This window comes from Odocoileus virginianus, chromosome 2 (assembly GCF_023699985.2).
Source record: "Odocoileus virginianus isolate 20LAN1187 ecotype Illinois chromosome 2, Ovbor_1.2, whole genome shotgun sequence".
Classification (NCBI taxonomy): Eukaryota; Metazoa; Chordata; class Mammalia; order Artiodactyla; family Cervidae; genus Odocoileus; species Odocoileus virginianus.
Genome location: NC_069675.1, coordinates 97,076,025 through 97,364,382, shown reverse-complemented (window position 1 = coordinate 97,364,382; position 288,358 = coordinate 97,076,025). Strand labels below are relative to the sequence as shown.

The 288,358-nt window shown below is 46.6% G+C and overlaps 1 protein-coding gene across 1 annotated transcript; it reads left to right on the top strand.

The window, feature by feature from the left end:
* The first annotated feature begins 56,907 nt into the window (after positions 1 to 56,907).
* MED27 (mediator complex subunit 27) lies at positions 56,908 to 279,251 on the top strand. The gene is made up of 8 exons (XM_070454851.1): positions 56,908 to 57,147; positions 59,452 to 59,596; positions 128,190 to 128,320; positions 197,756 to 197,849; positions 249,689 to 249,796; positions 259,428 to 259,469; positions 276,680 to 276,757; positions 278,709 to 279,251. Exons 1-8 carry the CDS (start codon positions 56,945 to 56,947, stop codon positions 278,841 to 278,843), a joined length of 936 nt encoding a protein of 311 aa, XP_070310952.1. The 5' UTR covers positions 56,908 to 56,944; the 3' UTR covers positions 278,844 to 279,251.
* Positions 279,252 to 288,358: the final 9,107 nt, after the last annotated feature.

Below are 288,358 nucleotides of genomic sequence, written 5' to 3'. Positions count from 1 at the left end.
TTCCAGGAGTCAGCAGAGGTGGCGGGCACTCTCGCCAAGCCCCCACCGGCTCCTCCTAGCCAGAGCCCCGTCGGGGTCAAGGCCGCCAGGAGAGGAGGTGACTAAGACCTCTACCAGAGCTGACACCCAGGATGAACACCCCCGGGCCCTTTGTCCCATCGGGCGGCGTGGTCTCCAAAGCTCTCCCAGCCGTGTCATTCGATGTTTCAGCCACAGTCGTGGACGTTACGGTGTGAACACGCCCTATCTCCCTAACGGGTAAGTCTGACATCGTTCCCACTTTACACGGCAGACAGAGTTACAGAGGCGCTCGGGGTTCCACACCAGTAAGATCCGTGTGACTCTGGGGATGTGGTGACTGAAGCGGCCAGTCAAGGAATTTTCTGCTCTCAGTATCAGGAGGTGGGAATCCGTGTGGGCCCCAGAGATTCCTGAAAACTTAAACGTGGAATTGCCACATGACCCAGCAATTCCACTCCTAGGTATAGACCCAAAGGAACTGGAAACAGATTCAAAAGCAAGTACATACACGTACATTCACAGTAGCACTATTCACAATAACCAAAAGGGGTGGTTGTTGTTCAGTCGCTCAGTCGTATCCAACTTTGCCATTTCCTTCTCCAAGGCATCTTCCCGACCCAGAGGAAAACCTGCATCTCCTGCTTTGGCAAGCAGATTCTTTACCACTGAACCACCAGGGAAGCCGACAATGGAATATTAATTAGCCGTAAAAAGAAATGAAGTACTAATAACAGGCTACAACCTTGAAAACATGTGCTAAATGAGAAAAGCCAGCCATCAGAGGACAAATTTTGTACGATTCCACTTTTAGGAGATGGCCAGAGAAGACATATTCATAGATACAGAACACAGATTACTAGTCGCCAGGGTCTGAGGGTGTAACTGCATAATGAGTGAGGGGTCCTAGTTTGGGGTGATAGAGATGTTTTGAAACTAGATGGGGGGGTCGGTTCATAACATCATGAACGTATTAAATGCCAGGGAGTGCCATTCAGAAATGGTTAATTTTTTTTTTTTTTTTTGGAAGAAATAGAACAGTGGCTTTTATTCTCAGGTAGTGGAGAGGGGAACACAGTATGCTGCTGCCTCAAGAACTGTGTCCCTAAGGCAGGTGTTCACAGTCAGCAGCAGTCAGGAGTCGGTGATGAGGAAACAAAGGTGATAGGATCTTGATTTCTTCCTCTTGCATCATTTCAAAGACAGTCATAAACTGACATCAGTAACCCAGTAACTGCATCTGGCAGTTTGGCGGCTCTGAGGCCTTCTTTCTGACATGTAACTACAAGGGGAAGGCTGTTGTAAAGCTAAACATCAGATAGAGGATGTATTTAGCACAGAGTCAAGTGAAGTGCAGCTCTGCAGAGTTCGGGGGCAGAAAAGCAAACTTAGTTACAGACATTCGGAATCAGGAGCAGCTAAAGTAAAATAGACTAGGAATGTTCAGGCCTGCTCACTGCTCTTCTTTATCTTCTTTGCTCTCAGAGTAATGAAAAAGAAAAACTCATTCCTCTTTTTTCCTTTTCACTGCAACAATTCCCCCCGTCAGTTTATTCCCTCCTAACAATGGAGGAAGGGAAATACGTCATTCTTGTCTGGCTGAGGACAAACTTCAGTTTTGCTCCATTTGAAAATCACCAGCTGTTCAGCCCAGGGACCATCTATCTCCTAATTCAAATTTTCCTTGAGACGTGAACCCCAAGAAATCTTTATTGGGGTGACGAGGGACAGATGGTCAGTCTTCCGTAACTTCTTTAATGCTGACACCGGACTCATACCCTACCTAGTTGGAGCCGTGGAGCTCTCGCCCTGTTCTATTAAGGGGCCCCAGGGTGACTTCTGTGGATATTCATGCTGGATCTGTTTGGAGGAGTGACTGTAATCTCTCTGGGGGCATGGGTTTTCTTTGCACATCATCTGTATCTTGATGTGAATCTGTGTCATCCTCCTGGAATTTAGTCTCCAGGTCCCGCTTCGGAGTCATTTATAAGTGATTCAACATCGCCTCTTCCTTCTCCCACCTGCCGCAACTACCGCCCTCTACTCTTTACCCCACCCAGCTTCGTGTCAGAGGCGCCATCAGGCACCGCCAACTTTACATACTGGGCCAGATTTGCCACCGCCCGCAGAGCACATCTCCCGGAAATGGTTAATTTTATGTTACGTGAACTTCACTTCAATAAAATTGTTTTGAATAAAGAGTAGGTGTGGGTTTTGTCGCACTGAAATGGCCCCAGTAATGATGAGGGTTAGGTGTAAATGAGAGGGTTGGGAGAGCCAGTCCTCGGGCGGTGGTGTCCTTTGACTTCACCTCTTTTCTGTCCCCCACCTCCCAATGTGTGTGGCTCAGTGAGGATCACAGAGCATCTGGATTTGCAGCCGGTGGGCGGGGGGGTGAACCCACAGCCCAAGACGGTTCACAGGAGCCCAGAGGAAGAAGTCATGACACTAAACTAAATGGGGAGGAGGGGACAGTGGCTCCGCAGGCCTGGGTGAGAACACGTATGTCTTCTTATGTCACATGATGTCATGGTCTGCCAGACGGAACTCTACGAGAACTCTGGCTGGGGGGAGTCAGTCTGGTCCGACCCGGTCTCCAAATTGTGTCCCCAAAATCAAAGTGGTTTGGCAACTTGTTCTCAAGGAGGAGAAACAATGCTCTGATTTGTCACGTTGGCCAATTGCCATGGTATAAATACCCCCACAGCAGCTGATTTCACGCTGCCGACCTGATGTCGCTGACAGTGGGGTCAAGGAGAGATGCTGGGTTGCCAGCCTGATGCAGTATTTCCGACACACGTACAATAGATATAAATAAACTCAAGGGCACAGGCAATAGTAAAATATGGTGAAGAGCTGCAAAGGGATGTTTTCAGTAATAGTTACTGTTGCTTTTTAATGTTATTGATTTAATGATAAGCTTTTGTGATTTAGTTTTTAATAATGACTCTATTCTGCAACCAGCTTGCTAAATCCCTAAAAATTAAATAATCAGCCTTGGGGAGCTGACTCCAAGGCAGTGCTGACCCTACCCTTAGCCTCTGACACGCCTCCCCTCTCTACTTAATGATTTCTTCAGTCCTTCTATCTTGAAGTAAAAGCTTTCCTTTCAAAAGAAGAGATCAAGTTTAAGGTTCAGGTTTAACTCACAGCCCTAGAAGGAAAAACACAGATTCGATGCAGCTTATTCCCCCGAAGGAGACTTGATTCATGAAGATGACAAAGGCTGGGTGCTGTGGAGTAACTGGTGGTGGGTGGGTAGGGTGGGGCGAGGTCCTAGTGGTGGGGAGGGAAGAGGCGCAGAGTAAAGGTAGGGAACATCCAAGCGCCCTGGATACATATCCTCTTTCTCACAATCCCAGCTCCAATCAGCCATAGCTGTGGGATACTTGGAACAAAATTTCTGCCAACAGACATTTGCTTTCTCTGCCAAATTTCCATCCCAAACTACCAACTGCATCCGATGCTGCCTAACAAAATATTCCACACCCTGGAGGCTTTCACAGCATGAAAACCAGACTGTGGTCTCTTATTGTTGGGGCCTGACTGGGCTCAGCTGGGCGGTTCTGGCTCAGGGTCCCAGGCAGCAATGTGATTAGACTGTGGCTGGAACTGGAAGCTTCCAGAGTCTCGCTCACTCACACTTCTCTCTCAAACACCCAGGGACCTGGGACGTCTGTCTCCCTGCGTGCTCACCTTTTGTCTTTTCAGCATGGCAGCATTGTTCTTAGTGTTCAGTTGCTAAGCTGTGTCCAACTCTCTGTGACTCTATGGGCTGCAGCACGCCAGGCTCCTCTGTCCTCCACTATCTCCCAGAGTTTGCTCAAATCCATGTCCATTGAGTCGGTGATGCTATCTAACCACGTCATCCTCTGCTACCCCCGTCTCCTTTCACCTTCAACCTTTCCCAGCATCAGGGTCTTTTCTAATGAGTTGGCTCCCTGCATTAGGTGGCCAAGCATTGGAGCATCAGCACAACAGCAGAGTCATCCAATTTCTTACTGGGCAGTTCAGAGTGGAGAGAGCAGAGACACAGAGAGATGGAGACAGAGAGAGACAGCCTCTTTTCTGACCTAGCCTCTGAAGTCACATCACTTCTGCCTCATTCTACCCATTGGAAATGAGTCTCCCCTCAGACCAAGGGTGGAGAGAACTAGATTTTCATGGCAGGGATGCCAAAGAACTTGAGGACTTGTTTTAAGGCTACTGCAATCCACTTGCTCAGCCCCATCCCAATCCTTCACTGAGAAGGTTCATTTCTGAGTTTAAGCATCTCTCAAAGTTTGAGTCAGTCTCCAGCCTGAGCCTGACCCGGGTCGCATCAAACACAGCCCTTCCCAAGACCACCTGAGAGCTGGTGATGGAAGGTCCCCACACATTTGCAACTAATAACTTAGTTTTGTCAAATGCATGAGTTTTGGTTGGTGTGTGTGGTGGCTGATCACTCCTTTTCATTGTTGTTGTTTTTAATTCATTTTTATTGGCGTATTGTTGATTTCCAATGCTGTGTTAGTTCTTGCTATAGAGCAAAGTGAATCAGTCATACATATACACACATCCCCTCTCTTCTAGACCCCCATCCCCATATGAGTCGTTACTCTTATTGGTTGTCTTTTACATCTGTACTGTGTGTACGTTCACTGCAGTACTCACAATAGCCAGGACATGGAAGCAACCTAACGTCCATCAGTGGGGGATTGGATCTCCCCTTCTTGAAAGTGCACCCTCCTGGGTCTGGTACCACCACATTCCCCGTCTGCCAGCCTCACCAGCCACCCATCTCCTCCTCATAACACCTCAGTTGCCTTTCTGCTGCTTCCCGGCTCTGCTCCCTCCCCCGGTTCTATCCCCAACTCCCAACCTCCATCTCAGGGCCTCCGTGAAACCAGGATGACCTCATAAAGGAAATTCCCTTCAGGAAATTCCCCATAACTTTCCCAAGCAGAAGTTTTGGGGCCTAAGTTCATCTGTGTGATCAGAACTCTGTCTCCAGCCGGGGCTCCACCTCCAGACCTGATCTGCCTCTGGGCCCTTCCATCTGGCCCAAAACAACCAAGAACTCCCTCCAAGCCCCATCCTCAGCCTTCTCCCTGCTCCTGCTGTCAGTCCTGTCGACGCTCCAGCACCAAGGTCGCCAAGCTTAGACTCTGGTCTGGCTGCTCCGGGTCCCTCGCCCCACCGTGAACACAGGGGCCGAAGCTCGGCCGTGCCTCTGCAGTGCTTCTCATCCCCACCCCCGTCCCTTTTGTGCTGAGTTTATTTCACTTCTGTTTCCCTTACCTCCCATCAGAGCTCCTGGTGACGTCTTCTAAGGATGTGCCCACAGCAAATCCCCTCCGATCCAGAGCATCCCGTGACCGGTGCTGGCGTGGACAGACGTGAGTGGGCTTTGGGGGCAGACAGTGCATATGTGCGTGCTCAGTCGTGTCCGACTCTTTGCGACCCCGCGGACTGTAACCCTTGAGGCTCCTCTGTCCGTGGAATTTTCCAGGGAAGACTACCAGAGAGGGTTGCCATTTCCTTCTCCAGGGGATCTTCCTGACCCAGGAATTGAACCTGCATCTCTTGCATCTCCTGCATTGGCAGGAGGATTCTTTACCAACTATACCACCTAGGAAGTCCCCATGGGGTCAAACAGGCCAAGTTCAAATCCCATGTTAACCTCTCACTAACTGCAACATCCAAGTGCTATTAAACGTTCAAGACCCTAGCCCCTATCTGCACAATGAGAATTATAATAGCTGCCTGGTGCACTTGAGCGGGAACTAAGTGAGGCAGACTATAAATTCCTGCCTGCAATGGGCTGAATGATGCCCCCCAGCCCCCACCAAAGATGTCCTTGTCTTAATCCCTGGATCCTATGGACATGTTTCTTTACACAACAAAAGGGACTTTCTAGGTACGATTAAATTCAGAGTTTTGAGGTGGGGAGATTATTCTGGGTTATCCCGGTGGGCCCAGTGTAACCAGGAGAGTCGGAGACAGGGAAGATGTGCTGAGAGGAGCAGAGGTCAGAGTGCTGCAGGGCCGCCGGGCAAGGAAGCTGGGCGACCTCCAGAAGCTGGGAAAGGCCAGGAATGAAGGAACTCAGCTTTGTCCGCACCTTGATTTTAGCTCACAGACACTGATTTTGGACTTCTGACCTTCAGAACTGTAAAATAACACACGTTTCTGCTGCTTTAAGCCACTAAGAGTGGGATAATTTGTTATAGAAGCAACAGGAAACGAAGACATTGGCCCAGGGTAGATGCTTAGTAGGAACTAGTTTGGGGCTTCCCTACTGGTTCGGGGCTGAAGAATGCGCCTGCCAATGCAGGAGATGAGGGTTCGATCCCTGGGTGGGGAAGATCCCCTGGAGGAGGAAACGGCAACCCTCTCCAGTATTCTTGCCTGGGAAATCCCATGGACAGAGGAGCCTGGCGGGCTACAGCCCATGGGGTTGCAAAATTTAGCGACTAAACAACAAAGACAGCAGCAACAAAAAGGAACTGGTTTCCTTCTCTCCTCCTGGACTGACCCCAGAATGTTCTTATCTCCACTCGCTGCCCCTTCCCCTCCCCCTCCACTGGTTTTAAAATAAAAAGAAAACCCGGTGGCCTTCACCCACCTCTTCAACCTTCTATCACGTGACAGGCTTTATTTCAGCACACAGTGCTGAGTTCCCCTGCCCTGTCCTGCACTTTTGCCCCCGTTATTCCCCCTGCCACCTCCTCTCCTCTCCACGTGCCCTGATGCTACCCAGGGTCGAACGCCATGTCCCCAGGGAAGCCCTCTCTGACCTTTCCTGAGGCTGGGACTTGAGATTGACTCTGTGTCTTACAACTCATCACCGTGGGCCAGGTAGGGCTTGTCATTTCTAGCCCTGCCTCACCCACCAGGATGCTAGCGCCTCCGAGGTGTGGTGCACCTTTTGTTCGCCTTCGGATCCCTCATAACACATAACTCAGAGCTCAGATGTGAGCTCAGTGAACATCTTTGGGACCGGGCTGAAAAGGAGGAGGTGGTAGGGAACCCAGGTCAGTGCCCAGTCAAGACTGGTCATGATTCGCCCAGTCACTCATCCTCTAGGGAAGGAACAGAGCCAGGAAGCTGGAGAAAGGCCCCCGCCAGCACCAAGCAATATGAATACTTTATAATGCAGAATTTACAAAAATCAGCGGAGTCCCAGTCTAAAGGGAGGAGATGAAGTCCATTTATCAAGGGAAGGGAGATAGACTAAGTGCAGACTGGAATAATCTAGAAGGGCTTGGGGAGCTCCAGACATGATATTTCTGGGCTGAAATTAGCCAAATGCCTGTGCCAATGGAACAAATCAGGGAGTCAGCTGTCTCAGAGGCTGGAACTGGCTGCCCTGGCGTGGCCGGGCCCAGCTCAGGGACCTGTTTCTGAAGGTGCCCTGGAGCTGGGCCAGGTGAGTCAGAACAGGTGTGGTGGGCATGGCCTCTACCAGAGCTAAGGTTGACTGGCAGGAGGGGAAGATGCTAACCCGGAGCTGTCTGTCATGTTTTAGGTCTACGTGAGACCATTACCTGTGCCCCGGATTCTGCCCCAGGGGTGGTGAGAAGCTCGGAACTTCTGACCTGAGAGGCGTGGTAACCAGAGGGCTGTGTCAAGGCTGGTGTCGCTGGCAGAATGCGGATGCCTGAAGGTCAGCCTGGGAACTGGGACGTGGGATATACAGCGAAGAGTGTCCAAGGCTAGAAGGAGCCTTTGGGGCTGAGCTTAAGGGACTCAGTGTGTGGTGGGCGCAATGTCAAGGATGGGGTGAGAACACACTTCCAGCCGCAGATGACAGGAGGATGACGGGAAACCCAAGGTCCCCTCCAAGAGCTCTGGGCACCAGCCAGGCCAAATCCCACAAAATCCTCGCCTCCCCAGGTCTCTTTTTGAGGAGCACATGGGGAAGGGGCTGGGGAGACCAGAGGGAGGCCCATTCTCTAGGCCAGGACAGCACCGTCTGGCCCAACTTAGAACAGCCTCGTCCACTGTGGTGACCAGTGCTCAGGGCATCCTTGGTGGGAGAAACGAGTCCTCTCGCTGTGCCTGCCCGAGGAAGGGGAGCCCTTCCCGGAGCAGGGTGGACCTGGAGAAGGCCGCTTCTGTGCAAACCTGACTGAGTCCAAGCTCGCTCTGCTGGCCACACGACAGGCCAGTGAACCCAGGAGACAAGGGGTTGAGGCGAGGAAGAGGCTTTTTTTAGGGAGCTGGCTGACCGAGAAGATAGCAGGCTAGTGCCTCAAGATAACCATTTATTGGGGTTCGGATGCCATTTTCTTTAATAGATCAGAGATGGGGGCAGTGAGGAAGCAAAATAAAAAGGCCATTAACCTTGCAAACACCTCCTAGAGTGGCAAGCCTCAGGCCGGGGATGTGTTTTCTACCTTCCTCCATCTACAGGTGCTCAGGGTTCTGAACAAAGGCACTTTAGTTTTAGTTCAACGGTCCAGCGGAGGGGCAGAATTCTCTGAGGCAGGTCCTTCTGCGTGATGATAATAACAAAAGCAATGAGAAGCAAGTCAAAGAAACGTTCCAACAGGGAGTCAGAATTGGCTTCTTCTCTGCAACACAAAGAATCCTAACATCTTAGATCCTGGACCCAGAAGGGACCTAGAGAGACTCTCCAATCTGTGTCCTCAGCCTATATGCCCACAAAAGATGGGCACTTCTGGGTAAAACCGAGATTCAATGCAATCCCTCCTCCCCTGCTGCTCAAAAAGGAAGGAAAAATCAGTTCACGTGTATGCAACTCATGGGCCTGAAACTCTGAGAGCCAGGGCAAGCATTCTGGTCCCCAGAGCTTTTCTGGGGTGCCATGGGAAGTGCAGGGGCCATGTGACTTGAGAGCGACCTCAGCAGTGAGCACCCTCTGTGCCCTGCAGCTCCATCCGCTCACGCTGACCGGTATGGAGGGTGCTGATTCCCTGGAGGAGGGCATGGTAACCCACTCCAGCATTCTTACCTGGAGAATCCCATGGACAGAGGAGCCTGGCAGGCTCTGGTCCACAGGGAAGCAAACAGTCAGATACGACTGAAGCAACTTAGCGTGGTGACTTTTCATGTGCTTAATTAGCTAGGGCTCTCTTTGGAGGCAGAACTTCCCTCCCCCACAGGAATTAGAAAGATGAGAAGCAATCATACACAAAGCGCATCTTCAAACCACTGTGACTGGGGCTTCCCAGGTGGCTCAGAGGTAATGAATCCACCTCCCAAGGCAGGAGGCGTGGGTTCAATCCCTGGGTCGGGAAGATCCCCTGGAGTAGGTAATGGCAACCCACTCCAGTACACTTGCTGGGAAATTCCATGGACAGAGAAGTCCAGAGTCCATGGAGTTGCAAAAGAGTTGGACATGATTGAGGGCCTAAGCAACAGCAACAAAACTCTTAGCGGCAAGTGAGAGAAATGTATCTTAAACCAATGGAAGCCAAAACGCATGTATTGCTTTAGGTCAGCAGCCAACAAAAACAGAGAGGTTGGTGAAAGGGTCCCCTTAATCCAAGAACTTGAACAGATTCAAGGATTTCTATTTCTGTCTCCCTTCGCAACTCTTCTCTGTGGATAAGACCCATTCTCTCAGAAAGAACAGCTGTGAAGCAGCTACAGCCTTACAACTCCTTACTAAGGTAGTGTAGACAAAAGAGGACTTTCTCCCTGAGCTTAAGTATGAAAATTTTCAGGGAAGGACTTCTCTTGGCCTGGCTTGGGTCACATGACCACTCATGGACCAATCATCACAGTTTCCTGAAGGAAAGGGAGTTTTTGACCCCAAGGAGATGGGAGGAGGGGTCTGTTCAGCACAACTCTCCCCATCTATGATGGGAAGGGAGGGAAAGGAGGAGAAAAAAAGGGCAAGAGAGAAGCAGTGTTCTTCAGGCTCCCATCCCTTCTCCCATCACCATTCTGGGGACAGTTTTCAGGGTCTTATCTCCTTTGACAACTCAAACAGAGACCTGAACTCCAAGAGCTCCCGTGTCCCTACCACCTGTATTGCTAAATCCACATACTACCCAGCTTACCACTTAATTAAAAATTTTTAAGTGTATTTTTTGTCCAAGCCAAGCAGTGTGTAGGATGTTAGTTCCCTGACCAGGGATCAAACCCTAGTCCCCTGCATTGGAAGCGCAGAGTCTTAACCACTGGAAGTCCCTAATTTTAAAATTTTCAAACATCTAATGTTTAACTTCATAATATGTGCTTTCAAAAGAAACTTTATATTACTATGGTAAATGGAAAATCAGTATAACTGGCTGCAAACACAAGGTAACTCTAACAGTAAATACAACAGAAACGAATGATGCTGTCAATTTCAGAAGGAACTGTTCCCATTGGAAGCGGGGGAGCCTGAGGACAGATCTCCTTGTTAAGGAGAGAGATTAGCAGGTATCAGGGAGGCGTGGGAGATGCAGGAGCACCAGAGTCACAAGTTTCCCTTTAAGCAATGGCGGAGGTTGAAAAAGAATTGGAAGGAGAGTAATTCTCACTGAGATTTGACGTTATTCAACATCGTGCTCGATTCTACGGAAGCTCTTCCACTTTCCACCGAGGCCACGCACCCCACACACGTTGGCAGACACTGAAATAATCCCCGAGGAGACTCCACTCGGGGGTCCCCGTGTTAGATTTCAGAAATCCAAATCATCAGCTTTGCTATCCCGTCCACCCACCCTTTGCCCTTGGTTTCTGGCTGGGCGGGGAAGGGTGTGTTTGTGTGTGTCTAACTGACTCCACGGTCTAAGTGCGTCTTCTCATTAGGGTCCTAGGAAGGCCAGGGACGCAGGACAAACTGGCCTGTGTTCCCAGTCTCAGAGATTCCAGTCAGCTGAGGTCTGGAGGTTATTACAGCCCCCACTCCCCCACAACTCCCTAGAAACCTCTGACACTCCATCAGCCAGGATGATAAATTGGTAACATTAGTATTTTGATAACTGGAGGCCCTGAAGCCACTTGCCAGCAGAGACAACCCCACCCCAGGGCTGAATTATTAAAACAATGACGATGTGATTGGAGAAGCTAGAATGAGTACTCTCTGAGCCTTCCTTGGAGAAAAAGAGCGTGTACAGATCTTCAGCGAGGCCGTGGGCTGGACTGCCTGTCACTGTTTTTTACTAATTGTACAGACATCAGCTCTCTGTTGCTGCTTCTTACTTTATATTTCAAGAACAGGGGGTCACTGGCAGGGGGTGGAGGGAATCCTCACCTTTCAAAAAGAAACTCAAGTCAGCTTTGAGAACAAGAAGCGGGGGAGGGGAAACTCTTCCCGAAGGGCTGGGTTTATTTTGGGGACTTGTGGAGAGCAGGGTAGACTCTGAGATTTGCTTATTGAAACAAAGTTATCGATTGCTAGAAATCAATAGAGGTAGAGCTGTGTCTGAATCCTTCTGAATCACCGGCTTTGAAGGACTCAGAAATCACTTCCCTTCCTGCATTCTTTCCCCTGCCAGGACTTGGAGAATTCTTGTCCGGGGCCAGGTGAGTTTGGAATCCAGACGATGCTGAGTGCAAGTGACTCGGGTTTGATCCCTGGGTGGGGAAGATCCCTTGGCGTGGGAAATGGCAACCCACTTCAGTATTCTTGCCTGGAAAATCCCACGGACAGGGGAGCCTGGTGGGCTACAGTCCAGGGGTCATAAAGAGTGGGACATGACCGAGCGGCTGAGCTGAGCCAGCAGCGATTTTGCTCCCAGGCGTCCAAACAGGAAGACCTTCATCCCGACATCAGATGGCACGTGGAGTCATTTTCTGGAGGCAGACAGGCTTTTGTCCCTCAGGAAACCAAACACCGAGCTTCCTGATACGGGATCTTGGTGGTCAGGGGAGAGGGAACAGGAAGGAAGTAGGGTGGTCATCCTAAATAATGGGTTTCTAATGGACTTGGAAAAGCTTTGTTGCGTCTCTAGTGGGCTCTCCTGAAACCAAACCATCTGCTGGGGGCTAGCCACGGAAAAGGGAAGAGCAGAGGGGTGGAGAGTCTGCTGATAAAGGAGGAGGGGAGGGAAACACGGCCGTACCCCGGCAGCTGCCGCGCTGACCTTGTTTTCACAGGAAGCTGAAATTAACAAGGACTGAAGACTTCTGGGAGTTAAGTCTTGATAACAATGAAGAATTAAGCATTATCAGCCCTGCTCAATGTTGAGATGGTGCCAATAGCATCATCTCGTATCTCTTTTGCTGCTGTCTTGTGATAGGTGCAAATCCTTTACACAGGCTCTCAACTTTTCCCTCCAGATCACTTTGTGGAGCAGCGGGAGGGGAGGGAAAGCGGGGAAAGGGAGGGAAGATGGGAGGGCAGGGCTAAGGTCCTTCTCTCCTGACTTAAGTGAAAGTGAAAGTCACTCCGCTGCTGCTGCTAAGTCGCTTCCGTCGTGTCCGACTCTGTGCGACCCCATAGACGGCGGCCCACCAGGCTCCCCCGTCCCTGGGATTCTCCAGGCAAGAGCACTGGAGTGGGTTGCCATTTCCTTCTCCAATGCATGAAAGGGAAAAGTGAAAGTGAAGTCGCTCAGTCATGTCTGACTCTTAGCGACCCCATGGACTGTATACGACCCCATGGACTGTATAGTCCATAGAATTCTCCAGGCCAGAATACTGGAGTGGGTAGCCTTTGCCTTCTCCAGGGGATCTTCCCCACCCAGGGATTGAACCCAGGTCTCCTGCCTTGAAGGTGGATTCTTTACCAGCTGAGCCAGAACGGAAGCCCAAGAAAACCTGAGTGGGTAGCCTATCCCTTCTCCAGGGGATCTTCCCGATCCAGGAATGGAACCAGTGTCTCCTGCATTGCAGGCAAATTCTTTACCAACTGAGCTATGAGGGGAGCCCTCCCACCCCCGTCTTAGGCTGTAGGCTGAGCGAATGAAGCCTACAGCACTGCAGGTGGAAGAAAATGACAGACATTCTGAGAGGGACTCACAGGAAGGGGGGGCCCAGGCTCTCCCCTCACCTGGTTCCCTCCGGGTAAACCAATGCTCCGTCAGCACGTCAGGGCAGAGCGTGGAGGGCCCTGGAGGGATTACCTAACCTACTTAGTATTTTGGGAAAATCATACTGGGTAAAGCTGAGACCCGAAATGCCAGATGATGTGAATGTGGTATAGACATATCAGAGAAGACAGAGGAATTGCTTTCCAATCACTTGCCCGTGCTTGGAACACGGCCATCGGCCACCTTCCCGCAGGACCTGGAACAAATTCCTCCCTTTTCCCGCTTGATTTCATACCCAACCCCAACCCCACCCCCAATCAACCTGTGACTAGAGCCCATCCACGTGACAGCGTTTCCCCAGGCGACGACCTGCCTTTGGGCGGAGAGAACAGGTCGTCTGTCTGCCTGCCGTGGGACAGACTGAGCTGAGCCCTGCCAGGCACACGACACAGCGCTCCCCGCAAAGCCCCGGCCGGGCGCCAGACGCCGCTGTCCTTCGGCTTCACGTGCTCAATGACCCTTAAGATGAGAGCTGTCAACTCAGGAGTCTAGGGAGGAGACTCGGACTCAGAGGTTGAAGGTTTTGCTCCGCGTGGAGGCACGGCTCCCGCCCAGCGGGGTTGAGCAGTTCCGCTTTGCTTCTGGCCTCGCCTCCGTCTCACCCCGGGGACCCGTGAGTCTCAGACACAGAGGAACTGAGGCTGGGCAGAGCCGCGTTGTCAGCCACCTTCTGCTTGTAGCCACCGCCCGCTCTGGGCTTCCTAAACTTTCCAAGGCTGGCTGGAATCTCCTTCCACCTCTGGTCCGCTTCTCTCTCTCTTTTTAGATTATTTATTTCCTTGGCTGCGTCGGGCATTCAGGATCTTCTTGTGGTATTCAGAATCTTCCTTGTATCATGCAGGATCTTTCCGCTGTGGCACATGGACCCTCCAGTTGTAGCACGTGGGCTCAGTAATTGCAGTGTGAGGGTTTGGTTGCTCCAGGACGTGTGGACTCTTAGTTCCCTGACCAGGGATGGAACCTGCACTGCCAGCTGCACTCTTAACCCCTGGATCCCCTGGGAAGCCTCACTTGTTCTCCTTTGTCTAGCCGTCCCTTCCCTTTTTCTCCTCTTCCCTTCCCTTCAGAGCCCTTCCCAGACATAGCACACTTTGGTTAATAGATGTTTGTTATAGACTGTATGAATATATTTTGCTATTGTTGCTAAGCTGAATAATATACATATATTTTTTGGTCTGCAGAGGAACCGTTTGCCATACAAAAGAATCCTAAAGTGAGTTCCTCTGCAAATGAAGAGGGTGGACATCTGGCAGGGTCATTGCTGACAAGGCTTCTCTGCTTTGGGCCAGGGTAAGGATGGGACGGAGGCTGTTAGTGTGAACAACCTCCAGGCTTCTGTCCAGCTCGGCGGGTCCTTGTTTCACATGTGTTGGCATTCTTACTTTATCTTTAGTTCATCTTAGATGATCTCCTCGTGATCTTTCCCTGTGTTCATATTTTACATAACAGATGTCCTTTAAGATGGACTACATTTGGAATTCTACAAGATAAATGACTTAGTTTCTTTCACAACTAAATGGCATTTTAAAAAGGATATGATACAGACTAACAGGCACGTCCATCAAATAAAATATGTGGTCCGTATGAACCAACTGTAAAAAAGACATTTTTTTTTTAGACAATCAGGGGGAACAGTTGAACAAGGACCAGGTATTAGGTGATATGTGGTAAGGAATTACCTTTAATTGTGTTTGATATGATAATGGTATTAGAGTTATTTTTTTCATATATGTTTGGAGTTATATTCTCAAGTCATTACTGATGCTACCCCTGCCAAAAAAAGGAAAAGGAGAGGTGAGGAGATATGATAAGAATGGTAAAATGTTGTAACTGTTGAAACTGGATGATGAATGCCTAGGAGATCATAGTCAATCTGCATTTCATGCATATTTAAACTTTCCATAATAAAAAATTAAGGTTTTAAAACACATGTTACACTCAAGTACTATTAGATTTTCTTTCTTTTTTTTTTTTTTTGGGTATACCCCACAACATGTGGGATCTTAATTTCCTGACCAGGGATCTAAACTGCACCCCCTTCATTGGAAGGAGGATTCTTTCTCTTTTTTTTTAAACTTTAAACTTTTTATTTTGTATTGGGGTATAGCCAATTAACAATGTTGTGGTTCAGTTCAATTCAGTTCAGTCACTCAGTCGTGTCCGACTCTTTGTGACCCCATGAACTGCAGCACGCCAGGCCTCCCTGTCCATCACCAACTCCCGGAGTACACCCAAACCCATGTCCATCGAGTCAATGATGCCATCCAACCATCTCATCCTCTGTCGTCCCCTTCTCCTCCCACGTTCAATCTTTCCCAGTGTCAGGGTCTTTTCCAATGAGTCAACTCTTTGCATGAGGTGGCCAAAGTATTGGAGTTTCAGCTTCAAAATCAGTCCTTCCAATGAACACCCAGGACTGATCTCCTTTAGGATGGACTGGTTGGAGCTCCTTGCAGTCCAAGGGACTCTCAAGAATCTTCTCCAACACCACAGTTCAAAAGCATCAATTCTTCAGTGCTCAGCTTTTTTTATAGTCCAACTCTCACATCCATACGTGACTGCTGGAAAAACTATAGCCTTGACTAGATGGACCTTTGTTGGTAAAGTAATGTCTCTGCTTTTTAATACGCTGTCTAGGTTGGTCATAACTTTCCTTCCAAGGAGTAAGCGTCTTTTAATTTCATGGCTGCAGTCACCATCTGCAGTGATTTTGGAGCCCAGAAAAATGAAGTCAGCCACTGTTTCCACTGTCTCCCCATCTATTTCCCATGAAGTGATGGGACCAGATGCTATGATCTTAGTTTTCTGAATGTTGAGCTCTAAACCAACTTTTTCACTCTCCTCTTTCACTTTCATCAAGAGGCTCTTTAGTTCTTCTTCACTCTCTGCCATAAGGGTGGTGTCATCTGCATACCTGAGGTTATTGATACTTCTACTGGCAATCTTGATTCCAGCTTGTGCTTCCTCCAGCCCAGCATTTCTCATGATGTGCTCTGCATATAAGTTAAATAAGCAGGGTGACAATATACAGCCTTGACATACTGCTTTTCCTATTTGGACCCAGTCTGTTGTTCCATGTCCAGTTCTAACTGTTGCTTCCTGACCTGCATATAGGTTTCTTAAGAGGCAGGTCAGGTGGTCTGGTATTCCCATCTCTTCCAGGATTTTCCACAGTTTATGGTGATTCACACAGTCAAAGGCTTTGGCATAGTCAATAAAGCAAAAATAGACGTTTTTCTGGAACTCTCTTGCTTTTTCGATGATCCAGCAGAGGTTGGCAATCTGATCTCTGGTTCCTCTGCCTTTTCTAAAACCAGCTTGAACAGCTGGGAGTTCACGGTTCTCGTATTGTTGAAGCCTGGCTTGGAGAACTTAAAGGTGAACAGTGAAGGGACTCAGCTCTACATATATGTGTATCCATTCTCTTCTAAATCCCCTTCCCATCCAGGCTGACACATAACATGGAGTAGAGTTCCATGTGCTATGCAGTAGGTCCTTGTTGGTTATCTATTTTGAAAATAGCAGTGTGTACACGATGGAAGGCAGATTCTTAACACTGGATCACCAGGGAAGTCCTACCAAGTATTTTTAAATGTAGCCTGTGGCTGACTGCATGCTGCATTAATGAACACCCAAACCTGGTCACGGCTCTCTGTGTGGTGGGCACATGTGTATATGAATGTTCTGTTTGCTTAGGTGGACTATAAGATTCTAGAGGACAAAGTTCACTTCTTCCATATTATCTCAGCCCAGCATGGTGGAAGCCAGAATCCAGTACGTATTTAGTGCATGGTCTTGACTGGTTGACCAAGGAATAGAGAGATTCAGTGAAACTCAGCAAGCATCCCAAAGACCGTGGTTTCCCCAGCAATGTTTCTTATGAGAGCAAGCAGGTCGCCGAGCTAAACCATCCTTTGGCTGGGACAATATATGCAGGGGAACTGTGGATAGCTATGAGATTTGATTTTAGTAAAATGTTTGCCATAATATGTTATGAAACCTTCCTTACAAAATAAATTCAACCTAGGATGGAGAAGAACCTTATTTTGAGAATGGAACTGTGCACACACGCAAGCCAAAGATAAATGACAGAGTGCGATCTCGCCGAAGGTGTGTGGAATTGGTGTCTGTCCCGCTCTTATTTAACATCTTTAATAATGATCTGAAAGGTGGAGTGAACAGCACGCTAATGAAATTTGCATAAGGTCCTTAATCGGGAGGCGTTGCTATCGCCAAGAAGGGCAGAGAAGTAATGCAGAGGCCTCAGAGCAGGTTAAAGATATCGATGGAAAATAACAAAAATAAGATTTGGCTCAGAGGGAGAAAGACAAATTCAATTGGGAGGGAAATCTAAAATGGGATATTCCTTGGGGAGAAGAACAATGCAAAAATAATGCTGAAAGAGGTTCAGGCAGAGAGCAACCTCAGCTGAAGTGAGATGTGGGGGAAAATGGTCAAGATTAGGGAGGATGTTTGAAAGAAGACACACATGCCAATGGTGGGATCCCCGTATCTCCTGCTCCCCCAGAGTTTCATGGGCTCCAAGGCCTCCATCCAGGGCTGCACAGGTCACTCGGGGCCCCAAAGCTTCTGCTTGGGAAAGTGTCCTTACAGGGCAGTAGGGAATTTCCTTTATGACGTTGTCCTGGTTTCATGGAGACTAGACAAACATTTCCCAGAACCTTTATCCTCTGGGAGGGCACTGTGGACCAGGAACGTTTGGCCCCTGGAAGGTCAGTGGACGAGGGCCAGTCAGGCTGACCCAGCAGATGGCCCTCTGTGGTTTTCTGGACCAAAGAAATAGAAATTACAGCTTCTGGAAATGCTCTGCAAAGACAGGGAAATCCAGGAGGTTGATACTCTGTAGAAGGCATCTTACTCGGTGTGGAGATGCTAGTACCATTTCTACTCATTGGAGATATAAAATTATTTTGTTTAACAAGTATTCTGTGAGCATCCACTGCAGTGCCAGCATCCATACAGACATGGGCCCTGTCCTCCCGGAACTTAGACTCTAGTGAACATAATAATTGTCCTTCAGTGACCACCTGTCTCTAAAGGAATCGAGACAAGGGTGGTGTTGTGATTATGTTCTTTTCTGAGAACATATCCTCCAGACAATTACACAAATTCCTCCTACCCCTCAACTTCCTCCCCACCCCCACAAAAAAAACAGGAAAAAAAAAAGTCCAGGAGATTGGCAGGTGACAAGCAGTGATTAAAGAATTGGGGAGAGACATCTAGAAAGATGAAGATGAATAACAAGATCAAGAAAGTAAGATGTAGATCATTGTCAAGTTCTGATTCGAGGACAATATTTTTCAAGTGTTGGCTCCCAGGCTGATGGCTGTTTGGGTCTCAAGTCTGCAATTCAATGAGAAGGACAGTCAGATGATAACATTGAATTAAATGCTTAATTTCAAGTTAACAGACCTTTGAAATTAGCAGACTGGGTTTCAAATTCAAGCTTAAACTCTTACTAGTTGTGTGACCTTGGGCAAATCACTTGACCTCTCTGAAACTCAGTTTTTTCCTTTGTAAAGTGGGAATATCAACAGCACCTCACTCTTGGGAGGTGACGTGAGATTTAAATAAAATAGGTCTTGTCAAATGCTTAGTGTGGATCTGACTCTTGGTAAACTTTCAGCAAATGTAACTCTTAATGACTTTATTAGGGACTTTCCTGGTGGCTCAGACAGTAAAGAATTACCTGCAATTCAAGAGATCTGGGTTCGATTCCTGGTTTGGGGAGATCCCATGGAGAAGGGAATGGCTACCCACTCCACTATTCTTGCCTGGAGAATTCCATGGACAGAGGAGCCTAGCAGGCTACAGTCCATGGGGTAGCAAAGAGTCAGACATGACCAATCAACTAACACACACACACCCTAGGCCATGACCTTAAACCACTATGCACTAGACAGTTGATACCACTGGCTTGAGGCAGCATCCCAGCCAGTTGTTTATAATTTTGGTCTGTCAGTGGTGACGGCAGCACACTTATTCTCCCAGATGTGCAATGTGGGGGAGACATGGCACTTATCCTCCCCAGTAGTCTTCCCTTTGGTAAAGTTATTTTCCAAACTTTTCATTCATTGTTCAACCAAATATTTATTGAGCTCCTTCTCAGTGCCAAGCTCCAAGACAAAGAAGAGTAAGCCCCATCCTTGTGCCCAGGATGCTCCCAGTTCAGAACAGACAGCTCAACAAACCACCCCGCCTGTTTCCTGGAGGCTCGAGCCAAGAGGCTTGCTCCCCAAAGACAGCTCTTTGACTTTCCTTCTCCCATCTCTGGGATCTGAGCCTCTTTATACTTTGTTGCAGGCTTCCCCAGTGGTTCAGTGGTAAAGAACCCACCTGCAATGCGGGAATCACAGGACACTCAGGTTCAGTCCCTGTGTCAGGAAGATCCCCAGGAGGCAGGTGCGGCAACCCACTCCTGTGCTCTTGCCTGGAGATTCCTATGGACCGAGGAGCCTGGCGGGCTTCAGTCCATGGGGTCGCCAAGAGTCAAATGCGACTGAAGTGACTCAGCGTGCATGCACGCATACTTTATTGCCACTCTTCTGACTTCTAGTGTCAGATGTTATCAAGATTGAAATGATGGACTTCGAGTTAGAAAGACTTGGATTTGAAACCTGGGTCTGTTTCTAGTTTGCTGTGAGACCATGAAGAAGTTACATAACCTCTCTGAACCTCAGTCTTCTTCACAGGGAAATGAGGGTAACATTGCCCACCTCCTAGGATTGCTATGAAAATTGAATGAGTTAAATCACCTGGCTTGGAAGCCCTTTTCCGGATCAGTGGGAAGTGCTCGGGAAACAGTATTAAACTACCATGACCTTAACCATGGCTGTAATTATGTGCGTAATTGTGCATTATCTTATCCAATAGAATCCTATGGCTTATTTCTATTTTTATGGATTTATATCCCAAGGGCCAAACTGTCTTGAAAATATTGATCTTGCAACTTAATTGAGACCATCTCTTCCCTGGGGCCTCAGTTTCCCCATCTGTAAAATAAGAGTCCAAATTATTGGACTCCCAATAATTTCTATGGACCCTCCAGCTTCCAAGCTTCAGTGTCCATGGCCGGGGCAGGACAGGAGTGAGGCCCTCACTTCCTGGTTGTCTCTGAAGCATCAAAAGTGATGCCAGACAAAATGAGTGAACCACTGTTGAAAAATGGAGAGTCCTGGGGAGGAGGGAGGAATGATTAGCTGGGTCAGAGGAGGCATGACTGATGAAATTTAGGAAAGGGTGATGTAGACTACATCTCAACAGAAAGCTCTCTGACAGTGAGAGATCAGCCTTCTTAGAAATTCCGAGCACTTACAGCCAGGATGGGCCAGCCACCCTGAAGTGGAGCTCAGGCAGATCTTTGCCGGATGGGGTTGTAGCCACCAGGAGACCTGAGGAATGATGGCTAGAGGTGGGGAATCTGGGGAGGAACACGTGGGAGCCAGCAGGAAGTGAGGCGTGGATGGGCAGAGGGCAGAGGCCCTGAATACGAAAGCCATCTGAATACCTCTGGCATCTTCTGTGTTTTCCACGTGTGTCCCGCTGGGCTGGGCACCCCCTCCCGAGACTCTCTACACAAGTGCTCATCTGCCCCCATAACTGCCCTGTGAAGCAGGAATAACCATCTCGATAGTTCAGATCAAGAGATTGGGGGTCAGGGAGGTTAAATGACTTGCCTGGGGTCACACAGCAAGCAAGAGGTGGCAGAGGGATTCAAACCCTGAAGCCCAGAGGTTTCCACTGCCTAGAACAACCTTTTAGGCCCCAGGGACCAGTTTCAGGAAAGACGATTTTTCCACGGATGGGAGCGGGGGATGGTTTGGGGATGATTCAGGTGTATTACATCTATTGTGCATTTATTGAGCTCCACCTCAGATCATCAGGCATTAGATCTGGGAGGTGGGGAACCCCTGTCCTAGAAGACACATCCATCTGGACAGAAACAAGTGGGTGCACTGACCTTAGTCCTCTTGTTACTGAAAGAGCGGGGACTTGGGCCCTGACCTTAGTCCTGTTGTTGCCGCTTGCCCCTCAAAAGCCAATAAACAGGCCAGGTTGGTGGAAGGGAAAGTTTGTTTCATTTCAGGTGCCGGCACCTGGTAAGGGGAAGGTGCTAGACTTCTGTCCAAAGCCTGCCCCCACCCCCCCCGCCCCCGCCCCAATAAGCAGGGGCTGAGAGCTTTTACTGATGGGGTTGGGGTGGGGGCGCGGCATGCAGAAACAGCACAGTCATCTCTAACAGTCATCTTCTGATTGGACATCGGGGGTCTGACCAGAGTCATCTTGGTTGTTGTGGGTACAGTCAATCTTCAGTTCCAGGGTCCGCTTGTTCCCGTTTTTTTGTGGCCACTTCTCAGAATTGTGGCAGCTCAAGTCCTGGGTACAGTCTTGTCATCACGTAGTTGTGGGGTTTCAGCATCTGTAAGACAGCACAGGATATGGCTCAGAATATTATCTATAGCCCTTGAGAAAGAGCTAAAGGTCCTTGACTATCCTTAGCGACTGCATCACTATCATTTAGTCTCCTTCGATTGTTTTCCTTAATTTCCGCATTTCTCACTTCTCTGATTAAACTTATTCTTTGACTGAAGTTTTCCATAGACAAAAGGCAGGCAGAGGAAGGACCATAGGGCCCTGCTCCCTTTCACTGTCTCAGGAAGTATTTATTACACTAGTGAGCTGAGCAATAGCGTTTGATGCTTTTATCTCAGGACGCTTTCATATCAACCCTGTGTGACAGGAAATGTATCATTTCATTTCCGTCTTACAGGTGAGGAAACAGATTCATAGCAGTTAAGTAGCAAGGTCATCAGATAAGCTAGTGGCAGAGTCGGGTCTAGAGTTCTACATTCCTAACTCTAACCCAGTGCTTTTCTTTCTTTCTGACTTTTCTTCTTTAATTATATTCCACTGTCATTTATTTTTTAATTGAGGGCTTGAGGTCTGGTGAGAATCACTTCCTAATAGGGAGACTTCATGAGATTGGGGCAAGCTTCAAAGGAAAGATGGCCAGGGAGATGAGATAGATGAAAATGATTGGGGAAAGGCAGATGGTTTGGGGCAACTCTTTCAACTTCTTAAGGTTCAGTCTTCTCTGTAAGATACGTGATAATGACCACCGATCTCTTCTAACTTCTGCAATCCCCCACCGCCTCCCGGGGATTGCTCCTTGTAAAAGGATGCAGGGAAACTTTCAGTGAGAGCCTGGTGGATAGCATGTGCTGTTTAAATGACATCATTGTCATCATGAAGAAAAGTGTGTTTGGGCTAGGGCTCAGTTGCCTCCCAAACTGGGAAGCTGTGAATTTCAAAGAAGCCTAAAACTCCAGCTCTGCACACTTAAAAAAAAAAAAAAAATTTATTTCTGGGCATTCCCTGGTGGCTCAGTGGTTAGGAATCAGGCTTCCAATGCAGGAGATGTGGTTTTGATCCCTGGTCCAGGAACTGAGATCCCACTGGCCATAGAGCTACTGAACCCAAGCTAAGACCCAACACAGCAAAACAAATAAATACCTAAGTAAATAAATATGTTTTTGAGGTTTGCTTATCTTTGCGCTGGGCCTTTGTCGCTGCACACGGGCTTTCTCCAGCTGCAGCCGGCGGGGGCCGCTCTCTGGTTGTGGTCTGCGGGCTTCTCATCGCGGGGCTCTTCTGCTGCAGCCCACAGGCTCCCGAGTGTGAGGGCTCCCTAGTTGTGACACACGGGCATAGTGGCCCTGCAGCAAGTGGAATCTTCCCGAACCAGGAGAGGAGTCTTAACCACTGGACCACCAGGGAAGTCCTCTGCACACTTTTAGTAACCTCAGGGCCCAGATTGGGGCTGCCCTGCTAGCTCAGCTGGTAAAGAATCTGCCTGCAGTGCAGGAGACCCTGGTTCCATTCCTGGGTCAGGAAGACCCCCTGGAGAAGGGACAGGCTACCCACTCCAGTATCCTGGCCTGGAGAATTCCATGGACTATATAGTCCATGGGGTCACAAAGAGTCAGACAGGACTGAGTGACTTTCACTTTCACTTCAGGACACAGATTTTTCTGGATCTTTTTGTCCCTTGAAACTCAGGGACTTTACACAATGATTAAACAGCAGGTCATTTCCCAGGCATATATTGGTCCATCTGTCTTGAGTCTTCTCATCCAGGACCTTCTTGGCAATGCTCATCCAGACCCTGGTACAGCAGAAAGCTAGGGGCGGGGTCCCTGCTGGGCCCCTTCCCTGTTTCTCATACCTCTGTTCCCCACCACGTGTGCCCCCCCTCCCCCCACTGATGGGGCCAGGTACTTGCAAACAGCTTAGGCACACACCACACAATCGATATCACAAAAGATAAATCTGCGGCAATTGACTCCAGGCTGTACTGCCACTAAATGACAATGAAAAATGATCAGCACTTGAATACATTGCATTTTTATCTTTAAATCTTTCTACAGAAGCGGTGTCAATATCAGAGTACTAAATAATCTCTAGATAGCAGGAAGAAGCAAGAACATTTTTTTTTTTCTTCATGGAAGATGGATGTAGCTTTTTCGAAGATCTTAAATACTGAAGCAAGGAATTAGCTCTCTAAATGCCCTGCAATGACTGGCTGCCTTGTCAGTCCTCCGAGGGCGATTTGAATACCCAACTCCTCTCTTCCATCAGTGTTCTTTAAATAACAGTGCTTGGATCTGAGGACGAGAGACCTCTTCCAAGCCCTAATGAATCCATCAATCAAGGCTTGCTGCATTTTCTTCCTCAGACCCGGCTCGGTGAGCCAACAGGGGAAACTGAGGCAGAAGGAAGTTTGGAGTCTTATAAGGTCACGCAGGAAGTTTTCCTTTGGAGTCAACCCTCTGGTCCTGAACAAGAGGACAGGGTCAGTTTCACCTGGGGTTTTGAGATGGAAGTTTCACGAGCAATCAGATTGCTTGGTTGTCATCATCAAATGGGTGTCAAATGGGCATCAAATGCTGGGCATTAGTAAGTGTAAGACACTGATAGCCATTAGAAATGCAGAGAAATCAGCCTTCCTTTTTCAAGTTTACAAGGTATTGAGTAGAAGGACATCTGCTTAACAGTAATGACCACCATACATTGAGCAATAGCAGCACCAGGTTCTGCACTAAGAACTCTGTTGTTATTGATCAATTCTAAGTCGTGCCTGACTCTTTGTGACCCCACGGACTGCAGCATGCCAGGCTTCCCTGTCCTTCACCAACTCCCAGAGTTTGCTCAAATTCATGTCCGCTGAGTCAGTGATGCCATCCAACCATCTCATTTTCTGCTGCCCCCTTCTCCTTTTGACCTCAACTTTTCCCAGCATTGGAATCTTTCCCAATAAGTCAGCTCTTCACATCAGGTGGCCAAAGTATTGGAGCTTCAGCTTCAGCATCAGTCCTTCCAAAGAATATGCAGGGTAGATTTCCTTTAGGATGGACTGGTTTGATCTCCTTGCAGTCCAAGAGACTCTCAAGAGTCTTCTCCAGCGTCTCTGCGTGTACCCTGTCAGCTGAGCAAACATCCCAGTAGTCCTACAAGGGGAGCATCATCAACCCCATTTTACAAACAAGGCAACAGTGCCAGTGACAGAGATCTAGGGCAGGACAGCAGACCTGGACTTGAGTCTCAGCTCTGTGTGAGCTTGGCTTAGCTATGACCCTCTTTGGCAGCTTCCTTGTAAGTAAAGTGAGGGGAATCAGACTCTATGAACCCTGAAAAAAATACCCAGCCTTTACAATCATTGGTTCCATGATTATTCAACTAGATAGGCAAACGGCGTCCCTCAGCATTTGCCAAGTGCCTGCTTTACACTGGGTCAGAGTTGGTCATTGAGCAATACATCTTTTGTTCTCTGTGTAGAGAGAGAAGCTATGACAAGCATCCTCTCCCATAAAGTTATGGTAATAAAAAAAAAGCAATTAAATATTAATCAACTCTAGTGTGCCTGGCACTGTCCCAGGGGGTGTTGGTATAGAACATGCAAAGATGAAGAAAACAAAGTTTCTGACTTGAAAGATTCTTTAGTTATGCTGGAGAGAGGAGACTGGTATCCAATAAAATAGCCTTCACGGTCAAACCTTGGAACAGGGACTGGGGAGGCTGTGGGGCAGTAGAGAGCACAGGGGAGGTGGAACCCAAAGCCCTTTGGTCTGTAGTCAGTCATTGGGGAGTGAGTAAGGTGCTCCAAGTTTGGAGCTGAAGACCCTCTCCAGGAGGAATCTGGTAAGAATCAGCATAGAAGATATAAACAGACATTTACTCATGCTGAGAAATAACCTGTGAATGCCTTGCTGACTTGGAAACACTCAAATCTGATCAAAGTGACCAAGGGATGTCATGAGGACTGACTAAGAAAGTGGTAACCCAACTAATCTGTCTGGAGGAAAATTATTAACAGAAAAGTACTGGTCAGCATCAGGTATGAAAGGAGGGGAGTTGAATAGCAGGAACTAGTCAACCTTTGTCCACTACTCCCAAAGGGAGAGAGAGACTGAGGCAGCATTTTCAGTGTCTTTTCGTCAGCTCCCTTCAGTTCCCTGAAATGCCTGGGGAAAGAGTTTCAAAATCCAGTACAGGTGGGAAAAGCTGTACCACATTCCGTCTGTGAGAGTCAATCTGGACATTAAAGCCTATTGAGGGACTTCCCTGGTGGTCTAGTGGCTAAGACTCAGAGCTCTCATTGCAGAGTCTGGATTCGATCCCTGGTCAGGGAACTAGATTCCACAAACCACAACTAAAAATGATCTTGCATGCTGCAACTAAGACCCAGGTCAGTCGAATAAATAAATAAATAGTAAAATAAATAAAGTCCACTGAAGTTCAGAGAAGTCATCTAACAAGTGAACAAACAAAAATACAAAACCTTACTTATCCTTCTTTAACCTGACATTTCCCAAACTTATTTGGAGATGAGATGGGGAAAAGATCGTCCATGAATATGAAACACAATTTAGAAAAGAATGATCTAAAGACTTAGATGAAATGCACTAATTGGTCTCACAGAAAAAGATAGATTATGAGAAATAGGGGGAAACAATTTTAGAGAGATGCTAAACTAATACATACAACTGATGAGGATGATCTCCCAGGTGTATTGTATCACATGAGGAAATCTAGATACATAAGAGTGCATAAAGTGTACTTTCATCATTTTTTAAAGCATGAGAGTAGAAAATAAATATATATGAATATATATACACGAATATATATATGTATATTCTATTTATATTTGCTCACTCGTGTCTGACTCTTTGCGACCCCGTGGACTGTAGCCCACCAGACTCCTCTATCCATGGAATTCTCTAGGCAAGAGTACTGGAGTGGGTTGCCATTTCCTTCTCCAGGGGCTCTTCCTGACCCAGGGATCTAACCCTGTATATAGAAGTGTATATATATACACACTTCCATAGGCATAAGACATCCCCAGAAATAGAAAAAGGACATCAATAACACTAGCTGACTCCTGGGGAAAAAGAGAGGGAAGAGACTTTTCAATGAATCCTTTCAAATTTTGAATCATGTAAAAGTGTCATGTACTAAAAAATAAAACAAGAATATCCTGAAATATTAGATGACCATTCAATGTTGATGGAACTAACAAGTGACTATTGCTAAGAGTCACTGCTCCCCTTAAAATACTTCAGTGGCTTTCCATGTCCCTTGAGATAAAGTCTAGACCTCCAGGAGGCCCTGGGTGGTGTGCCTCATCCCTCTTTCCGTTCCCATCCGTCTTCTCCACAGCAGCCATGCTGGTATTCTTGCAGCTTTTCTAACAAGCGCAGGCTTCCTCTCTTCTCATGGTTTTTACATAAGCTAAACATTCCATTTGGAGTACTCCCTCCCCAAATGTTCATTGAAATTTCTCATTGGATATATTCGATCCACCCCGTTAGCCACCTCCCACCATGTCCACTGCCTTGCGAGCCCCTCCACAGTCTAGCCTATGTGGGTTGCTGTCCGTGGTGCTGATAACACAGTTGGGAACGGGGCGGTGTGCCCTAGTGTTGTTCGGATGCTACAGTGATGAAACTCAATGGACACATTACAAGCCATTTCTTAATGGTGCCCCCTTTCATCCTCAGAGTGTCATTTGGATTTTAAGTTATCAAGTCATGCCAGCTATGAAGAAAACAAAGCATGCTAAAAAAAAATAATGCATTGTTGCTGCTTCGTGGGCCAAGGTTTTTCATGACCCTTGAGTTGAATGTGTGTGAAAAACAAGCACTCAGAAACAGGAAAACAGGTAAAGGAACAGGGTTACTTCAAAGCCCACTAGAAGCAAAGAGACCTCTAAGAGTAGGGTCTTGTCCCTCTTGAGAATTACTTCCGCTCTTAGCTTTCATAGGTAATATCTCCTATCTTTAATCTTTCAGCAGTCACAGAAATGCTGAATTGCAGTGAAATAATATTTTGACCCAAGCAAAGTGGAAGTAAGATTTCCCATTGTGGGGACCAAGGTGATATATAAACACATTTTGTATGTCTTTCTTTCTTTCTTTGTTTGCAACAAGACTTAGAAGCATCCAGGATCTTTAATCGTGGCATGTGGGATCTAGTTCCCCGACTAGGAATAGAACCTGGGCCCCCTGCATTGGGAGCAGGGAGTCTTAGCCGCTGGATCACCAAGGAAGTTCCTGTATGTATGTCTTTCTAATCAACCTATTGGAGGGTGGAGGACACAAAAAGAAAGTTATGGAGCTAAAAGGATGTGCTCCTCTGGGACTCTGTTCCCTCTTCACCCAGTGTCCTGGAGTGGAAGAAGTATATTTATGAAAATTCTATCACTTTTTAATATTGACATTGCAGACCCAGACAAATGCTTTTTCACAACCAGTTTTTAATCCATTTATTCTTGTTGAATTCTACTTTCTGAATCCTGATCTGGTTACTTTTTTTGAACTTTGGGGGTGTTGCCTCACTAGGCTGGGAGACGTGCATTTTGGAGAGTGGTAACTGGAAGTTTTGGTCTCGATCAATGGAGGGATTTTAGTTGTGTAGCTGAAGATCTTAATCAGGACTAGGATCCAATCTTCCAGGCATATCATTATCAACCACGGAGTGTGTGCTTTCCTTGTAAATACATGTGGTTCCTGATATGATGCCAGAAATACATTTTAGGACAGGCTTTTCTTTTCCTCCTTGTGCCCAGAGCCTATAATTGCCAGGCTATATTTGAGAAGTGAGCTCAGATGCAGATTTCTAGACTATGTTTTGTTGTAGACAGTTCTTGTCCTAACCTCCTCCTGGCCACCACAACTATCTGCAGGAAACACAATGTTTGTATCAACCTGGGTTTTGCTAACCAGTGTCTCTAAAGGTTTCGTTTGTACCGCTGTGATTGTGTGTGAGGCTTTGTTTTGGGATTTTTATTTGTTTGTTTGTTGCCTCTCATGATTATTTAATAAGACTATTATATACACAGAGGTTTTTTGAAACTTTGGCAGGAGCAGAGAATCTCTTCTTAAAAGACAACTTAAAAAGTTGAGATTATAAGTGTCAATATAAATGGACTAAAAATAGAGCTGTTTTTAGTTGAAGAAGACCTGAGGATCTACTCTCTGACCATCCCTTTCCTTATTGCTATTCTTGAGGCATACCTTATCTTCATGATATTTCTAAGGACTTCTGGGACCTTGAGGGACCCAGTTTGAAAACCACTGGTATGGAAGCATAGCACTGCTGCAAAGTTCAAAGACCTGGTCCTATTCTAGCCCTCCCCTTAGCTACTGGACTTTGAGCATGTCACTCATTCCAGTAGGCCCACTTTCTCTACCTATACAGTGAATTTATCAAACTGGATAATTTCTAAAATCCTCAACTCTCAGCTTTGATATGATGAAGATCACAGGACTGTGAAATTTCAGTTCAGTTCAGTCACTCAGTCATGTACAACTCTTTGTGACCCCATGGACTGCAGCATGCCAGGCCTCCCTGTCCATCACCAACTCCGGGAGCCTACTCAAACTCATGTCCATTGAGTAGGTGATGCCATCCAACCATCTCATCCTCTGTCATCCCCTTCTCCTCCTGCCCTTAATCTTTCCCAGCATCAGGGTCTTTTGCAGTGAGTCAGTTCTTTCCATCAGGTGGCCAGAGTATTGGAGCTTCAGCTTCAGCATCAGTCCCTCCAGTGAATCTTCAGGATTGATTTCCTTTTCGATGGACTGGTTGGATCTTCATGCTGTCCAAGGGACTCTCAAGAGTCTTCTCCAATACCACAGTTCAAAAGCATCAGTTCTTTGGCACTCAGCTTTCTTTATAGTCCAACTCTCACATCCATACATGACCACTGGAAAACCATAGCCTTGACTAGATGGACCTTTGTTGACAAAGTAATGTCTCCACTTTTTAATATGCTGTCTAGGTTGATCATAACTTTTCTTCCAAGGAGTGTCTTTAATTTCATGGCTGCAATCACCATCTGCAGTGATTTTGGAGCCCAAAAAATAAAGTCAGCCACTCTTTTCACTGTTTCCCAATCTATTTGCCATGAAGTGATAGGACAGGATGCCATGATCTTAGTTTTCTGAATGTTGAGCCTTCAGCCAACTTTTTCACTCTCCTCTTTCACTTTCATCAAGAGGCTCTTTAGTTCTTCACTTTCTGCCATAAGGGTGGTGTCATCTGCATATCTGAGGTTATTGGTATTTCTCCCAGCAATCTTGATTCCAACTTGTGCTTCTTCCAGCCTGGCATTTCTCATGATGTACTCTGCATATAAGTTAAATAAGCAGGGTGACAATATACAGCCTTGACATATTCCTTTTCCTGTTTGTAACCAGTCTGTTGTTCCATGTCCAGTTCTAACTGTTGTTTCCTGACCTGCATACAGATTTCTCAAGAGGCAGGTCAGGTGGTCTGGTATGCCCATCTCTTCCAGGATTTGCCACGGTTTGTTGTGATCCACACAGTCAAAGGCTTTGGCATAGTCAATAAAGCAGAAGTGGATGTTTTTCTGGAACTCTCTTGCTTTTTCGATGATACAGCGGAGGTTGGCAATTTGATCTCTGGTTCCTCTGCCTTTTCTAAAAACAACGTGAACATCTGGAAGTTCATGGTTCAGGTATTGCTGAAGCCTGGCTCAGAGAATTTTGAGCATTACTTTGCTAGTGCGTGAGATGAGTGCAATTGCGCAGTAGTTTGAGCATTCTTTGGCATTGCCTTTCTTTGGGATTGGAATGAAAACTGAGCTTTTCCAGTCCTGTGGCCACTGGTGCATTTTCCAAATTTGCTGGCATATTGAGTGCAGCACTTTCACAGAATCATCTTTCAGGATTTGAAATAGCTCAACTGGAATTCCATCACCTCCACTAGCTTTGTTTGTAGTGATGCTTCCTAAGGCCCACTTAACTTCACATTCCAGGATGTCTGGCTTTAGGTGAGTGATCAAACCATCATGATTATCTGGGTCATGAAGATCTTTTTTATATAGTTCTTCTGTGTATTCTTGCCACCTCATCTTAATATCTTCTGCTTCTGTTAGGTCCATATCATTTCTGTCCTTTGCTGAGCCCATCTTTGCCTGAAATTTTCCCTTGGTGTCTCTAATTTTCTAGAAGAGATCTCTAGTCTGTCCCATTCTATTGTTTTCCTCTATTTCTTTGCATTGATCACTGAAGAAGACTTTCTTATCTCTCCTTGCTAGTCTTTGGAACTCTGCATTCAGATGGGTATATCTTTCCTTTTCTCCTTTGCTTTTTGCTTCTCTTCTTTTCACAGATATTTGTAAGGCCACCTCAGACAGCCATCTTGCTTTTTTGCATTTCTTTTTCTTGGGGATAGTCTTGATCCCTGTGTCCTATGCAATGTCATGAACTTCCGTCCATAGTTCATCAGGTACTCCATCGGATCTAGTCCCTTAAATCTATTTGTCTTTTATAGTGTATAACTGTACGGGATTTGATTAGGTCATACCTGAATGGTCTAGTGGTTTTCCCTACTTTCTTCAGTTTAAGTCTGAATTTGGCAATAAGGAGTTCATGATCTGAGCCACAGTCAGCTCCCAGTCTTGTTTTTGCTGACTGTATAGAGCTTCTCCATCTTTGGCTGCAAAGAACATAATCAATCTGATTTTGGTGTTGACCATCTGGTGATGTCCATGTGTAGAGTCTTCTCTTGTGTTGTTGGAAGAGGGTGTTTGCTATGACCAGTGCGTTCTCTTAGCAAAACTCTATGAGCCTTTGCCCTGCTTCGTTCTGTACTCCAAGGCCAAATTTGCCTGTTACTCCAGGTGTTTCTTGACTTCCTACTTTTGTGAAATTTAGATTCCAAAATTTTATGATCCTCAAATTCTGGAGGTCTTCATCTTACAATTCCCGAGAAGAATTGTGTAATTTAATGATACGTTCTTAGTAACTATATGAAATCATCTTATAACTATAACTTATAAATTAACTTATAACTGTAAGAAAAAATATCTTTTTAAAATATGCTTTGAGTGTTGGTTTGTTTTTTTTTTTTTTAAGAAAGAGTAGTTAGAAAATGTCTTCATGGAGGAAAGGATTGAGTAATACAAAGATCTGTGGGAAAAGTATTCCTGGAAGAAAGCTGAGCATATGCCAAGGCCCTGTGGTGGAGAATGAGCTTGGCACCTTCAGGGAAAAAGTCAGCATACCAGCAGGGTTGGAGTGGAGTAAGCATGGGAGAGGGGTAAGAGGTGAGGTGGGAAGGTTGGCTGGGGCCTCTCAGCCAGAGCACTGAGTCTGGATTTCATTCTAAGTGCAGTGAGAAATCACGGGCGAGTTACAAGCAAGGGGTGACATAACCTAACTTTTAAAAAAAAATTTTTTTATTGGTTAATTTACAAAGAGACCAGGCAGAAAGCTAAAATAGCATTCCAGACGAGAGGTAACTGTGACAGATCTGCGAAGCATCAGAGGAGGTGGTGAGAGGTGGTTAGATTTGAAATACCTTTGATGGTGGAACTCTCAGGACTTGATGACTGATTGGATGATAACTGCAGACATAAGAAACAAAGAGCAAATTCTAATATGAGCCTTAAAGGTCGTGAGCATGACGCTCAGAATTGTTGATGTTGGTCTGCCATTGGGCTGCTTCTCACGTGGGCAGCTTTAGGGAGAGCCTGCTCTAGGGTAAAGAGGAACAAGGGTGTATTTATTTCACAATTGCTCAAGATTCTTCTGAACCACACAAGTCAAGCCAGCTAGTTCAGATGTAAACATGTACTAATAGGATATATGCAAATGGTGTATGTAGACAAAAGTGGGATTGTGAGCAATTTTCTTTTTCATGCACTTTTAAAATGTTCTAACCTGTTTTTAACAGGTAAATATAAATCTTTTTAAGACAAAAAGTAAATCTAATCTAGCACTACTGGAGAGAGATGTAGTTTGAGGGATTCGGGGAGACATTGTGTTTGTTTCTCTTGCCGCCTACAATGTCTTTCTTTTTAAAAAAAAAAAAAAATTTTTTTTTTAATTTCTTTATTTATTTGGCTGTGTCAGGTCTTAGTTGTGGCACGTGGGTCTTCCTTGCATCACGCGGGATCATTTGTTGCGGCACATGGGCTCAGTAGTTGCTATGTGCAGGGTTAGTTGCTCCATGACATGTGGGATCTAAGTTCCCCGACCAGGGATGGAGCTCATGGTCTTTGCATTTCAAGGCAGATTCTTAATCACTGGACCACCAGGGAAGCCCCTGCTGTCTTTTATAATTCCCAGTTCATAGCTCTTAACTACAGCTTTTGATCATTTGCTTACTGACACGTGTCCCACATTGGTTGCCCACCCTTTCCTCCCAGCTGTCCCCTGGGTTTGGGTTTCATTGGCACCTGGGCTGTACCAGAGGGGCCCCTGGCTTTGGCACCCTGACCTACACCTGCTCAGAGTGAGGAACACCCTACTCAGGCAGTAACTGTGATTTGACTGCCTGATTGATTCATTTGTCTAATGGTAACACATTGCTGGGATGCTAAGTTTGCTATTTCCCCAAAATGTTTTGAGGTTTTCCTCCTGACAACTGTGCTCATTGCAGTCCTGGTGAAAACAACAAAATGAAAAGGAATCTCATGGGCCACACACTTCTACACGATGTAGGGAAACATTTGGTTTCTCGTAGCTGTCAACACAGTTATACCCACAGAGAAAGAAAATGAAAGGCGAGGCTGAGACAGCTCAATTGGGCTTGGAGAGTGGGCGCGAAGGCTTGGAACCTTCATGTCTGGGCAGAAGGATGCCAAGACCTCTCTGGCTGGGCAGGGGCCGAGCAGCCATGGAGATACACCAGCGAGAGCAAGCTGCAAGGTCGACAATGCACGAGTGTTTAGCCAGAGACCTGCCAAGCCTGCAAAGAGTGTGATGTTAAAGCCCCAGGGAGGAGATTAAGGGGCTATGAGGTCTCCCATGCTGGAGATCCCACAGGGACGACCCTTCATCCCAGCATAGGTGACAATGGCTCCCAAGCCACGCTTGGGGTTCTTTTCCACTCTGGGGACTCACATGAACGAACCACACCATACAATGCATGATTTCAGAGTAGCGCAAGATTAAGTTTTCTGGAGGCTCCTTTGGACTATTGATCGCTCAGTAGGAAGAAGGAATTTCCCCCTGGGGGAGGGACCAGAGTCTCAGAGAGAGCTTTTTTCATCTAGTTCCTACCCCCACCTCCCACACATTCTAATTTTGCCATCACAGGGGGAAGTGGGCTTTACCGCCAGCTACAGCTCGCATTATTGATGGAAGTGCCTGAGTCATTCATTCAGTGACCCTGTGCCAGGCACAGGCTTCAGGAGGGCCGAGACGAGACACACAGGTTCTGAGCCTCTGGGGTTTAATTTAGACTCTGTGACAAAGACTAGGTGAACACAACCGAGGCTTTGTGTAACGAAGTCTTCCCCCTTCTTCTGATGTTCCTATTTGAAAAGCAGAGGGGAAATTATGTCCATATTGATTGAGCTCCTCCCTCCAATGTGCCGGACATCACGCTGCCGTACATGCCTCATCTCATGTGATCCTAAGAAGGTTAAGGGGTGGATAGTCACCTGACTTTTACAGAGGAAAGCGTGAAGGCTCAGGGGAGGTAATGAACTCACTCGGGTCACACAGCGCGCGCATGGCAGAGCGGGACGCTGGCTCAGGTGTCTCCGATGCTACAGCACGTGGACGAGGGCCTTGTGACTTACGTGGACTGGCTGCATCCATATCACTTGGGCATTTGTTGGAAAGGCACCTGCTGAATCATGACTTGAGCTTTTAATAAGGATCGAGGTGATTCATTTACACATTAAAATTTGAGAAGCACTGAACTGGGAAACACACACAAAAGCACTCTCAAGCAAAGTGCACTCTTTGGAAATCAGAGAGATTTATCATGTTTCCCCCATTCTGTTTTCATCGGTTTCTCAAATGCTACAATACAGCTTTTAAAGAGAGTCCCTCCCCCACCCAGAGTGAGAAAATCTTGCATTTAAGTGGTAAAAATTGCCAGGTGGCCTTTGTGTACTAAGGAAGATTCTCTGCACCCCACCCCATGTGCTGTTCAGGATGGGTCAGACAGTGGGGAAGAGGGAGTTTTTATTTACCAATCAGAGTGGCTAAGACTGAATGCCCCAGTTTCTCAAAGGGTGGCTAGAGGACGTGGACCTTGTTTCGGGAAATAATTGGCACCAGTTCTAACAGAATTGGTCAAAGTCCACTATTCGTTTTCTCACTTCTCAGATGAACTAGTGCAAGCCTGCTGCCTGGGACGCTAACACCCACCCAGCTCAACTTTGGGGTTTGTGCATGTTAGTCACTCATTGTATCCGACTCTTTGTGATCCCATGGGCTGTGGCCCACCAGGCTCCTCTGTCCATGGAATTTTCCAGGCAAGAATACTGGAGTGGTTAGCCATTCCTTTACAGGGGAGCTTCCTGATCCAGAGATCAGACCTGGGTTTCCTGCATTGCAGGTGGATTCTTTACTGTCTGAGCCACCAAGGAAACCTTGGGGTTTAAAGACCCTAATAATCAGTCCAGAAATCGTTGATATGAAGCTGCTCATGCATCTCTAAACCCTACAACCTAACATGAAGTCAGAGTTACTGCTGAGTCATATAGCAGTACCTTTGTGCAAGCTATTAATAGAAAAAGTGTCCCTTCCAGATAGACTCGACCCCAAACCATGTTGACTTAGCGAGAGGAATGAGGGTAGATTTCAGCTCCCCATTGCCTCTTTGGCCTAGAGCCCTTGTGCAGTGAATACCCTGCACAACCACACGTGGCAGCCCCCCAGGAAATAGTTATTTAATATCAGTTATGAAGTTTATTGTCAGCTCTACAAGCACAGAGATGACATCTGTCTTGCTCATCTGTATCCAAGCATCTAGTTCAGAGCCTGACTCAGAGTTGGTGCTTAATTAAATACATGCTGGACAGATGGATGAATGAGGAAGGAAAATAGAGTTAGTGACTCACCAAGCTCAGATGTGCAAAGTCAATGGTCTTGGAGAGCATGAGACAAGGAATATTCATGAGATTATCTCTGTCACCTGCAACTTTCCACACACAGGTTGAAAGCCCAAATACTGCATGAGAAGGCTCTGATGCAAGTGGACCTATGGTATTCTGTCTTTGCAAAGGGTAAAGGGGCACTTTCTGAAATTGTTGCATGAGGGCTTTCATTAACAAATATTCTTGTTGTTGTTCAGTGGCTAAGTTATATCTGACTCTTTGGGGCCCCCAGCGCACCAAGCTCCTCTGTCCCCCACTGTCTGTCAGAGTTTGCTTAAATTCACATCCACCGAGTTGGTAATGCTGTCTAACCATCTATCATCCATTGTCCTTTTCTTCTTTTGCCTTCCATCTTTCCCAGCATTGGGGTTTTTTCCAATGCGTTGACTCTTCACATCAGGTGGCCATGAGTATTGGAGTTTCAGCTTCAATACCAGTCCTTCCAATGAATATTCAGGATTTATTTCCTTTAGGATTAACTGGTGTGATATCCTTGCAGTCCAAGGGACTCAGGAGTCTTCTCCTGTAATGTACGTCTTAGTCCTTGGGAACTAAGGCATGAAACTAAACAATTCTGATTCTCATGGCCTAAAAATTCTCATGACAAAAGTTTTTGGGGGGTGGGTTGAAATGAGATCCAAGAATTCAGGAAAGAACCAGTAGAATCAGGTCCCCTAAGGTCCTATTTCTTAAATCTCTTCTCCAGGTCTAAGAAAATTGGTTAAAAACAAAGATGCCCCCCAAAAAGGACGCTTTGTACAGAAACCAGCAACTACATGGCTGGCGCATGGAAAAAAGATAAAGTCCCGCCTGCAAATGTTTCAGGCTAGCCTCAAAGGGTGGGGGTTGGGGAACAAAGAAGAACATGGATGTGTTCTGACCAAGCACCTTCACAAATAGAGCTCAGATTTTCAAGCCCTCAGCTGCTTCAGATGCTTGGCCAGTGTTTCCCAAAGCATCTTCCATCGAATTCTGATCCTGTGGGTTGCTTCTTGGGAACAGGTACCATTGTCAAAAGGAACAACCTTTTTCAGAATATTTCCAATGAATATCCAACTATTTGGCTTTCCTGCCCATTTCCTTTGTTTAGCCTAGCATTCTCCAAACTCACTTGACCGCAGACAACCCACCTTTCCACTACACACACCTTTTACACGTCTGTGATAATCATGAGGCTTCCCTGACAGCTCAGCAGGTGAAGAATCTGCCTGAGATGCAGGAGACACAGGAGACATGGGTTCAATCCCTGGGTCAGGAAGACCCCTTGGAGAAGGAAAATGGCAACCCACTCCAGTATTCTTGCCTGAAAAATCAATCCCATGGACAAAGGAGCCTGGTGGGATACAGTCCAAAGGGTTGCAAAGAGTCAGACATGACTGAGCAACTAGCCACCACCACAAGTCAGCAAGGCTAGTCAGTTACATGGAACATGGTTATGTGGCAAATTTACAGAATAAGCTTATTTCCCCCTGGGCTCAAGAGAGAGAAGTGTCCTGTTCAAGGGCCTCCAGACTGGATTTCCATCTCCCTTTGAGGATGTCAGTCCCTGGAAGTCTGGGCTCCAATGTTTTGACAGCACATGTCACATGAGTTTTGCTTGTGAGGACCCAGCATAATCTGATGGTGATCAGCACTGCATTTTAATTTTTAATTAATTTATTTATTTTAATTGGAGGCTAATTACTTTACAATATTGTAGTGGTTTTGCCATACATTGACATGAATCAGCCACGGTGTACATGTGTCCCCCTTCCTGAACCCCCTCCCACCTACCTCCCCACCCCATCTCTCTGGGTTATCCCAGTGCACTGGCTCTGAGTGCCTTGTTTGATGCATCAAACTTGGACTGATTAGCTATTTCACATATGGTAATATACATGTTTCAATGCTATTCTCTCAAATCATCCCACCCTTGCCTTCTCCCACAGAGTCCAAAAGTCTGTTCTTTATATCTGTCTCTTTTGCTGTCTCATATATAGGGTCATTGTTACCATCTTTCTAAATTCCATATATATGCATTAATATACTGTATTGGTGTTTTTCTGCCCTGACTTGCTTCACTCTGTATAATAGGCTCGTTTCATCCACCTCATTAGAACTGATTCAAATGGGTTCTTTTTAATAGCTGAGTAATATTCCATCATGTATACATACCACAGCTTTCTTGTCCATTCATCTGCTGATGGACATCTAGGTTGCTTCCATGTCCTAGCTATTGTAAACAGTGCTGCGAGCATCGCATTTTAAGAGAGAGACAGAGGGGACTTCCCTAGTGTGATAAGAACCCACCTGCCAGTGCAGGGGACGTGGATTCGATCCCTGGTCCAGGCAGATTTCACATGCTGTGGAGAAACTAAACCCGTGAACCATGACTACTGAGCGCGTTTGCCTCAGAGCCCATCCTGCCCAAGAGAAGTCATCTCAGTGAGAAGCCCCCGCCAAACAACTAAAACCCAGTGCAGCCAAAGATAAATACATAAATAAAATAAAAAGGAGAAATATAGGAAACCAACCAGAGCCACCTGCCGTTCTCCCATCCCCAGACTGGAAGTGATTGCGTTCTTTAAACTCTTCACCACCAGGGTGTCAGAACCTGGGCCGCCTGGGGTCCTGCTCGAATCACAGCAGGGACAGGCACCTCCTTGCTGATGGAGGGCAGCATCTCCTTTTGCTCCCCAAGCAAGTGCCTCTGCCAGGGCTGCCCCGCTTCCTTGAGACCTTCTGAGGTGGAGCATAAAGGCGAGGGTAGCCGAGGATGGAGATCGGCCCAGGCTGCCGGAGCCGGCTGAGCTGTGTTCACATTCCCAGTGAGCGGGATGCCACATGGAGCCCCACCCCATCCCGACTCCCCCGTCTCCCTCCAGTCCTCCTTCCTGCCTCCCCAACCCAGGTCCATCCCAGGAAGCGCTGTCACTCCCAAGCCGACCTCTCCACCAGGGTCCCCAGACCTGCTGGGAGGACTCCGGGCAGTGACAGGTGTGTGCAGTTCACAGGGCCCTGTCCCCCATCCCTCTCGCTCTCGTGGCAGCAGCCACTGTGATTGCCAGAGAGGGCAGAGGGCTTCGTCACCTCGCCAGACCTCCTGCAGGTTTGATATCCTTTACTGCGATTATCTCCCTCCTGCGATTTAATGAGGCTGAAATCAGAGAAAACCTGAAACTGACATAGGGTCTGTGTTTCCCAGAACCCACCACCTGCCTCCTTTCTCAGGGAGCATCGTTCCTGTCTCTCCCCTTTAAAACATTTTTTTACGTTAATCAAAGTAATACATGTACATAGTTTAAAAAGTGAAAAAGAACCATTAAGGCTTATATTTTAAACTGGTCCCACTTGCTGACCCTGGTCTTTTCCCCAGAGGAAGCCACCTTCAACCCTTTCAGTTGTATCTTGATTTTTCAGCTATAGGCAACTTCTAATTGACTTCCACTAGAGAAAATGAAGATTTAACTCTCAGAAAATGAAGATTTAACTCTGCTACTCTCTCTCTCTCTCTCTCTCACTCTCATACTTCCTCTCTACCCATCCTCCCAATCTCATAGATTCTACTTAAACCAATCTTCAGTGCTTACTGTCCTGGTATTCATGTAAATATTGTTTGCCACAACCACCCAACATGCTATGATGACATTTTTGTACGAGTTTGTATTTCTCAGAATCAGTAATTTTTCTGGTTGTTTAGTTTTCTGTGTAGCTAACTATATCTCCAAACTCTACATCATAACTCTAAGATTCTTGTTACTCTAATGGAAACCTGAGGAACCTATGACTTCCACATTTCGCTTTGAACCCTATACCCTGGGCCCAGGCAAGGCTGATGGCTGTGCTGGGCCTGGGGTCTGTCTGCGAGCCAGGGCACAGCGGGAGTTGGGGTCTTCTGGGATAAGCTTTGCCTTTCTCCTATGATACATCTGCTCTTCCCTGGATTCTCTGCTTTCTTGGTTTACCCCCTCATTTTGATGGGGCACATCCTCTAGTAGCTTTCTGATAAAAGATGCATGAGAGGAAAATTTGGTGAGAGCTAGCACATCTGAAATGTATTTTGTCCACATTTAGGCTTAATTAATAAAATGGTTAATAAATTTAGGGCTGGGAATTCTTTTTCCTTCAGGATTATGAAGGTTCTGTACCATGTCTTCTAAGTTTTAGTGATGATGTCAAAAGGTTCAGTGCCTGAACCCTGATCCTTTGTGGATGATATTCTGTCTTTTGAAGCTTTCAATAGGCTTCTGTGCTATGCATTCTGAAGGCTCTTTAAATCTGGAAACATACAGTCCTGGAAAACTGCCATGTATACTTTTGTTTTTTCAAATAATAATATCCTACCCTCTATTCTCTGTTCTTTTAGTCTAGATCTCTTATTTTTGGATAGTAAACTTCATGGATTGTGGTAGATAGAATAATCCTCTCCAACCCAACCCCTGAAACCTGTGAACGTGCTGTCTTACATGGCAGAAGGGATTTTACCATGGTAATTAAGTTAGGGATCTTGAAACAGGGAGAATACCCAGGATTAATCAGGTGGACCCAGTGTAATCACAAGAGTCCTTATAAGAGGGAGGCAGAGTGGGGGGTCAAGTCAGAAAGTGGAGATGTGGGAATGCAAGCGGAGGCTGGCATGATGTGCTTTAAAGATGAAGGAAGAGGCCTTCCTGTATAGCACGGGGAACTCTGCGCAAGGTCACGAGACAGCCGGGCTGGGAGGGGAGTGTGGGGGAGAATGGATACATGTATACGTGCAGCTGAATCCCTTTGTGATCCACCTGAAACTATCACGGCATTGTTAATTGGCTATACTCCGATATAAAGTAAAAAGTTTAAAACAAAGATGAAGGAAAGGGCCATGAGTTAAGGAATGTGGGGGCCTCTAGAACCTGGGAAGACAAGGTAATGGATTCTGGGAAGACAAGTTAATGGCTTCTCACCTCGTCTCCAATAAGAACACAGGCAGGCACCATGATCTTAGCCAGGTGAGAACCGTTTCAGACTTATGGCCTCCAGAACTGTAAGAGAATAAATAAATGTGTATTGTTTTCAGCCACTAACTTGGCAGTGGTTTGTTACAGCAGCCACAAGATTCCCATAAAAAGGACTGAAGAGCATCTACTACATGCCCAGGCATCACCCAACAGTTTACATCCTTTAACTTCTCTGTAAAAGCTCTCCTGAGCCTTCACAGCGGAATGGGTCCCACACTGCAAACTCTCCCTCTTGTGTCCGTCGTCATGCTGATTGAATACTGATGACTCTGATTACTCCTTTTTTTTGGTTTGTTTTTTGTGATTACTCCTTAAGCGTCTCTCTACCCACTAGACTACGGGCACCACGAGGGCCGGGATCATGGGTCTGTTCATTTTATTCACCACTTTGTCCCATTGTTGTTCAGGCGCTAAGTCGTGTCTGACTCTTTGTGACCCCATGGACTGCAGCACACCAGGCTCCCCTGTTCTCCACTATCTCCCAGGGTCTGCTCACATTAATTCCACTGAGTCAGTGATGCCATCCAACCATCTCATCCTCTGCCGCTCCCTTCTCCTTTAACCTTCAATCGTAATAAATTCGTGCTTTGTGAATGACTGAATGAATCAAGTGAATTCCACTCAGCAGTCCTCCCAGCAACCCCGTGAAGCAGGAGCCATTGTCCATTTCACAGATGAGGAAACCAAGACACAAGTGAGGCTCCATCCCATCACCTTTCCCAGGATGCATGGATTAGAAGGTGCAGGGCCAGGATCTGAACCCAGCATTGTTGTCTGTGCCCAACAGCCCATCAGAGGAGCCTCTAGGCTAAAAACATCCCAACTGACTGTCTGCCTCTGCCCCTCTGAGCGTCCCTACCCCTAGCTGACTTCTGCCCAGCAAACTAACACTCCAGGGAAGGGGCACCTTAATTAGGCTAACCTGCAGCTGTTAGGGGAGCTGCCTGGTCCACAGTGGAGGCGGAGGTTTCAATGACGAATCCCGTGCTTAGCTGGGCTGAGGGCGAAAAGCAACAGGATTTGTCAAGTTGCTCTGGGATCCTCGTGAATGGGCAGCATTCCAGAACCATAGTGTCATCATTGTTATTATTGTTTTTTTTTATATCTAATCTGTTCTTGAGAACAACCATTTTGAAATTGGGCAAAAATACAGGCTAATATATTTAAACATATATATTTTTATTTTTATATAATTTAAAAATAAACGCATTGATGTACATTTTCCAAGTGCCTGCCTGCTGAATTCCTAATGTAATACAACATGACTCAGAGCTAAATTTAAAGAGAGAAGCACATATGTTTAAAGCAGGCACCAACTTTCAATCTGAGGAGAAACAGAGTCAAAAGTATTTTTTTTAGCGTGTGAACGGACTGAGTGCAAAGTGAATTATCTCCAAGCCATCTGGGAAGTCTGGTGTTTTTCAATGCCTTCACAACTCTAATTTTAAGCCGTTATTTGGCCTTTAAATAACAATATCTTTTCTTTCCATTGGAATTTGCACCAGATTCCGCATTTATTGCGCTATCGACTCCAAAAAGAGACCTATCTTTTTGAGAGCGAAAAGAGCAAAAGTTATTGAACGTATTACTCTGCAGATTGGCTCTGGGAAAAAAACAGCAGTCTGATATTTTGCAAATGAAGTTTGACATATTCTGGGATGGCATATTGCACTCACCACAAACAGGCTGCTTGTGCCCGGAGCAGAAAGCTTCATTAAAGCCCCCTTACAGCATGCAACTCCAGGAAAACGACTCCAAGTGCACTGTACATGACCTTAAGTTGCTCCATGGGGTTCCCATTCATGAACGGTCTTGATTTTTACCTGGAAGACTGTACAGTGTGGTTATCGAATTTCAGCTCTAAGGGGCTTCTGGTCTATGCTACCAGCCTGTGCTGGGATCACCTACATAGACTCCAGGTGATACCTTTAGTCAATGGACTTGCTGCCTTCCCAACTTGCATTATTCGGTTGAAATCTTCCCCTCTACAACTGGTTCTCATTATTGCCACTAGATTATGCAGGAGTCTTCCCCATGGTTGACACAAAGGTGAGTTGAAGGTCACCATCACGACCTTCCACTGGCTCTCTCATCTGCTCTGCTCCAAATAAAGCACACCCAGCTCCTCTAAGGAAAGAATGAGATGACTTGAGTGGGTTCAGTAATAAAGATCACAAATTTTTAGGAACCTGTCTTTAGGCTTTCCTGGTGGCTCAGAGGGTAAAGTGTCTGCCTACAATGCGGGAGACCCGGGTTTGATCCCTGGGTCGGGAAGGTCCCCTGGAGAAGGAAATGGCAATCCACTCCAGTACTCTTGCCTGGAAAATCCCATGGACGGAGAAGCCTGGTAGGCTACAGTCCATAGGCTTGCAAAGAGCCAGATGTGACTGAGTGACTTGACTTTACTATAAGGGAGAGGACAAAGAGACAAAGGAGAAGATGTGCTGAACCTCTATGAAATAAAATTTGGCCAATTTATTTCATTTGAATCTCAAACCTTCTATTTCTTCTATAGCCTCTACGTACAGTCTCTTCAGAGGTATGGACATGGCTGAAAACCAAATCCTTATTAGTTCAGAGGCTCTCAATTTGTTCTTCAGTCACTAAGTCATGTCTGACTCTTTGAGGCCCCATGGACCGCAGGACTCCAGGCTCCCCTGTCCACTATCTCCCAGAGTTTGCTCAGATTCATGTCCATTGAGTCAATGATGCCATCCAACCATCTCAACCTCTGCCACCCCCTTCTCCTTTTGCCTTCAATCTTTCCCAGCATCAGGGTCTTTTCCAGTGAGTCAGCTCTTCACACCAGAGGGCCACAGTACTGAGCTTCAGCTTTAGCATCAGTCCTTCCAATGAATATTCAGGATTGACTTCCTTTAGCATTGACTAGTTTGATCTCCTTGCAGTCCAAGGGACTCTCAAGAGTCAAAAGACACCCCACACCTTCTATTTCTACGGTTCCCTTTCATCTTTCACAAGAAAACAAACTTGTCAGAATTAAGGAGGTGATGGAGATGACTGAAAACAAAGACTTGATGGGATGTATCAGCCCGTCATTGATATGTGGTCCAAGGTCTACTTCATTCCATAACAGATTTTTGCATGAAAGAACTCATGTGATCTTCAGTTTAGTTCAGTAGTTCAGTCGTGTCCGACTCTTTGCGACCCCATGGACTGCAGCATGCCAGGCCTCCCTGTCCATCACCAACTACTGGAGCTTGCTCAAACTCAAGTCCATTGGGTCAGTGATTCCATCCAACCATCTCATCGTCTGTCATCCCTTTCTCCTCCCACCTTCAATCTTTCCCAGCATCAGGGTCTTTTCCAACATGTCAGTTCTTCACATCAGGTGGCCAAAGTATTGGAGTCTCAGCTTCAACATCAGGACTTCCAGTGAATATTCAGGACTGATTTCCTTTAGGATGGACTGGTTGGATGTGATCTTACCACCTATGAATTCTCCTTTGCCTTCTCTTCTGCAGGAATGTCCTTTTTAAAGGTATCTGCCCAGCTCAATCCTTCGCCTCATACAGGTTACCACTCAAAGATCTCTTTATCAGACTAACCTGTCAGAATGACGGTCTCGTCGTCACTCTGTCCATTCATCCTGCTTTATATTCCTTAACAGTCCTTACTATATGAAATATTACAGATATAGCTATTTTTTTTGCCACCTACTTCCCTTTACTAGGATGTAGGCTCTGTGAGGTAGGGACTTTATCTCACCATGTACCCTGTTGAATCACCTGGGCTTATAATATTTGAGTAATCAATATTTATTGAATAGATGTTTGAGGATCAATATGTAGATATTGGTCCATGGATATCAAACCCAGAATATCCTTCAGCCAGACTTGAGAAGGACTGGATTAGTCTGAATGCTACTTCCTTCAGGAGCCCTTTTTGCCTCCCAGATAAAGTGACTCTTCCTTCCATAAGTTCTTCTCAAACTCAGGGGTCACCGTTCATATGGCCTTGATCTTAAAGCAGTTTGGATTTTAGTTGACTTGCATTTACATCTCCCCTGTTGGGAGCAATTCCTGGAGAGCAATCTCTTCAGTCAGATGCCAGCAGTTGCCCAGAAAATACAAGGAGTAAAAAGGAATGCATCCTCTTCCTCCCTCTGCTCTCTTTCATGGAAAGGTTTTGGGGATATTTTGGTGATGGGAGCTAGTCATGATGAAAACTCATCATATCTAGTACAATCTGGGATGCTCGTTAGCAGTTTGGATGAGGTTTAGTATGGTGAAAATCTCCAAGAACTTTTACTCTGTGCTCAGTTATGTCCACTATAATGCCAGGTTATCATTCAGAATTAATTTGAAAAACCCTTTTAAAATGCAACAATGAAAAGACAGAGTTAAACATGGACAAAGGATCTAAATAGACACTTTTCCAAAGAAGATATACAAATGGCCAGTAAGCCTAAGAAAAGACGCTCAACATCATCAGTCATAAGAGAAATGAAAATCAAAACTACAATGAGATTTCAGTTCACACCTACTAGGATGGCTATCATCAAAAAGGCAGATAATAAAAAATGTTGATGAAGATGTGGAGAAATTATAACTCTCACACATTGTTGGTGGGAATGTATAATGTTGCAGCCTTTATGGGAAATTGTGGCAGTTTCTCAAAAATGAGAAAGAATTAACATTTGACCCAGCAAGAAAAAGCAAGAGAGTTCCAGAAAAACATCTACTTCTGTTTTATTGACTATGCCAAATCCTTTGACTGTGTGGATCACAACAAACTGTGGAAAATTCTTGAAGAGATGGGAATATGAGACCAAGACCTTACCTGCCTCCTGAGAAATCTGTATACAGGTCAAGAAGCAACAGTTAGAACCAGACATGGAACAACAGACTGGTTCCAAACAGGAAAAGGAGTACGTCAAGGCTGTGTATTGTCACTCTGCTTGTTTAACTTATATGCAGAGGACAACATGAGAAATGCTGGGCTGGATGAAGCACAAGGTGGAATCAAGATTGCCGGGAGAAATATCAATAACCTCAGATACACAGATGACACCACCCTTATGGCAGAAATCGAAGAAGAACTAAAGAGCCTCTTGATGAAAGTGAAAGAAGAGAGTGAAAAAGTTGGCTTAAAACTCAACATTCAGAAAACTAACATCATGGCATCCTGTCCCATCATTTCATGGCAAATAGATGGGGAAACAATGGAAACAGTGACAGACTTTATTTTGGGGGGCTCTAAAATCACTGCAGAAGGTGATTGCAGCCATGAAATTAAAAGATATTTGCTCCTTGGAAGAAAAGCTGTGACCAACCTAGATAGCATATTAAAAAGCAGAGACATTACTTTGCTAACAAAGGTCCATCTAGTCAAAGCTATGGTTTTTCCAGTAGTCATGTATGGATTTGAGAGTTGGACTATAAAGAAAGCTGAGTGCTGCAGAACTGAAGCTTTTGAACTATGGTGTTGGAGAAGACTCTTGAGAGTCCCTTGGACATCAAGGAGATCAAACCAGTCCATCCTAAAGAAAATCAGTCCTGAATATTCATTGGAAGATTGATGCTGAAGCTGAAACTCCAAAACTTTGGCCGCCTGATGGGAAGAACTGATGCACTGGAAGGAACCCTGATGCGGGGAACGATTGAAGGCAGGAAAAGAAGGGGACAACAGAGGATGAGATGGTTGGATGGCATGGCATCACCAACTCGATGGACATGAGTTTGAGTAAGCTCTGGGAGTTGGTGATGGACAGGGAAGCCTGGTGTGCTGCAGTCCATGGGGTCACAAAGAGTCAGACAGGACTGAGCAACTGAACTGAACTTGACCCAGCCTTTCCATCCCTAAATCAATATCCAGGAGAACTTAAGACATACACCAACACCATAACTTGTACACATATGTTTGCAGCAATATTATGCATTATAGCCAAAAAAGAGGGGAAAACCCAAATGTCCATCAAAAACAAACGTGGCATGCCCTTTTTTTTTGGCCATAAAAGAATGAAGTATTGATGCATGCTACAATGGGCTTCCCAGGTGACACAGTGGTAAGGAATCTACCTGCCAATGCAGGAGACACAAGAGGTGGGGGTTCAATCCCTGGGTCAGGAAGATCCCCAGGAGGAGGAAATGGCAACCCACTCCAGTATTTTTGCCTGGGAAATCCCATGGACAGAGGAGTCTGAGCGACTAACCACATGCTACAACATAAGCAAGTCTTGAAAACACTATGCTGAGTGACAGAAGCCAGACACAAAAGACCATATATCATATGATTCCATATATATGAAATTATCAGTGTAGGCAAATCCCATAAGGACAGAAAGTAATTAGTGTCTTCCAGGGACTAAGAGGAGAGAAAAATGTTCTGGAATTAGATAGCAGTGATGGTTGTGCAACTTTGTGAATATGCTAAAAATACTTTTTAAAGGTGAATTTTAAAGCATGTGAATTATGTTTCAATGACGCTGTTATTTAAAAAAAGAAAACTTTCCTTGCCTTTCAGTAATTGAACTCAGCAAAAGTGATTACTATAGTTAGCTCTTACATATTCAAATCAATTATGAAAAAAAAAAACAAACCCCAAACTCACCTGGAAATAAAGCAGTTGAATAGAGTCAATTACCATTTAGATAGCCTTCAACTCACATAAGATAACATAAGACAACATAACAACAGATAACATAAGACATCACCTTTTGAGTGGAGAGAAAACAGAAGTCTCTTTCTTGGGGAAATTATGCAGAAGGAATAAAGTGACTGTTGGCCATACCAGGCTGTCTTCTTCCATTCCAGCAGTGACCATCACAGTAGACAGTGTGGGCTGCTTCTGGTGTCCAAGAAGCCACTTAGATCATTTATTTCTACCAGGCTGTCACCAGAACCAAAAATTCTTAAAAAAACAAAAAGACCTAGAATCTGAGAACCACAAGGCATGTTCAACACACACATAATATCCTTAAAAAAAAAACCACTTTGTTTTCATTATGGAAAATATCAAATAGTATAGTGAAACACACAAACTCATCACCAGCTTCAATAATTATCAGCTGACAGTCAATCTTCTCTCAGCCTTTCCCCCCATTTACTTCTGTCCCCCTATATTATTGAGAAGGAAAGCTCATAAATTATATCATCTTCCCCAGAAATATCTAAGTATGACCCTTTCAAAAAGCCCACAAAAGATATTCATATTTCCTTTGCTGTTTTACAAACATTTAAAGGAACAATTTGCATAATGTCCTTTTTAATTGTTATCTCCATTCTCCATGGATACATGAGAACATGAATAGCAATGAATAGCCCGCCAGGCTCCTCCATCCATGGAATTTTCTAGACAAGAATATTGGAGTGGGTTGCCATTTCCTCCTCTAGGGTATCTTCCTCGTCCAGGGATCGAACCCACATCTCCTGCATTACAGGTGGACTCTTTATCACTGAGCCACCTGGGAAGCCTCTAGTATAGCCACTGCTGCTGTTGCTAAGTCGCTTCCGTCGTGTCCGACTCTGTGCGACCCCACAGACGGCAGCCACCAGGCTCCCCCGTCCCTGGGATTCTCCAGGCAAGAACACTGGAGTGGGTTGCCATTTCCTTCTCCAATGCATGAAAGGGAAAAGTGAAGTTGCTCAGTCGTGTCCGACTCTTTGCGACCCCATGGGCTGCAGCCTACCAGGCTCCTCCGTCCCCGGGCTATTCCAGGCAAGAGTGGGAGTGGGGTGCCACTGCCTTCTCCTGTATAGCCACTAGCTACATATAAAGAATTTCAAAGATGTAGTAGGCAAAAAAGAATGTAAATTATCTCATTAGTAATGTTGATGTTAAAATGATCATATTTTGGGTGTATTGGGTTGAATAAAACCTGTGGCTCTACAATTGTTGCTGTACAACAATTTTATGTGATAAAATACACATAACATGAGGTTGACCATCATGACCTTTCTGAAGTGTGCAGCAGTGTTAAGTGCCTTCCTGTTGTTGGGCATGCATCCGTGCCATCCAGCTCCGGAACCCATGGGTACTCCCAAACCACTTACCAAGCCCTCCTCTCTTTGAACTACCTTTAGCTTTCTCTGTAATTGTTAGTGGCAGCCAAACATTCTCTAACGGGATCACTCGTAAGTGGCATAGTGGGGACCAGAACAGCTGTCTCTCTGTCCTCCAAAGCTTGTGCTCCTTCCACCTTTGCCCTGCCAGGGCTCCCAAGAATGGACTGGTGATGCCAGCAATCTGGAAACTGGTCTCCTGGTTCTCCTCTGCACCCATTCCCTAAGATCTTACAGAAAAGCCCAAACGAACTTTTTGGCCAAACAAAATTATCCCCCAAACAGGGGAAGGAATTTGCAGCCAAATGGTGACTAAACATCAGTTGCAAGGAATGTATGCACTTCACACACACAAATTGACAACTTAGGATGTTCTCTGCTGTAGTGTTTCAGGTAGAAAAACCTAGATGGCCAACAACAGGGGATTCAATTGTTACTGTTGTTGTCTAGTCACTAAGGTGTGTCTGACTCTCTGCCACCCCATGGACTGCAGCATGCAAGGCTCCTCAATAAATTATGTTAAACCATCAAATGGGATCCTTGGCAATAACTAAAACATTTTTGAAGACTGTTCTATGATAGGGAAAGATATTTAGGTTCTATTATGACAAATGGTGGCTCAGATGGTAAAGAATCTGCCTGCAAAGCGAGAGACATGGGTTTGATCCCTGGGTCGAGAAGATCCTCTGGAGAAGGGAATGGCAACCCACTCCAATATTCTTGCCTGGGGACTTCCATGGACAGAGAAGCCTGTGGAGCTACAGTCCATGGGGTTGGACACAGAGAGTTGGACACAACTGAGCGACTAACGCTTTCACTTTCACTATGAAAAATGGAGGCCACAAAAATAGTATGTCTCTGATTTTGTAAAATAATGTGTGTGAATAATCAGAATGTTGAGTAGTGAAATTTTGCATAGATTCATGTTCTTTTTTTTTCTTCATGTTCTTATACAGGCTTTTTCTGCAGTTTCCAAGATTTCAAAGTAAGTCTACATTTGTAAATAGGAAAAATTAAGCAACACATTAAAAAAATGAGGCTTCATCACCAAGGTGAATGGATTGTTTCTTGGTCAGCAATCTGCTTGGTCAGCTTTCTTGGTGCGGTCTTACCTGAGGCTCACCAGTAGCTGGAGGCAGGGACATGGAGCTGGAGGAGGGTGTGGGAAGGAGGAGGAGGGCTAAGGAGAGTTGCTGAGACAGATTCTTGCGCTTCTGGGGCTGCCCCACACCTCGGCTTCCCCTGGAAGCCCACAAGCTTGGCACCTGCCCGCTGCCCTCAGGTTCTGGGTGAGGGTTCCAGGGTTGGTAGCTTCTGATGCTGGCCATCCACGGTCCCTCTTAATTAAAATGCAGCATCCACATAACACAGTAATGGGATTAGAAGGCAGTTCCTCCCTCAGATGGGCTGCGGTCAAGGCTGCACAAACAACTCGTGTTTTGTTCCACTGTGATTCAGCCTAATGTGTTGGTAAAAGGGTCCATTCCTGAGATGTTTTGTACTTAATTACGTATGAACATGGCAGAAAGCAGAGGCCCCTAACAACACACTTGGTGGTTGATTAAGTGAGCATCTGAATGGGCAATCAATAATTTACTAAAATATTTAAAACACCACCCGGCTTCCTGTGATGGGAAGAATATGGCTTGCTTGTGGTCCTTTGTTAGTTGTTCTACAGGTGGAGGTCCTCTTGGCTTTCTAGTCTCTCTGCCTCTAGCTTGGGCACTTCTGCAGCTAGAGTATGAACTTTCAGAAACACACAGATCTAATCATGTCACAGTTCCACTTTGTCCACTGAACTCTCTTATCTCTATGCCTCCCCCACCCCAACTGCACCTGGTCACCCGGGCAGACTTGGCCCTCACTGCATTTCATGTCCCATCTGTGATTGTCTTCCCCGCTAGGCTGTGAGCGGACACCACAAGACAGGAACACATTCTGTTCGGATCCTTATTTAATCCTTTTATTTGGTGGATGTTGCTGGGTAAACGAATGCATTGGCAGCACAGGAATCCTGGTGCAGTGGTTGTGATCAGCATTAAAGGCAAATGATACTCTCCCATTTCCCCCATCTTAAAAAAAAACTTTAAAAAATACATTTAACTAATTTATTTCTAGTTTTGGCCATGTTGGGTCTTCATCGCTGCACATGGGCTTTCTTTATTTGTGGCAAGTGGGGGCTACTCTCGAGTTGCGGTGCTCAGGCCTCTCGCTGAGGAGGCTTCTCTTGTTGTGGAGCACAGGTTCTAGGGCATGCGGGCTTCAGCAGCTGTGGTCCATGGGCTTAGTTGTCCCAAGGCACGTGGAATCTTTCCAGGCCAGCGATCGAACCTGTGTCCCCTGCAGTGGCACGGGGATTCTCAAACACTAGACAACCAGGGAAGTCCCTGTTTTCCTTCTCTTGAATTAATAACAAATTCCTTTAATCTTAGGACTTTCTAAGTGTGGCTCAGTGGTGAAGAATCTGCCTGCCAATATTGGAAATGCAAGAGACACAGGTTTGATCCTTGAGTTGGGAAGATCTCCTGAAAGAGGAAATGGCAACCCACTCCAGTATTGTCTGGGAGGTCTCATGGACCAAGGAGCCCAGCGGGCTACAGTCCATGGGGTCACAAAGAGTTGGACACGACTGAGCATGGATGCATTGTACATTGTATCATGCTCTAATCTTACACTCCTGATGGTTAGTTCTGGGGGCCACCCCACTTCCTTATCCTCTGAATGCAAGAACTGAGGTTCAGAAGGCTTAACCTATTTGCCTGAGAGACCCCAGTGGGGCTGAGCCACCAGCCTGGGTTGACTTTCTGACCTTCAGGAATCTTCCTTCTCCTTGGGATAATTTTGGTCACTACCATAACTATTGTCATCACCATTATTGTGTCAAGGTGGTGAGAGGCAGGATATAAGAGGAAAACAGGAGCGGGGATAGGTTCAGAAGAGACCAAAAGGGGATTCTTTACCATTTGTGCTTAAATTGATTATAACAAACTTGGTTCCAAGCAATCTAAAAAATGATTGATGCCGTGAGTCTGAAGCAGGTGAATAGGGAGGAACACATGTTCCACTTGTGATATTTTCAGTGATATTTATCAGGCAACACTGGGCCTGGTTTTACCACTGGCTCCCCAGCTGTTTAGTGAAATGTCGAGCACATTCAATATCTTTATTTGTTGAATGACTAACTTGAATGCCTACCATGTCCCCAGAACCGTGGGATGTCTCAGCGTAATCCTCAGGGCCAGCCCCAAGGTCTTAAGCATTGTGACACGTTGATTACGACAGGTGGCTCAGTTCCGAGGTGGCTTATCCAGGGCAAATTTGGATTTAAATCTCTCTGGTGACTTTCTGTGCACCCCTCCAATGCAGTGTTCTGTGTCCAGTGAATCCGTAATAATTATTAATTGATGAGGGTGCTTTCTCAGTCTGAATGCTTAACACATGCTCTCTGAATATGATGGGTGTTGCAGCATATTTTAATTAAATCCTGACAACTTTAATTCTGATTGCTCATTCTAATACTCTTGAGCTGCTAGCACCAAGCTAATGACTTGCTCATTTTGGAAGATATTAGTAGCAGGGTACTGCCTTTTAGCCAAACATCACATCATAATAATTAAAATATGATATTTCTTGAAATGAACTCCTTTAAAGTGATTTCTATTCCACAAACACACACACAGATGCAAGCATATATGTGTCAACATGCTCAAGAATTTACAACACCTTAGAGAAGCTCTGTCCATTTCTTTCCAAAATGAAACGTTTTTTTGTTGACGTGATGATAGACTCCTTACAAGGTTCAGGGGAAATGTGTATTTCCACTGATCAATTTCTGAGTTTCCCAGAAGAGGGGAGCCAGAGAGAAATCCTGAAAACTAATGATGGTGGGAGCAGAGTGTATTTGTACTTTATTGTGCCAATCAGAGCCTAAACCACTGAATCAGAGAAAGAGACAAAGGAAAATCTAATTGTGTGGGAAAGGTGGCGGGAGGACAGCTGAGCAGGTGCGAGAGATGGTATCTGAGTACACAAAGAGATGAGATAATTTGGAGAGAGGATCCAGGAAGCAAATATAATATACTGGGTTAACTCATTGCTCTCACAGAGTGAACATCTCTTCTGCTCAAGGCATCGGAGAGCTGACAAGTTAGCTGCCGGCCATACACCCATGGTGCTTGCCTTAGTGCATGATTCTAACCAGAGGTTCACTCTTGGGCTTTAGTGGGGACTGTGAACCCCCCGAAATTATATGCAAAACTTTGTGTTATGGGGACTTCCCTGGCAGTCTAGCAGTTAAGATGCCATGTTCCCAATGCAGGAAACAGGGTTTCCATCCCTGGTCGGGGAACTAAGATCCCACATACAACATGGTGCAGCCAAACCCTCCACCCTAAACAAAAAACTGCATGTTTATAGATACACATGAGTGTGGGCAGAAATAGAGCAGCACAGTTCTCAACCTCTCCTCTCCTCTGGGACAAAATATATAGCAAGGACCTCATTTTCTAAGACTTCAATTCAGTTCACTTGCTCAGTTGTGTCCGACTCTTTGCAACCCCATGGACTGCAGCATGCCAGGCTTCCCTGTCCATCACCAACTCCTGGAGTTTGCTCAAACTCACGTCCATCGAGTCGGTGATGCCATCCAACCACCTCATCCTCTGTTGTCCCCTTCTCCTGCCTTCAATCTTTCCCAGCATCAGGGTCTTTTCCAACGTGTCAGTTCTTCAGATCAGGTGGCCAAAGTATTGGAGTTTCAGCTTCAGCATCAGTCCTTCCAATGAATATTCAGGATTGATTTCCTTTAGGATGGGCTGGTTTGATCTCCTTGCTGTCCAAGGGACTCTCAAAAGTCTTCTCCAACACCACAGTTCAAAAGCATCAGTTCTTCGGTGCTCAGCTTTCTTTATAATCCAACTCTCACATCCATACATGAGTACTGGAAAAACCATAGCTTTGACTAGATGGATCTTTGTTAGCAAAGTAATGTCTCTGCTTTTTAATATGCTGTCTAGGTTGGTCATAGCTTTTCTTCCATGGAGCAAGCGTCTTTTAATTTCATGGTTGCAGTCACCATCTGCAGTGATTTTGGAGCCTCCCAAAATAAAATCTGTCACTGTTTCCATTGCTTTCCCATCTATTTGCCATGAAGTGATGCCATGATGTTAGATTTCTGAATGTTGAGTTTTAAGCCAACTTTTTCACTCTTCTCTTTCACTTTCATCAAGAGGCTCTTTAGTTCTTCTTCGATTTCTGCCATAAGGGTGGTGTCACCTGCATATCTGAGGTTTTTGATATTTCCCCCAGCAATCTTGATTCCACCTTGTGCTTCATCCAGGCCAGCATTTCTCATGATGTACTCTGAATATAAGTTAAATAAGCAGAGTGACAATACACAGCCTTGACATACTCCTTTTCCTGTTTGGAACCAGTCTGTTGTTCCATGTCTGGTTCTAACTGTTGCTTCTTGACCTGCATACAGATTTCTCAGGTGGCAGGTAAGGTGGTCTGGTATTCCCAACTCTTGAAGAATTTTCCACAGTTTGGTGTGATCCACAAAGTCAAAGGCTTTGATGTAGTCAATACAGCAGAAGTAGATGTTTTTTTCTGGAACGCTCTTGCTTTTTCTATGATCCAATGGATGTTGACAGTTTGATCTCTGGTTCCTCTACCTTTTCTAAATCCAAGTTGAACATCTGAGAGTTCACGGTTCACATACTGTTGAAGCCTGGCTTGGAGAATTTTGAGCATTAGTTTGCTAGAATGTGAGATGAGTGCAGTTGTGCGGTAGTTTGAGTATTCTTTGGCATTGCCTTTCTTTGGCATTGTGTCAAAATATGATATGGAGTTTGCCTTCTCTACTCTTCCCCTGGAAAGGATGAATAAACTGAAGCCATAACCAAAACCAGCCAACAGACACAGATATTTTTCTTCACTTTTGTAAAGTTAAATAGTTCTGCAAAAATCTTAAAAAACAAAAACAACTCCCCAAAGATTTAAAAAAAGACCATTTAAAATAGCGAACTATAGGACACAGTTCATTGACAAGTTCTTGGCAACAGGGTGATGTCATTGGGGACAATTTGAATAGAACCCTTGCTGATCCTTGCTTGATTCTATGCAAAGACTCCTCAAGTGGGGGATGGAAGTGTAGGTCACAGTTTCATCAGAAACTTTCTCAGCACATCCTCCTCACAGTTAAGCTCTTCTGAGTGTTTATTGTAAGCTGAGCAATATTTCAAAAGCTTTGCCTGCAAGGTGTTATAAATCCCACAGCTATTTTATAAAGATAGGTATTATTACTAGGGGCCTCCCAGGTGGCACCTACCAAAGCAGGAGATACAAGAGAGGCAGGTTCGATCCCTGGGTCAGGAAGATCCCCTGGAGGAGGGCATGGCAACCCATACCAGTATTCTTGCCTGGAGAATCCCATGGACAGAGGAGTCTGGTGGGCTACAGTCCATGGGGCTGCAAAGAGTCAGACACGACTGAAGCAACTTGGCATGCATGCATGCATCATTACTAGGCCTAATTTACAGATGAGAAAACTGAGGCTCAGTGAGACTCAATGAATGTTTTACAATTCCACACCTAGACGTTTCCTGCTATCTCTACCCCTTTGCGTTAGGAAACACTATAAATGGCCACACTAGAAAAGTAAGGTAGAAAATGAAACTCTATAAACCCAAGACAATAAAACTCCTTTCTTTCTTATGGGGCTATTAATGTCTCTGAGTGTGTCAGACATCCTGAGCAGATTCAGGGTTTGCATTTTTTGACAGCAACATCACAGAAGTCATGTTGTGATCTGTGCCTCACATCAGGGGGTGGGTTGTCCTATACTGGTGATTTGACCTTGATCTCCTGTTAGCGTGGTGTCAGCCAGGTTTCTTCACTGCGAAGTTATTATTTCCTACCCACTCCCTCACTGACATTATTGAATTAAAAAACTTTATGATAAAATATATATAACCTAAAATGACCACTTTAACCATTTGACGTGTCCAGTTCTGTAGCATTAAGTCCATTCTCACTGCTGTGCAACTGTCACCACCATGCTCAGAACCTTTCCATCTTCCCAAACTGAAATTATGTCCTCTGAACAATGATTTCCCCTTCCCCCTTCCACAGCTCCTGGCAACCACTATCCTACTTTCTCTTTCTATGAATTTGACTCTTCTAGGTACTTCACATAAGTGGAATTAGACAGTATATATCATTTTGCGTCTGACTCATTCCACTCAGTATAACATCTTTAAGCTTCATCCATGTTATGTGTCTGAGCCATGTGTCTGACTCATTTCACTCAGTATAACATCTTTAAGCTTCATCCATGTTATGTGTCTGAGCCATGTGTCTGACTCATTTCACTCAGTATAACATCTTTAAGCTTCATCCATGTTATGTGTCTGAGCCATGTGTCTGACTCATTTAACTCAGTATAACATCTTTAAGCTTCATCCATGTTATGTGTCCGTGCATGCTCAGTGGCTTCAGTCATGTCCCATTCTTTGTGACCCTATGAACTGCAGTCCACCAGGATCCTCTGTCCCTGAAAGTCTCCAGGGAAGAATACTGGATTGGGTTGCCATGCCCTCCTCCAGGGGATCTTCCCAACCCAGGGACCAAGTCGGAGTATCCTGTGTCTCCTGCATTGCAGGTGGATTCTTTACCGCTGAGCCAGTGGGGATGCCCTCACCCACATTGTGGTATGTGTCAGAACGTTCTTCGTTTTTAAGACTGAGTAAATGTTCCCTTGTGTGTATATGCCACATGTTAATGAACTCACCCCAGGCTGGACACTTGGGTTGCTTCCACCTTTTGGCTCTTGTGGATAATGCTGCTACAAACTTGGGTGTACAAATACAGAATACCTTTTTCAGACCCTACTTTTCCTTCTTATGATTATATAGCCAGAACGGAAACTGCTGGATTATTACTTTTTCCTTCTTAATTAGCAAGTTTCTTGAGGGGTGCAACGTTGAGACTATATTTCTCGCCCTTTCACCCCCAGCACCTTCAGTTCCTATCTGAATCAATAATTAATCTAACAGTTGCCAAGTAGTAATTTTCTTTCCATCATTCATTCTGCATTTATTAGCTGGCATTCTACTGTAGGGAAGAAATTTCCCTTCTCCCCCATTGATTTACGAATATGGAAGGATTTTATTCAATCCTTTACACCACGGACCCTTTATTGCTCTGAGCAATTCATTTCCATATGACTCCCAAGAGTGCAAGTTTGGGGAAGTGAGGGAACTTTCTATATTTCCTTGTTACCATGAAGAAAGCCAAGAGCGCAGCCCGACTTCCCTAAATTCAGGTGATCGCTTTCCTGCCCACGCGTTCCTTTAAAGTGGAAATCCTCTCTCCCAGGGTGGTCTCACAAACCTCCCGAACGGCCCAGTCCCGCGAGAACTACATTTCCCAGAGCCCTTCTAGCGCCTGCGTCATCAGCGGGCGCGTCTTTTTGCTCGCCGGTTTTGAAGAGCCGGCTGTGGCGGCGGCAACATGGCGGACGTGCTAAGTGTTGGTGTCAACCTGGAGGCCTTTGCCCAGGCCATTAGTGCCATTCAGGCGCTCCGCTCTAGCGTGAGCAGGGTGTTCGACTGCCTGAAGGATGGCATGCGGAACAAAGAGACGCTGGAGGGCCGGGAGAAGGCCTTCATTGCGCACTTCCAGGACAACTTGCATTCGGTCAACCGGGACCTCAAGTAGGTACCGGCTGAAGGGGCGGGGGTTCGGGGACCTCCTACCGTCCCACCCCCGCGGGAGTCTCCTTAGTCGCGGGCTGCTCTTTCTTTTCGTTGCTCCCTCTCTTTCCTCACCAAGTCTCTCCCTGCCCCTCAGGGCCTCCTCATCTTCCACCCCCGCTTTGTCGTCTCCCTTCTCTTGGCGTCCTGCTCTTGGCTGACTCCCGCCGCCCAGGACCTCCTCTGTGGTCCTCCCATTCCTTACGAGGGGACGTGCTCTTCCCATGAACTTCCACTCGTCTTCTCGGCTCGTCAGGGTTCCCACCTGTGGGCCCTCTGGGCTCCACCACGTCTGATCAAATAGTACCAAAAGGCCTGCTCAGCGTTGCCCCAGAGTCAAGTGTATTCCACTAATTGGCCACTGGTTTTCCTCCCTGAACCTGGAGTTCATCAGTTCCAGTCCCTACCCCACCCCCAAACATGATGAAACAGGCTTCTTTCTCTTTTCTCCTACCCCACCCCCTAGCCACCTGACCACTATTTTCACTCCCACTCTCACTGCTTCTGTTAAGTTCCTGCCTCTAAAGAGACCTCATCACAGACTTAACCAGCTCAGTGACTTCTGCTTAAATGCCTCATCCCCACACCCCCACCCTGGGCCTCCCAACAAAAGCTAATTTGTGGTCCTTCAAGGTTAAGGATTGTATATTTCTTTCTCTTTCTTAACAGGTCAACTTCTTCTACTTTATCAGTGAAATGAAGTGAGAGGATGCTTGTAAAATGCCTGGTACATAAAAGGCAGTTTTTAATAGGTTCTGGTCATGTGCCCTCCCATCCTTATGAGAGTCAGACCTTCTCAGGGAGGTTAGAATTGCAGGATTTTTGTCTTTTACTTCTCAACACTGACCTTAGCAGGCAAATCATTGGGTGAGCTACTCATCCTGTGATTTCTGGAGTGGCTGGATTTTTTTTTTTTTTTTTCCAGTCTCCTCAACTTGGTCTCCTTAGTAACTAGATGGAAGGAGGAGGTAGAATGGAAGAGGAGGTGGTGACCAAATGATGGGAGCCTCTTTTTATTTATTTATTTTTCCTCTAAGTAGTTGCCATTCTTCTTCTGGGGGAGAGCCAGGGGGGCACAGCCCCTCCTCACTCCCACACTTACTTTCTGTTCTCTGGCGAAGTTCCAGTTAATACTTGCCCTGCCTGAGTCTGGGTGCTGGTGGTTCTTCCCTTTCTTTCTTCTCCTCTTTAGTTGGCTTTCCTTGGTAATGTGCAGGGTGTTGAAACCCGTCAGCATTGTAGAAAGTTTAATAAGAGTGTTGATCTCACCCTGCTGTCTTCATAAATCTGTAGACAGCAGTGCAAAGAGAAAAGTGACTGAAGAGTCCAAGATGAACATGGCATGAGAAGCTGTTCCTAAGGTCTTATGTTGACCCCCTGGGACTGGCCCCTCAGAACGTGCTCCTGAATGTGCTTTTGCTGTTGACTGTCTTTCCCAAGCTGCTCTAGGGGTTTTTTTCCTGCTACACTGAAGTGTGTTTGTTTGACACAGCCCCCTCTGTGGTGTCTTCCCATTTGTTTATTTTATCTCTTTTTTGTTAAGTTTTACCATCTGTGAAGCACCATGTACAAATCTCTCTCTCTGTGAATGGTAAATAATCATCATTTATTCAGGTACTTGTTGTACTGCCAAATAGAATGATCTGTGTGTGGATCTGAAAACTCTTAGTGAGAAGCAGTGTTATACCTCATTTCAAAATTCCAGAAGGCCCTCCCCTACCCCAACCTTGCAAAGAATGATTTGAGTTGTTCAATCCTAATTTTAGGAGTCCTGTTGATTTCATTGCTCTTAACCTTTGTTCTCCTCTGGAATGGTGCCAGAGAGCTCAGTTGTAAAATAGAATAAGCACCCACCTAGGGGTTCTCTCAAGTGGCTCCTGTCGCCTTCTTCTTTTTAATATTTATTTATTTACTTGGGATCTTCGTTCCATCACGTGGGACCTTTCAGTGCAGCACTCGGACCTTCCATTTGGTGCTCAGGCTCAGTTGTTGTGAGTGGGTTTAATTGCTCCTCAGCATGTGGGATCTTAGTTCCCTGACCAGGGATTGAACCCGCGTCCCCCACATTGCAAGACAGATTGTTGAGCGCTGGACCACTAGGGAAGCTCTTGGCCCTTGTTTTCTTAACCTTTCAGAAAGTATTTCTTCTTAAGGGACTTAAACTTATGATGAGCAGTTTGAAGAACAGTCTTGGACCCTGTCGTAGGCTAAGAACTGGAGTTTCAGTGGACTCAGGTTTATTTGCTGCATCTGTTTACTTTTCAGTGAGCTGGAACGTCTGAGCAACTTGGTGGGCAAGCCTTCTGAGAACCATCCTCTCCATAACAGCGGGCTGTTAAGTCTGGATCCCGTGCAGGACAAAACCCCTCTGTACAGTCAGCTCCTCCAGGCTTATAAATGGTCAAACAAGGTAAGGGGGATATGTCAGAAATGAAGCTAATACAGGAAAAAGCAAGCTTTCTTACATTTCGTAAAGGCAGAAAGTGAGGGTAAGTTTTTCTTTCCTTTTTTTGTTCTTGATTTGGCATGGGGTTACAGAGTTGGAAGTTTTAGACTGTCCCTGGGAGAGATTATATAGTCCTCTCAAGTCTCAGAAATCAATCATGATGCTCAGGTAATTACATTTTTAAAAAAGTTCAAACTGAGATGTGTTTAACTGGGAAACTGGGTTAGAGAGCAGTTTTTATGAACCCCATGAGATCACATGCAAAGTGTTATGCTGTGCGTGTGTGTTTCTCTGGGAAGGACTTCCTAGCTTTCATCAGATCATCAGAGGGGTTCCTGACGCCCAGGAGGTGAAGGACTGGCGGTCTGTGAGTGCAGCTGCTCACTTTGCTTTTGTTGCTTGGCCTGCCTTCCCCGTTGTTGATGGAACACCTCTAGAGGACTGTTTGATAAATCACTCTTACTGTCCTTTTTTTCCATATATTTTTAAAAATTGAAGTATGGTTGATTTATAGTATCGTATTAGTTTCAGGTGCATACATATCTATGTATATATTCTTCAGATTTTCTCACTCATCGGTTATTACAAACTGTTGAAAATAGTTCTCTGTTCTATAGAGTAAGTCCTTGCTGATTATTTATTTTATATATAGTAGTGTGTGCTCATGGAGAAGGCAGTGGCGACCCAGTCCAGTACTCTTGCCTGGAAAATCCCATGGATGGAGGAGCCTGGTAGGCTGCAGTCCATGGGGTCTGGAAGAGTCAGACATGACTGAACGACTTCACTTTCACTTTTCACTTTCATGCATTGGAGAAGGACATGGCAGCCCACTCCAGTGTTTTTGCCTGGAGAATCCCAGGGACAGTGGAGCCTGGTGGGCTGCTGTCTGTGGGGTCGCACAGAGTTGGACATGACTTAGCAGCAGCAGCAGTGCGAGCTCAGTTGCCCAGCCGTGTCTGACTCTCGGCAACCCTGTGAACTGTAGCCCGCCAGGCTCCTCTGTCCACGGAATCCTCCAGGCAAGAATACCAGAGTCGGTTGCCATTTCCTACTCCATACATATAGTAGTGTGTATATGTTAATCCCAACCTCCTAATACTCTCTTCTGTAACTACTCTGTGCCAGTCTGCAGGTGATTGCTCTAAACGCTCTTTGTTGTTCAGTTGCTCAGTCTTGTCTGACTCTTGCGACCCCACGGAAGGGCACACTCTCCATAAAATTTGCTATTCGCGGTAGCCCCGTGGCGGAGACCCTGGGACAGCTGTGAAAGGAGAACCAAGTTGGAGTGTAAAAATAACAGGAACAATTAGGCTCATAAGCCTGGCAGCAGTTAGTTTGTTTACTCACAGGTTCCTCTTGTTTGGGTGCTGTGGGTTGCTGTGTTGTGCTTTGTTTGCTTTTCCGCTGCTGATGGAAAGCTAGAGTATATGTTTGGAACGATTTTGGAAGCTTTTCTCACTAGGCTGCTGCTCCCTGGAGAGAATTGTTCTTAGCGTTACTGATTGTGATCCGCCCTTCCCCCTCCAGTTACCCATTGTCCTTCTCCTCTTTTCACTCTCGGGTCTCAGGTGACAGATGAACCGTGGCAGTGTTTCTGGTGTGTAGAATTATTCCTTTGAATTTGTGGGAGTATCTGACATCCTTTGGTCTGCAGTGGGACCCAGGCAGCTGCATCCGAGACGCAGGGAGAAGCGATTTATCGTGGGGCACTAGAGCAGGAGCTTGAACCTGGGAGGCGTGCATGTAGCTGTAAGGGCTGTCCTCCAGCCTTGGACTGCTGTGGACAGAAACCCACTTCAGCCCTGAGCCTCAGGTGCCCAGGTGGCGTGGGGACCGGTCACTCTCCTGCCCTCTGCATGCCCGCTTCCCAGTGTTGGCCTGGTGTCTCCGAGTGGTGGAAAAGACAGTCTGGCAGCTGTAGGCTTGTGTGGTCCTTCTACCGGGCAGTCGCCAGGTGTCCACGCCAGATGCTGAAAACGGATGCCGGCCCTGTCTGGTAGGGGCCCCTGTCTACCCAGACAGCTTGTTGAGCTCAGCAGGTGGGATTCTCTGATTGCCCAGCGCAGATCAGCTGAAATGCAGGGAGTGGGGCTGTGTGGATAGAGGCGGGAGGGGGAGCAGGACAGACACAGAGTCAGAGCTGTCTGGGGCAGTTGCCAGGGCCAGACACCAGGCTGTTCAGGCCCCACACAGACAACACTGCCCGCTCAGACTGTCCTGTGTGAGCTTCCTTGTTTCCCCAGGGGCTTGCGTGGGCATCTCTGCATGAGTTCACTTGGTGACTGGGTGGGATCTGATGTGTAGGTGACTTATTTCTGGTTGGACGCCTGGTCTTGCCTTTTGGATGTGGAAGCTGTGTTGATATATCATGTGGGTAATGTTCTCAGAATAGGCTCAAGTGGTGGAGACTTCTCAGCGGTGGGAAGATTTAGGCTGATCTCGAAGCTGCGAGTGCCCGAGATGCCAGTGGAAATGGCTAGTTTTAAATCAAAGTGATGACACTTACCGTTTGAGTGAAGGTAGTTTTGTTTGCCCAGTTTAATAGAATATTAAGCTAGAAGTCCCTGTTTCTCCCCTCTCAGATGCAAAGGAAGATGTGTTAGGGGAAAGAAGCAGTATGTATGTGGAAATCCTTGTCCTGGAGAAGCTGCAGGTTAAAACTCGATGTAGAAATGTGTCAGAGTGTAAGCCCCGCCCGAGTAGCGTGAGTGGTATCTGGGTTTCAGTCACGTCCTGGCCTGGTGCATGTTGCGAAGTCACTGTTCTTTCACTGGCTGTCTATGCCCAGCAGGGAGGGCATTTTGGACCTCTGTACCATTTCTCGGCAAAATAAGGAAAATTAGTCATAGATGTTCAGCTTATCCCCGTGTTTTATTGCCAAGCAGGTCAAGGCCCCATGAACCACCCTGCCCACGGCCTCATAGCTAGACTAGAATTTGCCTCTCCTGACTTAGCCCAGTGTTCTTTCCTCTAAAACTTGATGCTGTAATCCCGTCTGGCTTAAGGTTTTGACTGTACTAAACATTTTCCCCTCCCTTTAATCTTCTTGTCAGGAGCAATTCGTGTGTTATATTTTATTCATGAATCTGTATCACGTTTTACTCATTTTTAGTGGTTTGCTGAAGGGTGGAGATAGCAAATACATGGGCCCTGGTCCTCAGACTGTCGCTCTTGTCCAGGGCAGACGTCGCTGATCGCCCTCTGCATTCTTCCCTGCTGCGGCTCCCTCCGGACTCCCAGCTCTGTCGCGGGGCTCAGCGGCCCCTGCCAGTTATCTTAGTGGGCTGCAGAGAAGACGTATTTTTTATTTCTGTTATGGTACATAATGTGCTGTTTGGCTATTGCTTATTTATCCTGTCCTTAACTCTAGAAGGATTTGAAATCTGTTATAAGAAAGCTGTACTTTGACCTTGAAAGAAAAGAGGAAAACGAGGGTAAGGATGCCTAGGTACATGTCTTTAATAAACTCAAGAAGTAGCCCCAAGAAATAAACCAGTATTCTAATTTCCAAGTGGGATTATGGAAGCAGGAAGCAACGATAGGTGTTTGTCTTGCCTCTCCTACACGTGAAAAGAGCTTTTTAATTGCAGATGCTTTCATCATTCATCATTTTACTCTCCAAGAGTTTAAACCAGTAGGTGCATTAATATGTTAAGTGGATTTTGGGGTAACTTGCCAATGTCAGCTTTCTGCACTGTTGGCTAAGAAACTAAGAAAGTTTGGGAAAGGCTTTGATACCACCCATTTTGTGATGAACTTTCTGTTTTATGTGCTGTTGGCCAAAGAGAAGTCTTATTCACGCTTACTGACTAATTATTTTCTTAGGGGATTTTGTAATTTTTGTAAAGTCAGTCGGAATATTAATTACATGGTAGTTGGCATAATTGTTAGGATAACACATTTAAAAATTAATCTAATCTAATGAAATGATGTCAAATTGCTGTGAGCAGCACTTTCCCGTGCTGAATTGGGGAAGGAATGTAGCTTTCAACTCTGATGCACCTATAGATAATTGTTCTGTAGAGGGATGACAAGCTCTCTTGACGAGGGCAAAAAATAATTGGCATCAGCGCTGTCCTTGTAAGATAGCGGACGTGGACTTCCCATCACTGATTGCGCCTAGATATGCCGAGCGTTAGACTGAACTGACTCCTCTAAGACCCCTTTCCGAAGGTTCCCAGCGTCTCCTCACCAGGCCTTGATTTCCAGCTTTGACTGTCTTCATTTCTTGAAGACCTCAGTGCTTCCCTGTTAACGTTTGAAGCAGCAAAGACTCCAGAAGTGTCTCCTAGGGTTAGGAAGTAGGCTCTGGGGAAGGGGCTGCTGCCGCCTTTTTTTTGTTTGTTTGTTTTTGCACGCTTAATTTTTCACTTTTATTAGAGAAAGAGTGACTTTCTATTCAGGAATATTCAGTGGGGAAGTCTACAGACATTTCTCCCATTCTACCCTCCCGAGCTGTTCTCAGCAGAATCTGGTTTTTCAGCAGCTTGAAGTTGCTGTAACATTGATGTCCTGCAGATCCAGCCTCGACGGTGCTCTTGACGTTTGGGCATCAGGGGCTAACGGTGCTGGGATTGGTGCAAACTGCAGCAAGGAGCCTTTTTCCTTGAAGTGCGCCGTCTCTTAAGGCCTGGGGAGAGAGGCTTCGTCCATTGGGCTTCCTGGGGGAAGCCCCGCCCCAGTGCCCAGCAGGGAGCCTGGTACTCGGTGCACACTCAGTTATAATTCACTGAATGAATGAAAGAATAAATAAATAGCTTTTTCTGTTGAATTTTTAATTTACAACCCCTTTTGTGGTTTGTGCGCTTGTATTTTTGATGAAGTGTGATCAGGGCATTTCCATTTGGGGACATTACTGAGAAATCTAGTTGTGCTACTTGTAGACGAGAGAAAATTCTGAGGTCCTGTGGTGGAGGCTAGGGCCAGGCTTCAGAAGGGTAATTTGACAGGAAAGGTGGGGTCAGTTGGTGAATAGACGGTAAGCTTTTTGAGGGCCACGGCTGGCGTTTCATCTGTGTCGCCTGCCACCCGGGGTGCCTTCCTGAGAGAGCTGACTTGACAGCCGGCACTCAGAAGGGGCTGGGCTTGGGGGAAGCCTTCTGGAGTCGATGGAGTCAGGCTCATTTCAGCAACAGCACCCCATGTCCGGTGTTTGGCAGCTGCCGTTGTAGCAAAAACTATCTGGGATAAGGCACTTCAGCACCATCAGCCTCTTAGAGTTTATCCCACTTGGTGTATTATCAATAACTAACTGTCCCGCCCGGTGCACTACCACTGACTGACTCTCCCACCTGGTATGTTATCAGTAAATAAATATCACACTCAATGTATTTATTCAGTTCAGTTCAGTTGCTCAGTTGTGTCCGACTCTTTGCGACCCCATGAATCGCAGCATGCCAGGCCTCCCTGTCCATCACCAGCTCCCGGAGTTTACTCAAACTCTTGTCCATCGAGTCGGTGATGCCATCCAACCATCTCATCCTCTGTCATCCCCTTCTCCTCCTGCCCCCAATCCCTCCCAGCATCAGGGTCTTTTCCAATGAGTCAACTCTTCGCATGAGGTGGCCAGAGTCCTGGAGTTTCAGCTTCAGCATCAGTCCTTCCAATGAACACCCAGGACTGATCTCCCTTAGGATGGACTGGTTGGATCTCCTTGCAGTCCAAGGGATTCTCAAGAGTCTTCTCCAACACCACAGTTCAAAAGCATCAGTTTTTCAGTGCTCCGCTTTCTTCACAGTCCAACTCTCATATCCATACATGACCACTGGAAAAACCATGGCCTTGACCTGACGGACTTTTGTTGGCAAAGTAATGTCTCTGCTTTTTAATATGCTATCTAGGTTGGTCATCACTTTCCTTCCAAGGAATAAGCGTCTTTTAATTTCATGGCTGCAATCACCATCTGCAGTGATTTTGGAGCCCCCAAAAATAAAGTCTGACACTGCTTCCACTGTTTCCCCATCTATTTGCCATGAAGTGATGGGACCAAATGCCATAATCTTAGTTTTCTGAGTGTTGAGCTTTAAGCCAACTCTTTCACTCTTTTCTTTCACTTTCATCAAGAGGCTTTTTAGTTCCTCTTCACTTTCTGCCATAAGGGTGGTGTCATTTGCATATCTGAGGTTATTGATATTTCTCCCAGAAATCTTGATTCCACCTTCTGCTTCTTCCAGCCCAGCGTTTCTCATGATGTACTCTGCATATAAGTTAAATAAGCAGGGTGACAGCATACAGCCTTGACGTACTCCTTTTCCTATTTGGACCCAGTCTGTTGTTCCATGTCCAGTTCTAACTGTTGCTTCCTGACCTGCATATAGGTTTCTCAAGAGGTGGGTCAGGTGGTCTGGTATTCCATCTCTTTCAGAATTTTCCACAATTTATTGTGATCCACACAGTCAGAGACTTTGGCATAGTCAGTAAAGCAGAAATAGATGTTTTTCTGGAACTCTCTTGCTTTTCCGATGATCAGCAGATGTTGGCAGTTTGATCTCTGGTTCCTCTGCCTTTTCTAAAACCAGCTTGAACATCTGGAAGTTCACGGTTCACATATTGCTGAAGCCTGGCTTGGAGAATTTTGAGCATTACTTTAGTATCGTGTGAGATGAGTGCAATTGTGCGGTAGTTTGAGCATTCTTTGGCATTGCCTTTCTTTGGGATTGGAATGAAAACTGAGCTTTTCCAGTCCTGTGGCCACTGGTGCATTTTCCAAATTTGCTGGCATATTGAGTGCAGCACTTTCACAGCATCATCTTTTAGGATTTGAAATAGCTCAACTGGAATTCCATTACCTCCACTAGCTTTGTTCGTAGTGATGCTTTCTAAGGCCCACTTGACTTCACATTCCAGGATGTCTGGCTCTAGGTGAGTGATCACACAATCGTGATTATCTGAGTCATGAAGATCTTTTTTGTACAGTTCTTCTGTGTATTCTTGCCACCTCTTCTTAATATCTTCTGCTTCTGTTAGGTCCATACCGTTTCTGTCCATTATCGAACCCATCTTTGCATGAAATGTTCCCTTGGTATCTCTAATTTTCTTGAAGAGATCTCTAGTCTGTCCCATTCTGTTGTTTTCCTCTATTTCTTTGCATTGCTTGCTGAGGAAGGCTTTCTTATCTCTCCTTGCTATTCTTTGGAACTCCCCATTCAAATGGGAATATCTTTCCTTTTCTCCTTTGCTTTTCGCTTCTCTTCTTTTCACAGCTATTTGTATTTATCACCAATAACTAATTTACGTTCCTAGTGTTTGTCTCTCCACCAGGCCCACCCTCGACTCACTCAGGGAATATAGATTCATTCAGAACATAATGAGGAAAGAAAATCACTAAAATATCCCCCAAGCCTTAGTCATGACTTTGGATTAGGCCCTGTTGCAGTTTGTTCCAATTGTTAGCAGAGCTCCCCGGTACCGTTCTCAGAGGTTTTCTTTCACCCCAACCTCCCCCCGTCCCCCATGACTCCTCGTCACTCAACTCACGTTTGCCTAGAGTTTGACTAGAGTCGGGTCTGCCCTGGTTGGCCTTGAACCTGCGCCCTTGCTCCCCTCCCACCCCAAGCCCTGTGGGGGCATCATGAGAAGAGCAAAGAGTAACCAACCACACAGAACAAAACCCGTCTCCTGGGTTCCTCGGTGCTGCTGGATTCAGAAGTGAAGGCAGATACGGCCAGAAACGTTGAGACTTAATTCTGAGTTCTGGAGTTGGGCTGCCCAAGAGATGATCCACCTCCACACTTATACCCTGTGCCTTGAACATGGGACAGGCTTGTTCAAAACATTCGTTTCCTCATCTGTCAAGTGGGAGCAGTGCAGCTCTTTGCATCATAGTGTGAGAGGGGAAGATGAAAGGACAGTGCATGTCGTGCCTTAGGATAACTCACGTGTAGTAAGCGTGTACGAGTGTTAGTTGCCGTTCCCGGGCACACGGAGCCCGTGTTTGTGTGTTCACGCAGTGGCCGTGTTGCTCAGGGCTTAGGGCGTCGGCGCCAGAGTTGGCCCCGGTGGCTCAGCTCGCGGCTCTGCCACCTGACAGCCATGCGGTGCCCCTCCCTGCGCCTCAGTTTTCTGTTCTCTGAAATGGGGATGACAGCTCCACCCACCACAGAGAAGTATTTTGAGACGGAATGAGGTAATATAAGCACAGCACTTCCCTGGCACAGAGTAAGTCATCTCTGGGGGCTGGTATTGTGATCTTTTAAGACAGTGACGAAGACTGACTCTCCGGGCATGCTGGCCTGTCTTCCACTGGTTTCTGCTCTATTACCCGACCTCCCAAACGTGGCTTCAGTATATTCCTTTGAAATTCTGCAAATTAGAAGTTCATTTAAGTCATCAGAACCTTTTCCCCTTGAGGAGGCCTGGACATAGATATCAACAGCTCACACGTTAGTATCAATTTGTGGGAGGGGTCTATATTTCCTCATAAAACCTGGAGATGGGATGAGGGTTTGGGAGCTTGGTGAGGAAGGCAGTTACCCTCTTGGTGACCTTGTGATGAGGAGCCAGGGGTGTGGATGGGACATGGGATTTGAGGGGCGGTAAAGGCAGCATGAAGGGCCTGGAAAGAAACCACAAGGAGGAAGGAGGGCATGGCCGAGAAGCCGGTGAGCAGGGCTGTGGCCGGCCCAGGGCAGACCATCACTGTGAACTGAGGCGGAGTCCTCTCCCTGAGGCTGTCAAGGAGGCCTTGCTCCCAGAGCTCAGAGTTCAGGTTGGTCTGTGGTCTCTTATCTGGTGGGGAGAATGCCATGGGCTAGTCAGGGATTTTTAGTGTTATTTCTTTAGGGGAACATTTGCACATGTGGGCCTGTGTAAAAATAAGCACTTGGATTATATCCGGTTTGTGAATTGGATGCTTGTGGCCAGCAGGGCTCTGGGGTCGGACTCTGTTGGGTTTGAGGCCCCAGCTTTAGGACTTGGGGCGAGTTGGACGCGTCCCTCTGTCTCAGCCTGCTCATCACTCAAAAGTGGATGATAACATGTCCTCCTTACAGGACTGCAGTGAGGACTGATGAGTGTGATACACCCGGGACCCAGGGCAGTGCCCGGGGTGTAGTGTGCGTGTGTGGTGGGAGCCCCTCTTCTCACTCCCTTTGGCAGTGTGGGTAAGGCTTTGGTGAGGCAGCGGTTGTCATGGGAACATTGGACAGAGGTCTTGAGAGTCTGGGGCTTGGTTCTGCCTGTGCATTGTCCAGCCGTGGGTCCCAGTGCTTGTGGCTTTGCTCCTCTGGGTTCTAGCTGCCTCGTTGGTAAAGTGGAGAGTGGGCTGGATGACAGCTGAGGGCATCTCTCACTTGGCAAAGAACGGTGGAATCGTTCATACGTTTCCATGGTTCTGGAAGTGAACGTGTACCCCGGGAGTGGAGGAGAGTTAGTCTCGTCCGGTCAGGTCTTAAGCGCAACCCTTGTGTGTCCTGCTGTGCCCCGCTACAGAGCATCCCAGACCAGACCAGGGTAGAGCACAGCCCCAGAGGCCCTTCGTGGGGGACTCCCTCTCAGAGGCCCTCTAGACAGTGTAGCCTCCTGGAACACACGAGTGTAGACATTAGTGAAAATCACATGAGGCCCCCATAATTCTAAATGGGTTCCACCCCAAGGCTTTGGCCTAATTCCACATCTCTGTGTTCTGCTTATTAGTTGCGGTTTCTGGAAACTGTCACTTTATTGTGGCCTGGAATCAGACTTGTGATTCCCTCCTCCTCCTCCTCTGAAGGAGCAGTAAGTCTGTTAAGAAGCTGCCCTGGGCAGGGGCAGAGGCTGCTGGACGTGTGTCACACGTGCCCTCCAGGAGTCACTCTGCCCAGGGTGGGCATTGGTGGGACTCATCTTGAGTCGAGTCCCACTTTGGCTGTCCTACAGTAGCCTTTTCTGGGCTGATCAGGTTTGTGTGCTTTGCCCAAAGCCTTCTGTGGGTTGTAACCAGAGCCTGCAAAGGGCACTTTCTCTTCTCTTCCAGGGATGTTAGGAGACAGGAAATGGCCCTGTATCATTTTTCCTCCAGGTAAGTTGCACATTGATGGTGTGGGAGCAATCTGATGTCCCGCCTGCCTACTTTCTCAGCTGCTTCTCCTGGTGGTGGGTTGAGCGGGGGCAGGGCTGTGAGGTGCCTCGTGCTTCTCTTCTGTAATCCAGGCCTGCTCTGGGCCAGCTCATCTTTTCTGCCGCTTCACTTGCCAGCCGTGCCTGGATGACGCTATGCTTCAGGTCAGCCCTAGACTCTCTCCTGAGATGCTGACTCCTGTGTCAGAGAGCCTACCGAATGTCTGCACTCTAAATATATGTCTTACAGTTGTGTCCAAAGGGGAAAAAACAGGGTACTGACTTCCTTGCCACTGTTAGCGTAAGACCTGACCCAGCTGGACTGCCTGTGTCCTGAAAGAACTGTCCATGGATTCTTGGTGATGTGGATTAATGACTGCATAGCAAAGGGTGCTGCACATTTTTTATTCTGTTTGTGAGTGGGGGTCTATTTTCTTTTGGCCACACCCTGTGACTTGTGGGATCTTAGTTCCCCTACCAGGGATCCAACCCAAGTGCCTGCAGTGAAAGCTCTGAGTTCTAACTAGACCTCCAGGGAGTTTCCTGTGAATGGGGCTGTGTAAATTTCAGTACCTGGGGCCCTGATGGCCGATTCTGCCCGTAGGTGAGGTCAGCCCCGTGCGCTGACCAGTGCCTCCCCAGGAGCCAGACCCCTGACTGCTTGCCTGACTGTCTGTCCAACCATTTACATAGCCCACCACACTTATGTTTCCTGGAGAAGGCGTTGATTTGAAATCCTCCCTTATCCCTGGTGTTTGTGATGAGAGAATCCCCCAAGTTTCAGGATGAAATGAGTTCTCAGCCTCTCTTTCTTAGCAGAGGACGACGAGGCACCCGCTTAAGAGGTTCGTGTAGTTATCAAGTGGAAGTGTGTTTTCTTTCCTCTGAAAATCACTGCGATGCTTTCTCTGTGTTCTAGTTCCTCTCCACGTTTTGTCCTCTTCACCTGCATGGTGAGTCTGAAGACACTTCTCTTGTGGGCTTTGGAGCAGGGCCAGTGCAGAGTAAGCCCTCGGTGGGTATGCGTTTTCTTTAGTGCAGCCCATGTCCATCCACTGTGCCCTTCGCCCCGCAACACTTAACTTGAGCCAGTGGAGACGTGGCTGGTTAACTAGAGTACCCTCAGCTTGGTTTGGATAGCAAAAGTGCTTGCCTTAAATGCCTTTAAAGTGTTCCAAGAAGCCACAGAGGATTCTAGAGGCCGATGCTCTCTGATCTTTGTTTTTCCCAATCTAAAACAGAGCAGTCCGTGCTCATTTTAATTGCTTGGATGAGCTCAGACATTGAGATTTTAATGCGTTTTCACAGTAGTTCAGACAGCGTCACCACATTATCCTGCTGGCAGTTCATCGGAATCCTTGGCCAAAACGCTGTGCTTAGGGACCTCAGCTTAGAAAACCAGAGCGTGGTAATTTCCTCGCAAGATGTCTTGTGGGGAATGCTGCCTTTCCTGGGGAGACTTCCTCTGAATTGCGTTGTCCTTCTCAGTCACGTAGTGATGGGCACGTCTTGCTTTCGAGGAGGGTTTTCAAGAGCTTTTGGTTTGCAAAGACTGGAGTTGCTTTATTCTGATGAGTCACGAGATGGGAACGGGCCCTCGTAAGCCTCCAGTTTGTTTGTGATCCTGAAGATGCACTGACAGTACCTGCTCCCCGGTGGGGTCTGGAGGGCACTTCCTAACTCCTGCACCTGCACCTTCCCCTCCCACCAGTTCGCTAGCAGGCCAGCCTCACAGGGAGGTGGCCACTGGGAGCCAATGACCAGGCGAGAGCTGGGAACACTGCCTCTGGGTGGGTTGACGAAGACCAGCAAAACCAACCAGGCCGCATCCCTGCCTCCTGTATTTCATTCCTTCTGCACATCAGCGGCCCTGGACCCTCCCGAGTCAAGCACTGCGGGTGGTCGAACCATGGTTTCTGGTGCTTGGCACGTGTTTATAAGTGTTGGTTGCTAAGCGGATGAGCGAACACCCCCATCCCTTCTCTCAGAGCCCGGGACATTTGCAGAAGTCTCCTCACTGGCCCCGCTGTCTCACCACCTCCTGTCTCTCCCCGCATAGCATCAGAATGACCTTTAAATGTGCAAGTTTGATCTCACAAGTCTCCTGCTTAAAATATGTCGATGATTCCTTCTTCTGCTCGGGATGAAGACGGGTGCTGTGATGGAGCTGGTACAGTCCGGTTCACTGTCTGACTCCCGTGGAGCCCTAGCTCAGTCCTCAACCTGCGAGCCCTCCTGCTCTTTAAGCGGCCGGTTTCAGCAGGCCCCACCCCACTTGTTGTTTGGCTGATATTCTCTTGCTTTATTGGGAGACTCTTTTCTAGCTCCTCAGGTCAGAGTGAGGTAACCCCTCTGTACTATCTTGCAGAACCCCTTGCCCACATCATGGTGTGATCCGAGTTGGCCTGTAAGTACCCATGGCTGGAACTGGGGCCAAGGACACTGCCTGCCTGTTCACCAGTGTCTTTCCAGTATCCAGCAAGACCTGGCAGAAGACAGACCAACAAAACACCCTCAACTAAGTAGCTTCCTTGTCTTTGAAGTCAGTATTATAATTCTAATGACGTGTGTTTTTGGAGGGAGAAGGTCGGGGCTTAGGTAGGGCTCCGGTTCCCACTTCTCTCGGTGGGTGGGAGGTGAGTCTCAGCCACTGTATTTCTTGAGCACTCAGTTGCCGAGATGTCTTTATTTGGCTTGTGCATTCCACTCACGGCCTGACTTATTGAAGGATAATGCATATTAACTTTTTTTTTTCCCAACTAGTTTGGGGATACAAACAGAAGGCAAATTATCTTGATTATTTTGAGGCAGATCTGAAAAGGGCAAAGAAAGGAGACAGTGAAAAGTTGCAGAAGTGTCTTGTGTTCGTTTCAGCCCTTTATCGTTTCTAAAGTGTGAATGCGTTCGTCATTTCCTCCAATCAGAGTCTGTGTAATCTTGTCATTAAAGACGAGCTCCAGGGCCTGCCTGGGTTCAAGTCCTGCTGCTTCTCTTTATTGGCTGTTTCCTTGGGCAGTTTCCTCCTGTTATCTGTAAGGTGAGGTTGATGGTAGACTCCCCCTCAGGGCGGTTGTGAAGATCAAAAACCTAGAATATGCGAGGGGTTCAGAAGAGGGCTGATATGAGTTAGTTACCATTAACAGTAACATCACTGTCATCATCATTATCAATTCTGCAGTAGCCTTAGTTTACTTATTTTTATTCTCTAGTCTGCCTTTGCTGTCTCCAGATAGGATCCAGCTGGGATCCAGGTAGCTGCTTGTTTTCTGTAGGACTCCGTGGTGTCTTTATAAGGAAGACATGGTTAGAAAATGGCTCTTCTCTTAGGTAAAAATCTTTGAATAGAAACTTTCAAAGGTTTATTAACTGTTGGAAGGGCTGAAATTGAAGCTCCAATAGTTTGGCCACCTGATGTGAAGAGCCAACTCATTGGAAAATACCTTGATGCTGGAAAAGATTGAGGGCAGGAGGAGAAGAGGGTGACAGAATGAAATGGTTGGATGGGATCACTGGCTCAGTGGACAGGAATTTGAGCAGATTCTGGGAGATGGTAAAGGACAAGGGAGCCTGGCGAGCTGCAGTCCGTGGGGTCTCAGAGAGAGGGACCTGACTTGGTGACTGTGAAGTATAAGTCACAAAGGTCATTGTCTGTAATGTTACTTGAAATACATATATGGCTGGCAAAGGAGAATGTCTTGTGTGAATTGTAATTCCCTGGTTTAACCATGTTACATCATATCTGAAGGTTTTGCTGTTGTTCTTATGTTTAAATTTGAGTCGCTAAAGCATAACTCAGCTCCCAAACCTTCAGAACCAGAGAAGTGATCTTTGGTCTTGGTCATCACACAGTACTCACATGTTCCTCCAGCTCCTGCCGGCTCGTGGCCAAGACGTTGGACTCTTACTTTCTGTGCCTGTTGGTCATCCACTTCCTGCCTGCCTGACTGCTGCTTGCCTGTTTTTGTTTGATAAAATATATATCATCAAAGAGTAGCTTCGCAAACGTTAGGGGTCCTTTATTTGGGTCTGGAATATATGTAGGTCCATTTTTCAGGAGACTGATCCTCAGCTTTCATCAAGATCCTTTCAGGGGTGTGTGGCCCTGAAAGTTCAAAGCCACAGAGAAAAAAGTATTACTCTTTTAAATTTATATACAAAGCATTTTATTAATAAAATTTATACCCTTCTTACAATATAACAAATTTTGTAGTGATTGAGCATGCTGTATTTTGTAAAAGCTTATCATAGAAAATTCAAGCTAAAACAAATAGTTTAAAAGTCTTCCAAACCACCCTTCCTTTGTAACCTACCACCAGCATAGGTATGAAAAGCAGTCTTGTAACAGACATCCAGCTGTCTGTGCTGTCAGTCACATCTGACTCTTCGTGACCCTGTTGACTGCAGCCCGCCAGGCTCCTCTGTCCAGGGGCTCTTTTAGGCAAGACTATTGGAGCAGGTTACCATTTCCTCAGCAGGGAATCTTCCCAACTCGGAGATCAAACTCACATCTCCTGCATTGCAGTCAGATTCTTTACTGCTGAGCCACTGGGGAAGCCTTCAGGATGTCCAGGAGCATTATTATTATTTTAGGTATTTATTTATTTGTTCGGCTGCGCCAGGTCTCAGATGTGACACTGAGGGTCTTCAGTCTTTGTTGGGGCGTGCCAGATCTAGTTTCCTGACTAGGGGTCGACCCCAGGCCTGCTGCACTGGGAGCTTGGGGTCTTAGCCACTAGACCACCAGGTAAATCTTTGGGACAGTTTGTTTGAAAATTGAATTTGGAAGCTGAGTGGTGGAGTGTGACTGGTGGAAAGTGTGGAGGGTTTCCTGCAGGAGCTCAGAAAGGGTGACTCTGACCAAGTTTTCAGAGAAACGTGACCATCGAGTGGGACTGGGCGGAGGTCCCCGTTGGAGGCAGTGGCGGATCCTGTCCTGTGTGCTTGCTCCCCCACCAGCTGCAAAAGAAGACGGCTGTCAGTTGAGCTGTGTAGAGTTTGCTTTGTGATGTATCCACAGCTGATGGGTTGACGGAGCTGACAGCCCCAAAGATCAGGAGTGGAGTTGTACCGCTTTTCTGTCGGCTCCCCTCCTGCGCTCCCTTGGCCCAGCTGCTTCAGGCTGTCTGTCTGCCGGTGGCCGGGGCTTGCTTTTCTGCCAGATTGTGTGTCGCTGTTACTTCAGCTCATAGCAGGGCCTGCTTTCTAATTTTGCAGGAATCTCTTCACCTGGGATAATGTTCCTGCAAGTCAGTTCTTTTACAAGGAAATGGAAACAGTTTTCGTTCGTTTATTAATATTTTTTTCTACCTGGAACCCCCCCCTCCTCCCCTGGCAGTGTATCTAGATTGATCCTAGTCTCTGTGGTTTGTTTATTTTGTGACCTTGGGCAGGTCCCTTGTTCCTTGAGTCTCAGTTTCCACATCTTCAAATGGGAATAATAGTAGTTCTTCCCTTCATGGGTTATCAGCATTAAGTAAAGAACTTTGCCTAAGGCTCAATAAATGTTAGGTCTTAGGAGTATGCTAATGAAATAGAGTAGCATTGATCCTCCTATGTCGATGAGAACCTGACTTCGAAGTAAGGGGGTTGGGGTAGAGGAGAGCATCCTGCTCACACATCTTGTTGGACAAGCGATCTGGCTCGAGCTGTGTTGCGGGCGAGTCATATTAATGGCTGCTTCCCCTAGGTCTTTGCTTTCCCGAGGATTTATTTCCAACCGTGATGTGTAAATGGCTGTGGGTGTTCAGTCTGTAATGGATCTGGTGTTTAAGGCTTCCACTGTCACGGCTCAGTGGAGCCCGCCCCCGCCCGCCCCTCCTATTGCCACCCTGACTTCCCCTCCTTGGGAGCGTGACTGCCTCTCTCCTGCCCCATCACCTGCCAGCTCCGATCCGGGGGCTGTGAATCCCAGCCCTGGTGCTGCTGCCAGTTTGGCCTTAGGAGAAGCCAGGCGCTGGAGCTTGCCAGCACAATTTGTACTTTGATTAATTTATTTAATCTAACTATCTTGTATCAACCTGCGAGGATAATTACACACAAATTACTGTTTAAACTTGAAGCTTGCCTCCCTTGAACCGAGTCCCACGCTGGTCCAGAGCTCTTCCCTGTAGTCACTGTGGGCTAATTCTGCTCCCTCCTACCCTCCCTGAGATACGAGCCTCTCCCCGAAGTGAGGACTTGAGTTAGAAGCTTTTGAGAAAGGAGAAACACTTGCTTGGCTTCTGATCTGGGAGGTCTTGTTTGACTTATGGAGAGCTGTTCTCTTTGGTCCGTGGATGGGAGATTGGTTTCCTTTCGCTCTGATGTCGTGAGGACACCTAGCCCACTGCTGCTGCTTCCTCCTTTCAGATCAGCCGGGGTTTCCAGATGCAGCTGGAGTGGGTTTGTTAGTTCTTTTCAGTGATGGGAAGGTGGTGTGACTGGTGAGGGGTGGCGCCTTCACCAAGTGGCCTTTGTTTTATTGACTGTAAGCTGCTGTTGATTGTAAGACGCATCGTGAGTTTTTTGGACCACTGAGAACGAGGGCTGCCAGAGAGCATTTTCAGACGCCTCGTGATTTCAGAATGTTTTAGAATAAGTGCGATATGATATATTGATGATGGAGCTGGTTACAAAATCCTTAGCTTTTGATACATTTTCACTGAAGTTGTAGAGGTATGGATCTGGAGGACAAGATATTTTTGTCAGTGTCCTTCATGTGACCTTTTCGTTGCTTAAAAAAAAAAAAAAGAAGTGCACTTTGCCTCTCTGTGCAGTAGGAAGAAGGGACCAGAATCCTTACAATGCACATTATATCATGCATTTTATGTATGACTTTCAGATGATCTCATATGGTCAACATACTTTCATTCAGCCTAATACTAAGATTTTACTTTCAAATTGGTGGCTAAGTCTCATAAAATTCTTAATGTAAAAAAAAAAAAAAAAACCAAAAAACAGGACTGTCACTTTTTGTATTTTTTCCCTTGAGCACAGAATATCTATTTGTTGCCTCACTGGGAGCCGGAGTGGTGACAGCTTCATCGCCGTTGTCAAGGAGGGGCTGAGAAAGTGAAGGGCGGGGGGACATTGGTTATTCAGTGTCTTGAAGAAACATAAACTCAGTTCTCTGCCTTCAAAGGGCTTACGAGTCCTAAACTCAGGAGTCTTTTCACTTCTATGAGTAATACTTGGGACCACCTGCTAGAAAATCTCAGATAACAGGCAGAATTTTCTAGTCACTAGCTGATTTAGTCTCTGAGAAGTTGAAATTTTGGCCTTCCGTTGGCTTTGCCATGTGCTTATATTTTGTCATAGAGAAAGTGCAGCTCACTGAGGACCCACCGAAGTTACTCCTGGTTGTTTCAGGCAGAAGGAAACTGGTGACGAAAGCAGGAGAGTGTTTCAGCGCCCAGCTCTGTGTTCCCTAACGCTCCTTCATAGCCCTCTGGCACTGTCCTCATGTGTGGTTCCCCCAGAGGAGGCTGCTCACAGCAGACCCCAGCCAGAGTCCCCTCTGTGCTCACCCCTGGACCTCCCAGAGGCTTGCACATCAGGCTGGTTGGACGTGGTGGTCCTTGCTGGCTTGCTGGTGAGGATGCTAAACCCTGGAGAGGGCAGGCGCCTTGCCTGAAACCTGAGATGGCCCACGATCCTTCTCCTGCCTTGCTCTGCTTAGAGGCAAGTGAGACCTCGACAAGCTCCAGCACTTGAAATAATCGTGCTTAATGGGCTTGTCTGGGGATTGCTACAGGTGATTATAGGCCAGCATTTACTTTTGCCTTTTCTGGGCTTTTTTGGTTTCAAGGAAGAGACTCACTTGTGCCATATATGCAAAAAAGGGGGCATTCATTGGGTGTCTTATGGGACCAGGGGGCAGGAAATGCAGTGAGGCCTTCCAAGGGGCTGATGCTGAGAAGCAGAAGGATGTGCGGAACCAGGGCAGTGCCTCTGTGGTCTCGGCCCTCCAGGACTCATGGACCCCTGTCCTGCCTCTCCGTGTCTCCATCAGGCATTTCTGTTTGCAGACGGGTGCGCTGGGCCAAGCCAAACAGCTTCATGGTCTTGGAGTTTATGTCAGCTCAGCTCAGGTGAGCATGGGGGCTGGGCGAAGACCTTTTCAGTTCCGCTTTCCTCCAGGGAATTGGAAAAATCAGCTGTCTGTTCTGGTCCAGTGAGCATGCCATGTAGTTGGGGTGGCAGCTCTTAGAGGAAGGAGTGGTGCTCAGTCCGTCCAGGGGCTTCCTCTGCACATCACGGGTCCTTGGGTAGCGTGGCAATCCCTTCCTCTCTTGTACTCTTTAAGTCAGGGGGGTGCTTTTCTCACATGGCTCATGCCTACTTGGAAGCTGGTGATGTTTCACCTGGCAGTTCTTCTGTTCGTTCGCCATCTAATGATTTGCCAGGGCGCCCAGCTGATGAGGTGGAGGTCTGCCCCTCCTCTTCCCGGTCAGGATGGCCCTGACTAGGAAATCTGTTCAGACGCAGGAAGATTAATCTTTATTTCTCACTGGAGCAGTGTGCGTCGTAGGACTAATAATGAGCTGTAAAAACTGCCAGTATTTGTCCTGCTTAATGAAGTTACTTAATGAAGGCATGAAATAAACAATATGCCATAGTTATTGTGGTGGAAATGTGAGCGAATGTGATGTCAATTATATTTGCGGGTAAAATTGCAAAGTTAGGTACATGAATATGACACGATGGTTAAGCCCCCGGGTTCTGTCTGATGCCAGGTTCAGGCTCTGCCTCTCCTGGGTGTCCCGGGGGTAAGTGACTTAGCCCCTGGTTGCTTCCTCATCTGTGAAGTGGGCCTGACCACTGACCAGTGGTGACCAGTGAGCAGCTTCCTCACTGGGTGATTGTGGATTAATACACCTTCAGTGCTTCGAATGGCATCTGGCATATAATAAGGGCTCAATATATAACAGTTTATTTTCTGCCAAGAAGAGCAGCAGGACTAACTGTTACAATTGGGTTGTGACAGAGGTCTGACTAAAGTGAGATCTCTGCCCTGTCTGTGGGTGTAGTGGTCCTGGCTGCCCTGGGGATTCCAGTGAGCCGGTGGGTAATGAGACCTCCCTCCGTTGGTCTCAGTCCTCACCCCTTCCCTTCCCAACATGCCATCTTGGAAGCAGGTTAGCGGTGCTGTGAGTGAGCGGAAGGCATCTTAAGGGCAGGTTTCAGTTGAGGTTTGGAGTCTTGAGTTGACCCACATCTAAATCCTTCTTGATTTAATTGTGTTTGCTGTCCTGTTTGATCAGGTAAATATTAATTTTGTCTGGTTGTACATGTGGTTTTCAGTGGTCCCAAGTTTAATTACTGTGTTTTGTTTATAAAGTTCTCATAGAAGGTGAGGCAGTTTGTGAAGGACTTTAAAAAGCTCAGTCCTGGTTTAGGCCAGCAGACTCGCAATAAAACTTGGAGCATTAATGTAAAAAGAATTTCCAGTTTTTATAGGTGTGGCTCATAACCTTCCTTCTGCAGTCTTTTGTTTCAGGAAATGTTTGAAACATAGCTGTTTTGTTGCTAAGTCGTGTCTGACTCTTTGCAACCCCATGGACTGTAGCCCACCAGGCTCCTCTGTCCATGGGATTCTCCAGGTAAGAATAAGGGAGCAGGTTGCCGTTTTCTTCTCCAGGAGATTCCTGACTAGGGATCGAACTCTGGTCTCCTGCATTGCAGGTGAATTCTTTACCGATTGAGCTACCAGGGAAGCGTTGATGACAGAAGTGATTTTGTCTGCTGAGAATGCTCGGGGCAGCCCCAGCGCGATCATTTAGGAAAGGTTTCTTGAGGGCCTCCTGTGTGCTTTACTGGGTGGGGCCGGGAGGGGACGAGGCCCTGCCTTCACAAGGCTTCCAGTACTGTGAGAGGTGAGCCAGGACACGGATCCACGATACAGAGCGGAGGGTCATAACCCCACCAGAAAGGCACAGAGCGCCTCCGAGGGTCTTTTGGAGGAGGTGAGCCTGGTCAGTACACCGTAAAGAAGACTATAGAGGAGGGTTGCTGACCTGCCCCTGAAATACCTCTGGACTTTTGACAGGCAGACATGGAGGGTACGGAAGAAGGTGGGAAGAACATTCCAGGTAGAAAGGGCAGTGTGAGCAAATGTTTAAAAAATAAAGTTTTCACTAGATTTCCGAACCGGCCAATCCGAAAAAAATGAGATTCCCAAACCACCTTCTTCTTCTCATATCACTTTTACTTTTGATTACTAGATACCTTTTATTAGTTTTTTTCCGTAATATGTATCGGCTTTAAAAAAGAAACTTCGTGACTTCTTTATTTATTGTATATGGGTTTTGTAACAGACGTTGTATTGCAGAGCTGCTGATATGAAAAGCTTCACCTGGGAACAGCCCAGGACTCAACTTGGCAGACTCCAGCTTGCACACTTTGCTGAACTCTGTATTGGCTAATGAGGCTCGACGGTTTTGCCCGGAGTGTAGCATAACAGAGCAGAACAGCAGGAGAAGCAGGGCGGTAGCATCAGGGTTGTAGCGCAGGTGTTGCAGTGCCTTCTGGAACCTGGCTGCCTGGGTTCATAGCCTGCTGCTGCCGCTCCCCGGCTGTGTGCCTTCCGCTGTGCTGCTCAGCGTCTGAGTACCTCCGCTCTCTGTGTAACATGGGCTCAGTGATGGTGTTCTTGATGAGTGACTCAGTGATGAGTCGTCGTGGGAACTGAGGTGGTACCTGTGAGTTCCTCCCTACGGGGTTTAACACATAAGAAGCACTCCCTGGGATGTCCGTGTGTCTGTGTGTGTGTTTTGTAAGAAGCACACCTTGTCTTCTCACCTGCCTATCTCCCCCGCTCCCTCCAACCCGCGTTCTGTGTTCAGACCTTCAGTGCATCTCATAACAGAGGTTGGCGCCTCCTGCTCTGTGAGCTTCTTTCTTCTTCCTGTGGTGTTCTTTGTAGCCAGGCTTCCCACCAGGCTTCTGAGCCATCTTTCTGTGGCATCGTCAAAGGGCTGATTCATAAAGAGCAGGATGGAGCAGTCATTTCACTTGACCTGGAGTGTGGTGTGGAGAATCTCACTGCTCCTGAGTGAGTCTGGGTTTTGTTATGGAGTTTTTTTTTTTTTTTTCCTCATTGTGTGAGCATTTAAATCTTGGCTTTGAAATGTTCTTTTTTTTTTTCCATTTATTTTTATTAGTTGGAGGCTAATTACTTTACAACATTGCAGTAGTTTTTGTCATACATTGAAATGAATTAGCCATGGATTTACATGTATTCCCCATCCCGGTCCCCCCTCCCACCTCCCTCTCTACCTGATGCCTCTGGGTCTTCCCAGTGCACCAGGCCCGAGCACTTGTCTCATGCATCCAACCTGGGCTGGTGATCTGTTTCACCCTAGATAATATACATGTTTCGATGCTGTTCTCTTGAAACATCCCACCCTCGCCTTCTCCCACAGAGTCCACAAGTCTGTTCTATACATCTGAGTCTCTTTTTCTGTTTTGCATATAGGGTTATCGTTACCATCTTTCTAAATTCCATATATATGTGTTAGTATACTGTAATGGTCTTTATCTTTCTCACTTACTTCGCTCTGTATAATGGGCTCCAGTTTCATCCATCTTATTAGAACTGATTCAAATGAATTCTTTCTAATGGCTGAGTAATATTCCATGGTGTATATGTACCACAGCTTCCTCATCCATTTGTCTGAAATGTTAGTTCTGCACAGAGTTGTTAGGCTTTATCCTGAGAGCCACTGTATTATTCTATAAAAACATACCCAGTGTATGACTACTAGACAGTAGTGGAATTAATCTGTAATTATGAAACCTCAAAATAGGGACCGTTGGCAGATTAAATGTCAGCCCTTCTCCAAGATGTTTTGCTTGTGAAGCAGAAGTTTGTAGGCAGATAGCTGGCCCCTTCGAAAGGAAATATAAAAGAATATAGTTGTCTCAAGGCTACTCCCTCCTGGCATCAAGAGATCAGCTACTTGCTGATGCCAGTTTCCCCTTCCTCGGTCCCTCTGCTATGTGGGGTCCGTCTGCCCTGTGGCCATCCGTCTCTGTTCGTGAGAGCTCTGCTACGTGCAGCTTGCCTTTATGATGGCCAGGCTGATGCTTGGGTCGGATGGAATAAAACAGAAAGCAAACAGTAGCCCCATTATTCTCTCCTGTTGCCCTTTTTCCTAGTCCACAGTTTGTTTTGTTTTATGGTTCCCCTTTTGTACCATTGCTCATACACTGAATGCCCTGTCGTAGTTAAGATGCCAAGGGAAAAGGCCTGTTCTGGCCCTTCAGTCTCCTCCATTGCAGTTCTTCCGGCCTCACTGTGGTACGTGACACATTCATTTCTGAATCCAGAGCAGTGCTGGCCAGTAGAACTTTCTGTGCTGTTGGGAATAATTCTTTAGGTTACTCAATATGGTAGTCTTTCAGTTCAGTCCAGTTCAGTCGCTCAGTCCTGTCCGACTCTCTGCGACCCCATGGACTGCAGCACGCCAGGCCTCCCTGTCCATCACCAACTCCCAGAGTTTACTCAGACTCATGTCCATCGAGTCGGTGATGCCATCCAACCATCTCATCCTCTGTCATCCCCTTCTCCTCCTGCCCCCAATCCCTCCCAGCATCAGGATCTTTTCCAGTGAGTCAACTCTTCGCATGAGGTGGCCAAAGGACTGGAGTTTCAGCTTTAGTATCAGTCCTTCCAATGAACACCCAAGACTGATCTCCTTTAGGATGGACTGGTTGGATCTCCTTGCTGTCCAAGGGATTCTCAAGAGTCTTCTCCAGCACCACAGTTCAAAAGCATCAGTTTTTCGGCGCTCAGCTTTCTTCACAGTCCAACTCTCACATCCATACATGACCACTGGAAAAACCATAGCCTTGACCAGACGGACCTTTGTTGGCAAAGTAATGTCTCTGCTTTTTAATATGCTATCTAGGTTGGTCATCACTTTCCTTCCAAGGAATAAGCGTCTTTTAATTTCATGGCTGCAGTCACCACCTGCAGTGATTTTGGAGCCCCCAAAAATAAAGTCTGACACTGTTTCCACTGTTTCCCCATCTATTTGCCATGAAGTGATGGGACAGGATGCCATGATCTTAGTTTTCTGAATGTTGAGCTTTAAACCAACTTTTTCCACTCTCCTCTTTCACTTTTCATCACTTTCAAGAGGTTCTTTAGTTCCTCTTCACTCTCTGCCATAAGGGTGGTGTCATCTGCCTACCTGAGGTTATTGATATTTCTCCCAGAAATCTTGATTCCAGCTTGTGCTTCTTCCAGCCCAGTGTTTCTCATGATGTACTCTGCATATAAGTTAAATAAGCAGGGTGACAGTATACAGCCTTGACGTACTCCTTTTCCTATTTGGAACCATTCTGTTGTTCCATGTCCAGTTCTAACTGTTACTTCCTGACTTGCATATAGGTTTCTCAAGAGGCAGGTCAGGTGGTCTGGTATTCCCATCTCTTTCAGAATTTTCCACAGTTCATTGTGATCCACACAGTCAAAGGCTTTGGCATGGTAGTCATTAGTGACCTGTAACTATTGGCATATAATAGGTATTATTTGCATGTAACTTGGAATGTGACTAGTGTAACTGTGGGGGACTACATTTTTAATTTTTAAAAATTAAATTACATAGCCACATGTGGCCAGTGACCACTATACTGGATGACAGATCTGGAGGCTGGACAGAACCCTGGGCCATATAGACTAGTATTGTAAGCCCCTTTCTGCTTACCTGTGCATATTTCCACAGTCTTGAGTCTGGCTCAGGGGTGTGGGCAGGAGAAGCCATAGGTCTTGGAGAAGCATTGTAGTGGTGGGATGAGAAGGAACGCAGACCTTCAGCCAGTGGTGGCCAGTCTGTGACTAAGCCAAGCCCTCTCTTTTCCCCAGCATTGTCAGGTTTTAGAACAAAGTGCAGGTGGCATTTGGGCTAATCCTTCCAGAAATCCACATCCCAGCTAGCTATAATGCTATGTCTTTCTTTCCCACTCAAGAAGGCTTACTGAAATGCAAATGAGTGGCAGATGTGTTAGGGATAACCTTGAATCTGCTCTGATATGAGTAAATAATTCACAAGCTCCTATTAACTGTTACTGAGAACACATTATTTGGGACACACCTCATCACTGATTATGAAAATAAAGACTGCTGTCTTGACACTTCGGTTGAAAAAGGATAGATGGGTGAGAGCATTGGCAGCAGACTGTGCGTGGTGGATGGCACATGCGTGTGGGGCAATGTGTGTGTGAGTGTGTGTGTGTGTGTGTGTGTGTGTGTGTGTGTATGGAGGTCAGACGGAAAAGCGTCTGCCTGCAATGTGGGAGACCCAGGTTCGATCCCTGGGTCGGGAAGATCCTCTGGAGAAGGAAATGGCAACCTACTCCAGTACTCTTGGCTGGAAAATCCCATGGACAGAGGAGCCTGGTAAGCTACAGTCTATGGGGTCACAAAGAGTTGAACATGACTGAGCCACTTCACTTTAGGTGCGTGTTGGATCAGGGTTCCCCGGATGAGTTATGATTGAGAAATGCTGACTGAGGCCATCACTGAGTCTTTCCAGTTATTCATCCAGTATGCACTGAGTGCCTACTACATGCTGAGGCGTTGTCGATATGGTGGTAACGAATGCCTCAAGGCCCTTGCCCGCATGGAGCTCACATTCTTGGCAGAGGTGTGTGTGTGGCAGAGGTGTGGCTCAGTTATGTCTAACTCTTTGTGATCCCATGGACTATAGCCCGCCAGGCTCCTTTGTCCATGGGATTGTCCAGGTGAGAATACTGGAGTGGATTGCCCTCTCCTTCTCTAGATAACTAAAAAGTATAACTGTTATCAGGGAGTAAGAAATGCTTTAAAGACACACTAAAGCAGGATGAAAGGCTGGGGGGAGCCGGGAAAGGGGAGGCCTGTGTGAGGTGGGGGAGAGGTCCAGCCTCAGAGTCCGTGAAGGCGTTCTGCTCCAGGTGTTGCTGTTGGCACCTTTTTTTTTTTCTTCATTTTTAGCTGTGCTGGGTCTCTGTTGCTGCGTATGGGCTCTCTCTCGTTGTGGCGAGCGGGGATGATTCTCATTGCAGTGCACTGACTCCTCACTGCGGTGCTTCTCTTGTGGAGGAGCACAGGATGGTTGCCCCGGTGGCACGTGGGTTTGTCCTAGACCAGGCACTGAACCTGCGTCCTCTGCATTGGCAGGTGGATTCTTCCCACTGGACCACCAGGGAAGTCCTGCTGTCAGTATCTTCTGCTGTCAAAAAAGATACTTTCTCTCTGTAACATATATTGACTTAATTAAAATACACTTCCTCCTTGGAAGGAAAGTTATGACCAACCTAGACAGCATATTAAAAAGCAGAGGCATTACTTTGCCAACAAAGGTCTGTCTAGTCAAGGCTATGGTTTTTCCAGTAGTCAGGTATAGATGTGAGAGCTGGACTATAAAGAAAGCTGAGTGCCAAAGAACTGATGCTTTTGAACTGTGGTGTTGGAGAAGACTTTTGAGAGTCCCTTGGACAGCAAGGAGATCCAACCAGTCCATCCTAAGGGCTATCAGTCCTGGGTGTTAATTGGAAGGACTGATGCTGAAGCTGAAACTCCAGTCCTTTGGCCACCTCATGCGAAGAGGTGACTCATTGGAAAAGACCCTGATGATGGGAAGGATTGAAGGTGGGAGGAGAAGAGGACGACAGAGAATGAGATGGTTGAATGGCATCACCGACTCAATGGACATGAGTTTGAGTAAACTCCGGGAGTTGGTGATGGACAGGATGGCGTGGAGTGCTGCAGTCCATGGGGTTGCAAAGAGTTGGACACGACTGAGCGACTGAACTGAACTGAGTGTTCTTTTTCCCGTGAATATAGCAGGGCCTGGACCCTGTCTCTTACAGTGACTTGTTGGACATCTTCAGCCAAAATCAGGTTGTGAGTTGCCACTAGCGGCCTGCCTTCTCCCCTTCTGGCCGCAGTGATGTCCTTAGTGGTGGTCCTCTTGGCAGCTTTCGCCCTCCTTAGCCTGGCATTCAGACTGCAGCCCACCTGGCTACCTCTCCCCTCTGACACCCTACGTGCATCCTATAGTCAGAGTATCTAGTCTTGTGTCAGCTCGTATTTTCCAGATTTCCCTTCTGCTGATGTTGAACCTCTTCTGAAGCATCCTTTTCTCCTCAGCCCTTCCCAGATCCTCTCTGTCTCTAAAGACCCACCTGCCCTCACTTCCTCTGGGACACTTTATCACATCACCTGCTTGTGACCTTCTTTCCTGATTCGTGGTTAAGTGCTGTTTATATGACATCACAAGTAATGTCCTAGTGTTTCTTGAGTTGATGATAAATATGATCAGGCCTGTTCCACAGTGTGAGAAACATTTTATTCCTCCAGTTCCTTGGGCTTGAACCCAAGGACTCTTTGTGGTGTCAGGTTTAAGAGAAAGGAATAACTTTATTTTAAAATCGTGTAAAGCCTCTGGGTACACTCATTCCAATTCTGTTTTTTTTTTTTTTTTAAAAGAAATTTTACCTTTACTTGTTCTCTTTGGATTGCCTCCATTTCTCTCTGGCAGTGTTCTCATTTTCTGCTTTTCCTGAGGATTAAGTGTGTGGTTGGAGTAACGTGGGGTTCTGGGAACCAGCCTGGTCGGCAGTTGGTAGAGCAGAAGTTCAGAATCAGCTGCTGAGTGCTTGAATTGCTGTGTTTCTTTCTCAGCCTTTCTGATCATAAGGTCCTGTCCCAAATCTCCACGTTCTGTGATTGTATATTTTTTCCTGGTTGAGCCGACCTGGTTCTCTGTGGAACATTGGACCAGATCTTGCCAACTTGTCAGGAGAAGTGCAGGAGCAGCGAACCATTGACGTGAGTGGCCTTCCAGCCCCTTACAGAGGGTCTCTCCCCACGGGACTCTAGAATCACCCTTTGGCTGCTATTCTGGCCACGAAGAAGAGCACATGCGCACAGAATCTCGTCTCAGGAATATTGAACTTTTTCCTTGATTTTTCCCACAGTCTGCAGAGCCTGTTTTAGGGCCGCATCAGGATTAAGTAAGATTACCAGCATCTTCTCTCCGTCTCTCCTGTGTATCTTGTATGAATGTGTCCTAATAACTATTGATATCAAGTTCATCCCTCAAGAAGCCAAGCCCGACCTTTAGTATCCTGCTGAGGTTGCAGTTTTATGATGTGTTTTCTTTGCAAGTAAAATCAATTGAGATAAATCTCGGTAACTTTTTCTGCACGATGAGATGGAGAGGCCCTGCTGCCATGGTGGGTTCCCCCCTCTACAGGGCACGCTCCCGTGTCCCGTGCAAGGTTTTGTTTCACCAAAATTGATTGTTGATCTGCTCCTCTTAAAGGTCATGCTTAATCACATTTCAGGGAAACTGAAGAGGATACCAAATTGCCCAGGTACCAGAGCTGACTCTCTGCTCTCCTTCGCTGCTGTTTGCTTTTAGCAGCACACCTCTAATTAACTAGGCAGTTACACCAGTGCTTAAAGGGCAGAAGCCCATTGTGCATTTTTTACCCGGAAAATTAGTCACAGTGCGTTGTGCTGTGGTTTCAGAATGGTCTGTTTTTCTCCTGGAGATTGTAACGCCAGTGGATGAGACCCCAGCATGCTGCCAATCCCTGCTTCCCACTCCCGTTAACTAGGGTGTCTGTTGAAGGACAGACCTCGGTCACAGAGTGGCCTGGCTTATCCATGTGGTGGATGGGCCTGGCTGATGGGCCCGGAGGGGTTCTGCTGTTAGCCTTTCATGTTAAGCTTGATAGGGTAGAACAGATGGAGGGGATGAGGCCTCCTTGACGGTTTGGGAAGGTGGGGACCTTTAAGTTAGAAGGAATCAAAAGAACAGTTTAGTTATTAGTGGCGTCTGTGTGACAGCTTGACATTCTGTAATTGTCCATAGAGACCAGGCTGCTTTGGAATGGTGTTCTTGCAAATGTGTCCTATTAAAAATTTTTCCTAATAAGGAGGACTGGTCTGATTTGAGTAGTTCTGAGTAATTTCACATTACTTATTAACCATCAGCAGTAGGAATGTTTTTCCTTGCCAGGTGTTTGACTGGAGGGCTAGAAACATGAGTAATTGAGATTCCTGCATTCAAGAACTATTTTTTTCATTCTCGAGAGAAAATTTTTGATTGGAAAATCTGTAACATGACTTAGTATCTTGAGAGATAATGTTGAGAGTGCAAGATAAGGAACGTTTTGGGGGAGGCAGGAAGTAGTTACTGTTTTCAAAGTAATATGCGCTTATTATCCCAGTCTGAGAAACAGAAGCAGAAAGACGAAAAAGTCATCTGTAATCCCTCTGCTTAGTTTAGCACCGTTAACAGTGTGATATTCTTTCCTTCTCGTCTTTTTTCCTAGGTTGATGCTTCTGTGTTTAGCTTTGTTGTGTTCATTATTTATATATAATCAAAGCTACCCTCACCCCCACTTCCCATTATGTCCCAGGAATTTTTAATGATATTGTAACATTATGTCCGTAGTTCTTCAGGCACTCTGTCTGCCAGATCTGATTCTTTGAATCTATTCATCACCTCCATTGTATCATCATAAGGGATTTGATTTAGGTCATACCTGAATGGTCTGGTTGTTTTCCCTACTTTCTTCATTTAAAGCCAAGATTTTGCAATAAGGAGCTCATGATCCGAGCCACAGTCAGCCCCAGGTCTTGTTTTTGCTAACTCTATAGATTGTCTCCATCTTCCACTACAAAGAATATAATCAATCTGATTTCAGTATTGACTATCTGGTGATGTCCATGTGAAAAGTCATCTCTTGTGTTGTTGGAAGGAGGTGTTTGCTATCACCAGTGTGTTTTCTTGGTAAAACTCTGTTAGCCTTTGCCCTGCTTCAGTTTGTACTCCAAGGTCAAACTTGCCTCTTTTTCCAGGTATCTCTTGACCTGCTTTGCATTCCAATCCTCTATGATGAAAAGAACATCTTTTTTTATGGTGTTAGTTCTAGAAGGTAGGTTTTCATAGAACCAGTCAACTTCAGCTTCTTTGGCATTAGTGGTTTGGGCATAGATTTGGATTACTGTGATGTTGAATGGTTTGCCTTGGAAATGAACTGAGATCATTCTGTCATTTTTGAGGTCTGTCATTTTCAAGTACTGGATTTCAGACTCTTGTTGATTATGAGGGCTACTCTTTTTCTTCTAAGGAATTCTTGCCCACAGTAGTAGATATAGTGGTCCGAGGATGCTGGACAAATAGCTGAGTAAAGAGACGCAAAAGGCAAAGGAGAAAGGGAAAGATATACCAACTTAAGGCTAAGTTCCAGAGAACAGAAAGGAGCAATAAGAAAGTCTTCTTAAGTGAACAATGCAAAGAAATAGAGGAAAACAATAGAATGGGAAAGACTAGAGATCTCTTCAAGAAAATTAGAGATACCAAGGGGACACTTCATGCAAAGATGGGCACAATAAAGGACAGAAATGGTATGGACCTAACAGAAGCAGAAGAAATGAAGAAAAGGTGGCAAGAATACACAGGAGAACTATACAAAAAAGGTCTTAGTCACCCAGATAACCATGATGGTGTGGTCACTTACCTAGAGCTAGACCTCCTGGATTGTGAAGTCAGGTGGGCTTTAGGAAGCATTGCTACAAACAAAGCTAGTGGAGCTGGTGGAATTCCAAACTATTTAAAATCATAAAAGATAATGCTGTAAAAGTGTGGTACTGAATATGTCAGCAAATTTTGAAAACTCAGCAGTGGCCACAAGACTGGAAAAGTCAGGTTTTTTTTTTAATGTTTATTTTTATTTATTTATTTGGATGCCTTGGGTCTTGGTGGTGGCAGGCAGGATCTTTGATCTTTGTTGTGGCATGTGAAATCTTTAGTTGTGGCATACAAGCTCTTAGTTATAGCGTGTGGGATATAGTTCCCTGGCCAGGAAGTGAATTCTGGCCCCTGCATGGGGAACACAGAGTCTTAGCCACAGGACCACCAGGGAAGTCCCTGGAAAAGTTCAGTTTTCATTCCAATCCCAAAGAAAGGCAATGCCAAAGGTTGCTCAAACTACTGTACAGTTGCACTGATTTCACATGCTAGCAAGGTAATGCTCAAAATCCCTCAAGCTAGGCTTCAACAGTATGGGAACCGAGAACTTCCAGATGTACAAGCTGGATTTAGAAAAGGCAGAGGAACCAGAGATCAAATTGCCAACATCCATTGAATCATAGAAAAAGCAAGAGAGTTCCAGACAAACATCTACTTCTGCTTCTAAAGCCTTTGACTGTGTGGATCACAACAAACTGTGGAAAATTCTTCAAGAGATGGGAATACCAGGCCACCTGACCTGCCTCCTGAGAAACACCTGTATGCAGGTCAAGAAGCAACAGTTAGTAGCAGACACGGAACAACAGACTGGTTCCTAATCAGAAAAGGAGTATGTCAAGGCTGTATATTGTCACCCTGCTTGTTTAACTTATATGCAGAGTACATTATGTGAAGTGCTGGGCTGGATGAATCACAAGCTTGAATCAAGATTGCTGGGAGGAATATCAACAACTTCAGATATGTACATGATAACACTCTAATGACAGAAAGTGAAGAGGAACTAAAGAGCCTATTGATGTGGGTGAAAGAGGAGAGTGAAAAAGCTGGCTTAAAACTCAACATTCAAAAAACTAAGATCATGGCATTCGGTCCCATCACTTAATGGCAAATAGATGAGGAAAAAGTAGAAACAGCGACAGATTTTATTTTCTTGGGCTCCAAAATTACTGTAGACAATGACTGCAGCCATGAAATTAAAAGATGCTTGCTCCTTGTAAGAAAAGCTATGACCAACCTAGGCAGCATATTAAAAAGCAGAGACATTACTTTGTTGATAAAGGTCCATCTAGTCAAAGCTATGGTTTTTCCAGTAGTCATTCATGTATGGATGTGAGAGTTGAACCATAAAGAAGGCTGAGTGCTGAAGAATTGATGCTTTCTAACTGCAGTGCTGGAGAAGACTCTTGAGAGTCCCTTGGACAGCAGGGAGATCAAACCAGTCAATCCTAAAGGAAATCAACCTTGACTGTTCATTGGAAGGACTGATGCTGAAGCTCCAATACTTTGGCCAACTGATGCAAAGAGCCAACTCATTGGAAAAGACTATGATGCTTGGAAAGATTGAAGGCAGAAGGGGGTGACAGAGGATGAGATGGTTGGATGGCATCACTGATTCAATGGACATGAATTTGAGCAAACTCTGGGAGACAGTGAAGGACAGGGAAGCCAGTTGTGCTGCAGTCCATGGGGTTGCAGAGTTGGACACAACTTAGTCTCTGAACACTAACCATATTATTATGTAGCATTCTGAAAATTTAAATTTTAATAACTGTGTAATACTCAGGGCATGTACCATATTTTCCTATAGTGTTTCCCTGTTAGCTTGGACATTTAGTTTACCATTGTTACAAATATTGATGGAATAAATATCTTTGAGCACAGAGTTTTGTCTTTGCTTAGACGTCTTCTCTAAGGATTAGAGCCCTAGAAGTAGAATTACTGGGGCAAAGGGTAGTGATTTTTTTTCCCCCTAGGATTTGGACAGGCTTTATTATAAAGCCATAGGTTACCAGTTTAACTACCACAAAGGTGCCAAGTGGTCTAAGATGTGTGTGTGTGTGTGTATTTCTGGTTTTTTTTGCTTCTAAAATTTCCATTTAGCTCTTCCTTGTGTCTTTCTTTGCTGAGATGTTCTGTGTTTCTGTTCATTTCAAGAGTGTTTGCTTTTACTTGTTGGAGCGTTTTTATGATAGCCATTTAATGCCTTTATTAGAAAATTCCAGCATCAGTGTCATCTTGTGGTATGTTTACATTACCTATTTGAATTGAAATTTTCCTTATCATTTACATGCCAAGTAATGTTGGCTTGTATCCTAGACATTTTTGTTATTATAAGGAAAACTCTATTTAAATTCTGTGGAGAATGTGGATATTTTTGTTTTTAGCAAACCATCGATCCTGTTGTATTTTAGGCTGCAGGTTGAGATCAGCCTTCTGAGTTGTGGTTTCATTGTGTTGTTTTCAAAGCATTTGCATGACTCTTCTAATCTGTCTCATGTTCATGCCATTCCTGTTTGTGACTTGGTGATCATCTCTCCCGTAGTCAAGTTGTTGAGCATGTGCTTGATGGTTTCTAGGGCAAACCTGTGCTTGTGCTGGAGTTAATGAACAACTTTAGGCGTTTGCTTCTCCAAGCATACCTTTTTCTGTGATCTCTTACGTTCTGTTTCTCTGGACCTCTCCTCCTCGGTCCTTGGCTAGAAAGCTGGGGCCTTATTTGCAGTGCTGTGCTGTGTACTTCTCCCTGTTGCCTTTGGGATGAAATAGTGGGAGGGCAGAGAGAGAATTAAGGAGTTGGAGCATGTTCCTCCACTCCCTCAGGTCTATAGCGCCTCAGATTGGAAAGGAAGTTCCCTGCACCCTTAACATTTCTGGCCCTTTTGGGTTGCCGTTGTGAGAAAGACGCTCACTAGCCCTACTCAGAGAGTGGACTGGAGACCCCAAGTGCAGCGGGAAGTGAGGCTTTAATGATGGGCCTGCATGGTCAGGTGTTGGGGGGCAGTCACACCCAGGGCCCACACGGGAGCCAGCTGTCCCTGGCACGAAAGTCTTTCCCCCACTTCCTCATGGGCTGAGCACTGTGGGATGAGCAGTCTTCCCGGATGTCGTCTTGATTTGTTCCCTCCCTCTTTATGGCTGGCCCCTCCCTGACCTGCGTACCTATTCCTGTTCTCAAGTTTTGAATTCACCAGTAGGATGAACCCACGCAAAACCCTAGTCCAGTTCTTATGTTTTAATGTCACCAATGGAACGAACCCATGTGAAAATCCTAGGCATCTCACCCTCCCATTGTCTGCCCAGACTTTCTAGTTTTGTAACCCTTTACAGCCATTGGCTATTACATCAGCAAGCTGTCCCTCAAAGCTCGCTATTCTTGAAAATGGACCGCTCTTCAGTTTGTTTGTTACACCGTCGCAGCTGCCAGCGCTGTGGTCGCTGTCACTGCTGCAGTTGCAGAGGAACTGGGGTGCGAGAGGAGGAGGAGGCCCCCCAGGGGCGGCTTTGCCCACTCTCTGAACTGGGTTCTCCCTTTCCCGACCCTTTGAGCATAGACTGGAGAGCTTTTCTGGGTGTCTCAATCTCCACTGATGCACGCTTCCAGTTTGGGGCAGCATCGAGTTCAGGCTGGGGATGTTGGGGAATAAACAGATAGTTCCCTCATCACTGGTTCAGTGGTACTTTGCATTCTGGTCTTCCCCCTTAATTCATCTGCTGCTGTCCACTTCTCAGAATCCTCAGATCTTAGCCCCTTACGTGCTGTCTGGGTTTTGTAGCTGCTGTCAGTGGAGAGGCAGAGTGGAAGATGCTCACTCTTACCTGGGTCTGATGTGTGGTTTGGACTTTCAGCAGCATCCTTGGTACATGTTACCAAATGGCTTTCCAATCCATGACAGTTACCATGTTACAATCCATGACAGTATCTGTTAGCCTATTTCAGTGTGTGAAAAGATGAATACTGGAAATAATTGTCAAAGTAAGACAAAAGTATTCCCATCTTTATTTAGTTAATAGATGAACTGCAACAGCTGATCATGTTCATTTATCTCCTTAATTAGTAGTGAGATTGAATGTTCACCTTTATATTTCTTTCTTAGGTGTATTTCTTGTCTTCTCATTTGTCAGTTCAGATCATTGTCTATTAATTTGCTAAGTTCAGACATATACATTTGTTTATATCAGGATCAGGTTTGGCTGTAAATACCATAGTCCTTTCAAAATATTCCATGGTTGAGAGGGGAGCTCTGTATTGTCAGGGACCAAGGTTCCATTTATCTTATTGCTTTGCCGTGTGTAGTTTTCATTTCCAAGTTGTCTGGTATGGCTGCTGGAGCTCCAGCCATCATCTCATTCTCATTCCTAGCAGGTTTCCCAGAACCTGGCAAAACATTTTGTTTGTTAGCCAGAACTTAGACACTTGGCTATACCTAGCTGTAAGTCTTGTTGAGAAATAGTTTTTTTGGCTGGGCAGCAGTGGGTCCTGTTTAAAAGCTTGAGCTTCTGTTTCTAAGAAAGTAAAGGAGAATGGATATTGACCAGCAGTTAGAGATGGCTGTAAAACAAACATAGAGCTCCAAAAAGTAAAAAGTGAATGGCTAGGGTTGGGTTCCTGCCCACCCTTTTCCCCCTGCCACTCAGATATAACCTTTTTTGTTTGCTTGTTTATAACTATTATTAACAGCTTGATGAATAGTTCTTTAGGACCTTTGCGTGTGTGTGTGTGTAATTAACAGAAGAAACAAAAAAAACAAATATAGATCTAATTAAACATCTCATAACTCTCTTTCATTCAGTAATATACAGATCATATGTATGAACACCATACATTTGCTATTCCACTGTATGGATATAGCCTCTATGTTTTATTTTTACTGTTGATGGACAGATTGCCTAATTATTTTATACTTAAAAATTATGCGGCAGGGAATATTCTTAAACACACATCTTGGCATACTTTATGCAAATATTTTTTATTGTTTTTCTTTAACACTATTAATATTAAGCTTTTTTGTTTTTGCATATATCTTCCCAAATTGTTGTTTGCCTTAGATTTTGTTATATTTTCTTTTTTTAACCAACAGAGATATTTATTTAGTCAAATCTGCTGATCTTTTTCTTTTTTGTCTCATGTCTCTTTTAAATGAAGAAAGTAGTTGTGAAATGGTCATATCTTTTTTCTCCCATGTTTTTCTGTGACTTGCTTCCATACTTTTAACTCTAATCAACTAGAATTATTTTCAGTGTATAATGTGAGATAATACTTTCAATTAGAACCTTTCCCTGTGTTTAATGCATGTCTACTGAATGAAATAAATTTTATTTTTGCCTTGTTAATGGCACGCTCCTTATTAAATGAAAACTGACCAGAAATGAAGCAAAGTAAATGAGTGTCTTCATTTGACTCAGTTTTACAGGTAATTTTCCAGCCATGGACTTTGTGGGTAAAATGTGCACTGTTTTTGATCATTTAAGCAGATACAGGATTGTCCTTCAGATGTAAGGTCAGCAGATCCTACTGCAAAGCAGATAATTAGAAACAAAGTTAGCTTGCAAACTAAAAATGTGGTGCAGTGGGCAGAAGGCTGCCAATAGACCAGCTGCCCCGGGGGAGAGAAAGCCTGCACGGTCCTCCCCGCTCTCTCCTTGCCCCTGAGGACAGACCTCCTGGGCACCAGCCCCCTCTCCCTTTGGGGTTTCTGGTGAAAGACCCCTGAAGAAGTAGGAGTAATAATAAAAAGAGCATTTGTTGTGCACTTGTAAAATCAACCCTGAATATTCATTGGAAGGACTGATGCTGAAGCTGAAGCGCCAGTACTTTGGCCACCTGATGCAAAAAGCTGACTCATTGGAAAAGATCCTGATGCTGAGAAAGATTGAGGGCAGGAGGAGAAGGGGGCAACAGAAAACGAGATGGTTGGATGGCATCACTGACTCAATGGACATGAGTTTGAGCAAACGCCAGGAGATAGTGGAGGACAGGAAAGCCTGGCCTGCTGCAGTCCATGGGCTCCAGAGTCAGACACGACTGAGCCACTGAATGACAACAAACTCTCAGACTCTGTGCTAGGTAACCAAGAAGCAACTCTGGCAGATGCATTGCTGTCTCTCTTTCTTTTCATTCTTTCACTTAAAATAATATTTTTATTTGGTTGCCCTGGGTCTTAGTCGCGGCATCCTCGATCTCCATTGCGGCATGTGGGCGCTCTGAGTTGCAGCGGGTGGGATCTGGTTCTGTGACCAGGGATTGAACCTGGGCCCCCTGCATTGGAGGTGCAGCATTTTGCCCACTGGACCACCAGGGGAGGCCTTTGTTGTCCTTTCACGGAGGAGAAAACTGAGCCTGAGAGCTAGTGATCTGTGCCAGACTCACGGCTGCCAAGCCTGGAGCCTCAGGTTCTCCTTGCCTCCTCCTTCCTTCTCTCCTCCCAGCTCTTCATCCACCCTTTGTCCTTCTCTCCTTTTTTTCTTTTCAGTAGCCTCATGGATCACTTACAAAATTACATTTTAAATGGTGAAAGTAACAGATTTATTATGGAAGTTTGGAAACAATAGCAGATGGGAAGAAGGAAAGTCGTGACTGAAGCCCTGGACCTCAGTGTGCGTGGATGCCGTTTCTCCCGATTTTTGTCAGTACTGGATATCGATGGAGAGGATCCCCGTCAGCTCCCCAGGAGAAACTGGTGTTTGTGTGTCTTCATTCACGCTTTGCTCATTCATGCTTTGGCCCCTCTTTCACTTGGACGGTTTCTCAGTTTTCTTATTGATATCCATCCCCGGTGCTATCCAGTGTTGGTTCTCTCATGCCAAGAACCTTCTTCCCGAGTCATAAATTATGCTGACCATAGAAGATGGTCATATTTTGCTGACCATTAGCATTTCCTTTTAAATCTCTTAACTTAAATTTTAAGTGAAGTCATCTGTTTACTCTTATCTGATAGTGTATATTTTCATTTGTTCTCCACATTAGGGCCATCAGTGGGGCTTCCCTGATAGTTCAGTTAGTAAAGAATCCACCTGCAATGCAGGAGACCCTGGTTTGATTCCTGGGTCGGGAAGATCTTCTGGAGAAGGGATAAGCTACCTACTCCAGTATTCTGGCCTGGAGAATTCCATGGGCTGTTTAGTTCCTGGGGTCGCAAAGAGTCAGACACAACTGAGCGGCTTTACTTTCACTTTAGGGCAGTCAGAAGGGTTTTTTCTTCTTTTTAAAATTATGCCAGATTTTATATGCAAAATATGAATCTATTCATATGCAAAATGCATAAATAATAGGAAAGTGAACATTTGTGCACCTGTTCCTAGTTTAAGAGACCAAGTCAGTTCCTGCCCAGGTGCTTGTGAGCCCCTCCCCCTCAAGCTCCCCCAACACATCCCGTTATGCAGTGTGCTGGAGTTTGAGTTCCCTTCCTCAATTTTTTGTTTTTAAATAAGATGGTAGGTGGGAAAATGGGAGTCTTAAAGATTAAACAAGTTGCCCAGAGTCTGGCATTAAAGATAACTGTGATACTAGCACCTAAATTTTGAGCTGCTATTAGATCATTATCTTTTTCTTTCTCTTTGAAACATTGTACTGTCTGCTCACTTTCTTGGGAGCATGATGTCCTCCTGATCATCCTAATTTTATCTGAATAGATTTATGAAGAGTATGTTCAAGTTGTTTGGAGATAGTGCTTTTATTATTGAGAGTTTAACCTTTGCCTACTTCATATGTTAGAAAACTTACCCTGACCCTCACAAAATAACCTGATGCTCCCCCTGATTTGTTTCCATAGCTAGGGTTGCTTGAGGTAATATCCACATGATTAATGGGAACGTGGTCACCTCTTTTATATAGTCCATGCTGTGACTCCAAGTAAATAAGCATATCTTGGAAGATACTTAGCGAGCCTTTCTAAAACCCAAACGCTGGGGATTTTCCACTGCATCTAGTTCAAGTTTTGTTCATTTTTATAACTCACATCAGCATTCGGGTCACAGGCGTGGACTGAAGGTGGCGCCTGGTGGAACGAGGCCTGTCTGGCCGTCCTGCTGGGTGCAGCACAGTCCGCTCCTGGAGCTGAGGTTCCAGGCGCCGAGTTGCTTAGTGCTCCTCTCAGCTTTTGCTTCTGTGACCACTCAGAGCAAAGGCAGACTGTGGCCGCTGGACTCTGGTGCTGGAGGGGTGGGGTTGCAGGGCTCTTCAGTGGCCGCCGGGCAGCATGGTACCGTGGCTACAAACACAGCCTCTGTGGTCACATAGCTGTCTTGGCTTTCCCACTCAAGCTGTGTGACCTTGGGCAAGTGACTTTACCTCTCTGAGCCCGGCTTGCTCAGCTGTAGAAGTGGGGATGTTAGTACACATACTCTTGGAAGTAAGGAGTTTAAGCAAGGTAGAGAGAGGGTGTAAGTGAGGTCGTTGGTGTGAAACGCTCCTCTCTTGCTCTAGGCACACAGCGTGCACCGAGAATCTAGCTGCCAGTCAGGATTGCCAGCGTCACCGTCATCGCCATCATTAAGCCAGCCCCTGTTTTGTAGAGGAAGGAATTGAGTCCTGGACCTCCCGGCTGAGACAAGAGTCCTGTCTCTGGCCTCCCCGCCTGCGGTGCCGGTCCACGGCCGCCGGCCCACCTGCCCGCACCCCGAGGCCTTCAGGCTGTCACCTCCGCAGCTCTCGGCGGTGCCGCGCCGGCCCCCGCTCCTGAGCTGGTAGCTCCTAACGACAGATGGTGCTGTTTTGAATTAAAACAATTTAACTCTGGATCCATCAACTGCCAACATCAAACACCCTTAAAAGAAGGAAAGAAACTCATTATCAAGAGTATTTAAGCAAAGTAGGTATTTAATCTATCTTAATCATTTGCATTCTTGAGAAGAAGAAAGTCAGTGGCAGCTGCCACCACTGGCCGGACCCCACGAACGCGCCTGCATGTAATTGCTTCGGACTGAATTCTCCCCGCTTTTCTTCTTGCCGCAGAATACTCATTTGGACTTCGGTCCTAAGTTTTTAAGCCACACTGAATGTTTAAAAATTTAAAAACATAATCTTTTTTTTTTTTCTGGTCCACAAATCCTGTGACTGCATGCTTTCCAGTAGCAGGGGTTCAGCTCACCACTGGAGCTCTGTCAGCACTCACAGGAGTGCTGCGGGCTGGCCGGCTCCTTGGCGGGGGGTGCCCACGGCCCTGGGTGGGGAGGGCTGAGGCAGAGCTCGTGGGCCCCGCACTCCGGTCTCAGGCAGCCGCGCGCCTGCGCAGAGCTGGTTCTCAGAAGCCCGGTGTTCTGTCAGTGCTGCTCCACTCTGCTCCCCGCACCTTGCTCTCTCCAGAGCTTGGTGTCCACGCAGTCGCAGTCGCCTCCGGATCACCACCTGATGGTGAAGGATAGTGGATGTGAGATCAAGGAAAGGACGCCCGCTCTGAGTACATCTGTGTGTCCAACTGACCCACTCCCGCCCGGCTCCTTGTGACTGTCTCCCGCGCTGCTCATGGCCTCGCGCGCTCCCCCGTCAGCGCATCCCCGCTTTCTGCCCTCTGGCCCCCCGCCCACAGCCCGGGCGGTGAGGGATGCTGGTGTTGGTGGCCCTCGCGTGACCTGCCTTTTCTTCGTGGTTTTCTCTCTCTGCCCCTCTTCTCCCGCTTCATTTTGTTCTTTCTCCTTCCTCCCTTTTATCCTTCTTTGGTGCCCCTGGTTTGGTCCGTCGAGTAATGCTGGCCCGGCCTTGCGCTGCTCCACGGACGAGTCGTGAGCGGCAGCCCCGGGGTCATGGGGGAAACCCCTGTGGCCCTGGGTCCCGGCTCCTGACCACAGGTACAGCCTGGCTCCAGGCCACAGATCCTTCCCTCAGCCAGTCTGCAAGAGGAAAGAAGACTATGGTAGGCATCCATTGTCTCTGAAAATGGCAAAACACAGGGGAAATAAAAATGTCACCGGGCCTTCCCAGAAAATCCTGACGTGTGCCGTCGTGTGCCAGCGTGTGAGCGTGCAGGGGAGTGTGTGTGCAGGGATGCACTGGCGGGAAGAAGTGAAAACCTGCTGCATCAGTGGAACACGTCGTCACTTTTCATACTTCTCGTTGGGCCTTCGTGTCCTTGATCCGGATTGATCCTAATGGGCTGCAGGGCCTGGTGTCAAGCCCTGCTGTCTGCCCCCTTCAGGACTTGGCTAGAGGTAAACATGCTGCCTGAGTACCTGTTTGCCGCCTCACACTTCTGCCCAACCTATAGATCCGCAGTCTTATTTATAGCTTTCCCGGAACATCGGTGCAGGCAGCCTCCCGTCAGGGGGCAGCCTCCCGTCGGGTGACACCCTCTCTGGATGTGGAGCTGCCCCAGCTCCCTGTCCCGCTCCCTCGCGGCCCTGCCCCTCTATGCTAGCCGTTCTGCGTGTGTGTTTTATAAACGGCTGTTCTTAAGTCACCTGCCACGCAGGCTCTTACCTTGTGTGGTTTCAGCTGTCCTCCCTTAAGGAAATAAAGCAAAAAGGGGGTGGCACGTGCTTTTCATCTCTTAATAATTCAGTTCCCCACCTCAGGGAAGGGAGTGAGGCTCTGACGGCTTGAAAGGCCTGGTTTTGTTCAGTGTCAGTGGGCCCATGTGTCAGGACTGATGCTGCGCACGGTGAGTGATCGGCTTCTATCTGACAGCATTTTGAAAAGTGGCGTGTAATGGTTGCTATGGGTGTGGTAGCATGAGTGAGATCTGTCACGCCAAGTTATTCTAGCTTTTTATCGATGCTTTTCCCCTTTCTAACGTCTCATGGAACAGGCAAAACCAGAACAGAGAGTCGTGACGTTTTAGAGGCAGAAGAGAGGCTGTAGAGGCAGCGGTTTTTGTGAGAGATGGACCTGCAGTCCCAGAGGTGAAGGGTGTCTGCGGGGTAAACGCCTTGGGTGGAATCCAGTGTTGGGGGTCACGGCGCCCCCTGGCCCACACGGGGTGGCTCTGCTCCGGCAGACACCCGCTCCCCGGTTCCCCTTCCTCCTCCTTGGACAGCGGTGTCCTTGTTTGCTCACTTGAAGCAGGCCTCCCTCCGGGTCCCAGCCTGGCCTCTGATATCAGACAGCCCGGGCGGGATTCAGCTCCGTGTCCCCAGCCCTGAGAGCCCGCCTCGTCTCCTCCCTTAGTGCGGTGCCTGGGGCCTGTGTGAGGACTGCCCTGTGGCAGCTGATGATGACAGTGGCCAACGTTTACTGAGCACTGGCATGTGCCAGGCAGTGGGCTAGGTTTTTTGTGAAGTACCACATTGAACCCCCACAGCAGCCCTAAGTCATAGGTACAGTCATTATTGTTCTCATTCTAGGGGGACTGACCTACCTTCAAAGTCTGGCCCCGGAGCCATGCCCTCCGCCGGCCTCTGCGTCCTCCTCCCACCTCTCAGCCAAGCACCTGACCCATTGCACTCATGTAGTAAGTGACAGGTTTGATGGTAAAGTTAAAGCATTTGCACATCAAATCTGCTAATAGTTCTGTTTGTGTTCTTGGTTTTTTTGAAGCCTGAGATGTTCTCCTCCCATCCAAAAATCATGAACTCTTTATTCTACGAGGAGTTATTTTGATATATGATATTCTTTGCAGACCAGAAGTCCGTGTTGAAAGTAAGACGACCAGAACATCACCACTGAATCTGAAGCCCTTGTTAAACCCAGTTGACCTTCATGTTCTTGTTCTGGACCTGCCATGGGCTTGGTGACGCTCCCTGCTTCTCTAGCCTAGTCTCGACCAGCAGTCAGGGTGTGCTTTAGCATGGAAGGTCCAGACACGTCGTGCTTCTGCCTCAGGCCCTGCGGTGGCTCCCGTCTGTCCCAGAGCAAAGGCCCAGGTGCTCTTGGCGGCCCCCCCCCCCCCCCCCCCCCCCCCCCCCGTGAGGTCTGCCCCCAGGCCCTCCCAGCTCTGTGCTTCTCCTCTCCTTTGTTGTTTCTGTTCAGCTGTTCGCCTCCTTCCTGATTCCTTCTCCCCCTCAGAGTCTGTGCTGGCCGTGCCCCTCTCAGCAGCCCACACTCCTGTGTCCTCATTCTCACGTCTTTCTCAGTGCCCACCACCCTTGGCCTTGCAGCACCCCCACTTCGAGCCACCCTACCCTGCATGTGTTAAAACCATAGCGTGCTTCATCTTCTCGCACACCAGATACTTTGCTTAAAAAAAAAAAGAACTTGTAGTCTGTCTTTCTCTTCTTGGAAATGTTCTTTATTTCATTGCTGTTTCCCAATGGCTTAGAAGATGCCTGGCACATTTTAGGAAGTGTCCCATAAATATTTGTTGAAGAAATGAATGAATGAATGAATGAATGAAAGAAATGATTGAAGTTGTCACCTTGGTGAAGCCACTTCTCTTCGGATCTTTTTTTTTGTTCTTTCTTAAATACATAGCAGGTGTCCTAGGTGAAAGGTCACATCCTCCCAACTGAACTTCTGCAGATTCTTTGCACTGCAGTTGTTGGTCACTCATCTGTCCTCCCCCCACCCAGCTTGAGGTGCGATTTAGCTGGTGCTGGGGAGGCAGGTGACGTGTCACTGCTGGTTGCGGAGAGCCGTGTTCTTCTCTTCCGGTGAGGGGACACACTCTGTGTTGGCCAAAGCTTGTGCGCAGGAAGCCTGCCTTTCCTGCCCAGGCCCACCTCCTTGGGAGAGCCTGGCCTGTTTTGCCCATTGGTGATTCGTGCTGTCCCCGGATCCTCGTGGCCGCACCGCTGTCCTTCCCCTCACCTCCCGGCAGCTCCCGTTCGCTCTCATCCCCCGACGGCGGCCGAGCCCATTGTTGCTGGGAATGTGTTTGCATATTGCACAGCCATCTGTTCTCTCTACCATCCAGGTTTCAGATTTTGAGATATGAATTACCACCGCTCCATGGATTTCAGTGGCTTGCTGTTTGTTTGCATGCCAGCAACTCATCTTTCAGCTGCTAGGACCTCTGTTCTCAAAGCCTATCTTATTCCCGTTTGTGTGCGCGTGTGTGTGTGTGTGTGTGTGAGTGTATGTATAGATGCCTGGGGCGATTTGCACCGAATGAGCTGCTGCCCAGGTACAGGACCGAGCCCCGGGCTTGAAAACTTCACGCAGCTGTTACTGCTAGTGCTTTCATTCTAGAGGCGACACTCAACCAGACAGTCATTTCAGAAAGTGACCGGAATATGGCCACCCCATGCATGGTGAGCCTGTAAATTAAGAGGACACTGAGTTCGAGTCCGCTTCTGTGCGCTGTGACTCAGGCTTCCCGTTGTCCACAGTGTATGGAGTACTCTGCGCACACGGTGGTCAGGGTGTGCCTCTTATCCAGCAGCGTCTGTTACACCACTGCCCTCTGTGGTGGGCCCCCTGCTCCCAGCCCTGCCAATAAACACTTCTCACACGCTTTCTCTTTCCGCTTTCAAGCTCCCCTTACCTCTGCTTTTTCACATGCTGTTCCTTCTGCTGGGACTGTCCTTCTGACCTAAACTTCCAGCACTGGGCCTTTTTATTAAGGCATTTATCACAAAAGCTTGTGAGTTTTTAGTTTTGGGAGTTGTCTATTTAATATCTAGCTATAGTTACAGACTCAGTGCCAAAGAATTGATGCTTTCGAACTGTGGTGCTGGAGAAGACTCTTGAGAGTCCCTTAGACTGTGAAGATATCAAACCAGTCAATCCTAAAGGAAATCAACCCTGAATATTCATTAGAAAGACTGATGCTGAAGCTGAAGCTCCAATACTTTGGCCATCTGATGTGAAGGATCAACTCATTGGAAAAGAACTTGATGCTGGAAAAGACTGAAGGCAAAAGGAGAAGGGGGCAACAGAATACGATGGTTAGATAGCATCACCAACTCAATGGACCTGACTTTGAGCAAACTCCAGGAAATAGTGGAGGACAGAGGAGCCTGGTGTGCTGCAGTCCATGGGGTTGGACACAACTTAGTGACTGCACAGCAATAATACTCACAGGCTGTACGCTCCATGAGGCTCAAAGCCACATCCCTAGCACCTAGCACTGTACTTGGAAACAGAGTCAGTTCAGTTTAGTTGCTCAGTCGTGTCTGACTCTGCGACCCCATGAATCGCACCCCAGCACGCCAGGCCTCCCTGTCCATCACCAACTCCCGGAGTTTACTCAAACTCATGCCCATCGAGTCAGTGATGCCATCCAGCCATCTCATCCTCTGTCGTCCCCTTCTCCTGCCCCCAATCCCTCCCAGCACCAGGGTCTTTTCTAATGAGTTGACTCTTCGCGTGAGGTGGCCAAAGTACTGGAGTTTCAGCTTCAGCATCAGTCCTTCCAATGAACACCCAGGACTTATCTCCTTCAGGATGGACTGGTTGGATCTCCTTGCAGTCCAAGGGACTCTCAAGAGCCTTCTTCAACACCACAGTTCAAAAACATCAATTTTTTGGCACTCAGCTTTCTTCACAGTCCAACTCTCACATCCATACATGACCACTGGAAAAACCATAAAAGCCTTGACCAGATGGACCTTTGTTGGCAAAGTAATATCTCTGCTTTTTAACATTCTATTTAGGTTGGTCATCACTTTCCTTCCAAGGAGTAAGCGTCTTTTAATTTCATGGCTGCAATCACCATCTGCAGTGATTCTGGAGCCCCCCAAAATAAAGTCTGACACTGTTTCCACTGTCTCCCCATCTATTTCCCATGGAAATAGAGTCAGTCCTATGGCAAATGGTATGTTTCAGTTTTCACAGACAACCCTGTGAAATTATGTGTATTATATGTTTTTGAAACTGGGGTTAAAAAAGAGGTTAAATCACTTGCCCTGAGATCCTTCACGTCATAAAGGGCAGAGCCAAGATTCGAATCCAAACTGTTAACATCATGTTCATTCTTAATAACCAGGGGATGTTGGCCCTCCTGACATACGAATTACCAATACAGTTAAAACATAGTTAACACATAAACCAAATGACCTGTATTCTGAGTGAGTCTAGACGCTTGGGAAAATGAGGTATTCTTATTTATTAATTGTTAACTAGATAAAATTTTTGTTCTCTGACTTTTTCAGATATTTCCAAAACATCTTTTTCCTACTTTAAATAATCCAGCACACAAATACATTTTCCTTTTTTCTTTTAGGAGTCTGCAGTCCTTCACAGCCACCAGTCAGTGTCCACTCTTGCTGGGCTGGACTGAGAAGATGGGTGGGCTGCCTGACCACTGACCCAGAACCTGAGTTGGAACTTACTCTGTTGCCTCTCCGGCTGGGTCAGGGGATTGTGTGCCAACTAGCTGACTGAAGCTTTGGGCCGGTTACTGCCATGCAGAGGTTTTCCGCCCCCGCCCCTTCTTAGCTGGCTTCGGGTGCTGCGTCTCTTTGAAGGTGCCCCTGGTTGTCTGGGTGTTGTAATGCTTTCTGCTAGTAATGCTTGCCCATGGCCGTGACACTTAACTTAAATGTTTTGCTTTGAAAATATTTCCGGCTTTCAGAAAAGTTATAAGGAATTAAATTCTATATACTCAACTGGATTCACCACATTTACTCTGTCTTTGTCATTATGCATACTATCGTTACTTTATTTTTTGCTAAAGCACTGAAGAATGCATAGCCTGTATCCTGACCCTTTACTCCTCTAAGAATGAAGGGATCTTCATTTATGACCACTATGCATGTCAGACATCTTCTGAAAGACCAGTATTTCATCCTCACTGCTCTTAACTCATCCTTTCTTAAGCAGCTGCTTATAGAGTCTCCTCTGTGGAGGTACCACACCCAGCTCTCTGCAGAGGGAGTGTAGGTTATTTCCAGTCTTCACCGCAGCAGGTGCCCTGGTATGTTAGTGTTTGCCTGGAGGTCCAGGAAGTTTCTAGGGGACTGTGTTTACCATTTCCATAGACCCTGTCGACTTGCCCTTCAGGGTGGTTGAACCTGTTTACATGCTCCACCAACAGAGACCAGGTGCCTGGTTTTCCACCTCACAGTCGATTTTATCTAGCCTTCCGTTCTTTATTAATGCAGTGGGCAAACAGAGGCGCGTGACCACATCCTTAACCGCGTGTGACCAAGTGTGGTTGGGGTGAGGGATGAGCAGTGTCAGAAGCATTCTGTGTGTGGAATGAGTTTTGACAAGTGGGGCTGGAGACGGAGGAGGAGGACCAGGCTTAGGACCAGCCAGGGTCAGAGTCACGGGTGGCGATGGTGAGGCTAGAGACCTGCTCAGTGCCCACTGGTGCCCTCAGGCCGGAAGCTGAGCAGGGGTGATGCGCAGCTGTTCTGAGAAAGGTTCTCCCGGACTTCTTCCTGCCAGGGTGCCAGGCAGACTGCGCGTGCGTCTCATTTTCCGCCCCAGTTCTCACGGCCACCTCGAAGATGCCTGGGTGCCCGTCAGGCCCTGGCTCAGATGGCACCTTCTCAGGGCCTTCCTCGCCTACCCCGTTTAGTGTTGCAGCCTCCGAGCTGCCCCCATCCGCCTCCCCTGTCATTTTCCTCCACGCTCATGATCACAGTTATCACCCTGTGTGTTTTACTTCCTCCTTTTCTTCATTGTCTTTCTCACACCACCTCTGGAATGTTCTCTCCATGAGAATGGGAGTTGCCTTCATTCATTGCTTTATTCACAGTGTTGTACTAAAGCAGTGCCAAGCGTACTGGATTCGCAGTACATATTTATTATTATCATTCAGCACTGAATGAGTGAAATTCTGTTTATCCAGGCAGTATAGCTTAGTAATTAAACTTGCAGGGTTGGGTCCATTTGGACCTGAAATCAGCTATGTGACTTTAGGCAAATGACTTCACTTTCCTCAACTTCTTTCCCTAAAGGTGAAGTGGGGTTCATGAGAACACCTCTGTTGTTGAGTCATGAGGATTAAATGTCTGGCATACACTGGACACTTGTTATTGTTTCATAAACTGTGTAGACTGACCATCTTTTTTTGGAAGCTTTTTGTTTTGAATTAGCTTGTTAATAATGTGATAGTTTCAGGTGAACAGCCAAGGGACTCAGCCATAGATACACATGTATCCATTCTCCCCCAGACTCCCCACCTGTCCAGTCTGCTTCATAACATTGAGAGGAGTTCCGCGAGCTATACAGTGGGTCCTTGTTGGTTATCCTTTTTAAATACAGCAGCGTGTCCGTGTCCATCCCAAAGTCTCTAACTATCCTTACTCCACATCATTCCCGCCAGCAACATAAGTTCATTCTCTTAAGTCTGTGATAGACTAGGAGTCTTCTATGGGAGATTCTCTTAGGTGGACCTCAGTCCTCACCTAATGAGGTGAGCTTTTTATTTATTTTTTGAATCTCTTTTACTGAGTTTTGGCTCTGCTGGGTCTTGGTTGCTTGTGGTCTTTTTCTAGTTGCGGCAAGCTGGGGCTCCTCTCGGTTGTGGTGTGCAGGTTTCTCATTGTGGCGGCTTCTCTCGTTGCAGAGCATGGCTCTAGGTGTGCAGGCTTCAGCAGTTGTGGTGCATGGGCTCGTAGTTCCTGCTCGCAGGCCCTAGAGTGCGGGGGCTCAGGAGTTGTGGCTCATGGGCTTAGTTCCTCTATAGCATGTGGAATCTTCCTGGTCCAGGGGATCGAACCTGGGACCCCTGCAGTGGCAGATGGCTTCTTATCCACTGTGCCACCATGGAAGTCCAGACTAGGAGTCTTGATTTGTCTTTTCTGTTTCTGTGATGCTCATTCGAAATAAGTGTGCATGTGTGTGCATGCTTGTACGCTGTGGTGAGTTTATCATGCTGCGAATGAACTAGGCCACCCTCACAGGTAGTTTTAAGAGCTGAAGGCTCAGCACAGACAGTCCCTGATTTTTACTCATGGCCATCGATGTTTTATAATAAAGGCATTGTAAATCAGCTATATTTCCGTGAAAACCTTTACAAAAGAATGACATAAAAAACAGAACCAAACCCTGTATGTAACATCCTCCTGCCTAGAGCCTCTTCCTCACTGACCTGTGCTCACGGCTGGACAGGAGAAGGGTGACGGCCACAGACAGCGCCCAGTCAGGGACTCTGCTTGAGTCCACTGCAGGCAGAGGGAGGAACCATCCCTAAGTGAACTTGTACGTGGGATTGTTGAGGAAGCAAGGAGGGTGCCAGTCAGTGTCTTCATGGCAATATAGCAGAAACCCACGCTATTATTTTGCGATTCTGTTCTCCACCGCTTGCTCATGTTTAGCCATCTTTGGACCTGGGAGTGAGGTATACCTTGGTTTCTTCTACAGACGTCTCTAGAGAACGTTTCCCTAGGTGCATCCTCTGATAGCGCACTGGGATGATACCGAAGTGAAGGGCAGGCTTTGTTAGGAAACTGGTTCTTGGTGAAGTGAGAACCAGGCTCTGTTTTACTGTCATAATCATAATAGGTGACTTTGGTGACCTTAAATCCTTGAGTCTGATACGCTTTGGTGAATTTATCATCTCGATTTGTCCATGAACACTTTAAAACTCACCTTCCCTGTCTTCCTTGAATCTAATAAAGGTAATCTCTTGTTTTCTGTTTCAGGTCTGTTTATATTTATGAGAGCTAATGATGTGTTGTGCCTTTGGGAAAGAAAGGAACAATTCTTCCTGATTCCCCAGCTGGGGAGGGCAGAGCAGCCAGCTGCGAACCTTATTCCCACGCATTTAGTCAGTCTGCAGTGGTGCTCAGGACTTATTCCTGTGCATTTAGTCAGTCTGCAGCGGTGCTCCGGACTCCACATCTTTTCAGACGGGGCTGTGCACTGGGCTGCACTGCTGCTGCTGAGATTGGCATTGTTACATTATTAATAGTGCTGACCACACATGCCTTGCATTCAATATAGAACATACGAGGCTCACCTAGCATGGATGAAAAATCCCAAATTGAAACTGTAGACGCTATAAAATTTTTAAAGAAGGGAATGTGTTACGATTGAACTTCTGAAATAAAAATAGTGTATTTTTAATCACCAAGTTATGAATGTCCTTGAATTCTTCAGTGGGCAGGGGGCCGGTGGCGGAAGGGGAAGAAGGTGTCTTCCTCTTACTTTTGAGCCACAGAGAATCCAGGGACTTCCATGGAACACTGAGGGTCTCGGTTACACCAACAGAAATGAAGAGAAATTAAAAAGGAGTTTAGGGAGGCAGCCGTTCCATTATTAATTCATCCGGTTATGCCAGCGATGGTGGAGATCTCAGAACAGTTGGAGATTTATATACATAAATGTGTGTGCTGAAATACCACACTCTGATGACATTCGATGGAGGGGTAACCTTTGATGATGAATTTTCTTGCCCTTTTTAGGGGAGTGGAAGGGGAGGCGGGTGGTACTTCACAAGACTCTAAATTTACCAAAGTTGTTCAAATTTGAATTTTCTTGGAAAAAATGTCAAATGATTGTAGATCCAAAAATGCCTTTGTTGGCATTTTAATGGTGCCTTTGGAGCCCAGTATGGTGCACAAGTGAAAGGAAAAAGGGAGTTTCTTTTCTTGGTAATAATGGTATTGAATCTGAAGTCCTGGACCAAACAATATCCCAGGAATCTTCATGATTTATATATTGTATGTGATCTTTTCTTAAACGTTGTTAACCTGTGCCCTTTACAGACAATGCCAGGTCAGATAATGTCAGAGAACCTTCAGCTTGCTTTCATAAGCGTATAAAGGAAATTATTGTCCTCAAAATCCAGGAGCTCTGACAGGCATTCTTAGTAGAGTGATATGTTCAGAGGGCCAGACACTGTGCGTAAGACTGCTTTTGGCTGGTGGGGAATGAAAAATATTTGAGTGATAGTTTACTTCTGCTCCGGACCCATGGTGAAGGAGAAAATGTGTGTTTGCTACCTGTCAGGCTGCTGTAGACACCTGTTTAATTTGTTGGAAAGGTGAATTCTCAAAGCAGGAAGCCTTCTGAAATGCTTATTCACACTCAGACAGTTTATCACAGACTAGAAAGACGGCTCAGCGTGGGCTGCAGTGCCAGGCGCTGCTCATAAGGAGAGGGGCTTGACTGCATGGCTTCAGGAGCAGGGACGTGATGCCGGGAGGGAGGCTGGGTGGAAAAGAGGCCTGTCCTGGAGCAAGTGGAACCGGGAAAAGGAACCTTGTGATGGGGGTGTTTGCCATTCCTGCCGACTAGCTCTGCCTGACAGGCTGTCTTAGCTTCTTGCAGTATTAAGATCTGCAGTGGATGACTTGTTCTGTACAAAATGCTATTTGCATAGGTGAAAATGAAGAAGTGTCTTCTTGTTCATCTTATCATTTGGGTCATTAAAAAAAAAAAGGGTTTTAAGTGAAAATGAGAAGAGAGACAGTTCTTTGGCAGAGCCAGAAGCGGTATAACTATTTTCAACCCCGTGTTCTGAAGCAACATTGGTTACTTCGGTTCAGCTCTTTCAGAAAGAAGAAAAAGAAAAAAAAATCAAATGTGTGGGCTTGAGAGGCGGTTTTGCCAAAACACAGTCCAGAGTTGAACTCAGAGTGCCATATCCTTTCTTTTCAAAAAGTTTACTTTCTTGGTAAACACGGAATGAGAACCTATAAAAAGGAGCATAAAAGCCATGGTGCTATTTCATGAGGCGGAGACTGTCTCTCACTCCCTTGCGTGTCTCTAGAATTTTTCCATTGCTTTTCCATCTTTCACAGTGGCTGCCCTTATGTTCCTTCTCTTGATTGGAGGCCGGGTGGGTCCTTAGGGCTCGTGGGCTAAGGCAGAGCAGCCTCGGGAGTCCATTCGGCTCCGGCTTGCTGCTGACAGCCCAGTTATCGCCTCGCCCACCACAGCCACCTTCTGACGGCAGCATTTACCAGCGGAAAAAAGCTTTCTGCACCTCATTAGTTCTGCAACCTGAGTGAATTTGCAAATTAATTGATGTGTGGGAGGGACGGCATCTGCTATTATAGAAACCTTTAACTGTCGCCATAAAACTTGAAATAAAATTAAGTGTTACTCGAGTAAACTAATAGTGCCCAGGTGATGAAGCACATTTTGTAGTGTGCAGGGGCCTAATGTTTTCGGGACCTGCTTAACTGAGGCTCTGTTTTGTTTTGTTTTTCTATTATAGTTTTTATTTTCATCAAAGGAATACAAGAAGGTGAATAAGTAAGCCTACAAGATTTATAGCACAAGTATTTGTCCTTTGTCTGCCTGTTCCACAAGCCAGTCCCTGGAGGGAACTCCTTTAAACTCTTTTAGTTGTTTCTTTGGATCCCTGCCTGCATTTTTATAAACAACTTGCCTGGACCGCTGTCTTAGATGTCATCTGTTGACTCCAGTATGGATGGTGAAGATTTAACCTGCATATCCCACCTTCTCCCCATCAGTTTGCTTTAATTAACACTCAGGTTTTACACTGTATCGTGGCTATGAAGCGCTCACAGCCGAGCCGTATAGCGTACTACAATTGCTGTTGCTTTCTGTGCAGGCAGTGGGAGGGAGGCTGTCTGACTATTCAAAGGGCAGGCGTGTTCCCCTGTTTTCAGTTGTCCCTGAGTCTCCCTGGAGCAGCCTCTCCTGAATTCTGATGGGAATAGGGGGTCGGTCTATGTTTACAAAAGACTTCACCAGTCCACCTTGTTTTTATTCCTCCCCTCATCTGGCCTTCTACCATCCTGGGTGCCTCCGCTCCCTTAGTCTCTGCAGATTCCGCAGTCCGGTTCCCTTTGCTCTTTCTTGACCTCTTCTACCCTCCTAACTCCCGCAACCCTGTGTCCCTCGTTCTCCCCTCTGCCCGCAGCCAGGGCAAGTTTCAGCACACTGCTCTCGGCTGAGGTGGTTCTGGTCGGTGCTCTGCATCTTCTGAGATTTAGTTGACATCTTTTCTGTTGTTGTTGCCTCTCCTATTCTCTTTGTCCTTGTGGGTTTACACTCTGCTGTCGTTTCTGTGGTTTGGGATGAGAGTGTAGTGGACGTTACTGTTCACACTTACATGTGCAACAGGAAGACCTCTGGCTCCTATAGGAAACATTTTGCTTTCTGTTACACATGGGCTTCCAGCATCTTCACTTAGTATTTTAAAAGCACATTTTCGTGTAATGGACTTCTGTTTTCCATCAGGGGTCTCATTTTCATTGCATGCTTCTAAGAAATTTGCACAGACACTTGCACATGGCTGACTGGAAGTAGAGTAGTATGTCTCTGCGTCCCTCAGCTGCTTTCTAAGAGGATCTGTCTGATGCTAGCATTTCATTATGTAGCAGCAAAGAGAGTTGATAAAACACCGAGTTCTTGAGAAGAAAAGACTGACCTTTCCCCCCTCTTTTACCTACAAGCTGGTTTTAAACCTCTTTCTCTCTGGAGCTCTCTCATTATTTTGACTCTCAGCAGTTAGCTTTTCCAGAGTGTACAGTTGAGGGCAGGAGTACATGGGGGATGACTGTAGCGTTAAAAGCTGAACTTTTCAAAGAGACTGTGACTCCATTAAAATTAGAGCCGCTTTCCTTGTGCTGGGGCCGGGAGGGCCAGCAGTGCTCTGGTGAGGGGCCGAGGGATACTGTCCCCAAGAAGTGTGGCTCTGGAGCCGGTGCTCAGGGCCCTTCTTGGAACACTGGTGGAGTGCCGGGCCAGGCCCTCACCAGGCCTGTGCTGTCTTGAACGGCTGGACCACATTATGGACTGAGCGTTTGTATCTCTGCTGGATGTCTTAAGTTGAAACCCTGATGTTAACCTCAAAACGATTGTATTAGGAGGCAGGACCTCTCAGATGATTAAGTTAGATGAGGTCGTGAGAGTCGGGCCCCCATATTGAGATTAGCTATCCTTACTGAAAGAGGCCGAGGGACCTGAGTGCTGTGAGTACAGAGAACAGGTCACATGACCCACGGTGAGGTGGGGGCCAAGTGCAGGCTGGAAAGAAGGCCCTCACTGGGACCAAGTTTGCTGGTGCCTGGATCTTGGACTTCTCAACCTCGTGTGTGTGCGCGCATGCGTGCAGTCGTGTCTGACTGTGACGCCAGGAACTGTAGCCCACCAGGCTCCTCTGTCTGTGGAATTTTCCAGGCAAGAATACTGGAGTGCGTTGTCATTTCCTACTCCAAGGGCTCTTCCCAACCCAGGAATCGAACCCACGTCTCCTGCATTGGCAGGCAGATTCTTTACCACTGAGCCACCTGGGAAGCCCCTCAACCTCCAGAGGTATGAGAAATAAGTGTCTGTTGATTAAGCCTTCCAGTCTATGGCATTTTGTTACGGTAAGCAGAACTGATGAAGGCAGACAGGTGAAGCCTTTTACATCTCTTTCTGTCCTTGCAGCTGAGGATGTAAGCCACCAGTTTTAGCATGCTACCTTTGAGGGATCTTTGCATTTTCTGTCTGGGAATTAGAGCCCATGTAAACCCACCTTTCTTGACCTCTGTGCCACCTTTATCAGCAGCTCGCACATAGTAGCCTATGTACGTTGATCTACAACTTTTGGATACCTCTCCCCCCTTTTTTTCCGCAAGGGTAATGCAAAATGCAGCTCACAGGCCTGTCTCACACCTTATTAAAATATCATTTCCCCTGCCTTGTTCCCAGATCTCTGTGCTTAATCATAGAAAGGCAGCTTGTTCAAATATACATTCCTCTTGTTTAGAAAGTTCTGTTGGCTTGTATTCCTTCTCACTGTCCCTGCATGTTTTGTAACCCTGCCTCATGGAGGCTGTTCTTATTAAATATCAAAATTTGCTCATTGGAAAGTTACTTGTAAACTTAATTAACTCTCTGTCAGTGGTTGAGTTAACTTTCTCCCTTTAATTTCAGCCTCCTTGGTCATGGTTTTCCCTGCTCTGACCTGTGCCTGTTAAAGACTTGGTAAATAGTTTTGAAATGCCAGTTGGTGATATATGGGCCTCTTTAGCATTTCTTTGATTTATGTGCAGTGCTGTGGAAAAAGGCAAAGAAAGCAAATTATATGGCAAAAAATGTTGCCAATCTTCACTTTTTTACTCGTAGTTTTAAAAAGTACACTTATCAATCACATCTGATGGATTTTCTTTTTTATAAAGATTGAAAATTTAACTATTTGAAGACTCTTTCAGTGCAGGTTTTGTGTCTGCTTAATCAAGTGCAGTTTAGAGCCTGGGGTAGAGTCTCAGAATTCTAGAAGCTCTTTCTGTCTCTGCTGTGTGTCCTGCTAGGACACTCTTCAACAATATATGCTGGAAACAGATTGTTTTTTAATAGGTGTCAGAATCCTCTTGACAGTTGAAGCATTTTGCATCCATGTTTCAAACCCTGAATCTGTGCAGTGGGCCAACAAGAGTTGTGTCTTTAGAGTAGCTAATTGTGACTGGTCTAAGGTTTCCTTGTGTAGCATATTCATGGTGAGTTCCAACTAGAGATTGACATCTTCAATCAGTGAGTCAACAAATATTTTTGAGATTGTCCTATAAATGGATTCAAATTCCAGTGTGTCTGAGCTGCCTGGGTGGCTTCTTACAGTCTTCATTCCTGGGTTTCCTGGTAAAAATTCGAATCCAGCAGATTTAAGGTGGGGCTGTGGAACCTGCATTTTTGGGGGGCATTCTGTAGGTGATTCAGGCTTCCCAGGTGGCGCGAGTGGCAAAGAACCCACCTGCCTATGCAGGAGACGTAAGAGATGCGGGTTTGATCCCTGGGTTGGAAAGATTCCCCTCTAATATTCTTGCCTGGAGAATTCCATGAACAGAGGAGCTTGGTGGGTCCATGGGGTCACAAAGAGTCGGGCATGACTGGAGCAATTTTAGCACACACGCACTGTAGGCGGTTCTGATGTGGATGAGCTCAGGCTGTTTTGAAAAATGACTTGAGGATTCTAGCGCCCTTTGCTTGTACCACTCCCAGGCCTGATGTCCTCAGGGGCACCCCTCCCCCAGTTGTCTACCAAATAAAGTCCACAGAGGGTGTAAAAAATCCATACTGCTTGGGAGGGTATGGATTTTTAATTTGTGTAGGCTGGGTGTGTGGGTCTGGCTGTGCACAGTTCCTGCAATGCCTCCGTGCCTCTTCTGAGTGTTTTCTTATTTCTTCATTTATTTGTCAAGTACTTACTGAGCTACAGCTATGTGCCAGGCACTCTTCTGGGTGTTGGAGCCACAGTGGTGATGGAGAGAGCCGGAGTCTGGGTTTCAGTGGAGCTTTTATATCCAGTTAGTGTGTGTTGTTGGAGGGTGAGGGGTAGAGCAGGGGACATATACACTAAACACAGAAAGAAACAGTGTGTATAAAATACCTCTTTGGATTTACTGCTGTGATTAAGGTGAGATCCTGTGGTGTGATGAGATGACCTCCAAGAAGGTGAAGTTCAGGTTGAGACTTGAGTGACAGGAAGGCAGAAGTGCTGCCCAGCCACTCGCCACTGCATGTCCCAGGCCCACAGCTCCTCCTCCAGAGCTTTCGCGTCTGTGCTCTGGGGTTTGAACATTCTGGGTTATTGCACGGTGGTGTGGTTCATATACCACGAAGTTCTCCAGCAGGGTCTGGGGCAGTACCCTGTAACCAAGTGTTGTGTAACAAGATGTTTGACTGTTCACACTAAGTGAGATAAATTAAGATGTAAACAGACTCACATCAGTTCATGTCAGTTTTTGCTGCCACAGGAATTTTAGCGTCTGTATTGATGAGAAAGCTTTTGACTTTCAGAACTTTTTATACATTTTTATATTGCAAAAAAAAAAAAATTGTGGCTCTGTAATGCCAGCTCCTTGTCCATTCTCCATTTCTCTGGTGTGAGAAGGCACGCACTGGGTGAAGAGGTGGTGTGTGCAGTTTGCACCCTCACGTGGCAGCAGGCAGGAGCCTGGGGGAGATGCATTCCTGTCTGCTGAGGGCCTGTCTGTGGATTCATTGGCTTTCTCTGCTTCCCTGGGCACCTCACAGCAGACCCGTATTAACTGAGTGACTGGGAAAGGCTGAGCTGGGGAGGAGGGGAGACCATGGAGCCCCACTGTCCTCCTGCTCTGCAGAGCCTTCTGCATGAAGGTGATTCAGAGTCCAGATTCCCTCCATACTCTGGCGTTTGGTTCAGGTCTCCAGGAGCTGTCCCCTGCTACTTATGTATTCATCTATTCATTTACTTTAAAAAAACGCTTTGACACAAGGGTTTGTTTAAAAAAAGAAAAGCAAAAAGGAAATAAAAATAAAAATCCTTCCGGAGAACATGCCAAGTTCTGGAGAAGCCATCGAGTGTCGTGGTTGCAGAGCAGGGACTCCGGGGCCAAGCTGTCCAGATTCCAGGCCTTACTGGCTCCATGACCTTGAGCAGGCCACTTACCATCTGTGGCTCCATTTTCCTCCTCTGTAAAATAGAGCTAATAGTACCTGCCTCATAAGGTGGTTGTATAGATTAATTGAGTTAAGTGAATTAGAATAAAACCTAGTTACAATGAGCCCTGTGTACACATTGTGTGTGCTCAGTCATTCAGTCATGTCTGACTCTTTGTGGCCCCTGTGGACTGTAGCCCACCAGGCTCCTCTGTCCATAGGATTCTTCAGGCAAGGATACTGGCATGGGTTGCCATTTCCTCCTCCAGGGGATCTTCCCCACCCAGGGTTCAAAACCACATCTCTTGTGTCTTCTGCACTGGCAGGCAGGTTCTTTACCCCTAGTGCCACTCGGGAAGCCCCATTGTGTACTTTGGTTCATGTTATTATTATTGTGATGCTGAGCATTGTTCTAGACACTGGGGACCTAGCAGTGAAGGCTAGGGAGCTCTGTGGAGCTCTTAGCTGCTCTCATGGAGCTTGTATTCTAGGCAAGTCTTGACCCCCTAAAAGCAGAGAGCATTTCTTTTTACATCCATCTATGTCTAGCGCTATCCTCGGCATCCATCAAGTCATCTCATTCTCAGCAAGGATTTATTGAACATCCGTGCAGGCCCCTCTGCTAAGCCTGTGAGGCTTGTTAAACGATGTGAGACTCTCTGGCAAAGACAGATACACAAAAAACCATACTCTAGGGTATAGTCATCGGCCCTGTAAACGGTGCTTCAGAAAGACTTCTGGACTGGCTTGAACAAGCTTCAGCTCTTCTCAGCTTCTACCTGCTGAGTACTTAAGGGAAAAAGCACTGTATTTATCTGAGTATCCTGTAATGAAAGAAGACACTAGGTGTGGCACCAGTTGCCTATTATTCTCCTGTCTCTGGTCCCAGTGGAAGCTGCTTCCTAACATCTGGTTGGATGTAGCTGATGGTAGCTGTGTTGTTGCTGTTTCTTCCTGGACATTCCTGGCTGCCTGCTGCTGATCCCTATTTTGGTTATTGGACTTGTTCTTCATAGCACAGTTCAGAGTTTCAGTAGGGCTGCAAAGCATCATAGAAGTAAATAAATAGCTAGTCCATCAGAGTAACCCGTTTTGTGTCAGAGGCTCAGCTCTTGTGGTCCTGCCATCCCTGTACACTCCCCAGCCCAGATCCACCTAGAAACAGGCCTGTTTTTCACTGGCTCATCTCTGAGGCTTTTCATCAGAGGCAGGGCCTTCCAGTTCCTGGCTCATTCACCCCTCCCACTCAGCCTGACTGTTCCTGGCTCAGCAGCCGCAGCCGAGTTATAACCATAGCAAACGTTCCTTGAGTCTGTATTTTACGCCGGCCACTTTGTTCAGTGCTTTCACGTGCTGAATTTTCGCTGACTTCAAGAACCTGACTGTGATTCTGCTTCTTGAAACTCCGGATTGCTTCTAGGGTAATCATGTGGTATCGAGTAGCAGTATCATCTGTGATAGAATAGAAGAGAACTGAGACTCCGGAACGTTGAATAACTCACCTGAGTTCACAGTTGGTTAAGTGGAGGGCTGATGGTTTACATTCAGGTAGCTGACTACGTACCTACACTCTCAGTGGATTAAGAAACTGTGCCTCAGTCCTGTTGATCAGTAGAAATAAACTGACCTGTCGTTTGTTTTAAACCAGAAGCATACCTTTTGTATGTGTGACTTTTGCCTTTCTTTTTCGTTCCAAAAGAAAATATCTTTTTTGCCACATTTGTCATAAGAAAATCCTACATTGACTCCTGCTTTTACCTTTTCTTATATTTCCTCAGTCAGAGCTTAAACCAACAGAAAACCTGCAGTAGTCCAATAAAGAAGGAAACAAGAGCCAGTCGGCCCTCTGTATCCGTGGGTTCTGCCTCTTAGATCCAACCAACTGCAGAGAGAAAATATTCGGGAAAAAAAATTCCAGAAAGCTCCAAAAAGTAAAACTTGAATTTGCCGTCACTGGCAACTATTCACATAGCATCCACCTTGTTCTTGTAACTATTTACCTAACATGTACATTGTATTAGATGTTATTATACAAGTAACCTAGAGATGGTTTAAAGTATTCAGGAGGATGTGTATAGGTTATATGCAAATGCTGCACCATTTATGTAAGGGACTTAAGCGTCTGCGGAGTTTGGTACCCACTTCTGGCCCTTGATCCAGTCACCCGCAGATACCTAGGGACAACCGTATTCAGGGAGTCTGGAAAGAGACTTTGATCTTCCTGTGCTGAGTTCTCTGTCAGCTGCCTGAAAAATACCCTGTAACGTTCCTGTTTAGTGCAGCAAGGTAGAGCCAAGTTTCTGGGCATTTTGAGTGTCGTAGGAAGGATCCTACGCGTCCTTCCGCATGGATCCTCTCATCGCCTTTGTGTGGAGTGCTTCCCATGTTTCCACAGGTCCCGCACAGCTGTCCTGGGTTCTGTGGAGAGTTTTACAGAGTCGACCACGAGGCATCACAGTGTGATGGATTCCTTTCCTTGTTTGTACAAGAAGAGCCAAGCTGGGGCATCTCCTCAGTGTACCTGCTGGCTCAGAACAGCCTGGAGGGGGGACCTTTTTTCCTTTTCCATTACACTTGCCAGTTTATTATCTGACATGTTTAGAGTGATGGTGTTTGATTAAAAGAAGTGACGTGAAAGTCCCTCAGTCATGTCCAACTCTTTGCGACCCCATGGAGTATACAGTCCATGGAATTCTCCAGGCCAGGATACTGGAGTGGGTAGCCTTTCCCTTCTTCAGGGGATCTTCCCAACCCAGGGATTGAACCCAGGTCTCCTACATTGCGGGCAGATTCTTTACCAGCTGAGACACAAGGGAAGCCCAAGAATACTGGAGTGGGTAGCCTGTCTCTTTGCCAGCAGATCTTCCCAACCCAGAAATCAAACCGCCGTCTCCTGCATTGCAGGCGGATTCTTTACCAACTGAGCTATGAGGGAAGCCCTCATTAAAAGGCAATACTTTTCCTTAGTTGTGAACATTCTCATTCCTGGCATTGTTGGAAGAGGTGAATTTGGGGGCATAGTCACTTCTGATAATCGCAAGACCAACTCTGTCTGTTCTTGGGGTGCTGGGCCCTGTGCTTAAGTCTTTTGCATGCGTCATATCACTTCATTCCTACCACTGAACCTTCCATTTCTTCCTCTGTAAGAGGAGGCTGCCATTCCTCTCTCCATGACGTTGTTGTGCTATAAGGAAAAAGCACTGTTAAAGTCTGCTTTAGGGAGTGTGCTCAGTCAACAAGAGAACAGCTTTGTCTTTGTGAGAGAAAAAAAAAATCCCCCCACCTCTCATTATTGGACTGAGGAAGAAATAGGCTCAGAGGGGAGAGAAAACACCCAGAGATGCCTGGGATCACTTGTTTTGAAGCTGAGGTTTGAACTCAGGGCCATCTGACTACAAAGCTCGACCCCTACCTGGTGGCCACACTGCCTCTGGAGTTTCAACCTTTCTGCCAGAGTACAGAGGAAAGCACTTGCCTCTTTAGACTTATTGCCCCTTAAGCCACCTGACCTTGTTCCTCCTATTCCTGAAGGGAAAAGGCAGCTGTTAAAAATGATCAATAAAAAAATGCATCTTCCTGAATGTTTTCTTCTATTTCCTGATTTCTGCTCTCACAGGCCTTTGACCTGAGCAGCTCATACTGTTCCTTTCCTTCCACTCCTGTTGTTCTCAGCTTGTCTGACATCACGGTTATAATCTTTTAAAGTCAGTGATCATAAGGCCATTTCCCATTCTTCCTCCTTCTGAGTCACATCTGTGCTTCCTTTCCTTCTTCCCTACCTCCTGGCTTCATTTCCCGGGTAAGGGAGGGGTGGGGTGAGGCTGGTCAGACCCCTGATTTGGAGCCAGTTGCCTCCAGCCGATGACTGGCTGATGGAAGGAAGCAGATGATGGTCATTGAAATGATGCTTAAAGCAGAAATGAGCATTTCATGACATGAGATAAAGGAAGAGTTAAACTGTCCAAATACATCTAAGCCAACTTTGAGCACATAGGAATCATTTTTTCTACCTGTAAAAGAAGTTTACAATAATCCAATCGGAATTTTAAATTGATCAGTTTGATCATATTAAAAAAATCATGTTTACTAGTTTCTTGACTGAAGTCTTTTCAGTGATAACTTGGCAAAGAATTAATGCTCAGAAGTCAGTGGCTAGAATCAAGATAACGGAAGTGTCCGGTGGTTGTCACTTTACTCATTTCTTAGTTGGAAACCCACCCCCACCACCCCCGTTTTCTTTAAGGGGAGGAAGAGGAAAAAAGGAATAGCCAGGGACATACCTATTATATGGAAATATTCAGTTCTTCCCACAGACCTCACCTATGAATGTTTGGGGAGAATTAACGAACTAGTGTTTGTCAACAGGCGTGTGCTACTTGCTGGGCCTCCAGCATCGCACACTAGGTTTTACGTAGTGCAAAGAGCAGACTCATTGGAAAAGACCCTGATGCTGGGAAAGATTGATGGTAGGAGGAGGCGGCGACAGAGGATAAGATGGTTGGATGGCATCACTGGTTCAATGGACATGAGTTTGAGCAAACTTTGGGAGATGGTGAAGGACAGGGAGGCCTGGCGTGCTGCAGTCCAAGGGGTTGCAAAGAGTCGGACACGCCTGAGTGACTCAACAGCAATAGTAAGGTTTTACCTAACACCCGCAGCAGACATCACAGAGAGCCCTTTCCCCCTTTAACGCCTGAAGTGGAGGCTTTTGGTGACTGGTACAATATTTGTGTTCATAAGCATATTTAAATTTCACCAATGCAAGTTCAGACTGCAGTTTCATAGAGAAATACAACAATACAGAATTTCAGCATTTGAAGGGACCATAGGCATAATTCTAGCCATCTGATTTAGACTTCTGACCCAGGTATGCAATAAAAAACTACTATCTGGCATTTCTGGTGGAAATACAAAGCCAATTCCAAGGTGTGTGCTTCTCCTCTGCTGCTTCTCTTTTAGTCAGTAGTGGAGGAAGGTCTAGGATACATTTTGTGTTTGCAGGATATAGTGTAGTGTGTGAATGGATAGTGATTCTAGGGTGGTTCAAGCCTAATTACAGATGGCCCTTCTGACATGGACTGCTTCCTCTAATCGGAATGCAGGTGAGCAAGACTGCCACCATGTTGTCCTCTTAGAGAGCGTGTTCTCACTGTCACCGTCCGTTAATAAGCTGCTAGGATGCCCTCATCAGTGCGCTGTCAGATTTGCCTTGATCCTGTTTGTATTTCCTGCCTACATCTTCCTAAGTGGCCCTGTGACCTTCCCCCAAGATCCTTGTGAGCCTGTGAATTGCTCTCTGGGACCCCTCAGGTACAGAGGCTGAGAGCCTGGTGTGAAATGTGAGTTAGTTCACAGGAGATGGGCAACACTCTGGTCTGTTAGTGTTTGTAGCTTGTCTTTCCTTTTTGGCTTTCTTTTGTCTGCTTTCTCTCTCCCTCTACAAATGGTCCCTGTGATGGATGTTCCCTCCATTTTTAGCTGCATTCACAGTTTACCGTTTAGTGAATCTGTTTGGATATCTGAGTGATAACTCTTCCGACTGATTGGCATCTTCTAAGTATGATAACATGCATACAGCTGCAGTGTAAACAAAAGCAGTTTGGAGAAAGGCCTATTAATAAAGGTGTGAGTTCTGAAACATTCCACAGGAACAGTTCTAAGCAGGCCTAAACATTACAGATATTTAAGAAAGAAAAAGGCTGCTGTCCGTCCTCTTGGTTTACTTCTTTGACAGTTTTAAAGTCTGGACATTTGAGGATTCACATGCAGGAAGAAAGAAACCCAGATGGCCTTCGGGATGTAAATGATGCCACAGTTGAGCAGAAGTGGGTCCCTCAGTTTGGTGTCCTGCTTTCATGGTAATTGAAAGGCCTGAACCCAGCTTCCCAGTAGAGAACAAATGGGCAAATAAATTGGAGGCTTCCTTCTTATGGTTTATTGATGCTGTTTTGCCCAAGTAAAGAGATCATTTACCCATAAAAGCTCAAATGTGAGGATGTTTTTCTTTCTTTCCTTCTTTCTTTTTTTCATACTGGCTATTTGAAAGAAGCATTAGGAGATAAAAGGAGAAAAGAAGCTAATATCATTGTCTAATATTTAGATAAAAACCTGAGCAAAACAATTAGATATATGGTATTTTTCTGTAGCTGTTTTCCTTGGCACGGATAACACCAGGCACCCTTGCTTATTTCTTTCCTTAGAGTTATGTTCAAAAGAAGAAACGGAGCTTTATTGTAATACATGGTTCTTTCTCATTAGCTGGGAACAAAACACATTTCAATAATGAGGGGCAAAGGTCTTTGCAACTCAGAGTGGTGAAGAAGTGTTCCTAGTTTTGCACAAATATTGGTTTTAGTTGAAAGCTTAATGGTTTAGGAGAAATATGACTCCTAAGTATGAGAATGAGAATCTCACAGTGGCCTCCCCCACCCCCCAGTGCCGCATACGCATATGGCAGCTTCAAGGCGTGTGGCTCGACCCAGGTGTTTGTGGCGTGAATTGATCCAGGTGTCGCATGTCCCTGGATTGGGGCCGTGAGCTTGGCGCGTGCTCTCGCCTCTTGGAAGGATGTTCAGTGCCCTTAGACCCTCCGGCTCTGGCTGTTCTGGTCAGTGCTCTGCAGGGGAAGTGGTCCTCCATGGCTGATGTCCTTGCCTGTTACTGTCATGATGTATTACACAAATTCTCAAAGAGAATCCCAAGTAAAAACAGGTTATGCATGTGGCTGCTCCTGGGCAATAAGATGATTTATAAAAACCTGTGAAGCACTCCACGAGCACAGTTGCCCCATCAGAACACTGTCAAGGCTGCTAGGAAGGTCAGATGTGTTACTGCTGAGTCTAGAAACTAGGTTTTTTACTATCTTGAGGTGTCTGTGGTTTCTCGATTCTTTTGTCTTTGAATTTTTTGTTTCTGCATGGTATTAAAACCATAAAATGAGAGCATTTAGAACTTCCCCAAACTCCCCACCTTAGACATGACCCAGTAGTAAGAAAAAGGCATGTGACAGATCAGCGCTGAAAGGTGAGAGTGAGGGAGTGGACAGGAGCCGGCAAATGCTGGCGACGTTCTGTCCTCCTTCCCTCAGCTCTGGTTCCTGGCCTGAGAAGAAGGGCTGCATTTCACGGCCTGAGCAGTGATAACAAATGCCAGGTCCTGCGGTTAAAAAGATGCAGCACGCGTAAAACAACAGGACAAAGTATGTGAGTTGAACCCTGAATGGCTTGGTGTGAGACCCTGGGCTGGTGACCTCTTTAAGATCGGAGTCTCCTCTCCCATAATGTAGGATAGAGTGGAGGTGGAGGGTGGCTTCTCCAAGCCTCCTCTCTGACGTTATAATTCTGTGATTTGAAGCAATCGGAGGGCAGTTCCTATGAAGGCTTTTTCCTGAGCTCAAGCCTGCAGAGGGGTTTGACGTACCTGCTTTTTTAGCATTTAGAATAAGAGGGAGTCAGGGCTGTTTCGTGGCTCTGTCATGACAGTGAGCATCTGCAAAGCTGAGAGTCTGCTTTTGTTAGAAACCAGCCTCGAGAGGGCTGTCTGATGGAGTCGTTCTGTTCTCTAGGTTGGCTCCAGCCACAGGCCAGGCCAGGGCAGCTTCACCAGTCGGCCAGCCCACTTATCAGTTGACAAATTCATTAGCATCTCCTGTTCTTAACGCACTACCCTACACGCTGCAGAGAATACAGGGTTATCAGTGGTAACAAGGATGTGTCCTCACCGTGTGTCTCCCTCGTGGCCAGCTTCATTCCTGGCCCAGGAAAGAACAGCAGGCCCCCTACCTGGATGCCACGTCCCAGAGACAGAGAGGGGCTCTGTGCAGGGAGGAGGGGTGGGGCTGTCCAGTCCTTGATCTCTCCTTTTTCTCTTGTGGGCCCGCTGCGCTAAGGCAGCCAGAATTTATCATAGCTTGGCTCTGTCGCATTCTTCATTGAGAGGGTTCAGTTACTGGAAGTACCAATGTGTCTTCCTAGCATTCTTAGGAGAATCTATATGTAATTCTGTGTAAAGTGATTTTTTAAAAATGGAGTTGAAATGCCTTTAAGGTTAAGGAGAACTCTGTCATTGCTGTTTTTAACTTGTTCCCCACCTCCCCAAAGAAGCCTTTGATGGAAAAGAAAATAATTTTCATGGTAGGAAGAATCAAACCTTGATTGAGCTGGCTTATAAATTTTAAGATTTTTGAATGTCAGTTTTCTTAAAGTGGGATTCAGGCCATATGGCACGGGCAGGATCACGTTGCTTATGAATAGATGCTGTACCCCGGATGCCAGGGGGGTTCTAGCAAACACATCAGCTTTTAAGTTCTAGGTCTGATCGAATGCCAGTGGCTTAATTGGTATATTGAATGTGATAAGTGTGATGAATTTCCTGTTTTCTTCTCAAACTTCTGTCTGTTGCAGAACATGCCCTTTATTTACCTTGGAGCAGGTAGAGCATTCAGAACAGTGTGGAACATGGAAAACCAGTTGAAGGACTAACTAAGGGGACCATTGCTCACTTTATTTTCTGAACCTGAGATTTAAATCAGAAACTTTGCATTTGAGTTCTGTTTTTTAAATAATTTCCTTTCATATTTTTTCCTCTCAGTCTGTTTTGTCATTTGTAATTTGAAGCATATTAAAGCTACCTGGATTTGAGCCTCAATAATTTGGACTTTAAAAATGAAGACCTTAGGCTATCCAGAGGAAAAGGGTTTGCTGTTGTGTGAAATTGTAGGGACATTACTTCACCAGTTTTTGGTGAGACCAAATACCCTTGTGATGTCTTCAGAAGCCTAGAGCTTGGAATTAAACTTCAGAGCTTGGTGGCTCCTTGGAGAAAATATAATGCAAATGAGCCATGTGAGATCACACAGCTTTTATTAGTAGCAGGTCCAGCAGCACATTCTAGAGGCTCTTAGTCTGTACACTGGAGTTCACCAGGTCCTGATCACATTCCACACTTGTGCATGTCTAATGTTACTAAAACAGCATTTATTCAGTAAATCAAGGTTTTCCTAATTCAAAGTGGTGTTTCCCTCAGATCATTATGAGGTGTTGAAAATATCGCAGGCATAGAGCTAATTAGTAGGTATAATTGATTAGAAAAGGCTTTAGGTTGAGAACTGACTGAAAAATATGACGTTTGTTATAGAAAGTGGAAGTTTGACATGAATAGATAGGTTTCTCTTGGAAGCGAGAAATTTGCTGTCAAAATTCAGAGAACATGGAAATAGCTAGGACTGCCAAGCAGCAGTCAATAAAGACCCCTTCCCCCCAGCTGGCCACACAACAGTCCCATTCCCCCAGCTGCGAGATGTGGAAGTTCAGAGAATGGACTGTTTTATTTCTCTCCCACTTTCATTTTACTCTTGCTGGTTAGTGGAGAAATGATCTTGGATAGAAAAATCACATTATAACTTTGATAAGTTGCCTTTTGAAATAAGAGTTGTTTCCATGCCACAGACATTTGGAGCTAAGTATGTTTATTGAAATATATTTTTATAGAAAATATTACCGAACCTGTAATTGAACACTTATGGCAGTATTTTGAGGGAGTGATATGTTCTTAATGTTAATTTGTGGATTAGCTCTGAACTCCCTTCTGGTGTTTTAAAACCATTGGCTGAGTGAACATTTTTCAAGAGTCTTTGCAGATCTACACAGTGTTTCATGGAATGGAGTATTTAGTGCTTAAATAATGTATAAATCCAGTTGGACAGGAGCTGCCTGTCAGTTTTATTAACTTTGACCTTTTCTCCCATTATAAAGATGCTTCGGTAAATATTTAATGGGCCCCTTATAGATCTTGACAGTCGGAGCTGTGTTCCTGGAAACTGGGAACTGTATATATGATTAACAAATGTCGCTTAATCACTGTGAGTCAGCTTTCAAGGGCAGGTTTTGTTCTGGGGGAAGAAAACTCCTTCCATCTCCATGTGCTCTCGGGTGTGGCATACATTGAGAGCATCCAAGATGGTAGAAGTCTCATCGGAACTCTGGGAAAGACAGACAGCAGCTAGCATGCGTTTCTGCTGTTTGGGGGGTTTTGTTTGTTTGAGCAAATGATCAGAATGATGCCAGGTGGGCAAAATCACCCTGCCACTCTGCATAGTTAGCAGGACTCTTCCACTCAAAAGAGTCAGCAGGGCTGGAATGGCTGAGCTTGCATGGACCCTAATAAGATACGAAGGAGAAGGAGAGCCAGAAGGAGAGACGGTTCCTGGAGCCAGGAGGGTCCCCTGCCAAGCTGTCTTTCCCTTTAATTCCATAAAGCCCCATGCATATTGCAGTCATTGCAAATTCTGGTGGGGAGGATCGAAACCCAAGTAGCTGACATTTTGAAACATTGTCTTTCAAACTTGTACTGTCCCTTGCTTCCATTGATTTCTCATTTAAGAAATCTGTAGCAGAAAAATAAATTTGGGCAAAATTCATTGGCCTGCGATGAGTTTTTAGAGCCAAATCATGCCCCCCTTTTCCACCTCGAGAAGAGCTCCGTTTCTTTTTTTTTTTTTTCCATTTATTTTTATTAGTTGGAGGCTAATTACTTTACATCATTACAGTAGTTTTTATCATACATTGAAATGAATTAGCCATGGATTTACATGTATTCCCCATCCCGGTCCCCCCTCCCACCTCCCTCTCCACCCGATCCCTCTGGGTCTTCCCAGTGCACCAGGCCAGAGCACTTGTCTCATGCACCCAACCTGGGCTGGTGATCTGTTTCACCCTAGATAATATACATGTTTCAATGCTGTTCTCTTGAAACATCCCACCCTCGCCTTCTCCCAGAGTCCACAAGTCTGTTCTATACATCTGAGCCTCTTTTTCTGTTTTGCATATAGGGTTATCGTTACCATCTTTCTATATTCCATATATATGTGTTAGTATACTGTAATGGTCTTTATCTTTCTGGCTTACTTCGCTCTGTATAATTTGAACCAGTTCTAATGAGATGGATGAAACTGGAGCCCATTATACAGAGCGAAGTAAGCCAGAAAGATAAAGAGCTCCGTTTCTGTTATGAGTGTGGTCTGTCTCTGCCTTGTATTGTGCGGCCATAAGGCTCCCACAGCAAGTCGACCAAGTAAATCAAGAGCCTGTTAAAAAGCAATATGGATGCTCCAAACACAGACATTTCAGTCTTTCCTGGGTCACTGGATATCTTCATTTTTATAGCCACTTTCAAGAAGCAGATCATTTCAATTGGTTGTGTTTTCTTTCACTCTGTGTTTGTGTGCAGCCCAATGGCTTTACAGGAGGCCATTTATTTTTCAGGACGTTATTACCCTTTTCATCCAGGGCCCAACCCCTTTTATATGGTGGTCACCAATTTCATTACCATGAGCTGTAATGTAGCTTACTCTGCAAAGGAAATCTATGCTGTGGAAGAGCATTTTGAAAAGAAATTCAGAGCTACAGAATGAATTGCTATTTGTATATTCAGTTAATTCTAAATAAATGTTTGAAAGACCTTGCTTAATTTGAGGAGGGAAAAAGAAACATGTTGGATGTTATAAATGGTCTCAATCCAAGTTTCTTAGCTTGGCATTTTCACATTTGAATGTTTTATTTACATCTGTTCAAAATTGGGATACCTTTCAAGGATAATTTTGTTATAGAGATGGATGACAACTCTTCACATCTAAAATACAAAAGTACAGGATTTAAAAAGGAAAATGGGTGTCACTGTCACATGTCAAATTGGAGATAAGCTTCATTTTTTAACGAGTGAGAGTGATGAGCTGTATTGTAAATCAAAAGATCCTGATGATCGGAGTTGAGGGCAGGGGGAGATTGCTTGTGTGGGGCGCAGGGGAACTTTCTGCAGTGATGGAGGTTGTCTGTGTCTTGATGGGGGTGGCAGTGTCACAGGTGTATGTTATCAAGACATCACCACACTGGACACCTAAAATGTATGCATTTTATTTTATATGAATTGTAACTCAGTAAAGGTTTTTTTTTTTTTTTTTAAAGTCCTGTTTGGTTTAGAACTAGGCAGTATTATTTCTCTTTTCCAGTAGAGAAAGTCTAGAGAAGTAAAATGATCTGTCCTGAGTAACCTCGATGCTCAGCAGTTTGTCCAGAACAAAGCAAATGATGCTGGCTCTGAGCCCGCTTAGAGTCGGCCGCTTCCTCACTTGTATTGTTCCAATTGCATGTGCATGGAGTGGAATTAACTTCTGCAGCCAGTTCTCTTTAGTGAGCCTGTATCCATTTGTGTACATTGTCATGAGATATGTTCCTGTGCTTATTTTTGTGATCGATACTTGTATCTTAACCACTGGGAACAGCAGCCCAGCTGTGTGTTTGAATCTGTTTATGATCAGCTTGTTGTGCTCCTGTTGACCACAGTGGAGTATGAGTTATATGTTTTATTATTGCAGGCAAGACATGACAGTAGCAAGGGTTCCTAGAACTAATTTGTTTTTAAGGAAACCCACTGGATCCTCTTTTTTAAAAATGACAGAAGCTTTAAAATCATTTACATAAAGCAAATGTGAACAGAAGTGAAAAAAGAAGTAAAAAATTACCATAGTTCTACTCAGAAATACACTGTTAACCTTTTAGAGAGCATGTTTTAACCTCCTAGAGAATGCTTTTAAGTGCCTCTTTGTTTACAATACCTTTTTCTTTTTAATTTAATAAAATGATGTTGTAAAGTTCTTTATGTATTTACCCAATTTCCCTCTTATTATTGGGCATTTAGATTGGTTCCAGTTCTTTATCATTTTGTAATGCCATGATGAGCAACTTTATTCATGTTTGTTTTCCTGTTTGTCTGATTACCTCCTATGAATACATTTCTTGAAGCAAGATGTTAGTGGGTATATTTGAAATTATTAAAAATGTTCTGAGCTGGTGAGATGTACCGAGTATTGATAGTTTAATAGCCCTTGCCCTGCTTTTACCAAATGCTATTTTTTGGTTTTCCTCTGCAGTTGCAGTACCACGCAGGTCTGGCATCTGGCCTTTTGAATCAACAGTCGTTGAAACGTTCCGCTAACCAAATGGGAGTGTCTGCTAAACGTAGACCAAAGGCTCAACCCACGACTCTCGTCTTACCGCCTCAGTGAGTGATGGTTGGAAAAAGTTCTTTCGTCCTGGGTGAACTCTACTTTGTGCTTGCTTTTTGGCTAATGGAAACTCACTTTGGCAAGATCGTTTCTTTCTTTTAAAAAGGTTTCTGTTAAGATTGGAGACCAAACTTGTAGGTCACCTATTCTGCATAGGTCTTCAAAGAAGCAGTTATAATGCAATTCCTAGTTTACCTGTTCTGTGTGTGTCTCTAGGACTTGAAGATACCTCATGGCTTATTCTTTGTCTCCTTTCACACTCCCAGAGTTGGCAGAGTGTGAGTGCAATTCTCCATATTTCACAAATGAGACCACCGAGGAGCACGTTTTGATAAACTGCAGGCCGTCTAAAAAATCTGGTAGCACTGGGATTAAAATCAGTGCCGGGCTCCCTTGTTCTTTTTTAAGAGAGTAATATATGTGCTCTTCCTTTTCCCAGTAGGAGAGAGAGCAGACACTGTAAAATATACGTTCAGATGGGTGGTTTTTTTCACGTGTCTACGTGGGGTAGCTCCGCTTGGATCACGCCATTGGCCACCACTTCCAGAACTCCATGAGGGTTCTTTCCGTTCCCACCCTGTACACAGGCTGCCACCTCCCTAAGTTGACCACTGTCCTGACTTCTTTGAACAATTAATTTGACCTGTTCTTGAACTTCATATGGGTGCAGTCACACAGTATGTAATCTTTTATATGAGCTGTCTTCACTCAACATAATATCTGTTAGATTGCTTGTTCTTTTTTGTTGCTGCATAGTATTCCTTTGAATATGCCATAGTTGTTCCACCCATTGGGTTGGCTTTTACTCGAAACCTCAGGAGTTGAGGGCCATGGCTCACTCATTGATGTAGAATCAGAACTTGAATACACCAGTCTTTGCTGGCGGTTTTTCCATTCCACACACAGACTCCCCTGGAAGGGGTGCTGCCTCCCAAAGGCTTGACCTGATTTTTAAACACATTTGCCCAGCTCAGCCTGTTCTCCTGTTTTACCTTCTTTCCTTTATATCCTCAGTTACAAACTACATTTTAAAAGTTTCCAGTCTAAAGGGGGTTGGCAGGGGACATTCAGTTGTTTGCCTTTACACAGGATCTCATTTATATTATGTTTGGTTAGCAAATATTTATTATGCCTCCTGTCTGCCATGCACTGTCCTCAGCTTTGGGGATACAGTCACAGGCAAGACAGACATGGTCCCATCTTCCCAAAGCTTTTGATTTTCTGGGGAGAAAAGGCAAAAAGCAAGTAGCCCTAAACAAATAAATAAACTAGCACAGTAATTTCTGATTATGGTAGGTGCTTCTGAAGGGAGCACCTAGAACAGTAAGGAGGGGAGGCTGCTTAAGACAAGTGGTCAGAGGCCTCCCCAAGGAGGCGGTACGGGGGAACTTGAGAACAGGGAGGAGAGAGACCAGTGAGGAGCTGGGAAAGCTACAGGGGATGATTCTGGGGGGGCCTCTTCTCTCGCCAGTGGATGCTTCTGACCCACCGTTTGTATGATTTTCAGGTTTTCTTCACCAGTAGCATTTGCTTCCAGGGTGGGATGAACATAACCAGCCGGCCTCCAGCAAGTTCCTTTCTGTCTGCCACACACACAGGTGCCATCCTTTCCAGAGACAGCAGGGCCGGCTTCTTCAAGTGATGCAGGATAGAGGGAGTTTTCACCATTTGGCAAGAAGCTTCTTCTGTCTGATGCTTAGTACATGTTTGACTTGGCAATTCTGCACATCTCAACTTTTGGCTCTCAGAAGCCTAATGGGCCCTATAACTTGTCATCCTCCCTGCGTGGCTTGTTTACTGAGGCAGGATGCGTGGTGAGAAGTGAAAGACTTTCTAGTGGTCCCACAAGACTGGAGCCAGAAGTGTTTGTTGCTAACTCTCTGCTGACAAAAGTCAGTTCTTAGTCCATCTGTTCACCATTTGTTAATTTGCATTGGCTTGAAACCTATTTACAGGTGACATGTTATTATGAGGACACTTAGAAACTATTTTAAGCAGCAAGGCAATCAACAGACTCTGTTCTCATGCCAAGAAAAAAAAAATGGGTGTTCACAGCTGTCATTATAAATTTATAATAAATCACTCAAAATACTTAGTTTCAAAGAGAAAAGTGGTTACCGTGCCCTAAGAATACAGTGTTGAAATGATTTCCTATACTTAGTAGCCTCTTTTCCTGTGAAAATTGACTGCAGCCTTTTCACATCCTTGAGCTTTGTGGATTCACATTATCCTGACATCCCTTCTTAGACTAACTGTCCAGTAGGCAGAATCTATAACCAAAGGACATTCTGTTCGCTTTTACTGAGCACCTACTATGTGCCACTAACTGTGTTAGTTGTCAGGAGTAGATACCAGTTACGTGGCATAGCTGCTGACCTAATTGGATCATGCATTGTAAAAAAGAAAAGAAAAAGAAACTAGTAATATATACATATTGTAGATTTTGAAGAAAATCAAAGATTATTAAAAAAGAAAAAATAATAATGCTTTTACCCTGATAAAGTTATTGTTAAAGTTTTGATGGCTATTCTAGATTTTTTTCCCTATGCATGTGTAATATATAATTTTTAAAAACAAAAACCAGCCTTTAAGAAGAGCTGTCCTGTGATACTGTTCTGTATCACATCCCAACATTTATTGTAGTTGTTAGGTTTTAAGGTAGTATAATTTGACCCATGGAGTATTTAAAATTGCCTGTCAATCAGCCGTGTTGTGGTTTTATGTATAGGACATTTCCTCATTACAGAATTCTTACTATAAGCATGGTATGACCATAAACTTTGTAAGGAAATCCCTTGAACTCCCTTATAAGATAGCACCTAAATGCTCCAAGGTTGCTGATTTTCATCCATTGCTACAAAACAAGTTGCCCCCAGACTTAGTGGGTTTAATGACAATAAACAAGATCGCCCATATTTTCTGTGGGTCAGGAGCCTGGGAGTTACGTGGTTCAGAGTCTCTCATCACATTGCCATCAGGTCGCAGCCAGGACCACAGTCATCTGAAAGTTGGACCAGGGTCCAAAGGCCACTTGCAGGGTGGCTCAGTCACGTGGCAGGCAGTTTGGTGTTGGCTGTTGGTGGGAGACCCCTGCCCCTCCGCGCACAGGCCTCTCCACAGGCTGCCTGGGTGTCCTCTGGACGTGCGGGTGACTCTCCCAGAGCAGGCACACTCAGAGAAGGTGAGCCGGGCAGGGCCTGTCCTTTTTATGGCTTCACCTCAAGATACGCAGCATCAGTTCCACCTGTTCTATGGATTAGAAATGAGCCGCCAAGTCTGACTGATGTTCATGGGGAGGGGGTGAGGCTCTCTCTTCTGAAGGAAGGGGTGTCCACATTTGTAGCCATATTTTAAAACCACCACGATTGCCAAAGAGGAGAGACACTGCCCAGAGAGTAGGGTGGTGGGGCCCGTGAGCCCCATTCTCTTGTTTATTCAGCAGATATTTACGTGGGGCCTGCAGGTGCTTGGTTCTGTGCTCTGAGCTGGGGATTTGGAGATAAATAAGAGGATTTTGGCTTTGGGGATGCGCTCAGTAGAAACAGAGGAACAAACGAGCAGCAAGGGATGACCATACTGCAGCATCATAGTCGAGTGTGCCAGGTCCTAAGGACCGGATCCTCATGTGCCCAAGAAGGCCATGGCAGTGCTAAGAAAGGCCACACAGGGACCAGACTTCACCGAATCTCTCCGCTGCCGGGCGGGAGGGAGGGAGGCTTCCTTGTGGAGAGCTAGGAGCTTTCTTGTGTAGGCCTACGGAACTCTGAGGAAAGGGTTTATTTCTAAACAGTGGAGCAGGCGATTAAGGGCCAGGGGCCGGCCGCCTCACTCGCCCTCCCCTAGAATTCTGTGTGTCTGTTAGTGTGGAGGCACTTGGGTTTCTGCATTGGCTTGAGTTAGCAGTTAGGTGGCGTGGAAGCTGCTGCCCCAAAGCCTCTTCCTGAGTGCGCTGAGACCATAGTCATGACAAGAATGCAGGAGATTTGTACCATCATTGATGTGTTTGTTTTTAAAATGCAGTTGGCTTTAAAAGCAATAGTCTTTGAAGACTCAAGATTCCACGCCTCACCCCCCAACTCACGTTCCCAGAGGATTAGTGATTTGTGGGATTAATGATTCATATCTTTCTCCCCCTCCAAAGACGCTTGTAAGGAGACAAGATGCTGTTCATGATGAAAGATCTGTGATCCTGTATTAGCGTTCAGAAGGCCCTGGTGAAGCGACCTCACTCCCTGATTGCCGAGTGTTCTTCTTAAGTCTGCAAAAGGATAGACGCTGTCATTTTCATAGAGGAGGCTGTATCCCCCGTTGCTGGGTAAACATTGTTTGCCTTTGACCTTGTAGGACTGGGCTCAGTCGGAAGTGGCTGCTGCACTTGGCTGACCCGTCACTTGCGTCCTGAGATCCCCATGCGTCAGCGGGCGCCATGTTTCCTTGTGCCGCCATGGATGGCAGCTTCAGCTCTCCGAGACCTTGCTCCGGGTACTCCTGTGGCAGCGTGGCCAAGTCACACACAATCAGTGTGACTCCCGGCTTTCATCAGAGGTGAAAGACCCTTGTGTGTTCTTATTTCGCACGTGTAGATCTCATTCGGGTTTTTTTTTAAATACTTGTTTTCATTTATGTGGCTGCACTGGCGTGTGGGATTTAGTTTCCCAACCAGGGATTGAACCCGGGCCACTGCATCAGGAGCTCGGAATCTTAGCCACTGAACTACCAGGGAAGTTCCAGGTTTCACCTAGGTTTGAGGGGGAAAAAAAGTCAGTTGTTTTACAGAAAGGTTATTTTTAAAAGTATTAGCTGCCTCCCTCCCCCTGCTGGAGGTTGTGACACCAGGCGGTTCCTGTGTATCACCTTACGGTTTGCGAAGAGGCCCTGCCTGTGAGACTAAGGACACCTCACAGGCTGCCTCCTCTCAGCACTGGGGATGCGTTGGCCCTGCTCGCAGCCCAGAGCAGCCCTTCTGCACATTCACTGGGTCCAGTGCCCCCTCACCCGCTCCCAAGTGTTTCTCCAGGGGCCTCCTGTTTCTCTCCCACCCTGTCCGTGTTCCCTTTCTCCTGCTTCGTTCTTGGTAGAATGGAAATGGGCGAGCCCCAGACCCATCTCCTGGGAGAACACCTCCTCCTTTCATCTCCCCACCCCCCTCCTCTCTACAGCAAAACTCCTTGAAAGAGTTGACTGTACTTGTCCCCAGTTTCTCAACCACCCCAGGCAACAAGCATTCTGACTCCGATCCCCGTTCTCTAGTTTTGCCTCTTGTAGCACTCCACGTAGGCGGAGTCGTGCAGAACACAGCGCTTTCTCCCTGGTTTCTTTTGCTCAACGTGCTGTCTTGGAGATTCATCTGTGTTGTGTGTGTCAGTGCTCTGCTCCATTTTATTGCTGAATAGGATTCCTAGATGTTCTCTGGAGCCCACCAGTGGGTCTTCCTCACCGTTTGGCGTCTGCTTCAGTATTGTTTCGTACCTCTGAGAGTGTGGGGCATCTTCACTTCCTGCTCCTGCTCTTGGATGACCTGCCTCAGGTTTGAGTAACAACGACACAGACAAACCACATGCCGGGACAAGTGTTGCTGGGGAGAAACGCCACCGATGGAGGCAGTCACTGGCATAATGACACTGCTTAGCCACCTTGGGGTTCCAGTGTCTGAACAGCAGATTGTCTTAGTATGGCCACTGATTGGGCTCTGGAAGTTGAACTGAAAGAGGCTCATCTCCTGCCACCGCCTTGCACACTAGGACCAAGACCAAGAAGGTCTTGGACTTGAAATCCCACCCGGTGCTGTTATGGGTGACCGGCTTCTCTCGAAGACGCGTGGTGAGCGCTGCCTCTGCTCTCCGAACGGAGAGGCTCCTACTGTCTCTTGCTTAATGTGAAACTGCCAGGAGACCTGGAGAGCAGAGGGGAGATACGGATCCATGCTGGGCGACGGTGATGAACGAGGGGCCCGCTCTTTGTAGTCATTGATGTTGAAACCGAGAAAGGCAAATATTTGCCAGGATGAGTGTACGAAACCTGGGTCTCTTCCTGTAGCTTCCTGGCCATGACACCATTCTCTCTCCTGTTGATGGTTTTTCCAGATCTTTTCTGTGAGTTTTTTCTCAGCCGCACAGAGATGGAACTCCGGGTTTCTGTGTTTGCTTTGCTATTACAGAAGCCCTGACTTAGCCATCATTTGATAGTTACTGTGACCCTGCTTCCTTGCAGGTACCTCACCCTTCTCTTGATTACTTGGGCTTTGTTTTGCCTCCCAAGGATCTTGATATTTTGTTGAGGGCAACATTTGGTTGTATGTTGATAGGTTTATATTAAGTGCTTCAACTCAGATGGTGAGAGGAGCCCTGAACAGGAATGTTTGGCATCTCTTTTCATAGGAGTTTAGTTTGTCTCTGAGCAAAGGAGGCTCAGATGATAAAGAATCCACCTGCAATGCAGGAGACAGAGGTTCAGTCCCTGGGTCGGGAAGATCCCCTGTAGGAAGATATGGCAACCCACTCCAGTATTCTTGCCTGGAGAATCCCACAGACAGAGGAGCCTTGCAGGCTACAGTTTATGGGGTTGCAAGGAGTTCGACACGACAGTGACTAAGGATTTTTCACTTTTCACTTTCAAAGCATCAGTTAATATACCATGAATGAGAAGCAAACAGATTGATTGCCGGGAGTTTTAGAAATACACAGCATCACCTCCTGTAATCCCCTCTTCCAGATTGCTTATTTGCTAGGCCGACACTCTCTGGGCCTGGGCTTGTGAGCAGAGCCAGTGTGTTGTTGGCTGTTCTGAGTGTCCCTGAAAGGAAACAGAGAACTTTGCAGCTTTTAAGTTTCCTTGAGGTTGGCAGAAAGTCATCAAAACTTAAGTAGAGATTCACGAAATTCCCCTTCCCCCTACTGGCAAGTATTAAGTAACAATATTCATTAGATACCACTGAGAGGCTGTGTAATAAAGAAATAATCCTAGGCCTTGGTGGCTCTCACTCTCCAGAAGAGTTGAAATTGAGAATATAATTAAAGATTAAAACATTGTTTGCATTCTAGAACATGGAGAAATCTTCCTCTCCATTGCGGGACCATATTAATAAGGAAGAGATCAGTTTCCAATAACCAAGACCACAGAAGCTCATTTATTAACATCAGTCATGTTGAAGCTGTCTGACTCGTTACTTCTTTGTCTTTTTCCTACAAGACTGGAGCTGTGTCCAGGAATAGTGAGGGATACCAGTCTTATCTCAAAAAAAATTTATCAAAATCTACGCAGCATCTTGAGTGTGGATGGGAGTGTTCACAGGGAAACGGGACGGCAGAGGATGAGATGGTTAGATCACTGACTCAGTGGAGGTGAATCTGAGCAAACTGGCTGATAGTGGAGGACACAGGAGCCTGGCATGCTGCAGTCCATGGGGTCGGAAAGTCAGACACAACTTAGAGGCTGAACGACAGTTCAGTTCAGTCGCTCAGTCACGTCTGACTCTCTGCGATCCCGTGGACTGCAGCATGCCAGGCCTCCCTGTCCATCACCAACTCCCGGAGTTTACTCAGACTCATGTCCATTGAGTCGGTGATGCCATCCAACCATCTCATCCTCTGTCGTCCCCTTCTCCTCCCACCTTCAATCTTTCCCAGCATCAGGGTGTCTTCAGATGAGTCAGTTTTTTGCTCATTGGCCAAAGTATTGGAGTTGCAGCTTCAACATAAGTTCAGCTTAGTTGCTCAGTCGTGTCCGACTCTTTGCGACTCCATGAATCGCAGCACGCCAGGCCTCCCTGTCCATCACCAACTCCCGGAGTCCATCCAAACTCATGTCCGTTGTATCAGTGATGCCATCCAACCATCTCTTCCTTTGTCATCCCCTTCTCCTCCTGCCCTCAATCTTTCCCAGCATCAGGGTCTTTTCCAATGAGTCAGCTCTTCACATGAGGTGGCCAAAGTATTGGAGTTTCAGCTTCAACAGCAGTCCCTCCAATGAACACCCAGGACTAATCTCCTTTAGGATGGACTGGTTGGATCTCCTTGCAGTCCAGTGGACTCTCAAGAGTCTTCTCCAACACCACAGTTCAAAAGCATCAATTCTTTGGCGCTCAGCTTTCTTTATAGTCCAACTCTCACATCCATACATGACCACTGGAAAAACCATAGCCTTGACTAGATGGACCTTTGTTGGCAAAGTAATGTCTTTGCTTTTTAATATTCTGTCTAGATTGGTCATAACTTTCCTTCTAAGGAGCAAGCATCTTTTAATTTCATGGCTGCAGTCACCATCTGCAGTGATTTTGGAGCCCAGAAAAATAAAGTCAGCCACTGTTTCCACTGTTTCCCCATCTATTTGCCATGAAGTGATGGGACTGGATGCCATGATCTTAGTTTTCTGAATGTTGAACTTTAAGCCAGCTTTTTCACTCTCTTCTTTCACTTTCATCAAGAGGCTCTTTAGTTCTTTACTTTCTGCCATAAGGGTGGTATCATCTGCATATCCGAGGTTATTGGTATTTCTCCCGGCAGTCTTGATTCCAGCTTGTGCTTCCTCCAGCCCAGCATTTCTCATGAGGTACTCTGCATATAAGTTAAATAAGCAGGGTGACAATATACAGCCTTGACGTACTCCTTTTCGTATTTGGAACCAGTCTGTTGTTCCATGTCCAGTTCTAACTGTTGCTTCCTGACTTGCATACAGGTTTCTCAAGAGGCAGGTCAGGTGGTTTGGTATTCCCATCTATTTCAGAATTTTCCACAGTTTGTTGTGAGACTGAACAACAGCAACCTTTATGTTGCTTTTCAATTCTGTAATTCACTGTATTCTTCTGTTTGTCAAAAATAATTTTCATGCTTTCAGGGTCAGCCAGTTTTTTAATGCAGAGAATAAAAGGTTGATAGGAACTAGTGTACCTACTTGTGTTGAGGTTGTATCATTGAGGCTGGGAAAGAGACGAGAACACCATAAAATGTCAGACCATCTGACACATTGTACTTGGTGGTCAGATACCTTGTACTCTGAGTTCCTTGTAGCCCACTGTACCCCAAACCTCAGAGTGGACTCACAGAAGAGGCCGGGGCCTTGCCCAATTGGATTGTAAAAGTTTAACTGCACAAGCACCATTTCATTTTCTCTCTCTGCTTTTTTGTTGCTGTTCATGTTTGTTTGTTTTCCATTTGCCTCAATATCGAATCAGAAGGCATTCAAGGCCAAGGGTGCAGGATAGTCTTCTCATGCATCCGCGCCACTGTTGCCTGTTCTTGCTTTTTAGGGTTTTTGAGGGCCCAGAGAAGATGCTGTTAGTAATAGTTCTTGAAATGTCCTTTTTTATGTTTATTGCTAGTGTTACTGGCAGGTGGAGCAGGAAAGTGTCTTTCTCTGTCTGTGGCATTGACTGGGGAGGGGAAAATGTGGTTTAGTGACGGCAGAAAGAAAGTGTCCGCTCCGGGCTCTGTACGGCTTGCATTTGGTAGCCAAATGCCTCTGGCTTTGCCACTCTCTGCCTTGTGTTTTGTTGAGACTGGAAACTTCTTGGGGACCAGGGCTCCCTGCATCCCCGTCCTGCCTGGTCTTGGCTCCCCTCCTGATGCCTGAGTGAACCAGCCCTGAAGGCTAGTTCCCCTCTCTGCCTCCCTCCCCGCTCCCTGCCCAGATGCTAAGGCAAGAATGTCTTTTTACAAGATGTGCTGGTCATCATCGTTTGTAATGCTCTTGGCTCTCAGTAAATTGGAAGCGTTGAGCCCTGGGTATTTAAGTGGCTGGGAACCAGGACTTTTCCACTGGTTACAAGTCTGCCTGCCAATGCAGGGGACACGGGTTTGATCCCTGGTCTGGGAAGATTGCATGTACCTCAGGGCAACTTAGCCTGTGCGCCACCGTGACTGGAGCCCACGTTCCAGAGCCTGCACTTGGCAGCTAGTGAGCAGTCCTCGCCACTGCGCCTGGAGTAAGCCTGAGCACCGCAGCGAAGACCCAGCGCAGCCGAAAGTTACAGAAATCAGTGGCTGAGCACCAGGTGCAGGGATGCCTGCAGGTGAGCATTTGAAGGTGACTCTGCTGAGTGTGGGGGACAGGATTGGATCTGCAGGCTCCAGCAGCAGGCAGGGCCCGAAAGGCAGGTGGAGGCCTTATAGCGGCCACCGCTAGGGGCAGCAGGCCCTGGGGGCTCATGAGCAGGGGCTGGGGTGTGCAAAGTGGTATTTTAGGACGATTAATCAAGTGGAAGAACGCAGCTAAATAAGGTAGTTCTTTGTAGCTGTTAAAAAGATAATTGGTTCATGTTACTTATCTTTTATCTCTCTGTTTGGGCAGGAGAAAAATCTCCAGGAGAAATAAACGAGGAATCCCTCATAAATATTAATGTAAAAATCTGTCTATGGAGAATAAATATAGGGACATTTTGCTTTAAATGCTCTATGTCGTTGTGCTTCATTAGCATATGTGTTGTAAAGATCCTCCTCTCCCCTTGAGAAAACCGTATTTAGTTCAGCTAATAGCTGCCTGCTGAAAACCGCAGGTTGTCGAGATCCTGTACTTCATGTGGCCAGGAGAGCTGCTGTGCCCCCATGTCAGCCGGCCGGTTTCCTGGGCTCACTGTCCTCAGGAGTGCTGGCCCCCAGCAGCAAGTCCTGGATCCGGTCTCGTTTTCTGGACCCTTTTTCGGGACCTCTGCTTCATGCCTGGTTTCCTAGTGTGTCCCTGCATACATGTGGGTGCACAGACACACGTACTTGTGTTTTGTACTCTTCAGTTTGCAGGCACTCATCCAGCCCTCTGTGTGGCTAGGCGTGCGCTTCATCAGGCTGGAGCTGTGAGGTGTTCAAGTGCTCCTGTCTGTCCAAAAGAGAAGAGAGTGAGTCGCTTGTGAAGCTGGCTGGGTCGGAGGTACCCACAAACCTTGGGAGAAGCGATATGATGGACTTGTTTCTACTCCCTGCCTCCCACTTCTCAAAAGTGTTGGGGAGGGAACTTCCCTGGGGGTCCAGCGGAAAAGAATGTCCTCTTCATTATAGGGGACTGGAATGCAAAAGTAGGAAGTCAAGAGCTACCTGGAGTAACAGGCAAATTTGGCCTCGGCGTACAAAACGAAGCAGGCCAAAGGCTAACAGGGTTTTGCCAAGAGAACGTGCTGGTCATAGCAAACACCCTCTTCCAACAGCACAAGAGAAGACTCTACACATGGACACCACCAGATGGTCAATACTGAAATCAGATTGATTATATTCTTTGCAGCCAAACTCGGAGAAGCCCTATACAGTGCTCAAAAACAAGACCGGGAGCTTACTGTGCCTCAGATCATGAACTCCTTATTGCCAAATTCAGACTGAAATTGAAGAAAGTAGGGAAAACCACTGGACCATTCAGTTATGACCTAAATCAAATCCCTTATGATTAGAAATTGGAAGTGACAAATAAATTCAAAGGATTAGATCTGATAGAGTGTCCAAAGAACTATGGATGGAGGGTCATGACACTGTACGGGAGACAGGAATCAAGACTATCCCCAAGAAAAAGAAATGCAAAAAGACAAAATGGCTGTCTGACGAGGCCTTACAAATAGCTGAGAAGACAAAAGACACGAAAGGCAAAGGAGAAAAGGAAAGAGACAGCCATTTGAATGCAGAGTTCCAAAGAATAACAAGGAGAGATAAGAAAGCCTTGCTCGGTGATCACTGCAAAGAAATAGAGGAAAACAATAGAATGGGAAAGACAAGAGATCTCTTCAAGAAAATTGGACATACCAAGGGAACATTTCATATCCAGAGATGGGTACAATAAAGGACAGGAACAGTGTGGACCTAACAGAAGCAGGAGATATTAAGAAGAGGTTGCAAGAATGCACAGAACTATACAAAAAAGATCTTCATGATCCAGATAACCACGAAGGTGTGATCACTCACCTAGAGCCAGACATCCTAGAGTGCAAAGTCAAGTGGGCCTTAGGGAGCATCCCTACGAACAAGGCTAATGGAGGTGATGGAATTCCAGTTGAGCTATTTCATATCCTAAAAGATGATGCTGTGAAAGTGCTGCACTCACATGCCAGCAAATTTAGAAAACTCAGCAGTGGCCGCAGGACTGGAAAAGGTCAGTGTTCATTCCAATCCCAAAGAAAGGCAATGACAAAGAATGCTCAAACTACCGCACAATTGCACTCATCTCACATGCTAGCAAAGTAATGCTCAAAATTCTCCAAGCCAGGGCTCAGCAATACCTGAATCATGAACTTCCAGATGTTCAAGCTGGATTTAGAAAAGGCAGAGGAACCAGGGATCAAATTGCCAACATCTGCTGGGTCACTGAAAAAGCAAGAGAATTCCAGAAAAACATCTACTTTTGCTTTATTGACTATGCCAAAGCCTTTGACTGTGTGGATCACAGCAAACTGTGGAAAATCCTTAAAGAGATGGGAATACCAGACCACCTCACCTGCCTCCTGATAAATCTGTATGCAGGTCAAGAAGCAACAGTTAGAACCAGACGTGGAACAGTGGACTGGTTCCAAATCGGGAAAGGAGTACATCAAGGCTGTATATTGTAACTGTGCTTATTTAACTTCTGTGCACAGGACATCATGATAATTGCTGGACTGGATGAAGCACAAGCTAGAATCAAGATTGCTGGGAGAAATATCAATAACTTCAGATATGCAGATGACACCACCCTTATGGTAGAAAGTGAAGAAGAACTAAAGAACCTCTTGATGAAAGTAAAGAGCAGAGTGAAAAAGCTGGCTTAAAACTCAACATTCCAAAAACTAAGATAGTGGCATCCGGTTGCAGCACTTCATAGTAAATAGATGGAGAAACAAGGGAAATGGTGGCAGGCTTTTACTTTTTTGGGCTCCAGAATCACTACAGATGGTGATTGTAGCCATGAAATTAAAAGACGCTTGCTCCTTGAAAGAAAAGCTGTGACCAACCTAGACAGCATATTCAAAAGCACAGATATTACTTTGTCAACAAAGGTCCTTCTACTCAAGGCTATGGTTTTTCCAGTAGTCGTGTATGGATGTGAGAGTTGGACAGTAAAGAAAGCTGAGTGCCGAAGAATTGATGCTTTTGAACTGTAGTGTTGGAGACGACTCGAGAGTCCCTTGGACTGCAAGGAGATCCATCCGGTCCATCCTAAAGGAAATCAGTCCTAAATATTCATTGGAAGGACTGATGTTGAAGCTGAAACTCCAGTACTCTGGCCACCTGATGTGAAGAGCTGACTCATTTGAAAAGACCCTGATGCTGGGAGGAGGAAGGCAGGAGGAGAAGGGGATGACAGAGGATGAGATGGTTGGATAGCATCACTGACTCAATGGACATGAGTTTGAGCAACTTCCGGGAGTTGGTGATGGACAGGGAGGCCTGGCGTGCTGCAGTCCCTGGGTTCACAAAGAGTTGGACATGCCTGAGCAACTGAACTGAATTGTAGACACTAGGTCATGATACCTTAATACTGTCAATGAGCTCATTAATTAATATACTGTTTTTGTCTATTTCTGTGTATATTTTAATTTTTTTCAGGTTTTTTTTTTCTTATTTAAATATGAAGCTTGGGAGCTTGGATTATTGTTGAAGAAGTGGAGTTTCAGTGTGGGGATGGTAGGAGAAGTCTTGGGAGTGGGTGGCATCTGCCAGGAGTGGTGGAGGGAGCACCGAGGCGAGGGCACACAGGTAAGGTGCTGGCACAGCACCACAGCTGGCAGCCCTGCCCTGCCTGGCCCTGCCCCGTCCCACCCGCCAGGGCACTTCAGCCCTTTGCTGTCAGGTTCTGGCCCAGCCTCACTCTCAGCTGATCTGTCCTATATTTATCTCAGGCCCTTTGTGACAGAGGCTAAAATTTAAGACTCCATGTCTTCCATAGATACTGAATCAAAGAGAAATTGCATAAAGTGGAAAACTGTAACAAAGAACCTGGCCATTAAGCACCAAGTCGAATGTGGCAGCCTGCGAGATCAGTTTAAAATTATATTTCATTGCATCCTCTAATTGCATTTCTCCTTTACAAGGTGATTTTATCCAGGAAGACAGCTGTCTAGTGTGGTTATTACATCACTCCGGCCGGTCCTAGGCAAAGGAAGAAAAGAAATGGTGGTTGTATAGTACACTCATCAAATAGAAGTTGGGTCTTTTTTTTAATCCCTTTTTGCATAACAAAGAGAGCTTCAGGATTGTTAATATTTCACAGGATGCCTTTCCCAATCCACAGTGGTTTTAAGTGAAACTTTTTTTTTCATCTTTCTGTTCTTTCTTGGAATGGAAAGTAATTTCAGTGGTCTCTTGAAGTGTGTCTCTTTTTCTTTCTTTCTCTGCCATCGAGGCTATTAGTCACCCATAGATTTTGACCCAGATAGTCCCTGTTTATAGTCATAATGGTCTCTGTTCATCTCTGCTGAAAACTGCTCTGTTAGCTCTGACAGGTACAGTGACCTCAGTAACATGGAAACACAAAATGGCTTTGTCTCTTAGTTTGAGTCTTTTAGGGCAGAATGGATTTTGATCTGGGGTACCAGTCACTTTGATAGTCCTCATTCAGGCAGATACCCAGGAGTTTTTTTAAATAATAAAACATGAAAAACAACCCAAAAAACCTTTTTTCAGCCCAGGTTAAGACTTATTTCTAGCCTCCTGAGACTTGAAGTATATCATCTTCCTAAGTGTGCTTAGCGTGAAGGAATTGGTCATGGTCTTTGCGTTTGGAAAGTTTTTCAACCCGGATTCAGCTCTGAGCTCAGGGCCTGCTGGTCCTTAGGATGAGCTGTCAAGGTCAGGACAGCTGGACATTCTGACAGCGGGGTAGTTGTGAACCGGAACGGGCTCCCGAGAAAAGGGACCCATGGGCCCGGTGTGGGGCCAGCTCTTCCTCGGAGTGAGGGAGCCTTTGGAGTGGTGATTCCCACCCCAGATGCACATTAGAACTTTACAGGGAGCTTTCTGTGGGGAGAGGCCCAGGCACTCACTTTCTTAAACAGCTCCCACGGGTACCCCTGTTTGCACCTGCGATTCAGGACTCCTGCTCCAGGAGGAATGAAGGGACACTCCAGGGATAGAGCTGTCTTGTCAGAATATCTGCAAGATGAGGGGACTAATTGTGGGGAAGAACTGGGGAGAGCTTGTTTGCTCAAGGCCACCAGCAAGAACCTGCTGGAATTTAAAACTCAGAAAGAGGTGGATCCTGACTTGATTGCTCGTCAGCTCCGAGATGTATCCGGTGTCTCAATACCTGATTTCTCTGACCAGCTTTATGGAGTTTTGTGGCTCTTTGGTCCACAGAATAAGGTAGTCTGGTGATAGTTTACTTTTTTCCTTTAAATGTATTTTTATAGTAGTGGTTTGGTCCTTTAAATTAAATTGCAATCTACAACTAAGCATGTTGCATTGTCATTTTGAACACTTTTAAAGGTATTGCTATAAGAAGTGTACAATTTAGTTTATTGTTTGTCTGATATGTATTACTTTTCATTATAGCTTTTTTTGAACAACTTTATTGGGGTGTACAAAAAATACAGTAAGTTGCATGTGTATGAAGTATGTAATTTTTGACACACCTGTGAAACCATCGCTTTATCATAATCAAGATAATGAACATATTCATCACCCCTGCATTTCCTCACACCCCTTTGTAATCTTGTTCACCCTTTATCTCCATCCCCTCACAGCCTCTGAGCTGCTTTTAGTTGCTGTGGGTTAATTTGCATTTTCCAGAAGTTTGTATGAATGGAATCACAGTATATACCCTTTTTTTATTATGACAGTTTACTCAGCATTGTTTTGAAATTCATCTATATTGTTGCACGTATCAACAGATCATTTGTTTTTATTGCTGAATTGTATTCCATTGAATGGATAATACCACAATTCATTTATTCCTGTTGTTAAACATTTTCATGGTTTCCAGTTTTTGACTGCTGCAAATAGAACCAGTATAAACATTCATGCTCAAGTCTCTGTATGGACATATGCTTTCATTTCCTCTTGGGCAAACACTTAAAGAGTACAACATCTAGGTCATATGGTAGGTGTATGTTTAACTTTTTAAGAAATTGCCTAACAGTTTTCCAAAGTGACTGTAGCATTTTACATTCCTGCCAGCAGGGCATGAGAGTTCCAGTTGCTCCCTGTCCTCACCAACACTTGGCATAATCAGTCTTTTTAATGTTAGACATTCTAATAGGTGTGCAGTGGTATCTCATTGTGGTTTTAACATGCAAATTTCCTTAATGACTAATGGTGTTGAGCATCTTTCTTGTGCTTATTCACCATCTATGTATCTTCTTTGGTAAAGTACAAAAATCTGAGAAATGGAAGTTTCCTTCGATGGCTTTGTAGAGGCCTTAGTGTAGAGCTTGTCACAGATATGTTATGACATGTTGCTTGGTTGGTGCACATCTGTCAGGTACCTACCGTGTGCTCACCACGCTCCCAGTCACTGCGGGGCATTGAGAGGAAATAGTAGTCAGGGACTGCGGGGATCCAACACTGCAGGTTTTCCTTGGACGTTTCGTGGTGTTTCTTCACCTTGTCCATCTTCTTTCCTGTGTGTGTGTCGTGGCTGTGGGTCTGGAGTTGATTGGTGCTGAGGAATAGGTATTTAATTCAGTTTATGCTGACTTTCCTGGTAGGGGTGCTGGTCCCTAAACCACTGCAGTCTAGACTCTTGCCGTCCTTATCTTTAATTGGTATTTATTTATAGTCTGCTATGCTTTTTGTTAATTTTAAAAATAAAATCTGACGTCCATAATGCCAGATGCCGGATATCAAGTGATGAATAAACCTTTCTTTAAAGAACTTAGAATGTCCTGAGGAGACAAGTGCAGAGGCTGTTAGAACTCAAAAGGACATGAAGTCAACTCCAGGGAACCAAGAACGCTCTCTGGATGATATGGACTCAGAAAAGCTGAAATTCCCTATAAACAGACTTAAATATAATGTTGGTGGCTTGTATTAGAACAGCCTAAGACAGGCCCACTGGACTTCCCAGGTGGTTCAGTGGATAAAGAATCTGCCTGCATTGTAGGAGATGCGGGTTCGATCCCTGGGTTGGGAAGATCCCCTGGAGAAGGGAGTGGCTACCCACTCTAGTATTCTTGCCTGGAGAATGCCATGGACAGAGGAGCCTGTAGGGTCCGTGGGTTGCAAAGAGTCAAAGAGTCAGACACAACTGAAATGACTGGATGCACACACAGCAAGACAGGTCCACTGCCTGTTACCTCCTGAGAGGAAGGGGTAGAGGCAAGACTATAGAAGTAGAAACTGCTGGATCAGATCACCCCATTACACCTCTCACTCTTCTACCTTGCTCCTCTCCCAGAGCCCACTTCCTGAAGTAGTGAAGAGGGACCTTCAGCTCTCCAGGAGACTTGCATGGGGCCTAGGGCAGCTGCCTATGTCACTGTGTCCTAGGGATGCTATCACCTAGGGCCTCGCGATATGGAGATTGGCAGACTGCTGTGATGGTGGGTCTGAGACCCAGGGCTTTTTTTTTCTGGCTTTCTTTCTGAGGTGGTGGTTCTCCCTTCCCCCTATCATCTTTGTCCCTAGAAACCTTGTGGGGTTTTTTGTTTTTTTTTCCCCCTAATATTTAATAAACCCCACAATGGACCTTGCCAGGCTTAAGATCAAGCTTGCAGAAGACCCTAGTCTTCAAGTGTTGGTGGACACTCAGTAGCACAGAGCCACCTTTCACGGTCCCCTGGTGTGCTCTGACCACAGATCAACTCCATTATGTATTGTTGAGCTGAATGTCCTCACGGCCCCTCCATCTCCCCTACCCTGCTGTATTTGGGGCTCAGGCATAGACATTGTTTTTGTATTATTGCCCCAGTTTCCCCCACCCCACCCTCCGAGTTAGATTTGCTGGGACTTAAATGTCTCCAGAGAAGAAACTGAGGGATTTTTAGCCGTAGGTTTAATAACCTGTCCCCTCTCCCATCCTAGCTCCACCTGTTGCAGCTCCACTCGTGTTTCCTGGGGTCTGTTCCTTCCATTCATCTGCTCCTACTATTATGTCTCAGTGCCCCAAAGAGAAGATCCTCCGAAGTCTCTCACAGTCTTAAATTAAATTTCATTTCATTTTTATCATATCGTTAAGCCAATGTAAATCCCAAGCACAGTAGCTCCAGAAAGGCGTTCATTTCCTTTCTGACACATAACAAAATAGATTTAAATTTTTGTTGTTGTTGTTGACTTGAGCACCTTGGGAAAAGTAAAATAAAATAACTGAAATTAAGTAAATAAAAGGCACCAAATCCCTTTTTCTTCTCTTGGCCTGAACTCTCATCTTCTATTGTCAGTTAAAATGGACCCCCCACTCCAAATGTGTCGTGCACAGAACCCAACTTCACAGATCAAAAATCTCTGCTTTTTGGCAGAGAAACAATACTTCATCAGGTGTGGGGCCAGGGTGGGTTCTTACAAGTTAACTTCCCCTCTCTTTTAAAAGACTTTTTGTTGTTGTTGTACTTTTTTATTTTTAACAAAGGGTACTTAAATATTTAACGGTCTCCTAAGACCAATTAATTCAATACAGTTCATCCAGCAGACATTTAGACAGCATGTGGCGTTGTCCTCCCCATTAAGGAAGCTCTGATGTTGTTGAGGGACGTGTCTAGAGTGTCATGAAAGCCCAGACCCAGAAGAGCCAGGAGGCAGCTGCTTCCCCCGGCTCACTGCACCGTGAAGAAAGCCGGGGTGCAGGTGGGGAGGCACTTCTCCTGGACAAGTCACAGGGGTTCTGAGCAGCAGAGCCCGGCCTGGACTGTCGTGGCTGCTGTGCTCCTCTAATGCTCCTGCTCTTATTCTGCTGCTGTTTCCTGGCTTGGTGGGTGGGGGCAGTGGAGGAGGAAGAGAGAAACCTCAAAAACAAGGTATGAAAAGATTGTGGGGCTTTCCCTGGTGGTCTAGAGAGTTGGACTGTGAAGAAGGCCGATCGTCAAAGAATTGATGCTTCTGAATTGTGGTGCTGGAGAAGACTCTTGAGAGCCCCTTGGACAGCACGGAGATCCAACCAGTCCATCCTAGAGGAGGTCAGCCCTGACTGTTCACCGGAAGGAAGGATGCTGAAGCGCCCGTACTTTGGCCACCTGATGCAAAGAGCCGACTCACTGGAAAAGGCTGTGATGTTGGGAAAGGCTGAGAGCAGGAGGAGAAGGGGGCAGCATCAGATGGCAAAATGCACGTGAATTTAAGCACACTCCCGGAGACAGTGAAGGACAGGGAAGCTGGTGTGCTGCAGTCCATGGGGCCGCAAAGAGCCGGACAGGACTTAGTGACTGAATAACAACCAGTGTTTAAGGCTTGAGCTTTCATGCCATGGACCCATGTTAGATCCCTGCTTGGGGAACTAAGATCCCACAACCTCATGGTGCAGCTGGAAAAAAAAAAACCACATCTTTTTTAGGTAATGATTTTGGATGGTGTCATAGAATCGCCACACCTGTTTGCTGTTCTGAGATTTCCCGCGTGGGTTACTTTGCTGATTGCTTTTTGAGTCTTGTGTGTGTGCGCCTCACGAAGGCCACATAGCCCATTGCTTCTGGTTCTTTGCAAGAAGAAGGGGACAGTTTCAGCATTTGTGTGCTGAGAATTCCAGCTTTCTGCATCAGTGCTCCTTGTGGCCCTGGAGCTCTGCCCTGTTAGCACTGCATTTTGGCAGAGAAACAATACTTTATCAGCCAGTACGAACAGATATTTCTGTTCTACAAATGAGCTCAGATTTATAGACTCAGGGTTCAAAGAAAGGAGATGAGAGATCACCAACCACAGCCGAATCTACAGCGAGGGAAGAAATAGCATAAGGCTGGTTCATGATGAAAGCCAGTGCACAAGGCACCCTTTCAATTCCGGCAGTTTTTTCCTCTGAGAGGTGCTGTCACCCTCCTTGCCTTTGCTTTGTCCAGTGTCTCCCAGCCGGGTGGTGATGGGACTGGGGCTCAGACCTGGGCTCTGGGACTCCAGAACCCACACAACTGAGCTGCATCCACCTCTGTCATCGATCAGGTTTTTTGGGAGCAGATGCTGAGATGGGAGTTTGGGGTGCAGTGTATATATTAGTGATCAACACCTGTGTGAGAAACAGGGACAGAGCAGGATTGGGTAGGGGAAGATGGTAAACTGTGATGAGCCTTGACAGAGCCTGGTCCAACCCGGGAGATCTTTGGAGTGCACATTGCCTCTCAGAGCTGTCCTGCATTGGCCTTTCTCATCCTTCTTTGCTCAGCCACCAGACGCAGGTGGCTCCAGGAAAGCCAGGACTGTCTCTAGGTGAGCTGGCAGCTGGAAACCGAGTGCCAACTACACTCCCCTCACCGGGCAGCACGTTCCTTCTTGAAGAGGGAGCTGTCGCCCCATGTCCTTGTCAGCCACACCACCATTACTGTTCAGCTCAGCATTGGTCTCTGCTGCTGGAGTTTGGACGTTTGTTAGTAGCTATTACTATAGCGACTTTTCTAAGTGCAGGTCCGTGCTGTTGGGCCACTTCTTCCATGGGTCCATCATGCTGACAGTGGTTGACTGATAATAACTGCTCAGGTCACATTATCCCCTTGGGTATTCAGCGCTCTTCCATGGTTGGTGATGCAAGGATCTCCCACCCTTCCTGCCCACTCCCATGTGTTCATGCACGTCTACACCTTAGACTTTTTTAAAAAAGATATTTATTTAGGCCGTGCCAAGTTTGAGTTGCAGCGGGTGGGCTCTTTAATTGTGGCATTTGAACTCTTAGTTGTGGCATGTGCGATCTAGTTCCCTGACTAGGGCTGGAACCCAGGCCCCCTACACTGGGAGTAAGGAGTCTTAGCCACTGGACCACCAGGAACGTCCCTGCACCTTAGACTTTCTTGTCCTGACCTTCCAGTCTTTCCTGCTGGGCCCTTGACTGACTGACTGGACCACTCGTGACTGCCCATAAGCCCGTGGATCGTCTAACCTGTGCCCCTGGTTTTCTGTACACGGTCGACACCTTGCTACAACTACTCAGCGCCTTACCGATCGACAGGCCTCTCTCTCACTGCTGGCTTTGTGTCCCTCCTGAACGAGTCTGTTCTGTAGCTGCCGGGCGCTTCTGACTTGTACCCATGAAAGGCAGGCTTGGGCTTTTTCCTCCTCTGGCTGATCGTGGGATGCCCTGTACAGACCAGTACAAGCTGCGGAAGGGAGGCTGAGGCCGCGCGGGGAGCCTGGAGCCGGAGACCTGCGGTTCTGCTCCTGCTCCGTCCAGTGTACTGCTGCCCTCTCTGCGCTGGCAGTGGCTGGGCCTGAGCATCCCAAGGACTGGGTGCGTCTGACAGCAAGCCCCACCAGACATGGTGCTTCTTTCCCGTGATAAGAGATGCAAAATGCAGTCACTTGTGTTTCACTTTATATAGGTGTCAAGAGCTGTGAAAGGTTTGAGACTTTTACTGGCCTCTCCCCCCACCCCTTTTCAAGCTAAAATGTTAGCTTATCACAGTTACATAGATGCTGACAGAAGTCCCAACAGAAGGAGTAGCCAGACTGTTGGCAGGGTCTTGTTGGGCCCCCTGAACCCCATGAGGGGTGATGTGGGTGTCCCCAGATGGATGCCTGCATTCACAATGGGTTATATCACAGGAAGGGACACTGAGTCTTGGGAACTCTCTGCCTTAGGGCAGCCCATCAGCAGCTCGCTCTTTATTTGCAAGGAGATGTTATCTTATCCCTTGAGGCTGCTCACTGCAAACAGGACCTTGAGAGACATCCCAGGTAGAGAGTGCTCTGGGCCCCACATTCTCGGTGTACCGGTAGATGTGTGGGGTGCGGGAAACCTGCAGAGGGCTGTGTACAGTAAGACATCCTGCCACCCACCTGGCCTCTGGACCCCTAAATGTTTTCATGGGTGGGGAAGACAGCATGTGTTTCACCAAGGCCTCCAACGACTTGGCTGCCTCGTGTTCATCTGACTTGCTCAGCAGTGTGTCGTTATGTCATGGATCCCTGTGATGATCAGAGGAAAGTCCAGACATCCAGACATCTCTTCCTACTGTATTATGACAGAGGGCAGAAGTCTGCCCTCAGGCAGAGCTGTGAATGTACACTGTTCTGTGGAATATGGACTGTTTCTGATCTTTTTTTTGGATTGATTGAAATAAAAAATGCATTCACTAAATCAGTGACTTTGTATAATGAGACGTCATGTTACTGTGTCCTAGGAGAGATGCTGCATCTGACACGGGCTGTGGTCAGGGCTGTCTTCCTGGGTGACCTCTCAGTAGTCCACAGTCTTCCTCCAGGATCCGTCTGGTTTCTGCAGGAGTCAGGCTGGTGAATTAAACCTGCCTGGGTAGGAAGGGAATCACTACCCCTGCATCCAGTTTCTGCTGTTGCTCTGGGATGTAGTGTTATTTTTGAGTTCCTGTCTTGGCTGGGAGACAGGGGAGGGGCAGGACAATGTGGTATCAACCTTGTACTTGGCCTTCTCCACTCTGATAGGTCTTGCCTACAGACCAAGGAACTAATGCTGTGGTTGTGTCAACTGCCAAGTATGTTCATCTCAGCTGTGAGCTCCCAGCTGGTCTGCAGATCCTGTGGACAGACCCACTATAAATGGGGCCTGGGCTTGGGCTCCATCTACTTCCTGGCCCTCACGAGCCTCCGTTTTTAACAGGGAGAGAATGATGAAACTGTAGGTCTCTGGGAACTGGTGTTAATGCGGAACAGTGGCTCTCTGTAGCTGACGCTGACCCAGAATGAGTAGACTGCTGGAGGCTGACTGCGCTCCCCACAGCCCAGCAGCCAGGCCTTCCCAAAGGGCAGCTGAGAGGTGTGGCCCCTGTCTGCCGTAATCTTCCTTAGCCACGAGACTGTTGCTGTATGGCCAGGACCCAGAATCTTCTTTGCAAGAGCATACCGTGGAGAGTTGGAGGTTTGGTTTCAGACAACCCCAATAAAGCGAGTATCACAATAAAGTAAGCCACATGTGTTTTTTGGTTTCCTAGTGCATATAAAAGTTACATTTACACATAGTGTAGTCTTTTAAGTGTGCAATAACATTATGTCTAAAAAAAATGTACATACTTTATTTAAAAATACTTTATTGGAAATTCCTGGTGGTTCAGACTTGGTGCTTTCAGTACTGGAGCCTGGGTTTGATCCCTGGCTGAGGATCTAAGATCTTGCAAACTTCATGGCACAGCCAAAAAAATAAAATAACACCTAACTTTCTTGTTAAGAAATGCTAACCATCATCTGACAACACAGAGTTGCCCCAAACCTTCAATTTGTGAAAATGCGGCATCTGCAAAGCTCAGTGAAGCGAAGCGCAATAAAACGAGGCATTCCTGCATAACCTTTCAGTGTGGTACAGAAGGGTTTGCAAGGGGAAAGCGCGACTGTTTTGTTTTTTAATGAATACCAATGGATGTTAAACTGCTGTGCTATTTATTAATCAGCAAACTTATATAAGCCATGGTGGTAGCCTCTGGGAACACAGAAAACCCTTGTTCTTAGATGTTTATGGCCAAGGGGATTTAGAACATAGTGCATATGAAACATAAACTAGGAAGTACAGGCTGAGAAAAGTAGCTTCCGGAGTCCATTTGCTTGGGGTTGAACAAGCCTGGATCTCCCTTGACTCCCTGTGTGCCTCTGGGCTTCTGAGTTCACCTCTCTCACCATTAGCTTTCTCCTTGGTTAATGGGGATGATGCTAATGGGACAACAGGCCAGTGTCGCTCTGTAAGTGCTCGTTGCCTGCTTACTGTGGTAAGTGGTGTGACGTAGATGCTAGTAGTATGTACCAGATGGATATTATGGGCCAGGAGTTCTAGTGAGGGGCAGTGAAGAAGACTTCATGGAGGAGGTAGGCTCTGAAGAGTTTATCCTCTGTCGGACAGCAGTAGACAGCCATTTTCCACATCCACGTCCTATGAGGTAAAGATTCCTAAAGCAAAAGACTCTATTGTCACTATTACTAGTGATGGAAACAGAGACAGGTCTTCCTTTCCAGTTTTTCTCATCAGTTTAAACTCTAGAAAATTATGTCTTTTTGTTGGCTTGTATGTTTTCTGTTGAGTGCAGACACACACACAGTATACATACAGGGACATTCTTTTCTTTCCAGATAATATCATAGGAATTGGGCAATGAAGAATAATAAAATGTCATAAGAGAGGTCACCAGAGCTTACCAGAAGCTCTGCTAACAGCCTTGTTTTGTAAATGTCCTGATATAAATTAATCCAAGACACTGGAAAGTGTGAGTTCCATTCTGAACCAGAGAAAAATTAAATTCTGTTTTATGTAGTTTGTGTTGTGTGTTTTATTTTGAAAATGATTGATTTATATTTAAGTGTCATAGCAAACACCCTCTTCTAACAACACAAGAGAAGACTCTACATATAGACATCACCAGATGGTCAATACCAAAATCAGACTGATTATATTCTTTGCAGCCAAAGATGGAAAAGCTCTATACAGTCAGCAAAAACAAGACAGAGAGCTGATTGTGGCTCAGATCATGAACTCCTTATTGCAAAATTCAGACTGAAATTGAAGAAAGTAGGGAAAACCATTAGACCATTCAGGTATGACCTAAATCAAATCCGTTAAGATTATACAGTGCAAGTGACAAGTAGATTCAAGGGATTAGATCTGATAGAGTGCCTGAAGAACTGTGGACAGAGGTTCATGACGCTGTACAGGAGGCAGGGATCAAGACCATCCCCAAGAAAAAGAAATGCAAAAAGGCAAAATGGCTGTCTGAGGAGGCCTTACAAATAGCTGAGAAAAGAAGAAAAACAAAAAGCAAAGGAGAAAAGGAAAGATAGAGCCATTTGAATGCAGAGTTCCAAAGAATAGCCAGGAGAGATAAGAAAGCCTTCCTCAGCGATCAATGCAAAGAAATAGAGGAAAACTATAGAATGGGAAAGACTAGAGATCTCTTCAAGAAAATTAGAGATACCAAGGAAACATTTCATGCAAAGATGGGCACAATAAAGGACAGAAATGGTATGGACCTAACAGAAGCAGAAGATATTAAGAAGAGGTGGCAAGAATACACAGAGGAACTATACAAAAATGATCTTCATGATCCAGATAACCATGATGGTGTGATCACTCACCTAGAGCCAGACATCCTGGAATGCGAAGTTAAGTGAGCCTTAGGGAGCATCCCTATGAACAAGGCTAATGGAGGTGATGGAATTCCAGTTGAGCTATTTCAAATCCTAAAAGATGATGCTGTGAAAGTGCTGCATTCAATATGCCAGCAGATTTGTAAAACTCAGCAGTGGCCACAGGACTGGAAAAGCTCAGTGTTCATTCCAATGCCAAAGAATGTTCAAACTACTGCATAGTTGCACTCATCTCACATGCTAGCAAAGTAATGCTCAAAATTCTCCAAGCCAGGCTTCAACAGTGAACTGAGAACTTCCAGATGTTCAACTGGATTTAGAAAAGGCAAAGGAACATGAGATCAAATTGCCAACATCTGTTGGATCATTGAAAAAGCAAGAGAATTCCAGAAAAGCATCTATTTCTGCCTTATTGACTATGCGAAAACCTTTGACTGTGTGGATCACCACAAACTGTGGAAAATTGTTCAAAAGATGGGAATACCAGACCACTTTACCTGCCTCCTAAGAAATCTGTATGCAGGTCAAGAAGCAACAGTTAGAACCAGACATGGAACAGCAGGCTGGTTCCAAATTGGGAAAGGAGTACGTCAAGTCTGTATATTGTCACCCTGGTTATTTAATTTCTATGCAGAGTATATCATGTGAAATGCCAGGCTGGATAAAGCACAAGCTGGAATCAAGATTGCTGGCAGAAATACCAATAACCTCAGATATGCAGATGTCTCCACCCTTATGGCAGAAAGTGAAGAGGAACTGAAGAGCCTCTTGATGAAAGTGAAAGGGCAGAGTGAAAAAGCTAGCTTAAAGCTCAACATTCTAAAAACTTAGATCATGGTGTTGAGTCCCATCACTTCATGGCAAATAGATGGAGAAACAGTGGAAGCAGTGACAGACTATTTTCTTGGGCTCCAAAGTCACTGCAGATGGTGACTGCAGCCATGAAATGAAAAGACACTTGCTCCCTGGAAGAAAAGCTATGCCCATCCTAGACAGCGTATTATAAAGCAGAGACATTACTTTGCCAACACAGTTCCCATCTAGTCAAAGCTGTGGTTTTTCTACCAGTCATGTATTGATGCTTTTAAACTGTGATGTTGGAGAGTCCCTTGGACTGCAAGGAAATCAAACCAGTCACTCCTAAAGGAAATCAGTCCTGAATATTCATTGGAAGGACTGATATTGAAGCTGAAACTCCCAATACTTTGGCCATCTGACGTGAAGAACTGACTCATTGGAAAAGACTCTGATGCTGGGAAAGATTGAAGGCAGGAGAAGGGGACGACAGGATGAGATGGACATGAGTTTGAGCAAGCTCTGGGAGTTGGCGATGGACAGAGAAGCCTGGTGTGCTGCAATCCATGGGGTCGCAAAGAGTCAGAAACGACTGAGTGACTGAACTGAACTGAATATTTAACTGCGGTAAAACAAGAAGTTAGGTCACTAGCACCTGGTTTGTGAGAAGACAGATCGTGTACAGAGCTCAGCAGAAGTTTGCCTGTTACCCTTATTGAGTTTGATTCACATCTTTGTGGGCTGTGGGCAGGGATAAGTCAAAGGTATTTGTCTTGTTTCCAGTAGGGAGTTAGATCGTTTTGGATTTCTGCAGCAACTAATAAAATTAGGTTGTTCTGTCTGTTTTGTAAGGGATTCCTGGCTGTGTCAGAGAATGTGGAATTAATAGCTCTGCTTTACGACGGAAGTTCTGAGCGGTGGTGTCTGGTGGTATCTCAGCTCTCTCTCCACAGGTGCAGAGTTAGGTCTCTGGTAGCACCTGCATTTTTTGAAGTGCAATTGTAGTTCTGCATAGCAAGCATCTGTTGTTTTGTGTGTCTGCCATAAAGATACTTGGGTAGGTGAAAAACTGTCCCAAGTTGTCTTGGAAGGGAAAACAGGCTCTTCTTTTAGTGCCTCTGGGTTATGATTTGAAAGACAACCCTCACGTTGCTCTACTCTTCAGCACACGTCCACATTTCCCATTGTTCCTTGCCCCTGTAATGCCAATGGCCTTGACTAATGAATTGACCACGACTGTTTCTGGATTTTCCACCTTGTGTCTGATTAGTGCACAGTGTCATGTGCCCTTGACTATGAGGAGCTTGCAGTCGGATTGAAAGGTGAAATTATGTTCAGAGGCAGACAGAGAATATCATGATAGTCTCTGTCCCACGTAATTTGTACAGACAGTCATCCATGAGATTACTGTGGGCTGTAGTCCTTTGGGAGGTGAGATTTGGCCAGGTCCCTGCCTCTCATGGAGATCCTGCCTGTAGTCAGAACCTGAGACCAAGGCAGGACTGGCTTTCAGACTGCAGCACATGGGCTTCAGGGTGACCCAGGAGACCACACCCCTCAGAGGTCATGCTTAAACCAGTGACCAGGTGGGCTGTATGACCAAGGCATGGATCCAAAAGGACTAGACAGGAGGGTCTGGACCTTTTTTTTGGTATCGGAGATACCCGCCACGTTTGGAAAATGTATGGGATGCTTGGTAAACATTGGTGGAATCGGGTACTGTTCTAGACATGAGGGATCTGGGATGCCTAATCAGACAAGATCCCTGGTCTCATGGGAATTATAGTCTTGTGAACAATATAAACTTGTGTACAGTTTCAGGACCCCAGGTCAGGAGCCTTGGGGTAGATCAGAAAGAGGCCCATGGACAAAGCAGAAGACACCCGTCAGAGCAGGAAGGTTCCAGAGGCCTCGACTCCTCTCAGCATCCCTGTGTTGTTGGAGATGTGCCGTAGGTGGCTGTTACAGTGCATCCGTGGGCTGCAGTGTACCACAGGAAGGCGAGCACCCATTCAGGTGCTTACAGAGAAGGTGTGAGGAGGAAGTGTGAGGTGGTGGGTTGGAGAAGGGCCGCCTCAGGGAAATGGGCGATGGAGCTGATTCTCTGGGAACTGGAGAGGTGGTGAGCTGCCTGGTTTGTGGGCAGACTGGGGTCTGAAGTGGGCAGGTGCTGGTGCTGGTGAAGGTAGGTTTTAACTAGCGGGTGGTCCATAACAGTATTTTGATTAGGGAGCTCCTGGTTCAATTACTTTAAAGATGAATATGTTGCTTCTTAGTGGTGGGTGTTAAAATACAACTTTGTCATACTGCAGTAGGTTATAGGTGAATTGATAATGAATTTTTGTTACTCTATTTTAGTGTTTTAAAAACTATGGTTATGTGGAGAGTGGATAAGTAAAATAGGATGGGTAATTGCTAGAGCTGGCTGAGTTTATTATATGGTTCTCTCTACTTTTGGATATATTCAAACATTTCCATAATAAAAAGTTAAATTAAAAATAATATAGCTGGCTGCACGGCCTTATGCATGTACTTAATGCCAACAAACTGTATACTTGGAAATGGTTAAGATGGTAAATTTGTGTTATGTATGTTTAACCACATTACCTACAAAGGAGTAATATCAGACTGTGGCTCGCAGCCATAGAACCCACTGCTGAGGCCTCTGAAGACACATTTTTATGGGACAAAAGGTCAAGGGAAAAAATTCTGGGCTCCTTGTTCTTGTCCTGAGAGGGAAGTTCCCAGGTAAAACATTAGAACCACACCAGTTTCTTTGCTTCATGATTTTGTTATGAGGAAGTTCAATCTTAGTGAAGTCTAAATAAGCAGAATGTTTTCAAAGTGTTGTAAATCCTTTTTTCTGATGTTCACGAGCTACTTATATAATTACTGTAGCCTTGGTTTCTTCATCCACAAAATAGGGATGATAACATTTGTTATCATTTATCAAAATAGGGATGATAACATTTGCAGTTGTTGTGAAGTTTGTTGTGAAATTTGAATGAGATAATGAACATGAGGAAACCCAGCCCCACTCCCATCTCCCCTCATTTCTGAATATCCTTGTTCAGAACTAGAATGCAAAGTTAATAGCTTCTTTAATGGACAAATCTCAGTTGATCCATTAATGACTATTGCTGTGTAAACAAGCATATCCAACTGTCATTTTTTTTAAATTAAAAAATCTGAGTAATCACTATGCTAGAGAATTTTTTAAAAAGGAAAAAGAGCTCATTTTCCCCCTTTAATACCATAATTTTATTTTACTTTATGACTGTGTTTATGGAAATAATTTTCCTGGCTCATTTTTTTTTTAATGTATATGTAACAGGCGGCTGATTCAGTCCATGTCTTAGGAGATACAAACTCTGACATTTCCCAGTAGTTTTTCACTCTCCAGGACATCAGCACGTACTCTTGTGGTGTAACTGGGACCTCTGTCATTTACATAGGATGAGAGTGGAGCTGGAGCTGATTCCACCCGACACACACCCCAGTCCTGAATCCTAGCTGATTGCTTTCTCTGTTGCCTCAGGAGAATCCAGATGGCTTAGTCGGTAAAGGATCCTCCTGCAATGCAGGAGACCCTGGTTCCATCCCTGGGCCAGGGATATCCCCTGGAGGAGAAAATGACAACCCACTCCAATATTCTTGGCTGGGAAATCCCATGGGCTGTAGCTGTCCTTGGGGTCACAAAGCATCAGGCAGGACTTAGCAGCTAAACCACCACCACTTCTGATACTTCCTCCCGTAGGAAGAGGACCAGTTTCATGCATAATTCTTCATGACTGCGCAGAACAATTTTAATTGCTTGCTGTTGTGTCAAAATACTGTCCTTCTGACAGTTGGGATAATGTAAACAGAAAGCAAGAGGAGATAGAAAATTGAGTAAATTTGCAAGAAAATAAGAATGCCTTTGAAATACCTAAAAGACTGACTTAATATAATCAGGAAAACATCTTGATCTAGTGCACTCTCAGGTGTGATTTGTGGGGGAGGTAGTGGTCTCTGGAAGACAGCACCTGTTGAGAGTGGAGGAAAAGCACTCTGGCCCCTGGCTGTCCACACCCGCCACCCCACCTGCCCCGCTCCTGACCTGAGTGCCTTCCTCTGCTGGGCGAGCTCGGGACATGTGTGTCCTATGTGACCGACGGGGCTCTTGTTCACACTCCTGTCTGCTCAGTCTCATCTCTGTGCCTTTGCTTATTCCCTGTTTCAAAACCTGCCCCAATTTCTGGTCATTCACTCCACCAGGCCTCTACTCATGACACTTAATGAAACAAACAAGCAAGAGGTTAAAACGAGCAGAGGATGCACCAGTCAATCCAAGGAAGGGCCTTGGCCTCCTTGAAAACCCGTGTCCCGGGAAAGTATCACACGTCACAGGAATCGTTCTCTCAGGCTCCTTTCTACAGCGCTCCTTCCGTGCCAGGAGGGCGTGCCACAGAATCTGGATGGAAGTTTGACCCAAGAGTTCAGCCCAGTGTTGTTATATAGAAGGACAGCACTGTTGGGACTTCCCTGGTGGGCCAGTGGTTAGGACTCTGTGCTCCCAGTGCAGGGGGCCTGGGTTCAATCCCTGGTCGGGGAGCTAAGATCTCACATGCTGCACTAAGATCAGCACAGTCGAGCAAGTAAATTAAAAAAAAACTTTTTTTAAAAGAAAGCGGTGTTAGCAGTGTTCTTTTAAAAAAAAAAAAGGAGTGTGGAATAAAGCATGAACTCTGGGAAAAGCGCATGAGCTTTTCTTTAAATACCTACTCGGTGACAACATGCAGTGAATTGGGATCAACCAAGTCCATTCATTGTCAGCAAATGTGTATCAACTGCCTCTTGTGGTCAAGTGCTGTTCTAGGCACAGGGTGTATAAACGTTTACTTTCTGGTGAATAATGGCAAAATCATTGCTTGTTTTGAATGTATAATCAAGGCTATATCGTTGTCAAGACTAATTATATATCAGAAGGTAAATGTTATAAAACATGGGAATGTAAAAACATTCACAGAGCAAATAGAATCTGATTTGGTAGGCATATTTTCTCATCTTATTTGGGAGCCAGAAATATGTCTAAACATCAAGAAATAGAGGTTTAACTATACGATGTAAAATTAGAAAACCCTTGAGGGCAAAAAAAAAAAAGAAGATGCAGTATAAACCCCCAAGACAAAAAGATAATCCATATGACAAGAGGTTTTTTTTAAAAACCAAAACATTAATAGGTAAAAACACAAAATAAGGTGGCCAGTTCTAGACTGCGCATCTGTATTATCAATAAATACCCAATAGAATAAACACCTGTTAAAAAGTCTCATCAGATTGTCCCCCAAACCAAAATCCTGCCATATATAGCATTCAAGGAGTATTGGACAAAGATCTTGCATTTCTAAGAAAAAAGTCGGTTTGTGATAGAAATACCAGGGAAGTTGAGTTCAAGGGACATGGCCTAAATAGCTGCAGAGAACAATGTTGTAAGGACAGCGTGTGCGCTCCAGAGCGAGGCCGTGCCCGACCGTGTAAAGGCAGGAAGTGCCAGGAGAAGCAGAGCCTGAGCGTGAGTGGGGGACTGTGACTGCCCTAGCGCACGGCGTAAGGAAGACAGGAAGTCACATCAGCATGTGCAAGAGTCTGGCGTCTCCTTTTTGTTCAGGTTTTAGCTGAAATGTCACCTCAGACAGGCCTTCCCTGACTGCAGTCTAAAGTAACTTCTCCCGTCGTTCTCTGTCATACTAGCTTTTAATTATCTCTGTAGGACTCATGACCATCAGCTGTTCTCTTATTGGTGTATTACTTAGGATTGTTTTTTTTTAATTTTTAATTATTGGGCCGAAATCTCTGTGCAAGAGGGACCCTGTTTGTCTTGTTCACTGCTGTAGCCTAGAACAGTACCCAGCAGAGAAGTCATTCTTGATTAAACAGATAGCTGCTGAAAGCCAGGTCTTGGGTTGGCCAACAAGTTCCTTTTGAGTTTTTCAGTAAGATCTTACAAAAATCCAAGCAGACTTTTTGGCCAACCCAGTATATGTATGTGTGTGTAGATGTATGTGTACATATGGTTCTAGGTGCTCAGAATACTTCTTTCAAGAAAACAGAGCCCCTCATGGAGTCTACATTCTAGCAGAGAGAGTGTGGAAGAAAGCAACTATAGTAAATAAGGAACATATACAGTGTTAGAAGAGCTGAGAGAGCCGGCCTGAAAGGAGTGGTGAGGGGAGACTTCCTTGAGATGGTTACATTTGAGCACGTGGTACAGGGGACTTAGACCTGTGGGCCTCTGTGGGAAAGGGTTCCAGGCAGAGGAACACGAAAGAATGGGGTGCATCACTAAAAGGCTGTGAAGATAAGTGGGGACCTGGGGCAGAACAGCAAGCAAAGATGGCAGCTTTTGTTTGTGAAACTTGAGGTAAAAAAAACTGGCCCCAATCAGATAGGGTAGAATCAGCTAGAGCAACATAAGGAATTTAAACTGATATGTGACCTTGAGCCAAGCTGCTACTTGTGGGCAGTTTTGCCTTGGTGTAACATAAACATTCGTTCTTGTTTTATAGATCGTTTTGAGGGCTACAATATGTGCTGATTTCAATTATTAAAATGTCCATTTAGAACATTTATTAGCACAAATGAATTCAATTATTTCAAATATAGAAGCAAAATATTGTACAGAGTGAAAATATACGATATAATTAGACTATTAATGAAAACACTTACATACCCTCCGTGATTGAAAATGAAAGCTTAACAGTCTCAAAAGGATGGTGCTAAATATTTACATATCTGTCTGAGATGCACATTTTTAGATGCTAAAAATATTCATTGTTAATGACTGGAAGGGAAGGCTAGGTTTAATGTAGTAATAAACTTCCGTATATTTGTCTCACACCAAAGTCAAAGCCAGTTTTGTAAAGTAATACAGGCAGCCTTTGAAATAGAAACTACGGCTGAAATAAAAGGGGAATCTTTCCAGGCAGTTAACAGTAACTATTTAGTGAGGGAAAAGTTTGCAGGATGATTAGGAAATGAGAAAGTTCTGTATACACATCTTAAACTTTTCCTTCTCAAGTGTGACACTCTTGAGGCAGTAAGAGGAGACTGAGTTATCCTGAAGTATAGCCACATTTTGTCGGCTGAAGCGAGTAACAGAATCACCTCAGACTTAAGGAGAAGGGACTGGCCAAAACAAGGGTGTAAATAGCAGTGTTCCACCGGGGGCCATCAGCGTAGCCAACTGCTGCTCGTGCGTAGGAAGTGCAAAATACACGCGGCACGTCCACTACCACTGCTCCTGCAGCTCCTGGCCTGTGCATATCTAAGTGGCATGGGGGCTTGGTCTAAGCATGATAAGCTCTTTTCTGCCAATGCTTTCCTCCTGATTGGAATCCCTTTTCTCACCTTCCCTACCACTTCAAAATAAAGTGGGAAGAAAACAGATCCGTGGTTGGATGTGTTTGGAAATTGGAAGCCTGTTCTTGTCTGAAAGCCTGCTAGTTCCTTGCCCGGCATCGTGCCCCGCCTCTGAGCTCCCCTTGCTGCCTCCGGGTGGAGAGCAATGATCCTGGGCCCACAAGGCCCACTGTGGCCCAACCTCTTCATGCTGTAGTCTTACTGTGTGGTTGGGTCGAGATGGTGAGTCGCCTTCCCACCATTGTGTCTGCAGACCAGCCTTAGCCGCCCAGGTGGTTGTAAATCCTGCAAGCCCCCTCTGGTCCTCTTTGGAACTAGTTATTTCTTCTCCTTGGAGGAGTCGATGGAAGAAGAGCTGTGCGGTGTGCATGAGTTAGGCATGCTTCTCACAAATGGCCACATTTTAAAATAAACAGACTAGGGAGAAAGGCATTTGGGATCATCTGTGCATTTTCTTATGTGTTTGACTTCTTCATGGTTGGAGACGGTATTTTCGTTTCATTTCAGCACATGGGCCCAGACTCCATGGAGCTTACGCTCGTCTTATTGCAGTTTTGAGGGAAAACGTCTTTAGCTATCACCCTGTACAGGAATCAGAAGCATGTGATTTATTGTAATTTAGCTAAAACAAATAGTGGTTTTCCTTAGAACTTGCAACAATTGCTGTGAATGAGCAAATGTTTATACAAGGTGTGAAATTAAGTTTCATATAGTCACAAAATGTGAGTCCTCGCCAACAGCTCTGAAATCATATTTATATTTTGGGTAACAATTTCAGTGGTGTTCTTTGTCGCAATTAGGAGCCCTGCTGCTTTGAGAAATGATACCACATCCAGATTTAACTCTTGATGAAGAAAGCTAGGCTAGAGCTTCTCCAATCTGGAGATTTGAGTCCCACCTTTGAGGCTGCCTTTCTGTGAGCAAAAAAATCAGATTCCAAGGAGGGGGAACCCCTACAATATTTCTGGCTTGCATTCTGAATTTGCCTGCTTTCCTGGAAGGTGTGTTGTAAGCAAAGGGTCTGACCTTGCCCAGACCATGTGTGCGGAGCTCCAGGAGGCCTGGGACCAGGGTTGTCTTGTTGGGGACCAGGCTTGCCAAGATTGGGGTAGGGGGAGCCGAGGTGGTGGATGACCCCAGTGGTTCTCTTCTCCAGATAGGAGGGTGCGAGTAAAGGGCCTGGTGGTTTCACTTACTGAGAGGTCTCTCTGCAAGCAGGCGGCCAGAGCTGAGGGCCAGGGTCGGGGTCGGAGTCCAGCTGGGCTCATGATGATGATGCAGAGAAGGCAATCAGGAGGTGGAGATAGGGAGGCTGGCAGGAGGGACAGGAGGCTTTGTAGAGGGAACTCACTGGAATCTGTGTGTATATTACACTGGGAAGAACTGGGTTCAGTTGAGGGGGTGAGCTGGAGTGCTGTAAGAGGCAGTAGAACCCTGGGCAAGTCCCAGCTGCTTGGTTTCTTCAGCAATTAAATCCGGATGAAAGAAAGTGTGGACTAGAGCAAGGGTCACTTGTTAATAGCAATTAGAGCTCATAAACAAATTCAGCAAAATCTCAGGGTATAAAATCAATACAAATCAGTTGTATTTCTATAAACTAGCAATTAACAACCAGAAAACAAAACAATTCCATTTATAATAGCACACACACACAAAAAAACAAAAAACTATGCTGACTTCTAGTGAAAACCTGGGATTTAATCCTTGCTTTTAAAATGTGCAGATTCTGTCAAACAATTTAGGTGACTGAAACTCTTCCTCCAGGGTTTTATTTCCTAATCTGCTCCATTGAACTGTTTCTCCCACTAACAAGGAATTAAATTGTGTCTTTGCTGAATGCTGTCTCCTGCAAGAAGTGTCAGAATTCATTGAACTAAGAAGGTTCTCCTTAACAGCAGTGAACTAGTTAAAGCTCAGCATCTCTTGTGCCTTTTTGAAACAGTGGTACTAGGCAGGCTTATGTTTCTATACAGCTTTTCCACCAAGCAGTCAAAACCCATTTTCAAGAGAAAGTTTCCAAGAAGAGCAAAATTCACAAAATGATTGAATATTGTGCACTGATTTTTAGGAATTAATTGGGAAGCAGAACTGTCTCCTGTCAGACTCTTCTTGATAGGTGAAGAGTGATGTATTATTTTGTACCCCTTACCTTTTTGCCCCAAGGTCCCATTTGTTTTATGCAAAGACACAATGCCGACACATGAAATGGCTTACTGTGTAACGGGAGCTGATGCCTGCCAGGCTCTTTCCAGCTCTCGCGAACGCTAGAATCTCTTAATCGGCGCAGTCTTCTGCTGATTGCAGTAGTCTGTGTTTGGGGGGTCAAAATCAGGTGTGCCTCTGAATGAGAGGAAATTTTTGCCTGGTCCAGCATTTGATATTTAATGAATTAGGTGGCTGGTTCATTTCAAAAGCAGTTTTGTGCTGTGGCTCTTGTTAGGCAGCAGCTCGATTTCTTTCCCCTCCCCTCTGCCCACTTGTTAAAGGCCGTTTTGTACATCTGCCTCCCCACAAGAAACAGCGATTTTCTTGTTAGTGATGTGTTTGTACTTTTGGCAATTTGCAGATCAAAAGTCATTTAAAGAAATAGTTACAGTTTGAGCTGGGATTCTGAAATGGAGATGCATATAGCTTAAAGTAGAAATGTCAATCTGGGCAGACCCAGTATCTTAAGGTTCTGAGAAGAAGGACCCAAGAGAATCCAGTGGGTGGGGTAGATTTTATGGTCTGTCTGTCCATTCTTCTGTCCCTCTGTCTTCTAGGGCCAGGTGTTACTCTGCAAGGAGGTTGGGAGCAGGGTCTAGTGCAGAGAGCCCTGTTTGAAGGTGAGGAGTATTCTGGGATGAGGGGCTGGGCCACTGAGGGAGGTGTGTTTCCCTGGGGGTGTCACTTGATAAGCAGGTTTCACTTACCAAAGCTCTGCTTCTTTCTTCATTCAGTAACTACTGCGTCCCAGGCACTGGGTGGGCAGGTAGCAGATAGCAGGAAGCCCAGGGTTGCCTCAGTGATCTTGTTTTAATACTAAAATCCAGGGTTTTTTAAGAATAGTTTTTCCATTTTAGTAGCAAGTAAGTAACACAACTTAATTGAATAAACCAAGTATCTCCTCATATTTATTGTATGCCTCTAAACAGGAAGACTTCCCTGGTGACTCAGATGGTAAAGCATCTGCCTACAATGCGGGAGACCCGGGTTCAATCCCTGTGTTGGGAAGATCTCCTGGAGAAGGAAGGAAATGGCAACCCACTCCAGTACTCTTGCCTTGAAAATCCCATGGACGGAGGAGCCTGATAGGCTACAGTCCATGGGGTTGCAGAGTCGGACACAGCTGAACGACTTCACTTCAACGCAGGAAGGAAGATATACAAGCATTGGTTAAACTTCCTAATCTGTTTAAAACCAGAGATTCCCAAGATGCCCTGGATCTTATCTGTTTTAATTCATTGGCTGGTCCAATGTCGTTCTTTAAAACAAAGGGGCCGAAAAGAAGGTGCTGGGCCCCATTGTTTGACCTAAATTGGGTGGCCACAGCCTCCAGGCCTCCGCCACCGGAGAGCCAGAGGACACCCAGGGGAGCGCCTGAGGCCCATGGCCTAGGTGGAGGGAGACAGAAAAGGCAAGTGACACTGGTGACAGCCGTCACCTATGCGGGCGGCACCTCCCGTTCAGGCTGACGCCCCAGATTGTCACCGCATCCCTGTTACTCAGTGATCCAGTGTGTGTAGAGCTTAGGATTGAAATTCATTTCTGTGTGTAGGGCTTTTTGACCTGATTTTTAGGGTTTTGTGATATAAACAATCCATGCACACCACAAAGCCATAAATTTTAGAGTTTTGTGGTGTGCATGGATTGTGGGGGAAAGGGTAGAGATGATCTAGTTATATTAAAAACAATAGTTTTCTTTGCTGGAAGTTCTTTATATATAAAATTAAAAGCTGAATGCTGGGCCCCCTTGAGGTTGCTCATCCAGACCCATGATTGTTCTAAAGAGCAGCCCGTTTGAGCTCCAGTGCAGGCTAGTACTGTGGGTTCAGAGGGTCACGTAGAACTGTGCCTGAAACGGTCTTTTATTATTATTATTATTTTAATCAACTTAATTTTCTCATAGCAGTGTTAGGTTCACAGCAAAACTGAGCAATAAGTATAGAGAGTTCCCACATACTTCCTGTCCCCCTCCAGACTGGTATGTTTGTTAGAATGGAAGAAACTAGAGTGACACCTCATTATCACCCCAAATCCATAGTTTATAAAGAGTTCAGTCTTGGTGTTGTATATCCTGTGGGTTTTGACAAATGTATAATGACATGTGTCCGCTATTATAGTATCACACGGAATAGTTTCACTGCCCTGAAAATTCTCTGTCCTCTACCAATTCTTCCCCAATAATTTTGTTAGTGTTATTTTCTTTTTTAACTTTTTAATGGGAGAATTTCGAACATACACAGAAGTAGCGGTAATTGTAATTAACTCAAGTGTAACCCCAGCAGCCTCGTATTACTTTGAAGCAATCTAAGACATATCATTTTCTCCATAGGGTGTGTGTGTGAGTCGCTCAGTTGTGTCCGACTCTTTGTGACCCCATGGACTGTAGCCCACCAGGCTCCTTTGTCCATGGGATTCTCTAGGCAAGAGTACTGGAGTGGGTTGTCATTTTGGTATAGAGATACATAAAGTCTTAAAAAAACAACAAACCTGTTGTCTTATTTAAAATAAAACTAAGAGTAGTTCAGTAACTCCCAGCGTCCAGTCAGTGTCCAGATTTCCATTTGTTTCATAAGTGTCACAGATCCTTTTGTTGTTGTTTAACAGTTCACCTGAATTGGGAGCCACATAAAGTCCACATGTTGTGATTGGTTGGTGTGTCTTTTGTGTGTGTGTGTGTTTCAGTCTGTAGTTCTTTCTCCATCCTCTCTCTCCTTCCTTCCTTCCTTCTCCCAGTTTTGTTGCTGGTGTTGGAGAGACCAGGTTGTTTACCCTGTAGTTTCCCGTGCTCTGGATTTTGCTGATTGCATCCCCATGGTTCCCTTGATCATGTTTCTCTCTCCTCTGTATGGTATCTGTGCAGGTAATACATGTATCTGTATCCTCTATGCACTGTATAAATTGGCAGCTGGATCAAGAAGCTTGGTCCGCCGTGTTTGATTTGCTTGTTAAGGCCGCTTCATCTGTGGCATTGTCTTCTGTCAGGAGGCACAAAATGTGTGGTTGTCTCTCTCTTTTGATGGCGTTAGCAGCTGTCTGTGCTCCGTGTCCAGATTCATTAGGGCACAGGGTGGTGATGTATTAATACTATCATTCCTTCTTCATCTGTTGGCTGGAATGCTTCTATAAAGACAACCTCTGCCGTATCAACTGTTAGTTAGCCCGTGTGTTCATATGTGCTCAGTTGCTCAGGCGTGTCTGTCTCTGTGGCTCCATGAACCATAGCCTGCCAGGCTCCTCTGTCCATGTAATTTTCCAGGCAAGAATACTGGAGTGGATTGCCATTTGTTTCTCCAGGTGATTTTTTTTCCGACCCCGAGATAGACTGGTGCAGCTTGTATAAGAGGCAGAGTAAATGCTTGATTTCCATGTATTCATTTGTTTTCAAAATAAAGTTGATTCTATAGCATCCTTCAATAATGGCCAATTCACCTGTTTTTCTAATTATTTTTAAATTAGAATTTAACATTTTTGGTTAGGAATGTTCATTTTGGAGATGGCTTAGGTCCTTCCTAGGACAGCCCCTGACTCGTGGGGAGCTGAAGGGTGGAGTGGGTCCCAGAATTCCCACAGGAGCCCAGTGAAGCTGCCAGGGAGGGGGAGAGGCCTTCCTCAGGGGCCAGCCGAAGAGCACGTTGGTCTGCCCCACCTGAGAGCCTGCATGGGTGGGTTGGATGAATCCCGTGGCCCTGATGTGGCTTTTAAGGATTTGGAACACGCCTGAGCAATTATCTGAACCAAATTACTATTTTTTTTGGCTCTTTCTCTTTTTTAAAATTGTGTTAAAATACACATAAACCAAAATTTTGATCCTAACCAGTTTTAAGTGTACTGTTGATTGGTATTAAGTACATGTACGTTGTGATACAGCCAGCAGCACTGTCCATCCCCATAACTGACCAACTCACTCTTACAGCCACGGGAAATAAGGCCCAGAAAGACTGTGTAAGGCTACAGCGGTCAGGGCGAATGGAGACCACGTTTTCCAGCTTTCAGTACGGTCCTTCCAAGAAGCCAGGCTTTGACCTGACTGCCTTGGGTCCTAGAGCTGTCGCTTCCTTACCGGTCAGACTTACTCAGTTGCCCCCTGACTGCTGTGTGACAGTCGCAGAGCAGAGACCCCTGGCAGAGGACGCGCCACGAGAGAGACGTTCCTGCAGAAGCAGCTTCCGAGTAGGGTCTCAGAAACTGCAATGGAGCAACGAGCGGCCTAAGGGTTAACAACCGTCCTGACTCTGGCTTGGCAGGGCCATAAAGAATTCTGCTCAAGTTCATCCTTGCAACTGACATCAAAGGAGTGCAGCTGCTGCTGGAGTCCCAATTAGTGCTTTTCCTGTTTAAATGGAGCTCCTGCAAGTTGAATCTTGAAATGACTGTTGTGATTGGGGTTTGGGAGACCAAAAAGGGGAAGGTCTCTCTTATAATTACAGTGTTCTTAAAGCATAATGATCTGTTTTCCAGTCTTTCCTGATTAGATAATAGCATTGTGGATACATTCATAACCGGCTTAGTTTATTGCTATGCTCATTTGTTATTTGGTTGGATGTCTTTTGGTAGCTATTTCCATAATCACTGTAAAGTTTGTATTTACAGATTTTTTTGTTAAAGCAAGGGATGAGGCAAATTGGATAAAAGTTCAGCTTATCAAGGAAGAAAACAGACTTTGAAGGTATTTCTTTGCTCACTTGCCTAGATTGTCTTGTTTTTTCCCAGCAGGATTTGTTTTAATTCATTGGCAAGGCTTGTCAGTAATGGGAGATTGAATTAGTGATAACATTTGTTCACAGTTGGTTTCAGGACTAGCGTTCAGGAACCTGGGATTACTCCTGTCACTTATCCCAGTATTAAAATAACCTACTATCCCCCCTGCCCAACGTCTATCTTCATTTTTGTCTTATTTTTTCTCTCTCTCTCTCTCTCTCTCGGCCTTTTATATTAAGCTCATAACTTATCAACTGATTAAGATAATAGGGAAATAACTGAATCTCTGCCATCATAGCATTTTAGAGAAGGGGTGTGGTTACATTCCTGGGCTAAGTGAGAGACCAGAAGCTGGTCCTTTCTGGGCCCTTTCAATTTAGCCGGTGACCTTGAGCCCACAAGACTCGAATTTACCCCCACTTCTCCACTTCTGACTAAAAGAAGTTGAAGAAATACAGTTCTTAGATGTCTTTTAACTCCTGTCTATAATATCACTCAGGTCCTTATAGAACCTTCCGTCTCCTGGGTGAGACAGTTATTGCCTCCACCGATTGCTGAGCCCTCTCGCCGCTTCCTAGTGGAGCTGCCGACCTCATACCCCCCTCTTCCATCACAGCCCCAGCTGAGTGGGGTGGCTGTTGACCCTGAGAGAGAGAGACGGAGATGCTGCCTAGATCCTTAGCAGCCCCTCAGTTCCTGGGCCTTCTTGCTTGGAGCACTGGCAGTCTTCCTGTTATTTGGGTCTGCAAGAGACATCTGGGTGTCCTGCCGATGAATGCTCTGTTTTCCTTTCGTTTTAGTGAATTCCTGTCCATTGCGCCCAGTTGATTCCAAAGACATCTATATCCTCGTCATGCCACCACGTTTCTTATCTGTGTGGTTCCTTATCTTGTCCGTTTTTCTGTATCAGTGTTTCTCCTTGCCTCTCTGCACCGTGAGCTCTTTGAGGGCAGGGACTGCATCATGTTCATCTTTGTGGCCCCAGTGCTTGTAATTGTTCAGGATATGGTTAACGTTGGTTTAAAAATGAATGACTCTAGACACAGATACTTTTTAAACCAAGACCCTGATGCTGGGAAAGATGAAGGGCAGAGGGAGAAGGGAGTAACAGAGGATGAGATGGTTGGATGGCATCATCAACTCGATGGACATGAGTTTGAGCAAACTCTGGGAGATAGTGAAGGACAGGGAAGCCTGGCGTGCTGCAGTTTATAGGGTCACAAAGAGTCAAGCAGATTTAGTGACTGAACAACAATAACAAAGAAATATTTGCTTGGACTTTTAGAATCAGCAACTGGATGAGAACTCAGGAATTTTTTTTATCAAGCTTGTACTTTCTTGTAGTCATTTTGGTTTCCTTTCTTCTCTTTCGTTCTTTCCTTGGTGTTCTAGTGAGACAGGAAGGGGGCAGGACACAACCTTTAAAAGAATGACAGCTATTGAGGACATGACATAAACTGGTTAGAATCAACTAGATCCAGGGTGGCAGACAAATCCACTTCCACTAGACCTTGAGCCTCATTAATATGCTCGTTATAATACATTAGCTTAGGCTAAATGACACACCCACAGGCACCATGACTGTTCCAAGGCTGTCAAAGATAAAAGGTCAAAAAGTGGGCAACAACCCAATTCCTGAAAATCTCCACAGTTTCCCCCAAATAGTTGGAATAATCCTCCCACTCATTAGCCTATGGAATCACCCAGCCAATGAGAGCTGACCACTCCGTATTTCTGGGTCTCTCACCTTCTGAGATGGCCCACAGTCTGTGGAGTGTTTCTCCCAGGGCTGCTCTCACTTTCTGAGACATACCCCATTCTGTCTATGAAATGTGTATCTCCCTAAATAAGCCTGGTTTTACTTTACTGTGGTTCTTTCTTTCTTGTGCAAAGCCAGGAACCCACAGTTGGCAGCCCATCCCAGGGGCTTGCCTGAGACCTGTGACATGGCCACCCTCATGAGTCCCACTCTTTGCTGCAGCACTAGCATGTAGTAAAACTTGTCTTTGCTTCTGCCCACTGTCTGTTGGAGGAATTACTAAGCAGCGGGGTTGACCAGCAAGCTTAAAGGAAAAGTGATGTGGTCTGGATGGCCTACTAACTACATTCCTATGTACTCTTTGTAACACAGAGGGGTGACTGCTTACAATACTAAAAATTAGGTGAACTTCTCACAGTAGAGGTGTGATACTGACCTGCCATTTATTCAGTGCCCATCGTTCAAAATGGGCAACACGTTCCTTTTAAAAAATAGTGGCTCCAAGATACTACAAAAACTTGAGTATTCAGCAAACCTTCTCCAGCTCACATATTTAAAGGATAAAAAATAAATAACAGTAACCAAAACAAGTTTTAGGAATGACTGCAAAGTAATTAAGTTTCTTTTTATGGCTTTTTACATTGGCTTAAAGGTCAGCATGAAAATAGATGAGAGTTAAACTTAGAACCAAGCATCTCAGACAGAAAATCACTTAGGTTCCATTGATCACCCCCTCTCACCAAGGTTTTTATACCTGAATTGCACAGTTCTCTCTGGCTGTTCTTTAAAAAAATCTAGGTGCCCTTCTGAACTGATGGAAAACGGGCGAGATAGTAGAAACTCCGCCATGAGAAGGCGACCAGTGAAGGAAGAAATGGCAGATGATCACGGGAACACAGCTGGCGTGGTGAGAAGCCCTCAGCGCAGCAGTGGTGCCGGGAGGTGCACTGGGACGGGCGTTTACGGTGAAGCACTCCTGGGTCAACCCCCGTTCTCCTGCACTGCACCTTTGGGCATGTGGGCCCAGCAGGCCCCAGTGGGTGCGCCAGGCAGCCCGGGCCACAGTCAGCATTCTCAGATTCTGTCATTGGCAGGCCCTGTGTCTTTGGACAGGTCACTTCCTCTTGGGCCTGAGTTTTCTCACTTTTTAAAGGAGATAATTAAATTCAACAATTTCTAAGGCCCCTCCTCACTGTAAAAAAAAACAAAAAACAAAATCTTGTCTACATAGTTAATCACACATCTTGATGGGGTGGTTAACAAGCTAGCCTAGTGGAAGTAGTACAGGTGGAAAAGAATGGAAATCAGTAAATGGACTCGGTACCACCTGGGAGCCCCAGGTCATTCCTGTTTGATCTGTACCGTTGGCCCTCTGCATCTGCAGATTCAACCAACTGGGGACTGGAAATATTCAGAGGGGAAACCTAGAAAGTTCCCCAAAGCAAACTTAATATTTACATTGTATTTCCAACTATTTACATAGCATTTATCTTGTATTAGGTATTAAGTAATCTAGAGATGGTTTAAAGTATGCAGGAGGACGTGAAGAGGTTGTATACAGATGCTGCAGCCTTTTACATCAGAGGTTTGAGCGCCTGCAGATTCTGGTGTCTGAGGAGAGCCTGGAACCAGCCTTCTGTGGCTGCGAAGGGACAGCTGTACATCAGTTACGCCTGGTACCTTCTCCACGAGTGTCGGAAACCCCAGTGAACTAACCTAAGCAGTAGGACAGTCTGTTTGTCACAGGATAGCTCATTATAAAAGGTTCTAAGACGGAGTAGCTCTGGGGAGTGTACTGTGGTGTGTGTGCGCATTTGCTCACGTATTTGCATGTCCGACTCTCTGTAGCCCCATGGACTGTAACCCGCCAGGCTGCTCTGTCCATGGGATTTTCCAGGCAAAAATACTGGCATGGGTTGCCGTTTCCTCTTCCAGGGGATCTTCCCGACCCAGGGATCAAACCCAAGTCTCTTGCATCTCCTGCATTGACAGGCACCCCTTGGGGAGCCCACTTGCCGTGTACTGTATTTAATCAAATCTAGGATGTCACCAATGGTAAGATGTACCCTCATTTTACATTCCACTGAAAGAAAATCATCTCTGCCAATTAAACTATGGCATACTGCTGAATAAAAGACATCTGATTTGAGAGATAATTAAATGTGGGGGAAGAATGTATTTTGGAATCCAGTGAAACATAGGAATTCAGTAGCGGGTAGATATCACCCTTCCAGACTGCCTTCTCAGCCTGTTGACCTTGTCCATGGCTGTCTCCCTTCACAGGTGCAAGACAGCTGCAGACAAGATGAAGGTGCAATGGAGATGAGTCTGCCTATTCTGGCACCTCCTGATAAGAAAAAGGAGACTTTTCCTAGAAGCCTCGTGGCTGATTTCACCACAAGTCTCATTAGCCGAAAGGTCACCAGTCACACAAATGCCCCCTGGCATCTAGGTCACTGCCCAGGGACCCAGAATTACCCTTACGTGGTTAGAGTCAGACCACTTAGGATTTACCCTCCCATGGGGGATGATGTCTGACATGAGAAAGAAAGAGGGAGTGGACAGATCATTATGGAAGCAAGAAACTGTAGAGAGAGCTTGGGGTTTTTCCAGGTAGAAATTGGTGAGAGGAAGGTGGTTTGTGATTAATGTCAGTTATCTTCTTGGTCTGAGCATTTGAATGTTTGAAGTTTTGTTTTTTGTTTTTTTTTTTTTGTCTGCCACGTAACTTGTAGAATCTTAGTTCCCCAACCAGGGATTGAACCTGGGCCCTGGTAGTGACAGTGCTGAGTCTTAACCACTGGACCACCAGGGAACTCCCATGAAGGTTGTTGCTGATTCATTAAATTGTTTCTGCAATAGTAATTACTTTCTATGCATTTTAATATAGAAAAACATATCATCAGTTTTGGAAAAAATTCTTGATCTTTTTCTTTCCCTGTTTTATTGAGATGTAACAGACATACGGCGTTTTATGAGTTTAGGGTGTACAGCATAGTGATCTGACTTACACACACCATGAAATGATTATCATAGTAACTTTAGTGAACATCATCTCATATAGACACGAAATTAAGGAAAGAGAAAAAAATTTATTTCCTTGTGATGAGAACTGTCAGGATTTACTCTTTTTTAACAACTTTCATATGTATAACATACAGCTGTGTCAATTATATTTATCATGTTCTACACTACATCCCTAGTATAACTGGAAGTTCCTACATTTTGACCACCTTTATCCAGTTCTCTCTCCTCCAACCCCCTGCTCTGGTAACCACAAATCTGATCTCTTTTTCTGTAAGTTTATTTTTGATATGTAATTGATCTATAGCACCATTAGTTCCTCTTATACAGCATAGTGATTTGATATTTCTGTGCATTTGAAAATGATCACACTACAGTTCTAGTTGCAGAATGTCACCATACAGAGGTACTCTCCATGCTGTACATTTCAAACCTGTGACTCATTTATTTCACAACTGGAAGTTTGTGTGTCTTCGTCTCCCTCACCTGTCTCTCCTCCTCCCACCACTCTCCCCTCTGGCAACTGCCTGTTTCTTTTCTGTATCTATAACTGTTGTTTTTGTTTTTTGTTTGTCCATTTGTTTTGGGGTTTTGTTTTTTTATTTTAGAGTGTTCAGATAAGTGAAATCATTTAGCATAGTACCCTCTAGGTCCATCCATGTTGTCCCAAATGGCAAGATTTATTTTTGTTTTTTTCTTTATGGCTAATACTCCTCTCTGTGTGCATGAGTGTCTGCATACATGTGTGTGTGTGTGTCTGTGTGCGTACTATATCGTTTTAATCCACTCATCTATTGATGAGCAGTTGCTTCCCTATTTTGGCTGTTGTTAACTATGCTGGAGCAAACATAGGAATACAAAAATCTTTTCTAATTAGTGTTTTTCATTTTCTTTGGCTAAATACCCAAGCGTAGCCTTGGTGGATCATATGGTAGTTCTATTTTTAGACTTTTGAGGACCCTCTGCACTGTTTTCCACAGTGGCTGCACCAATTTACATCCTCAGCAACAGTGTAACAAGGTTCCTCTTTCTCCACATCTTCATGAGCACTTGCTATGTGTTGTCTTTTTTATAATAGCCATTCTGATAAATGGTATCTTATTATGGTTTTGATTTGCATTTCCCTAATGACAGTGATGTTGAGCATCTTTTTGTGTGCCTCTTGGCCATCTGTATGTCTTCTTTCAAAAAACTTCCCAATTTTTTTAAGCCATGAGGTTTCTTTCTAAATGCTTGCTGGTTGATTCTATTATGACATGCTGTTCTTAAAATTCCTTTACAGGAATTACTCGTGTTTGAACGTTCTTACTTCACACATTTAGGCTTAATTTTATCATTTTAAAATGCTTCACAACAATGAAATACGTGTTCTTAAGGGCCCCACTTTTTATTTGGACTAATGCCGCTGTTTACTCTTTTTCTGATAACGATCTGGAAAAATTTTAGACACTGTGGCCCCCTTGCTTCTTGATGGACTGGTACCCAGCCCATCTTCTTGGCCTTAGCCATTGTGCCCACAGTCCCTTTTCCTTAGTGACTGGGAGATGGCCCATTTCTTTCATGTTTCTCCTGAGAAACTTGCCCTGATTGCATTGTGTGTTTCCTACTCCTCCTCTTTGTACGTTGGTGCCTAGTTTGTTCTTGATTTTCTGAGTAGAGTGGATGGCACAGACTCGGTAGGGTGCCCAGTGCCCAGGCTGTTGCTTTTGTGGTACACCGCCTCTTCCCACGATATCCCCTGGGGTTTTCTTGACCTGTGTCCTCTGGAGCATTGCTCTTGGTTGAGCCTCTGTGCATCCAGCTCAGGGACTTGAAGCATTCAGAGGAGGAGGGCCGTTAGAGTCAAAGACCGCACTCACTCACTTGCTGAGCCCTCTGCGTCTGTGGCGCCCAGTGCTGGGCTCTGAGGAGGACCCAGCTCAGAGGCGGCGTGCGTGTGTTACCGTAGGCTTTGGTACCCCCAGCAGGAGGGTCTGGCTTTTGAGGAGCTTGTTGCTGGAGCTCACTCTTCTCTGCTGGCTTGCGGGCATTTCTGTCCTTTCTCCCTTGAGTGCACAGGCATCCTTCCTTGACGTTCTGTCCTCTCTTCTCAGTGCAGAATTTCTGAGAATCGGTATATGACAGAGGAATGAGTTAACGCCTGTTACGATACTGTTTTGTATTGAGGACTTGCTCTAACAAGAAAAAGGACCGATTTTTGTTGTATTGCTTCCTCCAAAAGTAGCTAAATAAGTATTCAGTGGTTCAGACCTCTTATTGTGAACCTTTAGGTTTATGAACAAATCCAAGTAGAGGTCATCTGTACTAGAACCAAACTGCTTGGGCAGAAGACAGCCATTGCCAGTGTAGGAATTGTTTTTAAAGTGAGAGTGTGGAGGGTCTGCCTCTTGTCACTCACCTGCGTAGTCTGCGTGTTTCTGGTCTCATATGTCATCTATAAGGAGTGGCCTGAGCCAAGGTACGTGTAGGTCAGGCTTCTGATGGTGATTTAAATCTGACAGTGCTTTTGAAAATTTCTTTTAAAGAAAGGGGGCCCTTGGCATGGAGCGCCGTTTAGAGATAGCCAGAGAGAACTGGGAAATTTTCTTCTAATTTCTGGGGAAAGATTACGATCAGAGAGATCATTATGATGACCACAGTCCAGGAATGAACATGTCTTTTCTTCACCTCCTCTCCTCCTTTCTCCCACTCGAGTCCACTAGCAGCATCTCTGAATCGAATCTCACACCCTGCCCTTCTCTCTGTCACCACTGATGGGGTCCGAGGCACACCTGGAGTCCTGCAAACCCCTCACTGGTCTCCCTGCTCCCATTCTTGCCCCTACACAGAACAGTGTTTTCCAACATAAATTCAACTTTGTCCCTAATGAGTAAACCTTGCAGTGGCTTCCCATCACTTTAAGAATGAATTCCAGACGCCGCGTCTGGGTCGACAGAGGCCAGGCCTACGTGATGTGGCCCCTGCTTGGTTCCGTAGCTTCAGCTCCTTCCACTTGGCCCAACCGCCCCCATGACCTCTGTCCTCTTACCTGCTGCGCCCCCACTTCCACCCTGCCCTGCTACAGGCTTTTCCTTCTTTCTGGAAATCTCCAAGTTCATTTCTGCCTTGAGCCTCTGCACTGTTCCTTCCACCTGCCTGCTCTGCCCTCCCCTGATCATGGGACAAGTGCCCCCCGCCCCGCCCCCCCCATTAAAGTTTCAAGTATATGTAAAAGAAGAGAATACTAGGATGAACTCCATGGGACAGTCCCCTAAACCCAGAATCACCAATATTCGGCCATGCTTTCCTTACCCTTATTTTCATTGTTTAAAAATGTTCTGCTGTAGGGCTTCCCTGGCGGCTCAGTGGTAAAGAATCCACCTGCCAGTGCAGGAGACAGGTTTGATCCCTGACCCGGGAAGACCCCACACGCCTCGGAGCAGCTAGGCCCGTGCCCCACAGCAGGAGAAGCCACCGCAATGAAAAGCCCGCACACCGCAGATAGAGAGGCGCCCCTGTTTTCCACAGCTAGATAGAGCCTACAGACAGCAACAGAGACCCAGCACAGCCAAGAATCAGTCAGTAAATAAAATTATTTTTTAAAAAATTGTTTCCACTGTAACTCTTGAAAGCAAATCTCTGACATCATGTCATCTTGCTCTTGAATGCTTGTTTCTACAAAATAAGGACATTTACTTTATAATCACAATGTCATTATCACACTTAACAAAATTAACAGTAATTCCCTTACACCATGTAACACTCAACCCATATTCACATTTCCCCAGTTGTCTTGAAAATGTCCTTTTACAGCTGTTGTTGTTGGTTTTTTTTTAATCTTTTATCAGCATTCAAACAAGCTCCACACGATGCATCGGATTCTTGCATCCCTCACTTGTCTCCTTCTTGCTTCCACTCCTCTTACTGTGCTTTCTGTGGTGTCTCTCTGCTTTGATGTTTCTTTTAATTTGCTCTGATTTCTAAAGAATATTTCTCACATTTTCCTGAATTTTGTAAGCTCTCATTATATATGCTCTTGTCCAGCTGTCTTGCTTCTGAGAACTTCGGATTCGTGTTGTTCTTTCAAACCCTCAGTTGTGTCCCCTTAATTTCTTTTAGCTCATTTTGAAATAATTTATTGTTTTCATCCGCTTGTGGTCACTTTTTCATGGCTTAGTCTATTCACTCTACCTTCTTTTTCTTGTCGTATTGAGTGGGGCGGGATCGCATTTCTAATGTGTCCCTGTGTGTTTGTGGGGGCGGGGGGGGGCCACATGTTCTGTGGGGGGAGCGTGACAGCCAGGGTGGCCTCCCCGTCTCAGAAAGGATCCAGGCGCTGGTCTGCCTCTCAGAGTTCATGCTATGCAGGCCTTCAAGGCTGCTGGCTGCCTGGCCTTTTGATGCTACTTGGCACTTGTTCTGGATGGCTCACCCGCTTACCTTCTGGGGCTTTGATTCCTGCTTCATGTGAGGGCTGCTCCCAGCGCGTGCCTTCGGCAGGAGGACTGCCTTCTGAGTGGAGTGTTTGTTGGATGGCTCTGTGGACCAGGCAGCACCGGCCAACCCTCCGGAGCCCCTGAGGCGCCCTGTGAGTGTTTGCGATCTTTCTTTCCCAGATGCTGAGAGGATGCACTTGCTTTGCCATCATTTCCTTGCCCCAGGTTGCAGGGCTCCTGCGTAGGCAGGGCCCCTCTCTTTGGAGGAGATGTTTCCTGGCGGTTTGGGAATCTGTGGTCCTGAGGCCGATCAGCTGTCCCCTTTCCCTCCCACCACCCAGCCTCACAGCTGTGCAGTGCTGCCCACCTGTATTCTGTGGTTCGTGGGGAATTTTTAAAATCAAGTTTTACTGAAGATTTCATCTAGTTCATCTGAAACTACAGAGTTCTAGTTACTCTGTCTAGTTTCCAGGAGGAAATTGAGAGAGATTCTAACAATTTTGCTGGCTCCATCTAGTTAGATGCTGCCTCAGAGGCCTTCCTGACCACCTTTGATGCAGCCACCCCGTATGCTGCCATCTCCCCCACTTTGAGCTCTGTGCGTGATGCCCATTGCCACCAGAGTGGAAGCTTCTCTTCCTTCTCCGGTCATTAGTCAGGGCTCTCTTGCCCATTCCTGAATCCCCACTGGGCTAGAATAGTGACGGCACCATGACAGTAGATGGTGAATCATGGGCAATTAAGGCCCCACCCCTCCCTGCTCACACTAGAATTGTGAAACTTTCCCCAAAATCTCTAACCCTTTTTACTATATTACCCTGAAAAATAACTAAAAGAAAAACATTTCTGTAAAATGTTTTGAAGGCCCATAAACTAGAAAATAATCCAAGATATTAAAATAGTAATGTGATATACACTGACTTAAGTATCATCAAACATTTTAAAATCTAGTTTTACCATGTCCCTGCAAAGAGGACTTTTCTGTTATAATTTCTGTTATAGAGCCTCTCATTGCACCCTGTGTGTGGTGTGTGTGTGTAGACATATCATACTGTGGTTAAACACAGAATAGTAACTGGTGTCTAAGATAGTGCAAACTCTGGATTCACAGATTGTCTGCATTGGGGAGCCTTCTAATATTATTGTGGGAAGAAAGATGGCCTTGGGGCCAGAAGCAAAGCAAGATCTTGTCCCGCCTCTTCCACTGGTAATTACATGACCTGGGTCTGCCTCTTACTGTCACTAGGTTCCATCCATCACTAAGATACAGGGTTTGGGTTTCTTTCAGCTCTGAGTACTAGGATTCTTGTAATCATAAATACTTGTTACCTGAAGACCCATTCCAACCTCCCAGTATGAGAGTCATGAGACACAAGTGTTTTCTGAGTTGGAGTCTCTACTGTAAATGTAACCTGATAATGAAAGCAGAAGTGATACCTTAAAAAAAATATATGCACTCCAGTTTAATTTTGAAATTATCCATCTGCAAATAACCACTGAAGGTATTTTTTGTTGATTCACAGCCATGGTGTCATGGGGGATACGTTTAAGAGAGATTTCATGTTGAAGTACAGTTCCAAAAATAGTAGTACCAAGCATTTCTGAAATTTTTGAATTAACAGCCACAAATTGGAATGGCCCAGGGTTTGTATCCTGAGTAAGTGTATGACATGTTGTTTATTCAGACACAGAGATTCTTGCCCGAAGTAGAGAATGGTGTGAGCAAGTGTTCAGTTCCTGATACGATGATGCCAATCACTATGCATTTGGAGCACGTGTTGTGTACCAGACTCTGTGCCCAGCACTCATTACACGCAGTGTGACTTAACCACGCTGTGTGGAAAATACTCTGCTTATTTACAGATGAAGAAACTGGGATGCGAGAAGGTGAGCCAGGGCCACACAGCCAGCGAAGGTTCTGGCCAGCATTCACTGAGATACTCCACGCTACTCTCTGGTCTTCAGATTCTGCACTTAATAAGCCACTTAATCCTTCCAAAATCCCCGCAAAGCTGGTACTATCATGTTTCCTTAACACAGGGGGAAACTGAGGCACGGAGAGGTTAGATGACTCAGCCAAGGTCACACAGCTGTTTGGTGTCAGAGTGAGGATTTGAACCAGGGCAGTCAGTGTCCAGAGTGCAGGTTCTTGTCTGCCACACAGTATTGCCTGGCAGCAGTATGGTGACTGACACAGAGACTCCAAATTCTTCCTCTCAACTGTGTCATTAGGAGTGGTCCTAGAAGAGCAGAGAGAATGTCAGAGGTTGTGAAACTTGTCCTTCCTTACATTAGGGACAACGTTGTGTTTTTGGCCCTATTGCACTTGACTTGAAATTCAACAAAAATAAAGCTTCCTCTTTCCCTAAAATGTGAAGTCTGTGATTAGCAAGATTGCACTTGTCATCTCAGTTGTCAGAATCATATGCCCCTCTAGATAGACATGGTTACCAAGAATCATTAGACTCCCGAATCTCTGATTATCGTCATGCTTGGTTACTCTGCGCTGGAGGGTTAATGTTTGAAAGATGCTAATTTAAAAAGAGAATTCCTCTGGATTTGTGGGGAGGAGGGATGGTGAGATCTAATGTGAGTGACATTTTTTTATGAGAAATTTGAGAATACATATCAACAAGTGAGGGTGGCCTGGGCTTTTAAATGGGATCCTTTGTAGTTTGTTGTTATTGTTGTTTGGACTGTTTATTAACTTTGGGTTTGTGTTTAAGAAAAAGTGAAACCCAGCTGTACTTTACAGCGTAAGGTAGCCTGAGATTTTGGTAGACGTGTAGACCCCACAGAGAGAAGTTCAGGCTCTGTGTCTTGCTGGACTCCACTCCAGTGCCCCCCACAAGCCAGAGCACTGAGCCAGAAGCCGTAAATGACAGAGAAGGGCCGAGACCAGCAGGTCCATTGTGACTGCCTCACCCTCTGGCTATTGAGCTGATTGCTTGGAAAGTCTTCAGTGGTTTTTCAACTTGAACAAATTTGAAATAAATAAATTGATACATTAACCTGTTACAGGAAGGTTCCCACTGTGCTTAGGACCCCAGATCATCTCAGACAAAGTTGACTAAGCCACACCGTGATAGATTCTCAGGGTAATATGTGGACCATAAAGTGACCATTAACCAACCTGCTTTGTTTATGGGAGGCAGGCTCTTAATGTCGCTGGCCTCATGCTGGAAACACCTTCCACTGTGGTCTGTTTCATCACCGTGAAGTCATTGATCAGATGGAAATGACCAGTTAGCAAGTAAGTGTTTCCTGGGCTGCAGGCTTTATGAATAATGTGTTCTTCAGTTAAAAACAGCACTTTAAGCAATTGTTTAAACCTAACCATTTGGGAATGAGGCAGAGAGCTTCATGAATAATTTATTTTCAAAAGAAAAGATTAAGGGATCTGAATTTTTTTCACCTTCCCAAACCCTTTTTACATTAAGTGAAAATATCTATAAATGATAGCTAGATCCAGATAAATAAGATTCATAATGTATATGTGATATCTGTGAGTTTATATGCTTTCCCTTTTAAAAAACCTTTACTGAGAAAAGTACAGTCATGTAAATACAGTGAGTTTAAAATAAGAACTGAGAATGGAATTGCTGGAAGGGTTGCGGGATTTTAGAATGTAGCATTGAACGTGCATTAGCATAGTGCCGTGGGAAAGCTTGAAATATGGTTAATATGTCCTTGTGTCGTAAAGGACTCCATCAAAGCAGACCAGTTTGATCCCTTGTGCTTAAACATTATGCTTTCCACTTTCTAAACCAGATCACCATCTTAGGAGAATTGCACATCCTTGCTTCAAGGTTCCAGTAAGAGAGGTTGAGGGGGGGTGGGCACTAGCATCACAAGACCAAAGTCTACCCCCTCATCCCCACCCTATTCGCTCCCACCTCGCCAACTCCCCTCTTCTTCCTCCTGTTCTTAATATCATTAAAAACCCCCATGGTGTTTTGTTTGTGAGCCTGACAAATGATTGGCCTCAGTGGATGAAATTTTCATCAACCATCTTGGCATTGAAGGAATTAACAGAGGCACAGAGGGGTGTGGATACTGCCTCACCACTGTCATACCGCTGTCACCACGACAGGCAGCTGCTGGTTTTTGAGTGATTACCTGGTTTCAGGCGGTTTCAGGCACCATTCTAAGGACTTTACACCTTAGTTAATCCTAACAACCTCCTGAGCTAAGTGCAACCATTACCCTCATTTGCAGTTGAGGAAACTGAGACAGTGTTTACTTACTTGCCCAAGTTCACCAGAGCCCATGTGTTTATTCCTTTCAGCATCTCTGCTGCCTTCTCCATCAGCTCATGGTCATACCCAAGGAACTTAGTGCCGGGTGGGTCACCAGCATCATAGAAGGGCACCTTCACTTAGTCACCATTTGGTTTCTGACCCCATAACAAATTGGAACATAGTCAAGAACCAAGAAACATGGGAGCTGGCCTCGCTGATGTGGCTTGTGTCAGTTTCCCAGGTGTCCAAGACCCTCTTTCAGAGCCCATTTTCTCTGGGTTGTCAGGGTAACGCGTTTGGAAACACGCAGCACACATTCTAACAACAGCCAGGAGCCAATGCTTATATAACAGGAGAAGAAACAGGAGAAAAAAGAAAGAAAAGGAAACGATGAATATAAAGCAGAGGGACTTGAGTTGGTGCCCACAACGTTAACTAAATAGATTGTTTTCTTATTAGGAATAATATATCTTTGTTTTCAGAAGATAGTCATAAAAATGGATACAATTAAGTTCAGGTATCAAGAGAGACAGGCGTGAGGCATTGAAACCTTTGAGGGACAGTCTCAGATGAGGGACAGCCTAACGTCTGGCAGCAGTAGCTGAGTTGGGCCCAGCCACCGGGATTTAGTCTCCTCTGCCCAGCTGTTAGCATCAGAAATACTTCTGCTATGATATAGGAGTCTTGATTGTTCCCATCTTTTTCTGCTTGCTGCTTCTGGGGGCTTTAAAATGTCCTGTGTAAAATGGCCGCCCTCCCCTTTTGAGCCAGTCACACTTGAAAAATATACCCTGAAATTATCCAAACTTAATTTCTGGCCATTTTGTTTCAGAAATACCAACCCCAGGGGCTCTCTGTTCTCTCTACTAAAACTTAATCTATTTGGAAAAATTCCATTTACCCTCTGTAGAAATCGACTGGCCATGGCTCCTGTGAATGATACGGTTGCTATTATCCCTGAACACTGTAAAAATGGACTTTGAAACAGTTGGGTCGGACCCAAACAGAAAGTGATGTATGGCTTGAAAATGGTCTCATTGAACAGCGTGCTTCAGTATTTTACTGGTCAGTGCAGCACTGGTTTTCAAAACACATGTTCAGTTTTTTAAAGTTGTGTTTTTAGAGTGGAAACTTTCTCACAAACCAAAATAGATGAATCAAGCATGTTTGAATCAATGCTGAAATGTCATATGTATCTACGGAGTGAAAATCATTAACCTGTTTCTTGAAATCCACATCAAATAAAACCATTTTCCTCCATTTTCATCCAGCCTCACCTCCTCACTGAAGGAGAGAGTGCTGAGAGTCTACAAAAATGCATGTAACTGGATTATTGTTTTTTTCCCAAAAGGTTTTCAGAAATACTAAAGCCAGGTATTAATCGAGCATGGGGCAGCACCCTACCTGGATTGAGTCAGGTACATCCAAAAGTACATTTAACACAAACTCATTATTTCTCAGAGTCTGTGCTTGAAAATAGATCGAGACTACTTCTCCAAACCATGTGGCATAATTTCAAGTACATCTAAACTATGACCAGAATGTATTGTTGGAAAAGTGAGAGTGCATGAGAATATTGTAAAAACCACAGTGTAAAAGTACAATGACAAGTTTTTTACACATAACTCTAAGAGGCTCTTAAATCTGTCTTTTGGAAGAGTTTGTGAAAATCGCTCAGTCACATCCGACTGTTTGCGGGCCCATGAACTATTTAGTCCATGGAATCCTCTAGGCCAGAACACTGGAGTGGGTAGCCTTTCCCTTCTCCAGGGGATCTGTTGGTTCGTAATGTTTAGTAGGGCTTCACTGGTGGCTTAGTGGTAAAGAATCTGCAGTGCAGATGTGGATTCAGTCCCTGGGTCAGGAAGATCCCCGGTAGAAGGAATTAACAAGCCTCTCCAGTATTCATGCCTGGGAAATCCCATAAACAGAGGAGCCTGGCGGGCTCCCGTCCATGGGTCAAAAAAGTCAGATATGACTTAGCAACTAAACAAACAAAAACCTTTTGTTAGTAACTTAAATGGACCTGAAGAGATTCAGAAGGTCTGCATTCTAATCCCAGCTTTGCCTATAACCACCTAGAAGGCTTCATCCAAACCCATCAGTTTCCGTGCCCCAGTTTTGTTTCCAAAGAGTAAAGAACTTGGATTAGCCATTCTCCTACTTGCGTTCTAGCTCTGGAATTATATGATTTGGGGGAGGGGGGCTTTATTCCGATTCTTAAATCTGTCAACTCTTGGAATGTATTTCCAAACAGGGAGATAAACTTAAGTGCCTTCCCTTTCATGGAGGGAAGAAAGTGCTGGAAGTGACACTCTCCATCTTGTCATCTCAGAGAGTGAGCAGATAACCTTTTAGTCTTAGAGCGTTCAAATCCCAGTGGACACGTATGAACTCTGCCAGCCTAGATGAGAAGGGATCATGGAAAGCAGAGTTTCCCCCCCATACATGGGGTTCCTTGGCTAGTTAATGAAGGTGGGAGATCTGATCTGGACCCTGCTGCCTTCATTAGGCCTTGGAACACAGAGGCTGGTGGTCAGTCATCATTTACAGTAGAAATCTGTTAAAAAACAAAAACAAAACAGCCCTATTTCCCAGACTTGTTAGCAGGCCCTTAGAACCTTCCTGAAAATGATGAAAAGTTTCTTGGTCATGTTAATCAAGCCTAAACGCTTTACATTGCTTAACAACAAATAATATGCCCCTGTTTGGAACTCAACAAAGAAAGCAAGCTTTGAATTAAGACTGAGAAATATCAGAGAGCATGGCAGGCAGGGAAGAAGTGCTGTTGTCTGGGTGTGCTATGTATTACCCGGCGCCACCTTCCAGAAAGCCTGCCTTTCTTTTCTCCGAAACAATCGCCATTGTGTTGACTTCTTGCCCGCTGCAGCAGATGCAGAGCGTTTTCAAAGGCGTGTGATGGGTTTAAGGGTCAAGAGTTTTGCCCAGTGGGTAAAACCCTCACTTATTACCAGAGGGTTAAAAGTGTTGAAAAGCAGGAGTTTAACCTCCTCGTTTTCTTCCTTCTTTAGATCAGCGCAGACCTCTCTGGTGGCACATTTCTCCCGTTCTCCTGAACTGTGGCAGGAATAATTCGGGTATAATTAGGCAGGTGTCAAGTTTAACCCTCAATGTCTCTACAGGCGGTCATTTCCGTGCGTCTCCTGGCAGCCTCTCTCCTCTACTAGCAGTCCTTCTGTTTGTAAAGTTTTGCCTAATATTTAACCTCAGTGTTCCCTGCTGGAACTCTGTCTTCTTATTCTCATCGACCAAGAATAGTTGATCCATCTTCACTCAGCAACTTCCGTTTGCATGTTTCAGGAGTAAGCGTGTCATCTCTCTGTTAGAGACAGCCTCTTTCCTCTTGTGAAGTCTTTGTCCACCTTGCTTCCAAAAAGGATTCCTCGGGGTGTTCATCTTCTAGGCACACTCTCCAATTTGTCATCCATTAATTAACATTCACGTTGGTACTGCACCTGTTTTTACCATGATGAACTGATTCGCTCTCATTTTACACATAATCCTTCAGATTCTGAGCGTTTCATCTGGACCCATTGTGTTGTCGGCTCATTTGCAGGGTGATTCGGCAAGTCCTCTGTGTCGAGGACTACTGAGAGATGCTAGCAGGTGAAACAGATGTTTCATCCCTATGAGCTGTGTCCTCAACTCTTGAGCAGTCTGTTCTGCCCACTGAAATATGTGTGTGTGTGTGTGTAATGCATGTGCACACACGCCCGCCTTGACAGGTCAGAGCTGACTTACAGCCTTCACGAGTAATTGTATATGGGGATATTTGGAGAATTACATGGAGTGACTTTTATGACAACCCAGTCTGAGTACATTTGCATCCATTGGTTGTAGCAGGTCTTCTGTTTATAAGACTGGGCGTCTGAGGTTTGAGCATTTAAGGACCTGGATGCTTATTCTCCTGGCTTCTATTCCTAAAGCCATTGGCATTCAAGTAAACGCTTGAATGTTTTATTCTGAGATCCTCAAGTGAAAGATGTATTTGTTATGTGCCCTTTAATTACCCATGCCCTCTGAGTATGCTACTCACCACATTAGGGCAGCCCACTTGGCCGCAGTAAATATTCATATGTGAACTCTAGTGGAGAGAGTCCTTCCTGAAAATTTCCTTGATTACAGAATTGCTGTTTCCTGGGGTTCTTGTTAAGAGACTCATCTTGAATCCTAAGACTTGGTTACGGGAGTCCTTTCTAGTTATACATTTCTTCAGTCATTTCTAGTAACAGGCCCCCCAAGACAGTGACAAAGGCAATGTGTTTTATGCCAGGACTATATACTTGAAGTAGTCCTGCTGTTAAAACCCTGATAAATTTTTACCAAAGTACAGTAGATTTCAGTTATTCACAAAGGTTAAGGAATAGGGTATTCTGATTCATTACATTTTCTATAATAATTATCATATGTACCATTCGAAGACAGACAGTCTTTGGAAACTGTGAAATCGCTTCTTTGTGTATATAGTAAGCTCTTAGGAAGTGGGTGCTGCATTGACTAGATCTGGAAGGACCTGTTGAGCTCATCCCGTCCAAAGAGGAGGCGATCAGAGGTGGCAGGACTAGCTGTTTTGCCCATTGTAGCCTGAGTGAGCGGAGACTAGGAGAGAGCCCAGACCTTTCCACACCCGACCCAGGATTCTCTCAGCCGTGATTTGAAAGACTACTGCAAGATTTCTCGGTGTAGGGTAATATGATAAATGTTGAGTTGGCTCTGGTTCTGTGAGTCCACCGTAATCCTGTCGGGGGTGCCCCCTGAGAGTTTGTTCAGGCTGCCTTAAGCATCACCTGCCATGGGTAGAATCCTAGATTTGGCTCCACTGGAGAACTGTGTTCTGGTATAGTTTTTCACTCCTTTGGAGGGTGGCAAAAAGAATGTTGGAGCCAGTGGCCATGCATGCTGGTGCCGGACTGAAAGCCATTTTATTTTCTGTGAAGGCGGTCTCTGTCTCGTGCTCCCGTGGCAGATTCCCAGATGCATGTTCTTGTGGAGTCAGCGCCCAGGGTGATTGATCAGCACGGCCTTTGCTTCACTGTATTGCTGACCTAAACACCTCGCCCCTCTGAGGATGCTTTATCCATATCCTGTTTTCAATAGCTCCAGATGTATGAGTGACAAAAGTTTTTTAAGGTCCAAAGTAAATATTCATTTAGAATTAAAAAAACCCCACAATCTAAAAGATAAGCAAAACCTTTCAAAACAAAGCTGTTTAATTACCTGGTTTATTTGAAGAGTGTTTCTAAATGCAGTCATTTTTAATCTCTCATAGGATGTTTGCTATAATCTTTAGTCAGCTATTCTATTAGTTCCATATTTTTCTCTAAATAAACTCATTTTTTAAAACTTACTCTCATTCCAAGAAACGATGTCTATGAAATCACAGGTTTTATTTGCTACTTATATGCTTTTCTGTATGTTGTTGCTGTTGTTGTTGTCCAGTGGCTAAGGCATTTCCAACTCTTCGTGACTCCATGGACTGCAGCATGCCAGGCTCCTCTGTCCTCCACTATCCCTGAGTCTACTCAAATACACATCCATTGAGTCGGTGTTGTTTTCTGATCATCTCGTCCTCTGTCTCCACCGTTTCCTTTTGCCTTCAGTCTTTCTCAGTGTCAGGGTCTTTCCCAATATACATAGATTTAAGTTGAAAGTGTTCATCCATATGGGACGGCTCTGGTGGTCCAGTGGTTAAGACTGCATGTCCAATGCAGGACATGTGTGTGTGATTCCTGGTCAGAGAACTAAGATCCCACATGTGCTGGTACAGCCATCAGTCAATAAATAATTTTTCTTTTCTTTTAAGGCAAATGTTTGTCCATACCACACACCAATCTGTGAGTTTCACGTCACGTTCTGAAAATTGTTGCCCTGGGGCAAATGTGAACTGGACAGTGAACTTGGAGGGAAAACAAACTGTCCCTTGGTGGTGGTCTGTGAAGGAACGGTGTGTGTCTGCAGTGTGGAGGGGCGTGGTGCATTTAAGGAGGAAGGAGCCGTAGGAAGAGGAGCAGACTGATTCTCAGGGAGGCAGATACTTTCATTATGATTCCATGATTGTGTTTAAATGCCATGAATTTCAAAACTAGCCACATCCAATGGTTATAACACCCCAGGAGATACTTGTTGATGAATGATGTTGCATTAAGTAAGCAGAGTGTCTGTAAAGTTGTACTTCATTACCAGTTTAGAATAGTCATATCAGTCTTCTCAATTAATTGAACGGTTTTTCAGCTTTCTTGCTCTAGCAGAATTGCAGGGTTGGTTTTAGTGTCATAGGATTTGTTTGAGGAGAATCTTTTATTGTTCCAGGAGGAGACTCCAGCAGAGGGACGATTTCGAGTGTGAGAGGTCTTTACTAAAGGGACTGTTTCTAAAGGTGCCAGCAGGTGTGGGAACCCCAGGGACCCGTGCAGTAATAGCCCAAGCCAGCCCTTCCCCTGTGGGAAGAGTTTGGATACTGGAGCCCAATGTGAGAGCGTGAGTGAGCTGTGAGCTCCAGGGGTCATTTTTGCAGCTCTGACATTGGTGACTGATTTAACAGCTTGTTGATTGGTCTTGTTGGAAAGCTCAATGTGGATTTTTTGTTTGGGATTTTCCCCGCCCCCCTCTCTGTAACATGGAAGGGCTGAATGAAGCTATAAATTCTTCCCTAAGCTTAATACCTTGTTTAAACATTTTAGGGAAAGCTAGGACCCACAAGTATCTAAATGAATTTTTTAATGCATGAAGAACAGAATCTGAGAAAAATGTCTACCTCCTAGTTATTAACATAAAATAAAACCGAAAAATGTATTCACTTTTCCGCCCCTTCCTGTAGCCTACCAACTTTGCACTTTAATTTTCCTCCCAACAGGAGAATGGAAGGAACTTTAACTTAGCTATCCTGTTTTTTTCTGAAGGAAGATGCCTTGTAACCAAATGAAATGTAAGCCCTGAGAGGGTGGAGACCACCAGAGCATCCCTGTGTCCCTGGGCCCAGTGAGGCTAGTGGGTATTCACTGAATGATTGGGAAGAGGGAAAACCATAGACTGATTCCATTTTGTCAGTACACCACCCCTCACTTTCTCAGTCATCTTATTAAGTCTGGGGAATGAGAATGGGGCAGTCTGCTTTTTCCCTGCGGTCCTCCCAGACCTGTAAACTGCCTCGGGGCGGGAGGAGGGAAACCCTGGGGTGGGGATCAGAGAGGTCCAGTCTAAGGCCGGCTCAGCCACTCTGTGCTGTCACCTCGGGCAGGCCACTTAACCTCGTGTTTTCTGTTGTTTATAAAGCAGGAGTTTTGCACTTGCCCTTCTTGTTTTACAGACTTGGTGAGGGATCGAATGAGATAAAGAACACACAAGTGCTTTGGAAACTGGAAAGCAAGGCGTGCATTCCTGCTCAGCCTGACTCCTCCAGCAGAAAGCACAGGCTGGACCCATCCCTCCAGAAAAAGCCTGCAGGGAGCCAGCTAATACAATGTTTTTCAAAATTAATTTATTTTTAGCCAGTGAGTGAGTTGTGTCCAAGCAACTTTGCGACCCCACGGATTATAGTCTCCCAGGCTCCTCTGTCCATGGGATTTCCCAGGCAAGAATACTAGAGTGGGTTGCATTTCCTTCTCCAGGGGATCGTCCCGACCCAGGGGTCGAACATGGGTCTCCTGCACTGCAGGAATTGCTTTACATTGTTGCGTTGGTTTCTGCCAGACATCAGCATGAATCAGCCATAGGTACACATATGTCCCCTCCCTCTTGAACCTCCGTCCCACCTTCCATTCCAGTTTTGTTTTGTTTTTTAATCCTAGATACTTGAGATCATTCCCTGAAAACAGTCATTATTGACAACTGTAGACACTCATTATATATTTGTTAATAGATACAGCAGGGCTAGTTTGCAAAGCAAACCCTTCACCCCTCCGTGTTGTAGTCTCTGTGCTGCCGGAGTGCGCACCGCCTCTCTGTTTTGATGGCTTAGTCACCCGGTCGTGTCCAGCTCTTTGTGACCCCAGGGACTGTCCCCAGGCTCCTCTGTCCGTGGGGTTTCCCAGGCAGGAACACTGGAGTGGGTTGCCGTGTCCTCCTCCAGGGGATCTTCCCGACCCAGGGGTCAAACCGAGACTCTTGCATTACTGGTGGATTCTTCACCACTCAGCCACCAGGGAAGCTCAAGGCACTCAATAGATATTTGTTAATAGATATAATAGGGATAGTTACAAACTAGGATAGTATAGGAAAAATTCTGTCTCTATGATGGTGTTTTCTACATGTTCCAATTCATACATACCCAGGGCTTACTGGGCTGCTTGTACCTAATAGAAGAAGGGAGTCTAGACTCTGTATGTCAGTAGGTGGTGAGTGTGCATTTATTTCACCTTATGGAAATGGAGGTGGCTTTTGTTTGCTTGCCCAGATGATTCTTCAGGTTACACACCGACGTAGTTCCAGGTTCATCGGCTGTTCAGGGAGAAGAAGAAGAAGCCGCTCTTCTATGTCCGCGGCCTGGCTGCAGCTCCCCTCCAAGGAAGCATGCCTTCCTGATCTGTATCTGCTTAGGTGTTGAGTTTCCATAAAGAGACTTTGAAGTCTTGAGTGTCTTTTCTTTCCTTTGGTAAGACACAGATGCTCTGGACTATTACTATTTATCTTTGGCTGTGTGGGCTCTTTGTTGTGGCTCACGGGCTCCAGGGGACGTGAGCTCAGCAGCTGCTGCACACCTTGGGGCTTAGTTGCCCCGAGGGATGTGGGATCTTAGTTCCCCAGCTAGGGATTGGAACCTGTGACCCCTGCATCGGAAGGCGGATTCTTAACCCCTGGACTGCCAGGGAAGTCCCTGAGTACCTTTTCTTGAAGGAGGCTAACAGTAGGTAGGTAGCTAGTTGGGTAGAAGTGGTAAGGGAGGGGGTGTAGTGAGAGATAGTGGAGAGATCTAAGCTACTCCTTTTGTCTGTAACTCATCTGCTGCTTATGACTTCCCTCATAGCTCTGTCAGTAAAGAATCTGTCTGCAATGCAGGAGACCCAGGTTCGATTCCTGGGTCAGGAAGATCCTCTGGAGAAGGAAATGGCAACCCACTCCAGTATTCTCGCCTGAGGATAGAGGAGCCCAGCAGGCTACAGTCCATGGGGTCGAAAGAGTCGGGCACAACTTATTGACTAGACCACCACCTGCTGCTTAGTCACTTCAGTCATGTCCGACTCTGTGTGACTCCATGGGCTGTAGCCCACCAGCTTCTTCTGACCTTGGGATTCTCCAGGCAAGAATACTGGAGTGGGTTGCCATGTCCTCCTCCAGGGGATCTTCCCAACCCAGGGATTGAACCTGCGTCTCCTGCAATGGTAGGCAAATTCTGTACCACTGAGCCACCAGGGAAGCCCCCAACTCATCTAGTCTTCATTCTTAATGTACAGTTAGAGAACTACTAAACTCCTTTCATAAACATGTTGATTCCAATATTTTACAAGCCTGAGAAGTTTGACCAAATTGGGAGGAGTGAGCAAGCTTGACCTAAGTTCCCAATTCTGTTTCTTCAGCATACTGAGATTAATAGTTGGAGTTTTAGGCAATCTCATTCTTATAAAGTAATTAAACAAACCTCCTCCTGTTTCCACCCACCGGCAAAGTCCACTCGGTCTCATCATTCTTGGACAGGTGTAGAGGAAAATCTTAAATCAATTTCAGACAGTGTAAATTGCTCCCTTTTTGTTATCTCCTGGGCATTACCCTTTCCCCAAGAAGGTGGTTTATTAATATATGCATTCCTAACTTTAAGATTTTGTATGGGTGGAGAAAATGAACAGCATGTATTGTATCCACCGTGTGGGGTAAATGCTATTTAAATATCTGGTTCGAGCTGCTAAACATCTCGCTAATACGGGATCACTGGCTGGAGTCCAGGTTTGTTGGTTGTTGTTTTTTTCTTTTGAGGAGGGGTCAGACTTTATAGAGAGCTAAGCCATCTGTCCAGCAAGTTATTTTAAGGCTTTAATGACAAATGCTTTGCCATGTATTTCATTGTGTAGGGGAGAGAACTAACATTTTACAAAACCGGTATCTTTAGAAATGTCTTCCACGTTCTTTCTTGCTATCGTTTGGGGGTATTGTGGTCCCGATTTGGTAGCACGCATCTTTGTACTAATGTTTTTGCAGAATTAATTAGTTCATTAAAAGCAGCATTTGGAAACTGGCTTGTTGATAACACAGTGTACATCTTCAGAAGGCTCCTGCTTCCAGGAGGTATCGAGCTTCTCCTAAAACAGATGCAGGGGTTTTGTAGCCACGTCTTAAGCAGTAAGACTTGGAAGCATCTCTCTCGCCTTCTTTGAGGTTGCTTCTGCGGGGCTCTGTGGCTGCTGCTGGTAGTGAATTTTGCTGGCTAATGTAGTGAACTCTTCAACACCTCAGATCTTCATCTGCTGAAGAGAATGTTGTGTTGTAGTTGTTTCATAACTGCCTGACTGGCATCTGCATAGCTTACTTTGAATGTCCTGTCTCTTTCTTGGGCAAATATTTGAGGACTGTCTGGTGGGTGCCAGGTACCGTGGCCATGTGCTGGGATTCCGCCTTTCTAAAGAAAGCGGTAATGTGATTCCATGGAGAAACCTGTTGGGGAGATAGACATTAAACAAATAATCACTTGGAAAAATTGCTTAATTACAGCTGGGACAGGAGTCACAGAGAGGATTAAAAAGTGCCATAGAGGTGAGATGAAGGTCACTGAGTGATGGGGGCCCGGGAGGCATGTCAGAGATGGTTTCCCCGAGGAAGTGTCCTTCAAGCTGCAGCCCAAAGCTGAGCTGGGTATGGGAGTAGGAGGAGTTACCAGACAAATCCTCCAGGCAGAGAATGCAGAATGTGCCCTGGTGTAAGGTGCTGCCAGCCTGCTGGGGTCATGGAGAGAGGAGGTGGGGCCAGACCAGCACCTGGACTTGGCCTCCTAGGACTAGAGGTTGAGTTCACCCCTGACTTATGCCTTTAGGGGTGATGCAGAAGGCAGGGGGTTCTTTCTTTATAGAAGCACAGAGGTTCCGTAAAGCTCAGGTATGATGTGGCTGTCAGGGCAGAAAGGTTTACTCACTATCAGGTGACCTCAAAGGTCACAGAAGTAGGTCTTTGCCTTTGTTGAAAAGATTAGCAGTGAGAGGCAGTAGTTTAAGAACAAACATTAACCTTGAACTCCAACATGGAAGCATGATTTTAAGATGATCAGAGCTAGGAGATCCATTGTACCCCCATATAACACTTCAGTGTGTTCACTTGTAGGCTGATACATATTTATTTCTAAGGTGAAGATAGCTTTATTGAAAAATACTGTACAGTTTACCATTCAGAAAGGAACAAAGAAGAGAACCAGATACCTCCATTTTAGAACAGGTCTAGAGAAGTTATTCTGAACTTGGGGTCCATGAATGGACTTTAAGGGACCTATAAACTGCAGAGAGTTGTATGTAAAACTGTGTGCAGACATGTGTTTTTGTTTTCAGCACCTTCTGAAAGGGATCTGTGACCCAAGATAAGAGTTAAAAGCACTGATGAGCCGGAAGGCCTGATAGTCTTTTATGTGTTTGCAGAAAGCCTTAGAGTTCAAAGGAAGTGTCTGTGTGTGGCTTCACAAGGCTCGAGACTGAGGGGGCATTGGGTGAAGGCCCTGGCCAGTGGGTTGCAAGCAGCCTGGGAGTCCAGCAGTGAGCGGGGCTGCCGTGTGAACTGTGCTCCAGGGCTGTTGACTTAAGCAAACCACCTCTTGGAGATGCTGTTACGTCCCTAGATCGACAGGGACACTGAGTAAGAGGACCTCTGGGGTCCCAGCGTGAATTCTCTTGACTAAAGACACTTACAGGAGGAGGCCATGCTCCTTGAAGAAAATCAGAAGAGAACAAGGTTTATAGGGTGTCAGAGATGAACGTTAGGAACCTGAGAACGGCATGATTGTTTCTGATGAAGCAGAGATGTTGCAATAGTTGAGACTGAAACTTGGTGCTAAGGAAGCCTGTGGAAACCCTGAGAAGGAACCGTCAGATGCACGAAGGAAATTGAATCAGAAACCATTGAGAGTCTGACTGTAACTGGGGGGGCAGGACAGGGAAATGAAATTCTCTTAATTGCTTAAGGATTCATTTTCTACCTGAAAATACAGAATCTATGAATCACACCTTGATCTGAACCTGTGATTTCTAGGAGTTTATGTTTCTAAAAGCCTGGTTCTTGGCCCACCAGCCAGCTGATGGGCTGCGAGCTTCATGGAGGGAGAACCAAGCAGCTCTCCGTTTTCGAAAGGCCTCTGTAATGTAAATAGGAACAGCAATCTTTCCAAGTTATTACCCTGTTAACAGGTTGACAGATATGTGCAAATTGTGACTCACTGCTCAATTTGGCACTAAATTAATGTCGTTCCGCACCACGTCTGCTCAAGTGTAAACTAGTCACCGCTGCTGCGCTTGTTTGCCTATATTCCAAAGGTAAAAAGGAAAGTAATTCGATCCTGCCGCAGAGCAGAGTAGAACATATGGTGGTGTGTGGGAGGGCGGGGAGCGCGCTGTTCCTACCTGTCCTGGCCCTTCACGCCCAGCCCTGCACGCGCTGGCATGGCTGGCGGGGCACACTGGCCGGGGGGTGCTGCCAGAGAGGAAACCAGGACGCCCTGCCAGAACAGCCCCCAGCCCCGGCAGAAGGAAAATGTCATCTCCTCAGCCTCCAGCTTTTTAACTTGTCGTTCCAAACTTCCCTTATTTCTGTCAAGTCACTAGTGGGGGATTTGTGATTTGAAGGTTGGGTCTACTTGAAAATGAAATGTTTTGCTTCTTTGCTTCTAGGATTTAGACATTGTTTTCCTCAGTGAAAGATGCAGCTGACTTTTTCTCTTTTTGGCAAATACATTATGTCACCTGTGAAAAGGAAATTTGCATCTCCTTTATGTTAGGTGTGGGAAGGAAAATCAGTCTCCTTGAAATGCATTTGTGCTTAATAAAATCTTTGGATCGAGCTTGCTGAGCTTCATCTGAGATCACTGGTTGGAGAGGGAACAAAAAAATACTGCCCCAGCCCTCCCTGCTTCCCTGTGTCCACGTTAGGCATTTCTTCTAGGAACTCTTTTCTCCCTCCATGGCCTTCCTTTGCAAGTGAAGAGTTCACATATAAAGGATTCCAGAAATGGCCAGAAACATTTATCATCTGCCCTTTCAGAACTCTGGCTCGTGCTGAAAGCAAGTTAGGTAGTTGGCTTAGTATGCTGAAAGTCTACACCCTGAACTTGGTTCTGGAATCATCACCTAGCCTACCTATCCCCAAGTTCAGCCTACTGGAGACACAAGTGTTCTAGAAAGTAGTCCCTTCAAGGTGAACGGTATATGGGAAAGCAGATTAAGATACCTTTGTGCTGAAGTTCTGCATGTTCATTTGCATTCTGCTGTCCAGAACTATGATGGCTATTGATTGAGGATTCGTTCAGAAGGCATTGCCAATCCCCCTCCCCATTAGCATATACTTAGCAATGACCTCTATCCACACAGGAGAGCAGGTTTTTGCTTCCTGCTGAGTCTGAAAGAACCGAGTTTAAACCATACACATAGAGTTAGCAAAGAAGTATGTAAATGCAAAGATGTTTCCAGTGACCTGGTGTCAACTTTTGACATGAATCTTGCCATGTGTCTTCCACCATCTCCAGAAACAGGAGACAGTAATGAAAAATGAGTTCATTTCCTCCTCTCTTCATCTTTTCATCTCCTTGTAGCATTTAAGCTTAGAGCCAAGGTTATGCATCATGAAACTGTAAATCTAGGAAGGACCATGGAGATGATGTCTTTGTCAGTCTTCCTCTTAGCCATCCAGGAAAGATTGTTTTCTAAACCATTTTCAAAGTCTACAGAAATAGGGCTTCGTAGGGCCCTGCCTTTAAGCAGTACCTCTTACACCTCTTTTCTTTCTGAGCTAGTCTGCTTTTTAATGCCACAGCCTCCTCTTATGGTCCTTTCTCAAGGTGGAAGATGACTGTGTGGTACCTGAGTTTGTTAAAGTTATTTACATGCTTGAAGAATATGTTGAGTCTCCCTGCAGGTAGCCCTCTTGTGCAGGGGCAAGTAGCCTTGAAGACATGTCCACCTCTTCTCACACATCTTTGTTCTGGTCTTCCTAGCATCATTCCTCACCACTGGGCCTTCTAGAGTTCTCCTCCTTTGTCAACTTGAAGTCTAAAACTGCATGGAGTGTTCTCTAAGGAAAACCTGATGAGTTAATCAGTGAGATTACTTTCTGACTCCCCACAGTTTATATGTTTATAGTCACGGCATTGTGTTGTCTGCTGTCTCTGATGAGCGCCAGGTTTCACACTAAAGTCTGTTCATGTTGTGAGTGGAGAGCTAATCTCTCTCTTTCCCCAAGAGAACATAGGTTTTACATGTCCCTGATCTCATAGACATGTAATTTAATTTGTTGTATCCGATGGGTATAAAATCAAATGTAAAAGCCTTAACAGATAGTTTTGAGTCTCAGCTGTTGTATTCTGCATCCCCTTTGTGTCACGTGACTGTGGACAGTGAGCACAAATGCTTCTATGATTCTCCTCTCCGAAAATCTGAACCAAACCCAGCTCTCACTCTGCTGATGCTGTGGGTTGGCGTGTCCTCAGTGGGCTTCCACTGGGGCAGTGGAGGTGGGAGGGAGTCTTCCTGCAAAGAGTGGGCATCTTTGCAGACTACCCATAATGCCCATGATAGTCCAGTGAAAGTGTTTGTAATTTTTGAGGTTTTAGTATATGCCATGCTAAGTGCTTAGTGTTGGTAATCTCAATGATTATTAAATCTTAAGAGATACAGGTTCCATTTGGGCCAGAAAAACAGAAGACTGCCTTTCAGAGGGATGTTTCCAGAAAAAAAATGGCAACTGATAGATTGTCTGATATATTTGACCATAGTGAGAGAAGTTTTAGAGTCAGGTAGGGAGTTTAAGGGGAAAATTTGTAATAGGTACAGAGAAAACTAATCGAGTAAAAATCCAATAAAACAAAAAAACAAAAAACTGTAAGTAAATGTATCCATGAGCCACTGTGTGGCTCATTTATTAAAAACATGCAGATGGGATGTCCCTGACAGTCCAGGGGTTAAGACTTTGCCTTCCAAAGCAGGGGGCCATGGAGTTAAGATAGCCTGCCTGCCTCCTTCTAGAAAAACCAAAACATAAAGCAGAAACAATACCGTAACAAATTCAATAAAGCCCTTAAAAAAATAAGCAAATATTTTAGAACGTGAACAATAAATACTGATTTAAGCAAAAATTGTGATGTAATTTGAATTTGTTAGCCTCAAACCTGAAAAATGGGAATGACTTCAGGTATTTAAAACAGAAGGAATTTAATCCAGAGAATTGACTGTTGAAGTGATTGAGATGAGAAGGAAGCAGGACGCAAGAAGCAAACAGAGGTGAGCAAAACAGGAAGCCAGTTCCAACCCTAAACCAGGGGACAGAGGGAGGGGCCCCAGTCAGTGGAGCCCAGCCGCCAGGAAGGTGGCGGGATTAAATTCCGATCTATAGAGAAAAGCCACAACGTCATACCTTAAAATGAAAGATCAAGACTGGCATTAAAAACACATCACGTGGAAATATGGAGGTAAATAGCAAAAGAAATCACTAAAAAAAAAAAAAGGATGGTTCTGGAAAGCAAGAGGAGGAACTAGGGAGTCATATTTTTGCTTTAAAAAAAAAAAAAAGCCTCCTAAACCCCACTGGCCTTCTTAAAAAGTATCCCAGTAATGAAGACTTAGCTGAGAAGAGCAGCCTCTGGCACACTGTGGGTTTGTGCCTCCTGGACTGGGGCTCCAGCTCTTACATGTGTGTTTCTTCCTCCCAGATATGTTGATGATGTGATCAGCCGCATCGACCGGATGTTCCCTGAAATGACCATCCACTTGTCCAGACCCAATGGAACATCTGCCATGCTTCTGGTAAGTTCTGTCTGACCTGTTTGTAGGGCCATGTGCACATTCCTGTGTTGTCAGAGCTCGGGAATGGAAATTCAGTCACAGTTTGATGGTGAAGAGTGTGTTTCTTCTCTTTACTGGCATTCTCTAGGTTAAAAATTCTGAATGTGGATTCATTGCTTTTGAATGAAATCCCAGAGCCCACCTAAGAGTTACCCAGACAGGAAGTACAGCGTGAGACTCCATCACCTGTCAGTTCATGGGTTTTGGTGAATCTCTTTTGTAGTATCCCAAAGATAATGGAAATGCTCGCCTGTTGGATCTTGCTGATAAAAACAGCCTCTTAAAACAGAAACAGGTTTTACAGGAAATCATTTATAAAGTTCATTCCGTATTTGAAGCAAGTGTGTGCGACCTGATCACTGACGGTTTCTGATTTTGTTTCTGATGTGACTCTGCTCTGAGCAAGTTGACCCCGTGACCTCACCACTGATGTGTGTATTTGCATAAATTCACCAAAGACAGGTGTGAAGTCACCAAAGACTTCAGTGGTGAGATGATTTTCTGATGCTCTGTGTCCTAATACACAGTTGAAGAGCACAGATACTGAGGAGCCTCCACATTCGCAGAAAAGAAGAATTAACTGAGTAAGAGCAAGGTTTTTGGTGGCCATCATGGAGGCAAGCTTCAGGATTGAGTGCTTTCTACGTCTCGCCAGCACTGCTGCTCTGTGGCCTAGTGTAAATTTCCTGGACTTTAGCATTTTACTTTCGTGAACTTTTACAAATACCCAGTCACCCAGGATGAGTGAGTATTCACTCAGTCCATTTGCCTGAAGAGGGCAGACTTAGTGTGTGTGTAAATAACTGTTTGTGGCTGTGCTGGGTCCTCATTGCCGGGCAGGCTTTTCTCTCGTCGTGGCGAGCGGGGGCTGCTCTCCAGTCACAGTGCGCTGGCTTCTCGTTGCGGTGACTTCTCTTTTCACAGAGCACAGGCTTTAGAGCACGAGGGCTTCGGCAGCTGTGGTGCATGGGCTGAACTGCTCCAAGGCCTGTGGGATCTTCCAGATCAGGGATTGGAGCCGTGTCTCCTGCACCGACAGGCGGATTCTTCACCACTGAGCCACCAGGGAAGCCTCTCTCTTAAGAGGGGGAAAGACATAGGATTGTTAAATGGGTGGGATTTCATGTGAGAAAAAATTAAGTGACATTCATCTGGGTGACATGCTACTTTTCTGTAAAATTCTTGCAGTTAAAAAATACAGTGAATGAGATAACATGGTGTTCTTTCACTAGAAAAAGAAAACAATTTGTACCTGTCTACAAAACATACAGTATTTTCTGCCCCCTGTTAAACATACAGATTGTCTACGTGTTAAGATCCTCTAGACCCAGCGGCCGAAACATAAATCCTGCTTCCAGGATGCTTGACAGGGACCAAAGAGTTAATGAAGATAAAAACGAAAGCATCTGCAGCAAGATAGGTCTGCTCAGATTATTTCTGGGTCATTGGGCTTCCATTTCCTGATGAAGGTAGGAATTTGGCATTGATGGGAATGAGCAGAGAGAACTGGATTCTGGGTAAACAGGGTTAAGATATTAGAGTTATTTCCACGTGAGAGAGTGGGCGTTTATTTCACAATGACCTGTCAGCCTCATCTGCTTTCTCACCAAGCTTCTGTTTTAATAGGCTGATGAGAGTTCAGGGGCTCGAGTCAAGGGCAGAATTCTATTTTATATACACCATTTTGACTGCCATGAGTGGCTAATTCAGATCGCTGTGCATCTGGCCAGCTAGCTGTCATCTTCCCCAGGTGACATGGGAATTCAAAGGAGGTGGAGCCTATTTATAGGAAGAGCAGTGGGTGATCTGATTCGGAATCAGATCACCAGGTGGATAATCATACTTTTAACATCATGGCTTTATTTGGGTTTTACTTTTAAAAGATGGTATTTTATTAGATGGCAGGTTTCTGGTCCACTGCTGTCACACACGTCTCTGAGGTCAAAGGGAATTTTCACCAGGGCGGAGAGCAGGACTGGGGGCTGCCACCTCCACTCTTATGCTTGCTAGTCGCCTCTTCCCTGTAGCCGGTGGAGGAGGTGGGGCCTGTGCTGTAGGCAGTGGGGAACCGCTGCATGAAGTTCAGGCAAGAGTTAAAAGCTGTTTTCTGGAGCTTCTTCTGAAATGAGTTGTGTGAATCTGGGAGGCAGGTACCCTGAAAGTTTTGGGGGGCGAGTGAGACTGATCGGGAGGCCAGCCAGCCTTCCGTGAGTACAAGCAACAGAGACCTGCTCTGATGAACTCAGATACGAGAATCATTGCCTTTTGTCTTTGTTTTGCTCTTTACTGATGTTGGCTGGTTGCAGACATGAAGAGCTGCTCTGCCAGGAAGAACAGAAAGCAGGATGGCTCCAGGGGTGTCAGGAGCAGGACTGCGTCCCTTTGGGACCCCATGGCCCAAGTGATTTGGCATCAGCTGCCTGCCATCCTTTCATCCATGCCTGTGCTCATACATCCCGGGAGATTACTGGGGATGTTCCTCATCCTGGGGTAACTGGCCTAACCTGGGGTTGTTCCTCCCCACCGGGGGGCAGGTGGCGGTGGTCCTGCCTTGGTAGGCCCCCAGAACCACTGTGGAGTGGAGGGGGCCGCTCCCCCCCGGGAAGAGAGTCGGGGCAAGAAAGCAGCGCTCGCCGACACAGCAAGTGCCGCCTGTCCCTCAGGAGCCTGGGGTTTACCTGTCCTCACCCCTGCCCCTCATCGCGCCCTCGAGCGAGGCAGCACCGACCGCTTTCACTCTATAGGTGAGGAACCCGAGCTGGTGGTTCCTCCCGGGCTCGGACCCTGCTCCCAAGCCTCCAGGATGCTCCTTGCTCCCGTCCCTGATTGTAGGTCATGGTGGTGCTGAGTGAGATTTGGACAACCAGGGGACTTCCTGGTGGTCCAGTGGTTAAGACTCTGAGCTTGCAGTGAAGGGGCACAGGTTCATTCCTGGTCAAGGAACTAAGATCCCACATGCTGCACAGTGTGGCCAAAAAAAAATTTTTGGATAACCAGAATTACCAGGCAGGTAATTTTTCCTAATTATTTTGTAAGTCGTGTCATGTGTATGTTAGTTATAAAGTCTAATGTTGGACGCCTGAGCTCACATCCAACCTAAGAAGCAGAGTATAACCAATATGCTCTTCTCAACCCCCACCCCTCCCCACAACATCGCCACCATCGTGATAATCGTCTCCTCTTCCTTTTCTAAGTGTGAGTTACTGCATGGACATGTATTCCCGGGTAACGTATCATTGAGTTCTGTTGAATTTTGAACTTTGTAAGAACAGTATCGTTTTGTGTGATTGTTTCTAAGAGACAGCTGTGTTGGTGGTTGTATGTGACAGTCTGATCATCTTGGTTGTGTGATAGTTCAGTCTGTGACCATACACACTTTATTCTTTCTCCCATCACTGTGTGTTTGGGTGGTTTCTGGTTTTGCTTTTTAAATAATGGTAGTGTGAGGACTTCCTGGTGGTGCGCTGGGTGGGATTCTGCCCACCGATGCCAGGGACACAGGTTCGATCCCCTTTCTGGAAAGATCCCACATGTTATGGAGCAGCTGAGCCCGTGTACGGCAACTACTGATGCCTGCACGCTCTAGGGCCCACAAGCCACGACTGATAAGCCCCTCTGCCACAACTGCTGAAGCCTGCATGCCCCAGAGCCAGCACGCCACAGCTGCTGAGCCTGAGTGCTGCGACTGCTGAAGCCTGTGCGCCTTGCTCCACAAGATAAGCCACTGCAATGAGGAGCCCACACAACACAGAGAAGAGTAGTCCCCGTTCTCCGCAGCTAGAGAGAGCCTGCACGCGGCACCGAAGACCCAGTGCAGCCAGAAATAAAGTAAATAAATAGAGCCATGTGTACTTGTAAAAATAATAATAATAATAATAATAATAATGGTGGCATGAGCATTCTTGTACATACACCGAAATATTCTTTTAAGCTTTATCCCAAGCCACCGAGCCAGTGCGGGCCCCTGTCCAGCAGAGAAAGGGGCATGTTGGGAGCACTGGGTAGATAGTTTTTTCCAAAAGTCACACAACCTGTAAAATATAGCGGCGTGCTGCCCACTCTGCTGTACATAGCAGCCCAGAAATGACTAGTTAATAGCCTGACCTCCGTGTCAGCGTGTTCCCCTGATTTTGTCATCAGTATAGATCTCTTCTGGCTTTGGTATGTGAGTACAGAGGGACTTTGGAATTTGTGTGTGTGTGTGTGTGTGTGTGTGCACGCGTGGGGAAATGGCATAAAGTCACTGAACTCTAGAGCATTCCGTGAACAAGAGGCAGGCTTGGTTTCCTCCTCTAGCAGGCAGTCCCGGCCAGGAAGCAGCAGGCTGCCTTAGATCTACAAACATCGGTTCCTGGGATTCCCTGCCTGTCATCAGTAGCTTCTTCACAGTGTAGAAGGAGAAAGGAAAAAATGAGGACTGCATATAGCCTGATGTCTCTGTGAGCCTGGGGTCACCAGCTGGAGCCTGGACAGCCCAGTCGTGGCTAAAGTGAAGTCTAAGATTTCAGCCTTTCATGTAAGCCTTAACTGCTGTGGCCAGCTCTGTTCGGGGGCTGAGTATAGAAATGGTGTGTTTTCAGGCAATTTGGGATCAATCTGGCTCCTCTAAAAGCTCAACCTGCCTTTCCTTGTCCTGGAGGCATCAGGTTTCAGAGCCTGTGAGACTTAGGAGCAGTCTCCTGTGGGCCTGGGCTGTGTGCTTGACCTGGAAGCCCAGGCACATACCTGCTTCTGCTGATTGACCCACGGGGAGCAGGGGCACAGGACACAGGGTGGAGAGACAGGGGACAGACAGGCGGAGTCAGTGTTGGCTGTGTGACTCCACGAGTGACACAGCACAGCGTCTTTCTCTTCTGGGTGTGTCAGTCTCTCCCCACGGCTGCACGGGGGACCTGTTGCTTAGCGGAGAGGGAACAGGCCTCAGTACTAGCCTGCTTCTGGAACTCTCCAGGCAGTTATCATCTGAACTGCTCCTGGCGTCTCTGTGAGCCTGGGGTCACCGACTGGAGCCTGGACAGCCCAGTCGGGGCTAATGTGAAGTCTAAGCTTTCAGCCTCTTACGTAAGCCTTAACTGCTGTGGCCAGCTCTGTTCTGGGGCTGTTTCGTGTTGTGTAAGTTAATAACTCATGATATAATAAATCCTGCTTCCGTTCTTTGAAGAGATGAGCTCAGTCATCCAAAAATAAATCTAGCTCTGTTGATATTTAGTTTCAGTTAATCTACCGCCTAACATCCCATTATTAATTTCTTCAAACAGTCAAAATATTGTAAGAGCTTAACTGAGTCAGACTAGAACAAGCAGCTGGCTCCTTTCGGCATTTAAAATATTAATCCACAATGTTTTACTGATCCACTAGGTATGAAAATGTAAAAGAAGAAGAAAAAAATGAACCTTCAGCCATGATATTTGAAACATACCTTAATATCTTATAAATTAATCTTTCTTTATATGTTATATGGTTTGCAGCAGATAAAACTCATTTATCAGTCTCTTTAATGTACATTTTTACCAACCCTCAATTTCTTTAGCATATTCGTGTCTTGTTTTTGAATGATACATCTGTTTTAAACCAAGAAACTCATCATCTCATTTCACTGTATCCCAAGCTCTCTGAGATGGGAAAGACCATTGAATAGCTAACAGCTTAACTGTTCTGGGCATTGATTTTTCTGCTGGGTTCAGTAGTTCTCAAACTTTAGAGGCTCAGGAGTCACCAGTGTAGTTTGTGGACAACCCATATTCCTGGCAGGATGCCCGGAAATTCTGATTCAGTGGCTCTGGGGTAGAGCCCCAAAGCCACACTCCCCACCCGTGTCGGGTCATCTTGGAGCTCGTTTCAAACAGCATGATGTTAAACCATGGTGCCCTTGGAGTTCTGATGAAGGTGGGCCTTTTGGGTAAGTCCCAGATCAAGCGTCAGGCTCTTTTGTGAGCTAGGTTGCTGAAGCATTTGTGTATTTATTCAGTGACACAGGAGAGGAAGGCATAGTACTGGGTCCTGTTGAGCACTGATCATCGTCCCTGCTCTCAGGGCACATGCCTTGCACGCATGGGTGGGAGACCAGCCAGGCATTGTATAATATGCTGGCTGCGGGGGCCTGGGGGAGAGCAGGATTGGGTGGAGAGAGACAGAGGGCGTGGTGTGGGGAGCAGAAACAAACAAAACTACAAAAACGGTGGCAAGTGAGGCGCCCGGGAGCGGGGCCCAGGAGAGGCAGCACTGCATCAAAGGCCTGAGCCCAGGCCCCTGGGCGCGTTCAGATCACACCCCGGAGGCCAGGCGGCTGGGGGTCGGCTGCGGGGCGGCCTGGGGGCGGCCGGGGTGCGGCTGGGGGATGGCTGCAGGGTAGCTGGGGTGAGGCGGCCGGGGGGCAGCTGGGGGGCGGCTAGGGACGGCCGGGGGTCAGCTGGAGTGTGGCTGGGGGGCGGCCGGAGGGCAGCTGGGGGGCGGCCGGGGTGTGGCTGGGGGTGGCTGCAGGGCGGCTGGGGTGAGGCTGCGGGGCGGCTTGGGGGGCGGCTAGGGATGGCCGGGGGGCAGCTGGAGTGTGGCTGGGGGGCGGCTGGAGTGAGCCTGGGGGGTGGCTGGAGTGCGGCTGGGGTGCGGGAGCGAGGGAAGGCAGGGAGGAGGCGAGATGTCATCACACACCGTGGGTATGGCGGGGCGGTGGACTTTTTAAGTTTTAACTTCAGGTTAAATCCATCATAATCCTTAATTGATGATCACACTGTCATCGTTGATCCAGACATGGCTCATTCATATTTATTTATTTAATAATATAGTAACTATTTGTAAATCTACCACCCAGCCTCAGAGCTAGAACATTATCTGTAACCTTCACCCCTGTGAGGGTCCCTCTGCCCACCCCACCCACCTCTGTCCTGTAGGAACTGTTATCCCTTCGTTTTTGGTCATTCTCTTTCCTTTTTTGAGGGAGTGTTTAACACAAATACATGTATTTTTGTATATATATATAATGTATTCTTTTTTTGGTCTGCCTGGGCTCTTGGTTGCATCCTGCAGGGTCTTTGTTGCGGTGCACATGCTTTAGTTGTGGCATGCAGGCTTCGTTGCTCTGCAGCATGTGGAATATTAGTTCCCTGACCAGAGATCGAACCTGAGTGTGGCAAATTTTCATAATTTTTTAATTTGAGTGAATGTTAGTCAATCTCTCTTCCTTTATGTTTGAAAATGTTCACACTCAGAAGTGTTATAAATGGTTATTTAAATTTAGGTCTCTCCACATATCCTCCAAAGAGTACGGAAAAGCAGAAACAAATAAAACTACAAAACCACACCTTAGACATGATCAAGAGACCAAGAATGCCCACATTCCAAATTATGTGTAAATAAAAAGCAAGCACATCCTAGTGAGCTATCTCTTGCACACCTGTTAACTTTTGCTGAGGGAAAAACGTATCCTGTAGAAGAGTACATACGTATGATGACATTACATGACATTTTAGGATGGACCAAAACAAGGTGAATACAGATCAGAACTGTGTGTGTGTGAGCCCATCCCCTCACCGGAAAGGATAAGGGCAGACACAAATTGGGACGGGCATGAGGAAATGGTGGTGGTAGTGAAAGTGTTCTGAATCTTGATAACATGTGATTTATATGACTGTATGAAGTTGCCAGAGTTCAGAGAATGGTGCTTTCTAAAGATTTATGCACTTTATTGGAGGTAAATTTTACCTCAAAAGATGCTGTTTAAACTAACTCTAAGCTGCCTAATGGCATGCTTGCTTTAGTGTTTAGGGATTAATTGTATTAATGCCTGCAACTTTCAAACTCTTTCAAAAATTAAATAAATGGACAGACAGATGAGTATATATGTTAGAACAAAATGATAACAGTTGTGGAATCTATCTCATGAGGACACAGGTACTCATCCTAAGGCTCAATTTTTGCGATATTTAAAGTTCTTCATAATAAAATGTTAAAGGAAAAAAATACTTCAACTAAAGAAATCCCACCCCCAAGGAAACAAACACCACAAAGCAGAAGGAAGCTATTTAACACAGACAGCACTCTAAACTGGTTTTAATATCCTCAAGCATTTGGAGAGGCAAAAAGGCAAATCCTTATATCAGGAATTCAGAAATTAAAAGTAGAAACAGGCAAAAAGATGAAGAAATGAAATGGATTCACTACGCTCAGGAAAAATGATAAAATTATCTCAGAAATTGACTAAATTTCAAGATGCTCAAGGAAAAATAGATTCACATGAGATTTAATAAACGGCATTGAAGAAAGGCTGAGAAACAACCAAGAGAGTAAAAATAAGGTAAAAAACAAAGTAGAAGGGTTCAGATGAAAGTGGTTCAAATGAAACTAGACAAAGAAGAAACAACATGTACATAATTGGAGTCCGTGAAGAACGAAAAGGAAATAATGGAACAGAACCAATATGTAAACCTGTAATCTAAGAAAAATTCCTGCAAATGAAAGGTCTAAATTTGCACATTGAAATGTCTCACTGTGTACTTAGGAAAACTGACCAACAACAATCAAGTCTGAGATGTATTCTTCTAATGCTAGCTGACTTTAAAGATGAAGAACAAATCCTCAAGGCTTCCAAGAAAAAAAAAAAAATGCAAGGCAGAAGATTTAAACTGGCGTCAAATGTCTTGAAAACAATATCCAAAGCAATACATCAACAGAGCAGCATTTTCAAAGAAATCGTGAATCAAAGACAAATATGTCTTTTAAGTATTGAAGAAAAACCATTTTAAACACACAAGAATTCTGTCCATTAGCCAATCTCAAGGAGTCTTCCAGAGAATGAGATTCATGCCACAAAGAGATGAATGGGAAAACTTCAGCCTAAGGACCAAGAGTGAGTGTGTAATATATTTAATTGTTGAGATAAGATGAAAACAAAGGTCATGATGAGGCCAAAGTATTAATATATAAATGTTATGTGTTCTAATACAGTAGAAGTAATCTAAGCAAAAAGTGAGATAAGGGTTAAAGATAAAAGTACAATGAACTCTTTGATTGTTAAATATGTGATAGGTAAGACTTAAAGGATCCCATTAAAATTGACAAAATGCTAAAATGGTATCTAAGAAAAGGGGAATCTAAGGGTATTAAAATGTTATAGGTACAAAGATAAGCATGAGAACAAATATACAAACATTCCTAAATACAAACAGAATATACAGTGGAGAAACAATAGTCTCTTCCATTAGTGGTCCTGAGAAAACTGGACAGCTATATGTAAAAAGAATGAAATTGGAACACTTCCTAACACCATACATAAAAATAAGCTTAAATACAATCACTCAGTCAGTGAATGAGCAAGCAAAGAAAACGTCACTTAGAGAAAAAGCAGCCCTATAAATGTGAGGCACATAGTAACTGTACTGTTGTGTGATCAAATTGAGACCACATGCATCAATCATATCAGTAAATGTGAACAAACATAATACAGTCATTAAAAGATTTCATTCTAGTTGATATTAAAGTTCATATGTAAGAAAGTTCATATGGAAGAAAGAATGGAAAAGCACAAAAGCTACCAGGGAACTTACCCTCTCAGACATTGAAGCGTACTCTAAAGCCTCTATAATTAAAACTGTATGGTGCTGACTCATGGGTCGACAAACAGGCTGATAGAATAGAATATAAGTAGATTCTACTTCTAGAATCAAATCGACCTTAGGGACTGTAGCCCGCCAGACTCCTCTGTCCATGGAATTCTCCAGGCAGGAGTACTGGAGTGGGTAGCCATTCCCTTCTCCAGGGGATCGTCCCGACTCAGGGATGGAACCCAGGTCTCTCTCCTGCGTTGCAGGCAAACTCTTTACCGTCTGAGCCAGCAGGGAAGCCCTAAGTAGATTCAGTTGCATAAACATTTCGCGTGTGATAAAGGCGCTGCCTAAGATCAGTAGGACCTCTACCATAAACAGGAAAAACCCAGCATAACAAAGTCTGAAGGCAGCCGACTTGCTGGGGCATGTACCATAGATACAGGGCTAGTATACCTAAGATCACTTTTTTTTAACACTTACAAAGGGTAAAAAGACCAAAAATGGAATAGAAAATGAGGAAAAGAGACAGTCCCCTGAAAAGGTATAAAAATGGTACTTAAACATTTGAAAAGATGTTCAACCGTACCCATAATTAGAGAAATGCAAATTAAAACTGCACTGAGGTATGGTTTCTCACCTACCAGATTTGCAGAAATTAAAAAGTATAACAACACATTCTGTTGGTGAACCTGTAAGGAAACAGCCACCATTGTACACTGCTGGTGGGAATGCAAATTGGTACAACCACTTTGGAGGGGATTTGGCAATATGTGATAAAACAACGTATGCATTTACCTTCTGAGCCAGCAGTGCTACTAGGAATTTACCCTGAAGACCCACCTCCAACAGTGTGAAAATATACATGTGCACAGGATTATTAATTGCAGCTTGTTTCTAGTTGCAAAATACTGGAAATCACTGTAATACCTGTGCAGAGGAAAGGGATTGAACAAATACAGCTGCACAGTGAAGCCACACTGTTTCTTTTTTTCATCTTTAAAAAAAAAAATGAGAAAGACCTTTATGACTCATTTGAAGTGATTTCTAGGGTACATTAAGAGAAAAAAATAAAAGTGTAAGAGGATCCTTAATATGCTTCCTCTTTTGTAAGAAAGGAGAGTAAGAAAAAAAAAAGCCTATTATTTGTAGAGGAAACAAACAGAAAAGATGGTCAACTGGAAACCAATTGATTAGAGCGAGGTGGGTGGCAGTAGGGTAGGATGGATGTGTGTAGGGAGGGGCATTTCTCTGAAAACCTCGTTTTAGATGGTTTTGACTTTTAGAACCATGGTAGTGTTTCACATATTGCAAAAAATAAATAATCGGCCAGAGTGGATTTTTTTTTTAAAGGAGGAAATAATAGAAATAATAAACTTAACTATATTTCAAATGAATAATGTAATCGCACTTTGGGGAAGGGATGGAGATTGAACCCTGGTAACCTTTGAACACAGCACCGTGACTCCAGATCCTTAGACCAAGGATTGTTAGGCCTTGTGAAGAAATACTGAAACTCTTGGTAGTCTGCCAGTTTTTCAGAGAGGGTATGGGTTAACAATTCTGAAGCCGCTTTGTGTGTATTCTTGGATTGAGCAAATAAGGAAATCAATTGCAGATAATGGAAACCAAATTTCTCCCCTTTGCAGAGGGACATTATAAAAAAGAAAAAGGAAAATGCTAGAATAAGCCCTTGGTATTGGATTGAAACCAGAAGTATCAGTGTGAAATAATTGTTTTGAATATGTACATGCAGGTAGATCTAGAAAGAGATACAAGTGTGTGCACACATACCCCTGAGCGTGTGTGTCCCACTGTCTGCTGAGGTCTACAAGCGTGGAGACTCTGGGAACTGTGAGTGAATCTCTTGTCCCCATCTTAGTTTCTAAACATCGTTCTCACTAATAAGAACCAGGCTCCTTGGAGAAACGGCTGCTTCCAAGACAGGGACAGAGAAAGGACAGGGTGAACCAGAATATCTCCTCGGGCCAAAGCCAGGCAAGTGCTCACAGAAGGATGGGGGTGTGGGCCGTGGACACAGACGCTGGTTTGGCTGCCTGGGGCCACACCTGGGCCTGTTGAGCGCGAAGGTAGATGTGATGGTCATGGATTACAGTCCTCAGAAGCCATCGTAGCCCATGTGTTGTCCACTCTGATTTAAATTAGTAAAGCAGTAGAGAAAGAAAGGGGAGGTGTTTGTATCACATAAAAATAGCCACAGGAGAGCCATTCCTTCGGGAGAACATGAACTAGTAAATGCAGGAGTTAGAAAATTTGGCAGCCACCATGGTAATAATTGCTTTACATAAGAATCAAGAATTACCAGTGAGTGCTAAAATTAATGGGTAAAAGGTTGATGACAGGCAGTCTGAGTGTGGGTGTGCACACGTGTGTGTGTGAGAGAGAGAGAGTAGATGCAGAGCCTTTTTAAAGGGAAACTCGAGTAGTGTGTCCTCTCTGCTCAGCGCCGTCCGTGGCTCCGTGGCACTCCAGGAGAGGCCCCCGTCCTTCTGAGTCTCTGGTTCTACCTGCAGGCTCCCCCGCCTGCTGGGCGCTCTGCTGCCTTGGGGCTGGCCTCATTCCTCATGGCCTTTGAGGTCTGCTCTGGGGTTGCTTCCCCGTGAGACCTCTCCTGACCAGGGTGGGCTACTCCTGCCCCCTTAGCTGCTTGAGTGTCCTTTAGTTTTTTAAAAACAGTTCTTTTTACTTTCTAAGACAGTACCTGATTTTCTTGCCTGGTAGAGCCTTGCAGCTTGCCGGATCTCAGTTCCCTGTCCAGGGGTTGAACCCAGGCAGGCCCTTGGCGGTGACAGTGAGGAGTCCTAACCGCTGGACCACCAGGGAACTCTCTCTGCTTATTGTTCCATATCCGTTTCCTTCCGAAAGACTGTGAGCTCCACGAGAGAGAGAGATCTCATCTTGGCTCACTGATGTGAATCAGTGCCTGGCACGTAGTAGGTGCTTAGTAATTGTGTGCTAAATGAACATTCGTTCACATTCGTGTGTGTGTATAAAAGGAAGCTGAACTGAGAGACTTCTTAAAACGCCAAGATGAGCTGTTAGGGGCTGACATGAGCCTGGAGTAGGCAGCGTTCCAGGAAGTGGACGTGCCCCTGTTCGCAACTTCACTTGTGAACAGTCCAGAGGGGCTGTCCTGACCTCCTGGTAGAGAGTGCTTGTCTCATGGGGGAGCAGGGAGAGGAGTTAGTTCTTGAGCTTTGTGCTTGAAACACTTAAATATTGTCTGGTTTCTTTTATTGGAACCATGCATTATTCTTAGGATTAAATGTTAGAGAAGAGAAACTGCGTTTTTAAGTATAAAATTCACTGGGAACAGAAACACTGGCCTGATCTTACCAATTTCCTCAGTAAGTGTCTTTGCTTAGTCAGTGTGCGGTCTGTGCTGGGCACCAAGCTCAGGTTTTCACAGGCCCCGGGACCCCAGGGGTCCTTCATCCCCCTTTTCCAGATTAATGAGCTGGGACTTGAAGAGGACCAAGGTCACACAGCTGGAAAATAACCCCAGTCATAGGTGACAGTTCAGCCCCCGGCCTGCTTGACTCGAGAGCTCAAACTTTCAGCCATTAAATAGTGAAAAAATTACTTGACGTTGCCCAGGTGTCGTTTTGTTCTTTCCTGGCCCTGAGGCATGTTGCTCCTGCTTCCTCAGGGTGCTTTCTGCTCTGGGAGCATCCAGCGCCCAAGGTGCTAGAGACGAACTCAGGACCCAGCAAAGCGAGAAGGGATACTCTTGTAGGGACGTAGGGAGGGTTCACGGGCTCCGTCATTTTGCAGGACCCACTGGATCCCTTGTGTGGTTCAGCTGGTAAAGAATCGCTTGCAGTGTGGGAGACCTGGGTTTGATCTCTGGGTTGGGAAGATCTCCTGGACAAGGGAAAGGCTACCCACTCCAGTATTCTGGCCTGGTGAATTCCACGGACTGTATAGTCTATGGGATCACAAAGAGTCGGACACGACTGAGCAATTTGACTCACTGGATCCTGAGGTTTCTTAGGCAAAATGTGTGCAGTGCTTCTGGCTGAACATGCACACCAAAGTCATGCTGGACTTGATCTTTTGAAAGCTTGTGATTTTGAGTACTGTATAGATATGGTGTTCCATAAGACACACAGATGTTGTTTTTGTGGGGAGTTCCCTATCTGGTTCTGACTCAGTTTTTGAAACTAACTCTTGTCATAACCTCAGGGATCATAAGCTTGGTTTGTGAATTCCCAGAAGGTAGTGGATAGACTTCAAGAAATCTCTAAACTCCTGCAGGTTTTGTGTGTAGGTGTATTTATGTGCCTTTTTCTGAAGAAGAGAGTCTGTGACTCCCATTAGAAAAGGCGGTTATCCAGCTCAACTCCAGAAAAATAAATGACCCAATCAAAAAATGGGCCAAAGAACTCAACAGACATTTCTCCAAGGAAGACATACAGATGGCTAACAAACACATGAAAAGATGCTCAACATCACTCATTATCAGAGAAATGCAAATCAAAACCACAATGAGGTACCATTACACGCCAGTCAGGATGGCTGCTATCCAAAAGTCTACAAGCAATAAATGCTGGAGAGGGTGTGGAGAAAAGGGAACCCTCTTACACTGTTGGTGGGAATGCAAATTAGTACAGCCACTATGGAAAACAGTGTGGAGATTTCTTAAAAAGCTGGAAATAGAACTGCCATATGACCCAGCAATCCCACTTCTGGGCATACACACCAAGGAAACCAGATCTGAAAGAGCCACATGCACCCCAATGTTCATCGCAGCACTGTTTATAATAGCCAGGACATGGAAGCAACCCAGATGCCCATCAGCAGACGAATGGATGAGGAAGCTGTGGTACATATACACCATGGAATATTACTCAGCCATTAAAAAGAATTCATTTGAATCAGTTCTAATGAGATGGATGAAACTGGAGCCCATTATACAGAGCGAAGTAAGCCAGAAAGATAAAGACCATTACAGTATACTAACACATATATATGGACTTTAGAAAGATGGTAACGATAACCCTATATGCAAAACAGAAAAAGAGACTCAGATGTATGGAACAGACTTGTGGACTCTGGGAGAAGGAGAGGGTGGGATGTTTCAGGAGAACAGCATTGAAACATGTATATTATCTAGGGTGAAATGGATAACCAGCTCAGGTTGGGTACATGAGACAAGTGCTCGGGCCTGGTGCACTGGGAAGACCCAGAGGGATCGGGTGGAGAGGGAGGTGGGAGGGGGGACTGGGATGGGGAATACATGTAAATCCATGGCTAATTCATATCAATGTATAACAAAAACTACTGTAATGATGTAAAGTAATTAGCCTCCAACTAATAAAAATTAAAAAAAAAAAAAAAAAAAAGAAAAGGCGGTTAATTCCCGGAGAAGGTTAAGGATGTTGATCTGAAACCCTGATGGAATTCTGGTCCTTTCTCAAGGCTCTCCAGTTACCTGCTGATTCAGCCTCTGATCTCCATATTCTTGTTTTATATTCAGTATATTCTAACATCCATGCTTCATTTCCACGTGAATTTCTCGTGGCTTCCAGGTTAAAGCACCATGCTAGAGATACTGCTCTTAAAGAGAATGGCCGTGTGAAGGAAGGCATCAGAGTGGAGCAGCTTTAAAATGCATGGCCATTAAATCTGCTTTTCAGTTTTCTGACAGCTAAAGCTTATATAAAGCAGATTTTTTTTAGTCACATTGATTTTGTATTCTGATAAAACCATTTTTTCCTTTTAGAACTAATTTCAAGAGTAGTTTATATCTTTTCCCTTTTCTTTCCTTTTCTATTTGTTTTCTTTTCTCCTCTCTCCTTCCCTCCCTCCCTCCTCTCTAAATACCATTTGCTCGGTATATGTTGTTTCTTTAGTTTCTTTGGCTGTCAGTTCAAGACATTGGCCCCCCTAGGCAGTGGGGCACTTCCATCTGTCATGTGAATGTGTGCCTAGGGCTCAGTGGTAATTGTTACTGTCCCTTAGATTCTCTAAAAGTATTTAGTCTGCACTAGTGATAGCCTAGTTAGACATCCCAGAATGCCCCTCTCAAATGCTAATATGCCAGCAATTACTGGGATCCACCATTTCTTATGCTACTTTGGAAGCTCGTGATTCAGACCTCTAGTTTCCCCCAACACCTCTCAATTGCGTTTATCCCCCCAAACTTGGAAAGTACATTCTGCCAATTCTACCAGGTGTATTTTACTAGGCTAGCATCTACAGTAGTGGATTTAAATGTTGGAGAAAGCTATTGCAACTCCAAAGGAGTTTTATTGGATTTTAGTTTTAAACTACTATGAATTCATTTATAAAATTCATATCTGGTAGAAACCTGTGACACTTGCCTTTTTGAAGCTGAGTGAAACTGCATTTTCAAAAATCAGAAAAAAAGGAGATTGAATAAATGCATAGTTAGCTTAAGAAGTAGTAGTAAAAACCACAACTACTTTTTTTTTTGTAATCTAATTCAGATTTATTCAATGGTAAAAGCGTTGGATCTGTTTCCAGGGCACCTGAGTTCCAGGCTTCTTGTCTTATCACCTGCTCCCAATGTGGCAGCTCTCTGTCACATGACTTGTCTTCATTCTTATAGCTGACCCCAAATTGTGAGCCATACACACAAAATGCCACATCCACACACTTCCTGACATGCTGTCCATCCTGCCTCACACCTTCCAAGGAGCCCCTCTGCCCGCCTCCCCTGCTCTCATCTCCCGTAGTCTAAATTCTTGCCGGAGCCTCCCAGCTGATCTCCTGGTCTCCCTGTTTTCTAGCCGCTCAGCCTCCACGCCATACTTAGTGCTGTCCCAAAGGGTAGGTCTCCACAAACCAGTCTCCTCCTCCACTGCTTGCAGGATGAAGCCATCCTCCTTAAGGAGGCTTCAAATCAGTTCAGTCGCTCAGTCGTGTCCGACTCTTCTTGACCCCATGAACTGCACCATGCCGGGCTTCCCTGTCCATCACCAATTTCGGGAACTTACTTAAACTCATGTCCATCAAGTTGGTGATGCCATCCAACCATCTCATCCTCTGTCGTCCCCTTCTCCTCCTGCCCCCAATCCCTCCCAGCATCAGGGTCTTTTCCAATGAGTCAGCTCTTCACATCAGGTGGCCAAAGTATTGGAGCTTCAGCTTCAACATCAGTCCTTCCAATGGACTCTCAGGACTGATCTCCTTTAGGATGGACTGGTTGGATCTCCTTGCAGTCCAAGAGACTCTCAAGAGTCTCCTCCAACACCACAGTTCAGCTGCATCAATTCTCCAGTGCTCAGCTTTCTTTATAGTCCAGCTGTCACATCCATACATGACTATTGAAAAAACCATAGCTTTGACTAAATGGACCTTTGTTGGCAAAGTAATGCCTCTGCTTTTTAATATGCTTTTCTTCCAAGGACCAAGCGTCTTGTAATTTCATGGCTAGAGTCACTATCTGCAGTGATTTTCGCTTCTCTTCTTTTCTCAGCTATTTGTAAGGCTGCCTCAAACAACCATTTTGCCTTTTTGCATTTCTTTTTCTTGGGGATGGTCTTGATCCCTGCCTCCTATACAATGTCACCAACCTCTGTCCATAGTTCTTGCAGGCACTCTGTCCATCAGATTTAATCCCTTGAATCTATTTGTCACTTCCACTGTATAATCGTAAGGGATTAGATTTAGATCATACCTGAATGGTCTGGTGGTTTTCCCCACTTTCTTCAATTTAAATCTGAATTTTGCAATAAGGAGTTCATGATCTGAGCCACAGTCAGCTCCCGGTCTTGTTTTTGCTGACTGTATAGAGTTTCTCCATCTTTGGCTGCAAAGAATATAATCAGTCTGATTTCGGTATTGACGATCTGGTGATGTCCATGTGTAGAATCTTCTCTTGTGTTGTGTTGGAAGAGGGTGTTTGCTATGACCAGTGCGTTCTCTTGGTAAAACTCTGTTAGCCTTTGCCATGCTTCATTTTGTACTTCATTCCAAAGCCAAATTTGCCTGTTACTCGAGGTGTTTCTTGACTTCCTACTTTTGCATTCCAGTCCGCTATAATGAAAAGGACATCTTTTTTGGTGTTAGTTCTGGAAGGTCTTGTAGGTCTTCATAGAACCGTTCAACTTCAACTTCTTCTTCAACATTAGTGGTTGGAGCATAGACTTGGATTACTGTGATATTGAATGGTTTGCCTTGGAAATGAGCAGAGATCATTCTTGTTTTTGAGATTGCACCCAAGTACTGCATTTCAGAATCTCTTGTTGACTGTGAGGGCTACTCCATTTCTTCTAAGGGATTGTTGCCCACAGTAGTAGATATAATGGTCATCTGAGTTAAATTCACCCATTCCAGTCCATCTTAGTTCGCTTATTCCTAAAATGTCTGTGTTTACTCTTGCCATCTTCTGTTTGATCACTTCCAATTTGCCTTGATTCATGGACCTAACATTCCCGGTTCCTATGCAGTATTGCTCTTTACAGCATCAGACTTTACTTCCAATGTCCGTCACATCCTCAACTGGGTGTTGTTTTGCTTTGGCTCCATCTCTTCATTCTTTCTAGAGTTATTTCTCCATTGATCTACAGTAGCATATTGGGCACCTACGACTGAGCGACTGAACTGGACTGACCTGGGTAGTTCATCTTTCGGTGTCCTATCTTTTTGCCTTTTCATACTGTTCATGGGGTTCTCAAGGCAAGAATACTGAAGTTGTTTGCCATTCTTCTCCAGTGTAGGGAAGCTTACGGGGTCTTTATAACTCAACCTCAGTTTACCTTTTCAACCTCTACCCCTCTTACTGTCTCCTGGCCACCTGGGTGTCCTCTGATGCTCCTCAGTGGAGGCACCCCTGGCATTTTGGTTGGGATAGCCCCTCCCTGTACAGAGCTGGGTGGTGTCCTGCGGAAGAACTAGCATCCCTGACTCCAGACTGCTAAGTGCGGGCAGCTCTCCCCACCCCCCACAGTAAGCAAAAATACGTCCTTGTTTCCAGGGCTCCTTGGAATCCACAAGGTTCCCCAGACACCCCGTGCCCGTTTGCTCCTGCACCTTCTGTCTGCTTCTCCCTCTAACTGTGGCGTCCTTGTCCAACCCCGACCCTTCTGGCAAAATTGCTGTGCCTTTGAGGCTGGGGTTTAATGGTACGTTTCAAGAAGCCCACCCCTATTCTTCAGGCCACGGTAGTTCCTTTCATGCTCCTAAAGTCCTGTGTATGCCTGTGTTAAAGGAGTGTAATGTGTGCAAAGGTGTCTGGGTTGGTCTTAAAAGGATCTCTCTGCTTTAAAATACATTTGACAGGGACTCCCCTGGTGGTCCAGTGGTTACAAATCCGCCTGCCAACTCAAGGGACACGGATTTGATTCCTGGTTGGGGAAGACCCCACATGCCCTGACGTGACAAAGCCTGAGCACCACAAGCCACGAGCCCATGTGCTCCAGAGCCCGTGTTCCATAAGAGAAGCCACACCACAGGAGAATCCTGCGCACAGCGATGAGGACCCAGCGTAGCCGAAAATGGATATTTAAAAAATTAGAATGCGCTGGACAGGACCCGCCGTGCCCTGTGCCCCTGGGCCCCAAGCCTTGGTGCAGCGCCCGGGAGGAGGTGCTCCATCCAGCCAGCACCTGCGAGCGCCTGTTCTGGTCCCCCTGCTTCGTAGCACTGCGCGGTCCTTGGTGCTAGACATGGGGGACTTCGCCAAGAAGAAAGGGCTTCCTGGGGCTTCATGATTTCCATAAGGCGAAGAGACTGTGTAAATTGTTGTTGTTGGTCTTGTTATTAGAAGAACAATAATATTGATCAGTAGATTCTTTGAATCCCTGGCAACTTATCTCAGAGTTTCTATTTGACCGAATGGAGCCATTTTTTTCTCAGTACCCCCTGCAATCAGTAATATGACACAAAATGATGTTATTCTTTCCGAATCATCATCTTTGTTTTGAAGAGTTATTAAGACAGGAGCCCAAGCTGCTATTTTCTTTAGACACTCGGGTTGTCCTGCTTCAGATTTATACACAGCAATTGAATCTCATTAGCCTGGCTTTACACTGCATAGACCAAGCATGTAAATAATTGAAACTTTCCAGGGCTGCATTAAATCTTCAGCTGATTTTAAAAGCAGTTTTATCGTGGTATCTTACTACTCCCTAATCCCAGTCTACACAGTTGATTTTTCCCCCATTCAATCTTTTCATTGTGTCTGTGCACTGAGATAAAACAGTTGCTCGATTCTAATAAAAGTGACATATACAGTCCATTTTGGTTGGCAATTGAATTAAAAGATGAGCAGGAGTTTATACTAATATAATCTATAGTATTATTAATGATGTAAATTACCTTATATTGAACTTTAATGAAAATTAATTGACCTAATTGTCCTGCGTGCAGTTGTAGGAGTAGTGATTGTCATCGTTCTCATGCCCATCGTAATTAGCTCAGCTCCTAAGCCACCCTGGAGCCAGATCACCTAGGTTCAGTTCCTTTCTCTGCCGATTCTAGCTGTGTGATGATGAGTCGTCACTTAATGTCTCTGTACCGTCCGTTCCTCCTGGGTAAAACAGAGTCCTCTCCTGGGCTTGTCGTGAACATCACCTGGTTAATCCTTGGAGCCAGACCAGCTGCTGGCCAGCTCAGGAAGTCAGCCGGCCAGGGTTGGGGGTGGGGGTGGAATTCAGTGATTTCTACTAGACATTTGTTAAAGGTCATGAAATTGTATGGGCCTTTTCCTGACTTAATTACCATGTTGACTGTTGCTCATAAACACTATGAACATAAGAAAAAAAATTGTTTCTATTCAAAAATCCTTTACAGTAATGTGGGACCTGTTTTTTAAACACAGACAAAAATTCTCACCTTCCTTTTTCTCCTCATTCTTGAATTATAATTTTAGTTAAAATCATCCGGTGACTGTCTTTGTGTCTGCTTTTATGGTGACTACTCAGTGGTCATGCTTCGTTTGGTTCGATTAGAGACATGACAATTGTCAAATGGGATTTTGGAGTCGGGGTTTTGATAGGTTTTGCCCTAAAGGTAGCACTCATAATGTTTGTTGTTGTTGTTGTTTTTCAGTTACAGCTGTGTCTGACTCTTTGCAACCCAATGGACTGCACACTCTAGGCTTCCCTGTCCTTCACCATCACCCGGAGCTTGCTCAAACTCATGTCCGTTGAGTCAGTGATGCCATCCAACCATCTCATCCTCTGTCATCCCCTTCTCTTCCTCCTCTTATCTTTCCCATCATCAGGGTCTTTTCTAATGACTCGGCTCGTCACATCAGGTATCCAAAGTGTTAGAGTTTCAGCTTCAGCATCAGTCCTTCCAATGAATATTCAGGGCTGATTTCAAACCAGAATTGACTGTTTTGATCTCCTTGCAGTCCAAGATTCTTAAGAGTCTTCTCTGTCACCACAGTTTAGAAGCATCAGTTCTCTAGCTCTCATCCTTCTTTACGGCCCAGCTCTCACATCCACACATGACTGCTGGAAAAACCATAGCTTTGACTAGACGGACCTTTGTCAGCAAAGTAACACATCTGCTGTTTCATACGCTGCCTAGCTTGTCATAGCTTTCCTTCCAAGGAGCAAGTGTTTTCTAGTTTCATGGCTGCAGTAATTGTCTGTAGTGATTTTGGAGCCCAAGAAAATAAAGTCTGTCACTGTTTCCACTGTCTCCCCATCTATTTGCCATGAAGTGATGGGACCAGATGCCATGATCTCAGTTTTTTGAATGTTGAGTTTTAAGCCAGCTTTTTCATTCTCCTGTTTCACTTTCATCAAGAGGCTGTTTAGTTCCTCTTCACTTTCTGCCAATAAGGGTGGTGTCATTTGTGTATCTGAGGTTATTGATATTTCTCCTGGCAGTCTTGACTCCAGCTTGTGCTTCATCTAGCCCGGCATTTCTCATGATGTACTCTGCATGTAAGTTAAATAAGTAGGGTGACAATATAAAGCCTTGACGTACTCCTTTCCCAATTTGGAACCAGTCTGTCATTCCACGCCTGGTTCTGACTGTTGTTTCCTGAAATCTGCATACAGATTTCTCAGGAGGCAGGTAAGGTGGTCTGGTATTCCCATTTCTTAAAGAATTCACCACAGTTTCCTGTGATTCACACGTCAAAGGCTTTAGCATAGTCAGTGAGGCAGAAGTGGATGTTTTTCTGGAATTCTCTTGCTTTTTCTGTGATCCAGTGGAAGTTGGCAATTTGCTCTCTAGTTCCTCTGCCTTTTCTAAATCCAGCTTGAACATCTGGAAGTTTTCAGTTCATGTACTGTTGAAGCCTAGCTTGGAGGATTTTGAGCATGACCTTACTAGCATGTGAAATGAGTGCAATTGTGTGGTAGTTTGAACATTCTCTGGCATTGCCCTTATTTGGGATTGGGGTGAAAACTGACCATTTCCAGTCCTATGGCCACTGCTGAGTTTTCCAAATATGCTGGTCTATTGAGTGCAGCACTTTAACAGCATCATCTTTTAGGATCTGAAATAGCTCAGCTGGAATTCCATCACCTCCACTAGCTTTGTTCATGGTGATGCTTCCTAAGGCCCACCTGACTTCCCGCTCCAGGTTGTCTGGCTGTAGGTGAGTGCTCACTTATAATGTTAGCTGCTTTTTACTCAGGGCCTCTTCCCACTTCCCTGGTTATTCCTTCTCGGTCTTCTCTCTGTTATAGATTCCTCTTCCTCCTCCCAAAACATTGGCGTGTCCCAGGCTCAGTTCTTGGGTCTGGTCTCTTCTCTGTTCATACTCTCGAGGTGATCTCGTCCATCCCAGGATTTTAAAGACATTCCAGCTGCCGCTGACGCCCGGATTTACACCCTTGCCCAGGTCTCTACCCAGACTTCAGCCCCAGTGCCTGTGGACGTCGCCACCTCATTTCCACACTTGTGCTCGGGCAGCGGTCCCATGTACTAACTGACACCTCCGTGATCCTGTTGCCCAGACCGGAAGTCTTGGAGTGGCCTCTGCCTCTTCTGTCTCATATTTCCCAGCCAGTGCTTTGGTAGATTCTGCGGGTTCTTCCTTAGAAATATGTCCAGAACCCATTCATGTCTCACCAGCTCCAACCCACACTCCAGTCCAAGCTGCCATCTCTTCTCACTGGGCGGACCGAAGCTCCCTTTCACCTGGCCTTTCTGGTCCCACCCTTGCCCCTCTGTAGCCTTTTGCATGCTATGATCACTTTGCAGCTAGAGTACTGCTTCTGAAATGTCACTCTTCTTCCTAGAAGACTGCCAGCTTCCATCGCACCGTAGAGATCATCACCACCTTCTCCAACGCCCCACACAGCCCCTTCCCTCCCCCGCGTCTCTCAGACCCCCACCTCCTGTCACTGCCCTGGCTCCCTCCACGCCAGCCCCTCTGCCCTCCTCACTGCTCCCAGAGCGCGTCAGGCCTGCCCCGGCTCGCTCCTTTCTCCTTGGAGCTTCTGGGCCTCCCTGGCCGCAGTGTTTGTGGTAGTTCAGCGCCCCGCCCGCCCCTGCCATCCTGTCCCCGCCTCTGCTCTGTTTGCCTTCACAGCAGTCTGACCAGGCGGCACCTTATTCGTCAGCCTACTGTGCATCTCCACCCTCCAGAATGCGGGCTCCTTGAAGGCAGAGACTTTGTTTGGTTCACTGCTGTATCCGCAGTGCCTGGAAGAGCGCCGGGCCCGTGCTGAGTGCCCAGCAGTATCAGTGAGTGAGTGCGCCTTCTGCGACATGATCTCACAGCAGCCCTGAGGAGGGTGAGGCACGGAGAGGCAGAGGACGTTGCCAGGTTGCCCGAGGCACGTAGCGGATAAGTAGCAGAGCTGGGGTTTAGTTAACCTCTGCCAGTTGACTCCAGAGTGCATGTTCTTTCTGTTCTGCTGCATGTCCTCCCATCTCTGAATGTTTCCAAACTACCATCAGATCTCTGAGAATTTTATCGTGCCTTCGAAGCTTACCATCTTGATTTTGTTTGTCATTGTCATCAAATTGTGTTTGAGTGTCCAGCTTCCATAGGCTCTTGACTGTCACGAAAGGTAGAGAAAGGTGGCTAGCACCTGCCCTTCTGTTCTCTTCCTGGAGCAAATCCCCTGTGAAATGGTGCGTTCCCCCAGGAAAAATCTCCTTCTTGGTTCTTGTCATCTTTGTGACCAACCTAGACAGCATATTAAAAAGCAGAGACATTACTTTGTCAACAAGGTCTGTCTCATCAAGGCTGTCGTTTTTCCAGTAGTCCTGTATGGATGTGAGAGTTGGACTAGAAAGGAAGCTGAGCATCAAAGAATTGATGCTTTTGAACTGTGGTGCTGGAGAAGACTCTTGAGAGTCCCTTGGAGTGCAAGGAGATCCAACCAGTTCATCCTAAAAGAGGTCAGTCCTAGGTGTTCATTGGAAGGACTGATGTTGAAGCTGAAACTCCAATCCTTTGGCCATCTGATGTGAAGAGCTGACTCATTGGAAAAGACCCTGATGCTGGGCAAGATTGAGGGCAGGAGGAGAAGGGGGCGACAGAGGATGAGATGGTTGGATGGCATCACCGACTCAATGCACATGAGTTTGAGTAAACTCCAGGAGTTGGTGATGAATAGGGATGCCTGGCATGCTGCGGTCCATGGGGTCACGAAGAGTTGGACACGACTGAGCAACTGAACTGAACTTTCAGGGCTTAGCACTGTGCCTGGCACAAAGGAGGCACTCGCTTCCTAGCAGCCGGATGAATGAATGAATACAGGGCTCGAGGAGGTGCTGTGAGAGCACATGTTCTTCGTCTTTGGCCAACTGAGCACTGCCTGAGTTGGGTGCCTCTCGGGTGTTCAAAGACTCGCTGGACTCTGGTGCTTGTCAGAAATGTCAGTTCCACTCCAGAGCTACTAGGGTGACCAGGACTGGGGTGTCTGATTCAGATGGGGTTGTGGTCCACACCTTGAGAAACCCACTGCTGCCCAGTGAAAATACAGACCACAGGAGAGACTTCCCAGCTAGACCATCGAGGAAGGGGTGAGATTTGGGAAGCCAATAAGAGGGCCTTCCAAGCAGGGAGAAATAAAAATGAGAAGTGAGACTTGTTTTTAGATCTTAGAGAAGTCTGCCCCTGCCACTGTGAATATAATAGTTCTAATAATTGCTACCACTTCCTGTGCCTGCCATGTGCTGGGAACTCTATTTGGCTGTTAAATATGTGCCTATTAATTTGGTTTCACACCGACCCCTCAACACAAGATGTTATCACCATCTTATAGACAAGAACATTGAGACTCAGAAGGTTAACTCACTCGTTCAAGGTCACATGTAGTGGTAGAGCTGGGATTTGAAGGGAGATCTGGGAAGCACCGAAGTCAAGGTCTTTTCCATCATCCTCCGTGCTATCCGTGAAAAGGTCTCATGGACTCAAAGAAGTACAAGAACCTCCTAACACATGTAGGTAACTGGGGGAAATGTACTGAAATGAGTCAAGTTTTCTTGAAAGTGCCTTAAAAGAATAATGGTTTTGATAGCATTTTGTTTTGGTCAGAAATACTTTCTGAATATACTCCTGACTTTCCCAATTCTATTTTCTTCTTTCATACAAGCTTTATCAAATGATTGTTTTGTTGATAAATTTAGTGTGCAGTTGGGACTTATATGTAGATTATACCTACACTCAAAGGGAGAGAGGATTTTATAGTTTCCATTCATTCTCATTAAAATCAGAACATTTGCATCTTAACTTTTACATCTTGTTCCAGGAATTTTAAGCAGTCTGATTGTATGGAAGTGGGTCGTATTAATTGCAAATGGGCTAGACATCTGCTCACTAACACGGAATGATTTTTTTTTAGCTCGATTTTGTTTTTATATATGATCTACCAGAGCGATTAAGTGAGGGCTGTCGGGGCTGCTGTTACAAGACCAGGATTTTCAGAGACTTATAATGTAACCAAAAAATGAACCGAAGAGTGAATCTTTGAATGTTCTTGAACTGGGAGCAATTAAACATCTTACAGTTGATAAATTTTTACCCCCAGTCTGTTTTCCATTGTTGGGGCCTCTGTTGGTCTGGTGTGCAGCGAGCCCAGGCCCCTTGGGTTCCAGGCTCTGGGGTGGATGATGCTGTGCTGTTTCTACCTGTGGGGAGGAGAGCAGGCTGGGAATGAGCTGAGGTATAGCCTCAGACTGGAAACACACTGTCCAGCCTGCTGGGGACTGGCTGAGTAGGCTGGGTATTTCTTTCCTGGTAGTAACCTAGCAGTGTTTCCCAAAGTGGATTTCTTGCAACACGAATCGTGTGTGTGTGTGTGTGTGTGTGTGTGTAATTGAGCTTCCCAGGTGTGTGTGTGTGTCTGTGTGTGTGTGTGTGTGTGTGTGTGTGTAATTAAGCTTCCCAGGTGTGTGTGTGTGTAATTGAGCTTCCCAGGTGTGTGTATGTCTGTGTGTGTGTGTAATTGAGCTTCCCAGGTGTGTGTGTGTGTGTGTAATTGAGCTTCCCAGGTGTGTGTGTGTCTGTGTGTGTGTATGTCTGTGTGTGTGTGTGTGTGTGTAATTGAGCTTCCCAGGTGTGTGTGTGTCTGTGTGTGTGTATGTCTGTGTGTGTGTGTGTGTGTAATTGAGCTTCCCAGGTGTGTGTGTGTCTGTGTGTGTGTGTGTCTGTGTGTGTGTGTGTGTGTGTAATTGAGCTTCCCAGGTGTGTGTGTGTGTGTGTGTGTGTGTGTGTGTGTAATTGAGCTTCCCAGGTGTGTGTGTGTGTGTGTATGTGTGTGTGTAATTGAGCTTCCCAGGTGTGTCTGTGTCTCTGTGTGTGTGTAATTGAGCTTCCCAGGTGTGTGTATGTCTGTGTGTGTGTGTGTGTGTGTGTGTGTGTAATTGAGCTTCCCAGGTGTGTGTGTGTGTGTGTAATTGAGCTTCCCAGGTGTGTGTGTGTGTGTAATTGAGCTTCCCAGGTGTGTGTGTGTGTGTGTGTGTAATTGAGCTTCCCAGGTGTGTGTGTGTCTGTGTGTGTGTATGTCTGTGTCTGTGTGTGTGTAATTGAGCTTCCCAGGTGTGTGTGTGTGTGTGTGTGTGTAATTGAGCTTCCCAGGTGTGTGTGTGTCTGTGTGTGTGTATGTCTGTGTGTGTGTGTGTGTAATTGAGCTTCCCAGGTGTGTGTGTGTGTGTGTGTGTGTGTGTGTGTAATTGAGCTTCCCAGGTGTGTGTGTGTCTGTGTGTGTGTGTGTGTGTGTAATTGAGCTTCCCAGGTGTGTGTGTGTCTGTGTGTGTGTGTGTGTGTGTAATTGAGCTTCCCAGGTGGCGCCAGTGGTAAAGAACCTGCCTGCCAATGCAGGAGGTATGAGATGCGGATTTGATCCCTAGGTTGGGAAGATCCCCTGGAGAAGGGCATGGCAACCCAAGAATTCTCCAGTATTGTTGCCTGGAGAATCCTATGGACAGAGGGGCCTGGTAGAGTACAGTCCATGGGGTTGCACAGAGTCAGACACGACTGAAGCGACTTGGCATGCGTGCATGTGACTGATTTATTTATGGTTGTGCTGGGTCTTCGCTGTGTGCTTCTCTGGCTGCAGCTGCTCTGTTGCGGGGCCCAGGCTTCCCATCGCAGTGGCTTCTCTTGTGGCGGAGCACAGGCTCCAGGCACACAGGCTTCGGGAGTTGCAGCACACAGGCTCAGTAGTTGTGGTGCTCAGGCTTAGTTGCTCCAGGGGATGTGGAATCTTCCCAGACCAGAGATCAAACCCGAGTCCCCGCCTTGGTAGGCGGACTCTCCTCCACAGTACCACCAGGAAAGTCCCGCAACAAGACTTCTTCAGGAGGGTGATGTGAGCAGTAAGTTTCAGAAGCACTCACTGGTTAAACCATCCTAGTTAAGCATGTTCCTTCATTGCAGGCCTTTCCAGCACCTTTAATATGCCCTTGTACCCTGTGCATTGGTAAGAGGAAGACAGTGTCTACACAGTTTCTGTGACACATTTGGCCAGAGTCCCCCTTCTCATTGATCTCAGATGGCCTTAGCCTGCAGCAGCTTGAAGCAGGACCTGAAATCAGGCCAAGGCAGTGAGAGTGTGAATCCTAGCCATTAGACCACCAGGACCCAGTGGCCAGTGACGAGGCCCAGGGCCGTTAGCTGTGTAGACTTGAATTTCCAAATAGAGAAAGAAAGTAGTGAAACACGTAAAGTGTTTATTAGGAGGAAAAAGGGTATGTGTGGGTGGACACATGGGTGAGCTCAGAGAGTCACGCCCTTGTGGTAGTTTGAATCTTATGCGGGGCATTGAATCTTATATGGGGCATTTCTTCCAGATTTTCCTCTGGCCAGTCATCTTGCTTCGCCTGGTCCTGAGTCTGTATTTGGTTTAACTCAGGATCCTCCCTTGTATGCGTGCATCTCTTGGGCAAGATGGATTTTAATGAAGAGGCCTGCAGGTAGGTTGGCATCCCTCCCATTTTGGCCTTTCTGCACATGTGTAGTTGGGAAGGTCTCCTTGACCTTGAGAAGGAGAAGCATGTGGTTTTTTGTCTCAGCAGTTCCTCCTCCTTTTCATCTTGAAGTATCCGTCCACAGGGGACAAACTCTGGCTGCTGCTCAGCCTGGGGCCCATCTATCTCTTGCCTCATCATGGAACACAGTTCAGGAAATGTTGCAGTGGAGAATGTCCCCAGTTCTTATCTGAAAACCAGGAACTGGGGAATCTGGTTGAGGCGCCCTGGTCAAATAGTTGAATACAAAGTCTCGTCCACAGGGCAGTTGCCTCAGCGTCTTTCCCCTCAGCACCTCCTAGGACCTGTTTTGCTTTTTTTCTCAGAGTTGTGGATTCCAAGCCAGCGGCACCACTGGCCGAGCCAGGGGGCGGGAGGGAAGCTGGGCCTGTGTGCGTCAGTGCCTGCCTGTACTTGACAAAGAGGAAGATGGCACACGACTGGGCAGCAGTGGTCAGGGAAGGACAAGTGAGATACACAGGAGACACAAGGGTTCGGGAGGGACCAGCATGTTTCCTAAAGGAGTCTCCCGACCCTGGTCCCACACCTGCTCCCTGGAAGGGCACAGTCCATGTTTGTTGAATGAATAAATTGTTGGTACTCCAAGGCCTTTGCAAAAAAGATAGGTAATGTTGCGACAGCATCATACTCTGTTTCAGTGGAGTTTGGCTGCCAAATGTTGTAATCTTTCACATCACCTGGAATCAGAGGGGAAACCACCAGAACTTTTCTTTTCCTCACTTCACCGAGGTCCCTTTCTTGCAGAGCTCTCTGCCAAGTACTGCCTGGCCGCAGAGCATGTGTCCCTGCACGTTATTTTTCTAGGGGTGGGAATGGACATGAGCCGACTGATCCACACCTTTACTCCTTCTCTGTTGGAACCAGTGATAGAAAGCTAATAAATATGAAGTGGTGACTCGGAAAGGAGCACTAGTCGACTCAGAAGAGGGGCGAAGGCCACAGTGTGAACCTATGACCTTGACCTTATTAGCTTTAGGCCTCTGAAGCAGCAGCTGGTGACAGTGGTGTGATGCCTGTCTTACTGCTGAAGTCCTCCTCCTGCTGTCTTCCCATCTCATCCCCTCCTTCTGTAGAGCATGGCTTGTTACCCAAAGGAAGGATCACTGGCTCACCCTTAATATGGGGAAATCATTTAGAGCACTTAATTTGTGTTGACTCTTTATTGGTGCACTATTGCAATTAAGTTAGATTAATGAAAGGTAAATTCCAGTCTATACATGAGGAAAAAAAAAATCTCTTGTAAAGATCCTAATTAGTATGTGTGTTTATTTAGCCTCTCATGGTTTAATTGCATCCCATCTTGCTATTTACAAACAGGCATCATTAAAGAATAATGAGTGTGTGAAGAGCATTAATGCTAGCAGCAGATGAGGTAACTGGCGGCTGGTGGGGAGAGGGTGGTGGATGGATGAAGTCTGCCGGTTTGTGTTATTTCCCAATGAAGGAGACTGCAAGACAGGGAGGACGGAACAGACCCTACGCATGGCAGCAGCTTGTCCTTTGACGGCAAAGACTTGGGCTGCTTTTCATCCGCTGCTACGGTGTCACCTGGAAAGGTGAACACATGCTCTCAGGATTGTCTCAGGACTTTAGCCAGCAGCGTTTAGGTTGGAGCTTTCTTTCCTGCCCTGCATTGCAGGATATCTGCACCTCAATTTGGTGAGGATTCCCTGGGATGCTGAAAAAGCCACCCATCATGGGCCTTTCCTCATGCAGTTCAGCTCCTGTCCCTTCAGCAGTCTCTTTTTGAAAAATATCCAGATGTAAAATAAATTAAGCGATAGGCTTGTGAGATTTCCCCAGCGTCCCTCATATCATTCCAATTTTACATAATTTGCAGTCGTTCCTCGAAGTGACAAAACCATTTACTCTTTTCAGATGGATGTGTGATCATTTCTATTCTATTCTAACCTGGGCTACGGGTAGGGAAGCTGAGATTCCACGTGGGGCGGCAGTGAGGTTGAAGGAAGAACAACCCAGAAGAAGCCAGGTGCGGCAGTGTCTTCCTCACTTGCTGCTGCGCCTCTGGTTCACAGCACAGAGTAAACACTTCTCTAAAGTCACTTAGAAGCAGATGTGGGACAAAGGTGGTGAGTCTGAGGGGGAGGTGTCCTGGAGCCCAGGTTGCCTTCCTCGCTGGAGTCAGACTCGGAAACACCAGCCTCAGTTTCCCCTTATGTTATGGTTATCATTGCAAGCAGGTTTGTGAATACGTTCTATATAAATGCAAATTGCCACTATTCAGACTATATTAAAGCTTTAGATTTCTCTAGGGATTCCTGGGTGAGCTGAAGTCCAGGGTTTAATTTATTTAAAATCAGGTTATAGGAATTCAGTTTTTAGTACATTTTATGTTTTTTTAAAAAAGAGAAACTACAGTTTAATTTTAAGCTACCCTAAATAGAAGCCAATAAATTTTTCAGTGTTCTCAGTACCGCCTGTATCTAAGGGCACAGCAAGCTGCATTATCAAACAGGAAGGACCCAAACAGGCTTGTGTGGCTGTCTCTTTTGTTGCTGTTAACTTGCAACTATTCCATTTTCAGCTCACAGAACTGTGGGGCATATTGTCCCATTCATATTAATTGGATTTTAAAGTGACCTTGTCCAGGTATTGATTTGAATTAAAATTTTCTACATCAAGGTCAAGTTGGCACACATCGTACAGTCAAAATATTAAAAAGCCAAGTCCTGCCTAACAGGGTATCGACAGAAGTGGAGATGTAACGGGACCATGTTTGCTGCAGCGGGCACTGTGGTCCCTTCTACTGCAGGTGGCAGATCTGTGTGGGGGTCACTTTCACCTGGACTTGAGTCGCCCCGTCAAAGGGACGGTTCCTGTTTAAGTGCACAGACTCACCTTTTCCCAGGAAGAATGTCCCTGAGCAACTCAGAGCTCAGATTATGCTGCTCAGGCACCAGGGTTTAGGGTGAAGTTTCAGCTCATCTGAATTCACCCAGGCTGCGTTGAAAATGAGGACCTGATACGATCATTCATAAACCTGAACTATCTAGCCCCGATTTCAGCTGTGAGTCCCAGTTTCCAAACTGCCTGTTTAATATCTCTCCTCTGAGACATTTCAGAAATAATCTTAAACTTCATAAAAGTGAAGTAGTTTTCCCCTCTCCCTGTCTTACCCCTCTGCTTCCCCCTCTTATCTCATTAAATAGCAAAACCATCTACCTGGTGCTCAAGCCAGACACCTACAAGCTTCCATAGTGTCCCCCTTTCTCTCACCCCCCAGCCTGTCTATCAGCAGATCCTGTCTTCAGTTCCTCTTCATTCTCTCTGGAATCGATCGGCGTCTCCTGCCGCCTTGGCCCCACTCAGAGCTGTCACCATCCTCTCTTGTGGCCCCTGTTTCTTCTCTTGATCTCGCCACCAAGCAGCCAGGGACATGTTCTTTTAAAGCACGCACATCAGCCCTGTCATTTCTCGGCACTGACTTCCCTTCACCCCGAGTACAGCTACCCTCCTGGTCGGAGCCGCTGCCACCAGCAGACCCCGGCCCACCCTGACCTGGCACCTGGCGCTCTGCTGCCTGCCCCGACCCCCCCGACCCCCGCCCCGGGCCCTCCCCTCCCAAGGCCTTTGCTCAGGCGCCTTCCGTGGCCGGGCCCTCTGCTCAGCCCAGCCCAGCCCAGCCTTAGGCAGTAGGTGTCTGCCTAGTGGGAACCTAACCCGTCACCCAGCTTTATTGTCTTCCTAGCCCCACACAGATCTTGTATTTTTGTTTCTTTATTGTCTGCCCTTCCCCCTCCCCAGGAATATCCTCTCCTGAGGCTTTTCATTCATTGCTCTGTCTCTAATCCTTAGACCGGTGCTCGGCACAATAGTGGATGTCCAAGAAATATTTGAGTGAATTGAATGAACAAATGAATAATTGAGTCATCTGACCTAAATGTCATTTTGGGGCACACATTGGTATTGCCTAAATCTCTCTTTGAGCTGTCCCCTTTTTGTTTATTTCCCTTAAAACTCCTTGCAAATTATACATTTTTATTTACATACAGATTTGTTGCCTGTCTCCTCCACTAGACTCAGCTCTCTGAAGTGTTTCATCTGCTAACCTAATGCCTAGCCTGCACTTGTATCAAATTAACAAGTAATTGTCTGATGGAAGGAGGCGGGGAACTGGAAGGCAAGCCATTGCCCATCTAAGGCACCTCCAGGTTCCAGTGCATCCGTCTGTCTGTCCATCTCCCCTCCTTACCCCCGCCCTTCATTCCCTCCCTACTTCTTCCAGCACAGCCACCTTCTCACAGGAGAGCTGTTTCCAGTTCCCAGGCTTGTCCAGGTTCTGGAAGGAGGCACTGTACGTGGCCTAGCCAGCACGGGAGAGCCTTCTGTCAGACCAGCATAGGGCTGCCTTTGGACCAAGTACCTCCCCCCAGGCCAGCTGGTTCTGCCCAGGACAGGAAATAGCAGCTGCTTCCTGGGCAGCAGGCCCACCCAGCAAGACAGGAGCGCTGAGCGCGGTGGCTCTCCTGCCACCACACTCAGCGCAGGGGACAAGTAAAGGGTGTGTGTGCACAGGGATCCCTCTTCACGTCCCTACGAGAAGATTCACGTTTCAGCCTGTTGGAGAAAACAGTAGTCGGCTTCTCCTTTTGTCAGCTAACCCGATTCCCACTTCACTGCCGCAGCATCTTTTTGGAATCTCAGTGCCCTATTTTTATACAGGCATCATGTTCTCCTTTTTCCTAGAGGGGTTTCTGTTATATACTTGAATGTATATTTTATAAATGAAAACGAACTAATTCTGTTTTGACAATTTGGGGGATTTTTCAAAACACTCCTTCTTTACATCGTGTGTGGATTTTGTTGTCATTGAGAGGAACGGGAAGCCAGATGAGAGGGAAGGACTGTGAGGAAGGTGGCATTTAATTGTATGAAATGCAGACTTATTTCTTAACCATTCCTTGTCATGAAAACGGCTGATGAGGCCTAGAGAATGAGGAGGACCTCTCTGCTGAAACTTCCCTCCCTCCGGGGCAGTTTTGACTATTGAAGAGACGAATGGATTCAGGATGAGCAGAAGTACCCGGGAGTGTGAACATTGATGGCCCCTTGGGAAATGATTCAAAGTCACTCATCCAGGGAATAAGCCACCTAGTGAAAAATAAACCTCACCTTATCAGGCAGCTTCTTCATAATTGTTAAAAAGAATGACTTGCAGTGATACTCACAATTGCTCCTGCATAGTGAGTGACAGTAGCGACTCCCCTGGACACTTCATAGCACTGGCCATCCAGACCTTACAAAGGGTTCTGTTTTAGAGATGAGGAAGTGGAGGCTCATGGAGGCTGGTTTTCCCCAACCCACGCTGGTTTACCACGTTGCTCTGTACACGGCAGAGGCACAATTTGAACTTGGGTCTCTCAGGCTTCAAAGCCCTGGCTCTCCCCCCCACCCCTATGCTGTCTGTAACCCAGCCTGACAGTGGACGGCAGATGCCAAGTGTGAATCCCAGTGCTAAACCCTTCACAAGGCTGGTGTCATTTCCTCCTCCCAAAAGCCTCATCCTGAGTCTGCAGGCAAAAAAACGGGGACGTGACAGTCCAGGTAACTTGTCTCAAGTCATACAGCCATGGGACTTCCCTGGGGGTCCAGTGGTCAAGATTCTATACTGCCACTGCAGGGGGCACCAGTTTGGAGAACTGAGATCCTGCAAGCCACATGGTGAGGCCAAAAAAATAAGTCACACAGCACCAGAAAGAGGCAGAGCTGAAATCTAAACTCATTCAGTTCCGTTCAGTTGCTTAGTCGTGTCCGACTCTTTGTGATCCCATGACCTGCAGTGTTCCAGGCTTCCCTCTCCATCACCAACTCCCGGAGCTTACTCAAACTCATGTCCATTGAGTCGGTGAGGCCATCCAACCGTCTCATCCTCTGTCGTCCCCTTCTCCTCCTCCCTTCAATCTTCCCCAGCATCAGGGTCTTTTCCAAGGAGTCAGTTCTTCGCATCAGGTGGCCAAAGTATTAGAGCTTCAGCTTCATCACCAGTGCTTCCAATGAATATTCAGGACTGATTTCCTTAGGATAGACTGGTTGGATCTCCTTGCAGTCCAAGGGACTCTCAAGCGTCTTCTCCAACACCTCAGTTCAAAAGCATCAGTTCTTCAGCACTCAGCTTTCTTTATCTAAGCTCAGGTCTACTTTTTTCCCCAGTCCATACATGTTAACTCGAGCTTGCTTGCCTTACTGGCAAGTTGATTTTCCAACTTGTTGGTAGACAGAACCTAAAGTGAGTTTATCTGCCTTACTTTTCCTGGGTCTTTGTCAGAAGGGAAGATGTAATTCACCACCTGAGGCTGTAACAGCTTCGCAGCTCCAGTCTAGTCCATCCCCGAAAGTTACCTTCCAGTTTGGTTTTCCCTTTCTTGAATCACACTGCATTGAACTGCATTTTATCATCAGAGGCACACCTGAACCCCCCACCCACCCATCCCCACTCCCCCTTTGAGCAAAAAATAAGTGACCTTCAGTGTAGGAAATACCGGTTTTATCTTGGCGGCTCCCTCGGTCTGACCTCTTGGTTTCCATGTCACGTAGACTGTGTTCTTGTGACGTCTCATTACTGTCCAGCTCTCTGCAGTGCCAGCGGCCTCGTCCAGCCGTGACGGCAAGTTTATTGTCTCCCCCTCAGCCTGGCCAGAGCCTCAGCCTTTCAGGTTGGTCTGTGTCCACTTTCCCTTGGCTGTTTCCAGTCTCACAGTTTTCCTCGAAAGAAACAGGAGCCAGTTTCCCTCTCGTTTCCAGCCCCCCTTGCTGATCCTGCTTTGGGAAGCCTGCTGTGAGGAGAACAATCCCGCCAGCATGGTTCTGTCAGGACGCCACATACCTTGCAGCTGTGCAGAATTCAGAGCACTAAGTTCAAAAAGAAACAAACAACAAAACACTAAAATTAATCAAAGCTAGTGTTTTAGTGGCGTCTGATAGATGGGGTTGGGCTTCCCTGGTGGCTCAGTGGTAAAGAATCCACCTGCCAATGCAGGAGATGCAGCTTCGATCCCTGGGCGGGGAAAGATCCCCTGGAGGAGGATCTCCCAGGGGAGTGGGAGTGGCACCCCACTCCAGCATTCTTGCCTAGGAAATCCCAGTAGGACACGACTTAGCAACTCGACAACAATAACAATAGCTAGGGTCAGGAGTGTGAGGAGAAATCCATTTGGGCAGGAGGCCAGGAGCCTTGTGAAGCAAGATTTTGAGCCACTTACCAGAGTCCCCAAATATATGACTGGCAGTTAGAGGATTAGATGGTCCAAGGCTCTGTGGTCGCCCTGTCTTGTGATTTAGAGATGCTGCTGTGGGATCAGGGACCAGGCACAAGAAGCAGAAATGGTGAACGGCAGGCCCTGCGCAGAAAAGCTGTGACCTGGCACTCAAATCTGTCTAAACCTCAACTTCCTTCTGTTAAGAATGAGAGTGAGACACCTGCCCGGGGTGCATCACAGGGTTCTCAGGTGGAGGAGGGAGCCGCAGCCCTGTGGGCACACCCTGGTTCTTGTCTCAGAGTCAAGGATGTGTCCACAGTATTCAGGGACGACCCCCCAGGTGTCAGAGGAAAGCTTGGAGGAACGTTTTCTTCCAGGTCACATTCCAAGAACATCTCCTGAAGGAATGTTCTGTGGGACATCATCTGGGGAGTGCTCATCTGTATATAACCAACCCCTCCCTTCAAAACGTGGGATGAATTGGACAGGCGCCCAGCAAGCGTTTTCCAGCAGCCCAGTGACGCAGCGCCTTCTCCCCACGCCCCTCGGGGACATAGCGAGCCCCACGTGGTAAAGCACCGTGCACCCCCAGTTAGTGCAGGCCCAGCTCGGTTTAATCACTCTCAAGGTTTGCTTCACTCAGTCGCTAAGTCGTCTCTGACCCTCTGCAACCGCATGGCCTGCAGTGTGCCAGGCTTCCCTGTCCTTCACTGTCTCCTGGAGTTGGCTCAAACTCATGTCCATTGACTTGGTGATGCCATCCAACCATCTTGCCCTCTGTCGTCCCCTTTTCCTCCTGCCTTCAATCTTTCCCAGCATCAGGGTCTTTTCCAGTGAGTCACTTCTTTGCTTCAGGTAGCCAAAGTATTGGAGCTTCAGCTTCAGCATCAGTCCTTCCAATGAATATTCAGGACTGATTTCCTTTAGGATTGACTGGTTTGATCTTCTTGCTGTCCAAGGGACTCTGAAGAATCTTTGTCTAGCTCTGCAGTTAAAAAACATCAAATTCTTTAGCGCTCAGCCTTCTTTATGGTCCAACTCACATCCATACGTGACTACTGGAAAAATCATAGCCTTGAGAGCTATATGGACCTTTGTCAGCAAAGTTATGTCTCTGCTGTTTAAAACACCTTCAAGGTGGGAACCATGTTTGATACCTCTTAACCTCTCGAGGCTTCAGTTTACCCCCTTGAAAATGAGACAGTTGAAAGTGACTTTTTCAAAACTCCAGCTCTAAAGTCACATAAACCTGCATCAGTGTCCTCACCCAGAGCTTCACATAATACACTTATATACTCAGTGAATAAATGCTTATCGGGCTCATTCCCTTTATCTCCATCTTTCTTTGTAATTAGCACAAAAGGGAAAGTTCTTAGTTCCATACTGAGAAGAACTGTTCCTGAACCTCCGTAGGTGCCCATCTGCCCCTCCCTCTCTCCCTTCCCCTTTTTAACTATACTTGGAAAAACATCACTGCAAGTATAGCAGACCCCTTACAGACACTTCCAGGGTAAGCTTTTACCTTGTTTGTACCCGGAAAATAACGTTTGTGGACATGTGTGTATATATGGTTGGTTTTTTTTTTTTTTCCAATGTATCCCTTCCCCAAAGCAGAGCTCAGCCATGCATCCTTTGTCTGGGTGACAGGTACTGTGCTACCCGCTTCACCTCCCAGTCATGGGCTCTATTCTGGACCTGGGGGTGCAGATATGCCATTGGTCAGCTCCTCTCCCCTGCATCCTAGACAGCTCTGCCCAGGCTCAGGGTGCCTGCTTCCTGCTCAAGCCCAGGGGTTGAGGTGGCAGGTGATTAGCTCCTCTCCCCTTCTCAGCTCACCTGGTCTCAGCTGCCAGATTTGTTACATTTGCATTGGGTAGCAGTTGGCGGCAGAGCAGAACGAAATATTTTTGCTGTCCTCAGCTTGCCTCCCACTTTGCAGCTTGCCTTGCCATAGTGAACTAGAAATTTTCCCAATGTCACACCGCTTGGCAGATGAATGCCATAGAACAGACAGAGAAGACCACCCCTTCAGCCCCAGCGCCCCTGCAAGGGGAGGTGCTGTGACAGGTCTCTAAGGGCACTTCCTGGAAGGGTGACGGCCTGCTGGGTGGTCTGCGCCAGCGGCTTCATTTCCAAGTGCACCCCGATTCTCTCTGGAGAAGCACAGTGCTCCCCTCAACTTCACGACTTGCCGTGTGAACGCACGGGGACCGGCGCAGGAGGGCTTGGTGAGAGAGCTGCTCAGTGCAGAGGGTTACCTTGGCAACCGCAAGCCCGCTTCATTACCAGATGGCATTAGCGTTATCTGTGGGATCCCATGGCGGTTGCCAAGCGCAGACCTGTAGCTCCGTCTCTGGACATTTTGCTCGACCACAGCCAGCATTGACTGGTACGTAGAACAGTGTCCGTCAGTCTGTATATGGTGCCCCACCGTATCAGTCTGCCAAAACTCCAAGGTCATTGCAGCCTGCTGCGTGCAAGTGTGTTAGAACTGGCATAGTCCAGACACGAGAATGTGGATCATAATCGAGTGACATGCAGGCTGGAAGGAACAATAGGCACACAAAGCCCCTTCTCGAGGGCCAGGGCCTGAAGGGCTCATGGGACGCTCTCAGCTGCACCACCTCTGAGTTGAACAAAAGCTGACGACTGGTGCATTATATGGCTCACCATGTCCGCGGCCACGTGTCTCCCATGGATCATCCCATCTCGTTGCTCAGCAGGCCCCTCTGCACTTCACAGCTGAGTGAAGAGGCACCAGAGGTGGCTGGACGTGCCCTTGGTCACCCTGCCTGTAAGTGGCAGGTGTGGCACAGAGTCCAGTGCACTTGACCTTCATATGCAGCGGCCTCCTTTGGAAGTCAGCGAGGTCAGCCCCCGTGGCAGCCTCGTCCCGTCCCCACAGCACCCGCACCTCAGGCTTACCAACTCAGCAGCCATTCAACAGGAGCATGCTTTTGTTCGAACCTCGGGGCCCACACAGCTGACACCCCGTCTCTGCAGCATCCCTTTCGCCCAGGTGTAACAGCAGAAGGGCAGATTAGCCCTAAGTGGTAATTTTCACTCGACCAGAGGCAGTGACTGTTCTTGTTCCAGCTTTTGATGTTAACTGGCTTCAAATCATTTCACCTCTGCAAAGTCCAGATGAGGGTGTGGGCCGAGCAGTGAGGACTGCCCCAGGAACGTAGTCCGTGCCGGGCCCTCTGCCGCACCCCTATCTGTGAATTGCCTCTTCGACTCCTCAGGGTCGTTCTCGGAGGGCACTGTCGGTATCTCCCATCAGATGGAGGAAACTGACGTTCAGAGAAGGCAAGGGACAGGGTCAAGCTCTCCCGTAGCAGAGCCCAGACCTCATTCCAGATGCGCCTGATTCCAAAGCCTGAAAACATTGAGCTTCAAAATTGCGTGTGTAGTTTAACTGTAACCACGTTAAAAATGCAAAAGGCCATAAATCTGTGCATTTTCAGCCTATTGCATACCAGAGTCCTTTCTGACTATAAAAAATGAAAATTGATAAACTTCATAGCACATGACAGGTTTGAGAGAATAAAAGTGAACTGGAGCCAGACTTCCTGTCATTGAATGGCCGGAAGCGTCCAGCTCAGGAGAGGCATAGCCGAAGAGATGCTCTTGGTGAGCCTCCGACATGCGTGCGCCCTGCCTTACAGGTGAAGCCGCGGCCCAGGAGTGGGGCGTGAAGAGTCTGTCCCAGGACTCCAGAGCGGCCAGGCAGGGGGTGGGGGCAGTGTGACTGGCTGAGGGCGGGCGTGGAGGTGGGAAGTATGATTGGTGAGGGAGCGGTATGCCGGTAGAATCTCGTGTTTAGAAAAGAAAACACTTAAACCTCAATATATAAATGAACGTAGGATAAGAGAAAAAGGGGGGTGGTAAAGGAAAAACTTTACTAGTCCAGATTCATAAAATGCAAAACAAAAATTTTAACCTGTCAAACAATGATCTGCTCCTCTTGCCCTGGTTGTGGACTTGAAATACCATTTTCCACGAAAAGAACCAGAGCTGCTTATGGAAGTGGCTGATTCGTGACCTCAGGTGGGACTTGGCACAGGACAGGCCTGGAGTATTATGCACAAGACAGCACCCGTCACAGAGACCAGGGTTACGACCTGACAGGCCTGGAGTACCGTATACCAGAGAGCAAGGAAGCCGTCACGGAGACCAGGGCTACGACTTCACAGAGATGCCCATAAGCCACAGACAGGACAGTTCAAGCATCCGTGCGAAGAATTGCGTCAGATACATGTATGTCAGATCTGCTTCACTTTTTGAGTTTATAGTAATGTTAAGGGGGAAAAGCTAACCCATCTGTTGATACATTGGAAGTAAACTAGAGAACTAATGCATTATTTGAAAACTGGCAGATAAATGGTAAGAGCTGACCTTTTAACCTGTCTTTCCTATATAATAAATTTGCCCATGAGGTGACCAATTAGTAGGTAGGTGGAGTTTTTCTTTACAAAAGTATTCTAGCTAATACTTGAAGGCTGGGTGATCCACTTGGAGTGTGACCATCTGTAACCCCTGGTGAATTTAATGGGTCAGCAGCTGCCAGCATCACACGCTGAGATGCCTGACCTCCCATGCTTCCTGTTGGCAGACTGTGACATCCCCATGAAGCAGTCCTGCCAATAATAATAATAATAATAATCAAGCCTGCATCTCATATAATTACTAGTTTACAGGAAGTACAGAGTAAGGAAGACCATGTAAAGTACACTGCCAGGACGCCATCAGCAAAATCCAGGCTGGAAAACTCTGTAGAGAAAATGAGCCAGTTTCTTCAAAATAAAACAGGAGGAGGGGACAGAGAGAAATTTTTAGTTTAGGAGAGACTTTTGAGACATCAGCCAATCACATGGTGTGGACCGTATTCAGATCCCAAGTCAAACAGACTTTTTTGAAATGTGGTCTTTGTGAGACTGTTGGAAATTTGAAGACTGACTGACCTGCAGATTTGATAACACTGGAGAATTCCTATTGTTGTTTCAGATGTGGAGTGGTAGCATGGCTAATCTGTTTTGTTTGTTTTCAGAACCCTCATCTTTCAGAGATCCAGACTGAAATATTTACAAATAAAATGATATCTTGGCTGTTATTTGTTTCCAAGTAAAACAGGAAGGGAAAAGTAGGTGAGGGTGTAGGTAAAACAAATCTGCCCAGAGTTGATGCCATTGGGGTGGGTCCAAGGAGCTTCTTTATACCATTTCATTTGCTTTTGTGTATTTTCTTTTAAGACTTCCATAATAAAAGGTTTGGGATTTGATTTACGTCATACCTGAATGGTCTAGTGGTTATCCCTACTTTCTTCAGTTTAAGTCTGAATTTGGCAATAAGGAGTTCATGATCTGAGCCACAGTCATCTCCTGGTCTTGTTTTTGCTAACTGTATAGATCTTGTCCATCTTTGGCTGCAAAGAATATAATCAGTCTGATTTCAGTGTTGACCATCTGGTGATGTCCATGTGTAGAGTCTTCTCTTGTGTTGTTGAAAGAGGGTGTTTGCTATGAGTGCGTTCTCTTGGCAAAACCCTGTTAACCTTTGCCCTGCTTCATTCCGTACTCCAAGGCCAAATTTGCCTGTTACTCCACGTGTCTTTTGACTTCCTACTTTTGCATTCCAGCCCCCTATAATGAAAAGGACATCTTTTTTAGGTGTTAGTTCTAAAAGGTCTTGTAGGTCTTCATAGAACCGTTCAACTCCAGCTTCTTCAGCGTTACTGGTTGGGGCATAGGCTTGGATTACCGTGATATTGAATGATTTGCCTTGGAAATGCACAGAGATCATTCTGTCGTTTTTGAGATTGCATCCAAGTACTGCATTTTGGACTCTTTTGTTGACCATGATGGCTACTCCATTTCTTCTAAGGGATTCCTGCCCACAGTAGTAGATATAATGGTCATCTGAGTTAAATTCACCCATTCCAGTCCATTTTAGTTCGCTGATTCCTAGAATGTCGACATTCACTCTTGCCATCTCCTGTTTGACCACTTCCAATTTGCCTTAATTCATGGACCTAACATTCCACGTTCCTATGCAATATTGCTCTTTATAGCATCAGACCTTGCTTCTATCACCAGTCACATTCACAACTGGATATTGTTTTTGCTTTGGCTGCATCTCTTCATTCTTTCTGGAGTTATTTCTCCACTGATCTCCAGTAGCATACTGGGCACCTGCCGACCTGGGGAGTTCCTCTTTCAGTATCCTATCATTTTGCCTTCTCATACTGTTTCATGGGGTTCTCAAGGCAAGAATACTGAAGTGGTTTGCCATTCCCTTCTCCAGTGGACCACATTCTGTCAGACCTCTCCACCATGACCCGACTGTCTTGGGTGACCCCACATGGCATGCCTTAGTTTCATTGAGTTAAGATAAGACTGTGGTCCTGTGATCAGATTGGCTAGTTTTCTGTGATTATGGTTTTAGTGTTTCTGCCCTCTGATGCCCTCTCGCAATACCTACTGTCTTACTTGGGTTTCTCTTACCCAAGATTTAAGGGACTAGATCTGATAGACAGAGTGCCTGATGAACTATGGATGGAGGTTCGTGACATTGTACAGGAGACAGGGATCAAGACCATCCCCATGGAAAAGAAATGCAAAAAGGCAAAATGGTTGTCTGAGGAGGCCTTACAAATAGCTGTGAAACGAAGAGAAGCGAAAAGCAAAGGAGAAAAGGAAAGATATTCCTATTTGAATGCAGAGCTCCAGAGAATAGCCAGGAGAGATAAGAAAGCCTTCCTCAGCGATCAATGCAAAGAAATAGAGGAAAACAACAGAATGGGACAGACTAGAGATCTCTTCAAGAAAATTAGAGATACCAAGGGAACATTTCAGGCATAGATGGGTTCGATAAAGGACAGAAATTATATGGACCTAACAGAAGCAGAAGATATTAAGAAGAGATGGCAAGAATACACAGAAGAACTGTACAAAAAAGACCTTCATGACTCAGATAATCACGATGGTTTGATCACTCACCTAGAGCCAGACATCCTGGAATGTGAAGTCAAGTGGGCCTTAGAAAGCATCACTACGAACAAAGCCAGTGGAAGTGATGGAATTCCAGTTGAGCTATTTCAAATCCTAAAAGATGATGCTGTAAAAGTGCTGCACTCAATACGCCAGCAAATTTGGAAAACGCAGCAGTGGCCACAGGACTGGAAAAGGTCAGTTTTCATTCCAATCCCTAAGAAAGGCAATCCCAAAGAATGCCCAAACTACCACACAATTGCACTCATCTCACACACTAGTAAAGTAATGCTCAAAATTCTCCAAGCCAGGCTTCAGGAATACATGAACAGAGAACTTCCAGATGTTCAAGCTGGTTTTAGAAAAGGCAGAGGAACCAGAGATCAAATTGCCAACATCTGCTGAATCATCGAAAAAACGAGAGTTTCAGAAAAACATCTATTTCTGCTTTATTGACTACGCCAAAGCCTTCGACTGTGTGGATCACAATCAACTGTGGGAAATTCTGAAAGAGATGGGAATACCAGACCACCTGACCTGCCTCTTGAGAAACCTGTATGCAGGTCAGGAAGCAACAGTTAGAACTGGACATGGAAAAACAGACTGGTTCCAAATAGGAAAAGGAGTATGTCAAGGCTGTATATTGTCACCCTGCTTATTTAACTTATATGCAGAGTACATCATGAGAAACGCTGGGCTGGAGGAAGTACAAGCTGGAATCAAGATTGCCGGGAGAAATATCATTAACCTCAGATATGCAGATGACACCACCCTTATGGCAGAGAGTGAAGAGGAACTAAAAAGCCTCTTGATGAAAAGTGAAAGAGGAGAGTGAAAAAGTTGGCTTAAAGCTTAACATTGAGAAAACTAAGATCATGACATCTGGTCCCATCACTTCATGGCAAATAGATGGAGAGACAGTGGAAGCAGTGTCAGACTTTATTTCTTTGGGCTCCAAAATCACTGCAGATGGTGACTGCAGCCATGAAATTAAAAGATGCTTACTCCTTGGAAGGAAAGTGATGACCAACCTGGATAGCATATTAAAAAGCAGACATTACTTTGCCAACAAAGGTCCATCTGGTCAAGGCTATGATTTTTCCAGTAGTCATATATGGATGTGAGAGTTGGACTGTGAAGAAAGCTGAGTGCCGAAAAATTGAACTTTTGAACTATGGTGTTGGAGAAGACTCTTGAGAATCCCTTGGACTGCAAGGAGATCCAACCAGTCCATCCTAAAGGAGATTAGTCCTGGGTGTTCATTGGAAGGACTGGCTGAAGCTGAAACTCCAATACTTTGGCCACCTCATGTGAGGAGTTGGTTCATTGGAAAAGACCCTGATGCTTCGAGGGATTGGGGGCAGGAGGAGAATGGGACGACAGAGGATGAGTTGGCTGGATGGCATCACCGACTCGATGGACATGAGTTTGAGTAAACCTTGGGAATTGGTGATGGACAGGGAGGCCTGGTGTGCTGTGATTCATGTGGTCGCAAAGAGTCGGACATGACTGAGCGACTGAACTGAACTGAATAAAAGGTTTAAAGAAAGTAAGTCAGTACTTCTGGGCGGGGGATGGATATTATTTTGTTCTGTTGTGGTTTTCTTGTTGAGTTGCTAAGTTGTGTGTGACTCTTTGCAAACCCATGGTCTGCAGCACGCCGGGCCCCTCTGTCCTCCACTGTCTCCCGGAGTTTGCTCAAATTCACGTCCATTGAGTTGGTGATGCTGTGAAACCATCTCATTCTTTGCTGTTCCCTTCTCCTCTTACCCTCAATCTTTCATAACATCAGGGTCTTATCCACTAAGTTCGCATCAGGTGGCCTAAGTATTGGTGCTTTAGCATCAGTTTTCCAATGAAGATGCAAGGTTGATTTCCTCTAGGACTGGCTGATTTGATCTCCTTGCTGTCCCAGGGACTTATATGGTTTAATAGCAACCATTGCTGATGGAAGTGAAGAGCAGACAGTAGTGTTCTTAACCCTGATAGCTAGCAGTTGGTAGATTGTATCAGAAGCTTTAAAACATTTGTACTATTCACCCCGGTAAATTGCAGCTCTACAAACGTATCCTCAGGAAATAATCCCAAACATGGCAAAAGTCAGGTGAACAAAAGTACGCATTGATGGAATGACCTTGAGATAAACGTGCTCACAGCAACAAACTATGCAGGATGAATTGAGGACCAGGGCTCAAGGTCCTTGCCAACTCTGACGTGCTATTGTTCTTTGATTTTATGTACACATATACGTTTTCTTCTGTTTGTTAAGAACTAACTCTACTCAAGAATATTTCCTTTAGCTAGTTTTAAAAGAAGAAAAAGAAAAAAAAATATTTTATTTAATAAACAAGTATGTGGCCCCCCCCCAAAAAAAAAAAGTACACATTGCAGCCCAATATTAATATTAGGGAAAATTTGGAAGCGACTTATGTCCAACAGTAGGTTAAAGAAATTATAGTATATCCACTCAGTAGAATGCCAAACCCACATGTCTTGCCACTTTGAAGACTGCACAGCAATATGGAAAAATGCTTACCTGATAATTTTAAATAAAGTTTTGACTTGAAATTATATATTTAGTTTTAGTTATAAACATGTGAAAAATTCAAAACCCATGAATGTATGATAGTACAAAGATTAAAAGGAAGTACCCCAGATGTTAATGGTGATTCTCTATGGATGGAAAGACTATAACAATTTATTCCTTTTTTTTCTAATTTTAGATTGTTCCCTAGTAAGCCTTTATTAACTCTTACTATTAGTAAGAGTTAATAAAGATATTAACTTTAAAATATAAAAATTCTCTTTTTATCAGTTAAAGTCAGCTAGATCTTGCTTCTTTTAAGGAAACAGTTGCTCAGTTTTCAATGCTTATTAGCAAAGAGACTTAAAATATGTTGGAAATGGTAGCCCCATTGGAGGAGGTGTGCTGGACCGTCACTGTAGCCCAGCAAGATGTGATTAACTTCAGTGCTTATAACTTCAGCACTTATGACTTCAGTTCTGTTCAGTTCAGTCACTCAGTTGTGTCCGACTCTGGAACCCCATGGACTGCAGCACACCAGGCTTCCCTGTCCATCACAAACTCCCGGAGCCTGCCCAAACTCATGTCCATCGAGTCCATGATTCCATCCAACCATCTCATCCTCTGTCACCCCTTCTCCTCCTGCCTTCAGTCTTTCCCAGCATCATGGTCTTTTCCAGTGAAAAAGACCACATAGGTGGCCAAAGTATTGGAGCTTCAGCTTCAGCATCAGTCCTTCCAATAAATATTCAGGACTGATTTCCTTTAGGAATTGTTGATATTAATATTAATTAGGAATATATTAATATCAATATTGCACTGCAATGTGTACTTGATTTCCTTTAGGAATTGACTTCACACTCTAGGATGTCTGGCTCTAGGTGACTGATCACACTATCGTAGTTATCTGGGTCATTAAGATCTCTTTTCTATAGTTCTTCTGTGTATTCTTGCCACCTGTTCTTAATATCTTCTGCTTCTGTTAGGTCCATAGACCTTTAGGATTGACTGGTTTGATCTCCCTGCAGTCCAAGGGACTCTCAAGAGTCTTCTCCAACACCACAGTTCAAATGCATCAATTCTTCAGTGCTCGGCCTTCTTCATGGTCCAAATCTCACATCCATACATGACTACTAGAAAAACCGTAGTTTTGACTAGATGGATCATTGTCGGCAAAGTAATGTCTCTGCTTTGGAATGTGCTGTCTAGGTTGGTCATACCTTTTCTTCTAAGGAGCAAGCATCTTTTAATTTTGTGGCTGCAGTCAGTGTCCACAGTGATTTTGGAGCCCAAGAATATTAAGTCTGTCACAGTTTCCATTGTTTCCCCATCTATTTTCCATGAAGTGATGGGACCGGATGCCATGATCTTAGTTTTTTGAATGCTGAGTTTTAAGCCAGCTTTTTCACTCTGCTCTTTCACTTTCATCAAAAATCTCTTCAATTTCTCTTCACTGTAAGGGTGGTGTCATCTGCATATCTGAGGTTGTTGATATTTCTCCCTGTAGTCTTGATTCCAACTTGTGCTTCATCCCGCCAAGCATTTTGCACGATGTACTCTGCATATGAGTTAAATAAGCAGGGTGACAATATATAGCCTTAACATACTCCTTTCCTAATTTGGAACCACTCTGTTGTTGTATGTCCAGTTCTAACTGTTGCTTCTTGACCTGCATACAGATTTCTCAGGAGGCAGATAAGGTGGTCTGGTATTCCCATCTCTAAGAATTTTCCATAGTTTGTTGTGATCCACATAGTCAAAGACTTTAGCATAGTCAATGAAGCAGAAGTAGATGTTTTTCTGGAACTCTCTTGCTTTCTCAATGATCCAACAGATGTTGGCAGTTTGCTGTCTGGTTTCTCTACCTTTCTAAATCCAGCTTGAACATCTGGAAGTTCACAGTTCGAGTACTGTTGAGCCTGGCTTGGAGAATTTTAAGCATTCTTTGCTAGCGTGTAAGATGAATGCAATTGTGCGGTAGTTTGAACATTCTTTGGCATTGCCTTTCTTTGGGACTGAAATGAAAACTGACCTTTCCCAGTCCACTGGGAGGTTTTCCAAATTTGGAAAATTTGGCCATTGCTGAATTTACCAAATTTGGCATATTGAGTGCAGCACTATCACAGCATCTTCTTTGGGGATTTGAAATAGCTCAGCTTGAATTTCATCACCTCCACTAGCTTTGTTCGTAGTGATACTTCCTAAAGCGTACTAGACTTTGCATTCCAGGATGTCTGGCTCTAGGTGAGTGATTACACCATCATGGTTACCTGGATCATGAAGATCTTTTTTATACAGTTCTTCTGTGTATTCTTGCCACCTCTTCTTAATATCTTCTGCTTCTGTTAGGTCCACACTGTTTCTGTCCTTTATTGTGCCCATCTTTGCATGTAATATTCCCTTGGTATCTCTGATTTTCTTGAAGAGGTCTCTAGTCTGTCCCATTCTGTTGCTTTCCTCTGTTTCTTTGCATTAATCACTTAGGAAGTCATCTCTCCTTGCTATTCTTTGGAACTCTGCCTTCAGATGGATGTATCTTTCCTTTCCTCCTTTGCCTTTCACTTCTCTTCTTTTCTCAACTATTTGTAAGGTCACCTTAGTGACAGCCATTTTGCCTTTTTGCATTTCTTTTTCTTAGGGATGGTTTTGTCACAGCCTCGTGTACGATGTTACGAACCTCCATCTATAGTTCTTCAGTCACTCTGTCAGATCTAATCCCTTGAATCTACTTGTCACTTCCACTGTATAATTGTAAGGGATTTGATTTAGGTCATACCTGAATGGTCTAGTGGTTTTCCCTACTTTTGTCAATTTAAGCCTGAATTTTGGAATGAGTCATGATCTGAGGCACAGTAAAGCTCCACATCTTGTTTTTGCTGACTATACAGAGCTTCTCCATCTTTGGCTGCAAAGAATATAATCAATCTGATTTCAGTATTGACCATCTGATGCTGTCCATGTGTCGAGTCTTCTCTTGTGTTGTTGGAAGAGGGTGTTTGCTATGACCAATGCGTTCTCTTGGCCAAACTCTGTTAGCCTTTGCCTTGCTTCATTTTGCACCCCAAGGCCAAACTTGCCTGTTACTCCAGGTGTCTCTTGACTTCTTACTTTTGCATTCCCATCCCCTATGATGAAAAGGTGTTAGTTTTTTTGGGTGTTAGTTCTAGAAGGTTTTGTAAGTCTTTATAGAACCGTTCAACTTCAGCTTCTTCAGCATTACTGGTTGGGGCATAGACTCGGATAATTGTGATATTGAATGGTTTGCCTTGGAAATGAACAGAGATCATTCTGTTGTTTTTGAGATTGCATCCAAGTACTGCATTTTGGACTCTTGTTGACTATGAATGAGGGCTACTCCATTTCTTCTAAGGGATTCTTGCCCACAGTAGCAAATATAATGGTCATCTGAATTAAATTCATCCATTCCAGTTGATTTTAGTTCACTGATGCCTAAAATGTTGATATTCACTCTTGCCATCTCCACTGTTTGACCACTTCCAATTTACCTTGATTCATGGACCTAACATTCCAAGTTCCTATGCAGTATTGTTCTTTGTAGCATTAGACTTTGCTTCTATCACCAGTCACATCCACAACTGGGCGTTGTTTTTGCTTTGGCTCCGTCTCTTCATTTTTTCTGGAGTTATTTCTCCACTCTTCTCCACTAGCATATTGGGTACCTGCTGACCTGGGGAGTTCATCTTTCAGTTTTCTGTCTTTTTGCCCTTTTATACTGTTCATGGGATTCTCAAGGCAAGAATACTGAAGTGGTTTGCCATTGCCTTCTCCAGTGGACCACGTACTTTGTCAGAACTCTCCACCATGACCTGTCCATCGTGGGTGGCCCTACACAGCATGGCTCCTAGTTTCACTGAGTTAGACAAGACTGTGATCCATGTGATCAGTTTGATTAGTTTTCTGTGATTGTGTTTTTCATTCTGTCCGCCCTCTGATGGATAAGGATAAGAGGCTTGTGGAAGCTTCCTGACGGGAGGGACTTCAGTGCTTATGACTACCAAACTGTAACTCGGTTCCTTTCCTTCCCTCGATTCCTTCCAAGACTACACATAAATTAAAGGCAGTTTCTGTTCCTGCCTTGTCAGTTTATTGGCATCCTTAAGTAGTGATTTCCCATTTTACAAGAAATGACCCATTAAATGTTACAGGGTGTGGCAGAATTTAAAAGTGCTATGCAGATGCAAGGTGCTTTTATTAGCATTCTCTTAAATATAAACAAAAGTATCATGTCTTTTTCTTAACTCTTTTGTATTCTGTACCATTGAGGGCATATAGAAATAGAAATCAATTCAGCATTATTGAAGGAACCCAGTGTTAGTAATGTTCACCGACACCAGGACTGATCAAGGAGAGAAACTGTTGTTGTTGGGGACAGTAGGGAAAAGACGATGCTGTGGAAGTGCTGCACTCAATACGTCAGCAAATCTGGAAAACTCAGCAGTGGCCACAGGACTGGAAAGGGTCAGTTTTCATTCCAATCCCAAAGAAAGGCAATGCTAAAGAATGCTCAAACTACCACAAAGTTGCACTTATCTCACACACTAGTAAAGTAACGCTCAAAATTCTCCAAGCCAGGCTTCAGCAGTATGTGAACCGTGAACTTCCAGATGTTCAAGCTGGTTTTAGAAAAGGCAGAGGAACCAGAGGTCAGATTACCAACATCCGCTGGATCATCGAAAAAGCAGGAGTTCCAGAAAAACATCTATTTCTGCTTTATTGACTACACCAAAGCCTTCGACTGTGTGGATCACAATCAACTGTGGAAAATTCTGAAAGAGATGGGAATACCAGACCACCTGACCTGCCTCTTGAGAAGCCTGTATGCAGGTCAGGAAACACCAGTTAGAACTGGACATGGAACAACAGACTAGTTTCAAATAGGAAAAGGAGTATGTCAAGGCTGTATATTGTCACCCTGCTTATTTAACTTATATGCAGAGTACATCATGAGAAACGCTGGGCTGGAGAAAGCACAAGCTGGAATCAAGATTGCCGAGAGAAATATCAATAACCTCAGATATGCAGATGACACTACCGTTATGGCAGAATGTGAAAAAGAACTAAAGAGCCTCTTGATGAAAGTGAAAGAGGAGAGTGAAAAAGTTGGCTTAAAGCTCAACATTCAGAAAACTAAGATCATGGCATCTGGTCCTATCACTTCATGGCAAGTAGATGGGGAAACAGTGGCTGACTTTATTTTGGGGGGCTTAAAAATCACTGCAGATTGTGATTGCAGCCATGAAATTAAAAGACACTCCTTGGAAGGAAAGTTATGATCAATCTAGACAGCATATTAAACAGCAAAGACATTACTTTGCCAACAAAGGTCCATCTAGTCAAGACTATGGTTCTTCCAGTAGTCATGTATGGATGTGAGAGTTGGACTATAAAGAAAGCTGAGTGCCAAAGAATTGATGCTTTTGCACTGTGGTGTTGGAGAAGACTCTTGAGAGGCCCTTGGACTGCAAGGAGATCCAGCCAGTCCATCCTAAAGGACATCAGTCCTGGGTGTTCTTCGAAAGGACTGATGCTGAAGCTCCAATACTTTGGCAGCCTGATGTGAAGAGCTGACTCATTTGAAAAGACCCTGATGCTGGGAAAGATTGAGGGCAGGAAAAGAAGGGGACGACAGAGAATGAGATGGCTGGATAGCATCACCAACTCAATGGACATGGGTTTGGTTGAACTCTGGGAGTTGGTGATGGACAGGGAAGCCTGGCGTGCTGCGCTTCATGGGGTCACAAAGAATAGGACATAAGTGAGTGACTGAACTGAACTGAGGGTAAAAACTGCAGGAAATGGGGGGTAAGGGAAGGCCGGCTGGATGTGGCACCCCCAGAAAGAGCCTGCATGCTGGAGTTGCAACATCAGGAGTGCTGTTTGTGGAAAGAATCTGGTCTGAGCCCAGAGGGTTCCCTGTAGCCAATTCTGTGATGTCAGAGTTTCACGGAACAGCCCAGACAGTGGGCCTTGGTTTGGGTCCTGTGCCCAGTCTGTCTTTAGGGTCTCATCTAGGAGATAAAAAGAAGAGACCTGACAAAGTATCAGAAGGGTTATGTGAGCTCCTAAAGGAATGGAAGTCGCTGTCTCTCTTGAGGCTGAGTCTGTTCAACAAGCACATCAGGTTATATTTCCCCTTTGTTTAGTCTCTCAGTCATATCCAATTCTTTTGCAACCCCGTGGACTGTAGCCCACCAGTCTCCTCTGTCCATTGGATTCTCCTGGCAAGAATATTGGAGTGGGTTCCCATTACCTACTCTCGGGGATCTTTCCAACCCAGGGATTGAACCAGCGCCTCCGGCATTGACAGGCAGATTCTTTATTATTGAGCCACCTGGGAAGCCACTTTCCCTGGCATTTATGAAACTTCACTTTTTGTAGCGGGTGTTGGTAATGTTTGCTTGTCTTTGGCCGCACCACATGGCCTGCTGGATCCTAGTTCCCCAACCAGGGATTGAATCTGTACCCCTGCTGTGGAAGCACAGAGTCTTAACCACTGGACGGCCAGAGAACTCTCTTAGGTTCTAAGAGAGTAAAAATACGTAAATGTATTTACAGGATCATGTTTCTTTTTGGAGATAAAACTCAGCTACTTTTCATTTACCTTCAGAACTGGTCCACTTTTCCACCAGCCGTTAAAAATAAGATAGTTCAGCCAGGGGGTGTCTCGTGTCTGCCTTTCATCTCTCTCTGTTGTACTCTCTACGTATTCTGTGAGTGTCCGAAGGCTAGTTACATCATATGAAAACACGTGTGCTCACTCACTCCTGCAAGGCTACAGTCCTAGGATCACCTTTTAAGAAGGTAATCTTAAGACAGAAAAAAACAAAAGGGAAACTTGCTTTCTCCAGCAAACAAATGTTTAGAACTTATTCTGAGAGTTTATAAGTCAAAATTATAAGTAAATTCAGGGTAGTTAGATGAATTGGGACCTGCACCATCTGAAATGCCTTAGGAGGCTGGCACACGGGATGACCACCATGCCTTCCTTCCTCCGCGTGTCCACTGGTGCATCTCTCAGAAGCAGAGGTGATCTTCTCATTGTCTTGCCCAGCTTGTGTGGTCTGCATGTTCAAGGCTGAGCATTCATGTTTGCCCCTGTGTGTTTTGCCAGGTGACCTTGGGAAAGGTGTTGAAAGTGATTGTCGTCATGCGGAGCCTGTTCATTGATCGAACGATAGTGAAGGGGTATAATGAAAACGTCTACACAGAAGATGGCAAGGTAAGCATGCTGGAGTCTTTTGTTTTCTCCGTTATTTTCTGTATCCCAGAACAAATGTAATCGAGTCCCAGATGAATGACATTAAACACTGGCAGTCATAGCTGAAATGGTCAACAAGCGTAGATTTATCAGTGTGAAGCTGAACGCTTTACAAAAAAACATTCATCTCTCTCCCCTTGCATTTTTCATCAAGCTTCTGCTTTTTTCCTTTAAGCCTGATACCCTTAGTTGAATTTCTAATTTATCACCTTGGACCCCAGTTGCCTCATTAAATGTGTCTTCTGAGGAAATGGATTTCTTTCTTTTCTTTCCTTTTTTTCTCCCCCTCCGCCTAGTCATGCAGCACATCAATAGCCCAGGGTTCGGCATTTTGCTTTTCTGAGAACCATGAGGAAAATTCAAGTTAGTCTAACACACAGCCTGCCGACCGTCTTTTTCCTCGAAACTAAGGGGTGACCCCCAGAAGTTGCTTGTCCGTAGCAGTGAGTGTTGAATACTGCCGTTGAGAAAAGATGAGTTATTTCTGTGGGTGAGCTGTGTCATAGGACGTTCACCTGTGTGGACCCCTGATTTCTCTCAACTGCACACTCTCCATATGGAGATCGAGCAGGAGAGGATGCTGATAGGAGCCGACAGGCTTCATTTGTGTTTGCTTCCAGAGCGTAATGAGCATTCTGCCAGAAAAACCCACCCAGGTACACCCTGGTCACTTCTGGCACTGAGCCTCCGTCTTCCCCTCTCCCTGGAGCTTTCCCTTCTTTTCATGAATCCCATTAAAATGTAAAAGTTTGTTAGTACCAGCACTTAGCACCCAACGGCCACGTTATAATGAGGATAGGACGCTCTCCAAAAACAGGTGACGAATGTAGCTTAGCACACACCTGTGCGTTATGTAAGAGGTGTGACCCATACAGTAACGAGGTCTGTATTTTGATCAAGGAACCCAGCATTTTCGAATTTCCACATTCCGCTCCAGTGTTGCCACTGTGGGCAGCTACTCTCACTCCCAGGGCTCTGCCAAGTTCTCATGAATCTCCCCATGGAGAGGAAAGATTCCTCAAGGGAAGCTTTCCCCCTTCTTTTTTAGAAAGACCAAAATGCCTCTGGAGCAAGGGCAGAGAATAAAAGTAGATAATCAGGGCAAGCATGACCTATGGTGTGCGTGACTCGTCAACTCTGATGACGAGTCTAAGCGAGAAATGCCAAACTTCTTTGCAACAGCAGAAGCAAGACTGGGTCGGGGGAGATCCTCGCCCAGAGCCCGAGTTAGTGGTCATTCTTGTGGCCTCTGTTCGTGATTTAAAGCTTCATAGTCACCCCTGGTGTGAGTCCCAGCCCGTGCTCTCCAAGGACTTAGAAATACATAAAAGCTCTGTGCTAAGAATGACTGTGCTAGAAGAGAAGCTGAGTTCAGGACACAAGTGAAGCATGCTCTGAACTTCGAGTATAGGAGCAGAGGTTTTGCCCGCTCTGCAGTACCCACATCAGCCTGTAACGTGGTGTTTATTTAATTGCCCCATGCTGAAAGTGTCCAAAATCACGCAAGGGCTTTGCCACCTGGTTGATACTCAGTACATGGCAGCTGGTATTATTTTTATTCTGCACTTAAATCTGGGAGTTAGAGAGCAGTCTCATGTGTGTGTGTTCTAGAGTTTTGCTCTGATTCCTCCTCCTCAGCTGTTTGGGGTAGTTCCTTCCCTCCCCTCTTCCCACTAGACTCCCAGACTTCCCGGGGACTCCTGCACTCCTGCCTCTCGGCCACCCTTGTGTCCCTGTGGTTTCCTGTGTCCCCTCGTAGAGGTCGCTGCTGATGTGTGTCAGAATCAGACCACCTCCCCAGCAGGCCCTCAGGTTCAGCCTGTCCAAAATCAGCCTCAGTGCTCCTGGGCCGTTGCTCACCCAGGGGGACTGTGCCAGCCAACTGCTCAGGCCTGCCTCGTCCATTCAGAGTCTGTTGGCAGGCTCTGGCGAGGCTCCCTCTTCATCCCTACAGCCGGGCGCCTCCCATCCATCGCCACTTCTCCTCAGTTCTCCTGGCTTCTCCACCAAGTTGCAGCGTTGTCCTCCTCACTTCCTGTGTCTAGTCCTGCTTCCCTCCCCTGTCTGTCCTTCACTTGGCCTCCAGAGCCGTCTTCCTGAAATACACAGTCAAGGGGGTGATTTCTTGCTCTCTGCCATCTCCCCATTGCCCAGAGGAGAAAAGTGGAATATAAGATGACATCGGACACAAAGCAGTCCGTGATCAAAAGAGTTTGGGAAACTCTGGGTTAGAGAAAGTTCAGTGGGACTCTTGACTATAGAAAATCTTAGAGACTGGAGTTCGCCTGTGTGCCTTATGAATCTCCCAAGACGGGTATGTAGTATGCAGTCTTTTCCTAACCAGTTTGATCATACATTTTTTCCCTTCCTTTATTCTTGGAGCGTGTTGTGACATTGGCATTTGGCAAAACACCCTTCTGAAAACTCTGGCTTGTAGAATAAAATCCAGACCCCTTAGCAAGACATAGAAATGGCTTGTGATCTGGCGCCTGCCCCCTGTCCTGACCTCATCTGCCATCATTGTCGGCACACGTTTTATCTTACCTTCCAGCCTTTTGTGCTCCTTGTGGCTCTCAGAACGTTCCAGGTTCTTCCACACGCTTAACACCTGCTCTGCGCCCTTGACCTGGGTGGGGTGTTTGCACCTCCTGCTCACCTGACATGCTTACTCTTCCCTTTGCACTGATCGAACGCCATCTCTCTTCTTGTCCCCCTTCTCCTGGAGGCCTCTTCTATAGGCACGGGCTCCAGAGATGGCAGACCTGGGTTTCCCTCAACTTACAGCACAAATTATCATCATCATTCTTCACTTCAGTAGTGTTTTGAATAATCATTTTCTGGTACTAGAACTAGTACATCCTGGTTGTTTGTTGACTTGTCTACCTCGTAATTAATAAAAATACTGGCATACTCCATGTTTGTTCTGATAGGCCTTCTACAAAGCAGACTTAACCTCCAGTGGTCACAGAATCCTAGGGACCACTGCTAGACTCATGTTTCTGATAAGGAACCTGAGACCCAGAGTGGTAAAGTGGCTGCCCCCAGTCACACACAGAGCCAGTTCTCAAACCTCCATCTGCCAGCAACTCCTCAAGGGCCCAGGCTCTGTCCTGAGTGTCTCTCCCTCCCGTGGATACACATCAGGGCCTGGAACACAGCAGAGTAATAGTGTGTGGGAGGGGATAATGAAAAAGCCCCCTGGGGATGTGAAAATGCCTGAGCTGGGATGGAAAAGTGGAGAATCGGAAATTAGAGATGGGGGCGGGGAATGGAAATTAGAGAGAGGTACCAGACAAGGCAGAGGGGACTGACGTCATCACTTCAGTTCAGTCGCTCAGTCGTGTCCAACTCTTTGCGACCCCATGAATCGCAGCACGCCAGACCTCCCTATCCATCACCAACTCCCGGAGCCCACCCAAACTCATGTCCATTGAGATCCAACCATCTCATCCTCTGTCGTCCCCTTCTCCTCCTGCCCTTAATCTTTCCCAGCATCAGGGTCTTTCGTCATAAGTAAAGAACAAAGGAGGTACACACATGTGCACACGGGTCATAGTTTCCTGATGAGAGATGAGCATGGGTCTCTGTTCCCCAGAAGGAAGGTTATTGTGTGCCCAGGAGCCTGAATTCTCCTGAGTCACTTCCCGGAGGGTACTCGGGAGGCCTCCTGCTCCCTGTTAAAACCGCATACATTGGCCCCAGTGATCTGCAGGGACCCTGAAAGAGCAGGACTGAGGGGATGGAGTCCTTTTGTTATTTTAAAGGCACATCTACCACATTTGGCACAAAAGTGCTCACACAACTGCTCTGCCCAGAAACTACGCCTAGTCAATTTGATCAGCGCCCCCTCCCCTTTTTTTTCAGAGTACTTTACAAATGATAAAAGAAAGTCATGCAGACATTATTAGTGTTCTCTTTTTAGAAGTGATCCTGGTATATGTGAACTTCAGTATTTATATACACTTGCATTAGTGCCATCCGTGTTTTGAACCGTCTGGTGCGTCCCAGATGAAGCGCGGCATTCAGAAGGATGTTGGAGCTTGCAGTGTGGTCCGTGAGAGCCAGTCTCCGCCTGCAGCTGTGCTCTTCCAGAGGCACAGCCCTGCATTTGCTGAGCTGGTGCCTCAGCGCTTGCCTGGGGTGGACCACTGCCCAGACCCAGTAGCTGTGGCTTGGAAAGCCTTGCCTCGGCTTCCAAGGGTCCAAACTCCTCATGCCTGCGCAGTTGTGTCTTCCAAATCCAAAGTCACCAGTTTCTAAAAGGTTTGCTTAGCTACTCTGGCACGACAGTGGCCCGGAGCCACCCCCAGTTCCCAGCTCTAGCAGGTTCCTCCCCCACCCATTACAGTCCCACCAAGCCTATCTGTCACTAACAACCACCACCTCTACCCTGATCATCCTCTTTACCTGGGATGTGTATTTTTGATGCCAAGCACCAGTAGATTAATTCCTCTAATAAAATACAAAAATGCTTCTAAGACTTTGCCGCCCCGCTCTGCATTGTCATCAGGGAGGAGCCCAGAGCCCTGACTCAGCATGCTAAGAGTCCGCTTGAGGTTGACTACCTGGCTGTTGTTCTGACTTCACACAGTTAGACCTAGCTGGAAAAAAATGCAAGTGTCTCCGTTGAATTTATCTTATTAGGGGATTTAGGTTATGTTAATGCTATAGCTTCATTAATTACCCCATATCAATAATAAAAAAAAAAAGCAGCTTTTAGCTTCCTAGCGCAAGAGAGGAGAAGAAATGGTGGTATCAAAGGGAACCTTCAAAGACAGCCAGAGCTGTCTCCAGGGTAATTTCTGATCCCCGCATTCTTCCCACTTCAAAGTTGGATGTGTGTGTGTGTTTGGGTCGAGGAGGCTGGGGGAAGCTTGAATCTGATTTCTCTAATAAGTGTTGGCATCAGCCCCGTTTGATATTAGATGCAGGGAACATTTTGATTTGTTATAGCCTTTGAAATTGTTCAGACGACCTTCAGAAAAATGGCCTCTTGTTACTGGTGGGGGAAGGGGAATCCGGTTTAAGTCGTATGCCGAGGGTGCCCGGAAACGGTGCTCTCAGCATTTTTTTTTTTTAGTAACAAATGTATGTCCTGATTGAAAGTGAAAAGTTGAAGAAGAGCAGACCTGTAAAACTCCTTCACTTTTCTATTCTCTGGGGGAGAGTGGGCAGACTTAAGCGGATGACCCAGTAGAAGTTTGTGGCTTGGACAACTTGGATGACCATCAAGGAATCCATCACCATTGCAGGTTTATAGCACCTCCTGACCCATCACCTGTTGACCTTGCAGGATAAAGCTACTAGGAAATGAAAGCTCTAGATGTTGAAGTCTCTGTGAGGCTTACAAGTTTTATTTGGAAGTTTCAGTGTCAGATCATTTATAGTTCATTGTAGTTTTTTTTTTTTTGAAATGAAGAACTGATAACTTTCTTATGAGCTGCCATCATTTTCACTTGCCGCTAAAGGAATTTTAGTGCCGATGGTTATCACATGACCTGACCTGGAAGGTTTGTCATCTTGAACTTTGCAAGAATGCCCCCTGCCCTTTGAACTGTGACAGCTTGGGGGGGCACCATGTGCGTCCCCTTCCATCTGGATTATAGCTGTAGGGCCCTCTTATTCCTGGGTTAAGAGCTGGGGCCTTTTTTTTTTTTTAACTGTTAATTTTGTATTGGGGTATAGCCAATTAACAATGTTGTGGTGGTTTCAGGTGAATAGTAAAGGGACTCAGTCATATATACACATGTATCCATTCTCCCCCAAACTCCCCTCCCATCCAGGCTGCTATATAACATTGAGCAGAGTTCCCTGTGCTATACAGTAGGTCCCTCTTGGTTGTCCATTTTAAATAGAGCAGTGTGTACGTGTCCATCCCAAACTCCCTGGCTGTCCCGTCCCCCGATCCTTCTCCCAGCAACTATAAGTTGGTTCACTAAGAATCACTGACCCGATTTTGAATTCTCTCCCACATATTAATTGTGTGATGTTGGACAAGTCGCTTAACTTCTCTGAGTTCAGGTTCCTCAGCTGTGGATTGGAAATAATTTTATCATCACCATGTGACTGCTGAGAGACTTTAGAAAGATAACACAGGTCAGTGTAGGCTAAGCACATAGTCATCAGCAAACAGTATCCATCCTCCGTGGTGGTGCCAGAGATGCCGATGGTGGTGACTGCCATCATAGTCAGCATTGTTGGCCTACCGATCTGGGGATGTTTGGATTTTTCTCTTTGCTGAGTAAAATTGGCTGTCACTGCTGTCACGGGTTCTTCCTGTGCCTCGAGAGAACCTTTGATGTCTGACATGAAACCTGAGAGCAGGTGTGTCTGTGCTGAAGCAGCTGGTCATTGTGGGGTGCGTTTCCATTTTACCTGAGAAGAGACCACATTCCCACCTATAAAATACTCACTCTGATCCCTGGAGTCCGACAGGCTGCTCCTAAGACGTCAGGTTCAGCCCCAATTACCGGAAAGTTGACTTTTCCATTTTAAGATCTTTCTTAGTCCTGCCCAGAGTACTGGGGGGGACACTTTCATTTGTCTTTCTTGACACTATAGTTCAGAATCATTTCTCATTCATGGGGCTGAAAGCTTTGTAGCTTCCAGAATCCTCATTTTTGAGTATTGCAGCCAACAAAGAATCAGTAGCCATGCCCTCCTCTGCGACAAATAAGCTGAAGCTAATAAATATGCACTTGGCTCCATCCCGGCTCCCTGAAATGAGTTTCTGAAATCTTCTGGCCCTGAGGAGAGGCAGGGCACTGACTTCAGAACACTTGCTTAAACGGCTTTCTTTGGCATAAATCTAGCAGAAAATCAAGGACAAACTGCCTGCTGTGCCTTCCCAGCAAAGGGGGAAGCCATTGTCTTTGGATCCCTCTCTCAGTCCCGCGCACCTGGGAGACAGTTGTATTCCTAATGTCCTTCTATCCCAGATGGTCAGAACCAGTCCCTGGGGTCCTGAATAATGTATTTAAACCACCTTCCAAAAGAGCAGTGTGCTCACTTGGAATGAGCAAAGTATGTTTTGAGAAATCACAGTTTAGCTAGAGGGTCCACCACTTAATTAAACCTGTGCATACTTCTCTCTGGATAATTTTTCTATTTAAAACATTTTGCAGGTTCTTGGTTTTTTTTTAATATATGTATATAATTTTCTCTTTTAAATGAAGACTAACTTTTCAGTCTATATGCCGATTCTTCCTTTTTTCTCTTTCCGTGGCCCTGTGTTTGTGTCTGCCTGTGTGTGATGGGAACAGACAGGAAGGATAAGCAGCAGAGAACTTCGGCGGCAGCAGCTGTGGGCTGAAAATGGAAAGAGAGCTAGATTCGTTCCAAGTTCAGACACTGATGTGACTTTTCCCAAAATTTAGATTTAGAATCTTTGGCATCTCCCTGTCATCTTGGCACTGATCTGGTGAAACTAAAAGATACAAAAAGTCGTTCTCATTCCTTCCCCAATGTCTGAGTAGTCTTTAAATGTAATGTTTGTGAAGCTCTGGGCTAAACTGCGACACTAAGATCATGATATGAACCTGACTTATCCTCCCAAATATGACCAGCTGCCTGGCAATTTTCTTCAACAGAACTGCCAATGTAGGGAATTAATAACTTCATATGTGTATTTGGAGGTTTCCTTCAGAGTTATCTGGGGGTAATATGTCACTTTTCTCCCTTTAAATTGCTAACCTATCCAATTGAAAATCTAATGTCTGAAGATGTTTAAAATTCTTAATCCATCCATTAGTTTAAAGTGCGGGGCAGTGACTAAAAACTGACACCCTCTTTCTGGAGAGCAGTTCAGCCAGAGTGGAAGGAGAGGGGTCAGGTGGGGGCTTCTGTGGAAATGCAGGGAGGATGCGGTTCTGCAGTGGGCGTGGTGGGAAGCAGACCGATTGAGATCAGCGTTCAGTCACAGCTCTTCCTTCATTGTTCCTGGGCTTGGATCTGCTAAACTTACCCTCTCCAACAGGAACCTACCAAGGACCAGAGAGGGTGGGGGGCTCCTCCAGACCACCCAGGAAGAGCCAGAAGAACGGCACGCATGCCTGTTCCCAGTCCAACCTTTCCCTTCCAAGGACGGCTTTCAGAAAGCCCTCAGAACAGAGACAGAATTCCAGCCTGCCCCACATCAGGCGCAGCGCTTCCGGTCTCCCTAGAGCAGCCTCCCCAGCTGACGGCTCCTTATGCTCCCAGTCGCTCGAGAGTCAACACACAACACACAGGCTGAAGTAGCCGTGTCTCAGCTTCCCACCATGACCACCGGCCAACTCCAAAGGCAGATTTCAAGAGGCCCACTGACTGGGCATTTCAATTTGCTCCACTCTTGAACTCGTATATTAAGGCTGACTTCTGAGCACCCGTGGGACCTCCTGACAGCCCCTCTTTTAATCTGCACTGTTTCCTCACTGTATTGGGGGTAGTTCTGTTTTTGCCATACTCCCTTTTGTTCTAACCTCTTGAAACAGTGAGAAGGCATTGATTTAACTTCTCATACAACCTGTCAAACCAGAGTGGCTTTGGTTAGACTGAGCCACGGAGCATCCCGTTCAGGACCGAGTGTGGCCCAAGGACTGGACTCTGAACTCTGCCCACATTTCATCTCAGACCTCTGTTTCCCCAACCAAGGGTTCCTGATACAGGGCTTCATCACAGTGAACCTATGGAGCCCTGTGAAAACAAATGGACAAATCAATATATCCTCGGGCCCACTCCAGACCTCCTAATTCAGACATTCCAGGGAAGGGACCAAGAAATCTGTAGATTAAAAAACAAAAAATTCCCTCAGGGCCTCTGATGCCAGCCAGGTTTGAGCACCACCAAGCGAACCCATCCATAAGAAGCTTCCCCAGATTACCATGGGCAGTCTAATGGCTCCAAACGCAGTCTCACCATCTGGGAGGGAAGGTTGCTGATAGGACCAGCTCCCCGGGCTCGTCCTGGGGAGTGGCGGGGCAGGGCACATGGAAGGCCCAGTGCGGTCCTGGCAGGGAGCAGGTGCTCACCAGCGGGAGTCTGCTTTCCTCCCCGTGTACCTGTGACATGCCCCGTCCTGTGCCGGGACAGTGCAAACAAAAGAAAGCAAGTGTCAGTCAGTTCTAAGTGTGATGAAAATATTTAGTTTTTGAAAGGATAAAGAGAAGCAAGACAACAGGTACGGGGATGATACTTTAAGACAGAGGCGGTGCCTCTCTGACAAGTGACGTTTGAGCCAAAGGACCCGTACAAGGAGCTGTGCGAGGGTTTGTGGGGGAAGCAGTCCAGGCACCACAGGCGCAGAGGCCCTGGGGCAGGGCTGGCCGTGGCAGTCGAGCGATGCAGGAGCGCCGAGGCGGGAGTCAGTGTCAGAACAGTGAGCCCGAGGCTCAGCTCATGGGCCGTGGGCGCGGCAGGCACCTCGAGCTGACTTCTTTATGTCTCTTCATTTCATCTCCTTAAATCACCACGGTTGATAAAGAAGAAATCCCAGCATGTGTTTTTCTTATAGTCATAGGATTTTTTCAAGCTTAGTAACAGTAGTTACAATATCATTTCTTGGAGTCCACAGTTCTAAAATTGATGCTGATATTTTATCTCTTTCCCCCCACAGCTTGATATATGGTCCAAATCCAACTATCAAGTGTTCCAGAAGGTGAGTTTTCCTTTTTGCTTCTTCCTCAAGAGGCTTTTAGGGAAATGCAATGACTTCGAGGTGGAAATATTGGTCTTAAATCAGAGACCTTTTAAATAGTGAAAAAGCCAGACCCAGAAGTCTGCTCACTGTGGGATTCCATTTATGTGACATTCTGGAAAAGACAAAACATCAGTGACAGAAATCAGAGCGGTGATTGCCAGGGCTTGGGAGTGAGGGCAGGAGATGGTCCCCAGAGGGGTATTGAAGAACATGTCTGGGTGATGGGAATACTCTTTGTCGTAATTATGGGATCACACAACTGTATGTTTCAAAACTCACAGACTATATGCCTACAGAGGGCAAATTTTACTATGTAACAATTATACATTTAAAGAAAAAATCAGAGGCTTTTGAGTTCTCCCAAGATCAACCCACAGTTTTGTTTGTTTATTTCTTTCTTTTTGGCTGTGCTGGGTCTTCGTTGCCATGTGCGGACTATCTCTAATTGCAGGGAGCGGCGGCCACGCTAGCTGTGGCGTGCAGACCTCTCACTGCGCTGGCTTCTCTTGCTGTGGAGCGCTGGGCTCCGGGGCCTGTGGTCTTAGTGGTTGTGGTGCTTAGCTGCCCCCCGCCCCCAGCATGTGGGATCTTCCCGGACCAGGGATTGAACCCTTGTCTCCTGCCTTGGCAGGTGGATTCTTAACCACTGGACCACCATGGAAGTCCCACTGCACAGTTTTTAAATTCAGTTTCCCACAGCCTTGTAATCTACACACGTGCCTAAAGGCTGGGCTGAAGGAGGCAGGCTGGCCTCACCCTCACCCTGCCCCCACCCCCACTCTGCACTGCAGTGTGGGGTACATCTTTTTCAGGTGTCAGGCTCCCTGAAAGAGAAATACTATCTGGGAGATGTCAGAAAAAGAGGAAATGTGACCAGAGAAAATCCATCTCCCAGCTCCCAGTGGTGGAAGGGTCCCTTCCCTGGACCAGCTCAGTACCTGGGGCTTCTGAGGGCTCCTCCCACCGTGCTCAGGCCAGCTCCCCTGCAGGGCACCAGCCTCCTTCTCCTGTGCCCTCCAGCCTGTCTCTGCTTCTGTCCAGCAGTGCAAATGATAGAGGAGGCCGTCAGTCCGCTTGTTGCCTCCTCGTTCAGCAGCGGTTATTTATTTGCCCCTTTGCCGTGTGCGGGTTCTGGGCTCAGTGCTACAGGGGAAACAAGACAAAGGGAGAGAGGGTCAGGAAGGGACTCCAGGCTGGTACCTGGGGGCTGTGGTCAAGGACAGGAGGGTCTCCTTCACTTCAGAGTGATCACAGGAGTCCTTTATGCAACATGAGTTAAACCAAGACAGGAGGCAGGTGAAGAAGCCAGCCGTAAGCCACGGGAAGAGGGTCCCAGGCTGAGGAAGTACAGCGCTGAACCCCGTGTGGAGGGGGGACTTGGCATAGCCCTGCACCACGGGGGCCCGTGTGATGGAGCAGACAGACGGAGGGCAGGTGGGAGAGAGTGGGATTTGGGGCCTGGCCAGCAGGTGCCTCTCAGTCTTGGTGCAAAACTTGAATTTTATTCTCAAATCAGTGAGGAACCACTGGGGAGGGATTGGTGTGGAGGAAGGACAGGATTTTCAGAGCTGGGTCCGAGTTAGCCCACTTGAGTAACAACTGTGTCCGGGGTACACCAGTAGCTCAGCATAGGATAGTAGTGGTGGTTTTTTCAATTGAGGCGAAATTCATGTAACAAAACTTACCATTTCTAATCGTTTTACAGTCAGCAGTTCCATAGCTTTGAGTACTTTCACAGCATTGTACAACCATCACCTCTGTCAAGTTCTAGAACATTGTTCTCATCCAGAGGGAAACCTTGTTCCCATTAAGGCCTGGGCCCTGGGCTTCTTGGGCTTCCCTGGTGGCTTAGGCGGTAAAGGTCTGCCTGCAGCGCAGGAGACCCGGGTTCAATCACTGGGTCGGGAAGATCCCCTGGAGAAGGAAATGGCAACACCCTCCAGTACTCTTGCCTGGAAAATTCCATGGACTGAGGAGCCTGGTAGGCTATAGTCCATGGGGTCGCAAAGAGTTGGACACGACTGAGCAACTTCACTTTCTTTCTGGGCTTCGTATCAAAGGAGCATGATGAACCAGCCTCTGATGGTGACTGACGTACCTCAGTTCACAGCGCTGTCTGGACCCCTCTCCAGTGAAAGGGGGAAGCCAGGGATAGATGTCCAGGGCTGGGGAGGGTCTGAGGCTCACCCCCACTTGTCTAGGGAGCGTGTGCAAGCAGGAAAACATCCTGGTCTTATCATGGCTATGTGCACTGTGCTGCCCCGGATTGGATCCTGTGCCAGAAAGGACTTACTAATGGAGAAACTGGTGAAATCCAAATAAAGTCTGGGCTTGACTCAGTCACAAGTAACCAACATTGGTTTCTTGGTTGTGATGAGCCTACCTGATAATGACAGATGCTAACAGCGGGGAAACTGGGTAAAGGGTCTGTGGGAACGGTATGTACCATTTCTGCAGCGTTTCTGTAGGCCAGAAATTAGTCTGAAATTTAAAATTCATCTTAAAAAGAAAAATCCTAGTGTGGACTTTTCTAACATCTTTACCCAACTGAGGTACCCAGATACAGAAAGGAAAAAACAGCCTCCCTCTCTGGGTCCAGCCCCTAAAGGAAAGACGCCCATAGTCACGTGAGGCTAGCATAGGTGACACCATGTTAATCCAGGCGCTCTTACCTAGGTGACCAGACCCACTATACCTGTTCAGCTCACACAGAGCCTCGGCCTTAACTGCTAACTCTGTCCATGCCAACGGCTCTTGTCGTTTCTCCCCCAGGAGCTGGTTGAAAAGCATTCTGAGGAGAAAGAACACTGCTTGTTATCTGTATCTTGTTTCCCTCTCACAGTGAGGAACATTAAAATGGTTTGGATTTGTTTTGTTTTTTAACCTGGTTTATCTTCGCGTCCTCTGGTGTTGCAGTTCGTTACTTTCTGGCTCCAGGGAAGGCAGGCCATGACTTCAGCCCCTCCCCCGCCTGCCCCCCCCCCCCCCCGGCCCCCCAGCATCACGGAGGATAACCCGGGATTTTAACAATGGTCCAATTTCCATTCAAATACGCTTCATGAGGGAGGGCCTTGCCCAGGCTTGCCTTGGCAAATAAATTTCTTAACGTTCTGTGTGGTATTAAGTATTTTTGAATGCAAGTGGAAAGTTTATTAGGAAGTTGTAAAATGTGTGAAACACAGATTTGGTGAAGCATGGATTTAGAGAGAGTGCTATGTTTGTATTCTACTGCCCCTAAAAATAACCTGCCAATCGTTCTTTATATGTCTTTAAAACTACAAACATGGTGCGGCAGGGTTTAAAATTTGATATTAGCTAGTTGGAGAGACTCTGGCGCACCCACCACTTCCCTCTTTGTAGTTGATGTAACCTGTTCGAAGCAGTGGAAGTGGAAGAATTGGTAGAGATGGGGATTTTCTCTCAGCTGGTGAATGGCGTGCTGTCTGTGTTTGTTCAGAGCAGTCATCCCTCCCCTCACCTATATTTTAACTAAATGGACTTGACCTCTGAGACTGACCTGCACTAGATTAAAGAGTGACAATTTGGAGGCAGGAGAGAGTGCTTTCTGATGAGAAGGAAAGGCAGGTGATGTTAAGATCCTTTTTCTCTTTTCAGGGGCAGGTAATAGTTACTGGATTACAGAATCCACTCCCTTCCCTCCCGAAACATTCTCTTTGCTGTCAAATGAAGAAATATATTGGAAAATGACATAGCACAGAATTGAGTTGAATCCTTTATCATCAAAGTCACGTGGCAGGGCGTCGGGATCTTGTTCTCTTGGGAGACGCTGGTGAAGAGGATGAGGAATGTGTAGTGTGGAATCACGGCGGGGCAGGGTTGTGACCGCACTGGGCTTACTTCATTGTGCTCGTCTCAGGCCCTGTTGGAGGTCGGAGGGCAGCCCTATCTATGCCACAACCAGACCGCCCACTGAAAGCAAGGCCGGGGCCGTATGTTCCCTACAAATTCTGAAGGCTGGGTCCAATTGATGGGATGATGTTCAGCATTTCAAACTCAACATGCCAAAGGATGAGATGGGGTGGCGGCATTTTCCAACTCTGCTTTTAGTATCAGCTTTTTCTTAGAATTCTGCTTTCTTCCTGTCCGCCCACGTAAAGTCTAGGTGTCCTGATCGATGTTTCTTGTAGTGTTTCCCAGAAAGACGCTGCTGGGGATCGCAGTGGTGAGCCTTCCCTTCTGCCCGTCATCCGCCCACTGACGCCCACCCAGCAGCCCAACCAGGGGAGACTCACTGAGCAACCCTGATCCAGGAAGATCGACCTGGAACAGAAGTCAAAGTGACTGAGAAAGTGCGAGGTCAGGGAGGATCCTTGGTCACCAGCGAGAAGGCATTTCTCGGGCAGGAATGTGTCCTAACCGTGTAGGTAGATGGCGGAGCTGAGCCCCCGCGCTGAGGTGGGGACACTGGCTGCCAGAATGGCTGTCCAGGCATCGCTTGGGGAGCTCTCTCTGCATTGCCCTGGGGTTGAGCCCTAGCACTCCCTTTCCTAGGCACTCATTATGTGGTTGCAGTTGCTGCGGATCGTGTGTGTTTTCTTGCCCACAAGTAGCAGCGGTGGCCACTGCAGAAAGAGGCCTGATGGGAAGGCGGAAAGCCCTCCCAGGTCTTTCCCCGCAAAGTGACAAAGCTGAGGCTGGGAGGGGGCGTTGACTCACAGAGCCATGCCAAGCTCACAGTTGCCTTTTTATTTCTGGAAACTCATAGCTGTCAAATTCTCCTCGGTCTGATCCTGGCTCCCCAGGTTAAAGACAAGCACGCGAGGTACCAAGGTAAATCCGACCCCCGGAAGCTAGCTTGACCTGCCTTTTGTCTGCTGCAGGGCCTGTCGGCGAGCCCTTTCCCTCGTCCTCATTAGCCCCCTTCCCCGGTGGTGGGGCGCAGTGGAAGGCCAGGGACAGCTGGCCGCGGGTCCGCGACTGCCAACAGGCCCCCGGCATTTACCGTGGTGCCCCGGAGGCGCTGTGCCCTCGGTCCTGGGGCGAAGGAGCTTTTTATAGCCGGCAAGTCTCCAGCAGAGCAGACTCAGAGAGTGGAGCTTGGAAATAGGGGGGACCGTCTGAAAGGGCAGAATCACAAAGAGCGGGAAAGGTTTCAGGCGCGTTTGGATTTTTCTGACATTTAAACTCTGCAGGGGCACTCACTGTTTTGATCTTTAACCTCCTCTCTTCAAAACAGTGGGCATTTTCATCCAGTAACTTGGGAAGAGCGGGAGCAACTCTGCAGCTGCTTAGCGAGTTCAATCCTGGCAGGGAGGCCAGAGAGAGGGGGAGGGCTCGCAGGCGCAGGTAGGCTGGCGGGGACGAAGGGGTGGGATCGAGGCTCCGGCACCTGCATCCCAGCCCTTGCACTCAGGGGCTGAGCGCAGAAGCCGCCGCCCCAGGTGTCCGGGACTGCCCCGGACTGCGTTCTAGGGGCAGCACAGGGAAGAGGAGCCCTTCAGTCCCTTGCTGAGCTTGGCCGTGGAGGTGGGCTGGCCGCCACTGCTCCTCCTTTCTGGGTTCACTCATTCGTTTGTTCACCCCCTCATTCAGGCTTCGATCCCAACACTGGCCTCTGTGGGGGAGGCTTTATCCAGGGGAAGCTTTATCAAGTGGCTACCCAGAGCTTGTCAGCAGAAGAGATTCTGTCCCAGCACAGTCAGTTCTCTGAAATTTCTGAGGCACTGAGCCCCTTGCATAAACCAAGTGCCTATCCACATTGTTGCTCGTTGGCTAAGTCCTGGCCAGCTCTTTTGTCAGCCCGTGGACTGTAGCCCGCCAGGCTCCTCGATCCTGGGACTTCCCAGGCAAGAACACTGGAGTGGGTTGCCATTTTCTCCTCCAGCCTCCCCAGATAGTCTGTGACAGACCTAACTTGTCACCAGTTCCAAACCCAGGAAGGGGGCTGTCCCAACATGGGGTGTTCCCAGAGGACAGGACTCGCCTCTTGCTTAGGGCTGTGCATGTCTGTACCTGCTGTGACATCGAACGTCCCCAGAGGGGCTCAGTAATTACTCATTCAGTTCTTTTCAGTCTCATGCCTTAGAATATCTAAGTATCTTCCCACCAGCTCATTCCCATTTCCTTCCAGAAGCCCCTCTTCAGACAGCATGGAGAAGGCCCTGGAAGGGTTGTGGCTATGATGAGAGCCCTAAGACCTTCTGCCAGGTCTCTGTCCTTGCTCTTGTCAGGTGTCCCGCTCAGGTGAGGCCATCAGCAGAGGCCCTGCACCTAGAGGGGACACCCCCCAATCCAAAAAGGGGTCTCATATTTATAGGAAGGGCCTCTGTTTTGTCCCCTTTTCTCTTAAACGCTGCCTAACCTTTTCCAAAATGCGAGCACGTACAATGGACCAGACATGGCGGCATCGGCGTCCCGGTTCGGTGCTTCTGTCTCTGCCCCCCAGGTGTGTCTTCGTAGTCCCAGTCGGAAAAGCCGAGGGAGCGCCTCTGGCCAGGGAAGGGCTGAGGGGCAGCTTCGTGAAGGAAGATAGATTCCTGCTGCTGGTCTCCGTGAGCGATGGCAGGCTGACGCTCCAGGAGCCAAGCCTTGGGCTGTCGACAAGCTTCAGGACAGGAGAGGTGACGGACAACTCCAGGGTCATCCCAGAGGGCAGCCCTTCCCTGAGCGGAGAGCCGGGCTGCATTGACTACGCTGGGTCAGCAGAAAGAAGGGAGGAGGGGGTGCCGTTAAGTGTCAGCCCAGGGCCCTGGGAGCTGAGAACAGGCGGGGGCCGGGGGGCGGGCCTTCTGCTCACCCTGAGCCTTGATCACCCCATTGTCTCTTAAATATTCACAAGCTTCTAAAGCAGGATAGGGTTGATCGCTTATTTTCCCACCTTACTACCTCTGCAAGGCTCCCTGCAGCTCCGCAGAGGGTGGTCATGACCAAGAGCCTCCCGCAGACCCAGGCTTGCAGTTACCGCGAAGCAGGAAAGCCCGCCTGCCGGCTGGAAGTGGTTTGTGGTCTCTATCATTAGAGGAGCGGCAGAGGACTTGCTCTCATCTCGTAGCTTCCTTCTTCCTGAGGGCTTGCCTGAGATGCGTGTGCCCTGGGGCAGAGCCTAGCAGCCGCTTCTGGGAAGCCCGGCCTCCTGCCCTTCCCCAGGCCCCTTCCCACACCCCCAGCACGTTCCCGGCAACATGCCTGTCCCCCCCACTGCACCACCATGAGACTCAGCCTCACCGGTCACGTTCCCCACCGTGACCAGTCCAGAGAGAGGCGGTCCAGCCAGGCTGCCGCGTGTTCACACCTGGGCTGGCCACTACTCCTCGTGTGGCCTCCCTTGCCTCAGTCCCCTCATCTGTGAAATAAAAGGCATAAGGGTACCTGCCTCACGGAATCGGCACCCCAAATTACAGACCAACCCCCCCCCCCCCCAGCAGTACCGTTTGGGCAGCCCTGACAGGCTGATGTAGAATCACGGTGCCGGGACCTGAAACAGGGCCCTGGCGTCCTGAGAGGGCTGGTGGCCCCTCTGGCCATCCGCCGAGAGAGGAGTGTTCCCCACCCAGCAGGGCTGCCGAGAGGCTCCCAGCGCCGCGGCAGCTCTGCAACGTCTGCTTTCTCCTGCGGTTGCCTCAGTTTCAAGGGGCAAGTAGGTGGTATTGTCTGTATTCTTGGGAGCCCAGGTGTCTTTGGATGTGTTTCTCTAACCGCCAGGCTGTTCCCGCAGAAAATAACATCACACCAAGTGGGCACAGAGCAATTCAGGTGTCCTCGGGCTTGGGCTCTCCTGGCAGCCAACAGCAGAGCCTGGCGTTCTACCATCAGGAGAGCACTGAACTTTCTTCGTTCAGCTTGAATGAAGTCTCAGTTCCTTAATCCTGGGAAATGTGAAGGACCTTTTGCGAGGGCCTCCTCTCGGCCCCGCACAAGGCCCTTGTGGTGGTGTCTTAGTCACTGTCTGTCTGACCCTGCCACCACGCAGGCTCTGCAGGCGCCTCTCTCCGTGGGATTTCCCAGCGGAGAATGCTGGAGTGGGACGTCATTGCCTTCTCCAGGGGATCTTCCCAACCCAGGGATCAAACCCACATCTTCCTGCATTGCAGGCACATTCTTGACCCTTGAGCCACCCAGGGAAGCTGCACGGAGCTGGTCAGGACTGGAGAGTTCCCTCGAGGCCGACGTAGGGTTTCTGTTCATCCAGGTGTTCCTCCCCAGGCTACCCCATGAACTCAGCTTTTTCCACCCCTGAACACCCCCCTGTTAGTCTGCTCCCCTAACCCCACCAGCCAAAAATAAATCCATAGCATCGTGCCTTCTCCATATCTCCTTCTCTCGGAGTCCTGCCAGGTGAGTGGGGCCAGTGCAGAGCATCGCCTGGGGCGAGGCAGGGACTTCTGGTCACAGTCGGGCAAGCACAGAACCTGAATGTCCAAAGGGCGCTGCTGGGGGTGCAGGAGAGCCCGGGGTGGGGGGGTGGAGTCCCCTGGCCTAAATCTCCCGGGGAGAGAAGAAGCTAGCCAGGGCCAGGGCATTCCAGGCTTGAGGGCAGAGCAGAGTCAGGGAAGCCAGTCTGGGAGGAGGGATTGCTAAGGCAGCAGTGTCACTAGGGTGTGATGTGGGGCTCAGTGGAGACAGGACCGGGCCCCTGGTCATGGAGGACCACATACGCATGCTCCCGTGTCGGGAAGGCTCCTGCAGGCGGCTGCCGAGTGGCCTGGGGGAGACACGTCTGCCTCCGGAGGATCTGCAGCCAGTCTGCTCGAGAGTCCCGGGCGTTGAGGGGCTTTGCTTTGGGGCATTGGTGGCCTCCTGGCTGGGACTTCCAAGAGGGTCAGATTGGAAACCCTTCACACCAGCCAAAAACTTCTTTATGGAGGCCCCAGTCTGCGTGCCCCAGGCCATGTTCTGTACTTTACAGACAAGACCTCATCCTTCTCAGACAGGCCTTGATCTCAAAGCCACGAGGAGGGGTTTTGCACAGGATGGAGCAGTGTCCGTCTTTGCTCCCCAGTTCCCGCCCAGACAGCCCTGTCTCTGTCGGCCCCAAGCAGCGTTGCCGGTGGACAGTTAGTTATAAGCCCTCATGCAGATGGCTCCTTCATCAGCACAGAAGGAAGCATTGATCTTGTCTAAGTAAATCCCTAGTCCCCTTGGACCACGATGCTTCCTCCTCAGGCCTCTGGGCGAGTGAACCCGTGGCACACAAATCCAGGGTACGGATTAGAGATTCGAGCCAAATGATGAAAATGAAACCCCATGCTTCCAGCCTCCCGGACTTCATCCCAGCGTTGGAAGTCAGTCTCTGCACTGCTCAGCATCGCCCCCAGCCCAGCACTTTCAGGACATCATAGCTCAGTTTTGAAATAGTGATGGTTCCTCTTTTTATGGAATGAGTACTTCTGGGACTGTTTTCAATATTCTCCATAAAACCAGTGCTCACCCTTGGGACAGCATTGCTGTCTCTCTAAACATTTAACATGCTAGGTTCATTTCTTTGACTCCCAGACCCACAAAGAATTTTCTCATTCCACGAGATTCCCAGTGTCCCTCTCATTAAGGGCAGGTCTGTCTCTACCCAGCGTAGAGACCCAGACTCTTAGCCTTCAAGTGTATCCCGCAGATGAAAGTTTCTTTTTATTGCTTTGAGTCGCAGAAGCAGCATGTGTACAACGAAGTAACAAATGTTTGGCTTTGCTGCCTGTTAGTCTGTGCTGCAGTCTGTTTGAAACCCATGGAGATGGGAAGAGGTTCCCAAGAACAGTGCTGTGCTGATGGTCTCCCTGGTTCTGAGCTCTTGGTAACCAGCCCAGAATTTGAGGACCCCATGAGGGTGACATCCCATCAGGACAGCAGGTGGAGGCAGGCAGGACCCGGTGCCCCTGCCGCCTGCTGGGACCAGCTTGTCTTTTCTAAAAGAACGGAGGGCTTTCATGTCTCTCCGGTTGACCCGAGGGCGGCGCACGACACAAGGGTGCCCTCAGGGCGTTCAGTCTAAGCCCTGCAGCAGCGCCCACAAAAGCGAGACCTCGAGGCGCCCAGTGATCCCCGCCTCTTTTACTGAAGGCCAGTGGGGGGAGTGATGTGGCCAAGGTCACCCAGGTAATTAGTGAGGAACCCAGGCCAGAGCCCTGGCCTCCCAACAGCTGCAGGTCATGTTCACCGCACCCCCTCGCCACCATTTGTTCACGGTCATGCCGGCATGGAGACGCTCCGCTTCACAGCGGGTGCGAGCCGGCCTGCTGGAGCAGAGCCGGATCTGGGTCTCTACCAGACTCTTAAATAAGCAGCTTCTAAACACTCGGGCGCTTGACTTCTCTGTTTATTAATCTTGCGGGACAGACTTTTAAGAGGCAGAGCCCCAGCTCCGCCGACTCAGCAGGCGAGGCCCTGGGTGGCGCGGGCTGCGTGCGGGCAGTTGCTGTGCTCTTGGTGCCTGAGGAGGGGCTCTGCGGCGCTGGGAGCCACTGTCTGGAGTGGGAAGCGGCCTGTTCACCTGTGGTTCCTGACTCTGCTGAAATCAGAGTCCCCCTGGGGAGCTTTTTAACCACACAGAGCCTGGCGCCCGGCTGGACTGCCTCCTAGAAGCTGGGGGGTGGTGCCCGGCGGCCCCCCTCCCGAGTCTGAGCGCCTTACTCTGCTGTGACACCGGCTGTGCCCTCTGGCCTGGAAGCCGCACAGTCGGGGTGATCCTGCGGCCACAGCGGGCTCAGGACTCCCTGAGGACAGTTCCCGGCCCCACGAAGTACAGCGCATTCTTTTTGAAGGAGGAAACTGCTGGGGGACGGAGGCCTGGCGCCCTCCCCGCGTCTCACTGGCCCTTTCTGCGTATGGCCGTCTGTCCATTGTTCTCCCCTACAGACACCTCCCCTCTGAGCTTCCCTATGGCTCAGCTGGTAAAGAATCCGCCTGCGATGCGGGAGACCTGGCTTCAAGCCCTGGGTTGGGGAGATCCCCTAGAGAAGGGAAAGGCTGCGCACTCCAGTATCCAGGCCTGGAGAATTCCATGGACCATATACTTCATGGGGTTGCAAAGAGTCAGACCCGACTGAGTGACTTTCACTTTGATGGACAAAGAACAGAGCCTGTCTGGCCACCATCAAACCCAGGCCCTGAGGGGCCAGCCTTCAGCAGAAAGTAGCCTAGCAGGACTTGACCCTGTTCTCCACCCGCCCCCCCGCAGCTGGAGGCGGGCACACGTGGGGGGAAGAGTGGGCTCTGGGTGCCAAAACCACCCCTGCAACAGCAGCCCCCTGCCAGACTGTGCTTTTTGTTTTCCTTGATGCACACGGGTGCACGCCTGACTTGACACCGCCGGCTTTACCTGCCCTGTTTCCCCCTTCGTTCTTTCTGCAAGGCCAGGAGACTCATTCCCTCTTGAGCTCTGGGGTGTCCTGGGTGGGCCATTGAGCAGGAAGGGCAGAAGCTTCCGGTGGGGGAGGCGGAGGGCAGCCGCGCCAGTGGGGAGAATGTTGGTGGGGAGAGCTGAGGCGGCAAGAACAGGCTTGGGACTGAGTCCCGCCTCCACCTGAGAATCCTGGGCTCCATTCCCAGTGGGGAGATGGCCTTCTCTGCCTCCTGTCTGTATCCCCCTACCCCGCAGGGTCTATCCCCACCCCTAAACCCTGGGGCCCTGCCCTGCTGCTCAGGAGCCGCTTGGCTGGGGCACGTCACCTCCCTGAGGCTTCGCTCCCTCACTTGGAGTGAAAGTCGTCCCCTGTTTGTAGCCTCCTCCCAGGATTGTGGGGAAGGGGAAGGTGACTCCCGCTGGGTGGGTGTCAGGCCCTTTTCATGCACTGTCCCTGTATTGACGCATTTAATCCTCGTCCACAGCCACCTGACTCCTAAGTGACTGGCACGATCCAAACGGGTGCCGTCTGGCCCCGCAGCCCTGGCTCCTCACCGGGCGCGTGGTGTACACCAGCCCTCACTCAGAGCCGGTGCTCAGTCGCTGTCGACTCGGAGCCCTGCCCTGGCTGCAGGCGGTTCCACGTAGGGTTCAGCTGACACAGCTTGTGACCTCCCCGGGACCCTGTCGATGTCAGCTCTTTGCGCACAATATGGCCAGGGAGCTTCCAGAGGCTTGTTGTGACTGACGTCTCCTCTAGCATGTTGACTGGCAGCTGTTCCAAGGTCTCTTGAAAGACTCCTCTCTCTCCTTCTGAGCTGAGTTCCCTGTCGGTTTGGGTGCAGGAAAACCTCTTCTGCCTCTCTGAGCCTGGGAAGGGGGGGTGGTTTGTAAGCTTGATCGGTGGAGAAAACTGGGAGTCAGTTTCACAGAGCAGAGTGGGTGTGTTGGCAACAATAGAGGCATCACCCTCCCTGCAGTCCAGCCCGAGCCGGGGCTGGGGGTGGGGTGCACACCCCAAACTGAGCCAGAGCATCTGCGGTTTCTCTTGGCCTTGAGGATAGATGGGACATCTCTTGGCAGAGTCCCTGGTGTCTGTATACTCCTCCTTGAGGCCCTCTGTCTTTCTGTGGCATCTTCTTCCTGCCCATACGGTCACCCCTGCCCCCCCCAATCCTCTTTCCCGCATCCCCTATCTCCTTGGCTTATTGTTACTTTCATGTCGTCTCCTCCCTCCCTCTCCTTGGGTTCACCATCTGCTTTGATCTCTTCTGCGCTGTCTTCAAACCCGCACTCACTGGTGGGATGAATGGCCTCTCTCCCGCGGGAGCATTAGTGCCCTTCTGCGGCCTCCGCTGCTGGACGGGGTGGCTTTCATCTCCCAGCGGAATCTCATTAGCTCGACATCACAATGGGACGGAGCCTCGGTGGGGTTGGCCCGGAGTCAGTTTAAATTAGTTAATAGCCATCTTTGTTGTTGTTGCCCCGGGCTTGTTTTTTTCTCCCACATCTTGGATGCTGAGTAAAAAAAAAAATTTTTGTTGTTAAAAAGTGTAAAACAAAACAAGTACTGAAGATGGAATGTTTTGACAAAAAGGAAGATCAATGCAGGTGAATTTCTCCGGTATCTGACGACCATGTCATACCCACCACATTGGAGTTCAGCCCTGGGAACGTGAAAACCAGGGGAGGAAATTTGGGAGGCGTCAGGAATGGAAAACATAGCAAACCAGTTAGCTTTGTTTCCCTCTACTAAAATATTTCTGTAATTGGAGATGGGAAATTGAAGAAATTCAGTGATCGTGTCAGCGCTAGAGAAAGCTGCCACCATTTGGCAGTGAAGAGAATACACTGGACCTTTTGCAAAAGAGCCTGAATTTGGCCAGGTTGCTGATCCAGTAATGGGAAAGCTGAATCAGTGGCCTGCCTGGGATCCAGATGCCAAAACAGAGCTTTGGTGGGTGACCCCAGCCATTTCTGGAAAAGGACGTTTTCTAGTTAGTGTGGTTTGTCCTGCTCTGGAGAAGCCTGTTGGCCTGGCAGCCACATTTCCAGACCTAACCTGCACCTGGCAGTGGGACTCTGGCTTTCTGCATCCTTCGCTGCGCTGGGAGGTGGTGGGCAGATGACGCTGGGCTCAGGACAGGAGCCTCTGCACACAGACCGCAGAGCTGGCCAGGGCGTCTCCGAGGCAGGCGGTGTGGGCGTGGGTTTCGTGGGGTCTGGGCCCACACACCCATTGCCCCTCACCAGCTGTGTGGCCTGTAAGTTTCCATTTCTTCGTCTATAAAGTGGACCTGGGGGGACTTTCCCTGGTGGTTCAGTGACTTTGACTCTGCATTTCCAATGCAAGGGGCCCAGGTTTCATCCCTGGTCAGGAAACTAGATCCCACATGCTACAGCTAAGACCCAGCACAGCAGAGGTAAAAAATCTGCCTGCAAAGCAGGAGACCCAGGCTCTGTCCCTGGGTCAGTAAGATCCCCTGGGGAAGGGAATGGCAACCCACTCCAGTATTCTTGCCTGGAGAATCCCCTGGACAGGGGAGCCTGGCAGGCTACAGTCCTGGGGTCGCAGAGTCAGACAGCGCTGAGGGACTAAAACACACACAGAGAATGAACCTAGGAGACTACCCGACCCAGTGCGTGTGAGGAGTAAGTGAGCGGGCACGTGCCTCACAAGCTCTCATTAATGTGGCTATCCTCGATTCATAAAATCAGCCCATGGCCCTGAAAGAGCACCTTCCGGAAGTAAGGAGAACCCCACCAGTCCACGACCACGGCCCCCGGCCCCGCTTCCCACCGCAGCTCACGAGATTTGGCTGGTGTGCTTTGTTTTTGATTGATGAAAAAGACGAGCGATCCTTCGGGTTTGTGGTCCTTTATTTCGCTCATGCCCCAGAAGGAAATGCCTTTTTCCTCTACTGCACTTTTTCCCCTAGTCTGCCTCCTGAGCGGCCTGGCTCCTCAGCTGCAGCGGGGGCAGGCCTAGGGGGCTGCTGGAAAGGCCCAGTCTTGGCCCCACCCCACACCTGCCTATGATAATCAGCCAGTAGTCATGCATGGATGTGAGAGTTGGACTATAAAGAAAGCTGAGTGCCAAAGAATTGATGCTTCTGAACTGTGGTGTTGGAGAAGACTCTTGAGAGTCCCTTGAATTGCAAGGAGATCCAACCATTCAATTTTAAAGGAAATCAGTCCTGAATATTCATTGGAAGTACTGATGCTGAAGCTGAAACTCCAATACTTTGGCCACCTGATGCGAAGAGCTGACTCATTGGAAAAGTCCCTGATGCTGGGAAAGATTGAAGGTGGGAGGAGAAGGGGACGACAGAGGATGAGATGGTTGGATGGCATCACCAACTCGATGGACGTAAGTTTGAGTGAGCTCCGGGAGCTGGTGATGGACAGGGAGGCCTGGCGTGCTGCAGTCCATGGGGTTGCAAAGAGTCAGAGATGACTGAGCGACTGAACTGAACTGAAGAGCAGGATCCCCAGGGGGTCTGTGTGCCAGTTCGCATTTGCCTCCTCCTGTATTTTGGGATCCCGAAGAACAGCTGGAGAGGCCGGCTTGATCTCAGGGCCCCCACCCACAGATTCGATTCTAGGTCTGCACTGGGGCCCAACAGCTCACGTTTCCAACACGTTCCTGGGTGATGCCTAAGTGGGCGTCCAGCACCAACCTGCTTCTCTGCTCTGAGTGCTTGTGTACACTCTAGTCAGCAAACCAGAGAACTGGCCCGGGTGTCTTAGAAGGGAGGCGACATAGAGAGACTTCCTGAGAGGCAGGTAAAATAAATGGTAGGAGCAGGAGAAAGAATTCTCCAGAAACTTCATTTCTTTTGTGATGGCAAATGTAATTGTAAGAATTGCCTTATGAGCCTATAAATAGTACTTGTGTGGGACTTTTTTTTTTTAGCAAGCACCTGGATGGGTAAGAACCAAGCTCTAAGCTCAGGCATCCTCGGGGCCCAGTTGGCTTTGCTGCGTTTTGTAGCTGTTCATTTCACCCCGCCAACCACCACCCGCCATTTTGCCAAGTTATCATTCTACTGTATTTTTTTTTTTTAAAGCCTTGCTCATTTTAGAAAGCTGTCTGTCAAAAATTCTTAAAATAAAAACAGTTTTGCACTTGAAGGAATAAGTACCATTTATCTTGAAAGTCACTTGGGTAAGAATTTCTCGGCATGGTTGGATACGTGAACCATGGCTGGTTTGCAGGAAAGCCAGCACAGGTGTTTCTGGTTCGTGGCTTTTGGTGAATGACCGTTTTATAGTTTATTTCTTTATTCAATAAATATGTGCTGAGCACCTACTAGATGCCAGGTGATAGTCTAGGCCCCGGGGACGCAGCATGAACTGGCTGGGCGTGATCCTCGCCTGCACAGAGCTGGTCATCTCGCAGAGTTCACTAGCCACCAGGCAGGCCCTGGAAGTCCAGCGGGAGAGAGGGCCAGTCCCAGGGCCAGGGAGAGCGGAAGAGAGGGGCGGGCGGGCCCAAGGCACGGCTGGAAGGTGAGCACTTCACACGCACGACCATTTCATCCAGGGGGAAGCCACGACTTCGAGAGGTTCTGTGAGCTGGGGAGCCTGCCTCCTTGCTCTTCAGGGCGTGGGCTCTCTGACCTTGAGTGTAGACACACAGATGGACTAATTTCTGGATCATTCGCAACGCCCCTTGCGGAACCCAGACCAAACCAGCCCTGCTGCTTTCCACCTGACCAGTTCACTTAACTGCTGCTGAGGTCTGTCAGCACGTCATGGTGTCCTGGTGGGAGCGGTGCCGACTGAAGAAATACACACAGCCTGATCCAGCAGGAAATATTCCATTTCTCAGCGGGAAGACAGGCGAGTGGACACAAGCAGACCATGATTACTCTTGTTCACAAAGTTGATCGTTTTGTTTGGTGTTTTTGTTTCCTTTTGTCTTTTGACCACATCGTTTGTAATGGCAGGATTCCCTAATGAAGACAATCAAATAAACCATGAGTTTGAACACTGCTATCAAATTAGGAACAATCTATTCATCTGCTGATGGATGGCAGGCATTAGCGATCCAGGGTGTCGTCACATTTCAGAACTACAGGGGATCTTCGGCCAGCACTTTGCTTTTCAGGAGGGACACTGAGACCCAGAGAGATTCGATGGATCAAGGTCAGCAGGCAGAGCTGGGGCGGAAACCCAGCACAGGTTCCATCTGGTCCCCAGATGTCCTGCATGAACTTAGAGCCATGATGCTCTTGGCCCTGCTGGGGGAGTTGTGAGACAGCGGGTTGTGGCCCACTGGACCACAGCTTTCAAGGAGCTGGCCAGACAGAGCATCACACTGGGAGCAGCACAGCTGTTGAGAACGGTAGTACCTCTGAGGCCCCGGGGAAAGATCCTCAGAAATGAACAGAATCCTGGTCGGAGAACACATATAGCTGCAAGTTATGAGACAGAATGGGAATTAAAGGAGGCAGAGAGACAGACCGGTTACGCTGGCAGGAACATCATTCCCGGGTGAAGACTGAAGTTGAACATGGACAGTTGGAAACGAGCCTCTGCGTCCAGGCAGTGTTTCATGCAGTGGAGGGGCTCACCACGGTTTTACCTCTACACCAGCCTCTGGCCACACCCTTCTCAGGTGCTGCAGCCTACCTGGGGTTGCTGGAAGGTTCCACACTTCACTTGGCCTGGGTCATGAATATTTATGTCCTTTCTGCTCTCAACACTCCTCCCCTCCCCTTCCCTGCCCCCAACCTTGCTAACTAGCTTTCCACCTTCAGGCTGTATTAGGTATCTTTTCCTCCACCAGCCGTCAGATAAAAGGAGCACCTTCTTGTTTTCTCTGCTGGTTCTGAGTGGCTCTGACCCAGTCCTTATCCTTGGTTCCCAGGTGACTGACCATGCCACCACCGCCCTGCTCCACTACCAGCTGCCCCAGATGCCTGACGTCGTGGTCCGCTCCTTCATGGTAAGTGGCTCTGGAGGTCACGCCTAGTGAAGCCTTGGCCCCTCAAGTGAAAACAGACAGCTCAGAAGGTAGCTCACAGGAGCTTCGCCAGGGAGACGGCCCAGTGTGGAAGTGATACTTCCTTTCAGCTGGGCAGGGATCTAAGATAAACCACATCCCGCTCCGTTAACTGGTTTTCCTATCATTGCCAAACACGTGGTTTCAGCTGTGACCTTCCGACACAGCTTCTGGCGTTGATTCAGTCAGTAGGTGTTTATCGAGCTGCTGATCTGTGCCGGGCCCCAAGCTTGGTGCTGGAGCAGCCTCAGTGACATCGTTCTTCCAAGACACCCACTCCTTAGACTCTTAGGTCGGAGCTCAGGATGGGGAGGGACCAGAAGCAGCCTTTCCCCGTGTGCGCCAGCTCTCGTTAACATTGAGGATTTCTCAAGCCGGTTGTTTAACCATTGACATGGAACCAGAACGCTTACGTTGTGGAGATCAGTCCTCCATGTCAGCACTCCCTTCTGCCCTCCATCCCTCCCCGCCACCCGCCGAGGCAGTTCATCAGGTTATCGCATGCCCGCCAGTCAGCCTCAGCCGGGCCCGCAGCTGGCCCCGACCCTGGCAGAGGCGGCCCGCTGTTTCTGCACCACAGCGTCACGCCCTCACATCGTCGGCTCCTCTCTCAGTGGGGCTGACGCGCCTTGCTTCACTCCTGCCTGGGGGCTGCCCCTTAGAGTACGGGCCTATTAGCAAGTCCCCATCAGTGCTGACAGCCACGTGGAGTGGCGCTCCTGCAATCCACCTCGTCATGTTCTCTGCTGCAGTTAAGCTTCTAGGAGCCTGTAGTTCATGTCCTAGAAAATACACCCCGGCTCATTGATGGGCTCCCACGCTGGGGAGGCTGAACGTGCAGACCTGGGCTCCGTGACATCATCACACAGCGGTTCTCTCATATGTGGAGAACACTCTCAGTCAGCAGTCTCGCTTCTTGGGCAGATGGAAAGACTTGCTTTTTACCTAACGTGTTATAATGCCTGGTTTCCCTTTAGAAAGGATAAATAGTTTAACTGAATGACCATTGACCTCCTCACATCTGTCGCCAGAACCTCAGACCCCAAGCCTTTGGAGGGGGCGGGATGGGTGGGCCACGGTCAGCCAGCAGGAGGGAGGGCCGCTGTGATGAAGGCAGGATTTGTCAGTCAGCATGGCTGACGTCTCCCAGGAGCGATCTCCTCCAACCGACATGAGTGATCACGGTGGCACACGCCCCCCTTGCTGGCCCGTCACCGTGACTTTGGGCTGGCGTGGCTGAGCGTCTCCTTGAGTCAGGGAATTGAGTTACGAGTCTCATCCTTATGTATGATGCCCGAAGGAACTCTGCCCCCGAACCCGCGAGTGTGCACTTGCCGCTTATTGCGTTACTCGGTGGCGCCGGGTTGTCCCCGCCCTCCCCCCAGGTGCGTTGGGCCACATTGTGACAGTGAGTGGTGACCTGTGCAATCAGATTAGTAAGAAGGCATTAGACCTTAGCGGGGAAGTCTCCGCTCGCCCTCTATCTGCATGTGTCCGAGGCCACCTCTGGGTGGTGAACACGGAGAGGCTTGATGCCAGTGTTCAGAAGACCCGGGACTCGGATGGAATGTGGTTACACGTGGCCCCTGAGCCACGAGGCTGGGCCGAGGTTCACAGGCACCCCTCTCCAGGACCCCTGCCTGCCTCCCAGAGGAGGGACTTCTATTTTAAAACTCCCCTAGTCAGGAGGGGCCCGGGGCACCGGAACTGAGACTCAGCAGTGCTGTGACCTTGTGGATGCTCCAAGGAGCTTTCTGTAAAATCTCGGGGCACCTCCCGGGGTCACGGCCAGCCCAGGTCCTCCGTCCTAGAGATCATTAGGCTGGGCAGAAAGGACGACATTGGAAGCACCCGGATCCGTGTCTTTCACTTCTCTCCTTACTTCTGTTTTTAGACCTGGCTAAGAAGTTACATAAAGCTGTTCCAGGCCCCGTGCCAGCGCTGCGGGAAGTTTCTGCAGGATGGCCTGCCCCCCACCTGGAGGGATTTCCGCACCCTCGAGGCCTTCCACGACACCTGCCGGCAGTAATCCCACCCCAGCCCCGCGCCGGCCCCCAGACCCCCACCCAGAACCTTCCCAGGCAAGCCCTCAGTCACAGCGATGGCTCAGACGTGTCTTCATGGCCAGAATGGCGGTTCCGCCACCTGCTCGCTTCCATCGTGCGCTCAGGCTTGGTGAACAGCAGAGTCCCCTCTGTTGACGGGACTGTCACACCGTTGAGACGGTGTGTGGAGGTGCAGAGAGCGCCTTAGGACCCAGGACGAGGAAGTTAGGCAGCTTGTTTTCCTGTGTGTGTTCACCATGCTGGTCCATCAGCCTTCCTGGATCTATGTTCTAAGTCATTTTATAGTTGGAGTGAGCCCTTGTCATGCCGAGTTTTTTGTTCTGTTCCATAACTTATTTTTATAAGCAATAAACCTTTTCTACCCGGGATAAGGCTTCGTGTCCTGTTTCTTAAACCACCTTTTGCGTTCAGTTCTGTGAACACGTGAGCAGATCTGGGCCTTTTGAAGGAAAAAAAAATATAAAAGTAATGTCTGCATTTGAAATAATTCTTTTTGAGGACACATCTCCCTGTTTCTTGCTTTCGGGAGAGAGGGCAGTGTTGGCAAATATTCCATTTCAAAGACTTTTCAGCAGCTTGAAAACTGGATTGTTCTTTTTGAGGAGAGAAGTGCACAGATGTTTTGTTTTACTAAACCAGTAACACACATATATACCAAAGGGAAAGGAATCTGCCTGCGTTGCCAGACCATGCGTGAGAGGGCAGACAGCTGTGCCTGGCTTGTTGGTCCCGTTTTGTCCTGAATCTTAACCACAAGCAGATTCTAGCTCCATCTGCTGAGTTTATTCAGGGCCTCGACCCCGTTTAAAGCCATGACCTGCGTATATGAAGAAGCATTGACCTGCTGAAGGTCTTGAGAAGGATGAGTGAGTCCCCAGAGCTTTTCTGGCAGGCCCAGCCTACAGACAAGTCAAGTTCTCTTTGCGGTTAACAGGGCCAGAGAGACACTGCTTTCTGAGGGGTCCAAAAGAATGCATGGCTCCCACCTGGGTTCTGGTACCACCCAGACCCTCCTCACTTACCCTGCCAAGATGAAAAGTGCCAGAGAATAAAGGGGATTTAGTGATGGGGGAAGCAGTAGGACAGTGCCACCCCGAGAGTGGTTCAGTAGCCGTGGCGTGCTGGAAGCTTGTTAGAACAAATCCTCAGAACTTCCCTGGAGGTCCAGAGGCCCAGAGTCTGCGCTCTCAGTGCAGAGGACCCAGGTCCGATCCCTGATCAGAGAGCTAGATTCCACAAGCCGCGACTAAGAGTTCACAGGCCACAACTAAGAGTGCCACAACTAAAGATCCCGCATACCACAACTGAGACCCAGTGCAGCCAAATAAATATTTTTAAAACACACAAATCCTCAGGCCCCACCCCAGACTGGCTGAATCAGAGGCTGGGGCTGGGGCCCAGCACCCTGGTTGTTAGCAAGTCTGGATGTGGGCCCCAGTCTGAGAACCACTGGTCTCTAGAAGATGGCAGTGTTCTCAGGGCCCAGTTTGGGTCAGGAGGGTGAGTGGCGGCAGGATGTGGTACAGGAATGTTTGCACACAGCAGGTGATTTTAGATTAAATACCAGGATTTATCACATTTAAGATGCCATCACTCATAAGATGCACCATTATTTCATGATCCCCCTAAGAAAGAAAAACATGCTGCCGATTAAACCATGGCACAGGCTTTAATGATAATCCTGTGTGACACATGAATCAGTCACACCAGCCTTTCATGGTTCTGAAATTGCTTTCATCTCTTCCAAGGGGGTTGGCGGTTTCTCCTGGCTTGAGTCTCACTGTCTAACATGTGACAGGCGATCCCTTCCCAGAGCTCCTAGTAACACAGCTCCAATGCCTTGCTGGTATTTTCCTTCCTTTGGTCTTATAAGACACTTGTTTGTTGCAAGAAAATCCAGAATTGAGGTCACTGAGTGTATAATAGCGTTTTGTTGCACAGCTGCACGTCTTTTTAAAGACATTTAAATGGCAAATAAAAGACCCCATGCAGGATGTACGGGTATGCAGAGCCCGTGTGAAGTGACAAGAGGACCAGCTGTGACAGGTTGGAGCACACGCTGATGACTAGTGCATCTTGACGGCCAGCTGGCTGGTAGCCCACGTCAGGGACCTTCTCGCGTGTGAACCAGCCCTCTGACAACCGATGGGATTATGGTAACAGTACACCACGTTGTGGGGCTTCCCTGGTGGCCCAGCGGTAAAGAACTCACCTGCCAGTGCAGGAGATGAGGGTCTGATCACTGGGTCAGGAAGAGCCCCTGGAAAAGAAATGGCCACCAACTCCCAGTATTCTTGCCTGGGAAATCCCACGGACAGAGGAGCCTGGTGAGGCTAAAGTCCATGGGGTCGCCAGGAGTCGGACACAGCTTAATGACTAAACAACAGCAGCAACGCCACGTTGTGAGAGAACTATTTGGATTTTTCAGTGTTGGCAACAAATCTGAGAGCCTCCTAGTTGGTCCCAAAGATCCCTCCACCTCCCGCCGAGCTCTGTTTCCAGTGGAGAGAGCAGACCTTGCGTTCAGGGCCCTGGGCAGGCGGTTGTTTCTGCTCAGGTTTGAGTGGCATTGTTCTTGGTCTCACTACAGGAGCTTCCGTGTTAAAATAATGTACTTAGGGGGAAAAGCAAGACCATTAAAGAAAAATGTTAAATAATAACACACAACACCAGAAGCTAACACAAGACTGTAAAGCAACTATATACTTTGATAAAAAATTTAGTAACAGCACCGTTGGAGCGTAGCCACAGCAGAAGGTGTGAAGGGGTGGCCGGGTCAGAACCGCGGCTCTGGCCTCCTGCTCCCAGCTGTAGGGCTTGGACAAGTCACTCATCCTCTCCCATAACACGCATGTCAGTGGCCCAGGGCCAGCAAGGCAGGAGAGCTGGAGGGGGCTGGGGGGTTTGTAGACAAAACGTAATGTTCCATGAGTAGATAATCACTGAAGCTGGGTGTCGGATAGGTGGGTGATGCATGTGATTCTATTTTTCTATTTTTTAATTTTCCCTAATTAAATGGGGAAAAAGGTATAAGGGTCGGGCTAGGCAACCTTTAGGGTGTTCTCCTCTCTGACCTTCTTCAGTGCCAAGAAGGGGAAGCTGAAAGGGAGAGGGCCGGGCCCGGAAAGGGGAGGAGTTTGTTCGCCAGATCCCTGAACGCTTGGTGCTTCAGAGACGCCCGTGAGAGAGCCTGGCTGTGTGTCCACCTTTCCAACATAAAGACCATACTGACCTGGAGTGGGCAAAAACAGACTGGGTGGGCTTGGGTCGGTTCCAAGACGTGGACTGTGAGGAAGCTGGGCCCTGGCGTTGCTAGGGGCACCGTCCCCGGGGCCAGAACCACGCAGTGGAGCCCCTCGCAGAAGCGGGCATGGCCATCAGCGCTGTGTCAGCCACCCCCCAACCCCGACCCCATCACTTAGACTGTGTGGCGAGCTCTAGGTCAGAACCACAAGGTGTTTTAGGTGCCTTGATGACCGCCTGGACAGCCCAGCATCTTCTCTGTACCAGGCGCTTCCCACATGTTGTTAATTTCCTCCTGGGTGGGTTTGTGCTGCTTTCCCGATCATGTGCACGAGGCTTGGAGGGGCCTGGGTGTCCTACCGCCCTCGTCGCTTTTTCCCCAGGAGCAGAGGGGCTGAGCAGTCCCTGCTCTGTGGGGCATGTTGTGTCGAGAATGGCCCAAGAAGCTCCCTTGGCCCAAACTTGGAAATCTGTCTTACAGTTGCGTCTGCCAGGTTGAGCAGCGATGTGTCTTTTCCGTGCTTTCCACCGACCGGGTTCCTGTTGATCAGCAGGGCACCCGTTAGGAGCCGGCAGAATGGGATGAGGAGGGCCAGGAAAGGTGGGCCAGATTTTTCCCACCCCCGAACTAAATCGGGAATTGGCCTTTTGGTATCGAGTGATGTTTTTACACTTCACGCCACTGACGGAAAGCTGCGGGCTTAAAATGATCTTTCAGTGTTAAGGTGCCAACTCTCCATCGCGTTTTGAGTGTCAGAGTGTGGGCCTGCTGCTAAATTGAGAGCCTTTTAAGGTCACCCAAGCTGGGAGGAGAGGGGATGGCGGCTTCAGCCACCAGGAATCCCAGTAAGGTCCGGAACACCCGCCCACTGGACGGGAGGCGTCGCTGGGCCGTGGGGTCTGTGGATAGAGGACAGAATATGACCACTCACCTGGCTTGTCCGTGCCCCCCAGAGTCTGCATCTACACTGGTGTGCCGGAAATGAGCAGGGGCTTTCAGTGTCCTGCCTTTGACAGGAGAGGGTGGGCCAGCCTGCTCCACCCCCTCACTCGGGGTGCAGCCAACCAGGCTGTTCTGTCGCAGAGAAAGCTCATTCAAGGCCGCACAGGGTGCGCCTTGGAGATGCGCCCGTGGCGTCCGTGGACAAGCCTGTCCTCCGGCTCATCTGCCCGGGGAATAATTAGGCTTCACTTTCTGGGACAGGCAGGTTTATTTCCCCATCTCTGCCGTCCTACCCCCACTCTCATCCCCAACCCCGCTCCTCAAATTAATGGAAGGAACCTCCCAGCATCCCTCCAGAGTTGCACTTCAAATTGCTGGCTGGCTGCTCCCTATTATTAGCACTCGAAGAGCTAAACCTTCACGTTCACAGGCACATCCCGGGTAGAGGCTCGTCTTGGCAGATCTCAGACAATTAGTTACTCGAGAGCGGCTTCAGCCTGTCTCTGTGCTAATTGAGTTTGAAATTTCAGCTGCGGGTTGACTGTCCTCGGGGACAGTGGGCGCGGTGGCCTGGTGCTCACTGCACAGGGTCCTGCCGGCAGCGGGCTTCTGCAGCCTCATGGGTCCCTCAGCTGGGTAGCGACAAAGGAGTGAAGCAGCCCTCTGGGCAAGAAGGTATGGGGAAGGTGGGGGACAAGGGGGTGACAAGGGGAGCGTGGAGGGCAGTAACAGGCCCTGGGTTCAAGCGCCAGCCTGGGCTGCCAGCAAGCTTCATCAGCCCCCGCACCGTGGGGCGCGTGGGTACTTAATGCCTTACTCATCCTCATCTAATTCTTGGCTGTCGTCTCAATCGTAGGCTCGCTTTCTTAATACCAGAAGGAATATATGTGTTCCTTTTATAGAAAATTAGGTAATGTGGGCAAGCAAAAGGAATAATACCCATAATTCCCACCAACAGGAGACAATGACCAGAGAACACTTCGGCATACACCTCTCCAGACCTTCACGTGTACGCGCTGGGGTGTGTACATATTTGTAAAAGATCATACTGGATAGGGTTTTGAAACCTTACTGTATAGTGCTTTGAAACCTACTTTTTTACATTTAGCAAACGCTAAGTTGCTCCAACAACAGAGGTCTCAAAACCCCTCTAGAGAACATAGACATGTACTTCCTGTCCACTTCAGCGCCCCAGAGGGAGGGAGCATTTCAGGTCCCAGGGCTGCTCCGAGCCACGTGGTCACTCGGGAACCCTGTTCCCCCCACCCTCTCGCCCACATGACCTTGGACGTGACCCGCGTGGTGGAAGCAGAGTCACGGGCGCCTTCTGAGTTGACGAAAAGGGGAAAACGCACAGGCGTTGTAAGGCCAGACCCAGCACGGGCACGTGTCAGTTCCACTTGACCCTCACGAGCGAGAACTTGGGCACGTGGCCGACCTGGCTGCAGGGGCTGCTGGGAGGCGCCGTGCCCCACTGCGCAGCACTGGGTCCGGCGGGGACCCTTGCTCTGGACGAGGAGGGGGCAGCCTCTGCCACGCAGTGCACCGTCCTGCGCCGGGACTGTGGGCAGTGACGCTGCCCGGAGGGATCAGTGGGCCTCGTTCGAGCCGTCCCTTGGTTTTGTGCGATGGTGGCCTCCCACGCTTTTTGATAACCGCAACTTAGCAAGGAACCGCTCCTGGATCTTCAGAGTGTTATTGTGAAATAATTACAGATTCACCAGGAAGTTACCAGGACATGTGTATGGGGGTGTCAGGTGTGCCTTACCCGCTTCCCCCAGTGTCAGCATCTTGTGCAGACCTGTACAACCACATCTGTAGGTGCTTGCACGACTACTGCACAATGTACAAACCAGGAAGTTGACTTTGGTGCCATGCAGGGTGTTCACCACCAACTCAATGGACTTGAGTTTGAGCAAACTCTGGGAAACGGTGAAGGACGGTGAGCCTGGCGTGCTGCAGTCTATGAGGTCGCGAAGAGTCAGACACAACTGAACAACAGTGATAACATAGAGTTTACTTGCATTCCACTGACTACATGTGCACTTATTGATGCATCTGTGTGATTGTGTGTCTGCATGTAGCTTAATGCAGTTCTATCATATGTGTAGCTTCGTGGAACCATCACCACCAAAACATGTCACCGTTCCCTCCCTGCAAGACCCCTTCGTATTACCTTTTCCTGATGGCACATCCCTCCTTCCCCATTCCTGCCCCCAGCCACCCCTAAACTGTTCTCTATCTCCAGAATCATTTTATTTCATGAATGTTATAAACAGTGGGATTCCACTGCATATATATGCCTTTGAGGTTGGCTTTTTTCATCCAGCAGAATTTCCTTGAGGCTCATCCAAGTTGCTGTGTGTATCAGTGATCCATTCCCTTCCATTGCTGAGTAATATTCCAGTGGTTTCCACACCTTGTTTAACCACTTACCCAGTGGAAGACGTTTGGTGGTTTTCAGTTTGTGGCCATTATCAACAGAACCACTATGAACACTCATGTACAATTTTCTGCATGAAAAGAAGTGTTCATTTCTGTGGAATATATATGCCCATGAGTACAGTTGCTGGGTCATAATAGTAAGTCCATTTTTAGTTTTAAAAGGAAATGCCAAACTATATCGTTTCACATTGATATGAGTAATCCAGTTTCTGCACAGCTTTGCCAGCATTTGGTGTTGTCACTGTTTCTTATTTTGATCATTCTAGTAGGTGTGGAGTGATACCTCGTGGTGGTATTTATTTGCATTCCTCCAATGGCTGATGATGTTGAACATCTTTTCGTGTGCTGCTTTGCCATCTGGCTATTATCTTAGGTGAAATGTCTGTGCATGTCTTTTGCCCAATTTCTAATTGGATTGTTTTTAAACTCTGAGTTTTGAGAGTTCTTTATATATTCTACATACGAATCCTTGGCAGGCATGTCATTTGTACATATTTTCTCCCAACTGTCGCTTGTCTTTTCATCCTCTTAATGGGGCTTTTTGAAAAGCAGATATATTCAGTTTTTATGAGGTCCAATTTATCAGACTTTTTTTTGTTTATGGGTTGTGCTTTTGGTGTTGAGTCGAACCTGCTGGGTTTCGGATCGAGTGTTGTTTTGCTGTAATGAGCATCAGTGCTCCTCACTCCCTTCCCTTCCTGTCCCCCCGCCCCCGCCCCGTCTTGCTCTCTGTCTCTCTCTCTCCCCCAGCAGGGACCTTAGCTGCCCTCTCATTTTATCAGATGGTCCCTCGGGACATCCAAGGCTGGGAGCTCTGGCCTGGCTCATCCAGCAGGTCAGTGGCAGCGAGAAGACCAGAACCAAACTCCCTCAGTCACCGTGTTTCCCACTTCCCCAAGACTCTTCTCGGGGAAACACTTGAACTGCAGTGTCAAAATGAAATAGATCCCGCTACAGCAGGGAGTATTAAAGGAAAGCGTTGGCAGTGACAGACTTGTTTCTCCAGCTCAGCCTGGGGCCCGGGGAGCAGTGCTCTGATGACACGCCTCTTCCAGGAGTGAGTTAATGCCAGGGGTCCTCGCCCTCCTGGGCTCAGGACGGCAGGCAGCATCCTGCGGTCAGACGGGCAGCTGGGACCTGAGTCTCTAGCATTTAACCGAGCCAGCGTGGTCACTAGGGGACCACGGGGGAGCTTCCCGGGCGTGACGCCTCCGCTCGCACCTTTCAGCCTCTGGGATTGCCCAGCCACCCAGATCCCCCCCACCCTCCCCCACTGGTGGCGCTGCCGTGGAGGGGGGCGGAGGGGGCACAGAGACGTGTTGGAGGTGGGGGTTCGGGCCTCAGCGGATGGACAGCCCTTTTCCAGATTGTGCTCAGTGCCCGTCCCTCCCAGGCAGGACCCCACACACCAAGGATGCCAGAGGTTAGGGCACCCCCCCCAGGTTCCTGGGGGCCCACACTCAGGACAGGGGTTGTCGTCACCCCAGCCTCATGCTCACTGTCACCGTCTTCTGGGAGGTCACCATCCTCAAACATAGTGGGCTGAGGGCGCCCGGCTCAGGGGTGGGAAGCACCTCCACGTGGAACCTCTTCCTTTCAGGAAGCATTCGACCTTCCACCTCCAGCCTCTGGGTGATTCTCTGCCCAGAGAGCCCTCCCCATGGCTCATGCTTTTTATTTTTATTTTTTTCCCGAATTATTAATCCTATGCTCACCCAGCCCACTTCCTCTTCCTAAACACCCAGCAGAAGTCTCTTTCCCGGGTCCCTTGTGTCTAAGAGGGGCCGTGAAACGTGAGCAGAAGAGGCAGCTCAAAGCAGACCGCATTCCCTATGCTCTCTCTCCCTTTTCTGAGACGACACTGGAGGCAACGCACGGCCGTGGTGGAGTTGGAGGTTGGATGGGTCCTGAGTCCCTGGGCCACCGCCTGGAGGCGAGACTGCCAGGGTGAGCCGCCCAGTGGATTCTATGGGACAGAAGTAAACTGTTAAACCTCTTATTAGGTTAAATCACTGAGACTTGGGGTGTGTTTTTTTTAATCAGCTGCTCGGATTATTTACCCCACCCTTCATGAAAATACCCTGGAAATGTTAGGGGAAGCACACTGATTGAAACCGCCCACCCTGGCCAGGCACCATAGTAACCATTTGCATGAGTTGTTTTATGACAGGAGATCCTGATAAGGAATACGGAACTAATAAGCCACCACCAACCGGAAGAGTTTGGGAAAGGTCGAGAGGAGACACCGCGTATCCGTCCACTTCCCAGAATCCCTCTTGCTAGCATCCATCTTGGCTGAGCGATGCGTGTGCCACCAGGAAAGACTCTGAATTAGAATGATTGGCCAAAGACCACCCGGAAACTAATCCCATCACCATAAAACTCAAGACTGCGAGCCACGCGGCAGAGCAGTTCTCCCGGGTTCCCTTACCTACTGCTCTCCACCCGGGTGCCCTTTCCCAATAAAATCTCTTGCTTTGTCAGCATGTGTCTCCTCGGACAATTCACTTCCGAGTGTTAGATAAGAGCCCAGTTTCAGGCCCTGGAAGGGGTCCCACTTCCTGCAACAGAAACAGTGCCATGAACTGTAATTCTTGATAGATGGTAGAGGTTACTGTCTCTCCTGTTTCTGTATTAGCTTGAATCCAAGTCATCTTTCTCTTCGATTAGAAGAGGACCACAGTGGCCAAGACTCTGTGCTCCCCGTGCAGGGGACCTGGATCCCGCGTGCTGCCCTAGGAGTTCACGTGCCACAACCAGAGGCCCGGCATGCTGCCGCTAAGCCCTGGCGCAACCGAAATAGATAAATAAGCATTTTTTTTAAAGAGAAGAAGAGAATCATATGCA

Excerpts from the sequence above, each read along its gene's own strand:
- MED27 (XM_070454851.1), top strand. The coding sequence starts at position 56,945 with ATGGCGGACGTGCTAAGTGTTGGTGTCAACCTGGAGGCCTTTGCCCAG. Across the intron at positions 197,850-249,688 it reads GAACATCTGCCATGCTTCTG|GTGACCTTGGGAAAGGTGTT; the intron begins GTAAGTTCTGTC and ends GTGTTTTGCCAG. Across the intron at positions 276,758-278,708 it reads TCGTGGTCCGCTCCTTCATG|ACCTGGCTAAGAAGTTACAT; the intron begins GTAAGTGGCTCT and ends TTCTGTTTTTAG.